Genomic DNA, 288,358 nt, shown 5'->3' on the forward strand with positions numbered 1-288,358 from the left:
CAGTAAGTGAAAAACAAAATCATGAAATTTCACATTTAAAAAAAATTATGTTTTCATGTTTTTGAACTTCCACTGGTATGAGTGTGAATCCTGAATCCTTCCTGGTGATGCTGACAAAGTTTTATGAATTTATTTGTAAAAGTATAGACAGTGCAAATTAAAATGTCCTGTGGTGCCTCTCCTTCTCGAAGTCGGCCCATTTGACGTCCTACCCCCTTAATACTGTTAGTTTGGTTGTATGAATGCTGTGTGCCGACGCAGTAGGAGCTGGCTGTAGTTCTCAAACACTGCTGTCTTGAGGTGTAGCAGTGCCAGAGAACCTAGCACATTGCGTGGGACAGCTCAGGTGCTGCTCGGTTTGCCCACAGGCTCTGATACAGAGGCACCTCCTAGTGTACCTGAAGCAGTGGAACCACCCTGAAAGCAGAGTGACTGGCGTGTGGTAATGTGTTCATGAAGCTTGAGGTGGAGAGACAATGTGGAGACTGGTCATCTGGCCTGGCCTGTCAGTGGACTGGTGGCTGCCCCTTCAGCAGGATCCGAGCAGGACTGGAGGGGAGGTGTTTACTAGTTACCAGAAGCTCCAACATTAGGCATGTTGTGGAGCCACTTACGTGGATATCTTACAGGACCAGGAAGAAAGCCAATGTGCACTCAGCACGTCTTCCGGGGGCCACATTTGAGACGTGGAAGTGGCCTTGCCTGCAGCTATTGAGCGTGCAGGGTGTAGTCATCTGCAAGTTCTGGCTGTTGTTGGCACAAACTAAGCCTGTCACATGCATCCTGAGGCCATCCTCAGTTCATACAGGTGGCTGGCAGAAATGGTGAAGGCTGCTGGTCTCTCACTCCTACATGTACATCTATCTATAAATTTACTCCGCTAGCCACCGAGTGGTGTGTGGCGGAGGGCACAATTCGCGCCAAAGTCATATTTTGCCCCCTCTGTTCCACTTGCAGATCGCGCGAGGGAAAAACGACTGTCTGAACGCCTCAGTATGAGCTCTTATTTCCCTTATCTTTGAATGATGATCATTACGCAATTTGAAAGTTGGTGGTAATAATATATGCTCTACATCCTCAGTGGAGATTGGATTTCGGAATTTAGTGAGCAGCCCCTTCTGTTTAGAGCGTCGTCTATCTGCAAGTGTGTCCCACTTCAAACTTTCAATGAGATTTGTAATGCTCTTGTGATGGCTAAATGTACCAGTCAGGATGTTTTTACTGGCCACCTGATTCTGTAGTAACAGTTCTTTAACCTACAGAGTATAGACAGTGATATCTATAGATTCATTGGAGGGAGTGCAGACAGACAGTCATGCAAAGTTTTTCTGAAAACTTTCTTGAGCAGCTAGTTTGGCAGCCCACATGCTGTGAAAATATCTTAGACCTTGTAGCTACAAACAGGGCAGACCTTATTGACAACGTCAGTATAGAAACGGGGATTAGTGATCACGATGTCATTACAGCAACTATGGCTATCACAGTTAAATCAGTTAAGAAGGCTAGGAGAATGTTTATGCTAGAAAGAGCCAATAAGCAGTTGTTACCACCTCACTTAGACAATGAACTGATATCACTTAATTCCAGTAAGATGGATGTAGAGGAATTATAGGAAATGTTTAAGCAGTTTGTAAATCATGGTCTGATGGATTAAGGATGGAAAAGAGCCACCATGGTTTAATAATGAGATTTAATAATGAGATTCAGAAAATGGTTAGGAAGCAGAGGCTTTTGTACTCTCAGTTCAAAAGAGAGTGCAAAAAAGATGACAAGTAAAGGTTAGCAGAGATTCATGTGCCCATGAAAAGATCCCTGTGTGAAGCACACAACTACTACCAGTGTCATACCTTAGCAGAAGATCTGGCAGAGAATCCAAGAAAATTCTGGTCCTATGTAAGATTGTGAAGTGGATGTAAGGCTTCCATGAAGTCAGTTGTTGACCAGTCTTGTGTAGCAGATGAAGATAGCAAAATGAAAGCTGAAGTTTTAAATTTCATGGTCAAAAATCATTCACTCAGGAGAAGCATAAAAACTATCATTTGACCATCGTACAGACTCCCTTATGGATGTCATAGTAATAATCATCCCTGGCATAGGGAAACAACTTACCCCTGTTTACAAGAAGGGCAAAAGAATGGGCCCATGAAATTTCTTGAGACTGAATCAGCAAGGTTTTAGAAAGCATCACTCATGGTAAACTCATCTTGCCATTTTCTCATATGATACACTGTGAACTATGGATGAAGGGCAACAGGTAGATCCATATTTCTAGACTTTGAGAAAGTATTTGACATGGTGCACCATTGTAGGCTGTTAAAGAAGGTAAGAGCATATGGAATAGGTTCACAGATATGTGAATGGCTGAAAGACTTCTTAAGTTATAAAGCCCTCAATGGCGAGTGCTCATCAGAGACAAGTGTATTGTCAGGAGTGCTCCAAGGAAGTGTGATAGGACTGTTGTCATTCTCTATATGCATAAATGATCTGTCAGACATGGAGGGCAGAAATCTGCAGTTGTTTGTTAATGATGATGTTGTTGTGTAAGTGAGGTGTTAAAGTTGAGTGACTGTAGGAGCCTACAAGATGACTTAGATGAAATTTCTTGTTGGTGTGATGAATGGCAGCTAGGTCTGAAGGTAAAAAAAATTTAAGTTAATGTGGATGAGTAAGAAAAAGAAACCCATAATGTTTGGATGCAGCATCAGTAATGTTCTGTTTGATACAGTCATGTTATTTAAATATCTGGGTGTAATATTGCGAAGTGATGTGAAATGGAATGGGTGTGTGAGGATTGTGGTAGGAAAGTGAATGGTCAACTTTGATTTGTTGGGAGAATTCTAGGAAAGTGTGGTTCATCTGCAAAGGTGATTGCATATGAGATGCTAGTGTGACCAGTTCTTGTGTACTACTTGAGTGTTTGAGACCTGTACCAGGTCAGACTAAAGGAAGACATAGAAGCAGTTCAGAGGCGGGCTGCTAGGTTTGTTACTGGTAGGTTCGAACAACATGCAAGTGTTACAGAGATGCTTTGGAAATTCAAATGGGACTCCCTGGAAGGAAGGCAACATCCTTTTTTAGGAACACTATTGAGAAAATTTAGAGAACTGCCATTTGAAGCTGACTGCCCAATAATCTGCTGCCTCCAACATACATTGTGTGCAAGGACCATGAAGATAAGATACCGGAAATTAAGGCTGATACGGAGGCCTGTATGCAGTCGTTCTTCCCTTGTTCTATTTGTGAGTGGAACAGGAAAGGAAATGATTAGTAGTGGTGTGGGGTACCCTCCACCATGCACCATACAGTGGATTGTAGAATACCAATGTAGTAGTAGGTGAAGATACACTTCTCTGTGGTTCCTTTGCCAAACCCAAGAGCTCTGCTATAGGATGTTCCTGTAGCCTTTCTTTCTGACAGCTTGGTTTTGTGATGTTTAAGAATGGACTAATCTGGTTTTCACCAGCAGTTCTGGCCTTGAAAGGGTGTCCAGTATTATTTCTCTCTACCAATTGTATGACCATTTTTCTTGAGTCATTATTACTAAGCACGAAGAAGAAAACTTCTATAGCAGCACAATAATTAAGCAACTGTTCTTCAAGATCTTTGCCCAAAATTGTATGTCTACCTATTTTGTTTTTGGTGCTTCCTCCAGTGTACTGTACTTCATGTTGAACAGCCACACAAATGTTCTTCTTAGAACATTAAACTGTTTACTGAGCTTCTTTCAACCCACCTTTTTTCCAAATATTGTCAGTAGCTTTATTCACTTTAGAAGCACTCTACTGGTTTTGATTAACCTTCTTCATTGTCCTCTTCATATCTACAACAGAGTTTCAAGAGAATAAGAGTGTATACTAATAAAGGCAGACTTTAAACATGGAAAAATAATGAGTCCAGTTTAAGCAATTGAAGGAGGTTCAATTTATTTTGTTAACCAAATAAATTCTTAAACTTTTCTATTCAAGAAAACATATACGTTGAATAGCTTACCTGCCAAAATGTAGGAGAAATAACGAAAACTGTAGCACACTGTAAAAACTTTTTCCACTGTCAAGACATATGAAGGCAAACAGATGAGTAACAAGTGGAATGGGTTACTTGTGCATCCTTATTCAGAGTGGTAAAAGCCTAAACAACTGCTTACACTTGGTTCCACTAAAGTTCAGGAGGCTGCAGTGTCAAGAGCCAGTGGTCCACTTCAGGGGACGGAGTCCAGTTTAGGGCACTTTCATTTATTTCTAAGGCTTGGTTGTTATTGACTTCTTTGATGAAATTTGAATACTACTATGGAGAATATGAGGTCTACATTTTCAGATCTTTCAGACCAGTGCATCCTACAGTGTAACCAGTGTCACATGGGACAAGATTCATTGCAAAAGATAAGTTGACACATTGTATCACAGGGTTCATTGCAATAAATAAGGCAGCTAATTATTTGTACTATATGTTATTCAGTGTCATTAAATAAAATACTTCATTATTTATAAAAATATTAAATTTTATATGAATTCCAAACAAACTAATTTGGCGACAATGAAGCTCTGCTTACTTCAACCACTATTCCCTACACATCCATACTGTCCTTACTTGTATGCATAGAGCACAGAGACTGTTTTCTGTAATTTTCTGAAATACTGAAATATGTGATGCAAAGTGGGAAATGGTACAATGCACTTTCTAGTGATTTTCAGAGCATAGACTTAGAGATAAGGCATGCAAAAAATCAAAGTGGATCATAATGAATAATTCCTCTCTCACACCTACAGCATTGTCACATTGTAACTAACTCTCCACACCAGTTTCCTTTTGTTTTATTTCTGCAATACATGTTTGAATGTACTGAGGTCTACATCAATGGAGCAGCAATCCTTGACAGCAAAATCAGGAGTACATGGGACTTACTGAAACTTCTACTATTTCAGCTCCAGTGGGAATTGATATGATTCTTTCAATATTAATTCATATGTAATCATTAGATGATATTGCAGTTATGACTGTTACAAATTCTGAAACAAAAGTACTGTTCTTGAACTTAACCGTCCTTAATGGCCTTGTTGTTAGATTAGATGGGATGTTAGATTAGGTTACATTAATACCTGTTCCATAGAACATGAATATGACACTCAGTAATGATGTGAAATATGTGAGGTGAAAAAAAAAAAGACTTCTTTACATGACATAGACTACTAATTTAAGTCTAGAAATTCACCTATTGAGTAGAAGGAGTTGTCATTCGGAAAAATCTTTTAATTTGTTTTGAAATGTTGGTTTACTATCTGTCAGGCTTTTGATGTTATTTAAGATACCACAGATTTTTGTGACAGTATAATTCAGCGCTTTCTGTTTAAAAGTTAAATTTAACCCAGAGTACTGGAGATAAGCCTTTCTGATAGTGTTGTAGCTATGCACATTGCTATTGTTTTGAAATGGGATGGGTTATTAATCATAAGCAGATACATATATTGTGAAGCTACAGTGCAGATCCCTAGTTCCTTAAAGAAATGTTTGCAAGATGATCTTGGCCGAACTCCAGCTGTTATTCTAATTACACACTGTTATGCAACAAATACGTTTTTCCTTAATAATAAATTACCACAGAATATGAAATAAATGAATGAAAATACGCATAGTGAGCTAATATATATTTACTGCCAGAATCCAATAACACAAATAGCATATATACTCGAGCTCAAATGTTTTGGCAGATCATCAATGTGTTTCTTCCAATTAAATAATTCACCAATGCACAAACCAAAAATTTGGAATATTCTAGACCCGCTACAGACTTCTATACAAACTCTATATTTATTAGTGGTGTTATGTCATTTACTATATGGAACTGTACACACTGTGTTTTATCAAAATTTAATGAGAGTCCATTTGCAGATAACGACTTAATAATTTTCTGGAAGACATTACTTAAAATTTCCATAGCTCTTTCATGTTTGTTGGCGATGATTACTATACTTGAATCATCAGCAACCGGAACTAGCTTTGCATCTTTGTAAATACAGAGCGGCAAGTCATTAATATAAATTAAGAACAATAAGGGACCCAAGAATGAACCTTGTGGAACCCCATTCTCGATACCTCCCCAGTGTGAGGAATCTTCTAGTTTTTGCGCATGATGTGAATGGTGGTCTTCCTTCCTCGAACATAAGGAAAATGTAGATTGGTACTGACCATAAAGCTGACATGTTGAGTTGCAACTAGGCACAACGAAAAGACAGTTATACATTTAACTTTTGCCTGAAGCCTTCTTCAGAAAAGTAAAGACAGACACACACACACACACACACACACACACACACACACACACACACACACACACACACACACTTCCATAAAGTCTTATTATCCACAAAACAGAAAATACACTTATAGTTCAAAAATGTGTGCTGTGTTACAATAGAGAAGGGTGCCTGTGACCACTGGAGACAGTGTGACAAGTTAGCCCAGAACCGTAACACAGCACACACGTCATACCAACACATGTAAAGTCATGTGATGATGGAGATTCAGACCTCCAAAATGTGTTGTTTATACAAATAAATAGTGACTGGTAACAGCAAACTTGTTGTTTCACTTGATATCACTAAAAGTTATAGTAAAAGCTAACCTAAAATGAGTGCAATATGTTACATTTATTTATGTTCAGAGTCAACTGCCAGAGCCTGCGCTACTTTTTAATCCTCTGCAGGTCATTCTACAAATTGATACTATCTTCTGGCATTGCTACTTCCTTACAGACAACCACATCATCTGTGAACAGTCACCAAGAGCTTCTGATGCTTTCTACTAGATTAATTACATACATTGCAAACAGTAATCTTCATGTCACCCTTCCTTGGTACTCCAGAAATTACATACAAATCACAATATCTTGATATGATTACACATGAATATCAGTGAGCATCTGAGAATGAGGGTGTGATTTGGGGGAGGGGGGTGTTTATGCAAGTGTGCAATTGTGATGACTACTGTACCTGACAGTGCAGTGGTCAGCGCATCTGCCTAGTACAGAGGAGACCTGGATTTGAATCTTGGTTTGGGACAGATCTTCAATTTTCCCCATTGAGTTCAATGAACGCCCACTCACAGCCAATGTCAGTAATTTCTTTGTGTCTTAACAACATAAAGGGTGCAAATCTAATGAGATGTGTTTGGGTGTCAAAAGAGCAATGTATGGAGTGTTCAATGACTACCATAGCAAAATCTTATCAACAGAGCTCTCACAAAATCCAAAGACACTCTTGTCATGTGGTGACTATCACAGAAAAAGAGTTAGCAACCAGACACTCATGGATACACAGAAACTGGAACTGAGGGTAGGAATGCAAAAGCACAAGTTCTGAATTCTATTTCCAAATGTACCTTCTTTGAAGACAATATAGTTCTGCTCTAGTTTTGTTCTGATACCACTATGAAGATGAGTGACATGGATATTAGTGTCAGTGGTGTTGATTAATAGATAAAGTAGCTGAAACGGAACAAAGTTCCAGAACCCAACAAAATCTCTATCAGAATTTTTAAATGATTACATCAACTTCACTTTTTATGTAGGTGAAGAAATTAAACAAAACCGCATATTTTAATGTTTACACAAAATATCAGCAGCCAGGTACTGGCCACTTATTTGTCAGTTGCATTTGCATGCATCTGTGGGCATATGTGTGTGCTCTTCGTCTATTTTTGATGAAGGCCTTGGTCAAAATCTCATTGTCTTACAGTCTTTTTGTTGTGCCTGTCTGCAACTCAGCGTCTCTGCTATATGGTGAGTAGCAACTATACTTTTCATAATGTTTTAAATTCCATCTTGGATTTTCCTTTGCTTGAAACATAATTTTTGAAATTATTGAATATGCTATATGTACAAGACCATACCTATGTAGCTTTTACAAAATATGCTATTATTAATGAAAAAGTTAAGTGAGTTTTTGAACTATAACACATCATGTTTACATGTGATGTATTACAATAGAGAAAGGAGCCTGTGACCACTGGAGACAGTGCCACGAGTTACCCCCAAATCATAACACAACACACGCACATACGTCAAACTAACACATGTAAATCCAACTGATGATGGAGGTTTAAACCTTTGAAATGTGTTGTGGACTGACTGGCAACAGTAAACTTATTTCATATGACACTGCAGATACATAGGAAAAGAAGTCCAACATTGCACAACTACACTGTTGATGAAAAACTTCTGGAAACAGTATCTACTGTAAAATATGTAGGAGTAAATATCTGCAATGGCCTTAAGTGGAATGACCACATAAAATCAATAACCAGGAAAGCAGATGCCAGATAGATTCATAGGAAAAATCTTAAGGAAATGTAACTCATCCACAGAGGAAATGACATACGAGGCACTTGATCGACTGATTCTAAAGTATTGCTGATGAATTTGGGACCTGTACCAGGTAGAAATTATAGAAGAAATAGACTCAACAAAGAGTTGCACATTTCATCACAGTATGTGCAGTGCAAGATCATTACAGATATGCTCAACAAACTCCATTGGCAGACACTATCAGAAGTGTGTTGTGCATCACAGAGATGTTTACTATTGAGATTTTGAGAGAGAACTTACCAGGAAGAGTCAGACAACATTCTACTTCCTCCCACATTCATCCTGTGAAATGACTGATGAGAAAATTTGAGAAATTAGAACTATTACAGAGGCTTACATACAGTCATTCTTGAGTGGAACAGTGATGGGGAGATCAGGAAGTGGTACCACAAATACCCTTTGCCACCATTAGGTGGTTTGTGGAATACAATGTAGATGTGTGCATAATGTCGAACTCTGCTCTGTCAGTTGTCGAGTTTGAGGTGGAGATCACTGCAGTACCACATGAGGTATCCAGTCACCTACTTCTGGCAGCAGCAGGCAACTGCCTGAGCTGCAGACTGTATGCATACCACTTGGTGCCTTCACACAGCCAGGTCTCCCTCTGGGTGGACTACCTGCTACTGGTGGCCAGCACTCTAGTGAGACACACATTTGAGCACTGGCTGTGATGGCCCGGCCCCTTGTTGCTGTACACTGGTTCGTGAAAGCTTCCACCCAGTGTGGGCACACACCTTCAGCTTTGGCAATGCTGGATATTACAGTTTGAACACTGTCTATCCAGGTGTGGTATGTGGTGACCACAACTGAGACAAGCTGTGTCTGACACAATTCAGGGGCAGCTTTTGATGCCACTACCCATCACTCCCAGCACATGCTGCACTGGCTCAGTGCACCAGCAGTCATCAAGGGGTAATGATAGTTCACCTCCTTTGATCCCATCTCTGTTTCAGTCACCACAACCTCTACAACACACATCCCTGCGAGAAAATGGCACCGTTCCTGACCTATGAACAGCCGAGTCCTCTGCAGTTCTGGGGTAATACCCTGATGCCAACACAGCTAATACTGGTCACATAAGCTTAAAATGCTTTGTTTGAAGTTTATATAACAGCATCTGAGTTGTATATACAGAGGTGTAGTGGCTTTTTTTCAGGGTAGCTGTTTTTCTCCCAACAAAAGTAGTCCGAAAATAATTACCATAATTATCAGTTTCAGAAGATTTGTATTTGTCATAATTTGTTGTTAGTATTATTTACAGAAGCTGCCAGCAGTGGCTTCTTCTTCCTATTAAAGTATAATTTGACACATTCCACACGTCACAAGACTCGCCTTCATGATGGGACTGATGGAATGTGATGTGTGAAGACCAGATAATACCAAGCTTTTAAAGGATGGTGGGACACAGCTGGAATTAGAAGTTATGTCTTTAATAGAAACAATTTGAAAGATAGAAATCATACCTGAGGGCTGGGAAACCACAATTATATACCCCATATTTAAGAAGAATAACCCCCTTGTGAGTGAGAACTACGGAGGTCTTGCTTTGCTGGATGTCACTTATAAAATCCTGTCAGTGTCCCTATTAAACAGATTGATCCCAAAAAGTAATTAAAGAACTAACTGGGGACTACCAATGTGGTTTCCACAGAAATATGTCCACATTAGATCATTTTTTCGCCTTAAGACAAATAACTGAGAAGGGGTGGGAATTCAGTTTAGATGTCCTGTTAGTATATGCTATTGTATGTGATAGCATATACTAACAGATGCTCCTAAATATAATGATGGAATCTGAAGTACCATCAAAGCGAAACAGATTACCTAAAATGTGTACAGATGAAGCTGAAAATTTTAAGGTGTACACTGGACTGAGAAAAAGGGATGTCATTTCACCTATTTTATTTAGCTTCACCAAGCAAGGTGGTGCAGTGGTTAGCACACTGGACTCACGTTTGGAAGAACGATGATTCAAACTCACATCTAGCCATCCTGATATAGGTTTTCCACGATTTCCCTAAATCACTTCAGGCAAATGCTGGGATGGTTCCTTTCAAAGGGCGTGGCTCACTTCCTTCCCTGCCCTTCCCTAATCCAATGGGACTGATGACCTTGGTGTTTGGTCCCCTTTACCCAAATCAACCAAGCAGCGAAGTAACTTCATCTTAGAGAAAATCAATAGAGAATTTAGTAAAACTAATCCTCTTGGGATCCAAATGTAGGCGGTGAATATTAGTGAACTTGCCCACACAGATGATGTAGCATAAATAAGTAGTTCCAAAACAGAACTGATCAGAACAATGCAAAATTTTACAAAATTGCTGAGAAAAGAAGATTATGTGTTAATGAAGAAAATACAGTGTACCTGGTCATAAGTAAGAAATTCAAAGTGATGCACGTTTGGCTGTGGATGGATTCATTTTCAATATAGTTAACCACTTCAAGTACTTGGGATGTTGTTTTACAAATGACAGTAGAACAGATATAAAATAGATGCCCATTTAGCAACAGTGAAGAAAACACTTTTTAGCTGTATCAAAATTTTAAAGAATAGGTCACTTGATACTCACTACAATGTTGATAGCATTATATGGACCTGAGGCTTTAATATTTAAAAAGTAAGACGATATAAAACTGTCAGCATGTGAAAAAAATACTAAGAAAAATTTATGGAACAGTGCATGATGAAAATAACATGGAATGGAGGATAAGAAAAAATGAAGAATTACAAAAGCCGTATACACATCATAACATCGTCGAAGTGCTAAAGAAAAGAAGGTTGAATTGGGCAGGTCATACGGCAAGAATGACAGAATAGACTGTCTGGGATAGCATTTTGTAGGACAGTAGATGTTATGAGAGGAAGAGGAAGTCCCAGAATGAGAGGAAGAGGAAGTCCCGGAATGAGAGGAAGAGGAAATGTGGGAGGACACCCCTAGGATGAACCAAATGGATGACCAGTGCATTTGACTGAAAGAAATGGAAAAGGCCTATAGAACAGGTGTGTGTTCAATAATGCCCTTGCCATATGTAAAGCAAAGTAGAAGATTGCTTACAAAACAGCTGTGCAGCCACTGAGTAGAAAACTGCTCTAGTGTGTGAAATCCATACCAAACAGAACTGATGTGGGATATTACCCTGAATCCTTTGCAAGACAAGATTGTATTTTTTGTGTGGTCAAGCCTTGCCATCCATTAGTATGTTTGTGTCATGAGCAAACATTACTGTTCATGATCCACCTTTAAAAGTCACTGGTAGATTATTTACATAGATTAAGAACAAAGTTAGCCAAAGTGCTGGCCTTTCTAGAACCCTACACATCCTATTCTTCCATTCTGAGGTTAGTTTTATTCCCACGACACAGTCTGTCAATGTTTCTTTCTGTTATGAAACAGAAATGTTATGTTAACCAACACAGGGATTAATTCTCAAAACTTAAATATAATGTATTTTTATCACATTTAAGGGGAGTAGGATGTCAAACGGGACGAGTTGGAGCAGGAGAGACACCACATTTTAACTTCCACTGTCTATACTTTAAAAAATAAATTCATAAAACTTTGTCAGAATGACTAGAAAGGATTCAGGATCTACATTTATAATGGTGGAAGTTCAAAAATATAAGAAAATAATTTATTTTTTTGACATTTGTACCTTTTTTCACTTACCATTGGCTGCATTTGTTGCTATAGGTACACTTTTCTTCATAAGTAAGGGAGATTCTTCAATGAATTTTGCACAGCATACAAACCATACTTACAGGTGTATGAAACTCTAGAATTTTCGAAATCTATTAAAAACTGTGGTAAAAATTGAGATAATTAACTATAAAATTTGAGTTTTTTCTAAACATGAAGTTTAAAATATAACAGCACATTCATTTTTTCATAAATTAAATAATTTCTGGAGTTTCATACACCTGTAAGTATGGTTTGTATGCTGTGGAAAATTCTTCAAAGAATCTCTCTTACTTACGAAGAAACGTGTACCTATAACAACAAACAGCCAATAGAAGTGAAAAAGTGACGAACTTTCACATGTAAAAAAAAAAAAAAAATTATTTTCTTATGTTTTTGAACTTCCACTGCTATGATTGTGAATCCTGAATCCTTCCTAGTCATGCTGACAAAGTTTTATCAATCTATTCGTAAAAGCATAGACAGTGGAAATTAAAATGTCCTGTGGTGTCTCTCCTGCTCCAAGACGGCCCGTTTGATGTCCTACCCCCCTTAAGTAACTACTCTTTCTCTGGTATAAGCAGATATTTCACACAAACAATGACACAAAGACACCCAACTGTGGTGGTGGCAGCAGTCACACTTCTTATTATACAGTCTGTTTGACTGTTACAGGTACAAACAAAATAGGTAAGCAGAGGAAAATGAAACAAGCAATCAGGTCCATCAGGTCTGCCTGATAAGACATATGCACAAGTGCGGCCATGCCAGTGTTACAACACTGTTAATGTCTAAGTCTCTGTTTGTATGATGATCTTTATGGTGAAATTATGTGTGCATGGCACATGGATGATGTTGCACTGTCACACTTTTGTGTAGCTGTTTGGAAATATATGCCAAAAATCTTCAACAAAAAGCCCATCGGTAGTGGCTCAAGTGGCTCTCCAATACTATGGTGTCCCACATTCCCTGACTTGAACCTGTAGGACTATTTACATTTCTTTTTCTTGGATGTTCAAAAGCTTTGGTATGTCTCAGCCTTGTTGATAGTGTCACCGAATTCCAGGAATGCGGTGTGGATGGTTGTCAGTGCGCTCAAACACACCTAGGATTTTAACAATCACTTTCTAAATGTAGTAGCAAAAACAAGATTAAATGGTTCATTTGAAGAAGCAAGAGAATATAATGTCATTTCACAAAAATTTAAACAACTAGAAGTGGTACAAACATCCTTCACTGAAATTTAAAAAATTCTAAATATCAAAGGTGGTGAGGTATTGAAGGAATTTCAAACAGAATTGTGAAACGTTGTTCCAACTTAATAAATAATGTCCTTAGTGATATATGAAGTGCATCACAGGCACAGGGGATTTTTCCAGACATGCCAAAATATATAACTGTTAAACCACTTCATAAGAGAGTTAGCAATACAGATTTAAACATCTTTTTCCAAAATATTTCAAAAAGTTGTGTACGCGAAAGTAGTTTCACACTTAAGTGGAAACAATTTATTTGGCCATCACAGTTTGAATTCCAGAAGAGGTGCTTGGCAGAATGCTAATTATACATTCATTCATCAAGTAGTACAAGCCTTAAATGATAAAATATTGCCAGTTGGTATTTTTTGTGATTTTTCCAAGGTATTTGTGTACATCATTTTATAGTATCTCTTAACACATCTCTCTTAAATGAACGGTACTATAGCGTGAATGAGTACTTACTGGCATAAAGAGAGAGAGAGAGAGAGAGAGAGAGAGAGAGAGAGAGAGAGAGAGAGAGAGAGAGAGTTGATTATTTATTGTTGTAACTGGGTATGTGTTACTGTTTAACCTTATCTACTTAATGTGTTGTAAAAATTATTTTATTACACCCCCATTATACCCACAATTTCATCTGGAACATATTCTCATTATGTTATGCTCGTGACAAATTGATTTAGTCCATTCTTATTGTACCTATCCGTGTACAAAAAATATGAAAAGGATCAATAAAACAAATAAAACCTAATGTATATTCATATAATAGAGGGAAACATTCCACGTGGGAAACATATATCTAAAAACAAGAGAGGGGGGAGGGTGGGGAGTCGTTCCAGTCCCGGGAGCAGGTGGACTTGCCTTGGGGGGGGGGGGGGGGGGACGGGTGTGCACTCGCACACATGTATGGACACAGGCAGACATAGGCAACTGGTTTCGGCACTGCATTGTGCCATCTTCGGGTCTGCATATATCGAGTAACCCCTCCGTTAGAAACCAGGCCTGAGGATGGTATGGTGCGGTGCTGAAACTGGTTGCCTAACAAATAAAACCAAAATAACATCTCTCGGTATTTTATTATCGGAAATCGACCAGCCAAAGCCCCGCACTCTGGACGTAGGAGGATGGAGCTACATTTACTGCTATTTTCATACTGTCTTAAGTGGGAGATCTCAAAGTGATTTGATTTTACAGCCAAATTGGTCATTTCTGAACATGTGTTCATTACCAAAACTTTATAAGTACCCTCTACAACTCATAGAAGTCTGTTATAGGAATTGTGAAACAATTTGCATAACCAAATGTCTGCTTGTGTCTGTATATGTGTGTGTGTGTGTGTGTGTGTGTGTGTGTGTGTGCGCGAGTGTATACCTGTCCCTTTTTCCCCCCAAGGTAAGTCTTTCTGCTCCCGGGATTGGAATGACTCCTTACCCTCTCCCTTAAAACCCACATCCTTTTGTCTTTCCCTCTCCTTCCCTCTTTCCTGATGAAGTGACCTTGGGTCGCGAAAGCTCGAATTTTGTGTGAATTTTTGTGTTTGTTTGTGTGACTATCAACATGCCAGCGCTTTCGTTTGGTAAGTCACATCATCTTTGTTTCTAATGTATATTAATATTCACAGTGATAATTAAACATAAGTAAATTATGGGTAGTCTTTCAAAAATTTATTTGAACTAAAATTTTAAGGATTTTGTGTAAAATGCCAGTTGCATGCTTATCAGAAAGTTAATGTGATATGCTTTTCTCAGTCAGTTTTTTCTTTGAAGCTGTTATGAGCTGCAATCTGCAGCAGTTGAAAGGAGTGACATAATTTCTCAACTAGCCAGGGTCCAAGACAGGGTGGCAGCTCAGATCTTCTTGACCTTCTCTCCAACGACGACGGGGTTGTTTCGGCGTATCTCTTCGGCGCCCATCTCGCGGTAGTCGAATGTGCACTGGTGCTTGTCGCTGTAGCGGTGGACGGCACAGAACAGGCCTCCGCACCGGCACAAGAAACCTGGGCAAAATATGCTTCAGTCTGGACAGAATACATGAATTCACAGAGCATTGCAGTTGAAAACTGAGTTGTAAGTGCTGTTTACGTTGTAGACTAAGTATAACTTTCACATAAACTGCCCAGCTGCACGACAGTAAAATTTTATGTCATGTCAGGAAACATTCAGTTGTTCATTCAGACACATTAGCTGACAAACCTGGTATTGCCCGGATATTCATTTTGCCAATTTTCTATCAGAAACAAAAACAAAAAATGAACTGTGTTTGTAGTATAATATAAAAAAAATTCCATTTAAATGTATTCAGAAAACATCTTTGAAATCATTCAGTAGACCTAGTGTGAGATGATCCTAAACAGTTTCTGTATACTGGGCATAACTGCTTTGTGTGTCTAAAATTTGATTTTGTAAATGTCTCTATAGCAACACCTTTTCATAAATCTATAATCACCCATCGTTTTCACCTACAATCATTTCTGCTATGCCGTTGACAGTCATCAAAAGTGGTACCAGGTGTAAGGGATTTCTGTAAGGTGACTCAACTGCAGGAGTGTCTTAGTAGTAAAGACTAAATCTATTAAAACTTCATGCATAATGCAGCATTTTTCACTCATCTCAGTGTTTATGACATATTTATTGAACTGTGTGTCATGCAATTATATATTTGTGCAGGTACATTCAGCAGCATATGTCAGCACTGCTTGTGAAATATGTTCCAAAAAGAGTTAGTAGCAAAGGTAATAAATGCAAATATCATGCATGATGCACCAATTTTTCATGCATCTCATTGTTTATGATGTCATATCTCCTGAACTGTGATAGGTAGGAGGTTCTTACCCCCATGGTGACTGTTGTCTTTTCATAATTTGTATGGATTTCTCCCTTACCTTGCATTTATCCTGTTGCATTGGGTCCTCTATTTTTAATGGTTTGACAATTTTTTTTCTTTTAATTTTGTGGACCAATACCAGTTGTCCTTTCTGTTGCCACAATCACCACCTGACCTAAGGGAGGGAAACTGTGGGCACTGCCTGTCTGCAAATCATGTGAACTTTGTTCTGTGTATGTATCCATTCAGTTTGTATATTGCATTTTATGAGGTCAAGAATGGGGGACCAGCCTGGCATTTGCCTAAACAAGTGTGGAAAATTACCTGAAAACCACAGTCAAGCTAGTTGGTGTACCCGACTGAGGGTCATTTACATGTTGTACATGTTTGATCTGATTGCGGCTTATCTTAGTGTGTCACAAGATAGAAATCAAAACAACAACAGGAATAACAATGATATGGAACAGACAGATTGCTACTCACCAAGCAGGAGAGGCACTGAGTTGTAGACAGGCACAATGAAAAAGACTGCTGAAATATGAAAGATTTTTGACAGACTCCTTCTTCTGTATTAGAAAACACACACATTCACACAAGCATGACTCTCACAGCCACAGCCACTGTTTCAGGATGCTAGAGCCTGACTGTCACTGCATCTGACAGAGCAGCAGTAAAAGGTGGGTGGTAGGAGTAAGGAGAGGGCACTAGGTGATGAGGTAAGGCTGTCAGGTGGAGTGTCGGGAAGCTGTGTTGGAGGAGGGGTGGGGAGGGGAGGAAGAGGAGAGAAGGAGAAAGGACTTGTCGGTGGGTTGGTGGGATATACACCAGTAGTACCGGTATGGGAATGTGGAAATAGACGGGTAGGTGGGAGAAGGTGGTTACGGGAATGAAGGATATGCTGCAGGGAGAGATCCCATCTCCACAATTCAGAGCAGCTGTGTTGATAGGAAGAATCCAGATGGCACTGACTGTGAAGCAGTGATTGAAGTGGAGCACATCACATTGGGTGGCACGTGTAGCAACTGAGAGAGCTAGCTGTCTCTCGGCCACCATTTGTTAGTGGCCATTATTGCACACAGACAGATGGTTGGTGTCTCACCCGTATAGAAAGCAGGACAGTAGTTGCAGCTTAGATGGTAGACCACATGGCTGCTTTCACAGGTGGCCTTTGATGGGGCAGGATACATCTATGGCAGGACTGGAGTGGCTGACAGCAGAAGGATGTTGAGACAAGTCTTGCATCTAGGTCTATTACAGGGATAAGAGCCATGAGGCAAGGGGCTAGGAGCAGGGGTAGAGTAAGGACGATGATTCAGATTGGATTTGGTAGGCAGTGGAAAACCATGGTGGGGTAGACTGGGAGAATAGTGGGAGAATATTCTCCATTTCAGAGCCCAATGACAGGTACTCAAAACTGTGGCAGAGAATTTTCTGATTGCTGCTGTTTCAGACGCAGTAATCCTTGGGATCTAGTGCCCTGTGACAGTGGCTATGTGTGTTGTCAGTTGCACTTGTGTGAATGTATGTGTGTCTTCTCTACCACAGATCGACTTTATCCAAAAGCTTTAATATTTTAGCAGTCTGTTTCATTGTGCCTGTCTATGACTCAGCAACTCTTCTGTGCAGTGAGTAGCAATCTGTCCTTTCCAAAGCACTGTGTGTTGATCTATGCAAGCAGTACTATTTATTAACACATTGTTTTCCATAAACCGCACCATAAAAAAGAGAGCTTTCAGTTATGTGGAATGTCAGACTATGTAGCAGGAAGTTAAAATAAAACAACCAAATCTTTGGTAAAACTAAATGGAAAGACCACTGTTGCTGATGGTGGTGATGTATATATCACAAGGTGTCACTGTTCTGATGTTAAAGTATTCAATAAGCTCTAATTGAGAAATTCTAAACAACTGTGAAACCATTTCAGTTGAAAAAAGCAAAAATATTTTTGTTGACTACTCCTCTTTTATGAATTATTATCCAATTAGTTAATCAAGGATTGTCAATTCTTGTAATTCTTGTTAACTGCATGGAAAATAACAATGCTCACTCCAAACAAATCTTTAGTGATATAATACATATATAACACAGAGAAACTAATAACTACTGTTCTATTACAGATAGCGCTATGGTCATTTAGATATCAAACTAGCAACCAGAGATAAAACTAGATATTTAATATACAGGTACATCCACTTTGATATACATTGCTGACATGGTGGGTGTTCAGTAACCGTGACTTGACCAGAGACTTCAGTTCATTCTTAGCGTACATGATGAACAGTCTTGTGACTTTTACCTGTGTATATATTCATCCAATAAAGTGTAAGTTTACTGTACTGTGTCATTCCTCATTAATATCATACCCACACTGTGCCTGACTTCCATGCTGGTGACCCCAAAAATTCATGATGACCACTCATGAGTTAATTTTGATGTCAAAACAGCTTCTACACTATGATAAATGTGATCTACGTGTAACTATTGTGTGCTGAAATTTGCATGCTATCGTGACATTTTTCATTCTGGACCGTGCAATGCTTCTTACCCATCTCTGTGACAGCCTACAGTGATTAATAGTGCAAGTGAATTGCTTCAGTGTCATGCTTTTACTTATGATGTTACTGCTGGACAATGAAAAGCAACAGATGATCTACTGTGGGACTTTATTGCTGTTCCAGCCCTGCAGAAATACTACAAAACCACTGAACTGCAATATTCTGATAGCTCAAATTCACATTTATTTGCCACAGTCAGTGTGTCTTTCATGTCACGGATCAATTCATCTGACCCACCTTTGTTGCCGCTAGCTGCTTGTATTTCAAACATTCATGCCACACCAGGGTCAGACATGGAATACACTCAGTTTCACCTGGGTCAACCTCAAGCCTGGTCCACAATTGTTGACAAGTCATTTGTAATGATTGGTATCACAAATGAACAATCACATTACATTTTGACCATATTCAATTGCACAATTTGCCTCCATCCATCAAGGACAACTCGGGCATCCCTTGCCGACCCGAGCTCACAACAACAATGCTGGACTCTAACGTAGCATCTCTGTCTACACTAGCTTCAGCCACGACCTGAAACAGGTCAGTATTCGGCATCCCTGCCTCTGCACAGCCTCCAGTCCACCTGAATGGCCACCTCAAAGGCTGCATCCAATGAACTTCTCACCAGCAAATAAATTAGCAGATCACATTAGTCACACCACCCTTTCAACATATTCCATCACTTTGATCACATCAAAGTCTCCACATGCCAACATCCTCACCACCAACACCTCAACCCCACTTTATCAGACATATCATTGGTGTCCTGTGAGGACACATTAGATGTTTACGACATCAGTTACAGTGATATCTCTGGTTAAACACCCATACAAAACCCACTGAAACTTCAATAAATGGTCCAGTCATATCTCACAAAAGTTCTAGCTACGTCAAGGCTGGTCACATGAATCTGTGCAGAATCAATTCAACAAACAACTGAGTTGTGCCTTGCGAAAGTTCCAGCCACTTTGATTTATGCAGAATCAATTTGACAAACAGCCCAGTCATATCTCATGAAAGTGCTGGTCACAGAACAATTGGTCACATGCATTTGTACCTACCATTTCCACAGTCACCAACTCCACTCCCATCTACTACTACTACTACTATCACTATCTAACACAGTAAAATTAACAGAAAAATCAGCGCGTTGAAAAAAGTTGTTTTGACAGTTATATTTGTGGAAGTCAGATACAATGCAGCTACCACACAAAGGAGGTATGACATGCTATGGAAAACTTACACTTTATTGGGCGAATATATACACAAGCAAAAGACACATGACTGTTCACCATAAACACTAAGAATGAACTGAAGTCTCTGGTCAAGCCACAGATAGTTTACTCAGTGATGTCAGTGATGTATATCATAGTGGTTGTCCCCACAGAACCCCCTGCAAGGGCAGGGGGTTGTGAGTACAGTATCTGTAGATCTGTAGTCTGACCCCTGTTTTGACCAGAACTGAGGTTGGAATCTTCCCACATGTCGGTCAGGGGGCCTGAAGATGCAGTAATAAACCACTGAGCCTGAAAGCCAAATAAAATAACAGTTTGGAAATTAGATGGCTGAAAGTTATTTGATTTTACATTCTCCATGAAGAGAAACTCTGGCTCAAGTATAAAAGAATAGTTGGAGGTGCACTGGATAGATATGTATCCAGTAGAGCTGTTCATAATGGGAGGGAACCTTCACGGTATACAGTCACTTTAATGAAACTTCTAAAGAAACAGAGATTACTGCATAATAAATGTAAAACAAAGCGTAGGGCTACAGAAAGAGAGATGCTGAATGAAACACATTTGGCTGTTAAGAGAGCAATGTGTGATGCCTTCAATGACTGCAATAGCAGAGTACTGTCAAGTGATATTTTGCAGAACCCAAAGAAATTCTGGTCATATGTAAAGACTGTTGGCAGCACCAAAGTTAGTGTTCGGTCCCTAGCGATTGAGACAGGATCTGAAATTGAGGGGAGCAAAGCAAAAGCTGAAATGTTTAACTCCATTTTCAAATGTTCCCTTACAAAGGAAAACCCAGGAGAGTTGCCCCAATTTAATCCTCGTACCACTGAAAACATGAATGAAATAAGTATTAATGTCAGTTGTGTTGAGAAACAGCTGAAGTTGAAAAACTGAACAAAGCTCCAGGGCCAGATGAAATCCCTATGAGATTCTATACTGAATTTGTGGCTGAGTTAGCATATGTCGCACCGGTGTACAAGAAGGGTAGTAGAAGTGATCCACAAAAGTACCGTCAAATATCCTTGACATCAATTTATTGTAGAATCTTAGAACGTATTCTGAGCTCAAATGCAAGGAGATATCTTGAACAGAATGACCTCCTCAATGCCAACAAGGATGTTTTTCGCAAACATCGACCATGTGAAACCCAATTTGCACCTTTCTCATATGTTGTACTGAAAGCTTTGGACAAAGCAGTCTGGTAGATGCTGTATTTCCTGATTTCTGAAAACCATTTGAATCAGTACCTCACCTAAACTTAATGTCAAAAGTATGATCATACGGAGTATGAAGTGAAATTTTGTGACTGGATTGAGGACTTTCTGGTAGAGAGGACATAGCATGTTATCCTGAATGTAGAGTCATCATCAGATGTAGAAGTAACTTCATATGTGTCCCAGGGAAGTGTGTTGGGGCCCTTGCTGTTCATGTTGTATATTAATGACCTTGTAGACAATATTAACAGTAAAATCAGACTTTTTGCAAATGAAGTACTATGTATAATGAAGTACTGTCTGAGAGAAGCTGCATAATAATCAGTCAGATCTTGATAAGATTTCAACATGATGCAGAGCTTGGCAGCTTACTCTAAATGTTCAGAAATGCAAAATTTTGCACTTCACAAAATGAAAAAATGTAGTATTCTATAATATCAATGACTCACTGCTGGAATTGGCCAACTCATACAAAACAAATATCTTTGGCTCTGAGCACTATGGGACTCAACTTCTGGGGTCATTAGTCCCCTAGAACTTAGAACTAGTTAAACCTATCTAACCTAAGGAAATCACTCACATCCGTGCCCGAGGCAGGATTCGAACCTGCAACCATAGCGGTCTCACGGTTCCAGACTGCAGCGCCTAGAACCGCACAGCCACTTCAGCCGGCAACAAATATCTTTGTGTAACACTTTGTAGGGATATGAAATGGAAAGATCACATATGTTCAGTCACTGGTAAAGCAGATGGCAGACTTTGGTTTATTGGTAGAGTACTGGGGAAGTGCAATCAGTCTGCAAAAGAGACTGCTTACAAATCACTCCTGAAACCAGTTATAGAATATTGCAGAAGTATGTGGGACTCACACCAGATAGGACTAACAGGGAATATTGAATGTATACAGAGAAGGACAGCACAAATGATCACAGGTTTGTTTAATCCATAGGAGAATCTCACCGAGATACTTAAGGAACTAACTAGCAGACTATTTTAAGACAGAAGTAAACTATCCCAAGAAAATCTACTAACAAAATTCAAGAACCGGCTTTAAATGGTTACTCTAGAGATATGCTATAGTTCCCTAGGTATCGCTCACATAGTGATTGTGAGGACAAGGTTCAAACAATTACTGCATGTACAGAAGCATTGAAACCATCATTCTTCCTGTGCTCCATATGTGGATGGAAGAGGAAGATAGTCTAATAACTGGTCCAATGGGATGTACCCCCTGCCATGCACCTCACAGTAGTTTGCAGGGTATAGATGTAGATGTAGAAAATTTCATGTGTTGTTTATGAAGATCAGTTGTAACATTGTATGTCGCATAAAACAAGAGCAGTAGGGGCAGCTGAATCACCCTATATAAGTAGTTGACAGCTTGTGGTCTGGTGATTAGTATGACTGCCTCCGGATCCTGGGCCCCACATTCGATTCCTGGATGGGTTGGAGATTTTCTCTGCTTGGGTACAGGGTGTCTGTGTTACCAAAGTGGCAACAAATAGAAATACTTGAACTAGGTGGCTGAACTAACCCAGACATTGTCTCCCAGCCAATAATGCCTCAAGATCATTTCATCTGTATCAATGATTTATGAGACCATCTGAGCAATCCTCTTTGATTTTTTTTACAGGATACTTACTGTTGCTTCCTATCTCGTAATGTCATCAGGAGATCAAAATGAACTGTAAAATGATTTGGACAAGATATCTATAACTGCATGGTGTGAAAAGTGGCAATTGATCCCAAATAATAAAATATTTGGTGCTCCACAGGAGTGCTAAAAAAGTGTCAAATTTCAATTACACAATAAATCACACAAATTTAAATGTTGTCAGTTCAATTAAATACCTAGGGATTACAATTATGAACAATTTTCATCGGAGCCACACAGGAAGTATTGTGAGGAAGGCATACTGAAGACTGCATTTTATTGGCAGAATACAGAGAAGGTGCACCAAATATTCTAAAGAAACTGCCGGCACTGAGCTTGTCCATCCTCTTCTGCAATATTACTGCCATGGTATGGGATGCTGACCAGAAATGATGAAGGACACCAAAAGAGTCCAAAGAAGAGCAGCTCATTTGGCATCATTGCAAAATAGGGTAGAGAGTCATGATACAATGAATTCAGGCTGTCAATCATGAAAACAAAGGCATTTTTCATTGTGACGATATCTTTTCATGAAATTGCAGTCATCAGCTTTCTGCTCTGAATGTGAAAGTATTTTGTTGTCTCCCACACACATAAGGAGAAATGACCACCATAAAAAGCAAGAGAAATCAGAGCTTTTATTGAAAGATTTAGGCATTCGTTTTTCTTATGTGCCATTTGTGAGTTGAACAGTCAAGAAATAGTCTGAAAGTGGTTCTACAAAACCCTGCCAAACACTTATTTGTGAACTGTGATCATGTGTATGTAGATGAGGTTATACAATAACAGAATTATACAATAACTTCTGCAAAGTATACTAGCAACAAAGCACAACTATTAGCTAAGCTATTCACTGTGACAGTCATGGCATCTACTTCTAGATGAATTTAAATGTGTATATTGAAAGAAAAAAAGCTAATTATTCCTACTTGTTTACAACTAATATTTCAAATAAAACTTCAGCTTAACTTTCACAGGCCACTATCGGCTGTGTGTAAGCTGGAAAACTGAAAATCTATTTAAAAGAAACATTTCAGTTAGCCAGAATTTACATCCTCAAGTCCAAAAATTTTGATAAATTGAAGGAGAGGTATTCTCATACTTTGTTTATATATAGTGGCCCAAAATAATGTATTCACTGCTTAATTGCCCATAACCTTCAAATTAGTTATTTGAGATGTCTCATTTTTTGTAGTTTAATGATTTATTGTCCTGGTAGTCACAATATAGTCATCATCATGTTTTGTTATGTGATACAGTTCTCCAAATTAACGTGATGACAGAAAGGCTGTTTTGAAGTGGTACATGAAGTCTGAAGACACTGATGAGGGTCAAGGCCAATGGCAAAGTGAGTTTCAGATAGAGCCTCCAACATATGGAACAATTGTATGCATTTGAGACAAGTGCTACACACAAAAATTGCTACATGTAATGAATGAGGATGATGCAGATTGTAGAATTGAGCACAGCAAGTGGTTTATGGCATGGTGTGCAACAATGAAATGTTTGCAGAGATGATTGTGTGGTCTGATGAGGTGGAATTTAAACTCAGTGATACAGTGAACCACCTAAATGCATTTTCAGTACTGCTGGAAATCTGCATGTCATTGTGGACAAAATTGTGATTTTATGAGGAGTGAATGTGAATTGTGGACAATCTTATTGGGGTTTGATTGGGCTGTTGTTGTTTGACGGCACAGTTACTGGTGACGTGTACCTAGAGAAGTTAGATACATCTATTTTACCTAACATTCATGAATTATATGGGAGTGACAGGTTTTACTTTCAACAAGATGGTGACTGTGTGGGTATGTGCATTTTCTTTTATTTTCTGAAGATAGCTTTTGCTGAAAGCTCTGTTTGCAACAGCATTTTCATTGTGCCTGTTAGCAACTCTCAACATGCCATCTGTATGGTGAGTAGCAATCTATTTCTGGTATTCCAAACCATACTTCCCATTATTTGAAATTAAATTATGTATTACAGTTAGATTGTAGAACACCAAAATACCCTAAAACTTTAGTACAGTATTATGTTTAACAAGTCTCCTGTATAATAAATCACCGAGTTAACTTTTATGATATGAGACAGTAAGCTTCTGATCCTGATTCATGTAAGTATAAGAGTCCCTAGGCCTCTCGATAGACTTCTGCAAGATGTTCAGTTACCAGCTTTATGCAGTATCCTTATTGCACACTTTTTTAGTTAACTTTTTGATATTTGTTACCTTGCCACAGAAGATTAAGCCACATGACACTGATGAGTGAAACTATGTTAGCATTCTAATCTGAAGATTGACATCGTGATGAAAATTTTATATGCAAAGAAGACAGAATTGATTATTTGGTTAATGTTTCGCCATGCCACCTCAGTTCATTGTCCATCCAGATGTCTAGAAACTTCACATATAATATTAAATAGTACAGCAGCTTAAACTGAACAATAGTAAATACTTTAATATTTGTCATTACTCATGCAAAAGGTGCCATACACATTTAATGACAAAGAAAACATATTTTTCTGCTCCACTTAAAATGCTGCTTGTGTTTAATTAAATATTTGTCTATAGAATAGCCTGTGGAAGTCATCCCCACACTATGTTAATTATTAATTAATTTTACTGTATCTCTGATTACCACTATTTTTTGAAATTTTACCTTCAACTAAGACATATGTTCATCAGGCAATAATCTGTCAAATACTCTAGTGATAAACAGCCAAAGTATTTGCTACAAAGTCACATAGTATAACATGCTCCTAAAAAGCAGTGGAGCTCGCATTATACTAGGCACCAAAAGCTGGCTAAAAACCACAATTGATGGCAATTACTGTTTTGTAGTGTATATCAAAAGAAGAAGCAAATGGGAAATGGGGGTGACATATCTGTCACAGTAGATCCAAAAGTCACATCCACCACAATAGAAACTGAAGCTTCATGCAAGATAGTTTGGCAAGAATTAGTATCAAAGTTGGGCATAAATTTATAATTGGATCATTCTATCGACCACCTGACTCCCCCAAATGTAACACTAAACTTGAAGGAAGTCTCAGTTTACATAAATTCTCCAGTCATATTGTATCATCAAAGGAGACTTTAATAGTCCAACAATCAACTGTGAAAGTAACAGACTTGTAAGTAGTGGATGTGACAAGACATGCTGCAAAACATTCCTAAATCTCTTCTCTGAGAACTATGCACAACAGAATGTTCAGAAGCCCACTCATGATGGAAATAAATTAGATATAATGGCAACAAATAGACTAGACATCTTTGAAGATGTCCACACTGAAACTGGTATCAGTGACCATGAACCATTTGTGGCAACAATAATTACCAATGTACAGAGGGCAACTAAAACAAGCAGAAAGTAAATTAAGTGGCAGTGTCATATCACAGTGAGGAACTTGAAATATTTAGCTTTGGAAAGAGGCACACACTGTGACTCAAGTTTAGTAGAATACAAGCACTGGATAGATATGAATCTAATGGAACATTTCATGATGGGAGGAACTCTCAATTGTATACAAGGAAACATCAACTACTGATGGAAGCTGTGTGAAACATGTTTGGTCTTTAGAAGGACTATGTGTGAAGCTTTCAATGACTGCCATAGGAGAATGTTATAAAAACACATTTCACAATAACAGTCTATGAAAAGGCTGTTAGTGGTACCAGGGCTGGTGCTTACAAATTCATGGATAAACAAGAACCAAAACCGAGAGCAGGAAAGCAAATTCAGAAGTGCACTTCACTGAAGCAGTTTAATTCTGACACCACAGTAAAGTTGAGTGATCTAGATATTAATGCCAATAATACTGAATAACAATTAATACTGGAAAATATGACCAAAGCTCTAGGGCCCAGTGGAAATCCTGTCATATTTTATACAATATTTGTGACAAAGTTAGCCCCTCTTTTAATCATAATACTCTGCAGATCACTCAAATCAATAACTGTGCTCTGAAGTTACAGAAAGTGATGATGATGATGATGTTAGTTTGTGGGGCACTCAACATCGTGGTCATCAACACCTGTACAAGTTCCCAGTTTCCAGTTCCAGTCTCACCACTTCCTGAATGGTGATGAGATGGTGAGGACAACACAAACACCCAGTAACCGGGTGGAGAAAATCCCCGACAAATGAAAAATTATGCACTTCACTAAAAGAACCATGATATCCTACGACTATAATATCAATGAGCACAGTTGGTAATATCAACTCATAGGAATACCTGGATGTAACACTTTGTAGGGATATGAAATGGAACAATGACATAGACTCAGTCATGGGTAAATCCGGTAGCAGACTTCAGATTATCAAAAGAATACTAGGGAAACACAATCTATGTCTACATCTATACTCTGTAAACCACTATGAGGTGCATGGCAGATGGTACGTCCCATTATATTAGTTATTAGGTTTTTATCCTGTTGCGTTGATGTATGGAGCATGGGAAGAATGATTGTTTGAATGCCTCTGTGCATGCAGTAATTATTCTAATCTTATTCTCTTGGTACCTGTGTGAGCAATGCATAGGGGGTTGTAGTACATACCTAGAGTAATCATTTAAAGCTGGTTCTTGAAACTTTGTTAATTGACTTTCTTGGTATAGTTTACATCTGTCTTCAAGAGTCTGCCATTTCAGTTCCTTCAGTATCTTTGTGACACTCCCATGGATTAAACAAATCTGTGATCATTTGTGCTGTCCTTCTCTGTATACATTCAATATCCCCTGTTAGTCCTACCTGGTGTGGGTCCCACATACTTCTGCAATATTCTATAACAGGTTGCATGAGTGATTTGTAACCCCTCTCTTTTGCAGACTGATTGCACTTCCTGAGTACTCTACCAATAAACCGAAATCTACCACCTGCTTTACCTATGACTGAACCTATGTGAACATTCCATTTCATGTCCCTACAAAGTTTCATACAAAGAAATTTGTTTTGTGTGGGTTGGCCAATTCCAGCAGTGACTCATTATTATTATAGTCATAGAATACTATGTTTTTTCATTTTGTGAAGTGCAAAATTTTACATTTCTGAACATTCAGAGCAAGTTGCCAATCTCGGCACGAAATTTAAATCTTATCAAGATCTGACTGTCATATAGTACTTCATTATAGACAATTGCTTCATCTGCAAAAACCTGACGTTACTATTGCTCTGGAAGGTCATTAAAATACAACATGAACAGCAAGGGTCCCAATACACATCCCTGAGGCACATCTGAAGTTACTTCTACATCTGACTATGACTCTCCTTCATAAGTAACATGCTGTGTCCTCCAGCCGAAAAAGTCCTCAATCCAGTCAGAAATTTCACTTTGACATCCCATATGACCTTACTTTTGACAATAAATTCAGGTGCAGTACTGAGTTAAATGCCTTTCAAAAATCAAGGAACACTACATCTACCTCGTTAACTTGATCCAAAGCTATCAGTATGTATTGTGAGAAAAGTGTGTGTTGGGTTTCACATGATCGATGTTTTTGAAAACCACGCTGATTGGCATTGAGGAGGTCATTCTGTTCAAGATACTTCATTATGTTTGAACTCAGAATATGTTCTTAGATTCTACAACAAATTGATGTCAAGGATATTGGACTGCAGTTCTGTGGATCACTTCTACTGCCCTTCTTGTGGATGAGTGTGCCTGTGCTTTCTTCTAAGAACTGGGCACAGTTTTTTATTTGAGGGATCTGCAATAGATTATAGGAAAAAGAGGGACTAACTCAGCCACAAATTCAGTATAGGCTGACAGGATTTCCATCAGAGCCTGCAGTTTTGTTCTATTTTAATAATTACAGCTGTTTCTCAACAGCACTGGTGCTAACACTTATTCCATTCATCTTTTCAGTGGGACGAGGACTAAAGTGAGGCTCTTGAGAGAGCATCATTTAAATACTGAAAAACATGATTTGACAGACTCTTGAAGATAGATTGAATTTATCCCACAAAATTTCAAGAACTGGTATTAAGTGAGAAACCTATGAGTATACAACAGTGTCATAAATGTTGCTCGTGCAGGGAATGTAAAGACAAAATTAGACTAATTTAGTAGACATACAGGTAACTAAACAATCCTTTCTCTCATGCTCCATATGCAAATGGACCAGGAAGAAGTCCTAACCTGTGACACCATGCTAAGCACCCTCTGCCATGCACTTCACAGTGGTTTGCAGAGTATTGATCTAGATGTAGATGTAGATTTAGAAATAAGTTCTTAGGGAATAACATTAGGCCAGGATCTACATCTACATCTACACTCTGCAAAGCACTGTGAAGTGCATAGCGGAGGGTTATGTCCCACTGTACCAGTCACTAAAGGGCTTTTTCGATTCATGTATGGAGTGTAAGCAAAATTATTGTTTAAATGCCTTTCTGTGTGCTGTAATTAATTTAATCTTGTCCACATGATCCATATTAGAGCAATGCATAGCCTGTGACCATTTGTGGAACCTATCTCTGCATACAGTTATCATCCTCTGTTAGTCCTGGTTGGTATGGGTCCCACACCATTTGAGCAACATTCTAGGATGGGCCACACAAGTGTATTGTAAACAGTCTCCTTTTTAGACAGGTTGTATTTCCCCAGCATTCTACCAACAAAGTGAAGTATAAGATCTACTCTACTCATGACTGAGCCTATGTGACCTTTCCACATACAAAATGTACAAATTTGTACGAGTGACTTATTCCAACGGTGACTCTGCGATACTATAATCACAGGATATTACATTTGTCCCCTTTCGTGAAGTGCACAGTTTTGCTTTTCTTAACATTTAAAGCAAGTTGCCAATTTCTGAACCACTTTGCAATCTTATAGAAATCTGACTCAATATTTATGCAGTTTCTTTCAAACAGTATTTCATTACAGATAACTAAATCATCTGTGAAAAGTCTGATGGTACTATAAATATTGTCTGCAAGGTCATTAATATACAAAATGAACAGCAAGGGCCCCAAAACACTACCCTGAGGCACACCCGAAGCTGCTTCTAGATCTTTCAGTGGCTGTCCATTCAAGATAACTTGCTGCATCCTCCCAACCAAAAAATCCTCAATCCAGTAACAAATTTTGCTTGAAATCTCATATCACAGTAATTTTGATGATAAGCATAGATGTGTTACTGATTGAAACCATATTTAGAAATCAAGAAATACTGCATCTACCCCACTGACTTGATACAAAGCTTTCAATAGGTCCTGTAAGGAAAGTATGACTTGGGTTTCACATGATTGATGCTTTCAGAGTCCATGCTGGTTGCCATGCGGGAGTCATTCTTTTTGAGATACCTCGTTATATTTGAGCTTAGAATGTGTTCTGCAATTCTACAACAAATCTATGTCAAGAATATTGGATACTAGTTTCGTGGATCACTTCTACTACCCTTCTTGTAGATGGGTGTGAACAGCTCTTTCTTCTAACTACGGGAACAGCTTTCTGTTTGAGGATATTAAGTGTCTGTTGAGGCTGAGCGATTCCATTGAAACCTCAACTGAAGAGGTCTGCAGAAAAAGTGCTAATGTACAAGAGTGTATTTTGAATTGCTGAATGTTATATAGTTGGTTAATTTCAAAGACAAGAATGTAAATACAATAACACAAAACAAATTACATGGTAAACAGCACTTCCTAGTTATAGAGTTGTTTACTCATAAGCACAACAGATGGAATGATCAGACCAATCCTCATTAAACTAAGGGTTAGTACTTTCTTTTGCTGCCACCTTCAATTATACAAAGATGTGACCTCTGAGGCTGCCCATTTCAATTAAGCATTTCCCACTGAGTTATTGTTGTTTGAGGTTGCACTACTGTGCAATAGTTCAAGTTCCAAACCTTTATAGGTTACCTTCACTTTTGGCTGAATATACTTGGAAAAGTGACAAACCAGAGTTGATATTTGCTGGAGATTACCTGTGAGACCAACCTTCCTGTTACAGACTGCGCAGCGGTTAACGTTCTTCTTGGCCTTTTTCTCAGGGTCTTTTGTGTCGCAGCCATCCTCTGGCTGGATGTTGTTTACTGTGTCTTCTACAGTGCTGTTGCTACTTGATCCCTCCTCTGGGTTCTGAAGTGAAACATGCACAGTTTTAAGATTTCAAAGTGGTCCAGAGATTAGAAACTTCCATCAAATGTTCAAAAATGTAAAACTTCATACTTAACAAAATAGAAAAAAAAAGATCTGTTTCTGGAAAGAAATTTTCATGCTGCAGCGGAGTATGCACTGATCTGAAAGCTCCTGGTGGTCCAAAACTGTGCCCCAGACTGGGACTAAAACTGGGGGTCTTTGCCTTTTGTGAGCAAGTGCTCTACCAAAGGAGCTACTCGAGCATGACCTGTGACCCACCTTCACAGGTGGTATCTCATCTCCTACCTTTCAAAATTCACAGTATTGTGGAGACATGGGTTAAGCACAGCCCGGGGAATTGTTTCCAGGACCAAATTTTCACTTGGGAGCACAGAGGACACTGATATGGAACTCCCTGACAGATCAAAGAGATTAAAGCTGTGGGTACAGGTCCTGGCTTTGAGTCCTCATCCAGCACTGTTTTAATCTGACAGGAAATTTGAAACTAACAGGATGAAAATTTCACTGTGCAGAGGAGTGTGTGCTGATACGAAACTTCCTGGCGGATTAAATCTGTGTACTGGACTGAGACTGTAAGTCGGGACCCTTGCCTTTCGCTGAGAAGTGCTGTACCGACTGAGTTACCCATGCACAACTCACACCCATCCTCACAGCTTTGCTTCCACCGATGTCTTGTTTCCTACCTCCACAATATCGTTTCTTTTAGGAGTGCTAGTTCTGCAAGGTTTGCAGGAGAGCTTCTGTGAAGTCTGGAATGTAGGAGACAAGATACTGGAGGAAGTAAGGCTGTGAGAATGGGTCATGAGTCATGCTTCAGTAGCTCAGTTGGTAGAGCACTTGCCCATGAAAGATAAAGGTCCTGAGTTTAAGTCTTGGTATGGCACACAGTTTTAAACTGCCAGGACATTTCAGTTTCAATATTAGTGATAACACAGTTAGATTAAGTTAACTCTTGCAAATATCCAGGTGGAGAACAAAGTTGAATGATCACACAGGCTCAGTCATAGGTAGAGAAGTGGCAGAATTTATTTAATTGGTAGGATACTTTAACAATGCAATCAGGCTGCAAATTCAAGATTGCTTACAAAACACTCACGCAACCCATTGTATGAGCTGGAAATCTTAAATATATTTTTTAAATTTCTGCTGTTGACAAAAGTGGAATACAAGTGTACTATTTATTGTGATAGTCTCCCTATCATTTGACCCACTTCCTCTAGTGTGCATGAAGTGCACAGTTTCCTCTGAAAAAAGAAATTCTTTGAGTTGTGTGCTCAGCCTCTCATGCACAGCCTGCTGCCCCTCTCCATCACAACAAAATTTGTTTCCTCCCATCACCTCTTTGAGTGGTCTACACATGTAGTAATCACTCACTGTGAGGTCTGCTGTGTATGGCAGATGTGACAGAGTGTCAAAGTGCTGGTCATCGATGGTTGAAAATGTTGCACAGGCAGTACGACACCAAGAATTATGTTGAAAAATGATACTTGTAGTCAGAAGTCCATGTTGCTTTAATCTTATTGGAGGCCAAAAATAATTTTTTAACGTATTGGAATATGGCACACCAATGATGATGTTTCCCCTAGTTTGTAGTGTCCAAAGACAATGTTATGTTCATCCTGAAAGAGAGTCAGCAAAACCTTCCCTGCAGACAGCTGCATCTGGAATTTCTCAGGTTTTGGTGATGAAGAACAGTGCCAATCCTAGCTTGCTCTCTTTGTTTTGGGTTGTGGTAGTGTACCCAGGTTTCATCCTATGTAACAGAGAAGCCATCACCTTTTGCTTCAAAGCACTGTGAAAGTTCTTCACAGAAGTCGATGTTCAGATCCATGGCTATTTCATCCACCACAAGTCAGAATTGCAGGTATGCTGTTAATCCTTAACTGACAGACACCTGAAGACATTCTATATCCTGTAGAAGCTTGCTTACAAAATTTTAAGAATCAGTGACAAATCTAGGAATATACTACAGACTTCTGCACATCACTCCATTAGGACCTTGAAGACAAGATTACACTAATTAAAGTGTACAGGGAGGCATCTAAGCAGTCATTTTTCTTGCACTCACTATGCAAATGAAATGGTAAGAAGTCCTAAAATGTGGTGCAAAGAGAAGCACTCTCATTTATTTATTCATTGCTTCATTCATCGTGCTCTGTATGAGGGTGGTTTGAAAAGTTCTCAGAATGGAATAGAAAAAAAAGTACTTACATCACTGAAACTTTTTTATTTTTCATTGTATTCTCCTTGTAGATTAATGTACCTGTTCCAGTGATGTTCCAGTGCCTTGTTCCCATATGAAAATGAGTTTCCTTCAGGCCTGCTAAATAGTTGTCAACTCCAGTTGTCAATTCTTCGTCTGAAGTGAGCCTTCGTCGATTAAAAAAGATTTTCAGTTTTGGGAAGAGATGGAAGTCTGACAGAGCCGTATCAGGTGAATAAGACAGGTGTGGCAACAATTCATACCTTAGTTTGTGTAATTTTGCCATGACAATGGCACATGTGTGCAGGAGTGCATTGTCTTGATGGAAGATGACTTTCTTCCTTGCTAAACCTGGTCTTTTTCCGTGCATCTTTTGTTGAAATTTGTGCAGGAGGTTAGCATAGTATTCTCCAGTAATTGTTTGCCCAGTGTGGAGATAATCTACAAACAGAATCCTCTGCGCATCCCAGAACACTGACGCCATGACCTTCCCTGCCAAAGGAATTGTCTTCCCTTTCTTTGGTGGCGGAGAATGAGCATGTTTCCAGTGCTTTGAATGTTATTTTGTCTCTGGGGTATAGTAGAGCAGCCAAATTTCATCTGTGGTCACAAACTGGCACAAAGCATCTTATTTGATTCTCTTAAAAGGGCCAAACATTGTTCCGATATGTCCATTCTCATGCATTTTTGATCCATCATCAAGAGTCGTGGCACCCATCTTGCAGATAATTTTTTCATTTATAAATCTTCAGTTATAATGTGATGTACCTTTCCAGATGACATCTGGCAAGCATGAGCAATTTCATGCACTTTCAATTGGCAATCCTCCATGACCATTTTGTGCAATTTTGCAATGATTTCTAGAGTAGAGACACATCTTGACCAACCAGTGTGCAGATCATCAACTAAGCTCTCCAGACCAAATTTAAATTCATTTGTTGTCTTAAAAACAGTTGAATATGAAGGAGCAGAGTCCTCCAGTGTATTCTGGAAATCAGCATGAATGTCCTTTGCTTTCATACCTTTCTTTACGAATTACTTAATCATTGCTCAAATCTCGATTTTTTCCATCTTCGCAAATCACTATGTGGGAGCAACAACAGAGCCACTATCACTGCCACAGCTCTCTTCCAAGAGCACTGCTGTGGCACATGTTTACAGTCAACAGTCCAATGAAAATCACGTGAACAACTCATTGCACTAGCACTGACGTCTTGTGGTGATTCCGAGAACTTTTCAAACCACCCTCGTAGAACTCAGCAACAAGAAAGACATTAAGGGGTGTTGAATAAAACTCTATAAGGGTATGTAAAGTAGTACACACGTACTTGTAGATCGTGTCCTAAATTATACTGAGAAATGCACCAGGTGGCATCTGAAAGGAACAAAGGACCCCCCTCCCCCCTCCCCAACACCAAACACTCTCTCTCTCTCTCTCTCTCTCTCTCTCTCTCTCTCTCTCTCTCTCTCTCTCTCTACACTGCATTCATCTGGAGTATTTTGAGTAGCAGAAATATGAGACATGTTGTAATACTATGTCAATGTGAATTAAAACAGTATGCTGTAGTCAAATTTTTAACTGCTGGAAAAGTGACTCCCACTGAGATTCATCTATATTTAAAGGCTGTTTATGGTACAATGCTGTTGGTCTATTGTAAATTCATGGGTAATAAAATTTCTTGCTAGCAAGCCTGGAAAAGCAGTAATTGTTGATGAAGCAAGAAATGTGAAATAATTTGGGTGGAGGTCACAGTTAAAGCAGGCTCAGACACGGTAATTGGATGTCTCTATAGGCCCCCTGGCTCAGCAGCTGTTGTGGCTGAGCACCTGAAGGATATTTTGGAAAATATTTCGAGTAGATTTCCCCACCATGTTATAGTTCTGGGTGGAGATTTTAATTTGCCGGATACAGACTGGGAGACTCAAACGTTCATAATGGGTGGCAGGAACAAAGAATCCAGTGAATTTTTTTTAAGTGCTTTATCTGAAAACTACCTTGAGCAATTAAACAGAGAACTGACTCATGGCGATAACATATTAGACCTTCTGGTGACAAACAGACCCAAACTATTTGAAAGAGTTAGCGCAGAACAGGGAATCAGTGATCACAAAGCGGTTACTGCATCGATGATTTCAGCCGTAAACAGAAATATTAAAAAAGGTAGGAAGATTTTTCTGTTTAGCAAAAGTGGCTCAACACAAAAGTTTTGTCTCAAGTACAGATAGTGTTGAGGGTCAGTGGACAAAGTTCAAAACCATCGTACAATATGCGTTAGATGAGTATGTGCCAAGCAAGATCGTAAGAGATGGAAAAGAGCCACCGTGGTATAACACCCGAGTTAGAAAACTTCTGTGGAAGCAAAGGGAACTTCACAGCAAACATAAACATAGCAGACAAACAAAAATTACGCGAAGCGAAATGTAGTGTGAGGAGGGCTATGCGAGAGGCATTCAATGAATTCGAAAGTGAAGTTCTATGTACTGACTTGGCAGAAAATCCTAGGAAATTTTGGTCATATGTCAAAGCGGTAGGTGGATCAAAACAAAATGTCCAAACACTCTGTGACCAAAATGGTACTGAAACAGAGGATGACAGACTAAAGGCCGAAATACTAAATGTCTTTTTCCAAAGATGTTTCACAGGGGAAGACTGCACTGTAGTTCCTTCTCCAGATTGTTGCACAGATGACAAAATGGTAGATAACGAAATAGATGACAGAGGGATAGAGAAACAATTAAAATCGCTCAAAAGAGGAAAGGCCGCTGGACCTGATGGGATACCAGTTCGATTTTACACAGAGTACGCGAAGGAACTTGCCCCCTTCTTGCAGCAGTGTACTGTAGGTCACTAGAAGAGCGTAGTGTTCCAAAGGATTGGAAAAGGGCACAGGTCATCCCCGTCTTCAAGAAGGGACGTCGAACAGATGTGCAAAACTGTAGACCTATATCTCTAACATCGATGAGTTTTAGAATTTTGGAACACATATTATGTTCGAGTATAATGACTTTTTTGGAGACTAGAAATCTACTCTGTAGGAATCAGCATGGGTTTCAAAAAAGACGGTCGTGTGAAACCCAGCTCGCGCTATTCGTCCATGAGACTTAGAGGGCCATAGACACGGGTTCACAGGTAGATGCCGTGTTTCTTGACTTCCGCAAGGCGTTCGATACAGTTCCCCACAGTCGTTTAATGAACAAAGTAAGAGCATATGGACTATCAGACCAATTGTGTGATTGGATTGAAGAGTTCCTAGATAACAGAACGCAGCATGTCATTCTCAATGGAGAGAAGTCTTCCGAAGTAGGAGTGATTTCAGGTGTGCCACAGGGGAGTGTCATAGAACCGTTGCTATTCACAATACACATAAATGACCTTGTGGATAACATCGGAAGTTCACTGAGGCTTTTTGCAGATGATGCTGTGGTGTATCGAGAGGTTGTAACAATGGAAAATTGTATTGAAATGCAGGAGGATCTGGAGCGAATTGACGCATGGTGCAGGGAATGGCAATTGAATCTCAATGTAGACAAGTGTAATGTGCTGCAAATACATAGAAAGATAGATCCCTTATCATTTAGCTACAAAATAGCAGGTCAGCAACTGGAAGCAGTTAATTCCATAAATTATCTGGGAGTACGCATTAGGAGTGATTTAAAATGGAATGATCATATAAAGTTGATCGTCGGTAAAGCAGATGCCAGACTGAGATTCATTGGAAGAATCCTAAGGAAATGCAATCCGAAAACAGAGGAGGTGGGTTACGGTACACTTATTTGCCCACTGCTTGAATACTGCTCAGCAGTATGGGATCCGTACCAGATAGGGTTGATAGAAGAGATAGAGAAGATCCAACAGAGAGCAGTGCACTTCGTTACAGGATCATTTAGTAATTGTGAAAGCTTTACGGAGATGATAGATAAACTCCAGTGGAAGACTCTGCAGGAGAGACGCTCAGTAGCTTGGTACGGGCTTTTGTTAAAGTTTCGAGAACATACCTTCATCGAAGAGTCAAGCAGTATATTGCTTCCTCCTACGTATATCTCATGAAGAGACCATGAGGATAAAATCAGAGAGATTAGAACCTACACAGAAGCATACCAACAATCCTTCGTTCCACGAACAATACGAGACTGGAATAGAAGGGAGAACTGGTAGAGGTACTCAGGGTACCCTCCGCCACACACTGTCGGGTGGCTTGTGGAGTTCGGATGTAGATGTAGATGTAGATGAAGCAGATGTCCAGTCACTGCCACAGATGATAAACATTGAAGAACCGATTAAAAATGATGCATGAATCAGTTGAAAGTGTATCACAAACCAACTTGAAATATCCAAAGAATGTTTCAGCTTCATAAGCGAACAATTAGGATACCATAAAATCTATACACAATGGCTATCATGCCGTGTCACACATGAGAACAAAAAGTGTCGACTGAAATACTGTGAACAACTTTCACAGCACCATCATGACGAAGGAGATGATTTTCTTTTGAATATTGTGACAGGGGACAAGTCATGGATGCATCATTGCAACCCAGAAGAGAAAACATAGGGTGCTGAATATTGACATCTGTCTTCTCCTCAGACAAAACTCAACCACATGTAGAAAAAAAAATATTTTCACTGTGTTTTGGGATACTCACCAAATTTATGTGATCGATTGCCTGTTATGAGGGGCAATAGCAAATTCTTCTCTGTGCATAGGGACTATAGAACACCTCTGATGTCAACTTTGTCATATTAGAGGCAGCCAGGCACCAATAATCTTGCAACATGAGAACACTTGTCCAAGCTACCCTCACACAACTGAAGAAGCTCTGTGAAATCTGAAGTTTGAACTGATTCCACACCCTCCTTACTCCTCTGATCTTGTGCCTTGCGATTTTTATTTTTTTCTTCTACTCAAGAGAGATCTCAATGGTAATCATTACACCTCAGAAGACAGGGTGAAAGTAGCTGTCAAGTGTTGGATTCAAGGAAAGCCAGAAGAATTTTTCAGTAATGGAATGAAAAAACTAGTTACATGATGGGAGATATGTGTTAGTCTAACCAATGACTATGTTAAAAAATAAGTATGTGATTTTGAAGCTTAAGAATTGTATTTTAAAGTACTTTTTGCCTGATCTTCCCAATTGTTTTTGTTTGTGTTCTATGAGGATATGTTCATTACTTTTCAGCCTAACCTCATACATAAACTGGATCTTTATAAAGCACTGACATTAAACTGTTATCTATGCCATATTATGATACTTGGTCATTGTAGCTCCACCTACAAAGGATCTAAATTTTCTCATTAAGCCCTCTCTCATCACATTTGTGCCTCATAAATGATGGGGTGTTCACCTGTCATAATATCAGTGATTGTTGAAATTGTCACCTGGCTGCATTCTACTAAGTTGCTTGAACATTTTATATGTTAGGGGAACTTCAAGTTTCTTGTTGTCTACTGGAAATTGTAATTTTGTTCAGCTAACTGTAAATTCCCTGTGTACTTAAAAGGCTTACTTCATATAAATGGGCTCTGACTGTGACAGGTAATAGTTTTCTATGGTCTTCTAACATTACAAGCTTTGTTGAGAACATAATATACTTTTTATTAAAATTCGGAGACTGTGTTGTCCGTTAAGTGCAAGACTCAAATAGGTGAGGCTCAGCTCTTAGTCCATCTGAAAATTTTTTCACTTATTGCTTGTGTCTCTTCTGGCAATGATTAACATGCGCTATATGACAGTCTCCACTGTGGTTTGGAACCTATGTTAGACTGTGGTTCCCCTGTCATTAGATGGATAAGTCAGTTTAATACTTAATACTTGTTCTATAGATCACAAATACAACATTTCATAATGAAGTGGAAAGTGTTACTTTAACCTAAGGGTTATTTACATGATGTAATAATTTTTTTACAGTTACTACTTCATACCTAATAATTCATCTATGGAGTAGAAGGAGTTGTCATTCAGAAATTCTTTTGTTGGTAGGCTATCTGTCAGATTTTTAATGGTATTTAGCAAATGACTAAACACTTTTATCCAGCATAGTCCATCCCTTTCTATGCCAAGAAACATATTTAAGCCAGAAAAGTGAAGAGCACACTTTCTTCTAGTGTTGTAGTTACAAACTTTTATATTATTTTTGAGTTGGGATGGGTTATTAGTAACAAATTTCATAAGTGAATATTTGAATTGTTAAGGTATTGTGAATGCAGTTCCTTAAATAAATGTCTGAAAGGCAATCTTGGTTGGGTTCCAGCTATTTTCTGATTACAAGCTTTTATGAAATGAATACTTTTTCTCTTAATGATGAATTACCCCAAAATATGATACCATATGAAAGCAGTGAATGAGAACAAGCACAGTAGGCTAATTTACTGATATGCAAATTTGCAGTAACCCTAATAACATAAGTAGCTGAGCTCAAACATTTCAGAAGATCATCAATAAATTTCTTCCAATGCAATCATTCATCAGTGCACACACCGCAAAACTAGGAATATTCTGTCTTAGCAACAGACATCTATCTGTTCATAGTCTATATTTACCAATGGCGTTATGCCATTTATTGTACAGAACTGTATATACTGTGTTTTCCCAAAATTTAGTCAGAGTCCATTTGCAGAAGCTACTTAATAATTTCCTGAAAGATATTGTTTACAGTTTCCTCAGATAATTCCTGTTTTTTGGGTCTGATTACTATACTTGGATCATCAGAAAAATGAACTGGTGTTGCATCTTCATGGTTGTAAAGTAGCAAGTTATTAATATATATTAAGATCAATAAGGGACCCAAGACAGAACCCTGTGGGACACCATCATTCACCCCTGTCATCTATGGCCCGTGGTGCACCACAGTTGCCTTGGCAACCTTATTAAATGGTTGTGGTTTGTATTCTGTTAGTAGGTGAATAGCAGCCAGTGTTGAGAGTTGGGGCAGTTGGATAAAGACACACACCAAAACCAGTGACCCTGAGGGAGGGGTTCGAGGGTGGCCGCCCAAATCAATCCTTCTGAGGGTTTGGGGACTCAAGTCAACCCTACAGAGAACTGAAAACTGTGTTACCACACAAGTAGTTTATTTGCCAGCAATGTCCATGTCTAGCCATATTATTTGGTTAGCACCATTTTGCCATGCAACTACAGCAGCAGCATGCAAACTGTTAAGAAACTTACCCATTTTGGAAATTATTCCACCCTAAACTGAAAAGCCAATGATCATGTTTTTTTTGGACATCATATAAATCACCCCTTTCCACATTACGACAATGACTGCTTTGTCTCATGTGTCCTCCCATCATGCTTTAAATACCCTCCAGTTCTGGTGCTGTCACCTGCCATCTGTGAGAGGTTATTGCACACTGATGTTGAACATAAGTGATGTTTACATTAATGTGACTGGATCATGTATATTCACTACCTCTTATGCCTTTCATCATTTTATGGACCCACTGAGTCATCTGTCAATAGATCTGCCCCACACTATCCTGCTACCTTCTCCTCACCTCATGCATTCTCCCATATCGTTTTCCCACCTCCATCTGCCCAGGCAACTGCTTTCAATAACTGATAATCGAAAATCAATCTCAGTGTAGCCACACAAGTGTGGGTTTGGATGTCTCTGTGTGGGAATGTGCGTCTTTTGCTAGAAAAAGACCAAGAGCTCAGAAGTTAGTGTGAATACTGTTTTCTGTGTGCCATTTGACCATTTTATTGCTTATTTAAGTACAACCCAGATTTTGGCCTTTTATGCTGTTTTCAAGTACTTGATTTTATGTCTTTAACATATATTGCAGGACATGGTGAGTGTCCTGCAATATATGTTAAAGACATGAAATCAAATACTTGAAAATGTACGAAAGGCCAAAACTGCGTTGTATGCAAATAAACATTAAAACTGTCAAATGATGGTGTGTTCCTTTAAAAACCACAAGGCATATTTAACAGTAGAAACAATAGGTTTTCAGATCTGTGTGTGGTTTTCAAGTGGAGATCATACCTACTTAGTACCTCAAACATGTCATATTTTGCACCTATGAAACAACATTTGAGAGAAGTTTTACTCTTCTGGTCTCAGCTTGAGATTTCTGCTGCTGAAAGCCATTATTTGCCAGTGGGAACGCAAAGAGAACATGTTCTTCCAGAATAAATGCACAGATATTGCTTTTGATGATTCAAAAACAACCATTTTAAACCGAGTGAAAAAAAGTGTCATTCTCAGTGTGGTGTACCATGAGCTGCTGCAACCAGGACAAATGGTGAATCCTGACATTACAAAGTGCAATTACTCAATCTGAACCATGTACCTGCAGACGAATGCCAGCAGTATGCTCTGACACATGACAAAATCATTCTTCTTCATGTCAATGCCAAACTGCATGTTGCAAACCTAATTAAGGAAACTTTGAAGGAACTTGATGTCTTACCCCAGCCATCATGTTCACCAGACATCATTGTTTCTGACTACCATTTCTGAAAATGATGGTGGTGATGACAAGTTATACTTTGGGGAGGAAGGGGGAATGCTTAAGGGGGACAGCAGTAAGTAAGTGTGACTCCATCCCCTCCTCCCACAAAATGGACACTAGAGCTACACTTGGCTCAAACAAACCATTAGGATGAGCACAGCTTTACCTTACCTAACAAGTAATAAAGAGTGCAAAACTGATTACACAACCTGTGATCTTATGACACACATAAGAGCATTTCTTTGCAGATTACACGAGTTATTTCTTAACATGTAATTGTAACGTTTTTCAGGTTCACATGTAATGTACATTGTATGGCTGTAATCAAATTTCTACAGAAAGGAGCATAATACAGTGTATAACTAGCAGCTAGGAAACTATAATTATGCACATCAAATGTCTCAGGCCTACATCACACTATGACACAATTTTGCTTATGAGGATAATCATCTATATAGTACAGGCTGTTTGCTTTAACTTGGGATACCTAAATATTTCTAAACCAACAAAGCATACAAAAACAATATTCTAGGTGAAAAGTTAACATTAGTAAAGGGGACATCCATATGTGCTACAATAGGCCACCTCCTAATCACTCTGGCATGGACAGAGTCAACTTTGTATTTTCAAATGCAGAACCCCTATTTTTTATGCATTTTTGGATTCCTCATCAAAAATATGTATGGTTTACTCAAACAATTGTTTCCCATTTGTGGTACAAAGCACTGCAATTAACAGTTATCATGTATGAATATTTCTGCAGTTAAGACATTTCATTTATGATGTAAAAATAAAGCTTTGTGTTGTGACAGTTTATATTGATATTCAAATGTTACTTTAATGTTGCAAACATGACTGTATGACATAAATAATACAGTTAAACATCTACATTTCTGGCAGATAAGCTACTTGTGTGGTAACATAGTTTTCTGTTCCTTATGGGGTTGATTGTGGTGAGTCCCCAAACCATCAGAAAGTTTGATTCGGATGGCCACCCTCGAACCCCTCCATCAGGGTCACTGATTTTGATATGTGTTTTTATCCAACTGCCACAACTCTCTCACTGGCTGCTATGCACCTACCAGCAGAATACAAACCACAACCAATTTAACAAAGGTAAAATACTCATGAGGTGACAGAGACACTGTCATGGACACTCATCATAATTAAGCATCCCAATGGTTTGAGGCGACGAGGCTCACTGAAATCAAGTGCCTCAATGGTTAGAGGCAAGGGGACTCACCAAAATCAAGCACCCCAATGGTGAATGGAAAGTGACTCATAGAAATCAAGCCCTTCAATTGTGAGAGAGAAGGGGACTTACTGAAATCAAGTGCCCCAATGGCGAGAGGCAATGGGACTCACAGAAATCAAGCTTGTTGATGGGGACAGAAAACTGTTACATCCACATTGTTGTTCCTGGATCACACTCAGAATATTTTCTAACCAGACACTGTGAAAGCTAACCATATTTTACTGTACAATCAAATTTGCAACACTAAAGTAAATTTCACATATATAAATGTCAACCATTAGAACATTGTAAATAAAATGTAAAATCCAATGTATCAGTTCTTAATTGCAAAAATAGGAGCACATGATATTTGTCAAGTAGAATGATCTATGACGAATGACAAACAATGGTTTGAGTAAAGCATACACATTTTCTGGCATAGAATCCAAATATGTAATAAAAATAGGTGTCCCATTTGAAAATAGAAAGCTGACCCTGCCAATGCAGGAGAGTTGGTCAGGAGAGGGCCAGTTATAGCACTGACAGGTGTCTCCTTTACTAATATTAATTCCTCACCTGGCACATTTCTTTCATATGATGTGTCATTTTCAGGATATTCAGTTGTCTCAAGTCAAAACAAACACCCTATACTCATCTCTTGTTATCCAAATGCTTTGAGGGGATTTCTAAGACATAATGGTATTTTGTTCTTTACACAGACTACAACATACATTATACATATCATTATATTTCAAAACACTACTGCTTAGAAAGATAATCATCTATCCTAGTTACATATATTTTTTCCAAATGCTTTGAGGGGACTTAAGATTGGGATAAAGCTACACTGTGAGCCATGAACAAATTTAGCAAAAGAGTCAGATGAAAAAAAACAACAACAATTGAAGCTAGATTTTAACATCTGTTGAAACAGAGCACTGTTATGAGAAAAACATTAGTGATGCTGGATGGTAATGGTATTGTTAAAGTTGCTCTCAATCATGAGAAAATAATCCTAAACAGAATAATGCTTTCTGAAAAACTTACAGATATGTCAGATGTTGAGGAGGACATTATGCAGCACTACATAGATCTACACTGAATGTTGCCCAGCAACAGAAGTGACTGTTGCAGCTTGTTCCTTGTGAACTGGTCCTAGCACTTTATGATATATACATGTAACTACACAAGCTCTTTAACTGTTCAGTGCTGGTTGAGTGAGTCATAAGCAGTATTTAGAAGACCAGAGAAGAAGAAAGAGTTCTGAATCATCTGAAGTCTCACATGTTGCATGCAGTAATAGTATCTTGTTAAAGGCAGCTTGAAGAGAGAGCTTGTTGGAGATGAAGTCAGAAGCAGAACTGTTGTGGCATCCAAAAAAACCAAAGCTAGTAAGTATAAAGACCTATTTAAAGAGTTAACATGATAAAGTCTTCACTTGTTCAAAAGTAACTAAATTCAGTTTACACATGTGTGATCCACCTTTTCTCCTCAAAGAGTTCTGACTACTGCCATATGTGTAACAGTTATTTCAGGAGATGTAAGGTATCCAGCAATCCTGCAAAATGAAAACAGTTATCAAGAAAAGAGAATTTTCCTGGACTGGCTATTAAAGTCATTAAAGTTATGGCAAAAGCCTGTATTATTATGATGTCATTACTTCGTGATTTGGGAAATAGAGCACTAGAGAATTTTACTTACTTTCACTGCCTTTAATTAATTAATTCCTCGTGTTCCACGGATCTTGCCAAGAAGTAGAACCTTCAGGGTATGTGGAACTAGTTGAGGGAAAGATCAGTAGAAAGTAGCAAATCTGCTGGCTATGATCTTGTTTCTATCAAAATGTTAAAACCTTGTACAGACTTTATAGGACTACCAGTAAGATATCTTTGTAGTTAATCATATGGCAGAAAGTCCAGTATGAAATAACAACAATAATGAAAGGATAGATTGCTATTCACCATATAGAGAAGGTGTTGAGTTGCAGACAGGCACTATGAGAAAGACTGATAAAATATTAAAGATTTTGGGAGGGGGCAGTGTTTGGGGGGGGGGGGGGGGAGAATGAAATGTGTGGGGAGGGGGTGGAGGGCAGGGCAGAAGGCAAAGCAGGGAGGAAAGAGGAGAGAAGGGAAAAGGACTTGTAGGTGCAATGGCAGGGTAGGTGATGTGTGTAGTACTGGAGTGGGAGCAGGGAAGGGGATAGATAGGTGGTAGGAAAGGACTAATAGAGGTTTAGGTCTGGGGGGCGGGGGTTCTGGGAATGAAGGCTTCATTGTAAGGAGATTAATCAAGAATGTGGGGCTTATTCTTGACAGACTTAAAGCTACTGTACTAGTAATATCCATCTTCGAAACTGGAGAGAAGCAGACCACCTGCAATTACAGACATGTACCACTTCGTCCAGTCTCTTGAGAAGTGTTTAAGGACGTGGCCTATGGCAGAATGCTTACTCATTTAACTGAACAGAACTTGTTATCCTTCTCTCAGGAGGGCTTCTGTAAAGTATTTTCCACAAAGAAATCAATAACAGGTCTCACAAATGAAATACTAACAGAACTACACAAAAATTGTATTGTTGGTATATTTTTTGATCTTGCCTGAGCCTTTTACTGTGTGGATCACAAATTATATTCAGCAAACTAAAATTTTATGGCATTAATGGCCTTCCTCTTGCTTGGATGGAATCGTACCTTCATAACAGAAAGCAGAGGGTTTGTATCTCATGCATGAAAATAACCTCAGAAACGGGGATACATATGAGGTGTGATCAAAAAATAATGGAATTTAATTTTTTAATTCCATGGGCTTTATACATCCAATTTTTAAGAAAAATTTTTATTTTGTTGTTACACATGTTCCCGATTTATGTTTGCACTTTCAGCTGCATTCAATATTTAGTTTATTGTTAACAGTTGAAATGGTTATATGTGATTTGGGTTCTTGACAAATTTTTATTATTGAAAAACACGGATCAAAGAATTTGCATTATAGTTTTCTGGAAAAATGGAATAAGGTGCAGCACCTCATTCAGATTGTTGAGTGAGGCTTTTAGCAAATCTACTATGAGTAAGATAAACATTTCAGAGAGGGCTGAGAAGATGCTGAAGACACAAACCACTCCTGATATGCTAACACATCAATAATGACAATGTGGAAGAAGTAGAGAAAATTATTCTGGAAAATCCCCAAATCAACATCAAATACCAATGTTGACATATTCTTTGGCTCATGCCAAGCATTTTTATTATTATTATTTTTTTTTTTATGTTTTAGGCATAAGACGTATAGCAGCAAAATTTGTTCCAAAATTGTTGAATTTTGACAAAAATGATGTCATGTAGACATCATTCAGGAATTGCAGAATTAAGTAGAAATGATCCAGAACTTCTAAAGAAGAGTATAACAGGTAATGAAAGATGGGTATACCGGTAAACCAAGGCCCACTCATCCTAGTAGAAACTACCTGAAGAGCCATTGTCATTTTTGTCACAGGCCCATCTTTGCCTTATACTTTGTACATATTTATATCTATGACATTTGTAACTTTGGTTTAGTGCTGAGGTCATGATAAGTGGGAAATCTGAGTTTCGGTTCCAGTCTGGCACAAATTTGCATGTGTCACTTTAGTAAGTACATCTATACCTATTACAGTTAAGTCAAATTTCAGAAATAAACTTCAGTAATTGAAACTGTAGTTTGTTATCAGATATAAATATACATGAAGTGAAGAAGTGCCTGTGAAAAAAATGGCAAACATAATCTATGGCTTCTTGCTGTCTTGATTCTAAAAAAGCCTGCATGGGAATCATGAGATGTGTGAGTGTGAGTAAATGAATTAATAATCTATGAGAAGAATTAGATAGGTTTTGACATGTAGAAGTTTGGGTTGTTCCCAAGAAGTGTTCTCAGATGGCTGAGATGGTTGAGGCGACCACTTGTGATAAGTGGGAAATCTGGGTTCGAGTCTCAGGCTAGCATAAATTTTCATGTGTTACTTTAGGTAATACATCTATACCTATTACAGTTAAGTTGAATTTCAGGAATAAATTTCAGTACATAAATTCCCAAAAATTGGGTAAAATAAAAAAAATTTAAAGAGATAAAATGAACAAGGAAAATAGTAATTTATTTTCATTAGGTCAGTCATTTCAAAAAACAACATAATGTAAATGTTAATAAAGCTTATTACACAAAGTTGCTCAGGTTAGGAACAGAAAATAGCAGGTTTTTTTCCCACAACACCCTCTCAGTAAGACATCTTATTAGCATCATTTGAAGATGTTAAATAGTCACTTCTTTTTTTCTGCAGCTGTTATAAGTTTGTATCTCCTACCACATCAAATTCAGTTTTATTCATTGACAAGCACTGAAGCAGCTTTTGCCTTGTTAGTGAGACATTTTCACACTTTTCAAATCAGAAGATTTGGTCCCTTTTAGGCTCTTCAGAAGTTCATTTAGTATCAGAGGAAACACTTGTCAGACTGATGTGAAAGAATTCTGTTTAAGAGCGTAAGACATTTTGAAAATACACACTAGTAGTTAGTGAAATAAACAAAAATTCATCCTAAAATTGTCAAGCCAAAGTACCCCAAAACATTTCATACCAAAATGAAAAATTAGAAAATTCTTATTTTACACCTGAATCTACAAGAATGAAGCAATAACAAAAATTGCTTACCAGCATTAAAACAACTTCCGTAACAGACAAACAAATGAAAGTTGGAACACCACTGTTGTGCCTCAACTAACAGAACCTTCACATAAAAAATGCCGTTGCAGCAGCAGATTTGAGAACTTCAGAAATAGTGCACAAGCCATAGAACTATTTCTGCTGCTTATTGTTAAAACAAGGAACATGGATATTCACTGACATATGTATGAGCTGCATGGCACAAAACCTGGCTTTTCCTTTGAGCCAATGTTACCTGCAAAGAGCCAATGTTACTCCAGCTGGCTGCATCTAGCATTATCTGTGTGCAAGTGTGAGAACATTTTCAAAATGTTTGTGAATCGTGTAACTGAGGTGGGAACTGGGTACCAGCCTGCTCTAGTCAGATGTGGGAAACTGCATAAAAATGACACCTGGGCTAGCCGGAACATTGGCCCTCTTCACTAATATGCTGGTCCCAGTGCACCTCTCTGAATCCTGGAAGCAGTGTGTTAATGCACTTGGCTATTTGGGCAGCTCCCACTAGATAACAAGTGGTGTCAACACACAGATGTACTAACTGAAAAACTCAGTTTAGCCTGTTACGCACTCAGCAGAATTTCTTATTCTGTTCACCTAAAGTAAAGAGTGTTTGCCAATTTTTGGATATTTTAACTCCCTGTTGTTCAATGGAATTTTCTTCTGGAACAGTGCACCTAAAGTAAATAAAGTGTCTCTTCAGCAGAAGTGAGTAGGAAGAATACTGTTTAAAGTAGATAATTGTACATCTTGCAGAAGCCTTGTTAAGGATGTTGGCATTCTTACATTCACTTTCCAATACATTTGCTCCTCCATCATTTATGCTACTGACAGTAAAAAAAATTTTAACTGGACTGTGATATACACAGTCACAACACAAAACACAAAAATAATTTTGATTAGATTTTCATGAAACATAGAATGGCGAAAAAAAAGGAAGGGATGGTTGGGAATTTGTGACTTCCAGCTGCATAGGGCATTGCATTACCACAACGACAAAAATTGAAAATTTGTGCTGTACCAGGACTCAAACCAGATTTACTGCTTCTCAGGAGCAGTTGCTTTAACAGTCCCTGATTGACTCAAATTTCCAACTTATCACACATTGCAATGCAGTGTCCCTCACTAATTAACTCCAAACTCACAAAGTATTGATTCCCATAGAAGTCTGGACAGTATTAGAGCGTCCACACTGAAACCAACATCAATGACCCATCCCACTCTCACAGAAATGTATATATCAAACAATGGAAAGTCCAGGATGGAATGTAACAATATTAGAGAAGGAAAGTTGCTACTTTCCATACAGTGGAGATGCTGAGTTGTGATAGGCACAACAAAAAGATTCACACAGTTATAGCTTTTGGCCATTAAGACCTTTGTCAACAATAGACACACATACACACACGCACACACACACTTATGCAAATGCAACTTGCACACACATCTGCAGTCTCAGGCAACTAAGACTGGTTTCAGTTGCCTGAGACTGCAGGCGTGTGTGTGAGTTGCATTTGCATGAGAGTGTGTGTGTGCCTGTGTGTCTATTGTTGACAAAGGCCTTAATTGGTGAAAGCTGTAATTGTGTGAATCTTTTCGTTGTACCTGTTGCGACTCAGCACCTCCGCAATATGAGAAATGTATGTATCTGAGTGGTGTCTGTTCTGTCGGATATGGAGTTATGTAGTTTAATGGAAATATATTCAACAAGCTCCCATCTAGCATACAGCAAACAATTAGGAAACCCCATCCATTCAAAAGAAAATTAAAGACAGACCTCATTAGCAACTCTTTCTTCAAATTATCTAAATATCGGGATTCAAGGATTTAAAATTTCTGTTATCTACACGGTAAGCAGCAGTGTTTGTGTGAAAGTATTTGTGTTGTTAATGTCACTAAATATATTATTTTTTAAAAGTTGTAATTTGACATTATAGGAATTAATAACAAGTTGTGCTTATTTTTCCTTTGGACATTTAGTAGGTGTGTGATGTTTTTGATGTCATTAATGGTAAACTGAATAAACCAGAACAAACTGCTCAAAATTATGTAACTGATATTTCTAAATGAACCAAGGCCAATGGAAAGGCAATGAAATGCCTAATAACATTGCTTGACACCAAGTTCTTCCTTTCCGTCAAAGACATTTGGGGTAAGTAGGTTAAGATTTACGATATTCATTCAGCCAAAAACATTGTCTGCCTGGATACAAATTTCCTAATGTCAAGTAGGAAGTATTTGGTGGTATATAAAGCCATCTAGCCATATTTTATGAAATAAAAACTCTCTTTGTTACAAAGCTGCTTGACATTAGTGGCCTTTGTGCATGATTTTTTCAAATACTGCACAAAGAGTTCAATTATATTTGTATTAAATGGAATGATTCCTCTGCTGAGTGGAAAACATGGAATAAGTGATAAAGACTGTGTTTAAATTATAGGTTGAGAATAAAAAAGAGTTGCTACAGCCATGATGTTGAATAATAAGGTTAACAAATAGCAGTGAAGGGACAGTCAAACTGCATCTGAAGCAGATATTATCAAAGGAATGAAGATAAATGTTTTTCCTGTGACAAAATGGGTCATTTATCAAAACAATATAACAAGGTTCAGTTTGTTTTAGACTCAAGAAAAAGCACCATTAATCAAATGAATGTACCAGCATAGACAAAAGAAAGGAATGTGTTATGTTGTCTGTTTGTGTAACATTAGTGGGAAATTCAATAAATTGTAGCTACATAGATGCTTCAGAAACTGAGAAAGTTATAAAGGTGAAATTGCAACAGTTTTCTGTAGTTATAAACAAACTGTAATGTGATGTATAGTACATTGAGAGTAGTGCAACTCATCTTATAACAAATCAATGTAATTGATACACTATGTAGAGTCATTTGAAATTCCAAGAAAGGTGGATGAAACCAAAAACGGTGTAAAAATTAAAGCATTTGGTACAGGTCAAATGGACGTACAAGTATTCAATGAACAGAAATGAACTGAGGTATTTGATGATATTTGGTTTTTTGCAGTGGTATCTTGTAACTAATTTTCTGTTGTGAAAGATGCACAAAAAAGAACAGATCAAATAGTCAAAACGACTATTAGTCTTGGGTATTGCAATTACTGTTGCTGCATCCAGTGGTGGAAATGAGCTCTACTGTTTGGTTATGAAGGTTGTTAGTCATGAAAGGTTGTGCTTTTGCTCAAACTGATGGTACTTTACAGAGATGGCATGAAAAAAATGGGTCATCAAAATAAAAGCTACGTGCACCTGTTCTTGAAGAATTGTGATATAGAGATGATCAGTAACAGCTGTTGTGAGGGGTAAGCATCATCAGCAGTCATTTGGTGGAAGAGTACAGAGATTCACTAAACCGAGACAATTTGTTTAGGCACATCTTTGCAGACCATAGGAAGAAAATGATTTGCAGCATCTTCAATATACTGCTGTTTTTAAGGATGATTTTTCCAGTTTCAAGGTAATATACCTTTTATGACACAAAATGAAATTAAAGAAAAGTTACTAGTGTTTATTAGAATGATGATGACTCAGGCTGAAATTACTGTGAAAGTATTACTTACAGATGTTGGTGAGGAGTTCAATAATAAAGATCTACATAGATTTGCTGACTCAATTGGAGTGAAACATGCAGTTACTGCACAGTGCACTTCTTAAGAATTGCTCAGTGGGAAAATGCAATCCTATATGAAATGGAACATTCTTGGCTCTGCCCCGCTGAGCACATCCAAAAGCATTGTGGAATGAGGCAATTTTGGCTATACATATACTCTTGATTTGAACTGTCCTCATGAAAAGTAAAGATACAAACCAAATTTTTGAGGAAGGAATGCTGTACTGATAATTTTGTGATATTTGGAATGGAATTCTATGCATGGACTCCCATGCAAAAGTGAAAGAAGTCTGATGCTAAATCTTCAAAGGGATATGTGTTTAGGTATGATTATTGTGAATATTGTGTTTATTTCTCCTGAAAAATGAGTTTGTGTATGCAGAGACATAAAATTCAACTGCAGACAGTTACTGAAACTGCTGTCTTCACCTATGTTTGTATGCCTTTTACGTCTTCCTTGCTTTGTCCATCATACATTACTTTTCTTCCAAGGTAGTAGAATTTCTTCATCTACTTTATGATCCCCAATTTTAACAATAATCTTTTTTCTGCTACTCCTCATTACTTTCATCTTCCTTTGGTTTTCTCTCGATCTATAGTGCATGCTCATTAGACTGTTCATTCCATTCAACATATCCTGCAATTCTTCTTAATTTACACTAATGATAATAAAGTCATCAGCGACTCTCATTGTTATCCTTTCACTGTCGTTGACCATTTCTTTCATTTCAGTCACTGCTTCATTATTGCATAGACTGAACAATAGGGTTAAAAGACAATATCCCTGTCTTACATCCTATTTAACCTGAGCACTTCATATTTGGCCTTGCAATCTCAGTGTTTCCTCTTGGTTCATGTGTATGTAGCTTACTCCTGTTTTTCTCAGAATTTCTAATATCTTGCAGCTTTTTACATTCTCAAATGCTTTTTCCAGGTGGACAAATCCTATGACTATGTCTTGATTTTTCTGAAGTTTTATTTCCATTATCAGTCACAATGTCGGATCTGCCTCTATTGTGGCTTTACCTTTCCAAATGACAAGCTACTCATCCTCAAAGAGATCTTCAGTCTTCTTTTTCATTCTTCTGCACGTTATTTTAGTCAGCAACTTGGATGCTCGACCCGCTAAGCTGATTGTGTGGTATTTCTCACACACATCTAGGCAGAAAAATTAGACACACTCAAAGGTCATCATTTACTTCCTCTATTTGTCACCTGTGTCTGCCTCCTTAGCTGAGTGGTAACGTGCTCGCCTCCAATGCGACGGGCCCGGCCAGGTTGGAGATTTTTCTCTGTTTGTGGAATTGGTATTGAGTTGTCCTCATCATTATTTCATCCTCATCACTGGCATGCAAGTCACTCAATGTGGCATCGACTGAAATAAGACTTGCACTCGGCGGTCGAACTTCTCTGGATGGGGGCCTCCTGGCTGACAATGCCATACGATCATTTCATTTTTTTTGTCACCTGTAGGAATGGCTTTTTTATGTATGGCAAATAGGATGCCTGAAAGAAAGAGTGATGCATCCATAAGACACAGATAGATGTCAATGTAAATTCATATATGACACACCATTGGCTGAAACATAAATAATTACAGTTCCAGTGTTCTCTGCAACAGGTAGAACAGCCATCAGAGTGCATTAATGTTGTTCTTGTTAGTTGTTGTTACCAGGCCTGGTAGGGTATAAAAAGTTCATGAACTGTGTCAGATCTTGGGTAACTGCTGTGAAGGACACTGATCTGCTATGTACCTGTGTGAGACAGTGTTATCAGCACCTGACAGAGTTTGAAAGGGACCTCATTGAGGGTCTTTATATACATGACTGGTCATATTATGCAATATTCAGAACTCTTGGGAATCTGTGTGTGACACTGATATGATGCTGGACTGCGCAGAAACATGAGGGCAGGCATACATCATCACATGGGACAATCGTTGTATTGTGCACTGAGCACATTGAAACCCCTTCACATCTGCACCTGCCACACATTATGGACTCCCCGCAACTTTCTGTATCATCTCGCACCATTGGCCGAAGATGAGCACCACAACATAACTACTGCTTTTGGAGTGGTGTCTTGACCCAAAAGTATGGAATGCTAATGAATCGCATTACATTAAATTTATCAGTGAATTGTGGTTCTGTGTTAAACTGGATGCCCATTAGGACCTTGTCTAGTATGGCGGTGCGGGTCTCCTGCATCGTTCCCCTACGCTCTGTCCTGAAGCGTGGGATTTCACTTCCAATAATGCTACAGCTTTACACGGCGTGCTTTCCTTTCTCCGAAAGAATCTACTACCTGATCAAAGTTCGTCAAACATTCTGCTACGTGAAAAATCAAAAGTCAAAGTCTAGTACTAGAAAAACTGTTTATACGAATGGTACACTAGACTGATGTGGTTTCTCAATTTGATTACGTCTATTTTGTAACTGTCTGCTAAATGAAACGAAATGGGCCCTTCTAATATTGCAGCAATAGTAACACACGCCAAACAAGTGAGACTATTGTGGCACAAATGGTCATTTTTATCTGCCTCATTTACATGAATAACACGACAGAATATAATTCAACAAGTACCAATATCAAATGCCTATTAGATCTACTATAAGCAAAAAGTTTTATGTTAGGAAATAGTTTCACATTTCATTCATATGCTCCATTTTCTCAAGCATGAGATTGAAATGTAATAGCAGTATTTGGAATCGTAGTATTCTTCCATATAATTTATGTGATGTCCCCGTTTCTCCTCCTTCCTCGCTCTAATAAATAATCTTGTCATCATTAATTCTTTAACTATTCCTGCTATTGTCAAAACTTATTCTGTGGTTAACTTCACTAATCCTGCCAGAATCACCGGTTTAGTTGTTTATTTCCACTCTGGTAGTCTGAATCTACATATTTCGCTAATAATTATCATTCGCACACTCAGTTAACCACATAAACAAACAGCGATTGGTATTCACCCGTTCAGGTTTATTCAGCTAGCTCGTCCACTTTTTTCCGCGGGAAAGTTTTTAATTTCTTGATGCGAGGGGATTCCTTTGGCAGAGACATGACCTACACTATGCTCGCATTCAAAAATCAACTTATAATTCATTTCAAAGTCATATGAATGATGGATAGACCAACGTGCGTTGGATGTTTGGCGCTTTGTGAAACAAGGCTTTTTCTTCCAAGAATATGAATTTGGTTCACCTGAAATTAAAACCTGGGACAGATTCGTGTGAAAGTGGACGAAAGTTTTCTACATGTCTGCAAAACACGTAATTGATGCGGGGTATCACCTCAATATTCACCTAGTGGGATGTGGGAAACTGCAAAGAGTCAACATCCAGGGTGACAAGCACTCGGGCCCTCATTACTAATTCAGCATGCGCATTTGATCAGGGGCGGTCCTCATCCCCATACTGGAAGCAGCACTTCAACACACACGGGTCACTTACACGAATTGAAACATCCAGACGGAGAGGAGGAAACGAGATGAAACTTCACACGTTGAGAAGGTATCTAATATGATAAGAATGATTTACAAAATAGAGTTAAATTAACAAAGAACTCACAGTATGAAACCATTTACTATTATGATAGTGCACACCCCCCTCCATCCCCCCCCCCCCCCCCCCATGCCCTACCTCAGACTGTATGCAGTAACTGATCTGGTTTGGAAGGGAGTCATAAAGCTGTTCTGTCATTTCCTGAGGCAAGCTGGTCCACAACTTTTGTATCAGGACCTTGATATCTCACACACTGGCACTGGAACGGATCTGACATATCATAGACTGATGTGCCCTAAAGCTGCTTACTAGTAATGTAACCATAAGCAAATTCTAGCTGGAATAAAATAAAATAATGAAAGTGATTATATTCTCCTGAATATTTTATGCAATCAACACTGAAGTGTTTATATGATGATGAACTGATGATGATTTTGTATTTAAATTGGTAGTAGATTCCCCAGTCACTACTTAAACAACATTGGTCCACAAAAACAGAGCCCCATTCTATAAACTAAACACAGAATATTCACTAGCGCACAATAAACAAATTTCGCTATTAGAAATTGTATAATCGTGAGTAAATTCCCACAGTCTGTTCAATAACAATTCCAAATTTGCAGCAGAATGACCAGGAGCTACTGCCCACCCACATTTACAAGCCCTTGGTTTCATCACCAAAATTCACAAGGAACACTAAACAAAGAAAATGGAACACTATTTAAATTGTGTACAAGTTAAAATTACAACATGGATGTTAAATGAAAGGTCTTTTGCTCACAGTCCCTCTGAGACTATACAGATTATCCAATATCTAGTGTTTATAGACCTACACAAATAAATAAAACATGGAAATTGCACACACACATTTCCAATAAATGATAAAGAAACTGTTATTAAAACATACCAACAAATGACAAACTGCCTTTTGGCTTCTGTCTCGGGTTCCCGGGTTCGATTCCCGGTGGGGTCAGGGATTTTCTCTGCCTCATGATGACTGGGTGTTGTGTGCTGTCCTTAGGTTAGTTAGGTTTAAGTAGTTCTAAGTTCTAGGGGACTGATAACCACATATGGTAAGTCCCATAGTGCTCAGAGCCATTTGAACCATTTTCTGTCTCGGGTTCTTCGGCCGACATTCATCTAATGATTTTTCTGACGTTCCGCCAGCATGAATGGCTGGCATTGTCAAAGCTTCACCCTCCACTGTCGGTGGTGAACTGGAGCCGAGCTCGCAGCCGCAGACTATATGTACCTGGCGCGCCAACGTCCGAGGGCTTCTCCGCGGTCATTTCCGGTGCGGTTCTCCTCTTGCTACCTGCGACGGTCGTTCGCTGCAGTATGGGAAGCCAGGATCCGTTTACCTTAAGGCTTTCCTCTTTCTTGTTCAAACTGTTAGAGTGTTTTTGTATTTCTACAGTTTCTCTGAACAAGCGCGTGTGATAGTGCTTCTCTACAGCCAGAACTTCCGTGTCGGCGAATTTTATTACGTGGTCGGTCTCATTCAGTGCATGCTCTGCCACGGCCGATTTCTCCACCTGCTGCAATGTCGCTTATGCTCTTTGATCCTGGTGTTACTGGATCGTCCAGTCATTCCGACATAAACTTTTCCGCATGTGCATGGTATACGGTATATTCCCACCATTGCAAGTGGGTCTCTTTTCTCCTTCGCCGATCTAAGACACTCTTTGATCTTCCTTGTCGGTTTGAAAATTGTCTTTACGCCATGTTTGCGCAATGTACGGCTGATTCTGTCCGTCACTCTGGGAATGTATGGCAGAAAGGCCGTACCCGACATTTCTTTTTCTGGTTCCTTACTTCGCCGAGTGTTTGGCTCTGTTACACTTCTAATATAATTTGTGGAGTACCCATTGCTCCTATGGACAGTTTCCAGGTGTTGCATTTCTCGTTTGAGGTGTTGCGGCTCACATATTCGTCCTGCTCTCGTTACGAGCGTACTAATCATGCCTCTTTTATGGCTCGGTTGGTGGTTTGATAGTTTGTTCAGAGAAGCTTGTTCAGAGAGGCTGTAGAAATACAAAAACATGTGAACAGTTTGAACAAGAAAGAGGAAAGCCTTAAGGTAAACGGATCCTGGCTTCCCGTACTGCAGTGAATGACTGTCGCAGGTAGCAAGAGGAGAACCGCACCGGAAGAAGCCCTCGGACGTTGGCGCGCCAGGTACATATAGTCTGCGGCAGCGAGCTTGGCTCCAGTTCACCACCGGAAATGGAGGGTGAAGTTTTGACAATGCCAGCCACTCGTGCTGGCGAAACGTCAGAAAAATCATTAGATGAACGTCGGCCGAAGAACCTGAGACAGAAGCCACAAGGCAGTTTGTGAACAAGTGGCCAGAAAAGCCTTAACAATTTTGTATACCAACAAATAAATGTGGCCTGTTCAATAGCAGTGCCTCTTTGTGCTCTATTCAATGGTGGAATCAAATATTACATTTAAATTACCACTTTCAAGTAACAAGAGTCTTTAATCTAGAACAAATTTCACATTTAATTATATAAACTAGAAATAATGTAATAAGGGAAAGGTACAAGGAATCCCATACTCCGTTCGTGTTCTGTGTAATGTGTGGAGAGTATGATGATCTGGCACATTTAGATAAATAAAAAATTATAAAACATGTAATAGTTCACCAAAAAAATCAATAAATAAAATATATACAGATGTGTGGCATTCAGTTTAACGGCTAGAGTCCTCCACTATCATTTAATACCTTGTCTGTCTAGATTGCATGAAGCATTCAACTATTATTATTCATTTGCTGTTACTACATAACTTCTGTAGTTCTTGTGACATGAAATAAGTGCCTCAAAACATGCATCTCAGTGCTGTGATTACTCCATTGTGGGTTGTTTTGCTGTATGTTGAAATTTGAATTATTGTTTAACTATATAGTATTTGTAAGTATCTCTAGTCTGCCACACTGTGACAGCTCCCATTCAGCGCCAACACTTCCTGCACATGCTGGTACTCAAGCCAGTGCACACCTCTCACCATTAAGGCCCTGATAAAACCCACAACAGTTGATTGACCTCTTGCCCCAGTTACTGTGGTGCAGCCAAGCCCAACTCGGCACTGCCACATTTTGCCTCCCTCACCTCAACCGAACCAGTGTGTAAGATTGCTAGAGTTCAATATTTTTAGGCCTGTGATAGCTCACCAGCATATCTTTTAAGTTACAACCTGGGGATGTTCCCAGCTCAATATCACTTAGACAGTTAATAGAGAGTAGTACCATATGTGGAGGAGCACTGTCCAGTTGAAAAATGTCACTATGCTACTGTCTCATGACAGGTAACACTTTAGGACCAAGATGTCTGTGACATACCATTGTGCTATTAGAGTTGGTTGGTTGATTTGGGGGAAGGGACCAAACAGTGAGATGGTTAGAGTCCTTTCAATCACTACCAACTGTGATCTGAAGTCATACCCTATGGCTCCACACACCATAACACCAAGAGTGACACCACTGTGCCTCTCCAAAATGAAAATTAAAATGTTTCCACATTGATCCATTTTTGCACACACATTTTTAATATAGAATATATCATGGGGTTCTTTATAACATACTAGAAAGCTAAAAAATGTCAGTCAATGTACACATATCAGAACAATTGACTGTTAGAATTTCATTTCTCTGGGATAATTGATTTCAGCGAAAAGGTACATTAGACTGAAAAAACAAGAGCTACAGGAAATTCTGTGGAAAGTTTTATTGCACTTACAGTGTCATTAATACATTACTACTTTGTTTATGTTAAAAAAGGAACTTAAAACTCCTGACAGTACGCTTATGTCCCGTATAACGTTCTGCTACTGGTCCGAGTGTTCTGCATCATCTCTATTAGTAGAATGGGTGAAGGAAGTTACCTCTTGGAACGCCTGTGACAGAGGCACTTCCATTTCATTCTGTACTCGCAAAGGAGTAGTATCACCCAACCTAAAATTTACGCTACTGTTACTACATAAGTGATAATCAACTTCTCTTGTATTTACGACGATTATGTGTGTTCCCTATTGTCTTTCTGCCAGGTCCTCCAAATCTTTTCTTGAAAACTTTGGGGATTGATTTCGGCAATTCTTTGCTCATAAAACAACACGCCGTACATTATTTATATGGCAAACCATTGAATGCGAGACAACAAACAATGAAGCCAATATCTGAAAACTCAAAGTAACGGACAGAAGTATCTAGGTTTATGAATTCAAAGACCATGCCAAGAGCTGCCACAGGGCGAAATATCGGTGTCTCTGATTCTGAAATCTGACATTTGAGCTGACGTCGAGGGCCTTTAAATAAAAATTTCGTCTAAAATACTTCATATTTGCACAAAGTGTGCTTCAAACCATAATACACTACTGGCCATTAAAATTGCTACACCACGAAGATGACGTGCTACAGACGCGAAATTTAACCGACAGGAAGAAGATGCTGTGATATGCAAATGATTAGCTTTTCAGAGCATTCACACAAGGTAGGCGCCTATGGCGACACCTACAACGTGCTGACATGAGGAAAGTTTCCAACCGATTTCTCATACACAAACAGCAGTTGACCGGCGCTGCCTGGTGAAACGTTGTTGTCATGCCTCGTGTAAGGAGGAGAAATGCGTACCATCACGTTTCCGACTTTGATAAAGGTAGGACTGTAGTCTATCACGATTGCAGTTTATCGTATCGCGACATTGCTGCTCGCGTTGGTCGAGATCCAATGAATGTTAGCAGAATATGGAATCGGTGGGTTTAGGAGGGTAATACGGAACGCCTTGCTGGATCCCAACGGCCTCGTACTACTAGCAATCGAGATGACAGGCATCTTATCCGCATGGCTGTAACGGATCGTGCAGCCACGTCTCGATCCCTGAGTCAACAGATGGGGACATTTGCAAGACAACAACCATCTGCACGAACAGTTCGATGACGTTCGCAACAGCATGGACTATCAGCTCGGAGACCATGACTGCAGTTACCCTTGACGCTGCATCACAAACAGGAGCGCCTGCGATGGTGTACTCAACGACGAACCTGGGTGCACGAATGGCAAATCGTCACTTTTTTGGATGAATCCAGGTTCTGTTTACAGCATCATGATGGTCGCATCCGTGTTTGGCGACATCGCGGTGAATGCACATTGGAAGCGTGTATTCGTCATCGCCACACTGGGGTGTCACCCGGCGTGATGGTATGGGTGCCATTGGTTACACGTCCCGGTCACCTCTTGTTCGCACTGACGGCACTTTGAACAGTGGACGCTACATTTCAGATGTGTTACGACCCATGGCTCTACCCTTCAAAGAAATGGTTCAAATGGCTCTGAGCACTATGGGACTTAACAGCTGTGGTCATCAGTCCCCTAGAACTTAGAACTACTTAAACCTAACTAACCTAAGGACATGTCACCTCTTGTTCGCACTGACGGCACTTTGAACAGTGGACGCTACATTTCAGATGTGTTACGACCCATGGCTCTACCCTTCAAAGAAATGGTTCAAATGGCTCTGAGCACTATGGGACTTAACAGCTGTGGTCATCAGTCCCCTAGAACTTAGAACTACTTAAACCTAACTAACCTAAGGACATCACACACATCCATGCCCGAGGCAGGATTCGAATCTGCGACCGTAGCAGTCGCGCGGTTCCGGACTGAGCGCCTTAACCGCGAGACCACCGCAGCCGGCGCTGTACCCTTCATTCGATCCCTGTGAAACCCTACATTTCAGCAGGATAATGCACGACCGCATGTTTCAGGTCTGTACGAGCCTTTCTGGATACAGAAAATGTTCTACTGCTGGCCTGTCCAGCACATTCTCCAGATCTCTCACCAACTGAAAACGTCTGGTCAATGGTGGCTGAGCAACTGGCTCGTCTCCATACGCCAGTCACTACTCTTGATGAACTGCGGTATCGTGTTGAAGGTGCATGGGCAGCTGTACCTGTACACGCCATCCAAGCTTTGTTTGACTCAATGCGCAGGCGTATCAAGGCCGTTATTACGGCCAGAGGTGGTTGTTCTGGGTACTGATTTCTCAGGATCTATGAACCCAAATTGCGTGAAAATGAAATTACAGTCAGTTCTAGTATAATATATTTGTCCAACGAATACCCGTTTATCATTTGCATTTCTTCTTGGTGTAGCAATTTTAATGGTCAGTAGTGTAATAACAATTAATAAAACAAAATTTCGTATTTTCATGGTTTTCAAGGTATCTACTGCTCTCCAGCCTTCGTAGCTACAGGGTTCCGTTCACTGCAACAACAATTTACATGATTCGTTCCTTATACTCATATACGATCCAGTCATCTTAACGTTGTGAGACGTACAGGAAGAGAGTCAATGAGGTTCTGGAAGGCACCAGTAGGGATGTGGAGGCAAGGTGACTCCAGTCCCATGGGCAGATGCGGTAGTTTCCTCGGTTGAGGATCCGTGGCGCGAACACCAGATCGAGGTGGTCCCACAGATTCTCGACTGGGTATTTGGTGGCCGGGGGAGAGCTGTAAACACATCGTGGTGCTCTTTGAACGACGCACGCACACTGAGAGCTGCGTGACACTTTGCATTGTCCTGCTGGTAGATGCCATCGTGCTAAGGAAAAACAGTCTGCCGGCAGGGGTTGATATCATCTGCATGCTTGTGTCGATCTATTGCGCCTTCCAGAATGACGAGATCACCCAGGGAATACAACGAAAACATGCTCCAGAAAATAGTGCTACTTCGTCCGGTCGGGACAGAACGTACACGCCAACGGCCATTGTCCGATGGAGCATAAAGTGTGACTCATCTGAAAAGGCCACCTGTCACCACTCAGTGGATGTCTGGTTGCGGTATTGGCGTGCACATTCCAGTACATTCCAGCCGTCGAACGGCAGTCAGCACGGGTGCATGAACCAGGCGCCTACTGCAGAAGCCCACACTCAGGAACGTTTGCTCAACAGTCGTTGAGGAGACACTGCTGGTAGCCCCTTGGTTCATCAGTTGCTCAACAGTTGCACAGCCATTCGCCTGCAAACCTGCTGCCGTTCACCTCTGTCATCTATGACCCGCGGTGCACTCCAGTTGTCTCGGCGCCCACTGTAGATAGCGCAGTTTTGCCATGCACGGTATACGCTATGCGATCAAAACTATCCGGACATCTGGCTGAAAATGACATATAAGTTCGTGGCGCCCCCCACCGGTAATGCTGGGATTCAGTATGGTGTTGGCCTTTCCTTAGCCTTGATGACAGCTTCCACTCTCGCAAGCATACGTTCAGTCAGGAGCTGGAAGCTTTCATGGTGAATGGCAGCCCATTCGTCACGGAGTGCTGCATTGAGAATAGGCATCGATGTCGGTAGTCGAGGAATGGCACGAATCCCAAAGGTGCCCTATAGAATTCAGGTGAAGACTCTGTGCAGGCCAGTTCATTACAGGGATGTTATTGTCGTGTAACCACTCCGCCACAGGCCGTGCATTATGAACAGGTGCTCGATCGTGAAGATTCAATCGGCATCCCCGAATTGCTCTTCAAATGTTGGAAGCAAGACGGTGCTCAAAACATCGAGGTAGGCCTGTGATGTGATAGTGCCACGCAGAACAACATGGCTCGCAAGCCATGAAAAACTCGTCGACACCGTAACACCATGGCCTCCGATTTTTACTGTTGGCACTACACACCTTGGCAGATGACGTTCACCGGACATTCGTCATACCCACACCCTGCTGTCGGATCGCCACTCCACACAACATTTTTCCACTGTTCAATGGTCCAATGTTTACGCTCCTTACACCAAGCGAGGCGTCGTTTGGCATTTACCGGCGTGACATGTGGCTTATGAGCAGCCGCTCGACCATAAAATCCAAGTTTTCTCACCTCCCGCCTTACTGTCATAGTACTTGCAGTGGATCCTGATGCAGTATTGATTTCCTGTCTGGTGGTCTGGACAGATGTCTGCCTATTACACATTACGACCTTCTTCAACCGTCAGCAGTCTCTGTCAGTCAACAGACGAGGTCGGCCTGCACGCTTTCGTGCTGTACGTGTCCCTTCTCGTTTCCACTTCACCGTCACATCCGAAACAGTGGACCTAGGGATGTTTAGGACTGTAGAAATCTTGCGTACAGACGTATGACACAAGTGACACCCAATCACCTGACCTCGTTCGAAGTCTGTGAGTTACGCGGAGCGCCCCATTCTGCTCTCTCACGATGTCTAATGACGCTGAGGTCGCTGATATGGAGTACTTGACAATAGGTGACAGCACAATGCACCTAATATGGAAAACGTATGTTTTTGGGGGTGTCTGGATACTTTTGATGGCACAGTGCACTTTAACCGCGGTGGCACGCGAACAGTCTACAAACTTAGAAATGTTTCCACCCTTGGCCCGAAAGCAAATGATCGTGGCCCTCTGGACGTCAGGTAAATCGCTCCGTTTCCGCACTTTACGACTGCATTGTTTTCCGTGTGCCCCTGCACTCACTTTACGTACCCTTCACTACTGGTGTTGCCACCGACAGTTTTGAGTTTTTATTGCACGTTGACGTCGAACATAGGCGGCGGTAACATTAATGTGACTCCACCGTGTGTTTCTGTTGTTGTGTTTACTTCCGTTCTCATACCACAGTGGCGGCAATGACTTATAACATTCAGTAGACTCTAATGAGAAAGCTGTTTCGTTTTGCTTTGAACTCACTTTTCAGCTTGAATCAACAACAACAATGACGACAACGAACAGCGAACACAAATACGCCCAGAGCCTGTAGACTGCCACGGATATTGTCGTTATTGTTCACTGACTGCACATTTATAGCCAGCGCAATGTTACGTCAAAAGTTTTTGACGTGATCAATATCATTACACAGTCTCCGTGAAGCGAAATTCGCGCACTCGGGCTTCTCAGCGCGACTCCTTACATGCCAGCGATAAAAAAATGTCTGCCACAACTTCGTCTGGCGAGTACATCCAACAGAAAAAGGACGTTAAAGAGTGTCAATCTGGCAACACTGTAACCACATGTATGGTAATTAACTCTGTCAGCACATATTACTTATGCTGTACAGTTGGTGCAGTGGATAGAGTTTTTGGATTAGCATGCAGGAGGTCAATGGTTCGATCCTGGTTTGAGACACATGTTTTTAATTTGGTAAATGTAGTCCAGATGGTACGATAACGCATCTTAATCGTCAACAACGACTGCAGTGGGCCCTCTAGAAAGCATTTACACCTACATGCTACAATCGTAGAAATGGAAGATCGGTCAGCTTTTAAAGCAGCCTTTTTTTATTTGCTAATTTCATTCTCACATTTCATACTGTAATATACACCGTTTCTTAGGTCACATGTATCCTAAATTTACAATTTGTAGCGCTGAACATAACAAATACGTGGTTAGACAAATATGTAATAGACAGTTGAAACAAATGACCTGTCATAGGACAGAATAACTACAAAAACAATATTAGTTTCGAGATGCTAAAGATGATAGTACATTACAATGATACAACATGTACTTATCATTTATACTACATGTAATATGGAAGCTCAGATGTCGCACATTAGCAACCAGCGACAGTAATAATGTCAAAATTGATGACCGCATGACCTTTAAAACAGAATACTTTGTCCTCAGAACAACAAATGCTTTAAGCGACCTCCCTGTACGTCCAAACGCATTCATAACAAAGTAACACAATCCCAGTGCCTCGGCCGGCCGAAGTGGCCGCGCGGTTCTGGCGCTGCAGTCTGGAACCGCGAGACCGCTACGGTCGCAGGTTCGAATCCTGCCTCGGGCATGGATGTGTGTGATGTCCTTAGGTTAGTTAGGTTTAACTAGTTCTAAGTTACAGGGGACTAATGACCTCAGCAGTTGAGTCCCATAGTGCTCAGAGCCATTTGAACCATTTGAACCCAGTGCCTCAGTGAAATGCAACACACCAAACTTCCCAATTTGTTAACAAGAGACAGTGATGTCTTTTCAGACAAACCTGGAGTTATCATGGGCTACCAATACAATATGGAGGTAGTTCTACACAAAATCTACTGCACTCCTATGTACCGCATCCTGTGGACAAAGACCAACATGAGGCAGGAGATACGAAAATACTGGATTCGAAAGTAATTGAAACGTCATTATCCCCATACAGTAGACAATTGCTGGCAGTAAGCAAACCTACTGGACAAGTACACTTTGTTCTCGATGAATGAGAAATAAACAAAGTAATCATACCAGTACAAACAAGACAAGAAATGTTCGATGAGGAAATACAAAAATTTTATGGATTAATGATATTCGACTAGTATAGATCTTTGTCTTCTTATTGGCAGATTTTGCTAACAAAAAATTTCAGATGTCAAACTTATGCTACACTTTGGCTTAAATGTTAGCACTGGTGTGTTCATTACAGCGCTGGACAATGAGTTGGTGCCAGAGTTACAGTTTACGTAGATGATCAGTCAGCAGTAGCCAACCGAGACAGATGCAGCAACAGGGAAGTAACCGCATTTGTCATTTACGAGTTCCTAACCAGGATCGAATTTTATTATATCATCTGTGTGCTTTAATAGTTTAGTTTCTTGTGTTTTTGGTATAAATTTTATATCTAATAGCCACAGGTGTCGCGTTTTCTACAAGTTCCTCATCAGGGGCAAATATTTAGTTTCAGCCGAGTGCTTCGGTAGATAGGTTTTTGAATATCTGCGTATTACTAGACACAGTTCGTGCATTTTCGTCAGGGTCCATAGTAAAGTTGCGCAGTACGTGCCGACAGTCCGTTTATCTGCACAGTTTAGTTTTCCACGGCCTTTAGTATGGACAGGGACTGCGATTTTTGTGTGCGGATGCGAGCTGAGTTGGTGACACTTCGCTCTCAGCTTCAGGCAGTGATGGCTTCGATTACACAGCTTGAGGCTGCAGTGGATGGGCACCACTGTTGTGGGCCGGCCGTGGGGATGCAACGGACGTCCAGCACGTCCGAGTCCTCCGATCGGTTCTCACCGGTGGCCAACCCAGTTACTGCTTGCACTGAGGCTGACTCCTCACCGGTGGTCGAGTGGGAGGTCGCCCCGGAACGAAGCAGGCGGCGAAAGACTTCCCAGGCGGCCGCATGTAAGGCCTCCCCGGTTTGTCTGACAAACAGGTTCCAGGTGCCGTCTGTGGCTGACACTGTCGCTGAGCCAGATGCTGTCGCCTGTCCCGTTACAAAGGAAATCACTCAGCCTGCAAGATCTGGGCAATCACAGAGGCTGGGGTTACTGGTAGTTGGGCGCGTTATGGGCCCCTTAGGGACTTGGCTGACAAGAAGGGTAAGAAATCCAATGTGCACTCCGTGTGCATAACGGCTGGAGTCATTCCAGATGTGGAAAGGGTCCTCCCGGATGCCATGAAGAGCACAGGGTGCAGCCAACTGTAGGTGTTGGCTCACGTCAGTACCAATAATGTGTGTCACTTTGGATCAGAAGAATTTCTCTCTGGTTTCGAGCGTCCAACAGAAGTGGTAAAGGCTGTCAGTCTTGCTTGCAAGATGAAAGCAGAGCTGACCATTTGCAGCATAGTCGACAGGACCGATTGCGGACCTCTGGTACAGAGCCGAGTTGAGGGTCTGAATGAAAGGCTCAGACGGTTCTGCGAACTTGTAGGCAGCAGATTCCTCGACCTGCGCCAAAGGGTGGTTGGGTTTCGGGTTCCGCTGAGTAGGTCAGGTGTCCACGATACGCAGGAGGCGGCTACACGAGTAGCAGGGGGTGTGTGGCGTGGACTGAGCGGTTTTTTAGGTTAGAGGGTCTCGGGAAAACAAAAGAAGGGCTTCAGTCACAAAGGGTGCAGGCTGAACACAGGAAAAATGTAGATACAGGAACCATTGGTATAACAGTTGTAAATTGTCGTAACTATGTTGGGAAAGTACCAGAGCTCCAAGCGCTAATAGAAAGCACTGATGCTCAAATCGTTACAGGTACTGAAAGCTGGCTAATGCCGGATATAAGCTCAGCCGAAATTTTTGCGAAGGACCTAACGGTGTTCCGAAAGGACAGGGTAAACACGGTCGGTTGTGGCGTGTTTGTTGCTGTCAGAAGTAGTTTAACTCGTCGCGAAATTGAAGTAGATACTTCCTGTGAGTTAGTATGGGCAGAGGTCATTGTTGGCAACCGGAATAAAATAATGATTGGATCCTTTTACCGACCTCCCAATCCAGATGATACAGTTGCTGAAAGGTTTAAAGAAAGCTTGAGTCTGATTTGAAACACGTACCCGACTCATGCGATAATAGTTGGTGGTGACTTTAATTTACCCTCGATATGATGGCGAAAATACATGTGCAATTCCGGAGGTATGCATAAAATATAATCCGAAATTATGCTACCCACATTTTCTGAAAATTATTCCGAGCAGTTAGTTCATGAGCACACGCGAATAGTAAGCGGTTGTGAAAACACACTTGACCTCTTAGCAACAAATAATCGCGACTTAATAACGAGCATGAAAACCGATTCAGGGATTACTGAACGCAGGGTTGTCGTAGCGAGATTGAACACTGTAATTCCCAAAATAAAATATCGCGTCGTGTTGTCTAAATATTGTTTGCGTGCAAAGTCGAACGTGCAATTTTTCTCGTGCAGCCCGAGTTAACACTTGTAACCACATTTAGTAGTTAGAGCCTCAAGTACACTACTGGCCATTAAAATTGCTGCACCAAGAAGAAATGCAGATGATAAACGGGTATTCATTGGACAAATATATTATACTAGAACTGACATGTGATTACATTTTTACGCAATTTGGGTGCATAGATCCTGAGAAATCAGTACCCAGAACAACCACCTCTGGCCGTAATAACGGCCTTGATACGCCTGGGCATTGGGTCAAACAGAGCTTGGATGGCGTGTACAGGTACAGTTGCCCATGCAGCTTCAACAAATCACAGTTCATCAAGAGTAGTGACTGGCGTATTGTGACGAGCCAGTTACTCGGCCACCATTGACCAGATGTTTTCAGTTGGTGAGAAATCTGGAGAATGTGCAGGCCAGAGCAGCAGTCGAACATTTTCTGTGTCCAGAAATGCCCGTACATGACCTGCAACATGCGGTCGTGCATCATCCTGCTGAAATGTAGGATTTCGCAGGGATCGAATCAAGGGTAGAGCCACGGGTCGTAACACATCAGAAATGTAACGTCCACTGTTCAAAGTGCCGTCAATGCGATCAAGAGGTGACCGAGACGTGTAACGGATGGCACCTCGTACCATCACACGGGGTGATACGCCAGTATGGTGATGACGAATACACGCTTCCAATGTGCGTTCACCGCGATGTCGCCAAACACGGATGCGACCATCATGATGCTGTAAACAGAACCTGGATACATCCGAAAAAATGACGTTTTGTTATTCGTGCACCCAGGTTCGTCGTTGAGTACACCATCGCAGGCGCTCCTGTCTGTGATGCAGCGTCAAGGGTAACCGCAGCGATGCTCTCCGAGCTGATAGTCCATGCTGCTGCAAACGTCGTCGAACTGTTCGTGCAGATGGTTGTTGTCTTGCAAACGTCCCCATCTGTTGACTCAGAGATCGAGACGTGGCTGCACTATCCGTTACAGCCATGCGGATAAGATGCCTGTCATCTCGACTGCTAGTGATACGAGGCCGATTGGATCCAGCACGGCGTTCCGTATTACCCTCCTGAACCCACCGATTCCATATTCTGCTAACATTCATTGGATCTCGACCAACGCGAGTGGCAATGTCGCGATACGATAAACCGCAATCGCGAAAGGCTACAATCCGACCTTTATCAAAGTCGGAAACGTGATGGTACGCATTTCTCCTCCTTACACGAGGCATCACAACAACGTTTCACCAGGCAACGCCGGTCAACTGCTGTTTGTGTATGATAAATCGGTTGGAAACTTTCCTCATGTCAGCACGTTGTAGGTGTCGCCACCGGCGCCTTGTAGGTGTCGCCACCGGCGCCAACCTTGTGTGAATGCTCTGGAAAGCTAATCATTTGCATCTCACAACTTCTTCTTCCTGTCGGTTAAATTTCGCGGCTGTAAAACGTCATATTCGTGGTGTAGCAGTTTTAATGGCCAGTAGTGTACTTTCAGAAATTTAGACGTGCCAGTTCGAATGATTCTTTTGATACACCCTGTATTGCGTCTCAAATGTCATATATGTTAAATAATGTGACAAGTGAAGAAAACAATATAAATTAAAAAGTAAACGTTGGTAAGTTTCGAACCGTCGCCTCATCCACCACCCTCTTACGAAGCGCTGACGCTAACCATTTCATCACATTTGCTCCTCTCAAATGCATGAGGAACATAATAGATGCGTAAAGCTTCTCTAGCGATTTTCTTCGAATTGCCAGAGGGGTGCACCTTACTACGCTGAAGCGCCAAAGATACTGGTATAGGCATGCGTATTCAAATACAGAGAGTTGTAAACAGAATACGGCGCTGCGGTCGGCAACGACTATATGAGACAACAAGTGTCTGGCGCAGTTGTTATATTGGTTACCGCTGCTACAATGACAGATTATGAAGATTTATGTGAATATGAACGTGGCGTTGTAGTCGGTGCACGAGCGATTGGACACAGCATCTCCGAGGCAGCGATGAAGTGCGGATTTTCCCGTACAACCATTTCACAAGGGTACCGTGAATATCAGGAATCCGGTAAAATATCAAATCTCCGACATCGCTGCGGCCGGAAAAAATTCCTGCATGATCGAGGCCAACGACGACTGAAGAGAATCGTTCAACATGACAGAATCCAACCCTTCCGCAGATTGTTGCAGGTTTCAATGCTGGGCCATCAACAAGTGTCTGCGTGCGAACCATTCAACGGAACATAATCTATATCGGCTTTCGGAGGGGTACCCTTGATGACTGCACGACACAAAGCTATACAACTCGCCCGGGACCGTCAACACCGACATTGGACTGTTGATGACTGGAAAGGTGTTGTCTGGTCGGACGAGTCTCTTTTCAAATTGTATCGAGCGGATGGACGTATAAGGGTATGGAGACAATCTCATGAATCCATGGAACCTGCATGTTGGCAAGGGACTGTTACATGTGGTGGAGGCTCTGTAATGGTGTGGGGCGTATCCAGTTGGGGTGATGTGCAACCAATGATACGTCTAGATACGACTCTGACAGGTGACACGTACGTAAGCACTCTGTCTGATCTCCTGCATTTTTTCATGTCCATTGTGCACTCCGATGGAGTTGGGAAATTCCAGCAGGACAATGCGACACCCCCCCGCGCTCAGAATTGCTGCAGAGTGGCTGCAGGAACACTCTTCTGAGTGTAAACAATTCCGCTGGCCACTAGTCTCCCTAGACATGAACATTATTGAGCATATCCGGGATGTCTTGCAACGCACTGTTCAGACGAGATGTCCACCCCCACGTAGTCTTGCGGATTTGTGGACAGCACTGCAGGATTCATGGTGTCACTTCCCTCCAACACTCCAACAATATTTCAGACATTAATCGAGTCCATGCCACGTCGTGTTGCGGCACATCTGCTTGCTCGCTAGGACCCTACACAGTAATGGGTAGGTGTACCAGTTTCTTTGGCTCTTCAGTGTACTTGCACATATCTACATATCTACATATATACTCCGCTAGTCACCAAGCGGTGTGTGGCGGAGGGCACAATTCGCACTAAAGTCCTCCCTCTGTTCCACTCGCGGATCGAGCGAGGCAAAAACGACTGTCTGAGCGCATCAGTACGAGCTCTTATTTCCCTTATCTTTGAATGATGATCATTACGCGATTTGAAAGTTGGTGGTAATAATATATGCTCTACATCCTCGGTGAAGATTTGATTTCGGAATTTAGTGAGCGGCCCCTTCTGTTTAGCGCGTCGTCTATCTGCAAGTGTGTCCCACTTCAAACTTTCCATGAGATTTGTAACGCTCTCGCGATGGCTAAATGTACCAGTCACGAATCTTGCCGCTCTTCTTTTCTTCTCAATCTCTTGAATCAGACCCAACTGGTAAGGGTCTCACACAGACGAACAATACTCCAAGACTGCACGAACTAACGTATTGTAAGCAATTTCCTTTGTTGAAGTACTGCATCGCTTCAGGATTCTACCAATAAACCGCAACCTAGAGTTCGCTTTACCCGTTACTTGTGTAATCTGATCATTTCGAATAGTGACACCCAGATACTTGACTGATGTTACCGCTTGCAAAGACTGACCATTTATTTTGTACTCATACATTAATGAGGATTTTCGCCTTGTTATACGCAGTAGGCTACACTTACTAATATTGAGAGATAACTGCTAGTCATTACACCATGCATTTATTTTCTGCAAATCCTCATTGATTTGTTCACAACTTTCGTGTGATACTACTTTCCTGTAGACTACAGCATCATCGGCAAACAGTCTAAGGCCGCTGTCAATACCATCAACAGATCGTGTTTTCCTTTTTTAATGAACTAGTAAAGGTGTAAACGTTTGAAGTAAATCCGTGATCCAAGCGTCGTGGTCTCCCCTTGTGAGATAGTTGTGCAGTGTTTCGCTAATAGCAACTCGCTTTTCAAGCGATCGACGAGTCCAGGATGTTCTTCGCTATTTTCTCTGCCTTTCTTCGACAATCGTGCAGATATTTTAGGAGTGTTCATTTTCGTAAACAAATGTGTGTTTTGGGCGCCAGATGCAGCCGAAAACTGCCGCTGGAGGAAGCTGAGCGTCTGATCGTTTCAGAGTGTGCAGCAACCGTGACGGACACCACACGTCCACAAGACTCAGAGGGCCGTAGACACGGGTTCCCAGGTAGATGCCGTGTTTCTTGACTTCCGAAAGGCGTTCGATACAGTTCCACACAGTCGTTTAATGAACAAAGTAAGAGCATATGGACTATCAGACCAATTGTGTGATTGGATTGAAGAGTTCCTAGATAACAGAACGCAGCATGTCATTCTCAAGGGAGAGAAATCTTCCGAAGTAAGAGTGATTTCAGGTGTGCCGCAGTGGAGTATCGTAGGACCGTTGCTACTCACAATATACATAAATGACCTTATGGATAACATCGGAAGTTCACTGAGGCTTTTTGGGGATGATGCTGTGGTATATCGAGAGGTTGTAACAATGGGCAACGGCCTTGCCGCAGTGAATGACCGAAGTCAAGCGCTGTCGGGCGTGGTCGGCACTTGGATGGGTGACCATCCAGGCCGCCATGCGCTGCTGCAATTTTTCGGGGTGCACACAGCCTCGTGATGTAACTGAGGAGCTGCTCGACCGAATAGTAGTGGCTTCGGTCAAGAATACCATCATAACGACAGGGAGAGCGGTGTGCTGCCCCCACGCCCCTTCTATCCGCATCCTCAACTGAGGATGACACGGCGGTCGGATGGTACCGGTAGGCCACTCGTGGCCTGAAGACGGAGTCCTTTTTATTGTCACAATGGAAAATTGTACTGAGATGCAGAAAGATCTGCAACGAATTGAAGCATGGTGCAGGGAATGGCAATTGAATCTCAATGCAGACAAGTGTAATGTGCTGCGAATACACAGAAAGAAATATCCTTGATCATTTAGCTACAATACAGCAGGTCAGCAAATGGAAGCAGTTAATTCCATAAATTATCTGGGAGTGGGCATTAGGAGTGATTTGAAATGGGATGATCATATAAAGTTGATCGTCAGTAATGCAGATGCCAGACTGAGATTCATTGGAAGAATGCTAAGGAAATGAAATCCGAAAACAAAGGAAGTAGGTTACAGTACACTTGTTCGTTTGCAGGAGAGACGCTCAGTAGCTCGGTACGGGCTTTTGTTGAAGTTTCGAGAACATACCTTCACTGAGTCAAGCAGTATATTACTCCCTCCTACGTATATCTCGCGAAGAGACCATGAGGATAAAATCAGAGTGATTAGAGCCCACCCAGAGGCATACCGACAATCTTTCTTTCCACGAACAATACGAGACTGGAATAGGAGGGAGAAGGGAACCTTCCCATCGCACCCCCCTCAGATTTAGTTATAAGTTGGCACAGTGGATAGGCCTTGAAAAACTGAACACAGATCAATCGAGAAAACAGGAAGAAGTTGTGTGGAACTATGAAAAAAATGAGCAAAATATACAAACTGAGTAGTCGATGTGCAAGATAGGCATCATCAAGGATAGTCTGAGCTCAGGAGCGCCGTGGTCCCATGAACTGGTCTTTTAACTACAAGTCGCACTGCTGCTAAGCAAAAGGTTCTCAGTTCAAACTGTATTCGGTGCTTGACATTTTCTTTATTTAAAAACAATATCGAAGTGTCTTAGTTCATTTGAATGTAATTTTTTGAAATTTCTAGTGCTTTGTCTCTTCATTATAATCATAATAAGATTTCGGTTTTTCTAATTTTGTCCTCCAATATTTCTTTCACAGAAACTAAAAACAATGAAAAGGAACCCATAGAATATTCATGTTATCTGTTTTGTTTGTATATCTTCTATTAAAAAAAAAAAAGCTCCCGTGGTTAGCGTGAGCAGCTGCGAAACAAGAGGTCCTTGGTTCAAGCCTTCCCTCGAGTGAAAAGTTTAATTTTTTTATTTTCAGAGAATTATCAAAGTTCAGGCACTCACACATAGTCAACTTCGCTCTCCAAAATTCCAGGATATGTTCAGATTTGCTTGGATATATGCAGGATTTCACGGTCTACACACGGAAAAATTTGAAAACGTTAAAAACATATGTTTTGACAGAGCACAGGGAAAACTGTGCGACTGTGAAACTGTTGCATTCATTTGTTGCAGTTTATGTGACAAACTCTTATGTTTTTATCACTTTTTGGGAGTGATTATCACATCCACAAGAAAACCTAAATCGGGCAAGGTAGAAAAATCGCCAAGTGTACAAGTTAGGTGGGTCGACAACATATTCCTGTTATGTGACGCACATGCCGTCACCAGTGTCGTATAGAATATAACAGACGTGTTTTCCTGTGGAGGAATCGGTTGACCTACGACCTTGCGATCAGATTTTTCGGTTCCCATTGGAGAGGCACGTCCTTTCGTCTACTAATCGCACGGTTTTGCGGTGCGGTCGCAAAACACAGACACTAAACTTATTACAGTGAACAGAGACGTCAATGAACGAACGGACACATCATAACTTTGCGAAAAAAAAGAACGTAACCTTTTCACTGGAGGGAAGACTTGAACCAAGGACCTCTCCGTTCCGCAGCTGCTCACGCTAACCACGGGACCACGGCGCCCCTGAGCTCATATTATCCTTGATGTTGCCTATCTTGCCCATGGACTACTCAGTTTGTATATTTTGCTTATTTTTTTCATATTCCCACACTACTTCTTCCTGTATTCTCGATTGATCTGTGTTCAGTTTTTCAAGGCCTATCCACTGTGCCAACTTATAACTAAATCTGAGGGGGGTGCGATGGGGAGGTTCGCTTGTGAGCACTCTGGGACTTAACTTCTGAGGTCATCAGTCGCCTAGAACTTAGAACTAATTAAACCTAACTAATCTAAGGACATCACACACATCCATGACCGACGCAGGATTCGAACCTGCGACCGTAGCGGTCACTCGGCTCCAGACTGTAGCGCCTAGAACCGCACGGCCACTCTGGCCGGCAGAGGTACTCAAAGTACCCTCCGCCACACACCTTCAGGTGGCTTGCGGAGTGTGGACGTAGATGTAGATGTGTGACGGGCTTTGCGATCAGCAACGTGTTCCGGGTAAGGACGGTTTTAGGTCTCTTCGAGTCCCGGGCCGCCACACCGTTTCGACGTGTAGTTAGTTTGACCGTGTTGCGAGCCGCTGCACCGTCGGAGGCTACGCTACGCCGCGCCGGGTGCTACCTGTGGAGGTCGGCCGAGTAGCCTCCCGACGCCGGGCGCCGCGACGCCAGTGGACGCCGCGCCGGTCGATGTGGCGGCGTGCCACGCGCTCATCTGGCGGCGCCATTGTGCTCGCTGATTGTCGAGGCGCGCCCGATACGTCCCCGCGGGGAGCCGCGCCGACGAGGCGGCGGCCGTCCGGCCCCACTCCAGGGCTGCCTGCCACTGCTTTGGCAAAAAAATCAAAATCGAGCATCACTCGGAAGATTTGTCCTTTCTCGACCAAGCGTGCTGCCTCCGCAGGTCCACTTCACGTGTGAGGCTTGTAATGGAACGGAACGCTATTTAGGAAACTTCCTGGCAGATTAAAACTGTGTGCCTGACCGATACTCGAACTCGGGACCTTTGCCTTTCGCGGCCAAGTGCTCTAACATCTGAGCTACCCAAACACGACTCACGCCCCATCCTTACAGCTTTAATTCCGCCATTACCTCATCTCCTACTTTCCAAACTTCACAGAAGCTCTCCTGCAAACCTTGCAGAACTAGCACTCCTGGAAGGAAAGATATTGCGGACAGATGGCGTAGCCATAGTCTGGGGGAAGTTTCCAGAATGAGATTTTCACTCTGCAGCGGAATGTTCGCTGATATCCCCCAGGCTGTGGCTAAACCGTGTCTCTGCAGTATACTTTCTTCCAGGAATGTTAGTTCTGCAAGGTTCGCAGGGGAGCTTCTGTGAAGTTTGGAAGGTAGGAGATGAGGTACTGGCGGAATTAAAGCTGTGAGGACGGAGCGGGAGTCGTGCTTGGGTATCTCAGACGGTAGAGCACTTGACAGCGAATGGCAAAGGTCCCGAGTTCGAGTCTCGATCCGGCACACAGTTTTAATCTGCCAGGAAGTTTCATATCAGCGCACACTCCGCTGCTGAGTGAAAATCTCATTCTGGAAACATCCCCCAGGCTGTGGCTAAGCCATGTCTCCGCGATATCGTTTCTTTCAGGAGTGCTGGTTCTGCAAGGTTCGCAGGAGAGCTTCTGTGAAGTTTGGAAAGTAGGAGATGAGGTACTGGCGGAAAGCTGTGAGGACGGAGCGTGAGTCGTGCTTGGGTATCTCAGATGGTAGAGCACTTGACAGCGAATGGCAAAGGTCCCAAGTTCGAGTCTCGATCCGGCACACAGTTTTAATCTGCCAGGAAGTTTCATATCAGCGCACACTCCGCTGCAGAGTGAAAATCTCATTCTGGAAACATCCCCCAGGTTGTGACTAAGCCATGTCTCCGCAATATCCTTTCTTCCAGGAGTGCTAGTCCTGCTAGGTTCGTAGGAGAGCTTCTGTAAAGTTTGAAAGGTAGGAGACGAGGTACTGGCAGAAGTAAAACTGTGAAGACGGGGCGTGAGTCGTGCTTGGGTAGCTCAGATGGTAGAGTACTTGTCCGCAAAAGGCTAAGATCACCAGCTCGAGTCTCGGTCCGGCACACAGTTTTAATCTGCCAGGAAGTTTCATATCAGCACACACTCCTCTGCAGAGTGAAAAATCTCATTCTGAGAACTCTGTTGGATCAAAAGTATCCGGTATTTGGTATGGGGTTGGTCCAACCAGCGCCCTTATGGAGCTTCACCTCTGCAGGGGACAGTTTTACTGAGCTGGATGAACCACTTTGGAGGGAAGTCAGCCCACTCTTCCTCAACAACCGAAACCAGAGGAGGCAACCATGCTGGAGGCTGGGATCTGGTGCGAAGTCTACGTTCTGACTCATCCAGGAGGTTCATGTCGGCACTCAGGGCATGCCAGTCTATTTTAGGAACGTTACGGTCCGGAAGAACAAGGTACAGGAGAATGGAGAGAAAAACTGAGGATCTGTTAACCGACGATGAGTTTTGCTTTATGAAAGGAAAAGACATCAGAGAAGCAGCTCTGAGGTGGCGCTTGATAATCGCAGCAAGGCTGAAGAAAAGACATGTTCATAGGATTTGTCGATCCAGAAAAAGCGTAAGAGAGTGTTAAATGGTGCAAGATGTTCGATATCTTGAGGAAAATAGGGTAAGCTATAGAGAAAGACAGGCAATATACTATCTGTACAAAAGCATAGAGGGAATAATAAGAGTGGGAGACCAAGAACGAGGTGTACGGATGAAAAATGGTGTAAGACAGGTGTGTAGCCTTTCGCCCACTGGTGTTCAAACTATGCGTGGAAGAAGCAATGAGGGAAATAAAACAAAGTTTCAAGAGCAGAACCGAAATTCAGGGTGAAAGGATATCAACGATAAGATTCGCTGATGACGTTGCTATCCTCAGTGAAAGCGAAGAAAAATTACAGGATCTGTTGAACGGAATGAACAGTCTAATGAGTAGAGAATGCGAGTAAACTGAGGAAAGACGAAAGTATGAGAAGCAGCAGAAACGAGAACAAGGGGAAACTTATATTTAATGATTACAAAGTTAAACAATTCTGCTACGTAGGCAGCAAAATAACCCATCCCGAACGGAGCAAGGACGACATAAAAAGTGGATTAGCGCTGGCAAAAGGGGCATTCCTGGCCAATAGAAGTCGACTGTTCCCAAACATAGTTTTTAATTTGAGGAAGAAATTTCTGAGAATATGTGTCTGGAGCGCAGCGTTGTATGGCAGTGAAACATGGACTGTTGGACAACCGGAACGGAAGAGAAAAGACCCCATTTGAGATGTGGTGCTACAGAAGACATTCGAAAATTAGGTCGACTGATAAGGTAGGGAATGAGGAGGTTCTTCGCAGAGTAGGCAAGGAAATGGAATATGTGGCAAACGCTAACGAGAAGAAAGGTTGGGGTGGTGGAATTATAATGAAATCTAGACCTTTAGCTTGACTGCCGCTAGTAATGAGTATGGTGGGCAGGGGCGCCACAAATGTAGTAGTGTGTGGACAGAGAGTTGGAAAGTGTGAGTCTCACGGGGAGCGTGCCAGAGATAAGTCCCTGCAATCGCATTATCGTCGGATGGAGGGGTTAGCTGCCCTCCGTAATAAAAATAAAAAAAACTGAGTTAATCGATCAACGACGAACTTACAAACGGGCGTCTTACGAGCAGATGCTACGAACGACAGCGAACAAAGTGAGATTTTCTTTTTTTTAAAAAAAAGATAGTGCGTCTGCCATGTAAGCAGGAGGTCCCGGGTTCGAGTCCCGGTCGGAGCACACGTTTTTCAACTGTCCCTGTTGATATTTATCAACGCCTGTAAGCAGCTAAAGGTCTAGATTTCATTATAATTTCATCCTTCTAGAGCTGCAAGATCACCAATGATATCTGTACAGATACCAGCTTCATAGGGATGATGAGACGTCTACTAAGACATCAGGGGGATAATTTCCATGGTATTAGACGGAGCTGTAAAGAGCAAAATTTGTAGAGGAAGACGAAGATTGGGATACATCCAGCAAATAATTGAAGACTTAAGCTGCGGGTGCTACTCTGAAATGAAAAGGCTTGCACAGCAGGGGAAGTCGTGACGGGCCGCATCGAACCAGTCAGAAGACTGACGAGAAAATATCGAAAAGAAACTGTCAGCGAATTATCGGCTCACAGGTGCTGCTTTATGACAGGGTGTATTTCGGTGTTGATGCGAACAACCGTCGTCCCCGGACTGTTCGTCTACTGTGTGCTGTACATACTGCAGTAAAATGTGTTCAAATCCTTCCCCATTTAGCATTTCCTCAAACGCAATACGGAGACCACGCCTAAACCACGAAAAACGGCTCCATGCTACAGCACCACGTCCTCTGTACTTCACTGTTGGCACTACACATGATGGCAGGTAATGATATCCACGCATTTGCCAAACCATAACTCTTACATCGGATTACCACATTGTGGAGCGTGATTCATCACTGCAAATTCCTCGTTTCCAGTCATCCACTGTCCAATGGGGTCGCTCTTTGCACCACCTCAGGCGTCGTCTGTCACTGACTGCAGGAATGTGTGGGTTAGGGGCTGCTCGACCAATCTGACCCTTTCCTTTCCGAATCCCTGCACACAGTCATTGTGCTACCTGAACTGCTGGCAGACCTTTAAAATACAATAAAGGCTTTCATGACCGGATGTTTCAGCTGCTGAGAATTTTTCCGGGTTGTATGGCTGTGGTCCATGGAACTCTTCAATCCCTGACGTTTCGTCCAAGGCGACGGTGCACATCTTCTAATCATCATCCACAACAGAAAAGAGGTGTAATTAAAAGTCTAGTGGACAGAGCTAAAATGATTTGTATGCCAGAACACCTGGACGCCGAGTTAAAACATCTAAAGCAGTCTTTTGAAAAAAATGGGTTCTCTAGTAAAGAAATAAATACAGTTTTGCGACCGAATAACATGAGGCCTAAGGACAACGATAGAACATGGTTTCTCTACCCTTCATCAAAAAAGTAACGGATCAAATCGGCAAGGATTCTAAGGAAACATGACGTTCGACCGATTTTCAGACCAACTAAGAAAATAGGTCAAGCACTTCGTTCCGTTAAGGATAAACGTCCCCCTCTGTCTGCAAGTGGTGTATATAAGATTCCGTGTACGTGTGGCAAGGTCTACAAAGAGAAGTGTGAATACACGGTTGAAGGAACATGAAAGTCTTTGCCGACTAGGGAAAACAGACAAATCAGCCGTGGCGGAACATGCTCTTCAAGCAGGTGATCACGTAGTGAAATTTTCGGAAACTGAAGTTTTATGTACTATGACGAACTGTTATCCACGGCTATATAGAGAAGCCATCGAAATATATAAACATGGGGATAATTTCAACAGAAAAGAAGAAGTCATGAAACTCAGTAATATATGGATATTGACGCTACAGAATCGATGAGAAGTTTTTATCTTTGACGTACTATAATCGATAGTTAAATTTTTTTTATCTTTGACAAGGGTTATCTCTGCTATCACGTGAAATCCGGACCACTTCCACTTTACACGGCATTTAGTCCGCTCTTCGACGTCCGACTCGTCAGTCGGCAAGACTCAGCACAACCAGGAACACCTCCAAAGATGTCCAACGTAACCTTGGACGAAGCGTCACGGATTGAAGAGTTCCATGGACCACGGCCATACAACCCGGAAAAATTTTCAGCAGCGGAGACCTTTAAAACGCACAATCGATTCGTTCTACTGATCTCACGTGATTTTTATAGTAACCCTCTGCAATGGTCGACCGTGTCCGTCAGTACACAAGGTTTGCCGGGTCTCGCTTTAGTCGAGGTTGTCCCTTCACGTTTCCATTTCACAGTCACGTCACCGACAGCCGAGTTGGGTAGCTTCAGGAAGGCTGAAATGTGCCTCACGTATCTGTTGGATCTGTTACTCCAAGGTTAATGAGAGATTCTTCTAACGAATTTGAAAGCAATATTTTATCAGCAGATTCTAAAAATAACCCGAAAAAATTTTGGTCGTATGTAAAATCTATGAACGCTACAATTAATTCAATACCTTCTCGGATGATGATAAGCAGAAGGCCGAAATTCTAAACCTAGCTTTCAAAAACTTGTTTACGGTGGAGGACTGCAGCACCACTCCCCCTTTTAATTATCGAACAAACGCAAGGACGGACAGTGTTTAGTGTATCTGGAATTCTGAAACAGTTAAGATCCTTAGGCGACAGGAAGGCATCTGGCCGAGACGGTATCCCCATAAGATTTGACTATGCTACAAATATAACGCTATTCTTATCCATCATCTGTCAGAGATCATTGGAACAGCGGAAAGTTCCAAGTCATAGCAATCTATAAGAAGGGTAGAAAATCGGATGCACATAATTACCGGCCAATTTCACTGACATCGATTTGTTGTAGAATCATGGAACATACTTTGTGTTCAGACATAATGACCTTCCTAGACTCTGAGAAGCTCATCTGCAGAAACCAGCACGGTTTTAGGAAACAGCGGTCATGTGAGACACAGCTGGCCACCTTTGTGCGTGATATACAACAGGCTCTAGATACCGGCTCCCAGGTTGATGCCATATTCCTCGACTTTCGAAAGGCGTTCGACTCAGTTACGCACTGTCGCTTTCTCCAAAAAATGCGCGCTTACGGTCTATCCGATGACATATGCGGTTGGTTAGAAAGTTTTCTAACAGACAGGGAGCAGTATGTCGTCCTGAATGGGGTGACTTTAACAGAAACAAGCGTAACTTCCGGTGTGCCCCAGGGCAGCGAAGTAGGTTCTCTGCTTTTTACGATTTACGTAAACGATCTGGTTGATGATATTGACAGCGGAATTAGACTGTTTACCGATGATGCTGTAGTCTACAGGAAAGTAGTATCACACGAAAGTTGTGAACAAATCAATGAGGATTTGCAGAAAATAAATGCGTGGTGTAATGACTGGCAGTTATCTCTCAATATTAGTAAGTGTAGCCTACTGCGTATAACAAAGCGAATATTCCCATTGATGTACCAGTACAAAACAAATGCCCAGTGTTTGGAACCGGTAACATCCGTCAAGTGCCGGCCGGAGTGGCCGTGCGGTTCTAGGCGCTACAGTCTGGAGCCGAGCGACCGCTACGGTCGCAGGTTCGAATCCTGCCTCGGGCATGGATGTGTGTGATGTCCTTAGGTTAGTTAGGTCTAATTAGTTCTAAGTTCTAGGCGACTGATGACCTCAGAAGTTAAGTCGCATCGTGCTCAGAGCCAGCCATCCGTCAAGTGTCTGGGTGTGACTATTCAAAATGATCTCAAATGGAATGATTAGATTACGAAAGTAACGGGTAAGGCGAACTCTAGATTGCGGTTTATTGGTAGAATCTTGAAGTGATGCAGTCCTTCAACAAAGGAAATAGCTTACAATACGTTAGTTCGTCTAGTTTTAGAGTATTGTTCGTCTGTATGGGACTCTTACCAGTTGGGTCTGATTCAAGAGATTGAGAAGGTCCAAAGAAGAGCGGTAAGATTCGTGACTGGTACATTTAGCCATCGTGAGAGCGTTACAAATCTCTTAGAAAGTTTGAAGTGGGACACACTTTCAGATAGACGACTCGCTAAACAGAAGGGGCTGCTCACAAAATTCTGAAATCCGATCTTCAACGACGATGTAGAGCGTATATTATTACCACCAACTTTCAAATCGCGCAATGATCACCATTCAAAGATAAGGGAAATAAGAGCTCGTACTGAGGCGTTCAGACAGTCGGTTTTGCCTCGCGCGATCCGCGAGTGGAACAGAGAGGGAGAAATATGACTTTGGCGCGGATAGTGCCCTCCGCCACACACCGCTTGGTGGCTGGCGGAGTTTATAAGTAGATGTACATGGCCATCGAAGTCACTGATCCCTCCTGCTATTACTGCTTCTCTACTGATATCACAGTATTCCCTGACTGATTTTATACTTGCTGGTACGGTCGTCATGACATCTGGTGCACAATACCGAGCTATGTAGCTATGCCTGGATGATTTTGATCAGCTGGTGTTCACTGATGATTCAAAATATTGTGACCATGTGGTTAACAGCGTGTTGTTCTACCTTGGGATGTTTACAGCGACGATTCCACCTGGCACAGATTCAAGTAATTGCCGGGTTTCTGGAGGTATGTCGCACCAGATGCCTCTACACAGGTAACGCAGTTTCACTGGCTTACGAGCTGGTGGTTTGTGGGCAGCCAGCTGGCGCTCAGTAGCGCCACAAAGGTGTCGGCAGCAGCTTTAGATCAGACATCAGATTGACTCCACTATCATACTCCTCAAACCACTGAAGCATAGTTATGCTCTTGTGACACAGAGATTTATCCTGCTGGAAGATACCGTCACCATCGCTGAAGAAGTCAAGCATTAGACGAAGGAGGTGTTACGAAATAATGTAGTCGTAGGTAACAACTACCGTGGTGCGTTCGGTTGCTGTCATAGGCGGTCTAAGGCGCTGCAGTCATGGACTGTGCGGCTGGTCCCGGCGGAGGTTCGAGTCCTCCCTCGGGCATGGGTGTGTGTGTTTGTCCTTAGAATAATTTAAGTTGATAATTTAGGTTAAGTGGCGCAGTGTATACACTACTGGCCATTAAAATTGCTACACCAAGAAGAAATGCAGATGATAAACGGGTATTCATTCGACAAATATATTATACTAGAACGGACATGTGATTACATTTTCACCCAATTTGGATGCATAGATCCTGACAAATCAGAACCCAGAACAACCACCACTGGCCGTAATAACAGCCCTGATACGCCTGGGCATTGAGTCAAACAGAGCTTGGATGGCGTGTACAAGTACAGCTGCCCCGATACCACAGTTCATTAAGAGTAGTGACTGGCGTATTGCGACTAGCCAGTTGCTCGGCCACCATTAACCAGACTTTTTCAATTGGTGAGAGATCTGGAGAATGTGCTGGCCAGGGAAGCAGTCGAACATTTTCTGTATCCAGAAAGGCCCGTACAGGACCTGCAACACGTGGTCGTGCATTATCTTCCTGAAATGTAGGGTTTCGCAGGGATCGAATGAAGGGTGGAGCCACGGGTCGTAACACATCTGAAATGTAACGTCCACTGCTCAAAGTACCGTCAGTGGGAAGAAGAGGTGACCGAGACGTGTAACCAATGGCACCCCATACCATCACGCCGGGTGATACGCCAGTACGGCGATGACGAGTACACGCTTCCAATGCGCGTTCACCGCGATGTCGCCAAACAGGGATGCGACCATCATGATGCTGTAAACAGGTCCTGGATTCATCCGAAAAAATGACGTTTTGCGATTCGTGCACCCAGGTTCGTCGTTGAGTACACCATCGCAGGCGCTCCTGTCTGTGATGCAGCGTCAAGGGTAACAGTAGCCCTGATCTCCGAGGTGATAGTCCATGCTGCAAACGTCGTCGAACTGTTCGTGCAGATGGTTGTTGTCTTGCAAACGTCCCCATCTGTCGACTCAGGGATCGAGACGTGGCTGCACAATCCGTTACAGCCATGCGGATAAGATGCCTGTCATCTCGACTGCTAGTGAAACGAGGCCGTTGGGATCCAGCACGGCGTTCCGTATTACACTTCCTAACCCACCGATTCTATATTCTGCTAACAGTCATTGGATCTGGACCAACGCGAGCAGCAATGACGGGATACGATAAACCGCAATCGCGATGGCATACAATCTGACCTTTATCAAAGTCGGAAACGTGATGGTACGCATTTCTCCCCCTTACACGGGGCATCATAACAACGTTTCATCAAGCAACGCCGGTCAACTGCTGTTTGTGTATGAGAAATCGGTTGGAAATTTTCGTCATGTGAGCACGTTGTAGGTGTCGCCACCGGCGCCAACCTTGTGTGAATGCTCTGAAAAGCTAATCATTTGCATATCACAGCATCTTTTTCCTGTCGGTTAAATTTCGCGTCTGTAGCACGTCATCTTCGTGGTGCAGCAATTTTAATGGCCAGTAGTGTAAAATAGGGACTCATCTGACCAGGCGACGGCTTTTTCAGTCGTCGAGAGTCGTATGGTCACGAGACTAGGAGAGGCACTGAAGGGAATGTCGTGCTATTAGCAAAGGCACTCACGTCGATCGTCTGCTGCCATATGCATTAACGCGAAATTTCGGTGCACTGTCGTAACGGCTGCGTTCATTGTACGTCCCACATTGATTTCTCCGGTTATTTTTCGCAGTGTTTATTGTCTATTAGTACTGAAAATCTACCCGAACGCCGCTGCTCTTGCTCGTTAAGTGAAGCCCGTCGGCCTCTGTGTTGTCCGTGGTGAGAGGTAACGCCTGAAATTTGGTATTCTTGCAGCTCTTGACACTGTAGATCTCGGAAAATTTTAGTACCTAACGATTTACGAAATGGAATTTCCCATGCGGCCAGATCCATCTACCAATCTGCGTTCAGTGATGGTTAAGTCCCGTCGTGCGGCTATGATCACGTCTGACACCTTTTCAAATGAAGCACCTGAGGATAAATGACAACTCGGCCAATGCCTTGCCAGCCTTATACCTTGTGTACGCGATACCACCGCCAGTGTATACGTGCGTATCGCTGTCTAATGAATTCTGTCAGCGCAATGTATTTATCATCGGAGTATTAAGTGGGTGCGGATGCAAGTGACTCGAGCGTTACGTGATAACTGAACGAACTCTGGCCCCTCACTGCACAGAAGGCTGCCTGCTGTACACCGAAGCGGTGCGGGCGGCGTGTCCACAGGCGCCACAAAAGCTGCGAGCGCAATTAGGCGCGAGGGGGCGTGGCTCCGGGCGCAATTACATGCAAATGCGCGCGCCGTGTGTGCGGCGGCAATAGGCGGGTGGCTGCAGCTAGGGGTAGGCACACAGCGTGGGCCTGCTTGCTCTTGTTTAATGCTGTAGGGGCTGCCTCACTTCCGGCGAATCGACTGACAGAAATCTGAGCAGCTGCTGTGCGAAACGATCCAGTTAACCAGGAAAAACGAGACTCACACCTTATATGACTAGTAAACAGAGAAATAAACAACAGATCACTTAGTTGCTGGTGGGCCCTCCTAACTTTACGGTCGTGGTCCGCGGAACTTTTCCGCTCCTGCCGTTTCGGACGGAGCTGCATTCGACATCTTCAGAGGTGCTCTTGGTTCCGCTGAACACCTCTCCAGCCGGTTCCGAAACGGCCTGAGCAGATACTCCTCCAACTCATCATTTGTAAGACTGCCAAATGTTAAATGTATGTCAAAAGGGTAGACCAACGAGAAATGGAGTTAATGTACACTACTGGCCATTAAAGTTGCTACACCACGAAGATGTGTTACAGACGCGAAATCTAACCGACAGGAAGAAGATGCTGAGATATGCAAATGATTAGCTATTCAGAGCATTCACACAAGACTTGCGCCGGTGGCGACACCTACAATGTGCTGACATGAGGAAAATTTCCAACGGATTTCTCATACACAGACAGCAGCTGACCGGCGTTGCCTAGTGAAACGTTGTTGTGATGCCTCATGTAAGGAGGAGAAATGCGTACCATCACGTTTCTGACTTTGATAAAGGTCGGATTGTATCCTATCGTGACTGCGGTTTATCGTATCTCGACATTGCTGCTCGCGTTGGTCGAGACCCGACTGTTAGCAGAATATGGAATCGGTGTGTTCAGGAGGGTAATATGGAACGCCGTGCTGGATCCCAACGGCCTCGTATCACTAGCAGTCGAGATGACAGGCATCTTATCCGCATGACTGTAACGGATTGTGCAGCCACGTCTCGATCCCTGAGTCAACAGATGGGGACGTTTGCAAGACAACAACCATCTGCACGAACAGTTCGACGACGTTTTCAGCAGCATGGGCTATCAGCTCGGAGACCGTGGCTGCGATTACCCTTGACGTTGCATCACAGACGGGAGCGCCTGCGATGGTGTACTCAACGATTAACCTGGGTGCACGAATGGCAAAACGTCATTTTTTTTTATCAATCCAGGTTCTGTTTACAGCATCATGATGGTCGCATCCGTGTTTGGCGACATCGCTGTGAACGCACATTGGAATCGTGTATTCGTCTTCACCATACTGGCATACCACCCGGCGTGATGGTACGGAGTGCCATTGGTTACACGTCTCCGTCACCTCTTGTTCGCATTGACGGCACTTTGAAAAGTGGACGTTACATTTCAGATGTGTTACGACCCGTGTCTCTACCCTTCATTCGATCCCTGCCAAACCCTACATTTCAGCAGGATAACGCACGACAGTATGTTGCAGGTCCTGTACGGCCCTTTCTAGATACAGAAAATGTTCGACTGCTGCCCTGGCCAGCACATTCTCCAGATCTCTCACCAATTGAAAACGTCTGGTCAATGGTGGCCGAGTAACTGGCTCGTCACAATACGCCAGTCACTACTCTTGATGAACTGTGACATGTTGAAGCTGCACGGGCAGCTGTACCTGTACACGCCATCCAAGCTCTGTTTGACTCAATGCCCAGACGTATCAAGGCCGTTATTACGGCCATAGGTGGTTGTTCTGGGTTCTGATTTCTCAGGATCTATGCACCCAAATTGCGTGAAAATGTGATCACATGTCAATTGTAGTATAAAATATTTGTGCAGTGAATACCCGTTTATCGTCTGCATTTCTTCTTGGTGTAGCAATTTTAATGGCCGTTAGTGTATTTTTTGTAGTAGACAAGACACTTAGACATACCGAAACAGAAACTGAAGCTGCTAGTCAGTATTAGGGGTGGGCGAAAACTGTAACTGAATCCTTCTATCGACCATATTGAACACAAGACCACCACACCCATCCTCTGATGAACGGAAAACCTTAGAGAAAACCTCAATTCGCTGGCACGTAAGTACTCTAATACTAATGCCACCATCAGAGAAGACTAAGCATCCATCGATCAGTCGGATAACTACAGTTGTGTTAATAGTGGACGTAACAAGACGTTCCGTCGAACATTACTAAATGCCTTCTCTGTAACTACCTAGTACAGATAGTTTGGAACCCCACTCATGATGAAAAATAGCAGATCTAGTGGCAAGAAACAGACTCGACGTCTTTGAGAATATCGACATCGAAACTGGTATCAGCGAAAATGAGGCATTTGTAGTAGCAATGATTACCGGAGTATGAAGAGCAACTAAATATACAGAAAAAATTTATATGTTCAGTAATCCGGATAAAGAAGCTGTAGAGTCTTGTCCCAATGAGGAATTGAAGATTTTATCTTGAGGCAGGAGGATGTGGAGAAATTTGGCTCAGGCTTTAAAGAGTAGATACGTACCATGTAGAACAGTTCATAATGGGAGGACCCTCCACGTACTTCGATAACCGAGTCGGAGGCGCGCTACGTTGTATAAATGGCGCTCACATGTAAATGTTAATATCTGACAAATCCCGCTAAAATTCGAGAATGTGAGCGCGAAATGCATTCCTTCATTCATTCTCAACAATGACAAAAACATCCAGACACTCAGAGAACAGGTAGCCAGAAAGAAGAAATGAGATCCTGTGTACTGTCACGAGTCATGGATCAGTATGCGACAGAAGCATGTAGCAACGAATATACAAAAATAACATAAAAACTCTTTCATTTCTGTCTTACCTTAATAATTATAGCAATAAAGTAACTGCGGGATTGTATGTAAAATAACTTTTTCTCCTACCAGTCAAGATTTTCTTTTTTGTTTATGTTTTGCTCGTCCCGTTTCTGGAAACGATTCATATTTGCCAGAACATTTTTCGTGTATTGGGCCATTTATTCGTGATGTTTCCGATGCATGAAGTGGCTTTATTGTGATATATAAACACGTACGATTTTACAGATAATGATCGATTTTTGTACAGAGTAAATGGCGAATTCGGAAAAACTTTAATTTTCGGTTTTCTTGTAGTCCACTTATGCAGGAACTCTTACATATTAAACATCAAACACAATTTACTGCACACAATGCACAATGAAAATATCAACTGTGCAAATACAAAACAGTCACAAAGAAGTTTTTACATATAGTCAACAGAGATAATGTATAGATCGTCCACAGATGTTATGTTATACTGTTCATTCATACAGAGGGTGTTTTTATTAATGTTAGGAATTGTTATAGGGAAAAGTGATTTAACTCGGGGCACTTTTCAGACCTTAGCCTTCCGCCAAAAGTTTAAAGTATTTTATTATTCCATTATTTTTTAAATAATGGAGTTCAATTTTCATGCTCTGCGATCTTTATCTGAAATTTAAAAAATTACTTCGGAAAATTAAAATTTTTCTATATGTAAAAACATGTTCCAACGAACAACACGATCATGTATCTAGGAAGAACTGTTCTACTGAAGTGCGTTGTAAATGGAGAAAATCTTGTCAGTACTGTGTTTTGTCCTCTACTAGACACAAATAATCGGTAACTGAAATGAAATTAAGCAGCAGTGTTATTAAAAGTTAAACACATTTTCGAAATAGAAGCTGTTGAAAATTTCAGTTTCAAGACAGGTAAAATTGTTAAGACGTTAACGAAACTCTGTATTTTGCAGATGTCTCATGTCCCATTGTAAAGTATCTTTCGTCAAGGTAAAAGGTGGTGCTTCACCAACGAAGACTGCATTTACCGTCCACACGTTATACACTGAATAGCCAAAAAATACCTGACTAATATCGTGTACGGCCCCCATGAGCACGCGGCAGTGCCGCAACACGACGAGGCATGAACATGATTAATGTCTGAAATAGTGCTGGAGGGAACCGACACCATGAATCCTGCAGGGCTGTCCATAAATCCATAAGAGTACGAGAGGGTGGAGATCTCTTCTGAATAACACGTTGCAAGGCATCCCAGACATGCTCAATAATTTTCTTGTTTGAGGAGTTTGGTGGGCAGCGAAACTGTTGAAACTCAGAAGCGTGTTGCTAGAGCTACTCTGTACCAATTCTGGATGTGTGGTGTGTCGCATTGTCCTGCTGGAATTGCCCAAGTCCGTCGGATTGCACAACGGACATGAATGGGTTCAGGTGATTAGACAGGATGCTTACGTACGTGTCACTTGTCAGAGTCATATCTAGATGTTTCAGGGTCTCATATCACTCCAGCGGCACACACCATTACAGAGCGTGCACCAGCTTGAACAGCCCCCGGCTGACATGCAGGGTCCATGCGTTCATGAGGTTGTCTCCATACCCGTACACGTCCATTCGTTGGATACAATTTGAAACGCGACTTGTCTGACAACATGTTTCCAGTCATCAACAGTCCACTGTCGGTTCTGATGGATCCAGAAGAGGCGTAAAGCTTTCTGTCGTGCAGTCATCAAGGGTGCGCGAGTGGGCCTTCGGCTCCGAAAGCCCATATCGATGATGTTTCGTTGACTGGTTCGCGCGCTGACACTTGTCGATGGCCCAGCATTGAAATCTGCAACAATCTGCGGAAGGGTTGCAGTTCTGTCACGTTAAACGATTCTCTTCAGTCGTCGTTGGTTCTGTTCTTGCAGGATCTTTTTCCAGCCGCTGCGATGTTGGAGATTTGATGTTTTACCGGATTCCTGATATTCACGGCACACCCGTGAAATAGTCGTACGGGAAAATCCCCACTTCATCGCTACCTCGGAGATGCTGTGTCCCATTCCTCGTGCGCCGACTATAACACCTCGTTCAAACTCACTTAAATCTTGATAACCCACCATTGTGGCAGCAGTAACCGATCTGACAAATGCGCCAGACACTTGTCTCATATAGGTGTTGCCGACCGCAGCGCCGTATTCTGCCTGTTTACATATCTCTGTATATGATCACGCATGCCTATACCAGTTTCTTTGGCGCTTCAGTGTATAACTAGTTTTAAAAACATACTTTTACTTGACATAAAATTCTGTAACTCAAGAAATTAACAATATCTTCGAAACAGCGCTTAATATATTATATGGCACTTAAATGCGTAGAACACGAAATATTCACAATTGCTCCTGAAACAACAACCTCATTATTAGCAACGATAAAAACTGTAAAAAAATGACGAAATCTGCTTACGGCAACATGTGCCCAGACCTTCATTTGCTTCTAAAATCAGTCACTAGACTGAAGCACCGACCGAAAAATATCATATGCTTCTATCCTCTAGGTGCAACACTCTTCCCAACATTCAGCCAACTAATAGCCCGTATGTCCACATTTTGCACGGATTACACTGGCGACGCATTGTGGCATGGAAGCAGTGAGACCTTAGTAGGTCTCTGGAGGGAGTTGTCACCACATCTGCACACACAACTCACCTTATTCCCGTAAATTCCAGGGAGGGGGACGATGAGCTCTGAGCCACGTTCGATCACCTCCCATATGTGTTCACTCGGTTTAGATCTGGCAAGTTGTAGGTCCAGCACATTACTTGGAACTCGCCACTGTGTTCTTGGAACCACTCCATCACACTCCTGTCCTTGTGACATGGCGCATTGTCTTGCTGGAAGAATGCCACTGCCATCGGGAAACATGATGTCATGAAAGGGTGTACGTGGTCTGAAACCAGTGTACGATACTCCTTGGCCATCATGGTTTCTTGCACGAGATCCCCCGGACCAATAGATACTCACGTGAATGTTCCCTAGGGCATAATGGATCCGCTTCCAGATTGTCTCTGTCCCTCGGTACAAGTGTCAGATAGCTGTTCCCCTGGTAGACGATGGATTTGCGCCCTGGTACCTGCATAATGAAGAAATTATCGGCATCAGACCATGCAACGCTGTAACACTGAGCCAACGTTCAGTGCCGTTGTTCGTGTGCCCATTTCAGTCGTAGTTGCCAGTGTCGTGGTGTTAACATTGACACATGCATGAGTCGTCGGCTGCGGAGGCCCATCGTTGGAAGTGTTCGGTGCTCGAAATGGCTCCAAGCACTATGAAACTTAACATCTGAGGTCATCAGTCGCCTAGGCTTAGAACTACTTAAACCTTGCTAACCTAAGGACATCACACACATCCGTGCCCGAGGCAAGATTCGAACCTGCGACCGTAGCAGCACCGCGCTTCCGGTCTGAAGGACCTAGAACCGATCGGTCACAGCGGCCGCCGTGTTTGGTGCACTGTGTTATCAGACACACTTGTACTCCATCCAGCGTTAAAGTCTGATGTTAGCTTTGGCACAGTTCGCCGCCTTTCCTGTCTACACAGACTCCGACGTCAGACATCTGCAATGAGGGGTGTCCGCCCAACACCAATACATATGACGTGGTTTCTCGTTGGTTTCGCCACATGTTGAAGACACCACAGCACTGAAACTTCGTGGCAGATTAAAACTGTGTGCCGGACCGAGACTCGAACTCGCTACCCTTTAGCTTTTGCGGGCATGTGCTCTACCATCTGAGCTATCCAAGCACGACTCACGCCCCTTTCTCACAGCTTCACTTCTGCCAGTACCTCGTCTCCTACCTTCCAGACTTTACAGAAGGTCTCCTGAGAACCTTGCAGGACTAGCACTCCTGAAAGAAAGGATACTGCGGAGATATGGCTTAGCCACAGCCTGGGGGATGTTTCCAGAATGAGATTTTCACTCTGCAAGGGAGTGTGCGCTGATATGAAAATTCCTGACAGATTAAAACTGTGTGTCGGACCGAGACTCGAACTCGGTCTACCACAGCACTTGTCAAACATCCGACTAGTATTGCAGTTTCCAAAATGCTCATGCCGAGTCTCCGGGCCATCACAATCTGCCCTCGCTCAAACTCAGATAGATCGCTTGCCTTCACCATTCTGGACACGGACAGCACGCTCACTGATACTACAAGCACCGCGCGTGTGTCTGACCAGTAGTCATGTTTCGCCAGGAGATGCTGCTATCACCTGGACGGGTTTATATATCGATAGTAGGTCGGTAGTCATTATGTTCTGGCTGATCAGCGTATTTACAGTCATACTTGTGTCAAGTTACAATGAAATGAATACCCTTAGCTGCATACAGGCGTCGATATAAGTCAACGGGGACAGTTGAAAATGTGTGCCCCGACCGGGACTCGAAACCTGGATCTCCTGCTTACATGGCAGACGCTCTATCCATCTGAGCCACCGAGGACACAGAGGATGGTGCGACTGAAGGGACTTATCTCTGGCACGCCTCCCGTGAGACCCACATTCGCCACTTATTGCCCTGCACTATATTCGCAGTGCCCTTGCCCATTGTACTCATTACTCGCGGCTTCACTACAGATTCTCGTAAGAGCTCGGTCACTGTTTGTGGATCCGCACAGAACAAGATGGTGAAATGGCCGGCGGGCCTTATATATATATATATATATATATATAAAGATAGTATCTGTAAAGAAAAGATACCATCTTCATATATATACTGGGTGATCAAAAAGTCAGTATAAAACTTAATAAACCGCGGACTAATGTAGATAGAGAGGTAAAAATTGACACACATGCTTGGAATGACATAGGGTTTTATTAGAACCACCCCATATTGCTAGACGCGTGAAAGATCTCTTGCTCGCGTCGTTTGGTGATGATCGTGTGCTCAGCCGCCACTTTCGTCATGCTTGGCCTCCCAGGTCCCCAGACCTCAGTCCGTGCGATTATTGGCTTTGGGGTTGCCTGAGGTCGCAAGTGTATCGTGATCGACCGACACCTCTAGGGATGCTGAAAGACAACATCGGACGCCAATGCCTCACCATAACTCCGGACATGCTTTACAGTGCTGTTCACAACATTATTCCTCGACTACAGCTATTGTTGACGAATGATGGTGGACATATTGAGCATTTCCTGTAAAGAACATCATCTTTGCTTTGTCTTACTTTGTTATGCATCTATCATACATTTTTTGAATTTTTTTATTTTTTGGTTTTAATAAAACCCCATGTCATTCCAAGCATGTGTGTCAATTTGTATCTATCTACATTATTCCGTGATTTATTCAGTTTTCAAATTTATACTGATTTTTTGATCACCCGGTATATATACACTTATGTGAAGGTTTTATTATTTCTTCTGATTTAATGATATTATGGTGGAAAAAAATCGCAACAGCAAGGAGGAGTTGTGAGACATAAACAGAAGTTGGGAGGCGTGTTTCTACACCTGAAAGATGGTACCTGTTCAGATTTCGCGCCAATCGCAGAACAGTGGTGCCAGTAGCGCCGCTATAAGCACTCGAATCAGGTCTGCTTTAAATACGCGCTGTAGCGGTCGTAAGCGTTAGTTGGCTTTGAGACTGAACGTGGTCAGTTAATGTTAGTTAAGAATGCCTTTAAGGCGACAACGACGTCAATATTCACACCTCAGTCGGTCTGAACGATGTCGTGTAATAGAGCTTCGAGGAGGTGGGTGTTCCTTCTGCGATGTTTCAGAAAGGCTTGGCAGAACTTTCATTTTGTCCATACTGCATGAGAAGTCGTGGTTGTGAATGTTAAAATGTTGAGCCGATATATTTCTTAATATAAACTTGGCAGAAATGTAGCCACTGTACAGTTCTGTTGACTGTGGTGGTCACGAGAATGCACGGTCGCAAAAAGACCAGTCCTCGGACGCGTATGGGCCACTACATCTAGATCTACAAGACTACTCTGCAATTCACATTTAAGTGCTTGGCAGAGGGTTCATCGAACCACAATCATACTATCTCTCTACCATTCCAGTCCCGAACAGCGCGCGGGAAAAACGAACACCTAAACCTTTCTGTTCGAGCTCTGATTTCTCTTATTTTATTTCGATGATCATTCCTACTATGTGGGTTGGGCTCAACAAAATATTTTCGCATTTGGAAGAGAAAGTTGGTGACTGAAATTTCGTAAATAGATCTCGCCGCGACGAAAAACGTCTTTGCTTTAATGACTTCCATCCCAACTCGCGTATCATATCTGCCACACTCTCTCCCCTATTACGTGATAATACAAAACGAGCTGCCCTTTTTTGCACCCTTTCGAAGTCCTCCGTCAATCCCACCTGGTAAGGATCCCACACCGCGCAGCAATATTCTAACAGTGGACGAACGAGTGTAATGTAAGCTGTCTCTTTAGTGGACTTGTTGCATCTTCTAAGTGTCCTGCCAATGAAACGCAACCTTTGGCTCGCCTTCCCCACAATATTATCTATGTGGTCTTTCCAACTGAAGTTGTTCGTAATTTTAACACCCAGGTACTTAGTTGAATGACAGCCTTGAGAATTTTACTATTTATCGAGTAATCGAATTCCAACGGATTTCTTTTGGAACTCATGTGGATCACCTCACACTTTTCTTTATTTAGCGTCAACTGCCACCTGCCACACCATACAGCAATCTTTTCTAAATCGCTTTGCAACTGATACTGGTCTTCGGATGACATTACTAGACGGTAAATGACAGCATCATCTGCGATCAACCTAAGAGAACTGCTCAGATTGTCACCCAGGTCATTTATATAGATCAGGAACAGCAGAGGTCCCAGGACGCTTCCCTGGGGAACACCTGATATCACCAAGAGGGAAGACAATTGCGTTCCGCGAACGGCTCTCTCGCATCGTACTGCACCTGCAGCAACAATCTGAGCGGAAGTTGGCACTGCAGTGGCACAACGAACTGTTACAAATCGTTTACCTAAAGAGCAGGTCAGAGTCGCCCTGTAGTGTGCATGTCACTGGCCCCAAACCAAAGCCATGTGCGTGGTGGTCAGCGAGAGGTCATTGGAGAACAGGTTGTGCTTTCTGATGAAAGCTGGTTCTGCCTCGGTGCCAGTGATGGTGAGATGGAGGCCAGTTGAGGGCCTGTAACCAACCTGCCTGCCTTCCTCTTAGATACACTGCGCCTACACCTGAAGCTATGGTCTGGAGTACGATTCCGCATGACAGAGGAGCACTCACGTGGTTGTCCCAAGCACTTAGATTAAATTAGTACTTGTTCCATAGATCATGAATACGACACTTTGTAATGATGTGGAACGTGTCAGGTTAATAAAAGGTGTCTATACAAGATATTACATTACACAAAATATTACATGACACTTGTTGTTGTAGTAGTTGTTTACTTTTTTTTTTTTTTTTTTTTTTTTTTTAGGGCGCAAAAGTTCTATGGTCATTAGCGCCCGGTCCGTGACTTAGGAAACAGTAAAAAACCGAAATTGAAAACCAGCAGCAATGAGAACGAAAGTCATAAAATTGGAGAAACTAAAAGCAGAAGGAAGGCTTAAAAATCCACTACAGAAAGGGGTTCGTTGTCCCCAAAAAAAGCTTCAAATGACTGACGTCATTTCACTGGCACTAATAAACTTGAGAACGCGGTCGGCTGAGCGCGTGTCATCTGCTAAAATCGACGATAGATCAGGCGATAGCTGTAGACGGGAGCGTAACGGATTACAATAGGGGCACTCAATTAAAAGGTGTCTTACCGTCCACAGCTGAGACCAGTGGGGACAGAGTGGGGGAGGATCGCCGCTTGAAAGATGTCGATGGCTAAAAAGACAGTGCCCTATCCGGAGTCTAGTTAAAATTACCTCCTCCCGACGACGCGTTCGGGAGGAAGAGGTCCAAGCGCAAGGAAGAGCTTTCATGTCCCGCAATTTATTATGGGTAAGTGTCGACCAATGCGTGTGCCATAAATGAACAACACGTCGACATAGAACGCTCCGTAGATCGGAGAAGGGAATCGATTGAATAGCTGGCCGAGGAAGAGAGACAGCAGCCTTGGCTGCAATATCGGCCGCCTCATTTCCACAGATACCAACATGTCCTGGGATCCAGAGGAACGCCACAGAGACGCCCCCCAAGTGGAGCAAGCGTAGGCAGTCCTGAATCCGGTGGACCAGAGGGTGGACAGGGTAGAGAGCTTGGAGACTGAGGAGAGAGCTGAGAGAATCTGAGCAGATAACGCACTGTATCCGCTGATGGCGGCGGATGTAGTGGACAGCCTGGAGAACAGCGTAAAGCTCCGCAGTATAAACCGAACACTGGTCGGGAAGCCGAAAGTGATTTGGGGTGTCGCCAACAATATAGGCACTCCCTACACCTAACGATGTTTTCGAGCCGTCGGTGTAAATAAATGTGGCGTCCGTCATTTGTGCACATAGAGCAGCAAATGCCCGACGATAAACAAGTGAAGGGGTACCATCCCTGGGAAATCGACAAAGGTCACGGAGCAGGCAGATCCGGGGACGGAGCCAAGGCGGTGCTGTACCACAAGTTGTCAAGAAGGTTTTAGGAAAGCGGAAGGAAAGAGAATGGAGCAGTTGACGGAAGCGGACTCCCGGTGGTAGTAGGGAGGAGGGGCGGCCTGCATACCCTACATCAAAGGAGGCGTCGAAAAAAAGGTCATGGGCTGGATTAGCAGGCATGGAAGACAAATGGCTAGCATAACGACTCAGAAGGACTGCTCGCCGATTGGACAGCGGAGGTTCAGCAGTCTCAGCATAAAGGCTTTCCACAGGGCTGGTATAAAAAGCTTCAGACACTAAACGTAATCCACGGTGGTGGATAGAGTCGAGACGCCGAAGAATAGACGGCCGAGCAGAGGAGTAGACTATGCTTCCATAGTCCAATTTCGAGCGCACTAAGGCACGATAGAGGCGGAGAAGTATCACTCGGTACCCAGGAGGTACCATTCAGGACACGGAGGGTGTTAAGGGATCGCAGACAGCGAGCCGAAAGATAGGAAACGTGGGAGGACCAGCACAGTTTTCTGTCAAACATAAGACCCAAGAATTTAGCGACGTTTGAAAACGGAAGGTTGACAGGACCTAGCTGTAAGGAGGGCGGAAGAAACACCTTACGTCGCCAAAAATTAACACAAACGGTCCTACTGGGAGAAAAACGGAAGCCGGTTTCGATGCTCCAAGAGTGGAGGCGATCGAGACATCCTTGAAGACGTCGTTCAAGAAGGCTGGTCCGTTGAGAGCTGTAGTAGATCGCAAAATCGTCCACAAAGAGGGAGCCCGAGACATCAGGAAGGAGACAATCCATAATTGGATTGATGGCAATGGCAAACAGTACAACACTCAGCACGGAGCCCTGGGGTACCCCGTTTTCTTGGGAGAAAGTACGGGAGAGAGTAGTGTTCACCCGCACCCTAAATGTGCGCTCTGCCATAAATTCGCGAAGAAAAAGGGGCAGCCGACCTCGAAAGCCACAAGAGAACAGTGTGCGGAGGATGCCTGTCCTCCAACAGGTATCGTATGCTCTCTCCAGATCAAAAAATATTGCTACTCTTTGGCGTTTCCGGAGAAAATTGTTCATGATATAAGTGGAGAGAGCAACAAGATGGTCAACTGCAGAACGATGCTTTCGGAATCCGCATTGGGCAGGTGTTAAAAGACTGCGGGATTCCAGCCACCACGCTAAACGGTAATTCACCATACACTCCAAAACCTTACAGACACTACTCGTGAGAGAAATGGGGCGATAGCTAGAGGGGAGATGTTTGTCCTTTCCAGGTTTCGGAACAGGAACGACGATAGCTTCCCGCCATCGTCTGGGAAAAGTACTGTCGGTCCAAATTCGATTATAAAGGCGAAGGAGGTAACGCAGACTATGGGTTGATAAAAGCAGCAACATTTGGACGTGGATACCATCCGGTCCTGGGGCGGAGGAGCGAGAAGAAGAGAGTGCATGTTGGAGTTCCCGCAAGGAGAAAACAGTATTGTAGCTTTCGCGATTTTGAGAGGAGAAAGCAAGAGGTGGCACTTCCGCTGCACGTTTCTTCGGGAGAAACGCTGGCGGGTAATTTGAAGAGCTCGAAATCTCAGCAGAGTGCTGACCCAACGAGTTAGAAATTGCGACGGGGTCCACTAATGTGTCATGCGCGACAGTGAGCCCAGAGACCGGGAGAAACTAGGCGCCCCTGAGAACCGTCGAAGCCGACTCCAAACTTCCGAGGAGGGAGTGAAGGTGTTAAATGAGCTAATAAAGAATTTCCAGCTTGCCTTCTTGCTATCGCGGATGACACGACGGCATCGCGCTCGGAACTGCTTATAGCGGATACAGTTGGCCAAAGTAGGATGGTGGCGGAAAACGCGGAGAGCACGTCGCCGCTCACGTAGTGCATCACGGCATGCCTCGTTCCACCAAGGATCTGGGGGGCGCCGGGGCAATTCGTAGGTGCGTGGTATTGAATGTTCCGCAGCTGTAAGAATAACGTCGGTAATATGTGTGACCTCATCGTCGACGCTGGGAAAGTGACGGTCATCGAATGTCGCTAGAGACGAAAAAAGTGTCCAATCGGCTTGGGCAAGCTTCCAGCGTCGCGGTCGCATGTAGGGCAGTTGAGGCTGCAGTCTAAGGACACATGGAAAGTGGTCACTCGAGTGTGTATCATCAAGGGCGAACCATTCGAAGCGCCGAGCTAGCGGAACAGCACCGACCGCAAGGTCCAAATGAAATAAATTTGTCGTGGAGGCAGACAAAAATGTAGGGACCCCAGTGTTGAGGCAAACTAGATCTTCTTGGTGGAAGACGTCTAGCAATAGTGAGCCACGTGGACAAGGATGTGGAGACCCCCAAAGTGGGTGGTGGGCATTGAAGTCCCCAACCAGCAAATATGGGGGTGGAAGCTGACCAAGAAGATGAAGGAGATCAGCTCGTGCCATTGGTGTGGACGATGGAATGTATACAGTACAAAGAGAGAACGTGTATCCGGAAAGGGAAAGACGGACGGCGACAGCTTGGAAGGAAGTATTTAAATGGATTGGTTTTTTTTTTGTGGGGTTTAAGGGCGCTCAACTACTGAGGTCATTAGCGCCCAGTCACTGTTGTTAGAGCACAGGGAATCTAGTAAAACTCAAGGGGAAGGGGGGACACCAGAAAGACCTAACAAAGATGTAGATAAAATAAGTAAAAAGGTTAGATGTCTTTGGACAAGCCAGTCAAAGTTATAAAACGCAGAACACGAGCAGCTGCTCGAGCGTCATCAGCTAAAATATCCGGTAAAGTAGATGGCAGGGACAGGACAACACGAGATTGACTAAAGCGGGGACACTACAATAAAACATGGCGCACTTTTAATGCCCGACCACAAGGGCACTGCGGGGCTGGGTCACCGGAGAGCAGGTAGCGGTGGCTAAACCGGCAATGCCCAATCCGCAACCTGGTCAGAAGGACCTCCTCTCGCCGAGATGGTCGGGAGGAGGTTGTCCAAGCAGTTGGGAGTGGTTTTACTGCCCGGAGCTTGTTTCCTTGGATGGATGATCAAGCATCCCACCACGACGACACAAGCCTCTTACAAACATCCCCACGAACGTCAGATAACAGGACACAATGGGAGGCTGGCCGAGGCAGGAGGACTGCGGCCTTGGCTGCAGCATCCGCAGCCTCATTCCCAGGCACTCCTACATGTCCGGGAACCCACAGAAAGCTGACAGGAGAACCATTATCAGCGAAAGAATGGAGGGACTGCTGTATCCGTTGAGCCAAGGGATGGACCGGATAGGGAGCTCCAAGGCTCTGAAGAGCACTGAGTGAGTCAGAGCAGAGTACATACGATGAATAGCGGTGGCGGCGTGCATACTGAACGGCCTGATGGAGAGCAAAAAGCTCGGCCGTAAAGCTGGAACATTGGTCGAGGAGCCGGTATTTAAAGGTGGCGGCCCCGACGACAAAGGCACAGCCGACACCATCGTCAGTTTTGGAGCCATCGGTGTAAATAAAGGTGTGACTGGCAAGTCGAGCACGAAGTTCGACAAACCGTGAGCGATACATTGCAGCCAGAGTACCCTCCTTCGGGAGTGAGCTGAGGTCGAGATAAATATGAACCGGAGCCTGGAGCCAAGGTGGTGTCGGGCTCTCACCCTCTCTGAAGGTGGTAGGGAGGGCAAAATCCAATTGTCGAAGCAGGCGACGGAAGCGGACTCCGTGGGGCAGCAGGGCAGACACATACAACCCGTACTGACGGTCGAGAGAATCGGCGAAGAAGGACTCGTAAGAGGGGTGGTCGGGCATAGACAACAGCCGGCAGGCATACCGACACAGCAGTACGTCGCGCCGGTAGGTCAATGGTAATTCGGCAGCTTCAGCATAAAGACTCTCGACAGGACTAGTGTAGAAGGCTCCGGTCGCAAGACGTAACCCCCGATGGTGGATGGAGTTGAGACGGCATAAGAGGGATGGCCGAGCAGACGAGTAGACGAAGCTCCCATAATCCAGCTTCGATCGGACTATGGACCGATACAAGCGAAGCAGGACAGTGCGATCCGCTCCCCAAGATGAAACACTAAGAACTCTGAGGACATTAAGGGAACGTGTACAACGGGCTGTCAAATAAGAGACATGCGGAGACCAACACAGTTTCCTGTCCAACGTGAGCCCTAGAAACTTAGTTGTTTCCACGAATGGGAGAACAACGGGACCGAGATGTAAGGATAGCGGAAGGAACGCTTTATATAAGTTGATGCAAACCGTCTTCTCTTCAGAGAACCGGAAGCCATTTGCCACGCTCCATGAGTATAGGCTGTCTAGACAACGCTGAAGGCAGCGCTCCAGGAGGCATGTTCTCTGGGCACTGCAGTAGATCGCGAAGTCATCGACAAAGAGAGAGCCGGAGACATTAGGTGGAATGCAATCCATAATTGGATTGATCGCGATGGCAAAAAGGGCTACGCTCAAGACGGAGCCCTGAGGCACTCCGTTCTCCTGGAGGAAGACGTCTGACAATACGGAACCCACACGTACCCTAAACTTTCGATCCGTTGAAAAGGAATCAATAAAAAGGGGCAGGCGACCGCGTAGGCCCCACCTGTGCATAGTGCGGAGGATACCTCCTCTCCAACAGGTATCATAAGCCTTCTCCAAATCGAAGAACACGGCTACCGTTTGGCGCTTTCGCAAAAAGTTGTTCATGATGAATGTAGAAAAGGTCACAAGGTGGTCAACAGTGGAGCGGCGGCGACGAAAGCCGCATTGGACATTGGTAAGTAGCCGTCGAGATTCAAGAATCCAGACTAACCGAGCATTAACCATGCGCTACATCACCTTACAGACACAGCTTGTAAGAGAAATGGGGTGGTAACTAGAAGGAAGGTGTCTATCCTTCCCGGGTTTGGGTATAGGAACAACGACGGCATCACGCCAACGCATGGGGACCTGACCTTTGGTCCAGACGCGATTGTAGGTACGAAGAAGGAAGCTTTTGCCCGCCGGAGAAAGGTGTGCCAGCATCTGAACGTGAATGGCATCTGGCCCCAGAGCAGAGGACCGGGACAGTGCAAGCGCACGTTCGAGTTCCCGCATAGTAAAGGGGGCATTATAAGTTTCCAGATTCAGTGAGTGGAAGGAAGGTCGCCAAGCCTCTTCTGCCTCTTTCCTGGGAAGGAAGGCAGGGTGGTAATGAGCGGAGCTGGAAACCTCCGCGAAAAACCGGCTGAGGGCGTTGGAGACAGCCACAGGATCAACGAGAACCTCATTACCTGAGGTCAGGCCAGGTACCGAGGAGTGGGCCTTAATGCCCGACAGCCGGCGCAGGCCACCCCATACGACAGAAGAGGGAGTAAAACTGTTAAAGGAGCTGGTGAAAGAGGCCCAACAAGCTTTTTTGCTGTCTTTGATGACTCTACGGCATTGCGCTCGGAGTCGTTTGTATCCAATACAATTCGCCAACGTAGGATGGCGGCGAAAGGTGCGTAAAGCACGTCGTCGAGCACGGATAGCGTCTCTACAAGCCTCGTTCCACCAGGGGACGGAAATGCGACGTGAAGAAGAGGTAGTACGAGGAATGGAACGTTCGGCAGCATTGATGATAACAGCCGTGAGGTATTCGACCTGACTGTCACAACTGAGAAAATCGTGGTCCGGAAAGGTCGCCAGGGAGGAGTAAAGTCCACAGTCAGCTTTCGGTATGTTCCAGCTCGAGGGACATGGGGATGGGGTGTGGTGCAGGAGACGAACGACACAGGGGAAGTGGTCGCTCGAATAGGTGTCAGAAAGGACATACCACTCGAACCGATGGGCAGGAGTGGTAGAACAGATCGAGAGGTCCAAGTGGGAGTAGGTATGAGTAGAGTCCGAGAGGAAAGTCGGGGCGCCGGTATTGAGGCAGACAAGATTGAGATGGTTGAAGACATCCGCCAAGAGTGAGCCTCTTTGACAGGATGCAGGAGAGCCCCAAAGGGGATGATGGGCATTGAAGTCGCCAAACAATAAAAACGGCGGGGGAAGCTGAACGATCAGGTGCATCATGTCAGCCCGACTAACAGCAGATGACGATGGAGTGTAGATGGTACAAACTGAAAAAGTAAAAGCAGAAAGAGTAATACGGACAGCTATTGCTTGGAGTGGGGTGGTCAATGGGATGGGATGGTAATAGACATCGTCCCGAACGAGCAACATGACCCCACCATGAGCTGGGATATCGTCCACAGGGGTGAGGTCATACCACTCCGAGGTATAGTGGGTAAAGGCAATACGGTCAGTCGGGCGCAACTTGGTTTCCTGGAGACCAAGGACGAGCGGACAGTGCAGGCGGAGGAGCAGTTGTACTTCCTCCCGATTAGATCGAATACCTCTTATGTTCCAATGTAACAAGGCCATCGCTAGTCAAAAAAGAGGGGGAACGAGACGGGGGAAGAGCTGGTCACCTCGACGGCCGCGGAGGGCCAGGTTTCGAGGGAACAACGCTACAACCGGCGGGAGGCGGATCCTGGTCCATCGAGTCGTCACCAGCTGCGGCCGCTGTCCCTGGTTGTGTAGGAGGGGCAGCATCATATGCCGACGAGAGGCTAGCTGAGCGCCTAGCAGCAGAGCGTCCCAGTGAAACTGAGGACGGCTGGGAGCAGCGACTCACGGATGGAGCGTCAGACGAAACGCACCGGGGTGGAGAGGGGGATAGAGACTTCTTCTTGGAGGCCTTCTTGGAAGTCCGAGAAGGCGCAGGGATGGTGGGCTGGACTCGAAGAAGGTCCTCACGCGCGGGGTCCGTTTTGGAACGCCGGACCTCGGAAGCCGGGGCCCGGAACATTTCCCTGATGGACGCCTGAGAAGAGGATCGCTTCTCAGGCGGCGGGAGTGGGGGGAGGAGGAGGAGGAAGGGTGGCCCCTGCGGCAGAGGGGACGGGGGCCACAGGGGAGGAGGATTTGGAAGGGAGGGATTCGGGAGGCGGAGGCAGAGACCCCAGATGGGGGGAGGAGGCGGAGGGGGGACAGGATAGGGGTGAGGATACCGCGGAAGGAGTGGACACAACTGAGGCAAACGAAGTGGTCAACGGCACGGGATGGAGGCAGTCATACTTCTTCCTGGCCTCAGAATAAGAGAGACGATCCAAAGTTTTGAGTTCTTGTATTTTCTTCTCCTTCTGATATGCGGGGCAGTCTGAGGATCTAGGCGAGTGGATGCCAGGACAATTAATGCACCGAGGTGGTGGGGTGCATGTCTGTTCCTCACGAAGAGGACGCCCACAAGCGCCACAAAGGGGCTCAGCCTCACACCGTGACGACATGTGCCCAAAGCGCACCGGTAGCACATCACCTTTACCTTCTCCGGGAGAACGTCCCCCTCGAAGGTGAGGATAAAGGCCCCGGTGTCGATGCGATGGTCTTTGGGGCCGCGCTGGACTCGCCGGACGAAATGCACGCCTCGGCGCTCCAGGTTGGTCCTGAGCTCCTCATCAGATTGCAGCAGGAGGTCCCGATGAAAAATAACCCCCTGCGTCCTATTTAGTGCCAGATGCGGGACAATGGACACTGGGATGTCCCCCAGGCGGTCGCACGCCTGGAGCGCCGCCGACTTTGTGGCGGAGGTGGTCTTTATAAGAACGGACCCCGAGCGCATCTTACTGAGAGCCTCGATTTCCCCGAAGATGTCCTCAATGTGCTGAACAAAGAACATGGGCTTGGAGGTGGCGAACGTCCCCCCATCGGTTCGAGAACAGACCAAATAGCGGGGGAAGTACTTCGCTCCAAGCCGGTGGGCCTGTCCCTCCTCCCAGGGAGTGGCCAAGGGGGAAAGGGCAGGAGAACCGGAACTAGAAACAGTACCTTTCCTTTTGAAAGACTCGGCCGCAGAGCGACCTGATACGTGTTGACGTTTCATCTGCGAAACGTCCGCCCCGATACCACCCCCTCCGACCAGGGGCTCTCCCCACGGGCGCCATCCAGCCTCAGCAAGGGCCACCTGGCAGGATGACCGTTGCCGGGAGTCCTGATGCCCCAAGGAGATGGGCATCTACTCCTTGGCCGACGTGGGGAGAGTGCAGCTCAGGTATCAGCAGTATGATCCCTGTGTTGTCAGGGGGCTACAACCTAGAGGGTACATGACGACCCCACCACAACGGGCTGGCTACCGTGCTGGATTTCTGGTGGCATGGAAAGTCCATCATGATCGTAGGTGCAGATGGCGACGCACTATGGGCGTAACGTGTACAACCCATCAGGCGTTTAGGCCCAATTTGAGGAATAATGGGTATGGTTACAACGCCGGTACAATGCTGAGTGCCAAGGTCTTAGTGCACTGAGGACCAGTGGTACACCACGTAAGGCGTCCTTCCCCAAAAGGCTCGTACTTCTGTAGAATTTTGAAAAATGGAGGTCAAACCCCAAGGGGGACCATCACATGGAAGGCTGAAACGGTTGAAACTCCTTTTAGTCGCCTCTTACGACAGGCAGGAATACCGCGGGCCTATTCTAACCCCCGAACCCGCAGGGGGGAAATGGATTGGGTGATAATGGAGAGTTTCATGGAGAAGAATCATGAGTCCTCCATGTGCTGGAGTGCCTTCAACAGAGGGGAGATCATATCGGACGGACTGAAAATGAGGGAGAACAAAGCGGTCATGGGGACGCAGCTTTGTTTCCTGAAGACAGAAGATGACCGGCGAGTAGGATCGTAAGAGGATCGACAATTCATCCCGATTGGCTCGAATACCGCGGATATTCCAGTGGATAATGGACATAGGGTGAACAGAAAATGGAGGAATGTGACCAAGGTCGCTGTCAACTCAACGACTGGTCTGAGCTTGCGACCGACAGCATGGAATGGCATTCAGCCGAAGGCAGAAGATCCTGATCCATTGGTTGGTCAGGAGCAGCTCCTGCCACCAGCGACCGGCCGGTTGATCGGCCGCCAGCAGTGCGCCTCGGCGACACAGAAGACGGCCGAGGGTGATTTCCGCCAGGTGGTGCTGTAGATGGGACACGCCTTGGCGGAGAAGGAGAGGAACTGGCTTTCTTGGTAGCCTTCTTGGAAGTATGATGTTTAGAGGAAGGAGGAAGCGATGGTTGAGAAGTTGCCGTACGTAAAAACTCTTCACGAGTATGCTCTTTTTTCGAAGTCTTGGTGTCTGACTTTTGGGCTCGAGATTTAGCAGAACTCGACTAAGGGTGAGCCAGAGAGTGGGCAGGCGAAAGTGGTGAGGTTGAACGGGCGATCTTTGCGCTGGCCGATCTGACGACCGTGGCACTAAAGGTGAGGTCGCAAGTCTGCGTGGCCGCCTCCTTTGTTGGCCGAGGAGAAGCAAGGATAGTGCTGTATTTTCCTTTCTGAGGCACGGTGGGCTGTCGACTGGCAAATAATTTTCGAGCAGCAAAGGTCGACACCTTTTCCTTTACTCTAATTTCAAATGGTTCAAATGGCTCTGAGCACTATGGGACCTAACATCTATGGTCATCAGTCCCCTAGAACTTAGAACTACCTAAACCTAACTAACCTAAGGACAGCACACAACACCCAGCCATCACGAGGCCGAGAAAATCCCTGACCCCACCGGGAATCGAACCCGGGAACCCGGTCGTGGGAAGCGAGAACGCTACCGCACGACCACGAGATGCGGGCCTCTAATTTCCTGGATGAGCTTTTCGTCCTTAAAAACGGGACAATCTCGAGAGGAAGCAGCGTGGTCACCCATACAGTTGATGCAGCGAGGGGATGGAGGCGGACAAGCACCCTCATGGGCATCCTTGCCACACGTAACACATTTGGCCGGATTGGAACAGGACTGGCTGGTGTGATTGAACCGCTGACACCGATAGCAACGCGTAGGGTTTGGGACGTAAGGGCGAACGGAAATTATCTCATAGCCTGCTTTGATTTTCGATGGGATTTGAACTTTGTCAAATGTCAAGAAGACAGTGCGGGTTGGAATGATGTTCGTGTCAACCCTTTTCATAACCCTATGAACAGCCGTTACGCCCTGGTCAGACAGGTAGTGCTGAATTTCTTCGTTAGACAATCCATCGAGGGAGCGTGTATAAACGACTCCACGCGAGGAATTTAAAGTACGGTGCGGTTCCACCCGGACAGGGAAAGTGTGTAGTAGTGAGGTACGCAGCAATTTTTGTGCCTGGAGGGCACTGACTGTTTCTAACAACAGGGTGCCATTCCGTAATCTGGAACAAGACTTTACAGGACCTGCAATTGCGTCGACACCTTTCTGAATAATGAAAGGGTTGACCGTGGAGAAGTCGTGACCTTCGTCAGACCGAGAAACAACAAGGAACTGTGGCAACGATGGAAGAATTGACTGTGGCTGAGACTCAGTGAACTTACGTTTGTGAGCAGACACAGTGGAAAGTGAGGAAACCATTGCGGAAGAATCCCCCATGATTACCGGCGTCTCCGATGGCGCGCTCCTCCCTTGTGGGGGCCCTCTCTGAGGGTGATTGTTCACACCTCAGGTCACACCTCCCGACAAACGGACGGAGGGACCAATCGGCACTTTCGGAAGTTATCAGCTCGGGTAATCACCCCTCCCTGGGCCTGGCCGTTACCAGGGGGTACGTACGTGTCCTACCTGTCTACCCGGGGCGGGGAATTACGCGTTACCCCGTCACCGGCTACGCATGGGAGTGCGTGGGTCGGCCTTCAGACACGCACAGGGAGGGAGAAAGAGAAAGGGAAAGGAAAGAAGAGAGGTCTCAAACGCCACAGCGGAGAAAAGGGTAAAGAGAAGAGGTAAAGAGAAGAGGTAAGGAAAAGAGAAGGACAAAGGAAGGATGAAGACATACAAGCAAGGAAGGCGAAGAATGTGGTACATTTACAAGCGTCCGTCTCCGGACGTAGGCACAAACCATACTCCCAGAGGGGGAGAAAGGGAAGGAAAGAGCCAGAGGTGAGGGGGGGGGGGTGAAGATGGGGGATGGGGAAGGATGCGGAAAGGGAAGGTATGCAGCCCGGAAAGGAAGGAAGGCCACATCAGCTCGGGGTCCCGTGCTCGCTACGCACGTATCCACAAAAGAGTTGTGGATCCCCTGGGGGGAGTTGTTGTTGTTGTTGTCTTCAGTCCTGAGACTGGTTTGATGCAGCTCTCCATGCTACTCTATCCTGTGCAAGCTTCTTCATCTCCCAGAAACTACTGCAACCTATATCCTTCTGAATCTGCTTAGTGTATTCATCTCTTGGTCTCCCTCTACGATTTTTACCCTCCACGCTGCCCTCCAATCCTAAATTCGTGATCCCTTGATGCCTCAGAACATGTCCTACCAACCGGTCCCTTCTTCGTGTAAAGATGTGCCACAAACTCCTCTTCTTCCAAATTCTATTCAATGCCTCCTCATTAGTTATGTGGTCTACCCATCTAATCTTCAGCATTTTCTGTAGCACCACATTTCGAAAGCTTCTATTCTCTTCTTGTCCAAACTATTTATCGTCCATGTTTCACTTCCATACATGGCTACACTCCATACAAATACTTTCAGAAACGACTTCCTGACACTTAAATCTATACTGGATGTTAACAAATTTCTCTTCTTCAGAAACGCTTTCCTTCCCTTTGCCAGTCTACATTTTATATCCTCTCTACTTCAACCATCATCATTTATTTTGCTCCCCAAATAGCAAAACTCCTTTACTACTTTAAGTGTCTCATTTCCTAATCTAATTCCCTCAGCATTGCCCGACTTAATTCGACTACCTTCCATTATCCTCGTTTTGCTTTTGTTGATGTTCATCTTATATCCTCCTTTCAAGACACTGTCGATTCCGTTCAACTGCTCTTCTAAGTCTTTTGCTGTCCCTGACAGAATTACAATGTCAACACTTAATATTTTTTTGGAGGGGGGGAAATTACCCATTTACTAAATCCAAAAATTCATCTAATGTCTAGAAGGAGTTGCCATTAAAAAATTCTTTTAATTTCCTTTTAAATCCTATATGGCTATCTGTCAGACTTTTGATGCTATTAGGTAAGTGACCAAAGACTTTTGTGGCAGCATTATTTACCCCCTTCTGAGCCAAAGTTAGATTTAACCTTGAGTAGTGCGGATCATCCTTTCTCCTACTGTTGTAGCCATGTATACTGCTATTACTTTTGAATTCGTTCGGATTGTTAATAACAAATTTCATAAGTGAATATATATATTGTGAGGTTACAGTGAAGATTTCTAGCTCTTTAAATAAGTGTCTGCAGGAGGATCTTGGATGAGCTCCAGCAATTATTATGATTACACGCTTTTGTGCAATGAACACTCTTTTACTCAATGATGAGTTACCCCAGAATATGATACCATACGAAAGCAGAGAATGAAAATAGGCGTGGTAAGCTAATTTACTCAGATGTGTATCGCCAAAATTTGCAATGATCCTAATAGCATAAGTAGCTGAACTCAAACGTTTCAGCAGATCCTCAGTGTGATTTTTCCAGTTCAACCCCTCATCAATGCATACACCTAGAAATTTTGAATATTCTACCTTAGCTACCGATTTCTGATCGAAGTCTATAATTATTAATGGTGTCATTCCATTTACTGTGTGGAACTGTATATACTGTGTTTTGTCAAAGTTTAATGAGAGCGCATTAGCAGAGAACCACTTAATGATTTTCTGAAAAACATCGTTTACAATTTCACCAGTTAATTCTTGTCTGCTGGGTGTGATAGCTATACTTGTATCATATGCAAAAAGTACGAGCTTTGCATCTTCGTGAATATAGAATGGCAAGTCATTAATATATATTAAGAACAGCAGAGGACCCAAGACCGAACCTTGCGGCTCCCCGTTATTGATTGTTCCACAGTTTGAGAAATCACCAGTTTTTTGCATATAATGTGAACTGTTTATTTCAACTTTCTGCACTCTTCCAGTTAGGTATGATTTAAACCATTTGAGCACTGTCCCATTCATACCACAGTACTTGAGCTTATGTAGAAGTATTCAATGATTTACACAATCAAAAGCCTTTGAGAGATCACAAAAAATCCCAACGGATGACTTCTGGTTACTCAGAGCATTTAGCATTTCATTAGTGAAAGTATATATAGCATTCTCCGTTGAAAAACCCTTCTGGAAACCAAACTGACATTTTGTTAAAACTTTATTTTTACAAAGGCGTGAAGGTACTCTCCTAAAGTGTATGTCATCTGGTGATGCTACCTGTTGTACTGTCATTCATGAACTGCATTCCAGGGAGTATTTTCCAACAAGATAACGCTGTCCCACATACCACTGTTGTAACACAACACGCTCTAAAGAGTGTCGATATGTTGCCTTGGCCTGCTCGATCACCAGATCTGTCTTCAATCGAGCACATACGTGACATCATATCACGACAAGTCCAGCGTCATCCACAACCAGAATTAACCATCGCTGTATTGACCGACAGAGTGCAACAGGCACGGAACTCCATACCACAAACTGACATCCGGCACCTGTACAACACAATGCATTCAAGTATGCAACATTCTCGCTCTTACACTGGTTATTAATGTACGAGGATTATACACTTGCAATGGCTTATCTCGCCCTTACATTATGAGACGGGTATTACGATTAACCAAGAAAAACCCCCAGTTGGGAAACGGGGCCAAAATTAGTTGGTTACCGGCGAGTTGCAATTTACAATTTCTTTATTGATTACTTCAACCATTAAAAGTCATTTCTTTACCACTTGACCAGGAACAGATCCAAAAAGCTAGCAGGCATCAGTGCCTTTTCAAAACAGTTTACTTTGCAGTTAACGGCCAAGCCATTTTACCCAAAACCGGCTTTGATAAAACATTTGATAACAAATCAAAATTTTCCAAGTAATGAAATTAAAAACTTTACTTTACCGTTAATAGCCAAGCCATTTTACTTAAAACAGACTTTGATAAAACATTTAATAACAAAATTAAAACTTTCCAAGTAATAAAACAAAAACACCAATTGCATACAATTTCGCTACCGAACATGTAGGGAGACACTTCTTTTAAATTTTGCCACAACAAGATATTAAATTACAAGGGCTCGCTAACAGGGAGGCAGAACTAGCATTTTCAAAGAATGCCAAGTAGATTAAGACAATCAAAGTAAAGATACAGTCATTCACCTTTTACAATAACTAACAATTTTAAAGCCACGTAATTTAAAAAAATACCACCAATGAAAGGTAAACTTAACCTTTTTAAACAGTGGCCTCAAACAATCAGAGTAAAATACAACCATTTATCATTTTACAATAACTAACGACTTTAATACCATGCCCTGCCACCAAAATGCCCTGCGATACAAATAATTAACCGACCGGGTGTAAGGGCGGCCACAATTGTTTCCCGAAGGATGCTCAGGCTAGAAGCGGACCAACAGACCCACAACAACTCACATTCAGCAATCACATCGACTTCACGCGAGGCCAGGGGAGGAGGAGGAATCGAATCAGGAACCGTAATCCCTGCCCAAAAATACGCTTCCTCCCAGGCGGTACTAATAAGAAGCCGAAGGAACACTGTCTATAATTACGCCGGTGACAGAGACAGGAAATCCGAACGCAGGAAGCCACAAGGCAGAAAAAATGTAATCTAAAACAATAATCACTGCCCAAAAATACACTCCCAACCGGTCAGTACTAATAAGAAGCGGAAAAGATCACTGTCTATAAATACACCGGAGACAGGGACAGGAAACCCGAACGCAGGAGGCCACAAGGCAGAAAAGACGCTGGTTGCGCAAACCAAAATTGTTCAATTAACCTCTAAACCTTTAACCAACTTAACTTGCAGTTTATCAGAGAAACAGCAGGTGAACTCCGGGCGACCGTGTCCACGTCGCCAGCGTACCCAACTGGGCACAGTCATGCAGCCACGCGCTCTGTCACCCGATCCCTCGTCTTCTCTGCACCCACGGCGGCGAAATACCACTCCTCAGGTTAGGCGACTTACTAGTCCATCATTCCCGCCTCCAGACGGAAAACTTAAAGACATCCGTTGCCGCTCCCACCAAGTAGTCACTCGGAACCACAGCCGTGAGCCTCGACTGTTCAGAGCAAGAGCTTACAACCTTGTCCCGACAACTCGTTCCACACGTCTCGCACCGCCAGATTAGACCACGCGGCTTCTCGGAACAACAGCCAACTCTCCACCACCACGCCACGCCGAGATCTCATCGTACGACATTCTCTAAAACCGACCGACCGACTCGTCACCGCTAGGCAACCAACCGGCCATCCCCCCAAAGATCTTATTTCCTTACACAAGGCTAACGACTCGAAGATCGATAAGACCAGACGCGCCGCCAGAGGGGAATCTCAACAGAATCGTACGTAGCATAACGATAAATATGAAACAATCAATTAACGATGGAATGGAAGGACTCACAACAATCTTAACAGCGCGATATATGTTGAGAGCCGACACACGGCTCACATTAAGTCGTGATTTTGCAATGTTAATCGCTGAAATATAGTACCTAGACAAAGTATTCCCGAAATTTGATTACTGTACATTAATTATTTTTGATGTTGCGATTTTTTTCAGTTAGTTTACCATCGAAGTATGAAACTCGTGTTTAATTCCATAACTATATCGATCGTTATTTACTAAATGGTCTAAGTACTAGGCAACAGAACAATGCAGTATCTCACACATCAAAAACATCACGAATAAACAACATAGCGCAGGGAAAGCGCACTTGGCAGTGGGAATCATTTCCCGAAGTGCTTCTTGCAAATCGTGTTTCGTAACACAAAAATGTTATTTTTGTAAACCCATCGCTTTCACATTCGAAGGCATTCACCAACCATTTCTAATGGATAACATGAAAATACCGACCGTGACCAGATAAAAAAAGGAAAAATAAATAATAAAAGGCGTATGATGTATTACATAAATTCAGCCATTGCTTGTCATAAGTCCGTGTGGCAAATTGATATTATTCAAGAAATTGATGATGACTGTGTACGCTAGCGAAACGTATAGAAAAAGGCTCGGAAGACACTATCGTGCAGGTTTGCTGCACTAAACGTTCACTAGTGTGGGAATGTGGACCATAAGCGGTAGGAATGAAAGGAGACGTGTTGTGACGTGCAAGTAATTGCGTTGGACTCTTGTAGTCCCAAAGTTCTTGTTTCTGTGAAAGACTTGTTTGATGGTCCTTTAGTAAGCCTGCGCCTAAAGCAGTATTTAGTTTCCGTCATGTTCTTAATTACAAACACGAAAGAAGATATAGCTGACGGAGCCTTCCGAGAAGATGAATGACGCTTTGACGCATTTTAGGAAGTGGAATTCAGAAGAAAGGGAGCGGCTTGCGGCATTACACGTAGAAGAACTGCAGAGATGCTTGTCTTTAGCACCTATCATTTTCAAAAGTAATAAACCGCTGTCAGAGAGGAAGAAGATCATGCACAATTTGTGAGATGGGAAACTCCTGTTTCTTTACAGGAAACGTACAGATTTCAAACGGGTTCAAGAAGGTTTATTTCTGTTTCAATTTCCATGTGGGAAAGGACTTTCTCGGATCCTGTTACAGTGGCCGAGAATTCAAACCTATTTTCCTATTTAAGGTAAACCCATATTTGCGGTAATGTAATATTACAGATGGTGTCAGGCTTGTTACATAATTGTATTAAACTCACAGGTATTTTCATAAATACGAGATCGATTGCGAGTTACATGTACCGTACTTCACTGCTTCATATAACAGCCACTTTAAAAGAGTAAGCCAAACATTAACGCAATAAAAGTTGTTTCCGACCTAAACAACAGACATTTTCAGTCATTAGATGAAATCGCTGAAAATTAACAGTTGTTTTCCACATTGCTCTGCATTCACATCTACATCTGCATCTTCATCTACATGTCCACTCAGCAATTCACACTTAAGTGCCTGACAGAGGGTTCTTTGAGTCACTTTCGCTACATGTCCCCTTCCGAACAGCTCGCGGGAAAAACCATCGCTTGAATCTTACCGTGCTAGCTATAATTTATCTTATTTTATTACGATGATCGCTTCTTCCAATGCAGGCTGCCGTCAACAAAATGTTTTCACATGAAGAGGCGAATGTTGGTGATTGATATTTCGTGAGATTGTCTCGCCGCAACGAAGAAAGCCTTGTTTTAATAGTTGCCACCCCAACTCGCTTATCATATTTGTAACAGTGCCTCTTCCATTTCGCGATTATGCCAAAGGAGCCGCCCTTCTTTGGACTTTTTTTTATGTCCTCCGTCAATCTCATACCGCTCAGCAATACTCCAAAAGACCGACAACCGTAGTGTAGGCCGTCTCTTTAACGAATGCTGCATATTCTAATTATTTTGACGGTTTTGGTTCGCCTCCCCACAATACTTTTTATGTGATCTTTCCAATTCAAGTGGTTAGCACATGTAATGCCTCGGTATTTAGTTGAATTGCGAACTTTTAAATTTGTGTGATTTGTCGTGTAACCGAAGTTTGACTGTTTCCTTTCAGCACTCACGTGGATGACTTTACGTTTTTCGTTGTTTAGTGACAACTGCCACTTTTCGCACCACACAGATATCGTGTCTATGTCATTTTGCAACTGGTTTTGACCGTTTGAAGATCTTATTAGCCGGTAAATGGCAGCCTGATGCTCAAACAATGTAAGAGGGCTGCTCAGATTGTCTCCTAAATCGATTACGTGCGTTAGGAACAACAGAGGGCTTATAACACTTGTTTAGCGAACGCCAGATATTACTTCTGTTTCACTCGTTGGCCCTCCGACAGTTGCTACGAACTGTATGTGACCTTTCTGACAGAAAATCACGAATCTAGTCACACAGCTGAAGCGATACTCCAGTGGCACGCAGTTTGGTTAAAATCCACGCGTGAAGAACGGTGTCGAGGAAATCTGAAAAGATGGAATAAATTTGGGATTTCCTATCGACAGCACTCGCTACCTCGCGTGAATAAAGGGAACAGTTGGGTATTTTCTGAATCTGTAATGACTATGTATAAATAAGTCATTTCTCTTCGATATAATTTATAATTTTCGAACACACTTTAATATGTTCAAAAGTCCTACTGCAAAGGGCCGTCAGTGATACTGGTCTGTAACTCAGCAGATTGCTACCGCAACGTCCACTGGCTGTGGGCAGAAAAAGAAAGATCCAAGTCACTTATAAGAATTTTATAACAAGTCTAACTGCCAACCAAAAAGCTTCTTCCGACACACAAAGTAATCGTTCTACTGGCCACTTCTGAGGCCCACAATAAAGATATTAAATCTGAAAATTGTTTCAATTCGAACACAACTTAAAAGGGAACGTCCCCATCGCACCCCCCTCAGATTTAATTATAAGTTGGCACAGTGGAAAACAGGAAGAAGTTGTGTGGAACTATGAAAAAAAATTAGCAAAATATACAAACTGAGTAGTCCATGCGCAAGATAGGCAACATAAAGAATAATGTGAGCTCAGGAGCGCCGTGATCCCGTGGTTAGCGCGAGCAACTGCGGAACGAGAGGTCCTTGGTACAAGTCTTCCCTCGAGTGAAAGGTTTAATTTTCTATTTTCAGACAATTATCAGAGTTCAGGCAATCACACATAATCAGTTTAGCTCTCCAAAATTCCAGGACATGTTCAGATTTGCTTGGACATATGCAGGATTTGACAGTCTACACACGGAAAAATTTGAAAACGTTAAAAACATATGTTTTGAACAGAGCACAGGGAAAACTGTGCGACTGTGAAACTGTTGCATTCATTTGTTGCAGTTTACGTGACAAACTCTTATGTTTTCATCACTTTTTTGGGAGTGATTACCACATCCACAAGAACACCTAAATCGGGCAAAGTAGAAGAATCTTTTTACCCTTTCTCCAAGTGTACAAGTTAGGTGGGTCTACATATTCCTGTCATGTGACGCACATGCCGTCACCAGTGTCGTATAGAATATAGCAGACGTGTTTTCCTGTGGAGGAACCGGTTGACCTATAACCTTGCGATCAAATGTTTTCGGTTCCCATTGAAGAGGCACGTCCTTTCGTCTACTAATCGCACGGTTTTGCGGTGCGGTCGCAAAACATAGACGCTAAACTTATTACAGTTAACGGAGACGTCAATGAACGAACGGACAGATCATAACATTGCGAAAATAAAGAAAGTAAACTTTTCACTCGAGGGAAGACTTGAACCAAGGACCTCTCGTTCCGCAGCTGCTCACGCTTACCACGGGACCACGGCGCTCCTGAGCTCACATTCTCCTTGATGGTGCCTATCTTGCGCATGGACTACTCAGTTTGTACATTTTGCTTATTTTTTTCATAGTTCCACACAACTTCTTCCTGTTTTCTCGATTGATCTGTGTTCAGTTTTTCAAGGCCTATCCACTGTGCCAACTTATAACTAAATCTGAGGGGGGTGCGATGGGGAGGTTCCCTTGTTAGTACCACTACGCAAGACGGAAGTTTGACCTTGCCGCAATAGTTAAACGACAAAACAGTTACTCGATTAAGCCTGGATGAGCACCGTCTGAGACACCGGAACCGTCTGGGATGATCGAGGACGTGAAGACTTCCAGGGATCGATGTGTTGGCGATGAACAGACTGTGGAAGATGCTTCGGTTGCGACCAGGAGCAGCTCAGTCGATGTGAACACCTCACGTGCACCGGTGCGTTCCTATACACTACTTTCGCTCTGTGATACACTGCTTACTATTTCCCGTCACGTGGTGAGTGGAAGAAAGTAGAACCGTAGACATCGCGACCTCTGGTGGCGCAATTGAGGCCACCTGGCGGCCGCCGATGAGAGATTGCGTATACCGGGTGACCGGCAAAGCTAACCCCTACTCGTTCCGGAGCCCGCTTTAAACGTGCGTTCCGCGGGTAGCCGGTAATGCAGGCGCTCCTTGTTGAAACATGAATCCCTATTTCCTTTTTTGAGTAGTAGTGTATTGGTGCGACCTGCGCAACTTTCCACATTTTACATGCGGCTCTTCCGTCGAGGGAAAGGTTGTATATGCTTGCTAAGTATGGTGCTATTGTGTCACCATAGTGTGATAACTTTGATTTACTTTATCAGCTTCCATCGAGTGGTTCAAGTTTTCGAATTTTCATTCACAAATTATTCCCAGCTTTACTGACATGTTTTAGAAGTAAGAACCATACTTTTGCTTTCACGGAGATTATAGGATTTCGGGGGGGAATAACTTTCGGCAACTAACCCTACCACGCCTGATAAGAGAGAAAGACTTATCTTACGTTTAACAATGATGTAATTCAGTCGAAGCATGAGGTCCAAAATCTCGATTCTGCTAACTAATTTTACGTAAAAGATGATATTTTAATTACTACTAAATAAAACATCGATAAAGATACATCGATAACTGTCGCAATACTTCACCTAGAAAAAATCGAAACTGAGTTTTGTAATCCTCTGACCGAACAGAATCGTTTGATATACACCACAATTACGTTGTGTTTAATTTTTAGCTTGACTTTTTTCTAGAGATTTTTTTCCTTATGTTTGTTACCCATCCACATCTCTTTCAACCCTGTTCAATAAACATGTTATAAACATGGTTTGCGTACGAACAGAACTGGCAGATTATGAGGTACTCTGAATGTCAGCTGGATGCACTGAATCCACATATATTATAAAAAATTGATGTACGTATGTACCTATGTATGTATTTATATATGTGTGCATGTGTTCCACATCTCCTGCTCAACCACTGCGCCAATTCATCCAGTATTTGAGAAGGAGAGCACTTAATGACTTAAAACAAACTTTACACAATTTCAGTTCTTCACAATACTTTACCTCGCTGACAGCCGCCACATGATAATGAAAGGAAAAAAGTTCAGACCTTAGTGCATTTTTGCTTTTCATGTAATACAACTGTCGCATAGGGTATGACATTTTAATTCATAACTTTTTTCTAATAACTGTGTTCGTAACACGTTTCTCAGACAGTATTCATATATGCTGTTGAATTTACGACACATATTTCAGAACATCTGCAGGGCGAAATTCACTAAAGTTTCTGGTGAACTACACTATGTGATCAAAAGTATCCGGACACCTTCGAAAACATACGTTTTTCATATTAGGTGCATTATGCTGCCACCTACTGCCGGGTACTCCATATTAGCGGCTCAGTAGTCATTAGACATCGTGAGAGAGCAGAATGGGGCGCTCCGCGGAACTCATAGACTTCGAACCTGGTCAGGTGAGGGGGTGTCATTGTGTCATACGTCTGTAGGCAGTATTTCCACGTTCCTAAACATCCCTAGGTCCACTGTTCCCGATGTACGTGAAGGGACACGTACAGCACAAAAGCGTACAGGCCGACATCGTCTGTTGACTGACAGAGACCGCCGACACTTGAAGGGGGTCATAATGTGTAATAGGCAGACATCTATCCAGACCAACACTCAGGAAATCCAAACTGCATTAGTATCCACTGCAAGTACTATGACAATTAGGCGGTAGGTGAGAAAACTCGGATTTCATGGTCGAGCGGCTGCTCTTAAGCCACACATCACGCCGGTAAATGCCAAACGACGCCTCGCTTGGTGTAAGGAGCGTAAACATTGGAAGATTGAACAGTGGAAAAACGTTGTTTGGAGTGACGAATCACGGTACACAATCTGGCGATCCGATGGCAGTGTGTGGGTATGACGAATGCCCGGTGAACGTCATCTCCCAGCGTGTGTTGTGCCAACAGTAAAATCCAGTGGCGGCGGTTTTATGGTGTGGACGTGTTTTTCATGGAGGGGGCTTGCACCCCTTGTTATTTTGCGTGACACTATTACAGCACAGGCCTACATTGATGTTTTAAGCACCTTCTTGCTTCCCACTGTTGAAGAGCAATTCGGGGATGGCGATTGCATCTTTCAACACGATCGAGCACCTCTTCGTAACGCACGGCCTGTGGCGGAGTGGTTACACAACAATAACATCCCTGTAATGGACTGGCCTGCACAAACTCCTGACCTGAATCCTACAGAACTCTTTTCGGATGTTTTGGATCGCCTACTTCATGCTAGGCCTCACCGACCGACATCGATACCTCCCCTCAGTGCAGCACTCCGTGATGAGTGGGCTGCCATTCCCGAAGAAACCTTGCGACACCTGATTGAACGTATGCTTGCGAGAGTGGAAGCTGTCATCAAGGCTAAGGGTGGGCAACAATATATTGAGTTCCAGCATTACCGATGGAGGGCGCCATGAACTTGTATGTCATTTTCAGCCAGGTGTCCGAATACTTTTGATCACATATTGTATGTTTACAGATACGCGTAAAATAGGTTAAATATATGTGAAATATATGACATGTGCGTACTGGTACAAAGCCATGGGTAAAAAGCTCCTCCTAAACCTCTTGGACTGATTTCAGCCAAACTTGGTAATAATACCATGTACTATCTGGAACGAAATGTTGTGGGCGTAAGAATCAGGAACTTCCAATTGGTAACGCGGAGAGAGAAGAGGTTAGGAGGAGATGGGCAGATAGATGGGGACAAATAGGAGGGAGGAGGGTATTGACAAGGAGAGGGGAGGGGGAAATAGACAGGAAGGAAAAAGGAAGAAGTGCCCAGAGAGAAGGGAAAGGAGGATTTGGACAGAGAAAGGAAAGAGATGCAGGGAGAGAGAGGAAGTCATGGACAGGAGAAGAAAATGGATGGAGAGAGGAGCAGGAGGAGGATGGGAAGAGAAAAGAGGGGGAGAGGAACAGAGAGAGGGAGAGGACGAGATGGACAGAGAAAGAGGAAAAGATAGACGAAGAGAGAGGAGAGGAGGAGATGGACAGGGAGAAGGGAGGAGGAAATGAAAAGTGGAGAAGGGGGAAGACGAGATAGACAGAGAGAGGGAGAGGAGAAGATGGACAGAAAGAGGTGGGAGAAGGAGATGTCTTCGCGAAAACAGACATAATGTCTGGTGGGATACCGCAATCACTAGTTATACAATGTTACTTATAATCCGTCTTGATTGCAAAAATGTCTATTCAGATGACCGGTTTCGGTTCCTCTAGAGCCATCCTCAGATCGGCAATTTCGGTTATAGGAGTAAGCGAAATTGCAGATCTGGAGATGGTTCTAGAGGAACCGAAACCAGTCATGTGAATAAACATTTTTGCAATCAAGACGGATTATAGGCTAAGTAACATTGTAGGAGATGTAGTAAGAGGGGAGGAGGAGTGGAGGGGGAGATGGTGAGCATATGGGAGATGGTCAGAGGGGGAAGCACCAAACTGACAGAGGGAGTAGGAGGAAATGGACATTGAGAGGGATAAGACGAGATGGGGAGGAGGAGATGGAATGAGAGAGCGGAAAAGAGGAGACGGACTAATAGAAGACTGGAATAAGTACATACCTGGGCAACGCCACGTACTGAGCTAGTTATTTGTATAATGAGCCATCAGCAGAACCTTAAATTACATGAAACTTAATATGATGTGACAATCGGAATTCTGACTTACTGCTAGTGTGTGTTTGACGTCGTGGAAATGACATCACAAGCGACCAGAATGAAAGCAACAGCCTCAGCTGAGGGAAGGCAGTTGTGGCGACAGCGGGCCGACGACGGGTGTACCAAGCAGGCCGCAGATGGGCGTGCTTTTCAAGGTGGCACCGTATTGTTTTGCCTAGTGTGAAGGTGGAGGAACTCTTGGGACGAGAAGATGCTCTGCAGCTGGACTGGCTTTCCCGTTCCTACGACATAAATCCGATGGAGCCACGTGCACGCAACATGGGGAGACGCATTTCAGCACGTGCACGAGCACCAGCGAGCACCCAACAGTCATCAACCGCTTTGCTTGAGGAGTGGATCACCCTGCCGCAACAGTATCTTATCAACCTTGAAACCAGCGTGGAATCACGTTGCAGGGCATGCTTTGCCGCCCGTGGTGATCACACACCCTATTAACAGTCATGCCCAGAGGAACATCATAAAGCGCAGTGAATTCAGTATAATCATTGTCTTCGAATAAAACCGTCATTTCTGTTCATCACATTGTCTGTTTCTTTCAGATACGTACTGTACTATACTGTTGCAGTTCTATCTACGTGTGGTCCAAGATTCGTCGAGTTATGTTACTTGGCAGTGACAGATCAAGTGAAAACTACTTTCGTCCCTAAGTTTTGCACGTCTGCGTATCTCACGTAATTTACGTCTACATAATTCGCTGTAAGCCACCTAATGGTTGTGTGGCGGAGGTCACTTCTGGTAGCAGTAACAAATCCCTCCTGCCCCCCGTTCCACTCGCGAATGGCGCGAGGTAAGAATGATGGCAGTAAGCTTCCGTATTGGCTCTCAGTTTTCGAATTTTCTAGTCGTGGTCATTTCACGAGACGTATGTAGGAGGAACTAAAGTGTTGTCTGACTTCCTGGAAGGTACGCTTTCGAAATTCAAGTAGTAAACCTCTCCGTGATGCGCAACGCCTCTGTTGTATCGTCTACCACTAGAGTCTGTTGAGCATCTCCGTAACGCTCTCGCGCCAACTAAACGATCCTGTGACGAAACGCGCCGCTCTTCTTTGGATCTCCTTCACCTTCTCTCTGGTCATTTCGTCCTTTTTTCCTTCTTGTCTATTTCCCCTTCCCCTCTCACTGTCGATACCCTCCTCCCTCCTATTTGTCCCCATCTGTCTGTCCATCTCCTCCTACCCTCTTGTCTCTCCCCGTTACCACTCAGCCCCATTTTGAGGTTCCTAATTCTTACTAAATGGTTCAAATGGCTCTGAGCGCTATGAGACTCAACTTCTGAGGTCATTAGTCCCCTAGAACCTAGAACTACTTAAACCTAACCAACCTAAGGACATTACACACATCCATGCCCGAGGCAGGATTCGAACCTGCGACAGTAGCGGTCTCGTGGTTCCAGACTGCAGCGCCTAGAACCGCACGGCCACTTCGGCCGGCCCTGATTCTTACTCCCACAGCATTTCTTTCCTGATGGTACATGGTATGATTACCAAGTTTGATTGAAATCAGTCCACGGGTTTAGGAGGAGCTTTTTACCCGTGGCTTTGCACTAGTAAGCACATGTCATATATTTCAGATATATTTAATCTATTTTACGCATATCTGTAAACATACGCTATGTGATCAAAACTATCCGGCCACCTGGCTGAAAATGACTTACAAGATCGTGGCGCCCTCCATCGGTAATGCTGGAATTCAGTATGGTGTTGGCCCACCCTTAGCCTTGATGAGAGTTTCCACTCTCGCAGGCATACGTTCAATCAGGTGCTGGAAGGCTTCTTCGGGAATGGGAGCACATTCTGCATGGAGTGCTGCACTGAGGGGAGGTATCGATGTCGGTCGGTGAGGGCTGGCGTTCCAAAACATCCGAAAGTTGTTCTATAAGATTCAGGTCAGAACTCTGTGCAGGCCAGTCCATTACAGGGATGTTATTGTTGGGTAACTCCGCTGCCACATGCCATGCATTATGAACAGGTGCTCTATCGTGTTGAAAGATGCAGTCGCCACCCCCGAATTGCTCTTCAACAGTGGGAAGCAAGAAGGTGCTTAAAACATCAGTGTAGGCCTGTGCTGTGATAGTGCCACGCAAAACAACAAGAGGTGCAAGCCCCATCCATGAAAAACACGACCACACCATAACACCACCGTCTCCGGATTTTACTATTGGCACCACACACACTGGCAGATGACGTTCACCGGGCATTCGCCAAACCCACACCCTGCCATCAGATCGACACATTGTGTACCGTGATTCGTCGCTCCACAGAACGTTTTTCCACTGTTGAGTCGTCCAATGTTTACGCTCCTTACAAAAAGCGAGGCGTCGTTTGACATTTACCGGCGTGATGTGTGGCTTATGACCCTACCTTGGGAGGACCCACATTGATGAACAATACTCAAGAAGGAGCCAAACAAGCGGCTAATAAGTCATTTCTTTCGTTGATGATTTACCTTTCCTTTGAAGGGGAATGATCATATAAAATTAATTGTTGGTAAGGCGGGTACCAGGCTGAGATTCATTGGGAGAGTCCTTAGATAATGTAGTCCATCAACAAAGGAGGTGGCTGACAAAACACTAGTTCGACCTATACTTGAGTATTGCTCCTCATTGTGGGATCCATACCAGGTCGGGTCGACGTAGAAGATAGAGAATATCCAAAGAAGAGCGGCGCGTTTCATCACAGGGTTATTTAGTAACCGTGATAGCGTTACGGAGATGTTTAGCAAACTCAAGTGGCAGACTCTGCAAGAGAGGCGCTCTGCATCGCGGTGTAGCTTGCTGTCCAGGTTTCGAGAGGGTGCGTTTCTGGATGAGGTATCGAATATATTGCTTCCCTCTACTTATACCTCCCGAGGAGATCACGAATGTAAAATTAGAGAGATTCGAGCACGCACGGAGACTTTCCGGCAGTCGTTCTTCCCGCGAACCATACGCGACTGGAACAGGAAAGGGAGGTAATTACAGTGGCACGTAAAGTGCCCTCCGCCACACACCGTTGGGTGGCTTGCGGAGTATAAATGTAGATGTAGAAGATTCTTCCTGTGATTCTCAGTCTGGCAACTGCTTTTTCTACTACTTGTTTTATTATGTAATTTGAAGGTGAAGCGAGGAGGAAGGAAAGGAAAGCGAATGAACTATTGGTGTCAGCTGCATCGAGACTTTATGCGGAATGAACGGTGATGAGTGAAAATGTGTACCAGATCGGGATACGAACCAGGGATTTCGTGCTTGCTAGGCACTCGCGTTAACTAGTGCGTCATCCGGACACAGTATTCATCGCAACTGCTCGGACTACCTGGGCACGCCTCCCTGTCGACGCGCAGTCCCATCTCACGCCACGTGTTCGCAGCATTGCGTCCAATAGTTCCTTCCCTTTCGTTGCTCCCATCTCCATCTTAATTTACGTAATACGTATCACAGCTGCGGATACCGCGTGGTGTCTGTTCCTTCTAGCATGTCCGAAAGAACAAACACTACGCGTTCATATCACGGATTCGCAACCATGGCTGTGAATCGACCACCTTCAGTGCGGATGCACAACCACGGTCGGCCTCCTGGGAGAATCTCAAATTAGTGAGCACGGAAACACGGACGGGGACTGCAGACAGGTGGCGCTAGGTGAGATAGTGGTTCGGCTGGGAAGCGTGCAGAGCTAGTCCGAGCAAGTGCGATGAACAGCGTGTCCGGATGGCGCAGTGGTTAACGCGAGTGCCTAGCAAGCACGAGATCCCTGGTTCGTATCCCGAGAGTAAGCAGGAGGTCCCGCTTTCAAATCCCAGTCATGCACACATTTTCACTAGTGGCCTTCTGATGCCGCATGAAGTCCCGGTGCAGCGGATACCAGTAGATTCTTTCCTTTTGAAACTTACAATTACGTATAAAGGGATGTAACGCGAAAGGTTAGGGTCCTTGTTCCAACATGTGTTCTGTTACTACCTTATTGACATAAATACCTCTGAAACAGGTAGCTCTTTGGCGATCACAATTTCAGTTAATTACTAAGTGATTTCTGGCGTTCCCTAAAGCTAAGGGTGATCAAAAAGTCAGTATAAATTAGAAAACTCGATAAACCACGGAATAACGTAGATAGAGAGGTAAAAATTGACACACAGGTTTGGAATGACATGGGGTTTTATTAGAACCGAAAAAAACAAAGTTCACAAAATGTCCGACAGATGTCGCGTGAAAGATTTCTTGCGCGCGTCGTCTGGTGATGGTCGTGTGCTCAGCCGCCACTTTCGTCATGCTTGGCCTCCCAGGTCCCCAGACCTCAGTCCGTGCGATTATTGGCTTTGGGGCTACCTGAAGTCGCAAGTGTACCGTGATCGACCGACATCTCTAGGGATGCTGAAAGACAACATCCGACGCCAATGCCTTACCATAACTCCGGACATGCTTTACAGTGCTGTTCACAACATTATTCCTCGACTACAGCTACTGTTGAGGAATGATGGTGGACATATTGAGCATTTCGTGTAAAGAACATCATATTTGCTTTGTCTTACTTTGTTATGCTAATTATTGTTATTCTGATCAGATGAAGCGCCATCTGTCGGACATTTTTTGAACTTTTGCATTTTTTTTTATTCTAATAAAACATCATGTCATTCCAAGCATGTGTGTCAATTTGTACCTCTCTATGTACATTATTCCGTGATTTATTCAGTTTTCAAATTTATACTGACTTTTTGATCACCCGGTATATAAACGAGTTGGGAGACAATCTGAGCAGCCGTCGTAGGTTGTTTGCAGACGACGCTGTCAGTTCTCGACTAGTAAAGTCATCAGAAGATCAAAACAAACTGCAAAACGGTTTACAAAAGATATTCGTATGGTGTGAAAATTGGCAATTGAACCTAAATAACGAAAAGTGTGAGGTCATCCACATGAGTGCTAAAAGCAATCCGTTAAATTTTTGTTACACGATAAATCAGAAAAACCTAAAGGCCGTAAATTTAACTAAATACCCAGGAATTACAATTACAAACAACTTAAACTGGAAGGAACACATAGAAAATGTTGTTGGGAAGGCTAACGAAAGACTGCGTTTTATTTGCAGGACACTTAGAAAATGTAACAGATCTACTAAGGAGACTGTCAAAACTACGCTTGTCCTTTCTCTTCTAGAATACTGCTCGGCGATGTGGGATCCTTACCAGATAGGATTGACGGAGTACGTCGAAAAAGATCAAAGAAGGGCACCACGTTTTGTATTATGGCGAAATTGGGGAGTGTGTGTCACTGAAATAATACAGTTTTCGGATTGACATAATTAAAACAAAGGCGTTTTTCGTTGCAGAGCAATCTTCTCACGAAATTCCGGTCACGAACTTTCTCCTCCGAATGCGAAAATATTTTGTTGATGCCGACGTACATAGGGAGAAACGATCACCATGATAAAATAAGGGCAATCAGAGCTCGTACAGAAAGATATAGGTGTTCGTTCTTTCCGCGCGCTATACGAGATTCGAATAATAGAGAATTGTGTAGGTGGTTGGATGAACCATCTGCCAGACACTTAAATGTTATTTGCAGAGTATACATGTAGATGTAGATGTAGATATCAGGTCTCAATAACAGGGCAATAAAAAGAGGTACGCCTTGATTAGTAAGTGTTTCAGAAAACCCAAATTATGAAATAGTTCTTAATTTAATTGAATGGGAACAGATAGAGCTTGAATAATAACAGATTCATTTAAGTAAAATTACAAAATACAAAACAGGTAGGCTTTCTTTAATAACAGCTTGACTTAAGTAAAATAACCCAATACCAACAGGCAGGACTTGAATAATTACAGCCATAATTCAAGGAACCAACTGGTGGTGAAACGGATCAGCTAAGAAATCGCAATGATCGCAACAGACCTATAGGCGTCGATAAGAAAATAATAGTTAAGTCCTCAAAATCCAAAACTTAACTGAAGTTCACGGATCGAAGCTGAATCTTGCCACTATCAAAGGAGGCCCAGAATACAGTTCAGTGAAACTGGCTTTACCTCTAGCCTCGGCGTGCAACGACCGAGAGCTGACTGGCCGGGCTAGGCATGAAGACGGGACTCCAAGTCAGCCGCGAATTCAAACCGGCCTACAATATGCTCAGCAACCATTCGCCCGAATCCGTCGCCAAGGCGCTTGGTCACGCGCTCGCCTTACTCGCAGGGAGGACCTCTCAAACCCTGGTCCTCGCTCCGTTACCACTCCCCAACTGACCACCCCACAACACCCCCAGATCCACCAACAACTTCGAGCAAAAATCTTCGAGGCGTGAAACCAGAGGAACATCACACGGCAGATTGAGCTAGTGGCGCCACGAATTCGAAAGGCGACGCCAGCAAACCCGCCATGGCTAACCTTTCCTTTCTGTCCCTCCCCCCACCCCCTTCCCTCACCAATTTACATGAGGTGTATCACAGCTGCAGATACGGCGTGGAATCTCTTCTTTCGGAGACATCCTAAAAGACGAACACCACACATTCATATACACTACTGGCCATTAAAATTACTACACCAAGAAGAAATGCAAATGATAAACGGGTATTCGGGTATTCATTGGACAAATATATTACACTAGAACTGATATGTAATTACGTTTTCATGCAATTTGGGTACATAGCTCCTGAGAAATCAGTACCCAGAACAACAACTTCTGGCCGTAATAACGGCCTTGATACGCCTGGGCATTGAGTCAAACAGAGCTTGCATGGCGTGTACAGGTACAGCTGCCCATGCTGCTTCAACACGATACCAAAGTTCGTCAAGAGTAGTGACTGGCGTATTGTGACGAGCCAGTTGCTCGGCCACCATTGACCAGACGTTTTCAGTTGGCGAGAGATCTGGAGAATGTGCTGGCCAGGGCAGCAGTCGAACATTTTCTGTATCCAGAAAGGCCCGTACAGGACCTGCAAGATGCGGTCGTGCATTATCCTGCTGAAATGTAGGGTTCCGCAGGGATCGACTGAAGGGTAGAGCCACGGGTCGTAACGTCCACTGTAACGTCCACTGTTCAAAGTGCCGTCAATGCGAAAAAGAGGTGACCGAGCCGTGTAACCAATGGCACCCCGTACCATCACGCTGGGTGATACGCCAGTATGGCGATGACAAATACACTCTTCCAAAGTGCGTTCACCGTGATGTCGCCAAACACGGATGCGACCATCATGATGCTGTAAACAGAACCTGGATTCATCCGAAAAAATGACGTTTTGCCATTCGTGCACCCAGGTTCGTCGTTGAGTATACCATCGCAGGCGCTCCTGTTTGTGATGCAGCGTCATGGGTAACCGCACCCATGGTCTCCGAGCTGACAGTCCATGTTGCTGCAAACGTCGCCGAACTGTTCGTGCAGGTGGTTGTTGTCTTGCAAAGGTCCCCATCTGTTGACTCAGGGATCGAGACGTGACTGCACGATCCGTTACAGCCATGCGGATAAGATGCATGTCATCTCGATTGGTAGTGATACGAGGCCGTTGGGATCCAGCACGGCGTTCCGTATTACCCTACTGAACCCACCGATTCCATAATCTGCTAACAGTCATTGGATCTCGACCAACGCGAGGAGCAATGTCGCGATACGATAAACCGCAATCGTGATGGGCTACAACCTGACCTTTATCAAAGTCGGAAACGTGATGGTACGCATTGCTCCTCCTTACACGAGGCATCACAACAACGTTTGTGTATGAGAAATCGGTTAGAAACTTTCCTGATGTCAGCACGTTGTAGGTGTCGCCACCGGCGCCAATCTTGTGTGAATGCTCTGAAAAGCTAATCATTTGCATATGACAGCATCTTCTTCCTGTCGGTTAAATTTCGCGTCTATTGCACGTCATCTTCGTGGTGTAGCAATTTTAATGGGCAGTAGTGTATGTATTTGATTTATGTAGTCATTTCACTCAATGTGGCTGTGGATAGTTACTCCTAGATATTTTACGTTATATACTGCTTCCTGAAATTTGTTATTGTTATTAACATCAGCGGGTTTCTTTTCCTTTGTATGCGCAATATGTTGCATTTATTTTCGTTAATGGCAACTACCACAGCATGTACCATTATCAAACTTCCTCAGGTAATTCTGCAAATAGATCCTGTCTTCCGGCGAACCCACTTTATTATAGACCACCGGATCAAAAATGTGTGTTCGTGAATTCCTGAGGCTGCTTGCACATTACACGATTTCGCCCGTACGGGAAAAACCGTATTGGCAAATTTTCTTGGTCGACTGTTGAAGAGGATGATACGTTTCACGTTGTACGGCTACAACACGGGCGCGATTTTTATCGTGTTGCAGCCGTCCATTGCCACTGCCGCCACACGGCATCGTGCCCTACTCTCGGCTTAGTGGCCCACGTGACGAAGTGCACTCGTTCACACTACACACTACACGATTTCAGTCGTACGGGAGCTGTCCCCAGTGTACGCCTCAGCCATTTGCAGTTATCCAACCACAACTATTTTTAAACATTCAACAACCTGCATTTCCACCTCAGCAATATGCAGGGCCTAGTTTTTCCAGTCAGATTACAACTAGCGTAGAAGAACATTACTTGTATCATCATAGGCCTAAATGTAGACTGCAAAATCATTCAAAGGAAGCACACCATTCAACGCCTCTCAAAAAAAGTACACAATCCAAACCAGAAACACAGACAACATCAAATGACTTGTACGAAATTGTTCACAGTGACTCTTCTAACAATACCACCACTTGCAAAGTAGGTTAGAAATCAGATTGATAATATTGCATATGTCCGCTTTATCTGGCAACAACATAGTTATTGACTGTGGATGGTATCGTCAGAATGGAAATAATGAAATCACTGTAAAAAAGTCATTAATTTTGGCACTTATCTTGAATGGATTCCCATGTAGATTTCGTCGAAGTCGTTATGACTCATCTTGTTGATTCTAGGGTGATTCCACTTTGACTGCTAGAAGGTCCAGATCTGTATTTTAGCAATATTTGAAGGCCTAACATATGCGTTTTTCAGGAAATTCTTAATGATCAAACAATCCCAGATCAGAATAATGGTATGGTGGATATAATTTTTGACTTGGTGTTCACGATCCACATTTTTATTAAACTTCTTGTAAATTCACATATACTTCTACTTAATTGTCACATCATCAAGAAAACAGTTTTGTATCAATCTTCATATATTTATTTCCACTTGAACCAAACACAAGACTTGACTGTTCTTTTCCAGAGCGAAATAACAACTTAACTTCTGCAAAGTGAAACAAAGACTGCTCTGTGCGTATTCGCGTCAAAACGGTTACACGTAAGTCAAAGATTATGACAGTCTCACAGAAATGAATACACACAAGAACCATATCACTATAATATATCGATACAGAGGAGTACCTATACATAAATAAATCCAAATGTGAATATTGTCACAAAAATATGTCTATTACTTCACAGAAAAGTAGTACGATATTACTGGTATCGAGAACTGGGGTTGGAGTGCCGTAATGGTCACGTAAATAAAGAACCATTACACTCTCCACAAAGTGAAAATGTTGCAAGTCCGTCTATTTCTCCTTCAGGTAATTCCATATTCCGATCTCTTCAATTGATATCATTAATTTGTCTTTGGAACGTCACAAATAATCTACCAAAACAATAAACACAATGAAATCCATAATTTGATCAGAAACCTACAATGTTTGTATTTTCCGAATTACGTATTTGTTCATAATTGTATTTTTATTCATAACATAAATCTCAAATAAAATCGATAATTTTACATGTGTTTTATTGTTTTGCCTACTACTACAATATCAACTTACTGCATAACCATCTTTCCTGTTTGTATGGTCCTTTGGTAAATAGAAATATAATAAAAGAATTTTATATATAGAATTTGAAAAAATACAGCAATAAGAGTTTATACATCTATTATTGAGCTTCAGTGGCATATTTCTTCAAACACCGGTAATAACAAAGCTGTATTTAAAAACTTATCTTAAAGTCATAGCCAGCATTTCAATAGGCTGTACACGGTTTCTGAATTGCGTGTTTTGGCGCTGCAGAACATTCTTCAGTTTCCCATGCTATTCATCGAAGGAGCTAACTGACACACGAAAGTAGTTAAAAAACTTTCAGTCGTCGTTTCTCAGGTCTACAAACAATGTGTAGAAAACCCCGACTTGCTCACGTCTCAGATTAATTGGATGAACCCAGTGAAGGCGATTGCGCCTTCGTCTTCTCCGACGTCGATACAGTATCCATAACGCAATGACTTGTTCACGATCCATAATAAGAACTGTACCACGACACACTGTGAATGGAACTGATGTTCTTGTTTAACGTTTAAAAATCGTTCAGTGTGGAAATCAACCGACTATAATTTAAACCCGTGCGGTTTTTTCCCGTACGGGCGAAATCGTGTAATGTGGAAGCAGCCTAAGGGACCAAGCTGCTGAGGTCATCGGTCCCTAGACTTACACACTAATTAAACTAACTTATCCTAACAACAACAACACGCACACACACAAACACACACACACGCACACACACACACACCTATGCCCTAGGGAGGACTCGAACCTCCGGCGGGAGGGGCCGCGCAATCCGTGACATGGCGCCTCAAAACGCGCATCACCACCTCACCATCTGCAAACAGCCTTAAAGAGCTTCCGAAATTTCTAGTAGACCATTTATGTATATTGTTAACCATAACGGTCTTATCGCACTTCCTTGGCATTCTCCGGAAATTACCTTTACATCTATCGATTTTGTTCCGTCAAGAGCGACGTGTTTAGTCCTATCTGCAAGAAAGTCTTGATCCAGTCGCAAATGTTGTCTGACGCTCATTAAGCTCGTAATTTTTTTTCGCTAAACGGCAGTGCGGGACGGTGTAAAATGATTTCCTGAAGTCAAGGAACGCAGCATCAACCTAACGGCCGTTGTCTAAAGCGCTATGGATCTCACGTAGGAATAGAGGGAGCTGAGTTTCGCAAGATCCCTGTTTGCGGAATCCATTTTGATTTTTATAGAGGCATTTTCATTCTCCAAAAACGTCATAACGCATGAGCATAAAATATATTCCACAATTCTTCAACAGACTGACGTCAACGATATGGGTCTATAATTATGTGCAACTGTCCTACGATCCTTCTTGAAAATGGCAATGACCAGCCCTTCATTCCAGTCGCTAGGAGCCCAACGTTGCTCCAGAGATCTATGATAAACTGCTGGAAGAAAGGGAGCAAGTGCGTATCTCATCTGACACCGATGCCTTTCCACTAATAAGCGATTGTAGTTGCTTTTCCGTTCCGTGACCGGTTATCTCAATATCTGACATTTCGACGTTCGGACGGTGAATCAAGAGGGGACCGTATTACAATCTTCTGCTGTGAAACTGTTTCGGAAGACGGAATTCAGTATTTCGCCCCTCTCTCTGTTACCTTCCATTTCGGCGCCAGTATGCACACTGAGAGAACGAATAGAAGATTTAGAACCACTTACTGATTTTACATGAGACCAAAACGTCTTAGGGTTTTTACTCAGATCGGATGACAAAATTTTCCTTCCAGCTTTCGATGGTCAGCTAGGCTTTGACTTCTCATGTATTTGTGATGCTCTCTTTGTTTAGTAGCAGTTTTATAGCACGGCTACTAAACTACTACGGGTCTTTCGTATCCCTTAATACTCGGATCGTACTTGTCTAAGACATACTGAACGATGGTTTTGAATTTTTCCCATTCGTGCTCCACAGCAATGAGCAGCTAGCGCTGACTACTCAGATACTTCGCAGGTTGTATCCTGTCACTCTTGCTAAGCGAAACTATTTTCCTACCTTTCTCGACATTCCTTGTAAAACACGTGGTCGGAGTTCCTACCACAGTCTTACGGTCACTGATGCTTTTCTCTATATTATAGGTCTGTTTGTTGCTGGGAGGTCTAAGGCGTCACCTTCGGCTAATGGTTCTCTAATTAACTGCTGGAATTTAGATAAATAATTTCACAAAATATTTGACCATTCTTTTTCTTTTATTTTCAAGTTTTGTTCGGAAAGTACGATATTTTTGACACCACATTTGCTTTCTTAGCGTCTTCTCTGAATGTCCTGAATTTAGTACTTGGACAAAAGGAAGCCATTTTGACAGTTAAATATCACTGATTGCAACTTTTTATGCACAAAATAGCTAGGCCTTGAAGAGGTGAGCTTCTGGACACTTCGTTTACGCAATAGCTACGAGCAGTTGCACGCAATAGGCTTCAATTTTTCCCTCAAATCATTGATTAATTTTTCTGAATTTTACTGATTACTTTCAAGCAATTCAATATATTTCTGCAAAACAAAACCTCACGCTGGTCAATTCAGTATACCGTTTGTTCATTTCCCACTTTTGCTATAGTATGTAAATTCGGACAAGGACCCATTGTGTAATTTATAGGGAGTCTGATTTTCGCCCCACTCAAATCTACTGTAGCAGTTAATGTACATTTACCTTCCTTCAGTCTGTCTTCTAAGATATACGATGGGATCAGTATTAGCTCATATGTTCCCTCATTTTCCTGACACCCAAACTGATCTCTCACCAAGTCAGATTGTATCAGCCTTTCCATTCTTCCATGCAGAAATCGTATCACCAAACAACTACAGATGGAAATTCTCCAAGTACTCGAAGATTGCTTTAATTTTCATATAGGTCAAGACATGAGTCAGATTCTTTAGTCTTCTGTAAATGGTTTGCGTGAAAAGCTTTACAGAGAGAGAGTGCACCAAGAACTCGAATATTCCGTTAATTACTTTCAAGGTCAAGACACGAGTAAGTTGTTGTTGTGGTCTTCAGTCCTAAGACTGCTTTGATGCAGCCCATGCTACTTTATCCTGTGCAAGCCTCTTCGTCTCCGAATAACTACTACAACCTACGTCCTTCTGAATCTGCTTATTGTATACGTCTCTTGGTCTCTCTCTACAATTTAAACACCTCCCCCCCCCCCACCCCCACACACACACACGTTCGAAATTGGTGTCTCAGAATCCGTCCTATCACCAGATCCCTTCTTCTTCATAGGTTGTGCCACAAATTTCTTTTCTCCCCGATTCTGTTCAGTACTTTCTATTAGTACGTGATTTACCCATGTATACTTCACCATACTTCTTTACCACCACATTTGAAAAGCTTCTATTTTCCTGTTGTCTCAACTGTTTATCGTCCATACATGTCTACATTCCGTACAAACACCTTCAGGCAATACTTCTTAACACTTAAATTTATATTGGATGATAACAAATTTTATTCTTCAGAAACGCTTTTCTTGGCATTGGCAGTCTACATTTTATATCCTCTCTACTTCGGCCAACATAGTTACTTGTATTTTGCTGCCCAGATAGTCAAACTCATCTACTAATTTTGGTGTGTCGTTTCCTAATCTAATTCCCTCAGCATAACCTGACTTAATTCGACTACATTACTTTACTTTTTTTTTTTTTTTTTTTTGCTATTCATCTTATATCCTCCTTTCGAGATACTGTCCATCCGCTCAACTGCTCTTCCAAGTCCTTTGATGTCTCTGACAGAATTACAAAGTCATCGGCTAACGTCGAAGTTCTTACTTCTTTTCCCTGAACTTTAGTTCCTACTTCAGATTTTTCTTTGGTTACTTTACTGCTTGCTCAAAGTACAGACTGAACATCGCGAATAGGTTAAAATTCTGTGTAACGTCCTTCTTAACTACTGTTTCTGCTTCGTGTGCCTCGACTCTTGTAATTGCTGTCTGATTTCTGTGCAAATTGTTTATAACTTTTCACTCCCTGTATTTTACCCTTGCTACCTTCAGAATTTCAAAGAACGCGTTTCAGTCGACACTGTCTCCAAATCTACAAAAGCTGTATATTCCTAGGTTGCTCTTTCCTTAGCCTATTATCTAAGTCGTAGGGTCAGTATTGCCTCGTGTGCTCCTACATTTTCCCGGAAACCAAACTGAATTTCCCCGAGGTCGGGTTCTACCAGTTTTCCACTCTTCTGTAAAGAATTCGTGTTAGGTTTTACAATCATGAGTTATTTAAATGATAGTTCGGTAATTTTCACACCTACCAGCAACTGCTTTCTTTGGAATTGGAATTATTACGTTCTTGTGGAAGTCAGAGCGTACTTCTCCTGTCTCATACATCTTGCATACCACATGGAAGAGTTCTTGTCATGGCTAGCTCTCCCAAGGCTATCAGTAGCTCTGACGGAATGTCCTCTACTTCCAGAGCCTTGTTTCGACTTAGGTGTTTCTGTGATCTGTCAAATTCTTCTCGCAGTATCATATCTCCCATCTCATCTTCATCTACGTCCTCTTCTATTTCTATAATATTGCCTTCCAGTTCCTCTCCATAGAGAGCTATTCTGTATATTGCTTCCATCTTTCAGCCTTCTCTTCGTCTCTTGGTCTTGGTTTTCCATCGTAGCTCTGGATATCCAGAGCCTTTCTTTTCCACAAAGTCTCTTTCTTTTTCCTGTAGGCGATACCTGTATGTTCAGTAGTTACATATACACCTAAATCTTTACATTTGTCCGCTAGCCATTTCTTTTTAGCCATCTCACATTTCCTGTTAATCTCATTTTTAGACGTTTGTATTCCTTTGCGCCGCCTTTGTTTTCTGCATTTTTATATTTTCTCCTTTCCTGTATTAAATTCAGTATATCCTGTGATATCAAAGGATTTCTACTAGGCCTTGTCTTTTTACCTATTTGCTCCTCTGCTGCCTTCAATATTTCATCTCTGAAAGCTACTCATTCTTCTTTTACTGCATTTCTTGTCGCTATCAGTCAATCTTTGCCTAAGGCTAACATCGAAACTCTCAACAAACTCTGATTCTTTCAAATTACCCAGGTCCCATCTCCCTAATTTCCTACATTTTTGGAATTCATTCAGTTTCAATCTGCAGGTTATAACAAATAAATTGTTGACAAAGTCCACATCTGCGTCTGGAAATGTCAACAGTTTAAAATGTAGTTCCAAATCTCTGTCTTACCATTATGTAATCAATCTGTAACCTTCCCGTATCTCCAGGTCTCTTCCACGAATACAACCTTCTTTCATAATACTTCATCCAAGTGTTAGCAACGATTAAATTATGCTCTGTGCAAAATTCTGTCAGGTGGCTTTCTCTTCCATTACTTTCCCCTAGTCCATATTCACCTACTATTTTTCCTTCTCTTCCTTTTCCTACTGTCGAATTCCAGTATTCCATCACAATTAAATTTTCATCTCCCTTAAGAATCTGAATATTTTATATCGTCATACATTTATTCAACTCTCATCATCATCCATGGAGCTAGTTGGTATATAAATTGATGGTACTGTGGTAGGTGTGGGATTCGTGCATATCTTGCACATGATAATGCGTTCACTATGCTGTTCATAGCAGCTTAACCGCACTCCTATTTTCTTATTCATTATTAAACCTACTCCTGCATTACCCCTATTTGATTTCGTATTTATATAAAATTTTATTATTCACGTGACCCAAAGTCCTGTTTCTCCTGCCACTGAACTTCACTGATTCCCACTATATCTAACATCAACCTATCCATTTCCCTTTATGAATGTTGTAACCTAGCAGCCCTATTAAGGATTGCAACACGTCACGCTCCGACCTGTAGACTGCGAGTTTTATTTTTCCTAATGACGATATCAACGCACACAGTGGCTGCCCGGACATGCGAATGGGGGACCACTTTTCCTCTGGAATATCTTACCCAAGATGGTGCCATCAGCCATCATCATTTAACCACATAGTAGAGTTGCATGCCCTCGGGAAAAATTACGACTGTATCTTCGCCTTGCTTTCAGCCGTTTGGTTGATTGTTACAAGAGAGAAGGAGTGAATCATCGAGTCTGTTGCCCCCCGCAACTACTTAACAGGCTACTACCCCTCTTCAGGAACCATACGTTTGTTTGGTCTCTCATCATATACGTCTGTGGTTGCACCTAAGGTAAGGCTATCTGTGTCACTGAGGCACCCAGGCCATCGCACCACGTTAAGAGCCGTGTGAGGTAGCCGCACGGTCTCGGGCATCTTGCCATGGTTCGCGCGGCTGCCTCCCGTTAGGGGTTCGAGTCCTCCCTTGGGCTTGGGTGTGTGTGTTGTCCTTAGCGTAAGTTAGTTTAGATTTGATTAAGTAATGTGTAAGCCTAGGGACCGATGACTTCAGCAGTCTGGTCCCACAGGAACTTACCACAAATTTCTTTACCACATCAAGATCCATTGTTCAAGGAGTAGTCAGTAATATAGTTAATAAATAATGAGCGTACTGACTTTCTGGACGGTCTGCAGACGATTGTCCTCCAATAGATTGTGTAATCTGGAAGCAAAAAGAGACAATAGGAAATTAGGATCTAAGTGGTTATTTTTTCGCGCTTGACAAAAAAAAGAGTCTGTCGGCTAAGTGAGCTCCATCTAAAGTTCTTTGGCCATTTTTACATGTATTCACACTGGAGGAGTAAACATGTTCTTGAAACCCGAAAACTGGCTGGAAGGTTTAGCGGGATAATTTTGACGTAGCCGTGGAGACCCGTTACACTGCTCCATCGCCAGTTAAAACTCAATTTTGCGCCTGGCAATTCGCCGGAGGACGAGAACGACGCCAGTAGTTAAGGGGAGGGGGAGCAGTGAGGGGGAGGGGGCTGATGGCCGACAGGACGGAGGTTTTCGCAAAATAATAACCGCCTAACATCGTTTCCCCGGGCCTCCCCTTCCAAACAGATTTTCGGTCCGCCTAACGTAATTTGCGAAGGCCTTTCGCGCTTCCTGCCTGCCCTCTAGCGGCCGCTTTGCGGAAGCTCGTGCGGCGCGCCGACAAGGCGAGCTTCCGCACGCCGCCACCGGAGGCCGCGGCAATCGACTATCCTACTCATCCCTAGCGCTGCATCCCCTCCCTCGCTTTTTCGATTTCCTGCAAGAGTCTGGCAGCGGCTCCTGCTGTCATAATTTCATTTTGTTCTGAGTCGAAACGTTCCGCTTCCCCCTCCCCCTCCCCCGCCCTCCTTTCCCACCGCTTCCTCAATCCCCACCGGTGAAAGCCGCGAAACGAATAAACAAGTGGTTTTGCGTCTTTCTGTTTTTTATTTACTCTGCCGCGGGAGCGAATTTGGGAAGGTAATGCGGTCGCCAGTGGCTGGAAAATCTGAATAAAAGTCGGCCCCGGGCGGAGAAAAAAGGGACAGAGCAGAAGAGAAGGCAAGAGGACGAGCGGGTCCACCTTGTCGCAGAAGCCGGCGCGTTTAACCTGCCGCGGAATCGCCAAAAGTACGTCGTAGAAAGCTATTACAGCGAATGAGAGGGGAAGGGAAAAAAAGGGCGGAGCTCTCATTTTCCTTTTAATCTTGTTTACTGTTTTAATGGATGGCATGATGTTCAGAGAAAATATTCCGTTGAAGCACTTTTATATACAGCCTGCGCTCTTAACAATCGTATGATTAATTACCTACACAGTGGGACTGTAAATACTGTCTATGGGCGATATTGCTTATTGTAAACTACTTGTTCTTGGCATCGAAGGGAGACTCAAAAATTTACCTCTGTGTCAACGTGATGATAATTTTCCAACAATCATTGATTCTTATGAGAGGGGGAGGGGAAGAAAAATACTAAATCAGGGAATTATCAAGTGCTGGAAAATCATGAAAGTCGAACTCAACAGACAACGAGAAAATGTCTTTTGGAAGTACATGTATTTATTAATACTTTATAGAGAAGTTTTGACTGCAGCACTTCCACCAACAGAAAAATTTTAACTAATTTGAATGATTCTTCGAACAGGTGATGAAAAATATGCGCCAGCATATGTACCTTCTCACCAAAATGCTCCACAGCACCTAAACATCTTTTTCATGCTGAGAAACTTATTGGCAGGTTTATATAATGAGTAGGATCAGAAACCAAACACAGAACCTTTCCTCTAATTGCAATGTTCTTTCTAACTGAACTAATTTTTTCTGTTTTTTTCCCTACCTTCTTACTGTAATTTCAACCACAAGCCACATACTTCCAAAGACATTTGGTAGCTTAATATTCAAAAAATGCCAGAAAATAATCATTCCTTTTGGACCAGTCTTCTTAAAAATAAAACTACTGCTGTATGTGCTTATATACCAAACTTTACTTTATGCGAGTTTTACACTCATTCGTTGCATTTAGGATGGACAATTATTGCAAAACTCTCGTTTAGCAACGATTACAGGTTGTCTACTAGTGGTGTGTCTCTGAAGCATAGAGCATATTGGATTTAATGTCAAAGCATCCGTCTAAAAAATGTTTTTTGGCAAGTAAGAAACGATATGCAGTCTTACTTAAGACTATGCTCAAACATTGCTTTACATACCCTTTCAGTAATAGGACAGAGAGTACATTTTATTTCAGGATGTGTACTATCTGCCAAAAGGACTGAATTTGCATCTCCTGATACTTACACTGGAAGATCGTTTATGTGTATCAGAAACAACAAAAGACTCAAAACAGAACCTTGTGGTAGATCATGTCTTATTGCTTCAAATTATGCGTGGCTGTTATTATGTGATCGCTTCACTCTTTTTTTGTTATGTAAACAAGATAAACACCATGAAATTACTGAATCTACTGGCTATAATGTTCAAGTTTTGTATTAGGATATGATTCAAACAATCATAAGTTTCAGCCAGTTCACAAAATGTTCCCAATGGTAATAATTTCTGATGTTTTTGTTCAAGTAAATGATTCGCCAAAGTAAATACAGTGTGTTCTATTAACAGCCCTTTTAGAAATTCAAACTGATTTTTACTGGATATGTTCTTCTGGACTCAGTATTTATAAAGTCTGTTGCACATGATCCTCATCTGAGAAATATGGTCACTAATAAGATGATGCAGTAATACTTAACTAAGATTTTATCTCCTTTATTGTGATGTCACTTGACAACAGTATGTGTAAGTCTGTGTGGGGAAATATTTTGATAAAAGAATCCATTACGTGTGTAAGTTAATATACTACAAAGTCCAGCTAAAGAACATTTTGTTATGTAACTATTGATTTCATCACATCCATTGAAGCATTTATTTCTAAGAGAACTGATAGTACATGGAACTTCTTTGAGAGATATAGGTTAGAGGGATGTAGCATTTCCTCAGTCCAATTTTGTAATTCTTCCTTGCAGTCTCTAAGCTGCCAACAAAGGGAGTTTTCAGATCTAAAGTATATTTTATGAACACAAAGAAGTTATTTACAATGTCTAAGGAAATGTCACCATGCTGTTGAGTCGTTTCTGTTTCTTGTTTTTTACTTCGTTCCAAATAGTTGTTTTCTTGTTTCTGGACGAGTGTTTTTCTTGGAAACAAATAAATTATTATACTTTGATATCATAACTTAAAATTTTAGATAACAGTTTGAAATGTGGTTTAATCTTATCATTACCTTTGTCCCTTGTTGCTAAGTAGACTCTTCTCCCAGTTTTGTGTGGTATTATGATTCCATTCATAACACACAATTTATGAGCAGTTAATCTGCTTATGTAGGTTATTTTTTTATGGCAACAGGTTGCAATGTAGTCTTTAACTTCTGTAGATAACGTATTATACTATTCATTAAGATCAAGTGTGTTGTGCACATCTTGCCCACTTATTATTTGAATCCTTCAATTCCTGCTCAGCCACTGCTCTTTCAGTTCTTCATTTCTTTTTTATCATTTAGTCCCGTATGAAATGATAGCGGCTGACCATCATAACCTGAAAGACCACTAACTATACCTTTGCAATATCGATGTATCTATAAAACTTCACATGTTTCAACCTGAAAATTTCCAGTTACATCAGTTAATTTGGCTTAGTTTAGCATTTTTGCCACTGTCAACACCATATCGATTCTACCATCATTACTGCCAGTGTTTATTTGACACCTAATATAAATACTATGTACTTTTTGATTCAGGCTAAGTTATAAATATACAGTGGACAACTAAGGAAATAGCAACATTGTACCATTAATTAGTGCTTAATCATACACCAATGTTATGAGAATATGAATATGCTATTCAGTTTCCATGTGTAATTGATACCCAACATCACATTTCATGGTTACATATTTTGTGTCTATGCTGCTAAAATCAGATGTTGTAATAATGACTAACCAATTGTTGAACTGTATTTTGTGTTCTGTGGAAAAGAAATGGAAAATTTCAATACAAATAAATATGCCAAACATTTATCATGGTAGTTTCACACTAATTCTAGCTGTTATCTTTATTTATTCTGCCAGCTTGTATTACTTAAAATCACGTTGCAGCTTATTTTTCATTTATTCTACTATATAGCTAAATTGGATTATGGTCTTCAAGTTCTCCGTTATCATACCAGTATCTACATGTATCAGACATTATTTCTGTACATACTTATGGTTCAATTATGTTCATGAGACATATTATGAGGACTGTTGTAATTAGTAGCACAAATAATGACTGTGAATACTAAATAATAATAATGATGATAAATAATAATAATGGTAGCAGGCATTTTGGATAACAATAAAATGAATTAGTTTAGCGTTTGTAACTATGTTTAATGCCATCAGAAACAGTAGGGTCAATGACAGGGGAAGAGACTGAACTGACAGTGGCAGCAGTTGTTAATAAATAGAACTGATTCGACAGAGCTGTCTGTAGCAAGGGGAGAGAAAGATGAAGGGGGGTGGTGGGGTTTATGAGAGTGAGCTACAGAAAAGTGTGCAGAAAAGGTAGCAATAGTGATATCAGGTGTATAATTAACTCTCTTTTGAAGTTGTAATGGACATTTTCTGAATTTCTGAGGAGGGTCGTTCCATAATTGGGTGCTTAATACAGAAAATGATTTTGAGAAGATGACGGTTATTGGTACTATGACACTGAAAGACACTGTACAGATGATCAGGACGTTAAGGAAATGACTCCACCTCAGCTGTTTATTGATCCTTTACTATTCTGTGAAATGCAGCTTCTTTCGAGCACCATAACTAGTTTAAAGCACATTCACCAGCAACAGCTACTACAAGCGCAGCTATGAGAGAGAATGCTTAGCGTACAAGATGACTAGCTAATAAAAGAAGATCAAGACGAGTAAAATGTTCATCTGCTGTTCAACCTCTCCAAATATAATAATATTTAAAAATCATTACTAAAATGCGAAGGTTAATTTGTCATTCATAAAAGTAACAAGAGCTACATGTAATACAGTTAAAAATCTGAAATAAAAATTAAAGAATCCTTTGGGGTTGTTTGGATGTAAACTGACGGTCATTGTTTTTTCTGTACTTGGATTTTAAGCCATAGGATAGTATACAAAAACTAGTCATTCACATCTCCATTCTGCGAGTGTCAATTATGGTGTTAATATAATGCCATGGAATGATTAGTAATTATGCTTCTGGGTGATGGAAAACATTTAAAACGGTGTTGTAAAGTATAGAAACATGAAAGGATACAGGGCTATTCATAAATACCTCCAGTGCTGCACTAAAACAATAAGGCGTACAGGCGGAGACATTCGAGTGTAGATAGAACCATCTCTCAAAGCTTGTAACTCACACGACATGTGCTCAGTTACTGTTTGTGACATGACAAATGTCAGTATCTGCATGCAGCTGATTGAAGTCGCTGACACGAATTGCCCGGGAATGTGCGACAGCATTCCGCTATAGAAATTCGTTCTGTGGGTTGTCTATCTGCAGGCGCCAACTAATTCATGCGACAGTAGGGAGCGGATGACTTGTGTACTTATTCTGGCACGCCTGCCCCCTGGTGGAACTTCGCCAAGGTGCGTTTTACGGCGCGTAACTTGCAGAGATGCTCCACCTCCTCACGTGTGTATGTTTTCCGTATACGCTGAAGCGCCAAAGAAACGGGTATAGGCATGCGTATTCAAATACAAAGGCAGAACACGGTGTTGCGGTGGACAACGTCTATGTAAGACAAGTGTCTGGCGCAGTTGTTAGATCGGTTACTGCTGCTACAACGGCGGGTTATCAAGATTTAAGTTTGAACGTAGTCTTATAGCCAGCACACGAGCGATAGGACACAATATCTCCGAGGTACCGATGAAGTGGGGATTTTTCCGTACGACCATTTCACGAGCGTACCCTGCATATCAGGAATTCCAATCACCAACTTTTTCCTCCGAATGCGAAAATATTCTTTTGACTCCGACTTAGACTGCTACGGTCGCAGGTTCGAATCCTGCCTCGGGAATGGATGTTTGTGATGTCCTTAGGTTAGTTAGGTTTAAGTAGTTCTAAGTTATAGGGGACTGATGACCTCAGATGTTGAGTCCCATAGTGCTCAGAGCCATTTGAACCATTTTTTTTGACACCAACATACATAGGGAGGAACGACCACCAAAATAAAATAAGGGAAATCAGATCTCGTACGGAAAGATATAGGTGTACGTTCTTCCTGCGCGCTATACGAGATTGGAATAATAGAGAATTTTGAAGCTGGTTCGATGAACTCCTTCCATGAACCATGGACCTTGCCGTTGGTGGGGAGGCTTGCGTGCCTCAACGATACAGATAGCCGTACCGTAGGTGCAACCACAACGGAGAGGTATCTGTTGAGAGGCCAGACAAACGAGTGGTTCCTGAAGAGGGGCAGCAGCCTTTTCAGTAGTTGCAGGGGCAACAGTCTGGATGATTGACTGATCTGGCCTTGTAACATTAACCAAAACGGCCTTGCTGTGCTGGTACTGCGAACGGCTGAAAGCAAGGGGAAACTACAGCCGTAATTTTTCCCGAGGACATGCAGCTTTACTGTATGATTAAATGATGATGGCGTCCTCTTGGGTAAAATATTCCGGAGGTAAAATAGTCCCCCATTCGGATCTCCGGGCGGGGACTACTCAGGAGGACGTCGTTATCTGGAGAAAGAAAACTGGTGTTCTACGGATCGGAGCGTGGAATGTCAGATCCCTTAATCGGGCAGGTAGGTTAGAAAATTTAAAAAGGGAAATGGATAGGTTAAAGTTAGATATAGCGGGAATTAGTGAAGTTCGGTGGCAGGAGGAACAAGACTTTTGGTCAGGTGAATACAGGGTTATAAATACAAAATCAAATAGGGGTAATGCAGGAGTAGGTTTAATAATGAATAAAAAAATAGGAGTGCGGGTTAGCTACTACAAACAGCATAGTGAACGCATTATTGTGGCCAAGATAGACACGTAGCCCACGCCTACTACAGTAGTACAAGTTTATATTCCAACTAGCTCTGCAGATGACGAAGAAATTGATGAAATGTATGATGAGATAAAAGAAATTATTCAGGTAGTGAAGGGAGACGAAAATGTAATAGTCATGGGTGACTGGAATTCGAGAGCAGGAAAAGGGAGAGAAGGAAACATAGTAGGTGAATATGGATTGGGGCTAAGAAATGAAAGAGGAAGCCGCCTGGTAGAATTTTGCGCAGAGCATAACTTAATCATAGCTAAAACTTGGTTCAAGAATCATGAAAGAAGGCTGTATACATAGAAGAACCCTGGAGATACTAGAAGATATCAGATAGATTATATAATGGTAAGACAGAGATTTAAGAACCAGATTTTAAATTGTAAGACATTTCCAGGGCAGATGTGGATTCTGACCACAATCTATTGGTTATGAACTGTAGATTAAAACTAAAGAAACTGCAAAAAGGTGGGAATTTAAGGAGATGGTACCTGGATAAACTGAAAGAAACAGAGGTTGTACAGGGTTTCAGGGAGAGCATAAGGGAACAATTGACAGGACTGGGGGAAAGAAATACAGTAGAAGAAGAATGGTTAGCTGTGAGGGATGAAATAGTGAAGGCAGCAAAGGATCAAATAGGTAAAAAGACGAGGGCTAGTAGAAGCCCTTGGATAACAGAATAAATATTGGATTTAATTGATGAAAGGAGAAAACATAAAAATGCAGTAAATGAAGCAGGCAAAAACAAATACAAACGTCTCAAAAATGAGATCGTCAGGAAGTGCAAAATGGCTAAGCAGGGATGGCTAGAGAACAAATGTGAGGATGTAGAGGCTTATCACACTAGGGGTAAGATAGATACTGCCTTCAAGAAAATTAAAGAGACCTTTGGAGAAAGGAGAACCACTTGCATGAATATCAAGAGCTCAGATGGAAACCCAATTCTAAGCAAGGAATGGAAAGCAGAAAGGTGGAAGTAGTATATAGACGGTCTATACAAGGGCGATGTTCTTGAAGACAATATTATGGAAATGGATGAGGATGTAGATGAAGATGAAATGGGAGATATGACACTGCGTGAAGAGTTTGACAGAGCACTGAAAGACCTGAGACGAAGCAAGGCCCCCGGAGTAGACAACATTCCATTAGAATTACTGACAGCCTTGGGAGAGCCAGTCCTGACAAAACTCTACCATCTGGTGAGCAAGATGTATGAGACAGGCGAAATACCCTCAGACATCAAGAAAAATATAATAATTCCAATTCCAAAGAAAGCAGGTGTTGGCAGATGTGAAAATTACCGAACTATCAGTTTAATAAGTCACAGCTGCAAAATACTAACGCGAATTCTTTACAGGCGAATGGAAAAACTGGTAGACCCCGACCTCGGGGAAGATCAGTTTGGATTCCGTAGAAATATTGGAACACGTGAGGCAATACTGACCTTACGACTTATGTTAGAAGAAATATTAAGGAAATGCAAACCTACGTTTCTAGCATTCGTAGACTAAGAGAAAGCTTTTGACAATGTTGATTGGAATACTCTCTTTCAAATTCTGAAGGTAGCAGGGGTAAAATACAGGGAGCGAAAGGCTATTTACAATTTGTACAGAAAGCAGATGGCAGTTATAAGAGTCGAGGGGTATGAAAGGGAAGCAGTGGTTGGGAAGGGAGTGAGACAGGGTTGTAGCCTATCCCCGATGTTATTCAATCTGTATACTGAGCACGCAGTAAAGCAAACAAAAGAAAAGTTCGGAGTAGATATTAAAATCCATGGAGAAGAAATGAAAACTTTGAGGTTCGCCGATGGCATTTTAATTCTGTCAGAGACAGCAAAGGTCGTGGAAGAGCAGTTGAATGGAATGGACAGTGTCTTGAAAGGAGGGTAGAAGATGAACATCAACAAAAGCAAAACGAGGATAATGGAATGTAGTCGAGTTATGTCGGGTGATGCTAAGGGAATTAGATTAGACAATGAGACACTTAAAGTAGTAAAGGAGTTTCGCTATTTGGGGAGCAAAATAACTGATGATGGTCGAAGTAGAGAGGATATAAAATGTAGACTGGCAATGGCAAGGAAAGCGTTTCTGAAGAAGAAAAATTTGTTAACATCGAGTATAGATTTAAATGTCAGGAAGTCGTTTCTGAAAGTATTTGTATGGAGTGTAGCCTGTGTGGAAGTGAAACGTGGACGATAAATAGTTTGGACAAGAAGAGAATAGAAGCTTTCGAAATGTGGTTTCTGCAGAAGAATACTGAAGATTAGATGGGTAGATCACGTAACTAATGAGGAGGTATTGAATAGAATTGGGGAGAAGAGGAGCTTGTGGCACAACTTGACTGGAAGAAGGGATCGGTTGGTTGGACATGGTCTGAGACATCGAGGGATCACCGATTTAGTATTGGAGGGCAGCGTGGAGGGTAAAAATCGAAGAGGGAGACGAATAGATGAATACACTAAGCAGATTCCGAAGGATGTAGGCTGCAGTAGGTACTGGGGGATGAAGAAGCTTGCACAGGATAGAGTAGCATGGAGAGCTGCATCAAACCAGTCTCAGGACTGAAGACCACAACAACAACAACAACTCGATGAACTCTCTGCCAGGCACTTAAATTTGATTTGCAGAGTATCCATGTAGATGTAGAAGAAGACAGAAGTATACGAAAAATTATTCCCTTCTATTTGGTCCTCTAACGACAGTTCATTAAAATACCAGAACATGGCAACATATACGTCGTCCGTGGAAGAACCGGAGAGCTTCGAGTTTTTATTTTTTTATTTTATAGCACTCTCGCTTGTATGCTGTGCATATAATACTGCTCTTTCTTTCCTAACCTCCTCCTTAGAAAAATAATGTGTGCAAAAGACGCAGTACCTCTACCATTTCGGTTATTGCTTGTATTATTTATTTTTTCTGCTTATTTTTTATCCTTGATCGCAGTTTTCGTAGTTATAAAAATTAAAGAGACAGTGAGACAAACCGTAACAAAACTGAAATGATAATTAAATGGACACCCTAGCTGCAAAGAAGCGTTGATATACTTCATTGGGGACATGTTGAAAATGCATGCCCCAACTGGGCCTCGAACCCGGGATCGCTTGCTTACATGGCAGACGCTCTATCCATCTGGGCCACGGAGGGCATACAGGTTAGAGCGCCTGCAGGAACTTATCCGTTGCACGCTCCCCGTGAGACCTACATTCCGAACATGTCCACACCACTACATTCGTAGTGCGCCTAATAGATGTTTGCCCATCATATTCATTACTCGTGGCAGATTTATCTACCAAGTTCGAATCCCGGACCGCTACACATTTTCACTAGACGCCACTCATCCCGCGTAATGTCCCGATGCAGCTGACAGCAATGATTCCCTCTCTTTTCATTTTGTTCCCTCTGCACCTACAATTTACATATTATTACAGGTTGTCTTGAACGTACGCCACTGGTAAAAGTCTACCAACTCGCTCGTATAGCGCCACGAGATATTCCTCGTGAAGTAAGTGTCAACGTGCAGAGAAAGAATGAGGCCCATTAGGTAAATTATACACTACAAGTGCACGTTTTAGCAGCCCCTTGGTTGATGTCCAGAAGAAGGTTCCTCAACAGCACTTCAGTCTAGCAAACAACAGCAGAGCATTTGAGAATAAGTAGGGCTGGCCTCTCCCTTCGGAAACCTTCCCAACAGGGCATGAACAGACTTGGATCATGTGGAGATCACTCAGCTGTCTTAGTTCTGCAGTTGCAAGTTCTAGAAGTAAGCTCTAGAAGCGGCACTTCCATATGGACGCCACCAACTGTGACTGCTGAACCCGTAGACCATGGAGTATCTACTGGATTGTCAACTATGCCCTGCATCTTGCACAGAAGATTTTCCGTTTGCGCCGCCGTCTGCAATTGAAGTTAGATTTTGGTCACAAGTAGGGTAGCTTGGTAATTCTTTCTTTCATTTCTTTGAAATGGAAATTATAATGGTATTTACCGTGTACTGTATTTGTCTTCTGATCTTACTGTGTTTGTCTTCTGATTTGAATGAATAAAACTCTTTATAACTGCTGACTACAGTGAGAAAAAAGAAAACAAAATAAAAGAAACGCGACACGTAGGAATCATCCAAATGGGCCAGAAATGGTTAGATGACATTTACATATAGAGGCAAACAAATGATTACAATTTCAGAAAAAATAGATGATTTATTTAAGAGAAACTGACTCACAAACTGAGCAATTCAAATAACGCACTGGTCCACCCCTGGCCCTTATGCAAGCAGTGGCCGGCCGCTGTTGCCGAGCGGTTCTGGGCGCTTCAATACGGAACCGCGCTGCTGCTACGGTCGCAGGTTCGAATCCTGCCTCGGGCATGGATGTGTGTGATGTCCTTAGGTTACTTAGGTTTAAGTATTTCTAAGTCTAGGGGACTGATGACCTCAGATGTTAAGTCCCATAGTGCTTAGAGCCATTTGAACCATTTTTGCAAGCATGGGTGTCCTCCTGAGGGACACTGCGCCAAATTTTGTCCAATTGGCACGTTAGATTGTTAAAATCCCGACCTGGCTGGAAGGTCCTCCTCATAACCCTCCACACGTTCTCACTTTGAGAGGTATTCGGCCACATTGCTGACCAAGGTAGGATTTGGGAAGCACAAAGCGGTACAATCTCTGTGTGTGCATGAGCATTATCTTGCCGAAATGTAAGCCCAGGATGGCTTGCTGCGAAGGGCAGTAAAACGAGGCATAGAATATTGGCGATGTACTGCCGTGTTGTAAGGGGGTCACGGATGACAAAGCTATGAAAAGAAATTGCACCCCACTCCTGGTTTTCGGACCATATGGGGGAGTAGGGGGTCGACAGTCAGGTGTCTCATCACCGCCGGCCGAAGTGGCCGATCGGTTCTAGGCGCTTCAGTCTGGAACCGTGTGACCGCTGCGTTCGCAGGTTCGAATCCTGCTTCGGGCATGGATGTGTATGATGTCCTTAGCTTAGTTAGGTTTAAGTAGTTCTAAGTTCTAGGGGACTGATGACCTCAGAAATTAAGTCCCATAGTGCTGAGAGCCATTTGAACCATTTCTCACCACTGTCCAGGACGTCTCCAGACATGTCCCTGCTGGTCATCCTCAATTCGAAGTGGCATTCATTAATCTTCAGTCCCGGCTTTTTTTGTCTTAGAATGTATAGAAGATATTGCGAAGACATGAAGAGGGTTGCAGAGAACGGAGTAATGTGGAGAGCGGCAAGTAACTAGTCTTCGGACAGAAGACCAGAACAACCACAACATTTTTTGGTGCGGGCTCGTGTTATCCGCGGACGTGACGGGCAGCTTTTAAAGAATATGAGCACGGGTTGGGGCCGTCAGTAATTGCGCGCCATCTCCCTGAGTGAGACCGTGGCGGTTGGCGCGCGACTGTCGGCTGTCTGCCCGCGGTCCGTGACGTCGCCGCTTTTCTAATATGGCGGCGGCGCGACAAATGACGGTCGATGTGCGGCCGCCCCGCCCCCTTTTTTTAATCTTGCGGAAGGCGGGAGGCGCGTCGCCATCAGCGCCCACAACAGCGGCAGGCGCGACGCGGACGTCGACGCGCGCTTTTCCGTCGTTTCCGCAGAAAACGACCAACCGTCGGACCCGCGGCCGCGTGTGACGGCCTCGCGGCGCACAGCTAGTAGCAGCGGGATGAAAAATACAAACGAACCGATAGCAGGCCTTGTGAGGTATTAGGCTGTGTCGTCCGGTAATACGGCCGACACCTAGGTCACAGAGCGTCCGATTTCCTCCTTAAGGTTTTCGCGGAGAGAAGGAGTTTACATCTTTTCTCTCATGGCGATTGGAGTCTATATTCTAACGTGGCAAGAACTGACGCCGATTCCTCAGTTACTGCAATAACCACACGTTTTAAGAACATACATCACAAAATAGGTGAAAAATGCTTCTGTCAGCTTACAAGATAGGCGAATATGTTCCTCTTTAAAAGACTCTGACAGAAAAGTGGGGAACCAGCTGCCTCACTCCACATTCGCCAACAGTTTTGACAAACGCACATATTCATACTTCTCTAACACAGAACTTTCTAAATCCTGTTTCGCTTCTCATTATTTTTAGCGAAACCTTCACACTCAGCATCTCGCTCTCACTGCCACTATGCATGTATGTCCTCCTCCCACTGTCTCCTTTTCCTGCAGCTTTTCCTGCACTTCCTCTGGGCCTTCTCTCCCACTGTCATTATCTTCCTCCCTTTATGTCGATCTTCCTTACCACTGTCTACTTCCCTGCCATTTTCACTGTCTCTCTGTCCCACTGCCATTAAATTTACTCCATCTTTTTCTTTCCCATTACTACTTTATCTTTCATTCTCGCTACGAGTCTGATGTATTTCTCTTCAACTAGCATTGTCTCCTCGCCACACGTGTCCTTGGGGATGGTTTGCCTGTGATTTTGACTCCTAGACTAACATGTGGGTATATCGCACGCGGGTTCAAATGGTTCAAATGGCTCTGAGCACTATGGGACTTAACTTCTGAGGTCATCAGTCCCCTAGAACTTAGAACCACTTAAACCTAACTAACCTAAGGACATCACACACTTCCATGCCCGAGGCAGGATTCGAATGTGCGACCGTAGCGGTCGCGCGATTCCAGACTGTAGCGACTAGAACTGCTCGGCTCGGATAGAGGAAAGTGGGTAAGTTCGCCTGTATGTGAGTGGAAGTGTGTATGGTCCAGACATTCCAGCCCATGTATGGTCTCCAATCCTTCTTCTTCATTTACACTGTCTCCTCTCTCTTTTGTTCCCATTGCTACTATCTCCACCTACCGCTGTCTCTCGCTGACCATCAGTATCCCACCTCGCTCTCTTTGGCTCCACTTCTATTATCCTCATCCATCTCTTTTTCCCTGCCATTATCTCTGTCCTACCATCACTGTCTCTTTCTCCCTACTGGCACTGTCTCCTCCCTCTTCCATCATCACTATCTTTTTGTTACTATCTTTCAACACCGAAAAGCGGATGTATGTTATTGCATGCCAACATTTTTGGTGAAAAAGGCGGAATGAGAGTTAGGCAGTTGGTGCCCCACTCTTCTGTCATTTTTTAGAGAGGAGCATATTCGCCTTTTTGTGTCCAACAGCAGCATTCTTCATCTGATTCCCTTCTTTTTGCTGTTATAGCAGAGTCTGCTGCTTTATAAAATGCAACCTGTACGCTGTGCAACAATGGCGCCTCCAGTGCCGTGGGAAGCTGTGCTAGGTATCTCGGTTGAGGATCCATGCCGCTAACAGCCCGATCGAGATAGTCCCGCAGTTTATGGGTTGGTTTTAAACCCGGGGAGTTTGGTGACCAGAGCAACCACGCACATACACTGCGAGCTCTGTGACGTGTTCCATTATCCTGTTGGTAGATGCCATCGTACTGGGGAAAAAACGTACTTCATGTATACCCCCAAGGGTAGATGCATACTTATCTCGATCCACTGTGCCTTCCAGAAAGACTCAAGAAATGCCACGGAAACATTCCCAAGACCACAACACTCCCTCATCCAGCCTGGACCCAATTCGAGGAATGTTGCAGGATGTTCACGGTCAGACGTTTCCTGCAGACAGAGCATAAAACGTGATTCATATGAAAAGGGCACGTGCCGCCCACTGACAAGGGGAGACCACGACGTTTGGAACGCGGATTTACTGCAAACTTCGTACACTCGTAGTACTCCATTAGGACAACAAAATGTGTAACCAGTAGCGCGTACTTCTCAAGCGTTACTGAGAAAATCGCAAGATAATTTCGGTCGTCGAATATATATCTGTGCGTGGCCATTTTAACCATGAAGCGGCTGCAGCCTTATGGTACCAGCACGGTAGCTCAGCGTGTACGGTCAGAGCGTTAATTACCCTTTATAATAAAAAAAAACTGAGCCAACGGATGAACGAACGAACTGAATGGGTGTCATCGGACGTCCGCCCTGAAGAAATTCAACGAACAATATAGAACAAAATGTTTTTTTAAAAAAAGTGTTTTGCGTTCAACCCGCTGGATCGAGTTCCGTTCGTCAGCTTTTATTTTTATTTTCAACACAGTCATTTTCTTTATTATTTATATTACAATTGACATAATGGGGAAAATACGTGTTATCGGACGAAATTTTATTAAAGTTACAATGTTATTTGGCAGTCTACTAATTTTTATTATCACAAATAATGTTACACTCATAACTATCGACTAGTAAACGAGCAAACGTATAAAGTGATACTGAAAATGTATGCTTGTCCCTTACACCTGGAAGGAGCCCAGCACAGACGGTTTTCGAAAGATGTAAAATTAATCGTCGCTTTCGACATTACTAGTACAAGTTGCAGGATGGCATTTTTCGTAAAAACATGCAAAACATAAAGTTAAACGACACCGCATACGCAAGGTCTTTTGACGTTTTCTGTGGAAAAACAAATCTTGTTAACATTTTCAAAAACCTCTCTTTAAGACGATAGTTTGGAAGCAAACCATGCATAACGCAGTATTTCCTTAAAAATCGGCGCTGATAATTGGTTATGCAGTATCGAGTGTATTTTAATAGGGTCTTCCGAGAAGCAATTTCTCGTTCTCTTTCGATTAAATACGAACAGTTTTGAAGACACGGACAAGCATACATTTTCAGTATCACTTTATGCATTTCGTCGTTTACTAGTCGATAGTTATGAATATTATATTATTTGTGATAATAAAAATTAGTTCAAAAATGGTTCAAATGGCTCTGAGCACTATGGGACTTAACATCTATGGTCATCAGTCCCCTAGAACTTAGAACTACTTAAACCTAACTAACCTAAGGACATCACACAACACCCAGTCATCACGAGGCGGAGAAAATCCCTCGCCCCCGCCGGGAATCGAACCCGGGAACCCGGGCGCAGGAAGCGAGAACGCTACCGCACGACCACGAGCTGCGGACAAAAATTGGTAGACTGCCTAATAACATTGTAAAATTAATAAAAGTTACACGTATTTTTCCCATTATATCAATTGTAATATAAATAGTAAAGAAAAAGACTGTGTTGAAAAACAAAAAAAAAAAAAAAAAAAAAAAAAACTGACGAACCGAACTCGATCCAGCGATCCAGCAGCTTGAACGCCAAACACTTAAAAAATACAGTTTGTTCTATATTGTTCACTGAATTTGTTCAGGGCGGAGTCCGATGACACCCGTTCAGTTTGTTCGTTCATCCGTTCGCTCAGTTTTTTTTTTTTATTATTAGAAAGGGAATCTAACGCGCTGACCGAACACGCTGAGCTACCGTGCCGTCACCACTCGGCTGCAGCCGCTTTATGGTTAAAATGACCACGCAAAGATATACAGGGTGTTACAAAAAGGTATGGCCAAACTTTCAGGAAACATTCCTCACACACAAAGAAAGAAAATATGTTATGTGGACATGCGTCCGGAAACCCTTACTTTCCATGTTAGAGCTCATTTTATTCTTCTCTTCAAATCACATTACTCATGGAATGGAAACACACAGTAACAGAACGTACCAGCGTGACTTCAAACACTTTGTTACAGGAAATGTTCAAAATGTCCTCCGTTAGCGAGGATACATGCATCCACCCTCCGTCGCATGGAATCCTGATGCGCTGATGCAGCCCTGGAGAATGGCGTATTGTATCACAGCCGTCCACAATACGAGCACGAAGAGTCTTTACATTTGGTACCGGGTTTGCGTAGACAAGAGCTTTCAAACGCCCCCATAAATGAAAGTCAAGAGGGTTGAGGTCAGGAGAGCGTGGAGGCCATGGAATTGGTCCTCCTCTGCCAATCCATCGGTCACCGAATCTGTTGTTGAGAAGCATAAGAACACTTCGACGGAAATGTGCAGGAGCTCCATCGTACATGATCCACATGTTGTGTCGTACTTGTAAAGGCACATGTTCTAGCAGCACAGGTAGAGCATCCCGTATGAAATCATGATAACGTGCTCCATTGAGCGTAGGTGGAAGAACATGGGGCCCAATCAAGACCCCACCAACAATGCCTGCCCAAACGTTCACAGAAAATCTGTGTTGATGACGTCATTGCACAATTGCGTGCGGATTCTCTCAGCCCACTCATGTTGATTGTGAAAATTTACAATTTGATCACGTTGGAATGAAGCCTCACCCGTAAAGAGAACATTTGCACTGAAATGAGGACTGACACATTGTTGGATGAACCATTCGCAGAAGTGTACCCGTGGAGGCCAATCAGCTGCTGATAGTGCCTGCATACGCTGTACGTACATGGTACGGAAACAACTGGTTTTCCCGTAGCAGTCTCCATACAGTGATGTGGTCAACGTTACCTTGTACAGCAGCAACTTCTCTGACGCTGACATTAGGGTTATCGTCAACTGCACGAAGAATTGCCTCGTTCATTGCAGGTGTCCTCGTCGTTCTAGGCCTTCCCCAGTCGCGAGTCATAGGCTGGAATGTTCCGTGCTCCCTAAGACGCCGATCAATTGCTTCGAACGTCTTGCTGTCGGGACACCTTCGTTCTGGAAATCTGTCTCGATACAAACGTACCGCGCCACGGCTATTGCCCCGTGCTAATCCATACATCAAATGGGCATCTGCCAACTCCGCATTTGTAAACATTGCACTGACTGCAAAACCACGTTCGTGATGAACACTAACCTGTTGATGGTACGTACTGATGTGCTTCATGCTAGTACTGTAGAGCAATGAGTCGCATGTGAACACCAGCACTGAAGTCAACATTACCTTCCTTCAATTGGGCCAACTGGCGGTGAATCGAGGAAGTACAGTACATACTGACGAAACTAAAATGAGCTCTAACATGGAAATTAAGCGTTTCTGGAGACAGGTCCACATAACTTCTTTATTTGTGTGTGAGGAATGTTTCCTGAAAGTTTGGCCGTACCTTTTTGTAACACCCTGTATATTCGACGACCGAAATTATCTTGCGATTTTCTCAGTAACGCTTGGGCAGTACGCGCTACGGCTTACACATTTTGTTGTCCTCATGGAGTACTACGAGTGTACGAGGTTTGCAGTAAATCCGTGTTCCAAACGTCGTGGGCCTCCCCATGTCAGTGGGCGTCCAGTTGCGGTAATGGCGAGCAAATTCCATCCTTCGTAGTCGATGAGCAGCAGTCAGCATCAGGGCATGAACCAGGCGCCCGCTGCAGAGGCCCCTACGCAGCAACATCCGATGAACAGTCGTTGAGGAAACACTTTTGGTATCCACTTAGTTCATCAGGTGCTCAACTGTTGCACGTGTATTCGCCCGTACGCATCTCCACAGCTGTAGTTCATCCCTGCCATCTATGTCTCGTGGTGCACCACCAGTGGTTTTGGACAGCGCCATTTTGCCACGCACGGTATACTTTCACCACTGTGGCACGCAGCAGCTTTCAAACTTAGGCGTTTCGGAAATTTTTCTACCTTTGGCACGAAAGCCAATTATCATGTCTTTTTGGATGTCAAATAAATCTCTTCGTTTCCGCATACCACAACAACTGTATTATTTTCCGCGTTTCCCAGACACGCTTTGTATGCCCTACACGCTCGTGCTGCCATCTACCGTCTGTGGGTGGTTATCGCATATTGACGTCGAACATAGGCGGTGGACAAAGGGTCAGGATCTTCCAGTGGTCGATCAATTTGGCTTTACGAAACGTAAAGGCACTAGAGAGACAGTTGTGACGTTAAACTTAATATTGGACGTAAGACGTAAGAAAAAAAAAAGTGTATATATGAAGATCGTATCCGTTCCCGAAAGAACAGATACCATTGATGACCATGCAGCTTCTCCAGAATGAAATCATAACTAAATCGAAACACTTAGCTGCCGACAGGTGTTGTTGATACACACCAATGGGGACAGCTGAAAATGTGTGTCCCGACCGGGACTCGAAACCGGGACCTCCTGCTTGCATGGCAGACGCTCTATCCATCTGAGCCACCGAGGGCACACATGATAGTGCGACTGCAGGGACTTATCCCTTGCACGCTTCGCGTGAGACCCACATTCCCAACTGTCCACATCCTACATTCGTAATGTTCCTAATAAATATTTGTCCATTCACTCATTACTCGCGCCAGACTAAGCTGACGAGTCGCGTAAGAGTTCGGGCAAAGTGTGCGTATTCGCACAGAAGAAGGTCAATGGCCGGGTAGCCTTCAACTTTATGAAGATGGTATTTGTTCCCGAAAGACCAGATACCATTGATGACCGTGCAGCTTCTCTAGAATGAAATGATAATGGTTAAAAGCTACCCGGCCATTGACCTTCTTCTGTGCGAATGCGCACACTTTGCCCGAACTCTTACGGGACTCGTCAGCTTAGTCTGGCGCGAGTAATGAGTAAATGGACAAATATCTATTACGAATACTACGAGTGTAGGTTGTGGACAATTGGGAATGTGGTTCTCATGGGAAGCGTGCAAGGGATAAGTCCCTGCAGTCGCACTATCCTCTGTGCCCTCGGTGGTTCAGATGGACAGAATGTCTGCCATGTAAGCAGGAGATACCGGGTTCGAGTTCCGATCGAGGCACACATTTTCAGCTGTCCCCACTGACGTATGTCAACACCTGTAAGCAGCTAAGGGTGTTCATTCCATTGTAAAATATTTTCTCTTCAAGGTAACAGATATCAACAACACCTGTCGGCAGCTGAGGGTTTCGATTTAATTATCATCTCAAACGATTATATGACCTTATGACGTAGAAAATTTTTTAGTAGGGGTAAATAGTGCAAGATATTCGAAATTCTCAAGTAAATAGTAAGTATAAAATATGTGGAAGAATCAAGAGGGAAAAATAAGACTGGAAGTTTAAGAACGAAGCTCTCGGGTTAAAAAGGGAGTAAGACAGAGATCTAATCTTTCACTCATCTTTCTCAATCTTTACATAGTATAAATAATGATAGAAACAAGAGAAAAGTTCAAGAATGGGATTAAAGTTGATGGTGAAAGGATATTTATAACGACATTCGCCAAAGTCATTGCTATCGTCAGCGAACGTGAGGCATAATTGCAAGATCTGTTGAATAGAATTTTCAGTCTAATGAGTACAGAATGGACTACGAGCAAATGAAATCTAATGAGGAGCAGTCGAAATGAGATTATTGGTAAACTTAACAATAAAATTGGTGATCACTAAGTAGACAGTGTGCAGGAAATCTTCTACCTTGGAAATAAAATGTCACAGGATCGACGAAGCAAGCGGGACATAAAAAGAAATTTTGGAAATTTGTGGTAAGTTCCTGTGGGACCAAACTGCTGAAGTCATCGGTCCCTAGGCTTACACACTACTTAATCTAGCTACGCTAAGGACAACACACACACCCATGCCCATGGGAGGAGTCGAACCTCCGACGGGGGAGAGCCGCACGAGCCGTGGCAAGCCGCCTGAGACCACACGCGGGTAGCCCGAGCGGCGGACATAAAAAGGTCACCAGCACAGGTGAAGTGGGCATCCTTGTCAAAAAGAAGTTTATTAGTATCAAATTTCGGGCTTTATTTGTGGAACAAACTCATGAGAATGTACGTTTGGAGCACGTCGTTTTCTGGTAACGAGTCACTGTCTGTGAGAAAACAGGAAAAGTAGAGAGTCGATGCGTTTGAGATGATGTGCTACAGAAGCGTGTTGAAACTTCTTGTGGACTGTTAAGATAACAAACGAGGAGGTCCACTGCATTAATAGGTGTTACGCTTTCATTGGACACTGACTGGGGATAGTGGTTATCGCTGGAGAAACCGATTTTGGGTTACACCGGATTTTTTTCATCTCCAATTTACCGTGGTCGTTAAAACCGCTAAAAATAACCGGTTCCCCAAGTAACTGATTTTCGATTTTTTATTGCTTTTACTTCCTGCAGTAAACGTAGAAATCGAACAAACAATGATAAATTCTAAGACTCATTCAGACTTTTGCATTACACGTTTCAACATACCTTGAATCATGATATCAAATAAAATAAGTAAATAAAAGAAAACTTAGTCCAGATAATGTTCGCCACTTTTCTCGAAAAGTAATGATGCTTGAATAATACCAAAAATCACCAATATTCTTCCATTGATTCTTATTTCTTGAAATACTGCTCAAAAATCTTGTTATAATCGAGGTTCGTTTAACTATTGGGGCTTACGAATTGTCAGTGCTACAGGACGGAAACTGACGTTGGAGAGCTATATTTTTCGTGTTACGTTGTCAGTTTCTAGGCAATACAAACACATTACTACGTAGGTCAGGCAGCAGTTCACTTACTTCTTCTTTTTATTGCAAACAATGAATAAAATATTAAGTTTTTAATTTATTATTGTTGTTTTAATTTTCTTTCTCTTTTATTTCTTCACAGGATGGTGGACAATTAATAAAGCTTTTCGGTAAAATTTGTAGGGTTCTTTTTCTTTAATTACTTCGAATGAGAAACTCGTTTTGCTCTGAAATGTATTTATTCATAGCTTAACTGAAATGTGGATGCAAATGATGTAGCCAACACTAAACATGTTCTTGCAACAAATTCAGATGAACAGCTTAGATGGCATTCAAAATTGAACATTTAACAGAAATAATTACTTAACAATAGTTAAAATTTCAGTAATGAGGCTAGCCTTTGGGCAATATGTATTGATCATGTGTTTAGGAATACGCGTTCTACGATGAGTTGGCCTGTAAGTTGACTACCTTCATCAGAAAGGACATCATTCAACGACGATAACAATTCTTTAAAAAACCACATAAATTGCTGTCAATGATAAATACTTTGAGCTACAAAGAACAAGCCTAGCATTCACCTCCTACTCTATTCTCAAAAAGTCAAAGACTCACTGCTACTAGATACAAAATTACAAAAGGCACGTTACTGACTCAGCAAATCTGCACAGATTCTTATGAGATGAATTTGTTCCTCGATTATGACTGTAGACACTGTTATTGAAATAGTTCTGATCGTTTTTCCCGTTTTCTATTATAACCCAGTATTTCACAGCAATGGAAATTTTATGAGTAGAACCCCCAGGAACCATGGACCTGGTCGTTGATGGGGAGGCTTGCGTGCCTCAGCGATATAGATAGCCGTACCGTAGGTGCAACCACAACGGAGGGGTATCTGTTGAGAGGCCAGACAAACGTGTGGTTCCTGAAGAGGGGCATCAGCCTTTACAGTAGTTGCAGGGGCGACAGTCTGGATGATTGGCTGATCTGGCCTTGTAACACTAACCAAAACGGCCTTGCTGTGCTGGTACTGCGAACGGCCGAAAGCAAGGGGAAACTACAGCCGTAATTTTTCCCGAGGGCATGCAGCTTTACTTTATGGTTCAATTATGATGGCGTCCTCTTGGGCAAAATATTCCGGAGGTAAAGTAGTCCCCCATTCGGAAACATCCCCCAGGCTGTGGCTAAGCCATGTCTCCGCAATATCCTTTCTTCCAGTAGTGCTAGCCCTGCAAGTTTCACAGGAGAGCTTCTGTGAAGTTTGGAAGGTAGGAGACGAGGTACTGGCGCAAGTGAAATTGTGAGGGCGGGTCGTCAGTCGTGCCTGGGTAGCTCAGTTGGCAGAGCACTTGCCCGCGAAACGCAAAGGTCTCGAGTTCGAGTCTCGGTCTGGCACACAATATTAATCTGCCAGAAAGTTTCAAAACCAGCGCACACTCCGCTGCAGAGTGAAAATTTCATTCTGGAAACATGAACACTGTTTGTACTTGACCTTCTTGAAGACATTGAAATCTTTACCAACAAAAACACAACACCCGACTACCAAAAAAATCAAATGTGTGGGTGAAATCTTATGGGACGTAACTGCTAAGGTCATCAGTCCCTAAGCTTAGACACTACTTAACCTAAATTATTCTAAGGACAAACACACACATCCATGACCGAGGGAGGACTCGAACCGCCGCCAGGATCAGCTTGCAGCGCCTTAGACCGCTCGGTTAATCGGGCGCGATACACCCGACTACCTACTCAATGACTGCACTGAAGAGAGGAACAAATTATTCCTTCAGAATTTCGAGGAATTACTAGTTCAAAACAGGTAATACGTTAACTAAATCTGAACTGCCGCGCCTTCCATGGCCCACTACCCCTCTATCCTTCTCTTTTCTTCCCATTTATATTGATGTCAGCATAAATACACTACCACAAAATAAATCTATACTACATGTGCAAATGTTCAAGCCATTTACTATTATTATAAATCAGTACTTTCATACACATTACCTTTAGCTGAAATAAATAGAACCTGTCTTTCCTAATATTCCAGATCACGTTAAAGTAAGAACAGAAATAAGTTAGCAGTTCATTTGAAGTTTTGTTGTTGTTGTTTTTTTAGATATAAAGTTCATGGTCATACAAACAGCAGCAGTTCATTGCAAATACTGTAACTTATTTTTATTCCTGGGCGCTAATATTAATGCCAGTTTTGATAAAAGCATTTTCCCATAAATTGACAGTATTATATGTTAATAAAAGAATAGAAATAAGACACGAGATCATTTTAAGTTTGTTTTTGTAGTAATTTATTTCAAAAATGGTTCAAATAGCTCTGAGCACTATGGGACTTAACTTCTGAGGTCATCAGTCCCCTAGAACTTAGAACTACTTAAACCTAACTAACCTAAGGACATCACACACATCCATGCCCGAGGCAGGATTCGAACCTGCGACCGTAGCGGCCGCGTGGTTCCAGTCTGTAGTGCCTAGAACCGCTCGGCCACCCCGGCCGGCAGTAATTTATTTATTTCATTTTGTGCATTAATGTTCACGCCCATTTCGATTAAAGTATTTGCCCGTGCATGACTTAAACGCATGGTAACAAAAACAAGTAATATCTCTGAGCAAAGTAGGCCTGTGTTACATCTTCGTATGAATATCTTTGTAGCCGGCCGCGGTGGTCTCGCGGTTCTAAGCGCTCAGTCCAGAACCGCGCCACCGCTACGGTCGCAGGTTCGAATCCTGCCTCGGGCATGGATGTGTGTGATGTCCTTAGGTTAATCAGGTTCAAGTAGTTCTAAGTTCTAGAGGACTGATGACCTTAGAAGTTAAGTCCCATAGCGCTCAGAGCCATTTGAACCGTTTAGCTATATAATCTCCTGTGCACAGTCTGAAAATGAGCCTAGAAAGGTTCGAAAACCAGTTCATGGAATACATAAATACTTAAAAAAAGTGACTGGTTGCAGTTTTCTGTATTTACATTGAGCACGACTTGTTTTGATTGACACACACTGCAAGAACCAAATTGTCTGCCGAAAAAAAATTCTTAGGAGGGGTATTTGGTATATCTGCAGTGAGCAGTAACTCTGTCGCATGGATTGGCTTCAGGGTTGTCTTTCTGGGTAGTTTCTCCTGTACTCGACTGTGTGGACGGTTGGTGGGCGGTGGGCTGTCTCGCTGCCCCAGCGCAGAAGCTGAGGGGTCTGGCGGCAGGTAATTCTGTGACGTGACGGAGCTGTTTACTAGCGGCAGGCTGGTCAACATCCCGGGTCGATCGCCCCATCACTGCCGCCGTGGCGTTGGCAGCACTGGCAGCGGCCTTTAACGAGGTTCTTGTTGGCCGTAGACCGGCTGGCCGCAGACCCTGGGGATCGCGGAAATAATAATAGGGGTGGTCTACTCACCCCGCACCCTCCACCCCTTCCCCTCCCACCCACGCAAAACCCCCACTCCACCCGCACCTCCTCGCGGCCCACACAGTCGTACGGTCTGACGCCGGGAAGGCGTCGCTGGCTGCAAACTAATGCCGTGCCTCACGAGGAACCTTAATCACTGGCTTAACGCTCGCTGCTTCGCTCGCGTACACTGTACGGTTTGCATAGATTTCTTTTCTTTCCTTTAATCGAATTTCTATGTTGCTACACCAATTGCTCATATGTAAGGCAGCCACTCACCATTTGTATTTGAAATCTCCATGCCCAGTCGAAGAATACACAAAAGCAAAATGTTGAAAGGAGTATTAATTCCATAAAGTTTACAGTCTCACAACAAACAAAACAATAAACTATATGTTGTGCAAACCAAAGAACCTACTCTCGATAAAACAGTTAGCGACCATTTCCATGGCTGCCCGTCTCTACGTAATTAAACTGTTCCAGCGAATTTAATTTAGTTTCATATGGCGTGTTAAAATAGAAAGGGATTCTGCAGTTGTTGGCGCCAGTCTTACACCGGGTACTGAATTATTTAATCCCAAACGGATATTCCTATACGTGGAATGACATTTATAAGTGGTATTAATAATTATCAGCTTGTGCAATACTTACAACAAAAACACGAATAATTTTATAAACATATATTAAACCTACGGAAAAATTAATGTGTTAAAGGTCTGTTTCTTTTTCTACCCAATTCTGACGAAGCCAACTTGGCGTGGTGACTGTTGAATAGCTTCCTCCAATTCAGTTCAGATATTACAGCACCTTCTAAACGTTTCATGCTAATTAAGGCCATAAAAGCATGGTCTTTTCCAAATGTACTTCTGACAAAAAAATCTGTTCCGCTTATATAACGTAATATTATCATAAAACTTTTCATCCCTTATTTCACCCCCTTAGAGGTTGAATTTCCAAAAACTGTGATACACGTATGGTTTTAATTTCAGCCGAGAAGTCAAATACTAATTTTCATAGATGTAGCTTTAAAACTGCTTTAGTAATTATTTAATAATGATTTATTTTTTTTAAATAACTTTCACCTACTATTTCATTTTCTCAGGGGTTGAATTTCCAAAAATACTGAAACATTTTTTGTATTTCTGGAAATGGAAAAAAATACCAATTTTCATACATCTAGCTTCAAAATCAACTTAGTAGGGACATAGTTTCAAAAAACCTCTTATCTCTGGTTTCATCTTCTTACGGGGAGAACGTCGAAAATCCATTCTTAAACGACGCGTACAGTATAAAGTGAACACCCTCTCGAAATTTCAAGTTTCTGTCCTCAAAGGCTTGAGCTGGGCGATGATGAGTCAGTGAAGACATTTCCGTTTATATTTAGAGATCAGTGTCCGAATTATCTTTATCATTTGTTACTTCCTGGCAGATTAAAACTGTGTGCCGGACCGAGACTCGAACTCGGGACCTTTGCCTTTCGCGGGCAAGTGCTCTACCAACTGAGCTATCCAAGCACGACTCACGCCCCCTCCTCACATCTTTACTTCTGCCAGTACCTCGTCTCCTACCTTCCAAACTTAACAGAAGCTCTCCTGCGAACCTTGCAGAACTAGCACACCCGAAAGAAAGGATATTGCGGAGACATGGCTTAGCCACAGCCTGGGGGATATTTCCAGAATCATTTCTTACTTTTACCTTGTTAACATTGAAAAAGAAGCGCTTAAGGCGTAAAAGAAATTTTTATTATATGATTTCTTCATAGTTGTAGTTCAGCAGCTGCAGAATATTTCGAAAAAGATAAAAAGTCATATGTTAACAAGGCAAAAACTCAGTCGTCAGCTGCACAAGAAAACCTTTATTTAATTCTCGTTACCGGGCTCGACAGTTTAACGTGTCATCTTCAGACGCCAAATAAGCTCAAATCATTGGCAAGCCAACGTCAAAATAAGAATAGGACTCTAATGTCCTACAAAGTCTGTTCACTTTCAACGAGTGACTGTGTGGTGTGTAATATCCAGTCATGCAATAATCGGTCCGATATTCCTCGATGACACGGTGTCTACCGAACAGTACTTGAAGGTTTTGGAAGATGATTTCATCCCAACTATCCAAAGTGTCCCGATTTCGTCAAGATGTGGTTTATGCAAGACGGGACTCTAACCCATCGCTACAGGATAGTGTTTGATGTCGTGGAGGAGCACTTTGGGGACCGCATTCTGGCATGGTCCCCGATTGGCCGTCATATTCTCCGGATCTGAACACATGCGACTCCATTTTGTGGGCCTATATTAAAGACAAGATGTACATCAATAACCCTAACACCACTGCTGAGTTGAAAACAGTCGTTAACAATAGGCCACGAACAAAAGGCCGGCCTCGTATCCAGAATATTGACAGTTCCATACATCGTCGCTCTTTCAGTTGCCCATGGTGCCACCCTACACTGATAATAAAGTTTGATCAGTAATTATGTATTTTTATATGTCTGTCTGCTTGATACTTGTTCCGCGGTTTATTGTCTTCTGTTAATCATTTTATATGCTTTTATAATATTCACTGCATATTTTCGCTTCAACTGTTGCAGTATTTATTACAGTCTATACGTACACTAGCGCTCCCACTTTGTATATAGGCGTGTTCAATCCCTTTCATGTCATCAGTATATTGGCTGACTTTCGTCGCACATACTATGTACAATTTGAGATTTTGCAGGTAACTGTTTGCTACTCAACGCACATATATTTTTAGTGGTGTCACACTGTTTTATTGATTCTGTAGCAAAAGTATGCTGTGGCTCTTAAGCTTAACTATTTTATATCTGTTTTATAAATCAGCATTACTTCTGCTGTTCAATCTCTGTACAGTTTTTTTTAACGTACTTGCTTCATATATGTATTTCTTGCCATCCTTTGAAGGGCAATACCGTGCAATTCGTATTCTGACGTTGACCTACTAACGATTTGTTCTTCTACATCTACATCTACATGGATACTCTGCAAATCACCCTTAAATGCCTAGCAGAGGGATCATCGAATCATCTTCACAATAATTCTCTATTATTCCAATCTCTAACACCGCGCGGATAAAACAAATACCATTAGCTTTCCGTGCGAGTTCTTATTTCCCTTATATTATTATGATGGTCGTTTCTGCCTATGTAGGTCAGTGTCAACAAAATATTTTCGCATTCAGGGGAAAGTTGATGACTGAAATTTCATGAGAAGATTCCCTGGAACGAAAAACGCCTTTGTGTTAATGATGTCCACCCCAAATCCTGTATCATGTCAGTGACATTCTCTCCCTTATTTCTCGATAACACAAAACGTGCTGCCCTAGTGTGAACTTTCTCAATGTAGTCCGTTAATCCTATCTGGTAGGGATCCCACATCGCGCAACAGTACTCCAGAAGAGGACGGGCAAGCGTAGTGTAGATAGTCTCTTTTTCAGAAAATCATTAAGTGGTTCTCTGCAAATGGGCTCTCATTTGACAAAACACAGTATATACAGTTCCACACAGTAAATGGAATGACACCATTAATAAATATAGACTTCGATCAGAAATCGGTAGCTAACGTAGAATATTCAAAATTTCTAGCTATATGCATTGATGAGGGGTTGAACTGGAAAAAAACACACTGAGGATCTGCTGAAACGTTTGAGTTCAGCTACTTATGCTATTAGGGTCATTGCAAAGTTTGGCGATATACATCTGAGTAAATTAGCTTACCACGCCTATTTTCATTCTCTGCTTTCGTACGGCATCATATTCTGGAGTAACTCATCATTGAGTAAAAGAGTGTTCATTGCACAAAAGAGTGTAATCAGAATAATTGCTGGAGCTCATCCAAGATCATCCTGCAGACACTTATCTAAAGAGCTAGAGATCTTCACTGTAGCCTCACAATATATATATATCCACTTATGAAATTTGTTATTAACAATCCGAACGAATTCAAAAGTAATAGCAGTGTACATGGCTATAAAACTAGGAGAAAGGATGACCTTCACTACTCAAGGTTAAATCTAACTTATGCTGCCACAAAAGTCTTTGGTCACTTACCTAATAACATCAAAAGTCTGACAGATAGCCATGTAACATTTAAAAGGAAATTAAAAGAATTTCTTAATGGCAACTCCTTCTATTCATTAGATGAATTTTTGGATATAGTAAGTGGGTAATTTCCCCAACCCCCTCAGAATTAAGTGTCATGCAATATTTTGTGCAATGTAATATCTTGTATAAACACCTTTTATTAACCTGACATGTTCCACATCGTTACGAAGTTTCGTATTCATGATCTATGGAACGGGTACTAATCTAACCTAATCTCATCTAGATCTGTTGCATCTTCTAAGTGTTCTGCCAATAAAGTGTCTGGTTCGTCTTCCCAACAACATTTTCAGTTTCGAATTTAAGTTGTTCTTAATTGTAATTTACGGCTTTTGGATTTGACTGATTTATCATTTGACCGAAGTTTAACCGATTCCTTTTAGCACTCACGTGGATGACCTCATGCTTTTCATTATTTAGGACAAATTTCCAATTTTCGCACCGTATGGATATCTTTTCTAATTCGTTTTACAATATGTTTTGATCTTCTGATGATTTCACTAGACAATAATGACAGCATCATCTGCAAACAAACGAAGGCGGCCGCTCCGATTGTCTTCTAAATCGCTTATATAGATAAGGGACAGCAGACAGGCTATAACACTACCTCGTGGAACGCCAGAAATCACTTCGGTTTTACTCGATGACTTTCCGTCAGTTACAACGAACTGTGACGTCTCTGGCAGAAAATCACGAATCCAGTCACATAGCTCAGACGATATTCCATAAGCACGAATTTGTCTACAAGCCGCTTGTGACGTACAGCCTATTTGACTTCTGAGATGACAGTTTACGCCGTCGAAACCGGTAAAGTGAAACAAAAGATTTTCTTGTGCAGCTGACGACTGATTTGTAATCTTTGTTGGAATTTTTACGTTTTTAGTTTTAATGTAATGTACGGTACCATATACGTAACGCTAAGCATTATTGACAGTTAAATATTAATTTACATGAAAATGTTACTCGTTTTTGTAATAACTGAGATAAAATTAAATACGAGTGGAAATTAAAAGCAAAGGCAACAAATTACTTGGTACGATACACAGCAAAACATTGAACACAGAGTCCCACATCACATTTCATGCACTGTGTGCGCACTTACGTTTTACAACGTATTGTGCCGCATGGTATTCTTTTGAGTAACCGTATTTTCACAAGCAGATAGTTTATTCCATCAAACTGGAACTCACCTGTTACAGTACTGGAGTACCGCGTTTGTCCAGGTCGTTCTAGTGTCGCTGCAAACGTCCTAAAGTGCAGCTGTACAATTGCTCTTCGAAAATTTTCGTGAAAGTTGTATTTCTGTTTTATCGGTCGACTACAGACATGCAATAACCAACTGAGAAAGGCCTCATACCATGACCTGCTATTGATATTTATCCTGCTCTGATTCACATTTTGATGTATTCGATGACTTCCACACATGTGCTCGTTGCGACGTATCAGGATGGAAGATCGAGGACTTTCGGTATGTTTCCTTAACCACTGGAAGTATCACTGAACATTAGTTCCTGGGTTCACACCAGCTGTATTTGATGCTGCAAAACCAACGGAGCTGTCATGCCATTTACACTGAAGCAGATCACTTTTTTCGTATCATAGAGTGAATAATACCTCTTTCGTTTTTCTCTCTTTCCTTGTTCTTTGGAAAGGGTCAGTTATGGGGGATGCGATTTTCTCTTACTGTCTCACTGCCCTCAAAAGCATCTTCTCTAAGAAAAATTAACAAATTAAAACTCGTAAAAAAGTTGACAAAATGGAAGTAAAACTTATAAAAGTGTTCTCATTAGTGCTTAGCGTTATATTTGTGTAAAATATGGTACCTGTCGCTACACTGAATTAATTTTTCATAAATCTCAATAAATGACATTCGATGTTTGGTTTATTAAGGAAGTTGAAACGTCTCCGTGAAGTCGTTTCATAAGACGCTTGTCGAATTCGGTACAACTTATTCACTTTACTCAATTCATGAACTCTTACAGAAAGACTGAGCACTCAAATAAGGCCTATTGAATATTATATGTGTGTTTTAATGTGGGGTTTCGGTTTTGTTTTGTGGGAAACGCTGAGTTGGTCATCGTCTGCTGGGAGCAGACGATGTTGCTTCTCGTTCGAAGGAGAGCACAGGATGACCAACTTAGGTGTCCAATACCTGAACAGAGAGGTTTACCCATCTTAGTCGAAGTCGTGTCGAAGGCTGTTTATCGGCCGCGGTGGTCTAGCGGTTCTAGGCGCGCAGTCCGGAACCGCGCGACTGCTACGGTCGCAGGTTCGAATCCTGCCTCGGGCATGGATGTGTGTGATGTCCTTAGGTTAGTTAGGTTTAAGTAGTTCTAAGTTCTAGGGGACTGATGACCTCAGCAGTTAAGTCCCATAGTGCTCAGAGCCATTTGACCCATTTGAAGGCTGTTTTTGTGTGTGTGGTTGGTGACGGAGGGCTACCCCTCTGGTAGCTTCCGCTGCTCGGGGAGCTAGGTAATCTCGAAAGAGAAAGCGGCACTCTTCGGTGAACGCTTGGTGAGTGCGGATCATAGTTCTTAAGGGGGTTTCAGGTGATAGGAAGCAGGTTGAGTTATGTTTAACTGTTGAAATACTTAAGAACTTCAGCTTAACTGAAGCGTGTGAACCGAGTTCTTTTTCTAAATGTGCCATAATTATATTGCTTTAAATAGGCGATTTTTTGGTGTTTCAGTTAGAAGTGTGGAAGTTACTTTGTTCATTTTGAACAACGATGAAGCAGAATTTCAAATGGTAAATCTGATTAGGAAAAGCTGGTTAGGATCACTTCAACCGTAAGTGAGTGTAATACTGTGTCGAAGAGAGTATGATTTTTAATGATTTTTAAACTTATATTTTGTGGAAGTTGCTTTTGTCTTTGTGTGTCGATTTTGTGCCACGTGTCTGGTAATCAATGACCCTTCTGGTCCACCACGGCACCGCAATAGGCTTTATTTTAACGGTTTGCTTCTTTAATGAGCTATAATTTCTGCAAGAATATCTGTTCTTTCGTGCGCTTTCTACAAAGCAGCACAACAGTTTGATTCGGAATGCACCGCGTTCTCTAGTTCGGCTGTTTACAAGCAGCAGACGCACTTAGTACGTTGAATAATTATCGTACAACCTTGTGCATTGGTTAAACCTCTGTCCAGAATAGTGCATGCGTAGAATCGTAATGCGAATCTCACTAAGATATTTTTATGGTATGAATGCAAAGGAGATGATAGTATCATTGTCTCCCACCCCCGTTTTCTGTGTGTCTTCTTATTGTAGTTAAATTGTTCTCTGTTACATTCTCACGTAGTTCTTACTTAAATATTTCTAGTCAAGCACCAGTTATGTGTAGTTAGGATGTGCAACCAAATACTTAGATACAATAAATAATCTACGTGAAAGATAAATTCTGTGGTGTTGATCTTGCCCACTTACTCCGATTTCCAATCCTGAATTAATCAAGTCGCTTCATGCACGACCTGGAGTGCTATTTATCTGGCTACTGAAAGAAATTTGCATACTTGTAATTAAATTATTAAAATAATTTAACTAATAATTTTCGAGCTCCGTTTTCTTCTAAATGGTTAGGAAGGGCTTGGGCTGTTGACGACCCTGAATTTCTGAATTTTTATAATTATTTGTATGAGAGAAGCAGCTAGAAATGCGAGATAACGTATATGGCTCGATGAGAAACGTCGTAAAGATAATAATACGTTACAAAGTGTCTACAGTTTATGAACCTGAATGATGGAATATTTTAATTTTTTGATTTGCTCTAAACCAAGGGTGTGACGAGATTCTGACTGTAGAAAAAAAAAGTTTAAATTCAGTTGCCAGTAGTTCCGAACAGTGGACTGCTTCTCAAAACTACTAACACCAGACCGAAAGAGCAGATGTTCAGCAATCTTTAACTAAGCGTAAAAAGAATAGAGAACTTCATTGTTGCCAAAAAAATCAATAACAATGCAGTCTTGTCACGTGTACCATTTAATGTAACGCTGGGCACTAATCGGTTTAACACTGTAGGCCTTAAGGTAGGGATGCCAAATTCCGTGACACGCCTACCCAACACAGCGTTACTTGATACAGCACTCAGCCAGCCACGGTGTTAGGCTCGGTGAGTTGAAGTTTCTGAAGTATCTAGCAGACAGCGCAAGTCGCTTGCTTTCCAGTTCTTTGTACGGCAGCGTTCTGTGATAAGGGAGATGACTGCAGCGCGTACTGTTCAGTGAATGTTGGTGAAGCGCTCATAATTTACCGTGATTTGCGACTACAGCTGAACGAATACTGAACTGAGAGCTAAATATCAACGCATAAACATTAATAATTGGTGGTAACGTAGGTAAACGTACATGGAATCAATAGATGCAGTTATTATTACACTGAAGAGCCAAAGAAACTGGTACATCTGCGTAATGTCGTGTAGGACCCCCGCGAGCACGCTGAAGTGCAGCAACACGGACTCGATTGATGTCTGAAGTAGTGCTGGAAGGAAATGACACTACTAATCCTGCAGGGCTGTCCAAAAATTCGTAAGAGTACGGGGAGGTGAAGATCTCTTCTGTACGACAGGTTGTAAAGCATTCCAGATATGCAGAATGAGATTTTCACTCTGCAGCGGAGTGTGCGCTGATATGAAACTTCCTGGGTGATTAAAACTGTGTGCCGGACCGAGACTCGAACTCGGGACCTTTGCCTTTTGCGGGCAAGTGCTCTACCAACTGAGTTAGCCAAGCACGACTCACGCCCCGTCCTCACAGCCTTACTTCTGCCAGTACCTCGTCTCCTACCTTCCAAACTTTACAGAAGCTCTCCTGCGAATCTTGCAGAACTAGCACTTCTGAAAGAAGCTGTTAGGACGGGGCGCGAGTCGTGCTTGGGTAGCTCAGATGGTAGCCGGCACGGTAGCTCAGCGTGTTCGGTCAGAGGGTTAGCAGCCCTCTGTAATAAAAAAACTGAGTTAATGGATAAAACGACGAACTGAAACGGGTGTCTTGCGATGTCCGCACCGAGCAGATGCAACGAACAAAAACGAACAAAATGAGATTAAGAAAAAAAAGATGGTAGAGCACTTGCCCGCGAAAGGCAAAGGTCCCGAGTTCGAGTCTCGGTCCGGCACACAGTTTTAATCTGCCATGAAGTTTCACCCAGATATGCTCAATAGTGTTCATGCCTGGAGAGTTTGTTTTAACTCAAAAGAGTGAGCCACTCTGTACCACTTCTGGACGCGTGGGGTGTCGCACTGTCCTGCTGGAATTGCCCAAGTCAGCCGGGTTGCGCAATGGACATGAGTCGATGCAGGTGATTAGACAGGATGCTTATGTACGTGTCATTTATCAGACTCGTATCTAAATGTATCAGGGGTCCCATATCACTCCAACTGCACACGCCCCTCATCATTATAGAGCCTCCATCAGCTTGAAAAATCTCCTGCTGACATGTAGGGTCCATGGATTCATGAGGTTGCCTCCATACCCGTACACGTCCATCCGCTCGATACAATCTGAAACGAGATTCGTCCTACCAGAAAACATGTTTCCAGTCATCAACAGTCCAATGTCGGTGTTGACGGGTCCAAGCGAGGCGTAAAGCTTTGTGTCGTGCAGTCATCAAGGGTACAGGAGTGGGCCTTCGGCTTCAAACGCCCATATGATGTTTGGTTGAATGGTTCGCACGCTGACACTTGATGATGGCCCAGCACTGTGCAGCAATCTGCGGAAGGGTTGCAATTCTGTCACGCTGAACGATTCTCTTCAGTCGTCGACGGTCCCCTTCTTGCACGATCTTTTTCCGACCGCAGCGATGTCGGAGATTTGATGTTCCACCGTACTGCTTATATTCACGGTACATTCGCGAAATGGTCGTGCGGGAAAATCACCACTTCATCGCTCCCATCACTCGTGCGCTGACTATAACACCACGTTCAAACTCACTTAAATCTTGATAACCAGCCATTATAGCAACAGTAACAGATCTAACAACTGCGGCAGGCGCTTGTTGTCTTATATAGGCGTTGACAACCGCAGCGCCGTATTCTGTCTGTTTACATATATCTGAATTTGAATACGCATGCCTATACGAGTTCCGTTGGCGCTTCAGTGTATAATCTCGTGCTCAGAAACAGTGGCGGCACATGATTATATGAGAGTAATCCCAAAAGTAAGGTCTCCTATTTTTTATAAGTAAATAGACCTGTTTATTTCTACAGTGGTTTACATCAGTTTACAGATTGAACATTTATCTATTTCTCGACATAATCACCATTTCTGTCGATGCATTTTTGTAGACGCTGTGGCAGTTTTTGTATGCCCATGTCATACCAGCTCGCCGCCATGCTGTTCAGAAAGTTATGAACCTCTTCTTTCACCTCGTTGTCGGAGCTGAATCTCTGGGACCACAATTAACGCCGACAGGTACTGTGAGAGTCTGAAAAAAATCAAACGGGCAATTCAGAACCGGAGAAGAGGAATGCTGACCAAGGGCGTACACATTCTCCATGGCAACGCTCGCCCACACAATGCTCGGCAAACCGTTGCTCTCCTAATTTCAGGGGAACATAATCACCCACCCACCCTATAGTCCTGACTTGGCGCCCAGTGACTATCACCTGTTCCCTAGGTTAAAAAAACATTTGGCGGGAAAGCGACGAGGTGATAGAAGAAGTTTATAACTTTCTGAACAGCATGGCGGCGAGCTGGTATGTCATGGGCATAAAAAAACTGCCACAGCGTCTACAAAAATGCATCGACAGAAATTGTTCAAGCTGTAAACTGATGGAAACCATTGTAGAAATAAACAGGTCTATGTACTTATAAGAAAATAAGAGACCTTACTTTTGGGATTACCCTCGTACATTCTTGGTGTTCACAAATTTTTGGTACAGGTAAATTTGAGTGTGTGAAATGAAGAGGATGTGCTGTATAACAGCTATGCTTATCAAGAAGTGACTATCACCTGCCACTGCCAATAATAATAATAATAATAATAATAATAATATGCATAACTTGTCTGAAAAAGAAAGAATTGTTTTTGAGGAATTTTGTTGTTCCGTACATAATTAAGTACAGTTTAGGGCAAGAACAAAATTATGTTTAAGCTTTCGCTACTCCTCGTTTCTCATTTTTGTGTAAGGGGAGTATCCGTGCTTCTTTTACTTTTTTTCGGATGACTATACAAGAAATGTACAAGATCCTTAACACATGTGTTTGTCCACGAATTAACTTCCGGGATATTCTTAGGTTCCACCTACACAGCACCGTACGCTTATTATACACTTATTTGTCAAATGTTCGCTTGTAGGCACGTTTATTTGATTTTGTCACTTCCTGAAATAACGGATTTGTTCTGGGAGGCCTTAATTTCTTCGCGACTAAGTTATCCTGATAATTTTCTTTTCTGTTAGCAGTTTAAACAAATAGTGTTCATGTTGGCACTGTACACGAAAGCTGATTCCAGCATAGTAAACAGCCAACTCCAATCTAACCGCCATTTATGGAAATGATTAAATTAAGGTAGTAATGTCTGCCAGCATGGTCACTTCACTAGATTACAAATGAGGCGTTGAGAACCTTAACGACCAAACGCACAGTGTCGTCGATCCCACATTTAAGTGGATATCAGACAAACCAGCGAGACATCGTGAATGCTTATATATACAGTGTGGGCCTGCAGCTCAGGTAAACCTGACTCACCATAAGATCAACCGATTTCAGAAGCACTAATAAATGCTAGAAGCTCAGAATCGACGATGATGTCCTTTATGATTCTCACTGCCTTCAATAGATTACTGTACGATAAAATTCAAACTTAATATACAGGACTATTACAACTGATTGAAGCGATTTCATAAATTCACTGTAGCTCCATTCATTGACATATGATCACGACACACTACAGATACGTAGAAAAACTCATAAAGTTTTGTTCGGCTGAAGCTGCACTTCAGGTTTCTGCCGCCAGAGCTCTCGAGAGCGCAGTGAGACAAAATGGCGACAGGAGCCGAGAAAGCGTATGTCGTGCTTGAAATGCACTCACATCAGTCAGTCAGAACAGTGCAACGACACTTCAGGACGAAGTTCAACAAAGATCCACCAACTGCTAACTCCATTCGGGGATGGTATGCGCAGTTTAAAGCTTCTGGATGCCTCTGTAAGGGGAAATCAACGGGTCGGCCTGCAGTGAGCGAAGAAACGGTTGAACGCGTGCGGGCAAGTTTCACGCGTAGCCCGCGGAAGTCGACGAATAAAGCAAGCAGGGAGCTAAACGTACCACAGCCGACGGTTTGGAAAATCTTACGGAAAAGGCTAAAGCAGAAGCCTTACCGTTTACAATTGCTACAAGCCCTGACACTCGATGACAAAGTCAAACGCTTTGAATTTTCGGCGCGGTTGCAACAGCTCACGGAAGACGATGCGTTCAGTGCGAAACTTGTTTTCAGTGATGAAGTAACATTTTTTCTTAATGGTAAAGTGAACAGACACAATGTGCGAATCTGGGCGGTAGAGAATCCTCACGCATTCGTGCAGCAAATTCGCAATTCACCAAAAGTTAACGTGTTTTGTGCAATCTCACGGTTTAAAGTTTACGGCCCCTTTTTCTTCTGCGAAAAAAACGTTACGGGATACCTGTATCTGGAAATGCTGGAAAATTGGCTCATGCACAACTGGAGACCGACAGCGCCGACTTCATCTTTCAACAGGATGGTGCTCCACCGCACTTCCATCATGGTGTTCGGCATTTCTTAAACAGGAGATTGGAAAACCGATAGATCGGTCGTGGTGGAGATCATGATCAGCAATTCATGTCATGGCCTCCACACTCTCCCGACTTAACCCCATGCGATTTCTTTCTGTGGGGCTATGTGAAAGATTCAGTGTTTAAACCTCCTCTACCAAGAAACGTGCCAGAACTGCGAGTCGCATCAACGATGCTTTCGAACTCATTGATGGGGACATGCTGCGCCGAGCGTGGGAGGAACTTGATTATCGGCTTGATGTCTGCCGAATCACTAAAGGGGCACATATCGAACATTTGTGAATGCCTAAAAAAACTTTTTGAGTTTTTGTATGTGTGTGCAAAGCATTGTGAAAATATCTCAAATAATAAAATTATTGTAGAGCTGTGAAATCGCTTCAATCATTTGTAATAACCCTGTACTATAACTCATTCAGAAACACACAACATAGATTTCTCTGTCAGTGTAACTGTAACATACACAGAAATCCGATATAATTTTACTATACAGTGAGTAAATTGGCATATCTGAGGAGTGCGCTAACGTCTAGTTGGATTTACGCCTAACGAACGGGGATAAAACTCTGCTACAGTGTGCTAGCTCTTGGTGGTGTTGACGTAAACTTGTAGTTGAGTGGTATGGGATAGCTATGCTGTGAACCGTGGACGTTGTTTATCAAATCCGTATGAATGTGGCCCATAAGGCAATTACGTCACTCCAGTTACCCATGCGCAAAAGCTCCTTAAAATGTGCACAACTAAAGGTGTGCTGCGACCCTGATGCCAAGTTTCACGAAATCTAGAGGAGAAGCAATGCAGAATAGCGCGTAGGTTTAGTGACGTGTATTTCACATTACCGCATCTACGTTACGTTTAACAGCATTCAAAGGAAAATGACCAAAAAGTCCGCAAGGCGCCAAAAGTTAGGGAGTTCATGTGGTCGTATTCTCTTACACAGCAAACGCCACTGGAGCCAGGAGGAGCTTTCCCGTTTCATGATTTTTTTTTCGCATTTTCTGCGAGTGGCCTCTTACTTAACCAGGGTTATCACAGTGATTATAGACCAATGGTTCACAGCCTGGGGATGATTATCACCTGAGGGGTAAAATAAAATTTTCTGAGGGGTAAAAACTAAACGATTCGTTTTTGTTTTAGTCACGAAAGTAAACTACTTTCAAAAGATCATTACTATTGTCACAACTTTATAGAACTCTAATATTGGGTATATAAGTTATCAATAATTACTTTTTCTCAATTAGTTGCATTAATGCGGTGGGGGTTGCATGTTCCACACATAGTCCACTCACTACGTACACATGCTGTGCTTTGTCCCGAACATCGCTGATGATAAAAGTGAGACATATACGTAACAATTGATAAATATGTCGAGAAAAAGTCTTCTCTATGTAACGAATGCTAAATATATGAAGAAAACGTCTTCCCCAAGTTGTAGATAGTACCCACCTGCAGTAGTCCAGAAATTGCTTCATTACTCGCTTCGAAACAGATGAATGAATTAGTTGTCAACACAGCACAGCAGTAACTAAGCAAGGGCTACTATAATGCTATAGAATGTATTATTATTACAGGAATGGCTAGACACCAAACATTAACAGCTCGAAGTCGTCTGACTTCTTCCAGTTCAGAAGTAAGGAGTCCAGCTTTCAAGTGATTTACAGGCAGTAAGTTCCGTTCAGATATCTAAACTTGTTTGATTTTAAATGGAGTTGCAGTGAGCAGGTCAAGCAAGTGCAGCTCTGAAGTGGAGTAACGGAGCGGGGAAGTATGTTACGTAACATGTGTCTACTCTCACTGTGGATAGCTAGCTTTCTGTTCGGACGGGTTGTAACAGTTGTAATGTACCACGAATTTCTTCATCACTCATTCTAACACACACACACACACACACACACACTCACACACACATACACATTAAATATCATTCATAGTTCTTCATTTTAAAGATGAAAGTGTTCCAAGAAAGTCTTTCTTTCTTGAGTTTAGTTAAGCGCTAAGTTTGGTGATAGCTGAGGAGGGGTGGGTCACAGACGGCAGGGGGCGGGGGAGGGCGGGGGTACTAGCTAATGTCTGACTGCAGTCACAAGTAATGGTCTAAGAAAGGTTGTGAAGCTACTGATGTAGACAAAAAGGTGGTTAAATAAAATAGTTTAGGAAAGCGAAACTACATTTACATATACACACTGCGAAACGTACAGACAAGTAAATATGCAATTTTTATAAATTATTACGGATCTAGAATGGTGGAAAACATTCTGAGGTAAATCTGATGATGACATTATGAGTTTAACGCCCGAATACTCCCTTTTAAACAGAGTTGTTGTCCCACCAGAGATCCAAGCACCCCATTCAGTCTCCAATAAATCAAATGCTGAAGCTAATCGGACCTTAGAGAAAGATCAAATACTGTCCATTCGTGTATGTGAATCCTACCCAGGGAGGAACACTCGCAGAAAATGGCAGACTGCACAGTGCCATATCGTGTATCCTCACTACTTGCAGTGTTGATACTAAACCTGGCCCGTCTTCTGAAAAACCACTGGGAAGTTGCAGGAGAAGAAACGCCAAGTCTCATGACAGCACTACATGTTCCGTGTGAGTTTTGGACTATGAATGTGATATACAGAGTCATAATGGAGTTGACCGAATATAGCTGGCCGGAGTGGCCGTGCGGTTCTAGGCGCTACAGTCTGGAACCGCGTGACCGCTACGGTCGCAGGTTCGAATCCTGCCTCGGGCATGAGTGTGTGTGATGTACTTAGGTTTAAGTAGTTCTAAGTTCTAGGGGACTGATGACCACAGCAGTTAAGTCCCATAGTGCTCAGAGCCATTTGACCCATTCTTTTGAGCGAATATAGTGTTGTTTCCGTTTTCAGTGGCACCACAACAACTGTGAGTGTCTATGGGGTGATTTCTGCGTCCAAGAGGTTTATATGTGTTCAGTATATACAGATTTATGCTTTTGTTTCAGCAGAAGACAACATCTGGTTCACCTTTGTGCACTGGGATTAGTAACTGATTTGCTTGATATGTTTTTTATTTTTTGTATACTTTTCTCCATTGTTTCTTATACAAAATATGTGCGCCTTTAGACGAAATAAGTTTCTACAGATTTGCTCCTGTAGTTCATTTTTATCACATTAATATAATAGCAATATTAACACAATGTAGTTGATCACAATGGAATGTTAGCAGGTGGTGGTTTTGTCTATTTTATGTTCATTGTTTCTGGTGTCTCAGCATCAGGGTACCACTTTCATGGGTTCAGGAATCTTGTCACCCATTTAGGAGCCATTGTCACAAAATTTGTTTCTACACCTTTTCATTACATTTGCAATACTCACAAACAGTCACTCAAATAAAAAAAAAATATTGTAGAACTTTCAATCTATCTTTTTGAATGGTTATTTAACTAACCTTTTTTCATTTATTAAAACTGCGCAACACTAACTGAAAAATTTCACAGAGTTAGGCATCCTTACCTTACCGGCTTTACTGCAAACAATACTGCTCACTGTAGCTGATTTAACGGCTAACAAATGTTTCAGGTAGACAAGACCCTGCATCTTCAATGTAACGTCCCGCTATCATTTCAAAAATTGCGAAACTACAAGGCACCCCACGAGAAACAGTACATTTTCAATTCGGCACTCGGCTAAAATATAGAAGAAGCTGGAGTAAAGTGACCACCCTAAGGGAAATTGAATGTTCACCAAACCACGGTTATTTGTAGAAGACTGCTGCTTTCACATTTTGAATGTGCATATCACAAGGTACCAAACCACTGATTTATCAGTGAAATAGAAAGCAGTGCAGAGGAGCTGCTGAAAAGTAATGTCTCAGAATTTTTATATGAAAACTCTTAAAGCTTTTTTTTATTGACATTATAACACAGTAAGGGGAATTCTGCTCTTTATACATAAATAATTTGACAGACAGAGAGAAAGTTGGTATAATGAATGACAGCTTGCTCTAAGTCTAGAAAAATGTATGTCTATGTTGATGAGTAGGAATCAGAATCCCGTAATTTAGAACAGGCAGAAATCCGATCTGCATTTGAATCGCATTGCGTTGACTCTTGGGCAGAAAGGTGTGCAGTATGCTGCTGCATTCATTTTCAATAAGCTACCACACGAATTCAAAATTCTTAGCAGTAATGCATGCGCTTTCAGATCTATCTGAAAAAAAAAAACCAACCGATTTGAAATGGAATGAGCATGTGAGGATTGTGGTAGAGGAGGGGAATAGTCGAGTTCGGTTTATTGAGAGTATCTGAGGCAGGCGACATTCTTCTGTAGAGGCGACCGCGTACGGAACACCAGTGCGACCCGTTCTTGAGTACTGCTCGTGTGTAGGGATCCGCACCAGGGCAGATTAAAGAAAGACATAGAAGCAATTCAGGGGTGGCCTGCTAGATTTGCCCTGGCATGTTCTATCAACACGCAAGTGTTACGCCTCGGAATTGAGTCAAACAGAGATTGGATGGCGTGTACAGGTACAGCTGCCCATGCAGCTTCAACACGATACCACAGTTCATCAAGAGTAGTGACTGGCGTATTGTGTCGAGCCAGTTGCTCGGCCACCATTGACCAGATGTTTTCAGTGTGTGAGAGATCTGGAGAATGTCCTGGCCAGGGCAGCAGTATCCAGAAAGGTCCGTACGGGACCTGCAACATGCGGTCGTGCATTATTCTGCTGAAATGTAGGGTTTCGCAGGGATCGAATGAAGGGTAGAGCCAGGGGGCGTAACACATCAGAAATGTAACGTCCACTGTTCAAAGTGCCGTCAATGCGAACAAGAGGTGACCGAGACGTGTAACCAATGGCATCCCATACCATCACGCCGGGTGATACGCCAGTATGGCGACGACGAATACACGCTTCCAAAGTGCGTTCACCGCGATGTCGCCAAACACGGATGCAACTATCATGAAGCTGTAAACAGAACCTGGATTCATCCGACATTTTGCCATTCGTGCACCCAGGTTCGTCGATAAGTACACCATCGCAGGCGCTCCTGTCTGTGATTCAGCGTCAAGGGTAGCCGCAGCCATGGTCTCCGAGCTGATAGTCCATGCTACTACAAACGTCGTCGAACTGTTGTTGTCTTGCAAACGTCCCCATCTGTTGACTCAGGGATCGAGACGTGGCTGCACGATCCGTTACAACCATGCGGATAAGATGCCTGTCATGTCGACTGCTAGTGATACGAGGCCGACTGGATCCAGCATGGCGTTCCGCATTACGCTCCTGAACCCACCGATTCCATATTCTGCTAACAGTCATTGGATCTCGACCAACGCGAGCAGCAATGTTGCGATGCGATAAACCGCAATCGCCATAGGCTACAATCCGACCTTTATCAAAGTCGGAAACGTGATGGTACGCATTTCTCCTCCTTACACGAGGCATCACAACAACGTTTCACTAGGCAACGCCGCTCAACTGCTGTTTGTCTATGAGAAATCGGTTGGAGACTTTCCTCATGTCAGCACGTTGTAGGTGTCGCCACCGGCGCCGACCTTGCGTGAATGCTCTGAAAAGCAAATTGTTTGCATATCACAGCATCTTCTTCCTGTCGGTTAAATTTCGCGTCTGTAGCACGTCATCTTAAAAAAAAAAAAAAAAAGGGTTCATATGTCTCTGAGCACTATGGGACTCAACTGCTGTGGTCATCAATCCCCTAGAACGTAGAACTACTTAAACCTAACTAACCTAAGGACATCACACACATCCATGCCCGAGGCAGGATTCGAACCTGCGACCGTAGCAGTCGCACGGTTCCTGACTGTGCGCCTAGAACCGCGAGACCACCGCGGCCGGCACGTCATCCTCGTGGTGAAGCAATTTATTGGCCAGTAGTAGTGTAGTTTCTTCATGGTCACTCCACAATACAGATGAGATGAAAGCAGTAATCCGGGAAGGGACAAGGAAGATACGATCGTGTGGCATTGATGGCTGGGAGGTCCCATGTGGAGAAGTTCGGCTGCCGGGTGCAAGTCTTACTTCAGGTGTCGCCATATTAGACGACTCGCGCGTCAGTAATAATGGAATGACGATGAAGACAACACAGCACCAAGTCCACGAGGGGAGAAAATCTCCAACTCGGCCCGGAATCGAAACCAGGCCCGCTGCATGGTAGGCAAACACGTTAGCACTCAGCTACGCAGGTGGAACGTTTTTGAGGAAATGGTTGAGAACGTACAGAGGAGTTTTTCTGGAGGTCTTCAGCAGCGCCCCTTCACGGTCGCGCCTGCCAGCCGAGAACAAGTAGTGGACTCCCTACCGTGGATGACCGTCGCCATTGAGTATGGCAACGACTTCGGGAGAGGTCCCATTCTTGCGATGTTTTCGGAAGACTCAGCTGTTTTACTCCTGGAGTCATGGTGAGGGTAGCCAACGGGTATGGGTCCAAGTCAAGGCTGGTAGTGACTGACAGAACTCTGATGGCATAGCGGTATCTCTCAGACGTCCAGCACCCTCTTGTGTCATCTCTCGTGCAACAGTATCGCACTGCCATTTTTCAGTAGGACAATTATCATACAAAATGGCACCTGTCACTATGAACTGTGTGCTTAATGTTGGGGCACTCCAGTGGCCAGCAAGATCCTCAGATCTGTCCCTGATATAACATGTGTGGGACCAGCTCAGACGTCAACTCCAAGCCAATGCCAGTATACATGATACCAAGCACCAGTTACAACATTTGTGTGCCACATACGAAGATAGTACCTGTTCCCGAAAGAACAGATACCATTGAAGACCGTGCAGCTTCTCTAGAATGGAATGATAGTTAAATCGACACCCTACCTGCAAACAGGCATTGATATACATAATTGGGGACAAGTTGAAAATGTGTGCCCGACTGGGACTCGAACCCAGGATCTCCTGCTTACATTGCAGACGCTGTGAGTCTCACGGGGAACGTGGCAGAGATAAGTCCCTGCAGGCTCCCTATCCTCTGTGCCCTCGGTGGCTCAGATGGATAGAGCGTCTGCCATGTAAGGAAGAGATCCCGGGTTCGAGTCCCGGTCTGGGCACACATTTCCAACATGTCCCCAATGATGTATATCAACGCCTGTTTGCAGCTAAGGCGTCGATTTAATTATCATTTCATTTGTGTCCTAGTTTGCCTCAGGATAGGATGAAACGGTTTTATGACATCCTTTCCAGCCGAATCTCCTCACGTATCCAGGCCAGTGTGTAGACTATCATACTGGTAAGTGGCCTCACAGTACCAACTTCTTTGTAAATTCGACTCCATTCTGCAATTGCTGGAATAACATCACATACCCCTTCGGCCAGTGGAGTTTGATTTCGTTTCCTCCTCCTGTTATATGTACTTCATTGTTTTTGTCAGGTGGTTTTTTTGAGGGTCAGTGCATCAAGAAGGCAATATTTTTCAGATGGCCAATACACTGGCCACAGGTAGCAACGGAATGCAGGGCAGCGTGGTGTAAGACAGTTAACCCTCGTAGGCAATGTATTGGGCTGTCTACTGCTCAAAATGTATCCTCCGCCACACACCTCTCGCTGGCTTTCAGAGTAGATAAGTACACGCAAAGAGAAGAAGAGGAAAATGTAGATGTTGTAGAAATTTCTGCGCTGAAACTGCGAACGTAATGAGCTGGGCGTAAGACGTTTCGTGCTTCTTCTCCACCGTCAGTGTAAGGACGCCGCTCCGTGTGAATAGAGGGCCGAGGAACCGAGGCAATCTCGTTACGGCGGCGCACTGCAAGACAGATGCTCCAGACAGGGAGTCTCCACTAGAAGGGCCTGCGTCACGTATCGTACAGTGTGTGTACGTGTGCGTGCGTGTGTGTGTGTGTGTGTGTGTGTGTGTCTGAACGTGTGTTGGGCTGGTGGGCCGATGAAAGCCACGTACCGCAGCTGGCGGGGAACCTCGGCGCAGAGCCTCGCCAATAATTCAGACGGCCCCGCTGCGAGAAAGAAACCCGCCCCAGGGCCTGGGGGTTGCCACACAGTGGCCTTTCACAGCCTATCCACCGAAATACTTCCGGATCGAGGAGCTTGCAGAACCTTTTTTTTTTTCTTTTCCTCTCCTCTTTTGCTTCCTTCCTCTTCACTCCCCCTAGTAACATTACTTTTCATTGAGACGAATATTTTACACCGTACGAGTCCGCTTGTTGCCTGTGTGCCAGGCTAGTGAAACACGTTTTCCTTAATAAAAGACGGCTGTTGCGATATACTATAATCGTCTGCATAACACAGTCTAGATTACCATTTACATGATATTTTCGATAAACCGACTTCACTCAGTATCGGTCGTCTTTAGACCTACAAAGAAAGGTTTTTTTTTCTGTCAGAAGGCTGAGCCTTATCTCTGTAGCCACATTCCTGCCTTCAGCAGTTCTCCTCATGTCCATGTACGAAGAGCATCCCATCTCACTGATCATATTTTTTTAAAATACGGTGTTCTTGTCGTCTTCTCATTTCCTTATTTATGATCTTTGTTTCTAAAATGTTTGTAATGAATTTCGTGTCTAATTAAGCGTGCAAAGGGGGTTTGCTCTGCGTTGCCTATAATTTTTATTAGCTCTTTCTTCTATTTTCTGTGGAACCATCTCATTGATTTTTTTGTCAGTCCAGCTAGTTCTTGCAATTCTTCTCCAGACCACATTTCTTAAGCTTCGAAGCCAGCTTTTTTCTTGCTTTGCTAACCTCGAGGTTATGACACTCCACACAATGCTCTTTACAAACATTTTCCTTATTGTGATGGCTGATGTGCATGCTCAGTAGAAGGTTCTTCTTATTTTGGAGGGCAGTCTTGGCCAGTGTTATTCGTCTTTTGATTAACTTGAGACATCTGTTGTTTCCGTCCACACTGCTACCGAGGTTATTACTGTCTTAAGTTGCTCACTGCCAGTCCTTACGTCAGTCTTACCTCCACCACCGTTCTTGTCAGTAACCAAGACTTTGTCTTCTCCGAACTTATTTTTAGTTTTAATTTTGTTATCTATTGATTTAAGATATTAAGCATATTATTTAGTTCTTTCTCTGAGTCTGCCGCCACTGGAACGACATCGGCAAATTAGATGCTGTACATAAGGATACCATGAATTTTAATTACTGTCTTCTTTTATTTCATTGTCGTTAATGCCTTCTCGATGAACATATTAATTATGTAAGGTGACAGGGGTCACTTCCGTCTTACTCCCCTTCTGATTTTTGCTTCTTGCTTGCTACTATTGATATCCAGTTTAGTACTTTAAGTTTTGTATTCACTCAATATTAATCTCCTGCCTTTCCACTTATGTTCTGCTTTGCTTAAAATCAATCAATCAATCTGTCGTATCAAATGCTTTTTCTAGGTCAATAAATGATATATATATATTCAAAATCTGAAGTAGTATCCACATTACATCTCTCTTCTCTCCTTTCCGACTCTGCTCTGAAGCCAAACTGATCATTGGTTAAGTTTCATTCAATTTTCTCTTTATCCTCTCTTTATTGACAGTAATGTTTTTGATGTGACAGAAGGACTACTGTAATTTGTACATTATGTCGCATCTGTCGTCTTGGGTAATGCAATAGTTCCACTTTTTGTTAAGGGGATACGGAATCGGATTTTGGGTTAAAAAATCGAATTTTTTTTTATTGGCTTATTATATTCTGCCATGTTTCCTCTTTAAAATGACGTATCATACATAGCTCTACTACAATTATAACTATTTTATTTTTATATATTTGTGAGATCGGGTATTGCGCTTTAGTTATACACGTCTCTCGTGGCTGACCATGAACTTTTTGGCAGTACCTTTAAAGTGACATGAATTCAAATATCCCGGTTTCCAGCGACTATTTATACACTAGTTGCCCGAAAATGTTTCTCTCTGGTTTCCTCAAGTTACTCTTTGACTTTGTGGTGGGACTGTTTTGTAAACAGTGTGATATAAGAAAGTAGTTGTTGTTGAGTTATTTCGTATTTAGTGCTTCATTTTTCGCAGTGAAAATGCCTAGAGCTAAAGCAAAAGTATTTAAAAAGCGTGTGAACTGGCAAAAGAAAAGAAATAATGATTCATTAGCAAAGCAAAGCAGTTCATCATCATCACTGTTGGAAAATGTGAATCCACTTATTACTGATTTGCCGAACGAACTTACACCAAATGAAAACAGTGCTTCTCATAAAAAACTAAGAGATTTGGAAGAGAAATATAATTTACTTGATAGAGGGAATGAAGTTTTTGAACTCATTGATACGAATATATTGTGTGAAGCTCTTGAAAACAGTTTGTGCTGCAAAAAATGTCATGGAAACGTTTCTCTGAAAGTAGAATCCCATGTTGGCCTGGCTGCCCAGTTTAATATGCAGTGTTTGTAAATACAGCTGTAAGTTTCCAAGTTCGGTTTCAGTAACTGTAAATAATGGATACAAGAAAACTGAACTTTATAGTGTAAATATTAGGTTAGTTTATGGATTGCGAGCAATTGGTAAGGGCAAAGCAGCTGGTGATATGCTATGTGGTGTTCTAAATCTTCCAAGTGCACCTTCAAAGTTTGAAGCTTACAATTATGTACTAGGATCTGCAGTTGAAGATGTAGCACAGAAGTCAATGCAGGTTGCTGTGGAAGAAGCAGTGGAAGAAAATGACGGCAGTCGTGACCTCACAGTGGCGTTTGATGGCACATGGCAGAAAAGGGGCCACACCTCCAACAATGGTGTTGTAACAGCAACTAGTGTTGATACTGGCAAGGTTATTGATGTTGCAATAATGTCTAAATACTGTAGGTGCACAGGCAGGCTGAAAAATGAACACAGTGATGACTGTATTGCTAATTATTATGGTAGTAGTGGTGGCATGGAGGTTGCTGGGGTGAAGAAAATTTTTCATCGCTCTTCACAGTGGTATAATGTTCGCTATGTCAAATATCTGGGAGATGGTGACTCTAAAGCATTCAAAGAAGTTTTGGAAAGCAAACCATATGGGAACAGTGTAAATATAACCAAACTTGAATGTATAGGACATGTGCAGAAGAGAATGGGTGCCAGGCTGAGAAGGTTAAAATCAGTTATGAAAGGGAAAAAACTAGATGATGGGAAAACCTTGGATGGCAGAGGAAGATTGACTGATTCCATAATAGACCACATTCAGAACTGCTATGGCCTTGCAATCAGGCAAAATACAGGCAATCTTGAAGAAATGAGGAGAGCTATATGGGCTTTATATTTCCACATCGCATCCACGGATGAGCATCCACAACATGGTTTGTGCCCCAAAGGTGAAAACAGCTGGTGTAAATACAATAGGGGACTAACAACAGGAGAGAAATACATTCACCACCACAGTCTACCATCAGCCATCATGGCAGAAATAAAGCCCATTTTCAGAGATCTGGCTGACAGAAGTCTTCTGATGAAATGTCTTCACGGAAAAACGCAGAACCCCAACGAGTGCTTGAATAGTGTGATATGGCATCGTCTCCCAAAAACAGTGTTTGTCGGAATTAATACACTACATTTTGGTGTGTATGATGCTGTGGCAACCTTCAATCTTGGAAATATAACTAAATGCCAGGTCCTTCAAAAGTTGGGTATGTGTGTTGGTTCCCGTACGGTACGTGCTATGTTCTTTTTAGATCAGCACAGACTAAGGCATGCTGATAATATAATCAAGACATTAGTGAAAAAAGCAAGACAGGTGCAGAGGGGTGCCAAAAGAAGACTTGAAGATGATTATGAAGACTGTGAAGGGGGTATTAGCTACGGATCAGGAATGTTTTAATCTTCTTTCTCCGTTTCCCGTAAGTTTACTTTTTACTTCATCTAGGAACATTATCTCAGGTACTGGTCAACCTAGAAGTCTGAAATTTTTATGACGTAGTGACATAGGTCCCTATTACATACTGAAACAACGATTTTTTAATTACTTGATTTACAAAAGACTTAGGGGTGATAGTCTAGTAAAAAGCGATGGAAAAAATTTACTTAAAAATAAATGTACAATATCTCTGTAAGAAAATACTTTGACAATAAACTGTTGTTTCAGTATTGTTGTAACATATGAATGCACATACAGTAAAATTTTTACCTCTCTGTCTCCAGTAGTTTGTGAGAAAATGTTCCCTATAGTAGGCATATATTAACATTGCGGGGATAGGTGATTCCGTATCCCCTTAAGTCTGGTGGTATGATAGCCTCTTCAAAACATTTAGATATGATAGTAAACAATTTGCTATTGATGTTATTCTACCATTCCACTCTCGAACATTTAAATCTTTCCAAACGAATAATTTCGCATTCGGAGGAGAAAGCTGGCGATTGGGATTTCATGAGAACATCCCGGCGCAACGAAAAACGCCTTTGTTTTAATGATTGCCACCCAGTTCACGTATCATACTCGTGGTACTCTCTCTCCAATTTCGCGATAATACGAGTACAAAACGAACTGTCCTTCTTTGAACTTTTTCTATGTCTTCCCTGAGTCCCATGTGACGCGGATCCCACATCGCGCAGTAATACTCCAGAAGAGAATGGACAAGCGTAGTGTACGCAGTTTCTTTGTTAGACCTGTTGCACTTTTTGTTTTTAAGCTATGTCTCAGTCTTCCCCACAACATTATTATGTGATTGTTCCAGTTTAAGTTATTCATAATTGTAACTCCTAAGTATGTGTGGGTTCGCAGGAGAGCTTCTGTGAAGTTTGGAAGGTAGGAGACGAGGTACTGGCGGAATTAAAGCTGTGAGGACGGGGATTTTCTCAGTAACGCTTGGGCAGTACGCGCTACGGCTTACACATTTTGTTGTCCTCATGGAGTACTACGAGTGTACGAAGTTTGCAGTAAATCCGCGTTCCAAACGTCGTGGGCCTCCCCATGTCAGTGGGCGTCCAGTTGCGGTAATGGCGAGCAAATTCCATCCTTCGTAGTCGATGAACAGCAGTCAGCATCAGGGCATGAACCAGGCGCCCGCTGCAGAGGCCCCTACGCAGCAACATTCGATGAACAGTCGTTGAGGAAACACTTTTGGTATTCACTTAGTTCATCAGGTGCTCAACTGTTGCACGTGTATTCGCCCGTACGCATCTCCACAGCTGTAGTTCATCCCTGCCATCTATGTCTCGTGGTGCACCACAGTTACCTCGGCAGTGGTTTTGGAGAGCGCCATTTTGCCACGCACGGTATACTTTCACCACTGTGGCACGCAACAGCTTTCAAACTTAGGCGTTTCGGAAATTTTTCTACCTTTGGCACGAAAGCCAATTATCATGTCTTTTTGGATGTCAAATAAATCTCTTCGTTTCCGCATACCACAACAACTGTATTATTTTCCGCGTTTCCCAGACACGCTTTGTATGCCCTACACGCTCGTGCTGCCATCTACCGTCTGTGGGTGGTTATCGCATATTGACGTCGAACATAGGCGGTGGACAAAGGGTCAGGATCTTCCAGTGGTCGATCAATTTGGCTTTACGAAACGTAAAGGCACTAGAGAGACAGTTGTGACGTTAAACTTAATATTGGACGTAAGACGTAAGAAAAAAAAAAGTGTATATATGAAGATCGTATCCGTTCCCGAAAGAACAGATACCATTGATGACCATGCAGCTTCTCCAGAATGAAATCATAACTAAATCGAAACACTTAGCTGCCGACAGGTGTTGTTGATACACACCAATGGGGACAGCTGAAAATGTGTGTCCCGACCGGGACTCGAAACCGGGACCTCCTGCTTGCATGGCAGACGCTCTATCCATCTGAGCCACCGAGGGCACACATGATAGTGCGACTGCAGGGACTTATCCCTTGCACGCTTCGCGTGAGACCCACATTCCCAACTGTCCACATCCTACATTCGTAATGTTCCTAATAAATATTTGTCCATTCACTCATTACTCGCGCCAGACTAAGCTGACGAGTCGCGTAAGAGTTCGGGCAAAGTGTGCGTATTCGCACAGAAGAAGGTCAATGGCCGGGTAGCCTTCAACTTTATGAAGATGGTATTTGTTCCCGAAAGACCAGATACCATTGATGACCGTGCAGCTTCTCTAGAATGAAATGATAATGGTTAAAAGCTACCCGGCCATTGACCTTCTTCTGTGCGAATGCGCACACTTTGCCCGAACTCTTACGGGACTCGTCAGCTTAGTCTGGCGCGAGTAATGAGTAAATGGACAAATATCTATTACGAATACTACGAGTGTAGGTTGTGGACAATTGGGAATGTGGTTCTCATGGGAAGCGTGCAAGGGATAAGTCCCTGCAGTCGCACTATCCTCTGTGCCCTCGGTGGTTCAGATGGACAGAATGTCTGCCATGTAAGCAGGAGATACCGGGTTCGAGTTCCGATCGAGGCACACATTTTCAGCTGTCCCCACTGACGTATGTCAACACCTGTAAGCAGCTAAGGGTGTTCATTCCATTGTAAAATATTTTCTCTTCAAGGTAACAGATATCAACAACACCTGTCGGCAGCTGAGGGTTTCGATTTAATTATCATCTCAAACGATTATATGACCTTATGACGTAGAAAATTTTTTAGTAGGGGTAAATAGTGCAAGATATTCGAAATTCTCAAGTAAATAGTAAGTATAAAATATGTGGAAGAATCAAGAGGGAAAAATAAGACTGGAAGTTTAAGAACGAAGCTCTCGGGTTAAAAAGTGAGTAAGACAGAGATCTAATCTTTCACTCATCTTTCTCAATCTTTACATAGTATAAATAATGATAGAAACAAGAGAAAAGTTCAAGAATGGGATTAAAGTTGATGGTGAAAGGATATTTATAACGACATTCGCCAAAGTCATTGCTATCGTCAGCGAACGTGAGGCATAATTGCAAGATCTGTTGAATAGAATTTTCAGTCTAATGAGTACAGAATGGACTACGAGCAAATGAAATCTAATGAGGAGCAGTCGAAATGAGATTATTGGTAAACTTAACAATAAAATTGGTGATCAATAAGTAGACAGTGTGCAGGAAATCTTCTACCTTGGAAATAAAATGTCACAGGATCGACGAAGCAAGCGGGACATAAAAAGAAATTTTGGAAATTTGTGGTAAGTTCCTGTGGGACCAAACTGCTGAAGTCATCGGTCCCTAGGCTTACACACTACTTAATCTAGCTACGCTAAGGACAACACACACACCCATGCCCGTGGGAGGAGTCGAACCTCCGACGGGGGAGAGCCGCACGAGCCGTGGCAAGCCGCCTGAGACCACACGCGGGTAGCCCGAGCGGCGGACATAAAAAGGTCACCAGCACAGGTGAAGTGGGCATCCTTGTCAAAAAGAAGTTTATTAGTATCAAATTTCGGGCTTTATTTGTGGAACAAACTCATGAGAATGTACGTTTGGAGCACGTCGTTTTCTGGTAACGAGTCACTGTCTGTGAGAAAACAGGAAAAGTAGAGAGTCGATGCGTTTGAGATGATGTGCTACAGAAGCGTGTTGAAACTTCTTGTGGACTGTTAAGATAACAAACGAGGAGGTCCACTGCATTAATAAGTGTTACGCTTTCATTGGACACTGACTGGGGATAGTGGTTATCGCTGGAGAAACCGATTTTGGGTTACACCGGATTTTTTTCATCTCCAATTTACCGTGGTCGTTAAAACCGCTAAAAATAACCGGTTCCCCAAGTAACTGATTTTCGATTTTTTATTGCTTTTACTTCCTGCAGTAAACGTAGAAATCGAACAAACAATGATAAATTCTAAGACTCATTCAGACTTTTGCATTACACGTTTCAACATACCTTGAATCATGATATCAAATAAAATAAGTAAATAAAAGAAAACTTAGTCCAGATAATGTTCGCCACTTTTCTCGAAAAGTAATGATGCTTGAATAATACCAAAAATCACCAATATTCTTCCATTGATTCTTATTTCTTGAAATACTGCTCAAAAATCTTGTTATAATCGAGGTTCGTTTAACTATTGGGGCTTACGAATTGTCAGTGCTACAGGACGGAAACTGACGTTGGAGAGCTATATTTTTCGTGTTACGTTGTCAGTTTCTAGGCAATACAAACACATTACTACGTAGGTCAGGCAGCAGTTCACTTACTTCTTCTTTTTATTGCAAACAATGAATAAAATATTAAGTTTTTAATTTATTATTGTTGTTTTAATTTTCTTTCTCTTTTATTTCTTCACAGGATGGTGGACAATTAATAAAGCTTTTCGGTAAAATTTGTAGCGTTCTTTTTCTTTAATTACTTCGAATGAGAAACTCGTTTTGCTCTGAAATGTATTTATTCATAGCTTAACTGAAATGTGGATGCAAATGATGTAGCCAACACTAAACATGTTCTTGCAACAAATTCAGATGAACAGCTTAGATGGCATTCAAAATTGAACATTTAACAGAAATAATTACTTAACAATAGTTAAAATTTCAGTAATGAGGCTAGCCTTTGGGCAATATGTATTGATCATGTGTTTAGGAATACGCGTTCTACGATGAGTTGGCCTGTAAGTTGACTACCTTCATCAGAAAGGACATCATTCAACGACGATAACAATTCTTTAAAAAACCACATAAATTGCTGTCAATGATAAATACTTTGAGCTACAAAGAACAAGCCTAGCATTCACCTCCTACTCTATTCTCAAAAAGTCAAAGACTCACTGCTACTAGATACAAAATTACAAAAGGCACGTTACTGACTCAGCAAATCTGCACAGATTCTTATGAGATGAATTTGTTCCTCGATTATGACTGTAGACACTGTTATTGAAATAGTTCTGATCGTTTTTCCCGTTTTCTATTATAACCCAGTATTTCACAGCAATGGAAATTTTATGAGTAGAACCCCCAGGAACCATGGACCTGGTCGTTGATGGGGAGGCTTGCGTGCCTCAGCGATATAGATAGCCGTACCGTAGGTGCAACCACAACGGAGGGGTATCTGTTGAGAGGCCAGACAAACGTGTGGTTCCTGAAGAGGGGCATCAGCCTTTACAGTAGTTGCAGGGGCGACAGTCTGGATGATTGGCTGATCTGGCCTTGTAACACTAACCAAAACGGCCTTGCTGTGCTGGTACTGCGAACGGCCGAAAGCAAGGGGAAACTACAGCCGTAATTTTTCCCGAGGGCATGCAGCTTTACTTTATGGTTCAATTATGATGGCGTCCTCTTGGGCAAAATATTCCGGAGGTAAAGTAGTCCCCCATTCGGAAACATCCCCCAGGCTGTGGCTAAGCCATGTCTCCGCAATATCCTTTCTTCCAGTAGTGCTAGCCCTGCAAGTTTCACAGGAGAGCTTCTGTGAAGTTTGGAAGGTAGGAGACGAGGTACTGGCGCAAGTGAAATTGTGAGGGCGGGTCGTCAGTCGTGCCTGGGTAGCTCAGTTGGCAGAGCACTTGCCCGCGAAACGCAAAGGTCTCGAGTTCGAGTCTCGGTCTGGCACACAATATTAATCTGCCAGAAAGTTTCAAAACCAGCGCACACTCCGCTGCAGAGTGAAAATTTCATTCTGGAAACATGAACACTGTTTGTACTTGACCTTCTTGAAGACATTGAAATCTTTACCAACAAAAACACAACACCCGACTACCAAAAAAATCAAATGTGTGGGTGAAATCTTATGGGACGTAACTGCTAAGGTCATCAGTCCCTAAGCTTAGACACTACTTAACCTAAATTATTCTAAGGACAAACACACACATCCATGACCGAGGGAGGACTCGAACCGCCGCCAGGATCAGCTTGCAGGGCCTTAGACCGCTCGGTTAATCGGGCGCGATACACCCGACTACCTACTCAATGACTGCACTGAAGAGAGGAACAAATTATTCCTTCAGAATTTCGAAGAATTACTAGTTCAAAACAGGTAATACGTTAACTAAATCTGAACTGCCGCGCCTTCCATGGCCCACTACCCCTCTATCCTTCTCTTTTCTTCCCATTTATATTGATGTCAGCATAAATACACTACCACAAAATAAATCTATACTACATGTGCAAATGTTCAAGCCATTTACTATTATTATAAATCAGTACTTTCATACACATTACCTTTAGCTGAAATAAATAGAACCTGTCTTTCCTAATATTCCAGATCACGTTAAAGTAAGAACAGAAATAAGTTAGCAGTTCATTTGAAGTTTTGTTGTTGTTGTTTTTTTAGATATAAAGTTCATGGTCATACAAACAGCAGCAGTTCATTGCAAATACTGTAACTTATTTTTATTCCTGGGCGCTAATATTAATGCCAGTTTTGATAAAAGCATTTTCCCATAAATTGACAGTATTATATGTTAATAAAAGAATAGAAATAAGACACGAGATCATTTTAAGTTTGTTTTTGTAGTAATTTATTTCAAAAATGGTTCAAATAGCTCTGAGCACTATGGGACTTAACTTCTGAGGTCATCAGTCCCCTAGAACTTAGAACTACTTAAACCTAACTAACCTAAGGACATCACACACATCCATGCCCGAGGCAGGATTCGAACCTGCGACCGTAGCGGCCGCGTGGTTCCAGTCTGTAGTGCCTAGAACCGCTCGGCCACCCCGGCCGGCAGTAATTTATTTATTTCATTTTGTGCATTAATGTTCACGCCCATTTCGATTAAAGTATTTGCCCGTGCATGACTTAAACGCATGGTAACAAAAACAAGTAATATCTCTGAGCAAAGTAGGCCTGTGTTACATCTTCGTATGAATATCTTTGTAGCCGGCCGCGGTGGTCTCGCGGTTCTAAGCGCTCAGTCCAGAACCGCGCCACCGCTACGGTCGCAGGTTCGAATCCTGCCTCGGGCATGGATGTGTGTGATGTCCTTAGGTTAATCAGGTTCAAGTAGTTCTAAGTTCTAGAGGACTGATGACCTTAGAAGTTAAGTCCCATAGCGCTCAGAGCCATTTGAACCGTTTAGCTATATAATCTCCTGTGCACAGTCTGAAAATGAGCCTAGAAAGGTTCGAAAACCAGTTCATGGAATACATAAATACTTAAAAAAAGTGACTGGTTGCAGTTTTCTGTATTTACATTGAGCACGACTTGTTTTGATTGACACACACTGCAAGAACCAAATTGTCTGCCGAAAAAAAATTCTTAGGAGGGGTATTTGGTATATCTGCAGTGAGCAGTAACTCTGTCGCATGGATTGGCTTCAGGGTTGTCTTTCTGGGTAGTTTCTCCTGTACTCGACTGTGTGGACGGTTGGTGGGCGGTGGGCTGTCTCGCTGCCCCAGCGCAGAAGCTGAGGGGTCTGGCGGCAGGTAATTCTGTGACGTGACGGAGCTGTTTACTAGCGGCAGGCTGGTCAACATCCCGGGTCGATCGCCCCATCACTGCCGCCGTGGCGTTGGCAGCACTGGCAGCGGCCTTTAACGAGGTTCTTGTTGGCCGTAGACCGGCTGGCCGCAGACCCTGGGGATCGCGGAAATAATAATAGGGGTGGTCTACTCACCCCGCACCCTCCACCCCTTCCCCTCCCACCCACGCAAAACCCCCACTCCACCCGCACCTCCTCGCGGCCCACACAGTCGTACGGTCTGACGCCGGGAAGGCGTCGCTGGCTGCAAACTAATGCCGTGCCTCACGAGTAACCTTAACCACTGGCTTAACGCTCGCTGCTTCGCTCGCGTACACTGTACGGTTTGCATAGATTTCTTTTCTTTCGTTTAATCGAATTTCTATGTTGCTACACCAATTGCTCATATGTAAGGCAGCCACTCACCATTTGTATTTGAAATCTCCATGCCCAGTCGAAGAATACACAAAAGCAAAATGTTGAAAGGAGTATTAATTCCATAAAGTTTACAGTCTCACAACAAACAAAACAATAAACTATATGTTGTGCAAACCAAAGAACCTACTCTCGATAAAACAGTTAGCGACCATTTCCATGGCTGCCCGTCTCTACGTAATTAAACTGTTCCAGCGAATTTAATTTAGTTCCATATGGCGTGTTAAAATAGAAAGGGATTCTGCAGTTGTTGGCGCCAGTCTTACACCGGGTACTGAATTATTTAATCCCAAACGGATATTCCTATACGTGGAATGACATTTATAAGTGGTATTAATAATTATCAGCTTGTGCAATACTTACAACAAAAACACGAATAATTTTATAAACATATATTAAACCTACGGAAAAATTAATGTGTTAAAGGTCTGTTTCTTTTTCTACCCAATTCTGACGAAGCCAACTTGGCGTGGTGACTGTTGAATAGCTTCCTCCAATTCAGTTCAGATATTACAGCACCTTCTAAACGTTTCATGCTAATTAAGGCCATAAAAGCATGGTCTTTTCCAAATGTACTTCTGACAAAAAAATCTGTTCCGCTTATATAACGTAATATTATCATAAAACTTTTCATCCCTTATTTCACCCCCTTAGAGGTTGAATTTCCAAAAACTGTGATACACGTATGGTTTTAATTTCAGCCGAGAAGTCAAATACTAATTTTCATAGATGTAGCTTTAAAACTGCTTTAGTAATTATTTAATAATGATTTATTTTTTTTAAATAACTTTCACCTACTATTTCATTTTCTCAGGGGTTGAATTTCCAAAAATACTGAAACATTTTTTGTATTTCTGGAAATGGAAAAAAAATACCAATTTTCATACATCTAGCTTCAAAATCAACTTAGTAGGGACATAGTTTCAAAAAACCTCTTATCTCTGGTTTCATCTTCTTACGGGGAGAACGTCGAAAATCCATTCTTAAACGACGCGTACAGTATAAAGTGAACACCCTCTCGAAATTTCAAGTTTCTGTCCTCAAAGGCTTGAGCTGGGCGATGATGAGTCAGTGAAGACATTTCCGTTTATATTTAGAGATCAGTGTCCGAATTATCTTTATCATTTGTTACTTCCTGGCAGATTAAAACTGTGTGCCGGACCGAGACTCGAACTCGGGACCTTTGCCTTTCGCGGGCAAGTGCTCTACCAACTGAGCTATCCAAGCACGACTCACGCCCCCTCCTCACATCTTTACTTCTGCCAGTACCTCGTCTCCTACCTTCCAAACTTAACAGAAGCTCTCCTGCGAACCTTGCAGAACTAGCACACCCGAAAGAAAGGATATTGCGGAGACATGGCTTAGCCACAGCCTGGGGGATATTTCCAGAATCATTTCTTACTTTTACCTTGTTAACATTGAAAAAGAAGCGCTTAAGGCGTAAAAGAAATTTTTATTATATGATTTCTTCATAGTTGTAGTTCAGCAGCTGCAGAATATTTCGAAAAAGATAAAAAGTCATATGTTAACAAGGCAAAAACTCAGTCGTCAGCTGCACAAGAAAACCTTTATTTAATTCTCGTTACCGGGCTCGACAGTTTAACGTGTCATCTTCAGACGCCAAATAAGCTCAAATCATTGGCAAGCCAACGTCAAAATAAGAATAGGACTCTAATGTCCTACAAAGTCTGTTCACTTTCAACGAGTGACTGTGTGGTGTGTAATATCCAGTCATGCAATAATCGGTCCGATATTCCTCGATGACACGGTGTCTACCGAACAGTACTTGAAGGTTTTGGAAGATGATTTCATCCCAACTATCCAAAGTGTCCCGATTTCGTCAAGATGTGGTTTATGCAAGACGGGACTCTAACCCATCGCTACAGGATAGTGTTTGATGTCGTGGAGGAGCACTTTGGGGACCGCATTCTGGCATGGTCCCCGATTGGCCGTCATATTCTCCGGATCTGAACACATGCGACTCCATTTTGTGGGCCTATATTAAAGACAAGATGTACATCAATAACCCTAACACCACTGCTGAGTTGAAAACAGTCGTTAACAATAGGCCACGAACAAAAGGCCGGCCTCGTATCCAGAATATTGACAGTTCCATACATCGTCGCTCTTTCAGTTGCCCATGGTGCCACCCTACACTGATAATAAAGTTTGATCAGTAATTATGTATTTTTATATGTCTGTCTGCTTGATACTTGTTCCGCGGTTTATTGTCTTCTGTTAATCATTTTATATGCTTTTATAATATTCACTGCATATTTTCGCTTCAACTGTTGCAGTATTTATTACAGTCTATACGTACACTAGCGCTCCCACTTTGTATATAGGCGTGTTCAATCCCTTTCATGTCATCAGTATATTGGCTGACTTTCGTCGCACATACTATGTACAATTTGAGATTTTGCAGGTAACTGTTTGCTACTCAACGCACATATATTTTTAGTGGTGTCACACTGTTTTATTGATTCTGTAGCAAAAGTATGCTGTGGCTCTTAAGCTTAACTATTTTATATCTGTTTTATAAATCAGCATTACTTCTGCTGTTCAATCTCTGTACAGTTTTTTTTAACGTACTTGCTTCATATATGTATTTCTTGCCATCCTTTGAAGGGCAATACCGTGCAATTCGTATTCTGACGTTGACCTACTAACGATTTGTTCTTCTACATCTACATCTACATGGATACTCTGCAAATCACCCTTAAATGCCTAGCAGAGGGATCATCGAATCATCTTCACAATAATTCTCTATTATTCCAATCTCTAACACCGCGCGGATAAAACAAATACCATTAGCTTTCCGTGCGAGTTCTTATTTCCCTTATATTATTATGATGGTCGTTTCTGCCTATGTAGGTCAGTGTCAACAAAATATTTTCGCATTCAGGGGAAAGTTGATGACTGAAATTTCATGAGAAGATTCCCTGGAACGAAAAACGCCTTTGTGTTAATGATGTCCACCCCAAATCCTGTATCATGTCAGTGACATTCTCTCCCTTATTTCTCGATAACACAAAACGTGCTGCCCTAGTGTGAACTTTCTCAATGTAGTCCGTTAATCCTATCTGGTAGGGATCCCACATCGCGCAACAGTACTCCAGAAGAGGACGGGCAAGCGTAGTGTAGATAGTCTCTTTTTCAGAAAATCATTAAGTGGTTCTCTGCAAATGGGCTCTCATTTGACAAAACACAGTATATACAGTTCCACACAGTAAATGGAATGACACCATTAATAAATATAGACTTCGATCAGAAATCGGTAGCTAACGTAGAATATTCAAAATTTCTAGCTATATGCATTGATGAGGGGTTGAACTGGAAAAAAACACACTGAGGATCTGCTGAAACGTTTGAGTTCAGCTACTTATGCTATTAGGGTCATTGCAAAGTTTGGCGATATGCATCTGAGTAAATTAGCTTACCACGCCTATTTTCATTCTCTGCTTTCGTACGGCATCATATTTTGGAGTAACTCATCATTGAGTAAAAGAGTGTTCATTGCACAAAAGAGTGTAATCAGAATAATTGCTGGAGCTCATCCAAGATCATCCTGCAGACACTTATCTAAAGAGCTAGAGATCTTCACTGTAGCCTCACAATATATATATCCACTTATGAAATTTGTTATTAACAATCCGAACGAATTCAAAAGTAATAGCAGTGTACATGGCTATAAAACTAGGAGAAAGGATGACCTTCACTACTCAAGGTTAAATCTAACTTTGGCTCAGAAGGGGGTAAATTATGCTGCCACAAAAGTCTTTGGTCACTTACCTAATAACATCAAAAGTCTGACAGATAGCCATATAACATTTAAAAGGAAATTAAAAGAATTTCTTAATGGTAACTCCTTCTATTCATTAGATGAATTTTTGGATATAGTAAGTGGGTAATTTCCCCAACCCCCTCAGAATTAAGTGTCATGCAATATTTTGTGCAATGTAATATCTTGTATAAACACCTTTTATTAACCTGACATGTTCCACATCGTTACGAAGTTTCGTATTCATGATCTATGGAACGGGTACTAATCTAACCTAATCTCATCTAGATCTGTTGCATCTTCTAAGTGTTCCGCCAATAAAGTGTCTGGTTCGTCTTCCCAACAACATTTTCAGTTTCGAATTTAAGTTGTTCTTAATTGTAATTTACGGCTTTTGGATTTGACTGATTTATCATTTGACCGAAGTTTAACCGATTCCTTTTAGCACTCACGTGGATGACCTCATGCTTTTCATTATTTAGGACAAATTTCCAATTTTCGCACCGTATGGATATCTTTTCTAATTCGTTTTACAATATGTTTTGATCTTCTGATGATTTCACTAGACAATAATGACAGCATCATCTGCAAACAAACTAAGGCGGCCGCTCCGATTGTCTTCTAAATCGCTTATATAGATAAGGGACAGCAGACAGGCTATAACACTACCTCGTGGAACGCCAGAAATCACTTCGGTTTTACTCGATGACTTTCCGTCAGTTACAACGAACTGTGACGTCTCTGGCAGAAAATCACGAATCCAGTCACATAGCTCAGACGATATTCCATAAGCACGAATTTGTCTACAAGCCGCTTGTGACGTACAGCCTATTTGACTTCTGAGATGACAGTTTACGCCGTCGAAACCGGTAAAGTGAAACAAAAGATTTTCTTGTGCAGCTGACGACTGATTTGTAATCTTTGTTGGAATTTTTACGTTTTTAGTTTTAATGTAATGTACGGTACCATATACGTAACGCTAAGCATTATTGACAGTTAAATATTAATTTACATGAAAATGTTACTCGTTTTTGTAATAACTGAGATAAAATTAAATACGAGTGGAAATTAAAAGCAAAGGCAACAAATTACTTGGTACGATACACAGCAAAACATTGAACACAGAGTCCCACATCACATTTCATGCACTGTGTGCGCACTTACGTTTTACAACGTATTGTGCCGCATGGTATTCTTTTGAGTAACCGTATTTTCACAAGCAGATAGTTTATTCCATCAAACTGGAACTCACCTGTTACAGTACTGGAGTACCGCGTTTGTCCAGGTCGTTCTAGTGTCGCTGCAAACGTCCTAAAGTGCAGCTGTACAATTGCTCTTCGAAAATTTTCGTGAAAGTTGTATTTCTGTTTTATCGGTCGACTACAGACATGCAATAACCAACTGAGAAAGGCCTCATACCATGACCTGCTATTGATATTTATCCTGCTCTGATTCACATTTTGATGTATTCGATGACTTCCACACATGTGCTCGTTGCGACGTATCAGGATGGAAGATCGAGGACTTTCGGTATGTTTCCTTAACCACTGGAAGTATCACTGAACATTAGTTCCTGGGTTCACACCAGCTGTATTTGATGCTGCAAAACCAACGGAGCTGTCATGCCATTTACACTGAAGCAGATCACTTTTTTCGTATCATAGAGTGAATAATACCTCTTTCGTTTTTCTCTCTTTCCTTGTTCTTTGGAAAGGGTCAGTTATGGGGGATGCGATTTTCTCTTACTGTCTCACTGCCCTCAAAAGCATCTTCTCTAAGAAAAATTAACAAATTAAAACTCGTAAAAAAGTTGACAAAATGGAAGTAAAACTTATAAAAGTGTTCTCATTAGTGCTTAGCGTTATATTTGTGTAAAATATGGTACCTGTCGCTACACTGAATTAATTTTTCATAAATCTCAATAAATGACATTCGATGTTTGGTTTATTAAGGAAGTTGAAACGTCTCCGTGAAGTCGTTTCATAAGACGCTTGTCGAATTCGGTACAACTTATTCACTTTACTCAATTCATGAACTCTTACAGAAAGACTGAGCACTCAAATAAGGCCTATTGAATATTATATGTGTGTTTTAATGTGGGGTTTCGGTTTTGTTTTGTGGGAAACGCTGAGTTGGTCATCGTCTGCTGGGAGCAGACGATGTTGCTTCTCGTTCGAAGGAGAGCACAGGATGACCAACTTAGGTGTCCAATACCTGAACAGAGAGGTTTACCCATCTTAGTCGAAGTCGTGTCGAAGGCTGTTTATCGGCCGCGGTGGTCTAGCGGTTCTAGGCGCGCAGTCCGGAACCGCGCGACTGCTACGGTCGCAGGTTCGAATCCTGCCTCGGGCATGGATGTGTGTGATGTCCTTAGGTTAGTTAGGTTTAAGTAGTTCTAAGTTCTAGGGGACTGATGACCTCAGCAGTTAAGTCCCATAGTGCTCAGAGCCATTTGACCCATTTGAAGGCTGTTTTTGTGTGTGTGGTTGGTGACGGAGGGCTACCCCTCTGGTAGCTTCCGCTGCTCGGGGAGCTAGGTAATCTCGAAAGAGAAAGCGGCACTCTTCGGTGAACGCTTGGTGAGTGCGGATCATAGTTCTTAAGGGGGTTTCAGGTGATAGGAAGCAGGTTGAGTTATGTTTAACTGTTGAAATACTTAAGAACTTCAGCTTAACTGAAGCGTGTGAACCGAGTTCTTTTTCTAAATGTGCCATAATTATATTGCTTTAAATAGGCGATTTTTTGGTGTTTCAGTTAGAAGTGTGGAAGTTACTTTGTTCATTTTGAACAACGATGAAGCAGAATTTCAAATGGTAAATCTGATTAGGAAAAGCTGGTTAGGATCACTTCAACCGTAAGTGAGTGTAATACTGTGTCGAAGAGAGTATGATTTTTAATGATTTTTAATCTTATATTTTGTGGAAGTTGCTTTTGTCTTTGTGTGTCGATTTTGTGCCACGTGTCTGGTAATCAATGACCCTTCTGGTCCACCACGGCACCGCAATAGGCTTTATTTTAACGGTTTGCTTCTTTAATGAGCTATAATTTCTGCAAGAATATCTGTTCTTTCGTGCGCTTTCTACAAAGCAGCACAACAGTTTGATTCGGAATGCACCGCGTTCTCTAGTTCGGCTGTTTACAAGCAGCAGACGCACTTAGTACGTTGAATAATTATCGTACAACCTTGTGCATTGGTTAAACCTCTGTCCAGAATAGTGCATGCGTAGAATCGTAATGCGAATCTCACTAAGATATTTTTATGGTATGAATGCAAAGGAGATGATAGTATCATTGTCTCCCACCCCCGTTTTCTGTGTGTCTTCTTATTGTAGTTAAATTTTTCTCTGTTACATTCTCACGTAGTTCTTACTTAAATATTTCTAGTCAAGCACCAGTTATGTGTAGTTAGGATGTGCAACCAAATACTTAGATACAATAAATAATCTACGTGAAAGATAAATTCTGTGGTGTTGATCTTGCCCACTTACTCCGATTTCCAATCCTGAATTAATCAAGTTGCTTCATGCACGACCTGGAGTGCTATTTATCTGGCTACTGAAAGAAATTTGCATACTTGTAATTAAATTATTAAAATAATTTAACTAATAATTTTCGAGCTCCGTTTTCTTCTAAATGGTTAGGAAGGGCTTGGGCTGTTGACGACCCTGAATTTCTGAATTTTTATAATTATTTGTATGAGAGAAGCAGCTAGAAATGCGAGATAACGTATATGGCTCGATGAGAAACGTCGTAAAGATAATAATACGTTACAAAGTGTCTACAGTTTATGAACCTGAATGATGGAATATTTTAATTTTTAGATTTGCTCTAAACCAAGGGTGTGACGAGATTCTGACTGTAGAAAAAAAAAGTTTAAATTCAGTTGCCAGTAGTTCCGAACAGTGGACTGCTTCTCAAAACTACTAACACCAGACCGAAAGAGCAGATGTTCAGCAATCTTTAACTAAGCGTAAAAAGAATAGAGAACTTCATTGTTGCCAAAAAAATCAATAACAATGCAGTCTTGTCACGTGTACCATTTAATGTAACGCTGGGCACTAATCGGTTTAACACTGTAGGCCTTACGGTAGGGATGCCAAATTCCGTGACACGCCTACCCAACACAGCGTTACTTGATACAGCACTCAGCCAGCCACGGTGTTAGGCTCGGTGAGTTGAAGTTTCTGAAGTATCTAGCAGACAGCGCAAGTCGCTTGCTTTCCAGTTCTTTGTACGGCAGCGTTCTGTGATAAGGGAGATGACTGCAGCGCGTACTGTTCAGTGAATGTTGGTGAAGCGCTCATAATTTACCGTGATTTGCGACTACAGCTGAACGAATACTGAACTGAGAGCTAAATATCAACGCATAAACATTAATAATTGGTGGTAACGTAGGTAAACGTACATGGAATCAATAGATGAAGTTATTATTACACTGAAGAGCCAAAGAAACTGGTACATCTGCGTAATGTCGTGTAGGACCCCCGCGAGCACGCTGAAGTGCAGCAACACGGACTAGATTGATGTCTGAAGTAGTGCTGGAAGGAAATGACACTACTAATCCTGCAGGGCTGTCCAAAAATCCGTAAGAGTACGGGGAGGTGAAGATCTCTTCTGTACGACAGGTTGTAAAGCATTCCAGATATGCAGAATGAGATTTTCACTCAGCAGCGGAGTGTGCGCTGATATGAAACTTCCTGGGTGATTAAAACTGTGTGCCGGACCGAGACTCGAACTCGGGACCTTTGCCTTTTGCGGGCAAGTGCTCTACCAACTGAGTTAGCCAAGCACGACTCACGCCCCGTCCTCACAGCCTTACTTCTGCCAGTACCTCGTCTCCTACCTTCCAAACTTTACAGAAGCTCTCCTGCGAATCTTGCAGAACTAGCACTTCTGAAAGAAGCTGTTAGGACGGGGCGCGAGTCGTGCTTGGGTAGCTCAGATGGTAGCCGGCACGGTAGCTCAGCGTGTTCGGTCAGAGGGTTAGCAGCCCTCTGTAACAAAAAAACTGAGTTAATGGATAAAACGACGAACTGAAACGGGTGTCTTGCGATGTCCGCACCGAGCAGATGCAACGAACAAAAACGAACAAAATGAGATTAAGAAAAAAAAAGATGGTAGAGCACTTGCCCGCGAAAGGCAAAGGTCCCGAGTTCGAGTCTCGGTCCGGCACACAGTTTTAATCTGCCATGAAGTTTCACCCAGATATGCTCAATAGTGTTCATGCCTGGAGAGTTTGTTTTAACTCAAAAGAGTGAGCCACTCTGTACCACTTCTGGACGCGTGGGGTGTCGCACTGTCCTGCTGGAATTGCCCAAGTCAGCCGGGTTGCGCAATGGACATGAGTCGATGCAGGTGATTAGACAGGATGCTTATGTACGTGTCATTTATCAGACTCGTATCTAAATGTATCAGGGGTCCCATATCACTCCAACTGCACACGCCCCTCATCATTATAGAGCCTCCATCAGCTTGAAAAATCTCCTGCTGACATGTAGGGTCCATGGATTCATGAGGTTGCCTCCATACCCGTACACGTCCATCCGCTCGATACAATCTGAAACGAGATTCGTCCTACCAGAAAACATGTTTCCAGTCATCAACAGTCCAATGTCGGTGTTGACGGGTCCAAGCGAGGCGTAAAGCTTTGTGTCGTGCAGTCATCAAGGGTACAGGAGTGGGCCTTCGGCTTCAAACGCCCATATGATGTTTGGTTGAATGGTTCGCACGCTGACACTTGATGATGGCCCAGCACTGTGCAGCAATCTGCGGAAGGGTTGCACTTCTGTCACGCTGAACGATTCTCTTCAGTCGTCGACGGTCCCCTTCTTGCATGATCTTTTTCCGACCGCAGCGATGTCGGAGATTTGATGTTCCACCGTACTGCTTATATTCACGGTACATTCGCGAAATGGTCGTGCGGGAAAATCACCACTTCATCGCTCCCATCACTCGTGCGCTGACTATAACACCACGTTCAAACTCACTTAAATCTTGATAACCAGCCATTATAGCAACAGTAACAGATCTAACAACTGCGGCAGGCGCTTGTTGTCTTATATAGGCGTTGACAACCGCAGCGCCGTATTCTGTCTGTTTACATATATCTGAATTTGAATACGCATGCCTATACGAGTTCCGTTGGCGCTTCAGTGTATAATCTCGTGCTCAGAAACAGTGGCGGCACATGATTATATGAGAGTAATCCCAAAAGTAAGGTCTCCTATTTTTTATAAGTAAATAGACCTGTTTATTTCTACAGTGGTTTACATCAGTTTACAGATTGAACATTTATCTATTTCTCGACATAATCACCATTTCTGTCGATGCATTTTTGTAGACGCTGTGGCAGTTTTTGTATGCCCATGTCATACCAGCTCGCCGCCATGCTGTTCAGAAAGTTATGAACCTCTTCTTTCACCTCGTTGTCGGAGCTGAATCTCTGGGACCACAATTAACGCCGACAGGTACTGTGAGAGTCTGAAAAAAATCAAACGGGCAATTCAGAACCGGAGAAGAGGAATGCTGACCAAGGGCGTACACATTCTCCATGGCAACGCTCGCCCACACAATGCTCGGCAAACCGTTGCTCTCCTAATTTCAGGGGAACATAATCACCCACCCACCCTATAGTCCTGACTTGGCGCCCAGTGACTATCACCTGTTCCCTAGGTTAAAAAAACATTTGGCGGGAAAGCGACGAGGTGATAGAAGAAGTTTATAACTTTCTGAACAGCATGGCGGCGAGCTGGTATGTCATGGGCATAAAAAAACTGCCACAGCGTCTACAAAAATGCATCGACAGAAATTGTTCAAGCTGTAAACTGATGCAAACCATTGTAGAAATAATCAGGTCTATGTACTTATAAGAAAATAAGAGACCTTACTTTTGGGATTACCCTCGTACATTCTTGGTGTTCACAAATTTTTGGTACAGGTAAATTTGAGTGTGTGAAATGAAGAGGATGTGCTGTATAACAGCTATGCTTATCAAGAAGTGACTATCACCTGCCACTGCCAATAATAATAATAATAATAATAATAATAATATGCATAACTTGTCTGAAAAAGAAAGAATTGTTTTTGAGGAATTTTGTTGTTCCGTACATAATTAAGTACAGTTTAGGGCAAGAACAAAATTATGTTTAAGCTTTCGCTACTCCTCGTTTCTCATTTTTGTGTAAGGGGAGTATCCGTGCTTCTTTTACTTTTTTTCGGATGACTATACAAGAAATGTACAAGATCCTTAACACATGTGTTTGTCCACGAATTAACTTCCGGGATATTCTTAGGTTCCACCTACACAGCACCGTACGCTTATTATACACTTATTTGTCAAATGTTCGCTTGTAGGCACGTTTATTTGATTTTGTCACTTCCTGAAATAACGGATTTGTTCTGGGAGGCCTTAGTTTCTTCGCGACTAAGTTATCCTGATAATTTTCTTTTCTGTTAGCAGTTTAAACAAATAGTGTTCATGTTGGCACTGTACACGAAAGCTGATTCCAGCATAGTAAACAGCCAACTCCAATCTAACCGCCATTTATGGAAATGATTAAATTAAGGTAGTAATGTCTGCCAGCATGGTCACTTCACTAGATTACAAATGAGGCGTTGAGAACCTTAACGACCAAACGCACAGTGTCGTCGATCCCACATTTAAGTGGATATCAGACAAACCAGCGAGACATCGTGAATGCTTATATATACAGTGTGGGCCTGCAGCTCAGGTAAACCTGACTCACCATAAGATCAACCGATTTCAGAAGCACTAATAAATGCTAGAAGCTCAGAATCGACGATGATGTCCTTTATGATTCTCACTGCCTTCAATAGATTACTGTACGATAAAATTCAAACTTAATATACAGGACTATTACAACTGATTGAAGCGATTTCATAAATTCACTGTAGCTCCATTCATTGACATATGATCACGACACACTACAGATACGTAGAAAAACTCATAAAGTTTTGTTCGGCTGAAGCTGCACTTCAGGTTTCTGCCGCCAGAGCTCTCGAGAGCGCAGTGAGACAAAATGGCGACAGGAGCCGAGAAAGCGTATGTCGTGCTTGAAATGCACTCACATCAGTCAGTCAGAACAGTGCAACGACACTTCAGGACGAAGTTCAACAAAGATCCACCAACTGCTAACTCCATTCGGGGATGGTATGCGCAGTTTAAAGCTTCTGGATGCCTCTGTAAGGGGAAATCAACGGGTCGGCCTGCAGTGAGCGAAGAAACGGTTGAACGCGTGCGGGCAAGTTTCACGCGTAGCCCGCGGAAGTCGACGAATAAAGCAAGCAGGGAGCTAAACGTACCACAGCCGACGGTTTGGAAAATCTTACGGAAAAGGCTAAAGCAGAAGCCTTACCGTTTACAATTGCTACAAGCCCTGACACTCGATGACAAAGTCAAACGCTTTGAATTTTCGGCGCGGTTGCAACAGCTCACGGAAGACGATGCGTTCAGTGCGAAACTTGTTTTCAGTGATGAAGCGACATTTTTTCTTAATGGTGAAGTGAACAGACACAATGTGCGAATCTGGGCGGTAGAGAATCCTCACGCATTCGTGCAGCAAATTCGCAATTCACCAAAAGTTAACGTGTTTTGTGCAATCTCACGGTTTAAAGTTTACGGCCCCTTTTTCTTCTGCGAATAAAACGTTACAGGACACGTGTATCTGGACATGCTGGAAAATTGGCTCATTCCACAACTGGAGACCGACAGCGCCGACTTCATCTTTCAACAGGATGGTGCTCCACCGCACTTCCATCATGGTGTTCGGCATTTCTTAAACAGGAGATTGGAAAACCGATAGATCGGTCGTGGTGGAGATCATGATCAGCAATTCATGTCATGGCCTCCACGCTCTCCCGACTTAACCCCATGCGATTTCTTTCTGTGGGGCTATGTGAAAGATTCAGTGTTTAAACCTCCTCTACCAAGAAACGTGCCAGAACTGCGAGTCGCATCAACGATGCTTTCGAACTCATTGATGGGGACATGCTGCGCCGAGCGTGGGAGGAACTTGATTATCGGCTTGATGTCTGCCGAATCACTAAAGGGGCACATATCGAACATTTGTGAATGCCTAAAAAAACTTTTTGAGTTTTTGTATGTGTGTGCAAAGCATTGTGAAAATATCTCAAATAATAAAATTATTGTAGAGCTGTGAAATCGCTTCAATCATTTGTAATAACCCTGTACTATAACTCATTCAGAAACACACAACATAGATTTCTCTGTCAGTGTAACTGTAACATACACAGAAATCCGATATAATTTTACTATACAGTGAGTAAATTGGCATATCTGAGGAGTGCGCTAACGTCTAGTTGGATTTACGCCTAACGAACGGGGATAAAACTCTGCTACAGTGTGCTAGCTCTTGGTGGTGTTGACGTAAACTTGTAGTTGAGTGGTATGGGATAGCTATGCTGTGAACCGTGGACGTTGTTTATCAAATCCGTATGAATGTGGCCCATAAGGCAATTACGTCACTCCAGTTACCCATGCGCAAAAGCTCCTTAAAATGTGCACAACTAAAGGTGTGCTGCGACCCTGATGCCAAGTTTCACGAAATCTAGAGGAGAAGCAATGCAGAATAGCGCGTAGGTTTAGTGACGTGTATTTCACATTACCGCATCTACGTTACGTTTAACAGCATTCAAAGGAAAATGACCAAAAAGTCCGCAAGGCGCCAAAAGTTAGGGAGTTCATGTGGTCGTATTCTCTTACACAGCAAACGCCACTGGAGCCAGGAGGAGCTTTCCCGTTTCATGATTTTTTTTTCGCATTTTCTGCGAGTGGCCTCTTACTTAACCAGGGTTATCACAGTGATTATAGACCAATGGTTCACAGCCTGGGGATGATTATCACCTGAGGGGTAAAATAAAATTTTCTGAGGGGTAAAAACTAAACGATTCGTTTTTGTTTTAGTCACGAAAGTAAACTACTTTCAAAAGATCATTACTATTGTCACAACTTTATAGAACTCTAATATTGGGTATATAAGTTATCAATAATTACTTTTTCTCAATTAGTTGCATTAATGCGGTGGGGGTTGCATGTTCCACACATAGTCCACTCACTACGTACACATGCTGTGCTTTGTCCCGAACATCGCTGATGATAAAAGTGAGACATATACGTAACAATTGATAAATATGTCGAGAAAAAGTCTTCTCTATGTAACGAATGCTAAATATATGAAGAAAACGTCTTCCCCAAGTTGTAGATAGTACCCACCTGCAGTAGTCCAGAAATTGCTTCATTACTCGCTTCGAAACAGATGAATGAATTAGTTGACAACACAGCACAGCAGTAACTAAGCAAGGGCTACTATAATGCTATAGAATGTATTATTATTACAGGAATGGCTAGACACCAAACATTAACAGCTCGAAGTCGTCTGACTTCTTCCAGTTCAGAAGTAAGGAGTCCAGCTTTCAAGTGATTTACAGGCAGTAAGTTCCGTTCAGATATCTAAACTTGTTTGATTTTAAATGGAGTTGCAGTGAGCAGGTCAAGCAAGTGCAGCTCTGAAGTGGAGTAACGGAGCGGGGAAGTATGTTACGTAACATGTGTCTACTCTCACTGTGGATAGCTAGCTTTCTGTTCGGACGGGTTGTAACAGTTGTAATGTACCACGAATTTCTTCATCACTCATTCTAACACACACACACACACACACACACACACACACACACACACACTCACACACATACACATTAAATATCATTCATAGTTCTTCATTTTAAAGATGAAAGTGTTCCAAGAAAGTCTTTCTTTCTTGAGTTTAGTTAAGCGCTAAGTTTGGTGATAGCTGAGGAGGGGTGGGTCACAGACGGCAGGGGGCGGGGGAGGGCGGGGGTACTAGCTAATGTCTGACTGCAGTCACAAGTAATGGTCTAAGAAAGGTTGTGAAGCTACTGATGTAGACAAAAAGGTGGTTAAATAAAATAGTTTAGGAAAGCGAAACTACATTTACATATACACACTGCGAAACGTACAGACAAGTAAATATGCAATTTTTATAAATTATTACGGATCTAGAATGGTGGAAAACATTCTGAGGTAAATCTGATGATGACATTATGAGTTTAACGCCCGAATACTCCCTTTTAAACAGAGTTGTTGTCCCACCAGAGATCCAAGCACCCCATTCAGTCTCCAATAAATCAAATGCTGAAGCTAATCGGACCTTAGAGAAAGATCAAATACTGTCCATTCGTGTATGTGAATCCTACCCAGGGAGGAACACTCGCAGAAAATGGCAGACTGCACAGTGCCATATCGTGTATCCTCACTACTTGCAGTGTTGATACTAAACCTGGCCCGTCTTCTGAAAAACCACTGGGAAGTTGCAGGAGAAGAAACGCCAAGTCTCATGACAGCACTACATGTTCCGTGTGAGTTTTGGACTATGAATGTGATATACAGAGTCATAATGGAGTTGACCGAATATAGCTGGCCGGAGTGGCCGTGCGGTTCTAGGCGCTACAGTCTGGAACCGCGTGACCGCTACGGTCGCAGGTTCGAATCCTGCCTCGGGCATGAGTGTGTGTGATGTACTTAGGTTTAAGTAGTTCTAAGTTCTAGGGGACTGATGACCACAGCAGTTAAGTCCCATAGTGCTCAGAGCCATTTGACCCATTCTTTTGAGCGAATATAGTGTTGTTTCCGTTTTCAGTGGCACCACAACAACTGTGAGTGTCTATGGGGCGATTTCTGCGTCCAAGAGGTTTATATGTGTTCAGTATATACAGATTTATGCTTTTGTTTCAGCAGAAGACAACATCTGGTTCACCTTTGTGCACTGGGATTAGTAACTGATTTGCTTGATATGTTTTTTATTTTTTGTATACTTTTCTCCATTGTTTCTTATACAAAATATGTGCGCCTTTAGACGGAATAAGTTTCTACGGATTTGCTCCTGTAGTTCATTTCTATCACATTAATATAATAGCAATATTAACACAATGTAGTTGATCGCAATGGAATGTTAGCAGGTGGTGGTTTTGTCTATATTATGTTCATTGTTTCTGGTGTCTCAGCATCAGGGTACCACTTTCATGGGTTCAGGAATCTTGTCACCCATTTAGGAGCCATTGTCACAAAATTTGTTTCTATAATTTTTCATTACATTTGCAATACTCACAAACAGTCACTCAAATTAAAAAAAAAAATTGTAGAACTTTAAATCTATCTTTTTGAATGGTTATTTAACTAACCTTTTTTCATTTATTAAAACTGCGCAACACTAACTGAAAAATTTCACAAAGTTAGGCATCCTTACCTTACCGGCTTCACTGCAAACAATACTGCCCACTGCAGCTGATTTAACGGCTAACAAATGTTTCAGATAGACAGGACCCTGCATCTTTAATGTAACGTCTGTAATATTATTGGTATTTCCGTACTACGAAAGCTTTGAGTATTCTTTGAAAGACATTTGTTTTGTATAATTTACGTAACTGTAAAGATGCGCATCTAGCGCGGACGCTAATACATCGATTGCGCAGTCAAAGAAACATTTTAACAGAAGCTGAACTGTCGTTCCGCTTCGATCTAAATAAAAGATGACGGTAGAAAACGTTTGTAGATCTTCAGATTTTAATGTACTTCTGCTTGTGGTGTGAAAGCGTAAAGGAGGTCGACTTTAAGCTAAAAGAGTGAGCGGTCTTGCCAGCGTGCAGACAACATTATTAATTAATAACATTCAAGTAATTTATGTTCGAAATTGTAACTCGGCAAGCTATTGTTATCGGGGGTGTTGGACAGTGCAAGAATTGTCTTCAACGAAGGAGAAAAGTGACTGTAATTTGTGACAAAAAACGCGAACATGGGAAACAGCACAGGACAGGCTGAAATCTGATCGCACCATACTGTTAGAAAAGTAATTATGTAAGTTGTATTGTTTATAAATAAGCCCTAATTTGCTAGTGAGAACTGTTTGAATATATTTAGTGTTTACCAGACTTCTTATTCTGTTCTTTTCCTTTATACTTTTTTATCCTCCGTGCCATATTATTTTTATAAATGTCAAACAGCCTTTACTACAGCAGAGAATACTGCGGCATCCTGGTCGTAGACAGAAGGCCGCTCCTTGTCTTCTGTACAACTCATAGCTGCCCCATTTATTAATGATTTCATTTGCAAAAGCAATTTTTTTTTTTACTATTCATTGTTAAAGGTCCCTTAGGTAATTATAAAATTCATACTGATTACGTAAAGAAATCCGGGTTGTTCTTTTCCAAATAATAGAAGTCTTTGTGTAATCAGAAACTAGTCTCCTTCTGACAACGATCAGGAGCCGACCAGAAGACGGACGTCTTCGACCGCTTTCGTGTATCCTGTGGCAAAGCTGTGCCAAACTGGGAACACGGCATTCTAGTATGAAATACAGATTTAAATTGAAAGAATTGAGATATATTTAATAGGAATAATTTTTTTTATCATACTAGACGTCCCGCTATCATTTCAAAAATTGCGAAACTACAAGGCGCCCCACGAGAAACAGTACATTTTCAATTCGCCACTCGGCTAAAATATAGAAGAAGCTGGAGTAAAGTGACCACCCTAAGGGAAATTGAATGTTCACCAAACCACGGTTATTTGTAGAAGACTGCTGCTTTCACATTTTGAATGTGCATACCACAAGGTACCAAACCACTGATTTATCAGTGAAATAGAAAGAAGTGCATAGGAGCTGCTGAAAAGTAATGTCTCAGAATTTTTATGTGAAAACTCTTCAAGCTTTTTTTTACTGACATTCTAACACAGTAAGGGAAATTCTGCTCTTTATACATAAATAATTTGTCAAACAGAGAGAGAGTTGGTCTAATGAATGACAGCTTGCTCTAAGTCTCGAAAAATGTATGTCGATGTTGATGAGTAGGAATCAGAATCCCGTAATTTAGAACAGGCAGAAATCCGATCTGCATTTGAATCGCATTGCGTTGACTCTTGGGCAGAAAGGTGTGCAGTGTGCTGCTGCGTCCATTTTCAATAAGGTACCACACGAATTCAAAAATCTTAGCAGTAATGCATGCGCTTTCAAATCAATCTGAAAAAAAAACCAACCGATTTGAAATGGAATGAGCATGTGAGGATTGTGGTAGAGGAAGGGAATAGCCGAGTTCGGTTTACTGAGAGTATGTGAGGCAGGCGACATTCTTCTGTAGAGGCGACCGCGTACAGAACACCAGTGCGACCCGTTCTTGGGTACTGCTAGAGTGTGGGAGATCCGCACCAGGGCAGATTAAAGAAAGACATAGAAGCCATTCAGAGGTGGCCTGCTAGATTTGCTCTGGCATGTTCGATCAACACGCAAGTGTTACGCCTGGGAATTGAGTCAAACAGAGATTGGATGGCGTGTACAGGTACAGCTGCCCATGCAGCTTCAACACGATACCACAGTTCATCAAGAGTACTGACTGGCGTATTGTGGCGAGCCGGTTGGTCGGCCACCATTGGCCAGAAGTTTTCAGTTGGTGAGAGTCTGGAGAATGTGCTAGCCAGGGCAGCAGTATCCAGAAAGGCCCGTACGGGACCTGCATCTTGCGGTCGTGCATTATCCTGCTGAAATGTAAGGTTTCGCAGGGATCGAATGAAGGGTAGAGCCACGGTTCGTAACACATCTGTATTGTAACGTCCACTGTTCAAAGTGCCGTCAATGCGAACAAGAGGTGACCGAGACGTGTAACCAATGGCACCCCATACCGTCACGCCGGGTGATACGCCAGTATGGCGACGACGAATACACGCTTCCAATGTGCGTTCACCGCGATGTCGCCAAACACGGATGCAACTAGCATGATGCTGTAAACAGAACCTGGATTCATCCGACATTTTGCCATTCGTGCACCCAGGTTCGTCGATGAGTACACCATTGCAGGCGCTCCTGTCTGTGATTCAGCGTCAAGGCTAGCCGCAGCCATGGTCTCCGAGCTGATAGTCCATGCTGCTACAAACGTCGTCGAACTGTTGTTGTCTTGCAAACGTCCCCATCTGTTGACTTAGGGATCGAGACGTGGCTGCACGATACGTTACAGCCATGCGGATAAGATGCCTGTCATCTCGACTGCTAGTGATACGAGGCCGTTTGGATCCAGCACGGCGTTCCGTATTACCCTCCTGAACCCACCGATTCCATATTCTGCTAACACTCATTGGATCTCGACCAACGCGAGTGGCAATGTCGCGATACGATAAACCGCAATCGCGAAAGGCTGCAATCCGACCCTTACCAAAGTCGGAAACGTGATGGTACGCATTTCTCCTCCTTACACGAGGCATCACAACAACGTTTCACTAGGCAACGCCGCTCAACTGCTGTTTGTCTATGAGTAATCGGTTGGAGACTTTCCTCATGTCAGCACGTTGTAGGTGTCACCACCGGCGCCGACCTTGCGTGAATGCTCTGAAAAGCAAATCGTTTGCATATCACAGCATCTTCTTCCTGTCGGTTAAATTTCGCGTCTGTAGCACGTCATCTTCGTGGTGAAGCAATTTATTGGCCAGTAGTAGTGTAGTTTCTTCATGGTCACTCCACAATACAGATGAGATGAAAGCAGTAATCCGGGAAGGGACAAGGACGATATGATCGTGTGGCATTGATGGCTGGGAGGTCCCATGTGGAGAAGTTCGGCTGCTGGGTGCAAGTCTTATTTCAGGTGTCGCCATATTAGACGACTTGCGCGTCAGTAATAATGGAATGACGATGAAGACAACACAGCACCAAGTCTACGAGGGGAGAAAATCTCCAACTCGGCCCGGAATCGAAACCAGGCCCGCTGCATGGTAGGCAAACACGTTAGCACTCAGCTACGCAGGTGGAACGTTTCCGAGGAAATGGTTGAGAACATACAGAGGAGTTTTTCTGGAGGTCTTCAGCAGCGCCCCTTCACGGTCGCGCCTGCCAGCCGAGAACAAGTAGTGGACTCCCTACCGTGGATGACCGTCGCCATTGAGTATGGCAACGACTTCGGGAGAGGTCCCATTCTTGCGATGTTTTCGGAAGACTCAGCTGTTTTACTCCTGGAGTCATGGTGAGGGTAGCCAACGGGTATGGGCCCAAGTCAAGGCTGGTAGTGACTGACAGAACTCTGATGGCATAGCGGTATCTCTCAGACGTCCAGCACCCTCTTGTGTCATCTCTCGTGCACTGCCATTTTTCAGCAGGACAATTCTCATACAAAATGGCACCTGTCACTATGAACTGTGTGCTTAATGTTGGGGCACTCCAGTGGCCAGCAAGATCCTCAGATCTGTCCCTGATATAACATGTGTGGGACCAGCTCAGGCGTCAACTCCAAGCCAATGCCAGTATACATGATACCAAGCACCAGTTACAACATTTGTGTGCCACATACGAAGATAGTATCTGTTCCCGAAAGAACAGATACCATTGAAGACCGTGCAGCTTCTCTAGAATGGAATGATAGTTAAATCGACATCCTGCCTGCAAACAGGCATTGATATACATAATTGGGGACAAGTTGAAAATGTGTGCCCGACTGGGACTCGAACCCAGGATCTCCTGCTTACATTGCAGACGCTGTGAGTCTCACGGGGAACGTGGCAGAGATAAGTCCCTGCAGGCTCACTATCCTCTGTGCCCTCGGTGGCTCAGATGGATAGAGCATCTGCCATGTAAGCAAGAGATCCCGGGTTCGAGTCCCGGTCTGGGCACACATTTCCAACATGTCCCCAATGATGTATATCAACGCCTGTTTGCAGCTAAGGCGTCGATTTAATTATCATTTCATTTGTGTCCTAGTTTGCCTCAGGATAGGATGAAACGGTTTTATGACATCCTTTCCAGCCGAATCTCCTCACGTATCCAGGCCAATGTGTAGACTATCACACTGGTAAGTGGCCTCACAGTACCAACTTCTTTGTAAATTCGACTCCATTCTGCAATTTCTGGAATAACATCACATACCCCTTCGGCCAGTGGAGTTTGATTTCGTTTCCTCCTCCTGTTATATGTACTTCATTGTTTTTGTCAGGTGGTTTTTTTGAGGGTCAGTGCATCAAGAAGGCAATATTTTTCAGATGGCCAATACACTGGCCACAGGCAGCAACGGAATGCAGGGCAGCGTGGTGTAAGACAGTTAACCCTCGTAGGCAATGTATTGGGCTGTCTACTGCTCAAAATGTATCCTCCGCCACACACCTCTCGCTGGCTTTCAGAGTAGATAAGTACACGCAAAGAGAAGAAGAGGAAAATGTAGATGTTGTAGAAATTTCTGCGCTGAAACCGCGAACGTAATGAGCTGGGCGTAAGACGTTTCGTGCTTCTTCTCCACCGTCAGTGTAAGGACGCCGCTCCGTGTGAATAGAGGGCCGAGGAACCGAGGCAATCTCGTTACGGCGGCGCAGTGCAAGACAGATGCTCCAGACAGGGGAGTCTCCACTAGAAGGGCCTGCGTCACGTATCGTACAGTGTGCGTGTGTGTGTGTGAGTGTAGGTGTGTGTGTCTGAACGTGTGTTGGGCTGGTGGGCCGATGAAAGCCACGTACCGCAGCTGGCGGGGAACCTCGGCGCAGAGCCTCGCCAATAATTCAGACGGCCCCGCTGCGAGAAAGAAACCCGCCCCAGGGCCTGGGGGTTGCCACACAGTGGCCTTTCACAGCCTATCCACCGAAATACTTCCGGATCGAGGAGCTTGCAGAACCTTTTTTTTTTCTTTTCCTCTCCTCTTTTGCTTCCTTCCTCTTCACTCCCCCTAGTAACATTACTTTTCATTGGCCCGCGTAGGACGCGAATACGGGGTGGGGGGAATATGGGAAGGGCAGAATGAAAGCGACAAGGGGTGGGAAGGAGCAAAAAAAAAAAAAAAATGCTGGTGGCACAAATGGAAGCATATGGTGCGGGGGGTAAAGAAAGGTGGCGGAAAAATATTAACCCGCAGTCCTTTTCGTGTACCTCGTGTTTGCAAGGTGTCTGCGAGGTGAATATTTCCAGGAAATGATACATGTTTGATCCGGTTCGTCGCCGAGTGCGCAATTTTTTAGTGGTGCAACCACAACCGCGTGGAAAAAAAAAGAGTGAGACGAATATTTTACACCGTACGAGTCCGCTTGTTGCCTGTGTGCCAGGCTAGTGAAACACGTTTTCCTTAATAAAAGACGGCTGTTGCGATATACTATAATCGTCTGCATAACACAGTCTAGATTACCATTTACATGATATTTTCGATAAACCGACTTCACTCAGTATCGGTCGTCTTTAGACCTACAAAGAAAGGTTTTTTTTTCTGTCAGAAGGCTGAGCCTTATCTCTGTAGCCACATTCCTGCCTTCAGCAGTTCTCCTCATGTCCATGTATGAAGAGCATCCCATCTCACTGATCATATTTTTTTAAAATACGGTGTTCTTGTCGTCTTCTCATTTCTTTATTTATGATCTTTGTTTCTAAAATGTTTGTAATGAATTTCGTGTCTAATTAAGCGTGCAAAGGGGGTTTGCTCTGCGTTGCCTATAATTTTTATTAGCTCTTTCTTCTATTTTCTGTGGAACCATCTCATTGATTTTTTTGTCAGTCCAGCTAGTTCTTGCAATTCTTCTCCAGACCACATTTCTTAAGCTTCGAAGCCAGCTTTTTTCTTGCTTTGCTAACCTCGAGGTTATGACACTCCACACAATGCTCTTTACAAACATTTTCCTTATTGTGATGGCTGATGTGCATGCTCAGTAGAAGGTTCTTTTTATTTTGGAGGGCAGTCTTTTGATTAACTTGAGACATCTGTTGTTTCCCTCCACACTGCTACCGAGGTTATTACTGTCTTAAGTTGCTCACTGCCAGTCCTTACGTCAGTCTTACCTCCACCACCGTTCTTGTCAGTAACCAAGACTTTGTCTTCTCCGTACTTATTTTTAGTTTTAGTTTTGTTATTTATTGATTTAAGATATTAAGCGTATTATTTAGTTCTTTCTCTGAGTCTGCCGCCACTGGAACGACATCGGCAAATTTAGATGCTGTACATAAGGATACCATGAATTTTGATTACTGGCTTCTTTTGTTCCCTTGTCGTTAATGCCTTCTCGATGAACATATTAATTAAGTAAGGTGACAGGGGTCACTTCCGTCTTACTCCCCTTCTGATTTTTGCTTCTTGCTTGCTACTATTAATATCCAGTTTAGTACTTTAAGTTTTGTATTCACTCAATATTAATCTCCTGTCTTTCCACTTATGTTCTGCTTTGCTTAAAATCAATCAATCAATCTGTCGTATCAAATGCTTTTTCTAGGTCAATAAATGATATATATATATATATATATATATATATATATATATATATATATATTCAAATTTGAAGTAGTATCCACATTACATCTCTCTTCTCTCCTTTCCGACTCTGCTCTGAAGCCAAACTGATCATTGATTAAGTTTCATTCAATTTTCTCTTTATCCTCTCTTTATTGACAGTAATGTTTTTGATGTGACAGAAGGACTACTATAATTTGTACATTATGTCGCATCTGTCATCTTGGGTAATGCAATAGTTCCACTTTTTGTTAAGTCTGGTGGTATGATATCCTCTTCAAAACATTTAGATATGATAGTAAACAATTTGCTATTGATGTTATTCTACCATTCCACTCTCGAACATTTAAATCTTTCCAAACAAATAATTTCGCATTCGGAGGAGAAAGCTGGCGATTGGGAATTCATGAGAACATCCCGGCGCAACGAAAAACGCCTTTGTTTTAATGATTGCCACCCAGTTCACGTATCATACTCGTGGTACTCTCTCCCCAATTTCGCGATAATACGAGTACAAAACGAACTGTCCTTCTTTGAACTTTTTCTATGTCTTCCCTGAGTCCTATGTGACGCGGATCCCACATCGCGCAGTAATACTCCAGAAGAGAATGGACAAGCGTAGTGTACGCAGTTTCTTTGTTAGACCTGTTGCACTTTTTGTTTTTAAGCTTTGTCTCAGTCTTCCCCACAACATTACTATGTGATTGTTCCAGTTTAAGTTATTCATAATTGTAACTCCTAAGTATGTGTGGGTTCGCGGGAGAGCTTCTCTGAAGTTTGGAAGGTAGGAGACGAGGTACTGGCGGAATTAAAGCTGTGAGGACGGGGCGTGAGTCGTGCTTGGGTAGCTCAGTTGGTAGAACACTTGCCCGCGAAAGGCAAAGGTCCCGAGTTCGAGTCGTGGTCCGGCACACAGTGTTAATCTGCCAGGAAGTTTCAAAAAATATACGTGTTTCACTGCTTTTCGAAATTCAACCTCTAAGGGGGTGAAACATTTTTATGAAAAATTTCGTTACATTAAAAATTTTTATAGCTAAATTTATGAAAGTTGGTATTTCACTTCTCGGTTAGATGTAAAGAAATATTTCTTAGGGGATGGAAGTTTCTATGGAAATATCTCCACAAGAAGGCAAAAGGCATTGTAAACAAACACTTGGACTCCAGCTACCAGATCGGTTTTTGATCAGAAGTACATTCGGAAAAGACCATTCTTATGTGGCCTTATTAGTGTGAAAAGCTTAGGTGTTGCAGTTTGTGAGAAACATAAAAATTCGATTAAATAAAAACAAAAAACCTCTGCAGACCATATAGACTACGTGAGCAAAGCACTAGGCGCTAAGGTAGTCGAAGATGGAGACTCATGTGTCCCAAGGAAAATGTAATTCCACTAGATCAAGAGACTGATAGAAAACTTAATAGATAAAAAACGAGTTGAAACTAGAGGATAGGGTCGAGTGAGACTTTCAGTAATATGAGACAGAGAAACTCCTGATGAAACAAGACTACGAAATGAACTAAATAGAGTTACAATGAGCGTAGTTCGTGGACGACACAGTTTGCAAGCACATGAACTGACATGAACGGGCTGCAGGACAATTGGAGTAATTTTAAGGACATGAGAGCATTCGTGATGTTTTTACGATTTTTGAAATGTTCATTTTCACGATGTTCTGGACTGTTTCCGAGTGATCTGCAATTTCCTCAGGAGACAAATGAAAAAAAGGTCAAGCAAAGATGGTATTTTTCAGCTAATATAATGAAGATTTTGATGTAGACCATGTTACTCAAGCACGTTTTCTTCAGAGCTTTCGTGACCGGCTAGTGCTTCTCTGCGCCGGAAATTAAGTCCGCATTTGGCGTGGACGGGCACGAGCACATCGCGAATTTATCGAGAACCTCACTGGCAGCTATTCAGATCTGTCCGCACCACGACAGGTTGCAAAGTGAGTCTCCACGTTTCGCTCACTTTGCATTCAATACAAGTACATGGGTAGTCCAGTCCCGGCAATATGAAACTCAATGACCAGGAACAAAATTGATGTTACTGAGAGTTCAAAATAATAGAAGTTGAAATCACAGAGAGGGACAACAGGAAAATTTAAATAAACGTGAGTTTGAGTGAATATAAGTTTTAGTATCTACATATGTGCCTTCGTCTTTATTTTAATAATGGGCAAAATAATACATACATACACCGAAGAGACAAAGAAACTGGTACACCTGCCTAATATCGTGTAGAGCCCCTGTGAGCACGCATTAGTGGCTCAGCACGACTTGGCATGGACTCGACAATTGTCTGAAGTAGAGTTGCAGGGACTGACACCATGAATCCTGGAAGGGTGACCATAAATCCGCAAAAGTACGAGGGAATGGAGATCTCTTCTAAACAGCAAGTTGCAAGGCATCCCAAATATGCTCAATAATGTTCACGTGAGAGTGTTCCTGGAGCCACTCTGTAGGAATTCTGGACGTGTGGGGTGTCGCATTGTTCTGCTGGAATTGCCCAAATCCGTCGGAACGCACAATGGACATGAATGGATGCAGATGATCAGACAGGATGCTTACGTACGTGTCGCTCGTCAGAGTCTCATCTAGACGTGTCAGTGGCTACATATCGCTCCAACTGCACACTCCCCACACCGTTACAGAGCCTCCTCCAGTTTGAACAGTCCCCTGCTGACATGCAAAGTCTATGGATTCATGAGGTTGTCTCCATACCCGTACACGTCAATACACTCGATACAGCTTGAAACGAGACTCGTCCGACCGGGCAACCTGTTTCCAATGTTGGTGTTGACGGGCCCAGGCGAGGCGGAAAGCTTTGTGTCGTGCAGTCAACAAGGGTACACGAGTGGGCCTTCGGCTCCGAAAACCCATATCGATTATGTTTCGTTGAAAGGTTCGCTCGCTGACACTTGTTGATGGCTCAGCATTGAAATTTGCAGAAATTTGAGGAAGGATTGCAGTTCTGTCGCATTGAACGCTTCTCTTCAGTCGTCGTTGGTCCGTTTCTTGCAGGATCCTTTTCCGGCCGCAGCGATGTCGATTTGTTGCTTTACCGGATGCGTGGTATTCACGGCGTACTCGTGAAATGGTCGTACGGGAAAATCCTCACTTCATCGCCACCTCGCAGATGCTGTATCCCATCGTTCATGCGCCGACTATAACACCATGTTCAAATTCAGTTGAATCTTGATAACCTGCCATTGTAGCAACAGTAACCGATCTAACAACTGCGCCAGGCACTTGTTATCCTATATAGCCGTTGCCGACAACAACGCCGTATTGTGCCCGTTCACATATCTCTGTACTTGAATATGCGTGCCTATACCACTTTCTTTGCCACTTCAGTGTATAACTGCTCAAAAGGTCTAGGGACGCGCGTGTATCAACACCCCGTATGTTAGATCTATTTTGATAGTGGCGGTGCCTGCGCTCTTATTGCATGGCATGAGATCTTTTAATATAGGCAACAATTAAAACCATTCGCCTTCTATTGGCTATGTCATGCGCTACAGTATCAGATGACCCCTCAGACGGAAATGAGTGCTGGTGTCCCAGTGTTTTCTAGTGAGGTGCACATGTGGACGTTCTGTTTGAAACCTTCCCGTCTCCTCTATATCTCTTTTGTTACGCAACCTTCTCTTCTACAGTAACATATGAAACCTTCCCTTAGGATTTCTATCTCTTGCTTGATAATAAAAAATGAAATCTTACCACTGAAATTAATTCTCTTTCTCAATCTTCGCATAGAAATTTAAATGGTGCATGTTAAAAGTGATTTGCTGATTATTTCGACGAAACATAGAATTGTGGCCCTTAGCCTTTACCTGCAATAACCCAAAACTGTTCCTTACCTTTTTTACTGTTACTGGATCGCCATCTGACTGCTACATCGAACTGCGACACGAATATACTTACTCTGATTTACTATACTTTATTAGCTGCTGGTGGGCTGTCATAATAGGTGGCTGTATTTATTACCAAAGCTGACGTTATTCTTTAATAGCAAAGCTGACGTTATTCTTTAATTAATTTGACTGAAGTCACGTAATTTATAGTTAAACTTTTTCTTGACAACAATAAAATTTTGCAAAGCTTTACGTTGATGGTTTTTGGGGTGGATTATAATCAGTAATGCAATATTGCTGGCAAAAATTATTATATTCTGAATGAAATTATTTTACAAACGTTCAAATGGGACTTACTTTTTACAATAATCTTACGACTAGCATTGCGCAAACATACCTTCAGTGATCTTGAGTTTCTAAAAAAAATAATTCAATAATATTAGTTCCTCTTATGATAATAGTTAGCTGATGTCTCTGTACATCCGTTTATAATCTCTTGTAAATCATAGCTGGTGGCTGGCAGGCACACCGCTCCTCTCAACCTCTCGCTTCACACCTGCTACCGACTCGCTTCATATCTCGCTTACTACTGCCTTCCTACGAACGCTAAAGTGCGGTCTCTCCCGTCAACAACGCTTTCTGGTGCAGACAATCCCTGCTACCATTCAAATGGTTCAAATGGCTCTGAGCACTATGGGACTCATCTGCTGTGGTCATTAGTCCCCTAGAACTTAGAACTACTTAAACCTAACTAACCTAAGGACATCACACACACCCATGCCCGAGGCAGGATTCGAACCTGCGGCAGTAGCAGCAGCGCGGCTCCGGACTGGAGCGCCTAGAACCGCACGGCCACCGCGGCCGGCCCTGCTACCATTAAAAAAAATGTATCAATGCCCGGTCTTTCCCGCTCTTTTCATAAAATGTATCCTTTTTAAAATTATATCAATGTGTGGTCTCTCCTCCCAGCAATACTTTAGTGCAGACATTCCCTGCTACCACAATTATTCCCAACATGACAAATATTAATTATTCCTACTTAATCTTATTAATATAATATAAACATCTTTCATAAATTGTGGTTTGACAATAGAGAATATGAATATACACGTCTTACATGTTCAACCAAGCAGAGCAAGTTCCAAGGGCTATCCGTTTCATCCAAAAAGGATGGACACTCCGTCGTGTTGCTGCAGGTGCCAATGCCTCTCCAGGTTCATACACAGGTTGTGGACACACTCCAGGGGGACGGGTCAGAAAGCACGGCGAGTTGGAAAAGTTCGTCGACGCATTACAAAGCCACGTGTTTACCCATATCTGGCAATCCTTGCGTTGCGGCGTCGAAGGAATACCGCCAGAGCACTGCAAGAAGGGCCACTGGAGCCGCTGTGTCTGATCAGACTGTAATGAATATGTTACGTGAAAGGACCTTACGACCCATCGACGACCGCGGTGCTCTAGCGGTTCTAGGCGCTCAGTCCGGAACCGCGCGACTGCTACGGTCGCAGGTTCCAGTCCTGCCTCGGGCATGGATGTGTGTGATGTCCTTAGGTTAGTTAGGTTTAAGTAGTTCTAAGTTCTAGGGGAGTGATGACCACAGATGTTAAGTCCCATAGTGCTCAGAGCCATTTGAACCATTTGAACCTTACGACCCATAAGTCCTGTTCGAATACCCCATTTGACGCGGCAACATCTTGCAACTTGGTGCTGCTCTTCCCATGTGAAGTAGCAACTTCGCCACTGGCAAAACGTGTTATTTACAGACACAAGGTGACGGCCGTGTTCGTGTGCCTAGACCCTTGGTGAGTGGTATGTGCCAAATGTTGTCCGGGAAATCGACAGATTTCCAAGCTCCTGTGACCTGAGGAGGCTTCACCGCTGCAAGAAATACCGATCTGGTCGTTGTCCACGGCCGGTGGTGAGTCCCGACTCAAAACCCACGGTGTATATGTGGACGTGCTTGAGAGACGTGTCTGTGGTCTGTGGTCCACCGTAGACTTTCCAGGACCTCTAATGAACTCTCACTGCAGAATGGGAACAAATACTACAGGGTGACATTGGAGCATGCTATGTAGGTGTCAGGCGCTACTATAAGATCACGAAGCGCATACACGTTGTCGAAGCTCTCAAAGTCCAATGAAAAGTACCCAGGACGATTGGATGAATCCTTGGTTCTCCAGCTAAATCTACACAGATACACTCGATGCCTGTCGGAGGGTGCCCTGTGCCACTACTTTTCATTTTCTTTCCTATGCCACTCGCAAACGGAACGAGGGAAAAACGACAGTCTATATGCCTCCGAATAAGCCCTAATTTCTCGTACCTTATCTTCGTCGTCATTACGCGCTATATATGTTGGCCGCAGAAGAATCGATCGGTAGTCAGCTTCAAATGCCGGTTCTCTAAGTTTTCTCAATAGTGTTTCTCGAAAAGATCCTCACCTTCCCTCCAGGGATTCCCATTTGAGTTTGCGTAATATCCCTGCAACACTTAACGTGTTGTTCGAACCTACCGGTAACAAATCTAGTAACCCGTCTCTGAATTGCTTCAATGTCTCTCTTCAATCCGACCTCAGACGGATCCCAAACACTCGAGCGGTACTCAAGAATAGGTCATACCAGCGTCCTATATGCGGTCTCCTTAACCGGTGAACAACTCTTTTCTAAAATTGTCCCAATAATCAGAAGTCGACCATTCGCCTTCGCTACCATTTCACATGTTCGTTCCATCTCATATCGCTTTGCAAAGTTACGCCCAGATATTTAAACGAATTGACTGTGTCAAGCAGGACACTAGTAATACTGTGTCCGAACATTACAGGCTTAATCTTCCCACTCATCCGCATTAACTTACACTTTTCCACATTTAGGGCTAGCTGCCATTCATCACACCAACTAGAAATTTTGTCTAAGTCGTCTTGTATCTTGCCACATTCACTGAACTTCGACACCTTACCGTACACCAGGGCATCATTAGCAAATAACCGCAAATTGCTACCGACCCTCTCCGTCAAATCAGTTATGTATATAGAGAACGACATAGTCCTGTCTCACTTCCCTTGGCACTCCTGACGATACCCTTGTGTGACCGAGAGGTTCTAGGCGCTACAGTCTGGACCCGCGCGACCGCTACGGTCGCAGGTTCGAATCCTGCGTCGGGCATGGATGTGTGTGATGTCCTTAGGTTAGTTAGGTTTAAGTAATTCTAAGTTCTCTGGGACTGATGACCTCAGAAGTTAAGTCCCATAGTGCTCAGAGCCATTGTCTCTGATACACAATCACCGTCGAGGACAACATACTGGGTTCTATTATTTAAGAAGTCTTCGAGCCACTCTCATATCTGTGAAGTTATTCCATATGATCGTACCTTCGTTAAAAGTCTGCAATGGGGCACATTGTCAAATGCTTTCCGGCAATCTGGAAGTACGGAATCTGCCTTTTGCCCTTCATCCGCTGTTTATTCGTTCTCATTGAGTGTAAGTATACTATGGGTTGCGTTCCGTGGTGGAACAGGAAAAAGAATGCCTAACAAAGGTACAAAGTGTCCTTACCGTACTTACAGAGTGGCTTGTAAGGTATACAGATGTAGATACGCCAGGTGTAGAAGTATGAAACCGGAATCTGGTTGCAATAATTACATGTCTGTTGCTTGAAACTGATAAACAATACTTTATTCAAATTAATCTCCGTTGCTATTAATACATTTCTCTCACCTGTTCGGCAGGCTATGAATGCCGCACCAAGAATACAGTTCTTCTTTTGAAGCGAAGCAATCAGCTAGCCATTTTCGTACATTTTCATTGGAATTAAAGCGTTGTTCAGCGAGAGCGTGTCCCAGGGATGCAAATACATGATCATCGGGCAGTGCCAAGTCTGGAGAATAAGCGGTACTTCCTAATATTTCCCAGCTGAACGCGTCGAACGTTTCTCTGACCCGTTTTGCTGTGTGTAGTGGGGCGTCATCGTGGAGCACTATGACCCTGGGTTGCATTTTCCCAGATTTCGTACGTTTTTCACGTAATGCTCGATTTAAATCAATCATTTGCTGTTGGTAACTATCAGTGTTAACGTTTTCACCAGGTTTTAGCAGCTCGAGATTGATGACACCCTTCTAATCCCACCAAGCACAGAGCATTGTCTTCTTTTCAAAGCGATTTAGTCCTGCAGTCGATGTTGATGGTTTGCCTGGATTCACCCATGATTTACGACACTTAGGGTCCATTTTTCATTCACCTGTCACTATTCGATGGAGGAAAGACTCTTTTTTTGTATCTGGAGAGCAGCATTTCACAAGTGGGCTTTCCAGCTGCTTGCTTTCATTCAGTTCATGCGGAATCCATTTCGCCACTTTCTGCACTTTTCCCAAAGCTTTCAATCGAAGAGAAACAGCTTTGTGCGTCACGTTCAATTGTTCCGCGAGTTCCTGTTGAGTTTGGGTATCATCTTCATCCAATAAGGCCTGCAATTCTGTTGTCTTTAAACTTTTTCGGTGGTTTTCCGCACTATTCGTTTCTTACGTCAAGATCACCACTTTTGAATTTTTTGAACAACTCGAAACAGTGTTTTCCCAAGAGGATGTTCGCCGAAAGCTTCGACAAGCATTCGATGCGATTCTGCAGCAGTGTTCTTCAAGTGATCACAGAAAACCGATCCTGAAACTTCCTCGCAGATTAAAACTGTGTGCCGGACCGAGGCTCGAACTCGGGACCTTTGCCTTTCACGGGCAGGTGCTCTACCATCTGAGCCACCCAAGCACCACTCACGCCCCGTCGTCACAGCTTTACTTCTGCCAGTACCTCGTCTCCTAACTTCCAAACTTTACAGAAGGTCCCGAGTTCGAGTCTCGGTCCGGCACACAGGTTTAACCTGCCAGAAAGTTTCATATCAGCGCACACTCAGCTGCAGAGTGAAAACCTCATTCTGCAAACATCCCTCAGGCTGTGGCTAAGCCATGTCTCCGCAATATCCTTTCTTTCAGGAGTGCTAGTTCTGCAAGTTTCGCAGGAGAGCTTCTGTAAAGTTTGGAAGGTAGGAGACGAGGTAATGGCAGAAGTAAAGCTGTGAGGACGGAGCGTGAGTCGTGCTTGGGTAGCTCAGTTGGTAAAGCGCTTGCCCGCGAAAGGCAAAGGTTCCGAGTTCGAGTCTCGGTCCGGCAAACAGTTTTAATCCGCCAGAAAGTTTCATATCAGCGCACACTCCGGTGCAGAGTGAAAATCTCATTCTGAAAACCAATCCTGTCCACAAATCATAATTCGTAGGCACAAAACTCGACATGTTTACGGGTTTGAAACAGATACCGATGCATGGAACTTGGGATACTGTGTGCTGACTTTCGTCGTCTGCCGTTGCAGGAAGCAGATGGCGCTGCAGACGCGGTCTCACGGGCCCTACGCTGACGGCTAGCACCATCTAAAGGGAAATTCCGGTTTCATACTTCTACACCTGGTAGATGTAGATGTACATCTGCATCTGCCCCGTTGTGTGCCGCAGATCGCAGATCGCGTCGGCTACGCATGTGGACGCCACCAGTTAGGTAAGTGCGCATTTGCGCCTGCGTCGTATCGGCGTACCATCTGGCCCTAACGAGGCCATTAGGGAGGCCCTAGCCTTGGGGGGGGGGGGGCGTCTCCGGGAAGGAGGGCTGCGTTACTCACTCACCCTCCCTCCATTTCAATTTAAACGGCGCCCTTATCGGCAAAAGGAGCGAAAATGTGTTTACCGGTATTAATAACCCTGCCCCGGGCATTTCCACTGGAAGCGGCGGCGGCGGCGATCGGACATTGTTTTCCCATTAAAGAGTATAAGTGCTCGGCGCTGGGCCTCCAAGGGCGCTATCGCTCTTTAGATTTTGTTCGTTTAAGAAGTGCGTAATAAAACGCTTCTCTGAAATCGGAGCGTTTCCGAAAAATACCATTTTGGGAATAATGCCTTGTTATTTGCACCCGAGAATAACCGTATATCTATCTTGGATAATGCCTTTCCGAGGCTGACGTCTGAAATATTCTCATCTGTAATACTGACAAGGGGCAGATTGAGTCAGTAATTAAATCACTGAAGAGTAAGAATGCTCATGAATATGATGGAATACCTCGTAGAATATTAAAGTACTGTGCTGCACATGTTAGCCACACACTTAGTCATATTTGTAATTTTTTCTTTAAGAGTGGTCAGTTTCCTGAACGATTAAAGGGAGAAAGGGATAATGAAGACATTTTAGACCTACTTCTATGCCATCAGTGTTTTCTAAAGTTATTAAAAAAGCTGTGTATGTAAGCCACTTCTATGCCATCAGTATTTTCTAAAGTTATTGAAAAGGCTGTGAATGTAAGCACAATTGATCATTTTATTTCACATAATTTGCTACAAATGTGCAGTTCGGTTTTAGAAGTGTTTTAACAACTGAAAATGGTATATTATCTTTTCTCTGTGAGGTACTGGATGGATTAAACAAAAAGTTTGATTTTACTAAGGCATTTGATTGTGCTCCAGAAGTTGGACCATTATGGAATACAGGAAGTAAATCACAATTGGTTCACCTCTTACTGTAACATCAGACAACAAAAGGTTGTTATCCACAGTATTGAGAATGGCTTTGATGTGGGGTCTGAGCGGGGCATAGTCAAATGGGGGTTCCCCAGGGATCAGTGCTGGGGCCACTACAGTTACTTATTTACGTACATGATATGCCCTTTAATATTACAGGTGATTCTAAAATATGATGACACTAGCTTCGTAGTAAAAGATGTTGTGTGCAACGTTGAGACTGTTTCAAACAGTGCAGTACATGACATAAGTTCATGGCTAGTAGAAAATAAACTAGCCCTAAATCATAGTAAGACTCAATTTTTACACAATTCTACTTGTTACTCGACGTTTTAACTTCACAGAATGGGTATATGATTAGTGAAACTGTACACTTCAAATTTCTAGGTGTTCGGGTAGATAGGAAACTGTCGTGGAAATCACATGTTCAGAATCTTGTTCAAAGACTTAATGCTACCTTTTTTACTATTCGAAAGGTATCTGAAGTAAGTGATAGTTCCATGGAAAAGAAGTCTACTTTGCTTAATTTCATTCGCTTATGACGTATGGCATTATATTTTGGGGTAACTCTTCCGATTCTCAAGGGATATTTTTGACTCCGGTACATGCTGTAAGTGCGGACCTCTTGTCGTCCCCTGTTCACTTGTTTGGGTATTCTGACACTGGCGTCTCAGTATACAGGGTGGTCCATTGATCGTGACCAGGCCAAATATATCACGAAATAAGCGTGAAACGAAAAAAACTACAAAGGGCGAAACTTGTCTGGCTTGAAGTGGGAAACCAGATGGCGCTATGGTTGGCCCGCTGGATGGCGCTGCCATAGGTCAAACATATATCAACTGCGTTTTATAAAATAGGAACCCCAGTTTTTTATTACATGTTCGTGTAGTACGTAAAGAAATGTGAATGTTTTAGTTGGACCACTTTTTCCCTTTGTGATAGATGGCGCTGTAATAGCCACAAACATATGGCTCACAATTTTAGACGAACAGTTGGTAACAGGTAGGTTTTAAATTAAAATACAGAACGTAGGTACGTTTGAACATTTTATTTCGGTTGTTCCAATGTGATACATGTACCTTTGTGAACATATGATTTCTGAGAACGCATGCTGTTACAGCGTGATTACCTGTAAATACCACATTAATGCAATAAATGCTCGAAATGATGTCCGACAACCCCAGTGCATTTGGCAATACGTGTAACGACATTCCTCTCAACAGCGAGTAGTTCGCCTTCCGTAATGTTCGCACATGCATTGACAATGCGCTGACGCATGTTATCAGGCGTTGTCGGTGGATCACGATAGCAAACATCCTTCAACTTTCCCCACAGAAAGGTATCCGGGGACGTCAGATTCAGTGAACGTGCGGGCCATGGTATGGTACTTCGACGACCAATCCACCTGTCATGAAATATGCTATTCAATACCGCTTCAACCGCACGCTAGCTATGTGCCGGACATCCATCATGTTGGAAGTACATCGCCATTCTGTCACGCAGTGAAACATCTTGCAGTAACATCGGTAGAACATTACGTAGGAAGTCAGCATACATTGAACCATTTAGAATGCTATCAATAAAATGGGGGCCAATTATTCTTCCTCCCATAATGTCACACCATACATTAACCCGCCAAGGTCGCTGATGTTCGACTTGTCGCAGCCATCGTAGATTTTCCGTTGCCCAATAGTGCATATTATGCCGGTTTACGTTACCGCTGTTGGTAAATGACGCTTCGTCGCTAAATAGAACGCGTGCAAAAAATCTGTCATCGTCTCGTAATTTCTCTTGTGCCCTGTGGCAGAACTGTACACGATGTTCAAAGTCGTCGCCATGCAATTCCTGGTGCATAGAAATATGGTACGGGTGCAGTCGATGTTGATGTAGCATTCTCAACATCGACGTTTTTGAGATTCCCGATTCTCGCGCAATTTGTCTGCTACTGATGTGCGGATTAGCCGCGACAGCAGCTAAAACACCTACTTGGGCATAATCGTTTGTTGCAGATCGTGGTTGACGTTTCACATGTGGCTGAACACTTCCTGTTACCATAAGTAATGTAACTATCCGGCGAACGGTCAGAACACTTGGATGATGACGTCCGGGATACCGAGCAGCATACATAGCACACGCCCGTTGAGTATTTTGATCACAATGGCCATACATCAACAAGATATCGACCTTTTCCGCAATTGGTAAACGGTCCATTTTAACACGGGTAATGTATCACGAAGCAAATACCGTCCGCACTGGAGGAATGTTACGTGATACCACGTACTTATACGTTTGTGACTATTACAGCGCCATGTATCACAAAGCGAAAAAAGTGGTCCAACTGAAACATTCATATTTCTTTACGTACTACACGAATACGTAATAGAAAAGGGGGTTTCTATTAAAAAAACGCAGTTGATATACGTTTGACCTATTGCAGCGCTATCTAGTGGGCCAACCATAGCGCCATCTGGTTTCCCCCTTCAAGCTAGACTAGTTTCGTTCTTTGATGCTTATTTCGTGTTGGCGTGGTCACTATCAATGGACCACCCTGTATATAACTCTTTACCATGTAGGTTGCAGCTGATGATGCTGCTTTAGACCGGGAAACCGGTTGTGTATCAATAAAACAACAATTTCACCAGCTGTCGGCCTAATTCTTCTTAACATCATACTGAAAATATTCCAGATCATGGCAGCGTTCTTGGAATTTGAAGTGCTACGAGCAACCGAGAAAAGGTAATCGCAGTGTTATCGGCAGAGCATCGATCGACTGCGCGCACCGACTGTTCTCGCGGCAAATTTTATTTAATGCTACGCTGATGAATTCTCGCGGCCTTGGGCGAATTTCATTTGCACCGGTAACTCGATTACTACAGCATATATCGCTACTGCCGGACGCGGCGTTGGTGTTTAAAGCAGACAGCGAGCGACAAGTGCTGCTAAACAGCACGGGCCGCATCAGAAGAGTCTGTGTGGGTATGCATCGCCACGAGCCACTGGACGGTGTATGGCGGCGTGTACGTCTTACCAGTATTACCATTTTACCATCCCACTCGATTCGCGTATTGTGCGAGGGAAAAAAAACTATATTACTAAAAAGCTATCCCAGACTAATTCCCAGTTCCAGGCTGCCTACCTAGTAATTGCAAGTGGCAAAAATACTATTTTGTATCATACAATTATTGACAGAGTTTAAAAATTGAAAATGCTCTTATACCCTTTGCATTAAGAGCTATAATATTTTGTTAAACGTTTAAGTGGCCCCTTTCGTATAAGGTGATTAATCTTCCAGATTATAAGCTAAACTGGAGAGCCAAAAAAAACCTGGTACGCAGAAGTGCCTCAAAAGACGTGGAATGGCCTCTATTAATGTCTGAAGTAGTGCTCGAGCGAGTTGACACCATGAATCCCTCAGGGCTGCCCATAAATCCGTAAGGGGGTGGAGATCTCTTCTGAACAGCACGTTACAAGGCATCCCAGATATGCCCAACATTTTTCATGTCGGGGGACTTTCGTGGCCATCGGAAGTGTTTAAGCTCAGAAAAACGTCCCTCGATCCACTCTGTAGCAAATTCTGGACGTGTGGGGTGTCGCATTGTAGTGCTGGAATTGCCCAACTCCGTCGGAATGCGCAATGGACATGAATGGATGCAGATGATCAGAATGGGTACTTAAGTACATGTCACATGTCAGAATCGTATCTAGACGTTTCAGAGGTTCCATATCACTCCAACGGCACACGCCCCACACCGTTACAGAGCCTCCACCAGCTTGAACAATCCCCTACTGACATGTGGGGTCCACGGATTCATGAGGTAGCCTCCATACACGTTCACGTCCATTCGTTCGATACAATTTGAAATGAGACTCGTCTACCAGCCTACATGTCTCCAGCCATCAACAGTCCAATGTCGGTGTTGACGGGCCCAGGCGGGGCGTAAAACTTTGTGTCGTGCAGTCATCAAGGGTACACGAGTGGACCTTCGGTTCTGAAAGCTCATATTGATGATGTTGCGTTGAATGGTTCAAAATGGTTCAAATGGCTCTGAGAACTATGGGACTCAACTTCTGAGGTCATCAGTCCCCTAGAACTTAGAACTACTTAAACCTAACTAACCTAAGGACATCACACACATCCATGCCCGAGGCAGGATTCGAACCTGCGACCGTAGCGGTCGCGCGGTTCCAGACTGTAGCGCCTAGAACCGCTCGGCCACCCCGGCCGGCTTTGAATGGTTCGGTCGCTGACATTTGTTGATGGCCTAGCATTTGCGGAATGGTTGCACTTCTGTCACGTTGAATCATTCTCTTCAGCCGCCGTTGATCCCGTTGTTGCAGGAGTATCTTCCGGTCGCAGCGATTTCGGAGATTTGATGCTTTACCCGATTCCTGATATTCACGGTACAGTCGTGAATTGGTAGTACGGGAAAGTCCCCACTTCATCGTTACCTTGGAGATGCTGCGTCTCATCGCTCGTGTACCGACTATAACACCCGTTCAAAATTCACTTAAATCTTGCCATTGTAGCAGCAGCAATCGATTTAACAACTGCGCCAGACACTTGTTGTCTTATACAGGCGTTGCCGTATTCGGCCTGTTTACATACAGTATCTCTGTGTTCGAATACGCATGCCTATACCAGTTTCTTTGACGTTTCAGTGTATGATAAAGTGTCAAGCAAAAGAACCCACTCCAAAGGCGGGAAAAAAGGGCAGTGTAAATATTCTAGTTGGCAATTAAAATTATTTTAAATGCTCATTGACTTTGACAGGCTGAATGGAAATTAGCTTCTGGCCTAAAGGTCATTGTTGCTCAAAGGCGCGCTTGGTGACAAATGACCTCGCAAGTAATTTATATCCATACAAAAAAAAGTTATGTTAAAAGCTAATCGAGCTTCGAATTAAGATGCAGGTTCGACTTTTTAATAGTAAGATAACTAACTATGTAGCGCTTAAGGCAGCCAGGTCGCTTCTTAACCAAGCAAGCCACTTCTAACTTAATTTAGACGACAAGAAATTAATTCCACGATTTTATTGAAGCAGTAGAACTGAGAGGTTTGTTGTTTTACAGAAAAAAGCAAGTTTGAATACAATAATCCAGTTACTACTGAAAAAAAATACATGTAGCGCAACTTACATCCATATCAAATAGATACAAGAACAAGAAGGAAAAAAAGAAAAACAATATAGTGTTGTATATTTTACAGAGAGAACAGGTATCGCAGAAAAAAGATTGCTGTAATATTTGTGCGTTAGAATAACTGGTTTTTGAAAGACTTTGGTTTTACGTAAGTGCTATCAAAAGAAAAAGTTTTCTATTGTTCACTAAACAGCGTCGACATAAACTCTCTAGTATGTAAAAAAATAAATTAAATTCTGATATATTTCAATTATTTCAGTTTTAATATAATACTTATATAGGTGTTATATTTCATTCTAGAATGTCGTGTTCACAATTTGGCACAGCTTTGCCACGGGAAACACGAAAGCGGTCGAAGACGTCCGTCTTCTGGTCGGCTCCTGATCATTGTCAGAAGGAGGCTAGCTTTTTGATTACGCAAAGGCTTCTAATATTTGGAAAAGAAGAACCCGGATTACTTTACGTAATCGGAATGAATTTTATAATGGGCTGATTGACATTTATAAAAATGATATGACATGGAGGTAAAAAAAAAGGAAAAGAATAGAATAAGACACTACATTCAAATAATTCTCACAAGCAATTAGGGCTTATTCATAAACAGTATAACTTACGTAAGTAATTTTCTGATTATGTTGGTGGGATAGGATTTCAGCCTGTCCTGTGATCGCTTCTTGGTTCACGTCTATATCACAAATTACACTCATTATCGTTCTCTTTCTTTCGATGCAATTATTTTACTGTTTAACACTTTTATAACAATAACTTGCCGATTTATAGTTTTGTGACGGTGTTCGTAGCGACAAACCTTGGCTGTAGAAATGGCTTACGAAGTCACCGCCACACTTAATAGCGGGCCGACCGGTCCGCTGGAACAGTAAACAGAAAGATGAAAGCCCAAACACTCAGATTAAATAAAAGTCGGTACTTATCTTTTATTTATGAAGATACAATAACACAATAGTGAACTCGGTGTCTACAGAAATCTGTCCGAGTCGGAGCGGCTAGGTCAGCATCGGCTGACGACAAACAACAACTCTGCTGCGATGAACACACAACTGACTAGCAAGTACACAATTCGGTGGCGAGTATACAACTGAGCGGCGAATACAGAACTGTCCTAGCGCTCGCGACTCCAGCGCTTAAGAAGCCAGAAGCCAGCGGTGGCGCGCGCAGACTTGCGGCGATTTCCTGTATCGCTGGCGCTGCTTATGCGGACGGCGTCCGGACTTGGATGCAGCCAACCTTTTGGCAGCGGGCTCGGTTGGCATTACTGGCTAGGACATAACACTCCTCCCCCCCAAATCGCCGCACCGTCGTTGAATAATGACGTGGCGAGCGTCGACGGCGGGGGAGGGGTCCGGCCGCAGGCGTAGCAGAAGAGACCGGGGCGGAGACTGTTGTCGGTGGCAGTCCCCAGTCCGCACCCCAGCATTGGCTGCGAGGGGCCTCGGGAAACACCGACTGAAAACCGAGGTCAGGGCGCACGCCTGTGACCACGGGCGCAGCTGCTGGTACTGGACGCGACGGGGCGTCGGGGACCCACGAAGAGAGGCAGCGTCTCCTGACGCTGCGTCGACGGCTGCTGAGTGGGCGCCGGACAAGGCGCTGCGGTGTCAGACTCCTTGGGGGTGCCCAAGGAAAGCGGCTGCAGGACAGGCTGCACAGCCACCGCTTGGGAAGGCGGCCCGGCTGAGGGGTCGACGTCCATCAGCTCCGAAGGCGGTGGCGACTGAAGAGGGACCGCAGGCGCCCTAGCGACCACCTGGGGCACTCCCGGATGAAGCTGCGCGGGAGGCATCAACGGGACGGGCCGTCGGCGTGGTAGCAGCGACGGCTGCTGCTGCTGCCCTGGGGGCGGCAGCGAAGTCGGAAGGCGCGGCTGGAACCCGCCGCGGACCAAATCTGTGGACAAAGAACGAGCGGCAGAATCCGGGCGGCCAGCGCGGCGCAACTGGTTCTGATGCCTCCTGTGCACCCCAGTAGCACCTTGAACAGTATAAAAACCTCGACCCTGGACACTTATCACGGTACCACGTTCCCAACGACGGCGACCGTGATAAACTCTGAAAAAAACGGCGTCGTTGCGCTGAAAACGCGTGCGATGCTCAGAAGCGGCGGGTCGATCCGGGGGGTGCAACAACCGTAGTAGGGTGCGATGACGACGGCCGTGGAGAAGCTCCGCAGGCGAAGGGCCGTCGCGTGGTGTGGTCCGGTACGACGACAGGAACGTGATGAGGGCCTGCTGACGAGAGTGCGTAGCACGAAGGCGGTCCATATTGTAAGTAGGCTGTTTATGTTTTCGCTATGTAAGTAGGCTGTTTATGTTTTCTTATTGGCAACGTTACGTAGCGCTCAATATGAAAATCACTGGCTGTGCTGTGTGCAGTCTGTGGCTAGTTTGCATTGTTGTCTGCCATTGTAGTGTTGGGCAGCGGCAGCTGGCTGTGAACAGCGCGTAACGTTGCGCAGTTGGAGGTGAGCCGCCAGCAGTGGTGGATGTGGGGAGAAAGATGGCGGAGGTTTGCAGTTTGTCATGAACTGATATATATTATGACTTGTGATGATATTAAGGTAAATACATTGTTTGCTCTCTATTAATATCTTTCATTTGCTAACTACCCCTATCAGTAGTTAGTGCCTTCAGTAGTTTGAATCTTTTATTTAGCTGGCAGTAGTGGCGCTCGCTGTATTGCAGTAGCTTGAGCAGCGAAGATTTTTGTGAGGTAAGTGATTTGTGAAAGGTATAGTTTAATGTTAGTCAGGGCCCATTCTTTTGTACGAATTATTGAAAGTCAGATTGCGTTGCGCTAACAAAATATTGTGTGTCAGGTTTAAGGATAGTCCTGTATAATTGTTCTAAGGGGACGTTTCATATGGCGACCCTGCCAGGATACGAACCTGGAATCTTCTGGCATGGGGGCTATGTAAGTAGGCTGTTTATGTTTTCGCTATGTAAGTAGGCTGTTTATGTTTTCTTATTGGCAACGTTACGTAGCGCTCAATATGAAAATCACTGGCTGTGCTGTGTGCAGTCTGTGGCTAGTTTGCATTGTTGTCTGCCATTGTAGTGTTGGGCAGCGGCAGCTGGCTGTGAACAGCGCGTAACGTTGCGCAGTTGGAGGTGAGCCGCCAGCAGTGGTGGATGTGGGGAGAGAGATGGCGGAGGTTTGCAGTTTGTCATGAACTGATATATATTATGACTTGTGATGATATTAAGGTAAATACATTGTTTGCTCTCTATTAATATCTTTCATTTGCTAACTACCCCTATCAGTAGTTAGTGCCTTCAGTAGTTTGAATCTTTTATTTAGCTGGCAGTAGTGGCGCTCGCTGTATTGCAGTAGCTTGAGCAGCGAAGATTTTTGTGAGGTAAGTGATTTGTGAAAGGTATAGTTTAATGTTAGTCAGGGCCCATTCTTTTGTACGAATTATTGAAAGTCAGATTGCGTTGCGCTAACAAAATATTGTGTGTCAGGTTTAAGGATAGTCCTGTATAATTGTTCTAAGGGGACGTTTCAATATGATCCTTGAATGTGCGTACAAAACGTTCCGCTGCACGATTCGATTGAGGGTGGAACGGCGGAGTAAGAACATGGCGAATGCCATTGGCAGAACAAAAACTTTCAAATTCAGCAGAGGTAAATTGTGGACCATTGTCAGACACTAAAACTTCTGGAAGACCCTCAATACAAAAAATTGAAGTCAACGCCTGTATAGTGTGTGCAGACGTTGTAGACTGCATGGGCACAACAAACGGAAAATTACTAAATGCATCTATCACGATGAGCCAACGAGAATTCCAATAGGGACCAGCGAAATCAATATGTACTCGCTGCCAGGGACCGGCAGGGCGTGCCCACTCAAAATAGCGTTGAGGCGGAGCAGCTTGGTGTTCGGCACACGTCGAACAATCAGTAGACATCTGCGTAATCTGCTTATCAATGCCGATCCATGTACAATGACGGCGGGCAAGCTGCTTGGTGCGGACCACTCCCCAATGACCTTGATGCAACAAGTCGAGGACCTTGGATTGGAGCACTTGGGGGACCACGACACGAAGCTGGTCATTCTCGGTGCGTAACAGCAAAACTCCGTGCGAAACAGACAACAGATGACGTTGCGGATAATAGCGACGAACCACAGGATCCGATATGTCCTTTGCCTTGGACGGCCAACCACGTTGAACAAAACGTAATAGTAAACTCAGATGAGGATCCGTAGCTGTCTCACGTGCCACCTGACGATAATCAATCGGAAAATCCCGGAGGGATTGATGCTCATCGGCGTCAATCTCATGGCAAGAGTCTTCAGAGGAATCGAAGACATCATCCGCAGCAATCGGCAATCTAGAAAGCGCGTCAGCGTTTGCATGCTGAGCTGTAGGGCGATACAGTATCTCATACTGGTATTGTGATAACAAAAGAGCCCAACGTTGTAGTCTCTGAGCTGTCCGCTGAGGAACTGGTTTAGACGGATGAAACAGTGACGTCAGGGGCTTGTGATCTGTTACTAAATAGAATGGTCTACCATAGAGGTAGTGATGGAATTTTGTGACACCGAACACAATAGCCAACGCTTCCTTGTCCAATTGGCTATAATTACACTGAGCTTTGTTTAGCAATTTAGATGCGAACGCAATAGGACGTTCGGTGTTACCGACTCGGTGAGACAACACAGCACCGAGGCCGAAAGAAGAGGCATCACAAGCTAACACCAGAGGCTTGTTAGGGTCGTAATGGACCAGACAACGATCATTCAATAAAGCCTCTTTAAGCTGCTGAAAGGCTGATTGGCAATCAGCTGACCACACAAACGGAACATTCTTACGGCGGAGACGATGCAACGGTGCAGCAATCTGTGATGCATTAGGTATAAACCTAATATAATACGTCAATTTGCCAAGAACTGCTTGCAATTCATTCAGATTGCGAGGGGCGGGCAAATCACGAATAGCTGCTAAATGTGACTGGGAGGGATGAATGCCTTGAGCATTAATAACATGTCCCAGATACTCGATCTCCGTAAGGAAAAATGAACATTTATCGATGTTGCAACGTAGGCCTGCCTGAGACAACACTTTAAACAAACACTCCAAATTACGGAAATGTTCAGCAGGCGTCCGACCGGACACAACAATATCGTCTAAATAGTTGCAACACGACGGCACATTAGCCAGAAGTTGTGACAAAAAACGCTGAAAAACAGCTGGAGCTGACGCACAACCAAAAGGCAAACGCAGAAAACGGAACAACCCCAACGACGTGTTTATGACAAAATACTGTTGTGATTGCTCGTCGAGGGGCAATTGCAAATATGCTTCACGGAGATCAATTTTGGAAAAGAAACGAGCTTCCCCTAACTTATCCATCAGCTCGTCCGGTCTAGGCAAAGGAAAAGAATCAATGACAGTCTGAGGATTAACTGTCGACTTAAAATCAGCACACAAACGTAACTTGCCAGACGGTTTCTTTATAATAACTAAGGGAGAAGCCCACTGGCTCGCTGAAACGGGTTGAATAACACCGTTGTTTTGCCAACGACGAAGTTCATCTTCTACAGGTGCCCGGAGGGCGTGAGGCACTGGACGAGCACGACAAAATCGAGGCTGAGCATTATCTTTTAACGTAATATGAGCGGCAAAGTTCGCAGCACAACCTAGTTCGTCTTTAAATATGTCACTGTATCGTTTACACAAATCGGTTATGCTGTCTTGAGGAACAACAACAGAATTAATTTGCAACACATTGTCTTGGATAGACAGGCCAAACAAGTCAAAACAGTCCAATCCGAAAATGTTTACACTGTCTGTAGCGCGGAGCACTGTGAATGAAACTGTTTTTGTATTGCCACGGAATGTGGCTGGCACGCTACATACACCTAACACAGGAATTTGTTCGCCACTGTAAGTAGCCAAAGAATGTTTTGCCGCTGAAAGTTTAGGGCGGCCGATAGCCGCATACGTAGCACTATTTATGAGAGTCACAGACGCACCAGTGTCTAATTGAAAATTGAAGGTCTTATCCTGGATGCGTAGCTTCACAAATAGTTTATTACACTGTCCCTGTATCGGTGCAGTGGAGGCGGAAGACACAAAATCAGCGCGTTTAGCGCGTGTTCGCTGCTTACGACAACTCGTGGGTTGGGCGGGCGGAACAACAACTCCCGCTTCACTTGCAGTCTGTACATTACTTTTTATAGCGTTTGAATTACGCTTGGGTCGCATAGCAGAGGGCTGGGTGGGTGGCTTATTGCGAACAAGTTTATTACCCACACGAACCGTGGAAGAGTCTTTAAACGCGACCTTCTGGGCGGGCTGGCTTTGAAGAACATGAATATCCAAGGGCTGGGCAGCACTAGAATTGTTCTTGCGTTTACGCAAACAAACAGTCTGGATGTGTCCTTTCCTTTGACAAAAGTGACAAACCGCGTTTCTCAACGGGCAACGTTCACGAGGATGAGCAAGAACACACTTAGGGCAAGACTTAAATCTATCATTTTGCACACGCGGCTGACGAATGTGTTTAACATGACGCGGCCGGCTAGTGTTTACAGTCTGACTCTGCCGGTGGGGCCGCGGGCGTGACAGAACTTGCTTAGCACAGGCAATTTGAGAAATACATGGCTGATCTAACTCACACTCAGCATAGTCAAAAGTATCTTGGGCTTCAATGATGTTCATCACAGTCTCTAATGACGGGTCAGGCAACTTTAAGATAGCAGCACGAATACGAGAATCTGCAATGTTTTGAGTAATAGCGTCCCGTAACATGACATCACTGTAGGAAGCTCCACACACACAATTAAAGCGGCACTGACGGGTGAGGCCCCGTAAATCTGTTAACCACTGTTTATGAGATTGATGTGGCAGTTTCTTTAATCTGAAGAACTTGAATCTGGCCGCTGCCACATGAACTCGCGACTCGAAATACTCAGCAAGCTTGTTAACCACAACGTCATAGTCTAAAGCTTCTGGCTGGGATTCCGGGAACAACTTACAAAGGAGTCGATAGATTTCCACGCCTGCAGTGGAAATTAAATAAAGCTGCCGCTCAGTACCTGTGATTTTGTAGACTGACATGTGCGCCTGCAACTGCGCGAAATATTCTCGCCATTCTTCTCTGGATTCATCATAAGCCCTGAACGGTGGTGCTGCCTGTGCTTGTTCCGTTTGCGTTGGAGGATTAGCCGCTTGTTTGGCGATTGCTTCCACCAGACTTTGTATTTGCTGACTCTGTAACAAGATCAACTGTTGTAATTCGGCAGACATAGTGAACACAAATTAAACCAGCCCCCAAAAGTGTATCGCTATAATTAGTATAACAAGAACAAGTTGAACCAGCCCTGCACACGAGTTCGGAACACCTCGTCGCCAGTTTTGTGACGGTGTTCGTAGCGACAAACCTTGGCTGTAGAAATGGCTTACGAAGTCACCGCCACACTTTTAATAGCGGGCCGACCGGTCCGCTGGAACAGTAAACAGAAAGATGAAAGCCCAAACACTCAGATTAAATAAAAGTCGGTACTTATCTTTTATTTATGAAGATACAATAACACAATAGTGAACTCGGTGTCTACAGAAATCTGTCCGAGTCGGAGCGGCTAGGTCAGCGTCGGCTGACGACAAACAACAACTCTGCTGCGATGAACACACAACTGACTAGCAAGTACACAATTCGGTGGCGAGTATACAACTGAGCGGCGAATACAGAACTGTCCTAGCGCTCGCGACTCCAGCGCTTAAGAAGCCAGAAGCCAGCGGTGGCGCGCGCAGACTTGCGGCGATTTCCTGTATCGCTGGCGCTGCTTATGCGGACGGCGTCCGGACTTGGATGCTGCCAACCTTTTGGCAGCGGGCTCGGTTGGCATTACTGGCTAGGACATAACATATAGTATCAAACATAAATAACTTGAATTTTACCAATTAATAAATGTTGTCTGCACGCTGGCAAGACCGCTTATCTTATTTTTATGGCTCACAATCGACATTTTTTACCCTTTCACATGACAAGAAGGAGGAAGATCTAAAAAAGTTTTTACCGTCATATTTTTTATTTAGATCGAAGCGGAACGCTCTGTTCAGCTTCTGTTAAAATGTTTCTCTGACTGCGCAGTCGATTTATTAGCGTTTGCGCTAGATGCGCATCTTTACAGTTACGTAAATTATATAAACCAAATGTCTTTCAAAGAATAGGTCTCATCTTATAAGTTGATCATTTAGTACGTAGCTTGGTGAATGCCTTTCCGAGGGTACTTATAGCTTTCATACGACGGAAAGCCCAATAATATTACAACTCGCAAACATTTTAACCGAGTAGTAGGAATATCATTTGATATTGTTGTGGCATGTCCTTTCACGATTATCTAATTAGGCGTGAGAGTTCACACGTGTGTTTTTATGAAATGATACGTTGTAATGCATGCTGCAGCTTTCCACACATCTCAGAATTTATTACATCATATCTACTGAAGTGTGTGTCATGCAATGACGCAATTTTTCAGGTACATTCGATGGTATATATGAATACTGCATGCAAAATGAGTTTGTATTAAGGAAATAATAAATAAAAACGTCATTATTGATGCGCCAGTTTTACTGCGCGAACAGCAAAAAATGTAGTGACCGATAAACTTTTTTCCTTTCATCAGTTGATGAGGGTTGTCAGCAAGAAAATCTACATCTACATCTACATCCATACTCCGCAAGCCACCTGACGGTGTGTGGCGGAGGGTACCTTGAGTACCTCGATCGGTTCTCCCTTCTATTCCAGTCTCGTATTGTTCATGGAAATAAAGATTGTCGCTATGCCTCTGTGTGGGCTCTAATCTCTCTGATTTTATCCTCATGGTCTCTTCGTGAGATATACATAGGGGGGAGGGGGGAGGGCAATATACTGCTTGACTCCTCGGTGAAGGTATGTTTTCGAAACTTCAACAAAAGCCTGTACCGAGCTAATGAGCGTCTCTCTTGCAGTCTTCCACTAGAGTTTATCTATCATCTCCTTAACGCAGTCGGAATTACTAAATGATCGTGTAACGAAGCGCGCTGCTGTCCGTTGGATCTTCTCTCTCTCTTCTATCAACCCTATCTGGTACGGATCCCACACTGTTGAGCAGTATTCAAGCAGTGGGCGGACAAGTGTACTGTAACCTAATTCCTTTGTTTTCGGACTGCATTCCTTAGGATTCTTCCAATGAATCTCAGTTTGGCATCTGCTTTACCGACGATTAATTTTATATGGTCATTCCATTTGAAATCACTCCTAATGCCTACTCCCAGATAATTTATGGAATTAACTTCTTCCAGTTGCTGACCTGCTATATTGTAGCTAAATGATGATCTTTCTTTCTATGTATTCGCAGCACGTTACACTCGTCTACATTGAGATTCAATTGCCATTACCTGCACCATGCGTCAATTCGTTGCAGATCCTCCTGCATTTCAGTACGATTTTCCATTGTTACAACCTCTCTATATACTACAGCATCATCCGCAAAAAGCCTCAGTGAACTTCCCATGTTATCAGCAAGGTAATTTATATATATTGTGAATAGCAACGGTTCTACGACACTTCCCTGCGGCACACCTGAAATTACTCTTACTTCGTAAGACTTCTCTCCATTGAGAGTGACATGCTGCGTTCTGTTATCTAGGAACTCTTCAATCCAATCACACAATTGGTCTGAAAGTCCATATGCTCTTACTTTGTTTATTAAACGGCTGTGGGGAACTGTATGGAAAGCCTTCCGAAAGTCAGGAAACGCGGCATCTACCTGGGAACCCGTGTCTATGGCCCTCTGAGTCTCGTGGACGAATAGCGCGAGCTGGGTTTCACACGATCGTCTTTTTCGAAACCCATGCAGATTCCTACAGAGTAGATTTCTAGTCTCAGGAAAAGTCACTATACTCGAACATAATACGTGTTCCAAAATTCTACAACCGATTGACGTTAGAGATATAGGTCTACAGTTCTGCACATCCGTTCGACGTTCCTTCTTGATGACCTGTGCCCTTTTCCAATCCTTTGGAACGCTACGCTGTTCTAGAGACCTACGGTACACCGCTGCAAGAAGGGGGGCAAGTTCCTTCGCGTACTCTGTGTAAAATCGAACTGGTGTCCCATCAGGTCCAGCGGCCTTTCCTCTTTTGAGCGATTTTAATTATTTGTCTATCCCTCTGTCATCTATTTCGATATCTACCATTTTGTCATTTGTGCAACAATCTAGAGAAGGAACTACAGTGCAGTCTTCCTCTGTGAAACAGCTTTGGAAAAAGAAATTTTAGTGTTTCGGCCTTTAGTCTGTCATCCTCTGTTTCAGTACCATTTTGGTCACAGGGTGTCTGGACATTCTGTTTTCATCCACCTACCGCTTTGACGTAAGACCAAAATTTTTTAGGATTTTCTGCCAAGTCAGTACATAGAATTTTACTTTCGAATTCGTTGAACGCCTCTCGCATAGTGCTCCTCATACTACATTTCGCTTCGTGTAAATTTTGTTTGTCTGCAAGGCTTTGGCTATGTTTATGTTTGCTGTGAAGTTCCCTTTGCTTCCGTAGTATTTTTCTAACTCGGGAGGGTTAGTAATTGTGCATAAAGTTTGTTGTAAGTCACTAAGTGCTCTCTTTTTCAAGTACTGGACGAGTGATATTTGCGTGTAGTTGGCTAAACTTCCGTTTCACCCCGAATCCTTTCGTAACCAGGTGGTTCTTACACTCACCGCGATTCCTTTCAGACAGTAATTGATATGTGTACCAAGTTTGGTTGAAATCGGTCCAGTAGTTTAGGAAGAGATGTGGAACATTCATACACACACGTTTATGATGCACTGATCAGGCAGAACATTACGGCCACCTCCCTAGTACCTAGTATGTCCAACTTTGGCACGCGTCGTGGCATGGAAGCCTTGAGGCCTTGGTAGGTCGCTGTAGGGAGGGAGTTGGCGCCACATCTGCACTCAGAAGTCACCCAATACTGGTAAATCCCAAGGGGGGGGGGGGGGGGGGGGGAGAGCAGCTATGAGCTCTGACGCCACGTTTAATCACATCCCAGACATGTTCAGTCGGGTCCAGTTCTGGCGAGGTGGGGGGCTAGTACGTCAATTGGATTTCGCCACTGTGTTCCTCGAACAACTCCATTCCTCTCCTGGCCTCCCAACATACCGCATTATCTTACTGAAAAATGCCAGAGCGTCGGGAAACATGACCGTCAGCAGTGGGTGTACGTGGTCCGCAGTCAGTGTACGATACTCCTTGGCCATCATGGTGCTTGCACGAGCTCCACTGGGCCCTTGGATCCCCAGAGCGTAACGGAACCGCCACCACCTGGTCTCCGTATCAAGGAGCTGTTCACCTGGAAGACGACGGATTCGCGCCCTCCCATCGGCACGATGAAGGAGGTATCGGGATTCATCAGTCCGTACAACGCTCTGTCACTGCGCAAACGTCCAGTGCCAATGGTCTCGTGCCAATTTTAGTGGAAGTTGCCGACGTCGTGGTGTTAACATTGCGTGATCGGCTGCGGAGGCCCATCGTTAGGAGTGTTCAAATGGCTCACATGGTTCTGAGCACTATGGGACTTAACTTCTGAGGTCATCAGTCCCCTATAACTTAGAACTAGTTAAACCTAACTAACCTAAGGACATCACACACATCCATGCCCGAGGCAGGATTCGAACCTGCGACCGTAGCGGTCGCTTAGGAGTGTTCGATGCACTGTGTGTTCAGACACTCTTGTACTCTGCCCAACATTAAAGTCTGATGTAATTTCGTAGACTTTCCCGGCGTAATAACTTTTCATATCCTTCACGGGTTTGCAGCCGGATCATGTCGTCGTCCAGACACAATATTTCGGCGGACCAACTGGCCGCCATCTTCATGCGACCAGCTGTCATCCACCGCACGAACGTAGTGGAGGTTTGCGGACTCTGGTGAAAAGGGCTAATGCCATTTCTGACGAGGAACATTTGAAAGAAGAACTTGATCATTTGAAGATTGTTTTCAAACAGAATGGATATAAGGAATAACAAATATGCCGTGCCCTTCAGTTTGGTCCATCACGCGGCCCAATAGAGGATACCTTTGAAGCTGTTGCTTGTTTACCCTTTGCGGGAAGTATATCATCCAAAATTTCAAGAATTTTAAGAAAAAAAAATAATATTAAAAGTGTTTTTACGCCGGTGGCCAAGACTAGAGCCCTTCTTGGCTCAGTTAAAGATAATTTGGGCTTGAGGAGGCCCGGGGTTTATGAAATTCCGTGTCACTGTGGAAAGAAGTATATTGATCAAACTATTCGAACTATTCAGGACCGGTGCGTGGAACATTGTCGGCACACTCGGTTGTTCCAGCCTGAGAAGTCGGCAGTGGCGGAACATAGCCTTAACGAAGGACACAGGATGATGTATGACAAGACACAATTGATCTCTCCTGCTTCTCGCTATTGGGAATGTATTCTTAAAGAATTCATTGAAATTAGATTATCAAGTAATATTATTAACAGGGATAAAGGTTTTCCTCTAAGATATGGAATCCGATTTTGTCCGACATTAAACGATAACGGTTTTCTTTTCGATCATTGGATTCTTCCAACTAGTGCTGTTGCGATTTATCATTTCTGCCGTCTTGTCCCACCGGCGCGCTCCATGTCTACTTGCCGCCAGGAGGCGGTGCCCATCATATTTCGCACGCGCGGTGCTCTGCCCGTTGGTGTATAAAGGTTTCCGTCGTTGTGGCTGGAATTCAGTTCCGGCGAGGCAGTGCACTAGCATTAACTCACCTGAAGATGACGGCCAGCTGGTCTGCCGAATATTGTGTCTGGACGACGACATGATCCGGCTGCAAACCCGTGAAGAATATCATTAAAGTCTGATGTTTATTCCGCCACAATTCCCCGCCTGTCCTGTTTTACCAGTCTGCCCAACCTACGACGTTCGTCACCTGTAATGAGGGGTTGCCGCACAGCCCCACAACGTCTGGACCTAGTTGCACATTGGTTTCGCCACAGGTTGAAGACTCTCACCACATCATTCCTCCGATACCCGAAAAGTTGTGCAGTTTCCAAACTGCTCGTGCCGCGCCTCTGGGCCATCACAATGTGCCCTCGGTCAGCTTCAGATAGATCGCGCTCCTTCCTCATTCTGGACACGGACAGCACGCTCACTGATAATACATGCACCGCGCGTGTGTCTGACTGACAGCCATTCCTCGCCAGGTGAAGCTGCTGTCGCCTGGACGGGTTTATATCGATAGAAGATCGGTGGTCATAACCATGGAGGTAAGAATAGAGGGAGACGCCGTGACGTCACAGCTGTGAAGCTATGTGAAGCCGAGGGTAGCCATCACAATCCGACCAAAACATTGCTGCTGTAAGCTTGTGTGCATAGGCTTGTCGCTCGCTTTTGGAAGGATTTTGCGCTATTATGGTGACTTGTGCGGTGTTCGGATGTACGAATCGTTCTGTTTGTGATGCGAAATCGAAGGGAATAACATTTCATGTGTAAGTTGTCTCGTTAAGTGTGATTTTACAACTTCATTGTGAACGAACGTGTGCTACATCGGTACTTGTACTATAGCGTGTTTTTCTCCTGTATGATTTTAGATTTCCTAAAAATGAAAGTCGGAAAGCTCTGTGGAAGAATGCCGTGAGGAGGAAGAATTGTCGTGCGTCTAAATGGAGCACTATATGTTCTCAGCATATCCGAGAAGAGGACATAGACCGAACTTCCATTTAAACAGTAAGGCTCCGAGAAAATGCTGTACCATCAGTTTCCCTACACACCAAAAACATTTGCAAAAGGTATGTCAATTCAAAGAATTATATTCTTAGTTTTCAAGTTCACGTTTCAGTATAATACGTACGTATCGTCGATAATCGAAGTGTTGAGTAACTCACTTTGTCTTCATCATGTACCAAATTAAAAGCTAACACTACATTAACTGGCGTAAAGTATAGGCCTAAACAGGACACTGTGTAGATTTGCCATTCTATGTGTCGTATTTCAGTAAATATTGGTGGTAATGAACAGTGTTTCCCAGTAGTGTAACGTAACTGAAATGTCCCAGTACGTATTACAAACAAGATGCATTTATGGGGCTTTGGAGGGAGGGTATAGCTAACTTAGTTTTCAGTTTCTATTATTTAGTTTGTGATACACGTTTATTACTGAATCAACAAAATTGTATCGTTTACATTGAAGGCTACCTATTCGTAATATTACATTAAAAACTATTTTTAATCAGAAGAAACACGGAATTTCGCCTTTACGAGATTTTATTTTAAACAAAAACTTTGAAACAACCAATCTGATGACGTTACATGCGTATATGGTGCAATTAGCGACTGTAATACACGCAGCGCTATAGCACACTGGCAATGTTTTGGTCAGAGTGTCATGGCAGCGAGCCACGCCCCCATGGCTTCAAAACGTAGTACGGCTGGGATACGTAGCGCCATCTCCCCTTATTCTTACCTCCATGGTCGTAATGTTCTGGCTGATCAGTGTATCTATGGATTGTTTACTGCAACTGTCACAATACCACTCAGCAACATGGCGTCTTCCGTTCTGTTGAAAGTATTCCAAGAGTATATATTTCGATGGCTTCTCTATGGTAGCCGTGGACAACAGGTGGACAACGTAAATAAAATTTTGTCTTCGCAAAACCTCACTTCATGAGTACCCAACATATGAGCATGCGCTGCTGTTTCCCCTGGTCGGGAAAGGCTTTTGTGTGCTTTCAGACGCGTATTCACGCTACTCTTTGTAGTTCCAATGTAGGCCTTAAAACAGGTGCACGGACTTTTGTACAGTATATCCCGCATGTCGACAGAGCAGAACGTTTATCCATTACACACCGGAGCGCTTGACGTACTTTTTCGTTGGTCTAAAAACTGGTCTGACGTCATCTTTCCGTAAAGTCTTTCGGGTATGATCAGCTATTCGTTTGATAGGTCGGAGAAAAACTGTCTTCTTTCGTTGTGTTTTATCCTTGTCCATCGCTCTACTATTATTTGGTGGTGGACCTTTATTTACTTTTTTCCCTCAGTCACCTTGTGTTTCGAATTTAAAGTTCCGGTGTGCAAATTCTTTTCGATTTGACGGCAAGGCTTTGAATGACACCCCTCTTTTGTTGTGGGTGATAGTTGGTGTTATTATGCAAATATCTTTCCGTATGCATGGCTTTACAAAAAAAAAATTATCTTCCAATCTTCCCTCGGCCAAGAGGGATATTCCGCTGTCATTTCCCATTTCCCAGGTAAACTGAAATTTTGGATTGGAATTATTTAGATTAGAAAAGAATTCTTCTAAAGCTTTTTTACGACGTGACAAAAGCATAAACGTCTTATCCACAAAAGGATACCTTTGGAATGGTTTCTTATTTGCTACTTCTAGAGATGATTATTCGACTTTATCCATATACGAATTAGCGACCCTAGGACCCAATGGGACACCAATAGCGACACCAACATTTTGCTCATTAAATTCGTCGTCCCATTGGAACTGACTGGAAGTAACGCAATGTCTAAACAGAGCAGTCAAATCGAAATGATTCGTGGACGACATCTCCCATCCACATCTAAATTTAGTTACACAGTCCGCAAACGACGGTATGCTGCTCGGTGGAGCGTACCCTGTACTACAACCAGACATTTCGTTTCCTGTACCAAGCGAAAATAGAGCGAGGGAAAGACACCTATCTGTATGCCTACGTACGAGCATTAATTTCTTTTATCTTCGAATTCCTTCCGCGAAATGTTTGTTGCCGACAGTAGAATCGTTCTGTTGGCAGCCTCAAATGCCGAGTCTCTTAATTTTTCTCAATAGTTCCCAGCAAAAAGAATGTCATCTTCCCTCCAGGGATTCCCATTCGAGTTCGGGGAGCATTTCTGGAACACATGTGTTGACAGGACCTGTGGGTACCGAATCTGGCAGCCCGTTTCTGAATTCCATCGATGTCTTTCTTTAATCCGATTTAGTGTGGATCACCAAAAACTCGAGCAGTACCACTTATCCTGTATTCGAATATTACGGGTTTGTTTTTCCTTCTGATCCACTGTAACTGAAATTTTTCTACATTTAGAACTAACAGCCATTCATCAGACGGACTGTAAATATTCTCTAAGTTATCTTGTGTCCTCCTAAAGCCACTCAGATTCGACACGTTCACGAACACCACAGCATCATCAGCAAACAACCGCAGACTGCTGGCCATCGGCCATATCATTTATTTACCAAAAGTATTCGGACAGCCCCAAATCATACGTTTTTCATGTTAGGTGCATTGTGCTGCCACCTACTGCCAGGTACTCCATATCAGCGACTTCAGTAGTCATTAGACATCGTGAGAGAGCAGAATGGGGCGTTCCGTGGAACTCACGGATTTCGATCGTGTTCAGGTGACTGGGTGTCATTTGTGTCATACGTCTGTACTCGAGATTTCCACACTCTTCAACAGCCGTAGGTCCACTGTTTCCGATGTGATAGTGATGTAGAAACTTCGTCTGTTGACTGACAGAGACTGCCGACTGTTGAAGAGCGTCGTAATGTGTAATAGGCAGACATCTATCCAGACCATTACACAGGAATTCCAAACTGCATCAGTGTCCAATGCAAGTACTATGACAGTTAGGCGGGCAGTGAGAAAACTTGGGTTTCATGGTCGAGCGGCTGCTCGTAAGCCACACATCACGCCGGTAAATGCCAAACAACGCCTCGCTTGGTGTAAGGGGCGTAGACATTGAACGATTGAACAGTGAAAAAACGTTGTGTCGAGTGACGAATAACGGTATACAATGTGGCGATCCAATGGGAGGGTGTGGGTATGGCTAATGCCCGATGAACGTCATCTGCCAGCGTGTGTAGTGCCAACAGTAAAATTCGGAGGCAGAGATGTTATAGTGTGGTCGTGCTTTTCATGGAGGGGCTTGCACCCCTTGTTTTGCTTGGTAATATCACATCACAGGCCTACACTGATGTTTTAAGCACCTTCTTGCTTTCCACTGCTGAAGAGCAATTCGGGGATGGCGATTGCATCTTTCAACACGATCGTGCACCTGTTCATAATGCACGGCATACGGTTACACGACAATAACATCCCTGGAATGGACTGGCCTTCACAGAGTCCTGACCTGAATCCTATAGAACGCCTCTGGGATGTTTTTAAACTCCGACTTCGTACCAGGCCTCATTGACCGACATCGATACCTCTCCACAGTGCAGCACCCCGTGAAGAATGGGTGCCATTTCACAAGAAACCTTCCAGCACCTGATCGAACGTATGTCTTCGTGGATGGATGCTGTGATCAAGGTTAAGGGTGGACCAACACCATACTGAATTCAAGCATTACCGATGGAGGGCGCCAGGAAGTTTTAAGTCATTTTCAGCCAGGTGTCCGGATACATTTGATCAGATAGTGTATATTGGAAAGAACAGCGGTCCTGTCACACTTCCCTGGGGCACACCTGACGATACCTTTGTCTTTGATGAATACTTGTCGTCGAGGACAGCATACTGGGTTCTATTACTTAAAAAGTGTTCGAGCCACGTATCTGGGAGCATATTCCATATGCGCATAGCTTCATTGACAGTCTGCAGTAGGGCACCGGGTCAAAAACTTTTCGGAAATCTAGAAGCATGGAATCTACCCTTTGTCCTTCATCCATGGTTCCCATGTTCATTTGAGAAAATGACAAGCTGAGTTTCGCACGAGCGATGCTTTCTAAAACCGTGCCGATTCGTGCACGTAAGCTTGTCTGTCTCAAGGGAGTTTATGATATTCGAAATGAGAATAAGTTCAAGAATTTTACAGCAAAAACTGATATTAAGTATATTGGTGTAATTATGCTGGTCAGGCCTTTTACCCTTATTAAATACAAGAGTCAGCTGTCCTTCTTTTCCAGTCGATTGGGACTTTGCGTTGGGAAAATGATTCGCAATTGATTTAAGCTAAGTAAGGAGCAAATGTTGCAGAGCACGATCTGTAAAACGGAATTGGGATTCCATCTGAAAATGGCGACTTATTTGTTTTCAACACGTTCACTTCCTTGTCTACGCCAGGAATACCTGTTACTACGCCCTCCATACGGGTGTCTGTACGACCGTCAAACGAGGATATTTTTGTACGACTATACTGCGTGAACGATTTCTGTAACGCAAGTTTTAAAACGTCAGCTTTCCTTTTACTTCCTGCTAGTGCCCCACCAGACAGGTCAACGAGTAGCTCCACACGATCAAACAGTTCGGAAGATTCACCAGCACCTAAATCCTAAATCAGCTTCGCCGGAAAGGGATTCGAACTGCCCTCCTTCTGAGAGCGAATCCAGTGCCTCGGTACAGCAGTCCGCCTTTCTAGGTGGGCCGGCGCGAATAGACAGGAGTGCAGTGCTGTGGCGACCCTGACGTTTCGGCAGGACGGCGAATCTCCATCGTCATGCGTCAGCCAGCGCGCGCCTAACGCGTTCCTGAGTGCTTTCTGATGGCCGCTGTCCCACCACGTCACGTCCTATCAGATGCCGCCCTGCGCCGACCAGGGAACACAGCTGCCCTTTCCCCGGCGTTGACGACTTCCTCCGAGAGGATAGTGGCCCTGCTGGCGTTTTATGAACAGTGATTCAGTCTCAACCATACTGTCAGCCTACGAATACTACTTTTATTTCCGTGCTCGCTGTCTGCCCATGATATGCACTGTCGTAATGGCTGAAGCAGTTTTCTGAAGGTTTCAGTTCTTCGTGTCAGACCATGTAGACGACAGCTAATCGGTCAAGGGAGAAGCCATGCAGTCCACAGAAAGCTGATTCGGAAATAAGGCAGGAAGAAAAATTAAAAAAAAAGTACTCAAGTGGGAGTAGAAGTTGCGTTATGGCAGTTCCATACAAAATAGACAGTAATAACAGTTTCGTGTCGTTCAATGAGTCCTTTTATTGGACGCCATTTGGACGACTTGTATGCCCCTAACCTACCCCACTTAAACAACCAGGGAAAGGAGACCTACACTGTAACGTGGGAGCCGGCTACGGTGGCCGAGCGGATCTAGGCGCTTCAGTGCGGAACTGCCCGACTGATAAGGTCGCAGATTCGAATTCTGCCTCGGGCATGGATGTGTGTGATGTCGTTAGGTTAGTTAGGTTTAAGTAGTTCTAAGTTCTAGGGGACTGATGACCTCAGATGTTGTCCCATATCAGTCAGGAACCGCGCGACTGCTACGGTCGCAGGTTCGAATCCTGCCTCGGGCATGGATGTGTGTGATGGCCTTAGGTTAGTTAGGTTTAAGTAGTTCTAAGTTCTAGGGGACTGATGACCTCAGATGTTAAGTCCCATAGTGCTCAGAGCCAATTGAACCATTTTTTTGTTGTCCCATAGTGCTCAGAGCTATTTTAACCATTTTTGTAACGTGGAATCCGAACCACGTTTTGTTTCTGGCGACTCGTCAGGTCGTTGAGAGGTGAAGGCTTGCTTAAAAAGAAGACTTAAATATCCTTGGTCCGGCAGAGATTCGATAGCGCGTCCCCGCTATTTGCGTGTACTGCTAATCCACCAGGTCCGACGTGAGTATGGGTAAAATAGCCATAGGTTTCGACGAGTGAGTTTTCCAGTATCAAAATATGTGACATCAGTGGCCGTATCTTTTGACTGCTTAAATTATTTACACCGCCACGGGAACCGTAGACCTTAGCGTGTGACATAAATTTCAACTGGGTACCTCAACCATTTGCTGAGAGAAACGGGCCTCAACAGTCCGACAGAGAGACGGACAGATAACAGGGTGATCCTATAACTTTTCCATTGAGGTACGGAACCGTAAAAAGAACATGCAAATGTACATTTACAATAAATAATAAAGTGCAGGAATCAAGTTTGGCTAATTCTTCCGGACTTAAAATCACAGTTTTTTCTACAATGTCTGCTCCCTCACATATGCATGCATGGCTGTAAGGTTGACGATCTCGAGCCGCAATTAAATTCCGAGGTATTAGTCGCAACTGCGAATAATTTTGACGTCAGCAGCATTATGAACTGGAAGAATACATATTGCTCACACATGAAAATCTGTTTCGCATCGTGAGCGGTCGCTTTAAGCATAGGTCCTAGTAAAGAATTATGTCTGTTCTTGCAGGTACTAGCCGTAACTTAAAGCACGCCCTCAATTAACGCAGGGAATCTAACCCCACTAAAACTAAACAGGTAGTAGCCAGCACTTCAATTCAAACGTACTACAGTAGTAACTTGACCCTTGGGCTACCAGGTGAGAATCATTCTTGGTGTAGGACTTTACAAAGGAAACCTAAGGACCACCAGTGAGAGAAGACGACACCAAAAACACCCCCTTTGTTCCTTTGGTACCACAAGAAGTCGACTGAATAAGTTCTAAGTTCTAGCGGACTGATGACCTCAGAAGTTAAGTCTCATAGTGCTCAGAGCCATTTGAACCATTTTTTGAACTAACATTCTGCAAAAACATCAATATTATGCGGTGTCTGAGCACATGCTTAGTAGGAGGCATCAAATGAAATCACGCGTCCGGCAACGTCTTACTATACCAAGAGCGATCACAATCACAGTTAGCTAAGCGCTATTAGTAGAGTACGTAACTGGGTGTCTTGAGGCTGGGGCGATTTTGTGAACATGTCAGACCATCACTTCGCAAGACCTTAGCAGCGTGTCCCTCCAAGGAAGGGAGCACATCCACAGGTCACGAAGTCGCCGGAGAATGCACAGCGCCGGCCAACTCCCGCCGCCTCCAGAATAACCACGTGATAACCGCCGCCCGGCCTCAGGCACGCCGTCTTCGCTTCTGCTCGCCAGCCAATCGCCGACTCGCGCCCCGCCGCCTTCCGTTCTCAAAGCATCGTTTCTCCGTTACTCGCGGTCGGCACTCGCTTATACCCCGAGCTGGCCCAAGCCCCAAGACAAACCTCTGTACTAGGAAATCGATCGTACTCATGTCAGAGATACTACTGGCCCGCCCGCCACGTCTCACCAGCATGTTCTACGGAGTGTCGACGTGTTGCCTTGGCCTGCTAGATCACTAGTTCTTCCTGTAATAGGGCACACGTGGCATATCATTGGACGACAAGTCCAGCATCATCCACAAACTGCATTAACAGTCCCTGTATTGACGGATCAAGTGCAACAGGTATGGAACTCCTTCCCACAAACTGTCATCAGGCAACCTGTACAACACAATGCTTGCACATTTTCATGCTTGCATTCAACATTCTGGCAGTTACACCGGTTAACGGTGTATCAGCATTTTACATTTGCCATGGCTTACTTCGCGCTTACATTAACCTGTGATTTTGCAATGTTAATCTCCTAAATACAGGGCTATTACAAATGATTGAAGCGATTTCATAAATTCACTGTAGCTCCATTCACTGACATATGGTCACGACACACTACATATACGTAGAAAAACTCATAAAATTTTGTTCGGCTGAAGCCGCACTTCAGGTTTCTGCCGCCAGAGCGCTCGAGAGCGCAGTGAGACAAAATGGCGACAGGAGCCGAGAAAGCGTATGTCGTGCTTGAAATGCACTCACATGAGTCAGTCATAACAGTGCAACGACACTTCAGGACGAAGTTCAACAAAGATCCACCAACTGCTAACTCCATTCGGCGATGGTATGCGCAGTTTGAAGCTTCTGGATGCCTCTGTAAGGGGAAATCAGGGGGTCGGCCTGCAGTGAGAGAGGAAACGGTTGAACGCGAGCGGGCAAGTTTCACGCGTAGCCCGCGGAAGTCGACGAATAAAGCAAGCAGGGAGCTAAACGTACCACAGCCGACGGTTTGGAAAATCTTACGGAAAAGGCTAAAGCAGAAGCCTTACCGTTTACAATTGCTACAAGCCCTGACACCCGATGACAAAGTCAAACGCTTTGAATTTTCGGCGCGGTTGCAACAGCTCACGGAAGACGATGCGTTCAGTGCGAAACTTGTTTTCAGTGATGAAGCGACATTTTTTCTTAATGGTGAAGTGAACAGACACAATGTGCGAATCTGGGCGGTAGAGAATCCTCACGCATTCGTGCAGCATATTCGCAATTCACCAAAAGTTAACGTGTTTTGTGCAATCTCACGGTTTAAAGTTTACGGCCCCTTTTTCTTCTGCGAAAAAAACGTTACGGGATACGTGTATCTGGAAATGCTGGAAAATTGGCTCATGCCACAACTGGAGATCGACAGCGCCGACTTCATCTTTCAACAGGATGGTACTCCACCACACTTCCATCATGATGTTCGACATTTCTTAAACAGGAGATTGGAAAACCGATGGATTGGTCGTGGTGGAGATCATGATCAGCAATTCTTGTCATGGCCTCCACGCTCTCCCGGCTTAACCCCATGCAATTTCTTTCTGTGGGGTTATGTGAAAGATTCAGTGTTTAAACCTCCTCTACCAAGAAACGTGCCAGAACTGCGAGCTCGCATCAACGATGCTTTCGAACTCATTGATGGGGACATGCTGCGCCGAGTGTGGGAGGAACTTGATTATCGGCTTGATGTCTGCCGAATCACTAAAGGGGCACATATCGAACATTTGTGAATGCCTAAAAAAACTTTTTGAGTTTTTGTATGTGTGTGCAAAGCATTGTGAAAATATCTCAAATAATAAAGTTATTGTAGAGCTGTGAAATCGCTTTAATCATTTGTAATAACCCTGTATGTTACCTAGAGAAATATACTCTTGAAATTTCGTTACTTTACATTAATTACTTTTTGATGTTGCGATTTTTTTCCGTCAGTGTAAATTTCATCATTATACTTGTACCTGTTCCTGAGAAAAATAGGCCTTTACAGACGGTCGTATCTTTTGAGTCCATTGACTTAGAAGCTGAAATTTTTTACGCGGTCAAGGACTGTAGACCCTAGTATTTGTCTTACATTTCAACTTGATACCTCTACCAGTTCCAGTGATAAAACAGGTCATGTTTTGGACTCATTTTCTACACAGGAGCAAACCTAAGCTAACCCAACATAACCTCATTGGTCTGTGTAGCACGTGAGACACTGTCAAAAATATTGTCTTTCGCCCGTATGGTTCAGTCTACATATCCAAGAGCCAAAGTTGGAAATAAAAGAAACGCTCAAGAGTGGAATTAAGATTCAAGGTGAAAGTACAGTATATTAGTGATAAGATTCGCAGATGAGATTGCTATCCTCAGTGAAACTGAAGAAGAATTACAGAATCTGCTGAACGGAATGAATAGTCTAGAGAGTCAGAATATGGACTGAGAGTAAATCGAAGAAAGACGAAAGTAATGAGAAGTAACAGAAATGAGAAGAGCGAGAAACTTAACATGTTGGTTGATGTTCACCATGTAGATGAGGTTCATGAATTCTCCTACGTAAGCAGTGAAATAACCCGTGATGGACGAAGCAAGGACGATAACAAAAGCAGACTAGCACTGGTAAGAAGGCATTCATGGCTAAGACAACTGTCCGAGTCTCAAACACAGGCCTTAATTTAGGGAAGAAATTTCGGAGAATGTACGTTTGGAGCACAGCATTGTATGGGAGTGAAACATTGACTGTGCGAAAAGAAACAGAAGAGAATCGAAGCATTTGAGACGTGGTGCTATACACGAATATTGAAAATTAGGAAGACTGATAAGAACGGAATGAGGAGGTTCTGCGCAGAATCGGAGAGGAACGGAATATGTGCAAAACACTGAGCTGCATCAGGAAATGTTGCGTAATTGCGCAATATTATTGACCGTTTAGGGGCCGCAGACGCATAACAGGGAAGGAAGGTTCACTTCGTGGTACCAGCGGCCATACCGGTTGGTGAATTTCGTAGTACAGATGTAAGCATACAAGTAGATGTAGAAGTAAATGTAAATCGCAGACGAAAGACGTCGCTTACATAATGTTCGGCATAGCAATTTTTGAGTAGGCCCTGTTGTTCGCCGCCGATGTACTCGTACCAAGTCGCAAGAGGAGAGACGAGGAGGGGGAGAGGGAGACAGAGAGTGGGGGGAGAAAGAGAGGGAGATAATAGATTCGTTACGGACGTCTATAGTCAACCAGAGAGTGTCACTAAACCGCAGGACAGATCTTGTGTGTCGCTGAAAGCCTTTCTCACCAAACCAGCAGAGCAAGGGAAGAAAAAAAGGAAGGAATTTTGGGTTTAATTTCCCGTCGACATCGAGATCTTTAGAGCACAAGCTCGAATTGTGTCAAGGGGGGCCGGCCGGAGTTGCCGAGCGGCTCTAGGCGCTACATTCTGGAACCTCGCGACCGCTACTGTCGCAGGTTCGAATCCTGCCTCGGGCATGGATGTGTGTGATGTCCTTAGGTTAGTTAGGTTTAAGTAGTTCTAAGTTCTAGGAGACTGATGACCTCAGCAGTTAAGTCCCATGGTGCTCAGAGCCATTTGACCCATTTGAAGGCTGTTTTTGTGTGTGTGGTTGGTGACGGAGGGCTACCCCTCTGGTAGCTTCCGCTGCTCGGGGAGCTAGGTAATCTCGAAAGAGAAAGCGGCACAGGGAATTTCTCTGCCTCGTGATGGCTGGGTGTTGTGTGCTGTCCTTAGGTTAGTTAGGTTTAAGTAGTTCTATGTTCTAAGGGACTGATGACCTCAGAAGTTAAGTCCCATAGTGCTCAGAGCCATTTGTACCATTTTTGTCAAGGGGGTGGGGGGTGGGAATGGAAATCGCCTGTGCCCTTTCAAAGGAACCATGTCGATATTTGCGTGGAGTGATTTAGGCGAATCAAGGGAAACTTAAATCTGTATGTCCAGACGCGGGTTTGAAACGTTTTGCTCCCGAATGGAAGTCTAGTGGGCTAACCACTGCGCCACCTTGCTCGGCGACGGAGTAGTATACGTCCGCTGCTCAGCTTCTCGCATCTGAGTTGCAGTAACTCCTGCGTTACGACACCTGCGATATGGTGCCTTCTCCAAGATACGTGTTGTGTATTGACCACGACGCTAAGATTACAGAAATTCGGGATCATGCGAAGTCGGAGACTTTACTCCCCCGCAACATTCGCTAATAAGAGGGTGAAAACTGACTATTGTACACCACGTACCTTCCGCCACGCAACCTAATGCGGATTGCCTAATACAGACACAGTCGTAGATGGAGACACGCCTCTCTACTAAAGTATGCTGCATCAAGAATCTATTCCGCAGCAGACTTGCAACTGTGGGGAAAAAAGCTCTCAAAATTAAACGCTGAAAGGGTAGCATTTAAGACCGAAAACGACATTTATGCATTTTATCAATTCTCATAACTGAAGAACTTAATTCCAGTAATGGAGCGAACAATTCAGTAACGTCACCTAAAATAAACAGATAGTTCGGTCGATACAGGAGAAGCTGCATTCAGCTTTCTGTCGGCGCTCAACGCACGCAAGCAGACCGCTGTACAGTCCCATAATATTACACCTTCTGTGTACTTAACACACAATGATGCCTCTGGTTTCCTGAAGTGAGGTTGTACCGATACCTGGTGATGATGATGATGATGATGTTTGGTTGTAGGGTGCTTAACTGCGTGGTTACCAGCGCCCGTACAAATTCCCAACCTTTGCTCAACACAATCTCGCCACTTGAATGAATGATGATGAAATGATGAGGACAACACAAACACCCAGTCATCTCGAGGCAGGTGAAAATCCCTGACCCCGCCGGGAATCGAACCCGGGACCCCGTGCTCGGGAAGCAACAACGCGACCGCGAGACCACAAGCTGCGGACTCGATACCTGGTGATAACATTGAATAAATATTTTTGACTGTACGCAAAGATTTTGATAGCGGCATGCGTTAAGAAAAAAGGAACTAAAATTAGTTCACGAATAATGTCGGAAAGATCGGCATACAAAATGTATAATAATAAAGAAGCACTTAGTTATTTGTAATTTGTGAGAATTCGCTATTAAATTTCTCTGGTTGTGGAATGCATAAAACGGTCGGCAACTGAACATTTTAAGTCCTTAGTAATTTAATAGCTGTTAAAATATATTGTACAAAGAGTTATTACTGTTTTATTTTACTAGACAGTCCTTTCCCATGCAGGAAGTATTTTCTTTTCTAATTTTCAGTGACTGCAGCATCGCGGAAAGTTCGGGCCAATAAACGTCATTGTGGGTCCCCATTACCGGCTGTAACATTTCTTTTAATGTTTTCACAGCTTTTCTCACGCATAAGCGCCTGAGAATGTATACATAATTTCTCTTTGACAGGCCATATATAAATATATACTTGCAGTATTTTTTGTGTTAGCAGAAGAGCCAACACCGTGTTACGAGTGGAGGCCGAAATGCACGCGTTTTAGCTCACGCAGGGTGGCGTGAGGAGGGAAGAACTGTACTGACGTGAGGTCTGGAACATGACAAGGAATGAGAATTCAGAAAGCGGACGTAATTAGTTTGATACTTAACTTTAATCCATTGATGATGAACGTCGCTCTTGACGGTACATGATTCACAATATTATCTGTTCAGAATACATTCTTGAAGATAGTTCTTATAGTAACTGAATATGGCGCCGTGCTAGGTCGTAGCAAATGACGTAGCTGAAGGCTATGCTAAACTGTCGTCTCTGCAAATGAGAGTGTATGTAGACAGTGAACCATCGCTAGCAAAGTCGGCTGTACAACTGGGGCGAGTGCTATCGAGTCTCTTAGACTAGAACTGCCGTGTGGCGGCGCTCGGTCTGCAATCACTGATAGTGGTGACACGCGGGTCCGACGTATACTAACGGACCGCGGCCGATTTAAAGGCTACCACCTAGCAAGTGTGGTGTTTGGCGGTGACACCACAGTATTAATCGTAATCTGTGGACTATTCTTTTACTGATTCAAATAGGCCGCTTCACGGTGATGGATTACCATTTCAAAGACAATGTTTTGAGGTAAAACACACAAATAACTTATCTTTCTTTACCAATGGACAATAATTTTTCGCCACATGACACTCACGACTAACAATATATTCTCATCAAACAACTTACGGGAATTCAGCCAGGTAATATTCACAGCGACTGCCGATATTTCGGCGGGAGTACACCCCGCAATTTTCAAGGCACAAACTGCAACGGGCACGCGATGTATAGGCAAGTTTAAAACCTCAGTTCTTGGAGTAATTCAAGAAAGATAACACACACACACACACAATGAACACTAGTGCCACCAAAGATGACCCAAGTCAGAGGTATCGATAGTGAAAGACTACGGACTGACAGGTGAGGTAAAATTGACTCTGTGCCTCTGTTTTTTGACAAGGGAAAGAGCCGGATTCCGACCAGAGTTTAAACAGAAACCTCCATCCCTGTTTGCAAGATTGCTCGCTAATTTAATCTCTGTTGCCTCCTTAATAACACTGTCCCCTCCCTACCTAAGGCAGAAAGGCAGTAGACTTAGGTGTCGACTCAGTATTATCATCATTCACCCGATGCACAGTTGGTCGATAGCGCAACGCACGTTCAATCTGTCTTTCACTATAACCATTTTGACGACACGTAACGTCAAGATGGGACAGCTCAGCTGACAAAGTCTCAGTGTCGGAAGTGCCATGTGCCCTGTGTACCAAAGTACGAAGTATCCCTTCACGCTGAGTCCGATGGTGACACCTATTAGCCTGTAAAAAGAAGTCGGTGTGAGTACGTTTCCTGTAAACTGCATGTCCCAATGATCCATCATCCTTCCTCCTGACCAAAACGTCAAGAAAGGGATGACAGTCATCCTCTTCCACCTCCATCGTAAAACGAATCTTCGTGTGGATTGAGTTCAGATGTTCTAAAAAGGCATTCAAATTCTCCATACCATGTGGACAAACAAATTATCATCAACATATCTGAAGAAACAGGCGGGTTTCAAAGGCGCCGACTTCTATGCACGTTCCTCGAAGTCTTTCATAAACAAATTCGCAATCACAGGAGACAACGGACTACCCATCGCAACTCCACCTGTCTGCTCGTAATACTGGTCACTGAATAAAAAGTAAGTGGATGTCAACACATGCCGAAAGAGATTAGTTAATTCACCACCAAACGCACCCTCAATTAACCGCAACGAATCAGACAAAATGGCTCTGAGCACTATGGGACTTAACATCGATGGTCATCAGTCCCCTAGAACTTAGAACTACTTAAACCTAACTAACCTAAGGACATCACACAACACCCAGCCATCACGAGGCAGAGAAAATCCCTGACCCCGCCGGGAATCGAACCCGGGAACCCGGGCGTGGGAAGCGAGAACGCTACCGCACGACCACGAGATGCGGGCGAATCAGACAGAGGAACACGAGTGAAGAGAGAGACCACATCAATACTTACTAAAATATCAGAGTCATTCAACCGCAATCCTTACAAACGACGTAAGAAATCAGCTGAGTTCCTGATATGATGTTCACACCAAGCAACTTGTGGACTCAACAGAGAAGCAAGATGCTTGGCTACACGATATATCGGAGCGCCGATATTACTCACTACAGGGCGGGAAGGAACCCCTTCCTTGTGTATCTTCGAAAGGCCATATAACCTAGGGGACAGAGCACTATGGGTGTTAAGACCTTGATAGTGTCCTGCGACAAACCATTGTTCTTCAGGAGGCTGTTGGTCTTTCTTGCAGCACTTTTCGTGGGGTCAGCATCGATTCTGAGATACCTTGAATCAGATTATAAATGTTGCTTCCTTTGTACATCGCACCTTGGCACACAGGGCACATGCCACTTCCGACACTGAGACTTTGCCAGCTGAGCTGTCCCATCTTGAAGCTACGTGTCGTCAAAATGGTTATAGTGAAAGACAGATTGAACGTGCATTGCGCTATCGACCAATTGTGCATCCGGTGATTTATGATAATACTGAGTCGACACTTAAGTCTACTGCCTTTTTGCCTTACGTAGGAAGCACTTCCAACAAGATTGATCGTAATTAACGGAAATACGACGTGAAATGTATTTTCCGACCTCCATCTAAAATTAGAGTGCTTTTGGGTTCTGTTAGGGATGGTCTTGGTTTGCGTAATGCTGGTGTATATCGCATTCCTTGTAGCTGTGGCATGGCATATATTGGACAGACCATCAGGACCGTGGAGGACCGATGTACTGAGCATAAACGGCACACACGATTACATCAGCCAAGTAGAACTGCTATTGCCGAACATTGATACTGGTCACCATACGTTATATAACAATACCGAGATATTGGCATGCACGTCCACCTGTTGGGACAGTGTTATTGAGGAGGCAGTTGAGATTAAATTAGCGAGCAACCTTGTAAACAGGGATGGAGGCATTTCTTTAACCTCTGGTTGGAATCCTGCTCTCTCCCTTGTCAAAAAACAGAGGGACAGAGTCAATGTTGCCTCACCTGCCAGTTCGTAGTCTTTCACTATTGATATCTCTGACTTTGGTCATCTTTGGTGGCACTAGCGATCATTGTGTGTGTTATCTTTCCCGAATTACTCCAAGAACCAAGGTTTTAAATTTGCCCATACATCACCTGTCCGTTGCAGTTTGTGCCTTGAAAATTGCGGGGTGTACTCCTGCCGAAATATCGGCGATCGCTTTGAATATTACCTGGTTGAATTCCCGTAAGTTGTTTGAAAATTGTATACGCAAGGAGAAACTCAAGTATCATATTTCCTCATGTTTAAGTCTAGTTAGCTTTTCGATAGATCACTTGTAACACATTAAGGCGCCTCGTGCAATACATCCGTCGCAAGGCTGTACGCCGTTATTGAAAACAAAAGTAATTTTAATTAAAGAATGAGAGCAGGTTTCAGTATATTGCTCCCCGTTAATAACTGGAATTCTATTCTTTTCTGTACTATATGTTTCACTACGGTGCTTCGTAGTAGAATTTTACCCCTTTAGTCTAGTTGGCATAAAAACCAGTACATTTAGGCACCAGTACAAGGTGACAGCAAACACTTAAAATGAGGCATTTTGTAGTTTACAGAAGTGCCTTGGGGCGTTATTGTTGTTGTTGTCTTCAGCCCGAAAACTGATTATATGTACCTCTTCATGCTAGACTATCCTCTGCAAAGGCTCTGGATTTCTGCATAACTATTGCAACCTACATCTATTTGAACCAACTTTTTCTATTCAAGTCTTGATCTAATACATAAACTTTCCTCCATAACCAAACTGACGTTTCCTTAATGCTTCAACATGTCTGTCAAATGATCCTTTCTTTTAGTCACGTTTTCCAAGTTCCATTCAGCACCTCCTCATTTATTATTCGATCTACACATGTAATCTTCACCATCCTTTTATAGCACCATATTTCCCAATCTGTTTTCTTCTTGTCAAAATTGCTTCTCATCCATGTTCAACTTCTGTACAAGTCTATGTTGGTCCTGTAGTGCAGTTAATCACAAAACACAGCATTCTGGAGTCGAAAATATTATTTGGCGATTCCATATGCCATAAGACAAATATCACACACTCAAACAAAACAACTGTTGCCCAGAGCTCTTACTCTATGCACTTTAAAATGTCATTTGTTCTCAAAGAAAAATAAAGTTAACAAAAGAAAAAGTTATTTGCAGAACTGTAGGTTATAAGCATAAACATAAGCCTTCACCTATACTTCAGAGAAATACTTACAGAAAAATCTTCCTAGGAGTTAAATTTATATTCAACCTTAATAATTTCTTTTTTTGTTTAATTGTCTCGATCGGAAAGTTGTTTCAAAAGAGTTTGCGGTTTCGGCTATACAAATGCCATCTTCAGAATCTCTTATTCTGTTGTGTTTCAATAAGTCATAACCATGTAAAAAATATGAAAAAACAAGTATTCATACGTGATTATGACTTGTAGCAGTGCAACAGAATGAGATTCTGAAGATGGCTGTTGTATAGCCGAATCGGTAGTTTTGTTCAAAAAATTTCGCGATCTAGACAGTTAAATAAGGCTTTATGTGTGGTGTCACCGCCAGACACCACACTTGCTAGGTGGTAGCTTAAATCGGCCGCGGTCCATTTAGTACATGTCGGACCCGCGTGTCGCCACTGTGTGATCGCAGACCGAGCGCCACCACAAGGCAGGTCTCGAGATACGGAAGAGCACTCGCCCAGTTGTACGGACGACATTGCTAGCGACTACACGGACGAAGCATCGCTCATTAGCCGAGCAGATAGTTAGAATAGCCTTCAGCTAAGTCAAAGTCTACGACCTAGCAAGGCGCCATTAGCTTACATAGTTTGATAGTTATCGTATGAAATGTCTCATCAAGAACGATGTATACAACAAGGATTAAAAGTTAAGTATTAAAGCAGCTACGTACTTTTCTTGCTACCATTCATTACGTATCTTGTTTCAGACCTCTCACTAGACTACGTGAGATTAACGCGTGCCTTTCGGCTACTTCAGCGTGGCGTAGCTGTCTTGTTACGCCACAACAGTATGTACATCGTATTATCCTTCTCCGAACTGTCATTTTATGTGAAATTCTATTTAATAACTCTTTTTCAGAGACGCTTTCCTTTACATTGCCATTTTGCGTTTTCTTCTGGCCGGCCGAAGTGGCCGTGCGGTTAAAGGCGCTGCAGTCTGGAACCGCAAGACCGCTACGGTCGCAGGTTCGAATCCTGCCTCGGGCATGGATGTTTGTGATGTCCTTAGGTTAGTTAGGTTAAACTAGTTCTAAGTTCTAGGGGACTAATGACCTCAGCAGTTGAGTCCCATAGTGCTCAGAGCCATTTGAACAATTTTTTTTTTTTTGCGTTTTCTGTCCTCTCCACTTCGGCCATCATATGTACTATATGTATCTTCCTGGCCATTTAGCTAAATCCATCTGATATTTTTAGAGCCTCTCTTCCTAATCTAATTCCCCCAGTATCACCTGATTTAATTCTACTATATTCTGTTACCCTCGTTTTGATTTTGTGGATGTTCCTCTTATATCCTCTTTTCAAGATACTGTCCATTCCGTTCAGCTGCTCTTCTAAGTCCTTTCCTATCTCTGACTGAATTACAAGGTGGTTTGCAAACCTCAAAGTTTTTATTTCTTGTCTCTGAACTTTAATTTCTACTCCAAATTTTTCTTTGGTTTCCTTAACATTGGGATAGGCTGCAACACTGTCTCAAACCCTTCTCAACCATTGCATCCATTTCATGCACTTTGACTCTTATAGCTGCCAGGTGATTTCTGTACAAGTTTTAAATAGCCTGTCGCTCCCTATATTTTACCCCTGCTACCTTCAGAACATCAAATTGCCTTACAATAATGATAAAAAAACAGTTTAGCTGACAGCTGGTCCACCTGTTTGTTTTCCAGTTATTCCTTCTGATTTTCAGTTTGCATCATTCCATTGCTGGTCCATAGTTCGTGGTCTGCAGGTTAGAGCAGTTGCTTCTAGATTGCAGAGTCCCGTGTTTGATTCTGAGCTGGGTCGGAAATGTTCTTATCTCGGAGAATGTATGTCTGTATACTTGTTATCATTTCGTCTCACCCTGATGACGAAGACCAGCAAGTCGCCCCGTTGGGGTAAAATAGAAAGACTTTCACAAGCGGTCTGAATTAGCTTTTGAAAGAAAAAATTGTCAAAAAGAGGAAAACACATTGGACGAGATTCTTCGCTTACAGGACTGGACGATGCGCAGGTTCACGGTATCAAAACAATATCCGCCGATTCCGAATGTTGATAGGGTTTAGGAACACGCCGAAAATAGACTTCACTCAGTATTGAAATAAATAGCGCTATTACCTTATTTCACAACAAAGATGAATTACATTCCGAAAATTTTTCCGCCTCATTCACAAATACCCTTGTTTCCACTAATATTATTGCTGTATCTTTAAGTGAGAACTTTGTAATTAACCTGGATTCGAATAATGATGGCTTGCAACAATACCGCAATCTCGTGGAAGACAGTATCTGCTAAACACGTGTACTTTCCAGCACAGTTAAGACCAAAGTAACTATACATTTTAGATTAACAGTTCATGTAGGGCAGTTGCGGCCACAGCGTGCCAAAATTCACACGTGCAGCGTGAGCGGACCGCTGGCTAGCTAAGGCCCGGCCTGTCTCTCCGCTTTGCTCGGTGCTGCTCAGAAGTACTCGCAGTAGAGCGACGTTTTACATAGCACTGCGGTGAGGCATTTCGCGGTCGACACAACTGTCTGTACGGCAGAATCGTGTTGTCAGCGATGTTTACGTTTCACCATTTGTTCGTGTTATGAAGGACGTTCACAGGTTCAGTGGCTGTTAGCACAAAAAGAGGCAGTCTAGCGATCAGTACTTTAAAATGAATGGGGATGACAGAAGAGCCCAGGGATGAGAGTTCTCTATTCGCATAAAGGACGGGAACTGATTATTTGCTACAAACACAAATTATAATACCATGCAGAAATAATTTAAACTTTTAGATCAGGGTCGGTCAAACGCTGCACAGTGTGCAGACGAGCGGAAGTGCTGCACATGTGTGCGACAGCGAGCGACAGCGACATCTGTTATTAGACATGTGTCCTAAATGAACGGCGGCGGCTCCACTCCCCTGTTTATGTGGTACAAGCAAGAGCGCAACATACCCAGTCTCGTTTACCCCTGGTGACCGTAACCTTAACAGAGAAGTACTGAGAAATGGCAGGTACTGTGAAAAAGCAATGGACGGAAGATCTATGTTCTCAGTCGTTTAAAAATGACTGGGAACTGCAATTATTTTTTTTGTAGCCGTTGGGGTAAACTCACAGTGTTTGCTGTGCCGCAGAATAATAGGCGGCCAGCGTAAGTTTTCAATTGAAAGACACTACAATACATATCACAAAGACGAGTGTAGTGTACTCAACAGTAAAGAACGGCAAGCAAAATTAAATGTCCTTAAGAAAATGGATGAGACACATCAACACGATTTTACTGTACGCCAAAGTAACTGATACTTCTTGAACTCTTAGTTTCTTGTGTTACATTTATGTCTATTTTACTGTACGCTGTACAATGTACTGTTTTCAAATTTACAGAGTGACAATCACACCAAATCTTCACTGCGAGCAAGTTTTAAAATCGCATTAAGAATTGCACAATCTGGGAAACCCTTTTGCGAAGGGGAGTTTGTGAAAGGGTGTCTGACTGATGCTGCAGAACTTATGTGTCCCACGAACGTTAGCAGGTTTCAAGAAACAGGTCCATCCAAACAAATAATGACAATACGTATCAGTGCTATGGGCGGCGATGTGCACAGGCAGCTAATAAATAAGGCTAAAGACTTTGTTGCTTTCTCTGTTGCGCTCGATGAAGCAACAGATCTTACAGACACAGCCCAGGTTGTGATATACATACGAGGTGTCGATAAGGCATTTTGTGTAACAGAGGACGTTTTGGACTTAGTACCTTTGAAAGGGACTACTACAGGTGCGGACATACTCCAAGCTGTCGAGCAAGCGTTTGATGGTGTCGGTATTGACTGGAATCGGTTAGTCTCAGTGACCACAGATGGAGCACCATCAATGGAAGGCCGTCAGAGGGGACTCATAGCACGGATGCGCAAAAAGCTAGGGCGCACAGACGAGACGTTTTATGAAATTCACTGCATTCTGCATCGAGAGGCGCTTTGTGCAAAATCAGTAACGTTAGCAAAATCAGTAACTTTAGCAAACTTTATGCACATTGTTGTGCGTACTGTAAACTATCTGAAGACACATGGGCTTACGCATCGCCAGTTTCGGCGGTTCTTGGAGGAATTAGGAGCGGAGTACGGCGACATACCTTCTATACCGAAGTATGCTGGCTCAGTCGATATAAAATGCTGAAAATATTTTTTGATTTACGTTCGGTCATAGTAACATTCTTTCATGAGAAGGGAAAAAGTGAACCTATGTTGGAAGACCCTTGTTGGATATCAGACCTTGCATTTCTCGGGGACATTACGTATCACATGAACAGCCTGAACGTCAGTTTGCAAGGTGAAAAAAATTTAATTTCTTGCATGTTGGAAAAAGTAAATGCTCTGGGAGAGCCAGCTATTGACAGAAAACACTGCACGTTTCCTGACTCTTAGAATGGTCCATGAAAGTGCTAGATTTCAAGAATATGTGTCAATATTTGTAAAAATTAAGGAAGAATTTCGAGCACGACTTGCCGATGTTACGAGTTTGTCTCCTGTCATTTGCCTCTTTGCTCGGCCGTTCTCGTCGTCAGTTGAAGATGCTCCAAATGATCTACAGATGAAACTGATCGACCTACAGTGCAATACAAGACTGAAGGACAAGTTATTTGCAGTGTGAAGTACAAAAGAATTCTACGAGAATTTTTCACAATGAGAATTTCCACTCCTGCACCGAGAAGCCGCGAGAGTTATGTCCGGGTTCGGGTCGACATATGTTTGTGAAAGATTTTTCTCGGTGATGCAAATGAATAAATCAAGGTTTCGATCAAGCATGAAAATCTTCACAACTGCTTGCGTTTGTCAAAGAGCCGTGCTTTTGTGCCCGATATTAACTACATCATTTCTTATGACCAGTGATAAACGTGTTTGGATTTACTCCTTTCATAATTAAAATAATTGTTTACTAACTGAGCATTATTGCCTCATTCTGCTCCATGTTACATTATTATCAGGAAAATTTGTCATTAAACCGATTGTTCCAATGTATACTTACATTTAGGGTTTTTTTAATGTGTGAAGGGCTACGCTCAGCTGAAGTCAATAAAATAACATTCATCTAATTGTCGGTTATTATGCAGATTTCAGACGGAAGTGATGAAAGATATAGCAATAATGGTATTGAAATAACAGGTGATCATCGAGAGGTCTGCGGTTATCATTCTGTTCAGAGGTCAGTGAGACAGAAATTATATGGGTGTAACTGAGGGCACCGAGAACTGTTTATAACAAATCTTGCATTTGTTTAATGTAATTTGAAATCATAAATAAAGTTCGTTGGAAGTCGCTAAGTGCTCTCTTCCTTAAATACTAGATCAAAGACATTAAGCGTATTTACGTGCCGTCAGTCAAGCTGCCTTAATAAAAACCCACGGTTGTTAACTGTATTACTTGTCTTACTGGGTTAAACTGTTAACATAAAAGTAGACGTCTCAGTGAGTAGACTGTGACAGTATTTTAAATGTTTAATACGCGAAATATCTTCCCATGGCAGGGTTGCAAGCTGTGGAGAGAGCACTAGAATGCGCCGGTACAGAGTATCCCAGCAAATGGATAAAGCGACATCTGTGCGTAGAAACATGCACTACATGAACGCTGACAGCTGCGGCGTACACTCTGTGAACCGGAAGTTGCACATGTGCAGGAGCACTGCACGCGTCCAGAATTTCTGGCCGGCCCTGTTTTCGATGATAATCATTATAAGTGATCTTATAACATTCTAATGCCCATATCTTTTTTATAAAATACAAACCCTTTGGTCTGAAGTGTCCTGCTACGGATTTCCATTCTGTGCCAACCCCTTCATCTCAGCGTAGCACTTGCATCAAAGTTTCTCAATTATTTGTTGAAGATACTCCAATTTTTGTCTCCCGCTACAGTATTTACCGTCTGCAACTCCATAAAGTACCATCGAAGTTATTATCATATTTTTTAACATATGTCCTATCATCCTGCCCATCATCTTGTCAATGTGTTCACACGTTCTTCTCCTTACCGAGTCAGTGGAGAACTCATTTCCTATCACTCTGCTTAATTTTCAGCATCCTTCTGTAGCGCCACATCTCAGACACTTTGATTCTCTTGCTTCCCAGTTTTCCTACAGTGGTGGTTTTACTTCCATACAATGCTGTGTCCCAAGCGTTAATTCTCAGGAATTTCTATCTCAAATTACAATTAATATTTGGCACTGTAAGACTTCTTCTGACCAGATATGCCCTTTTGCCTGTGCCAGTCTGCTTTTTATGCTCTCCTTGCTTCGTTCGTCGTGCATTCTTTGCTTCCAAGGAATCAGAGTTCGTTAACTTCCTCTACTTTGTGCTTCCTTATTTTAATGTCAACTTTTACAATAATCTCATGTCTACTACTCTTTACTCATAGAGACACCGAATTCGGATGGCATCTAGCTGAACTGAACAGCTAACGTTGTGGAATATGTTCTTGAATGTTTATACCGAAGCACTAATTGTGGACGTCACAATCTGATTTTAAATCACGTTATCGTGTTGTTCTCGAGTGTACCATTATACAAAAGGCTGATTCAGTTATACAGATAATGTAGCCACTCATACCTTGCAGACTGGAGAGTTGTGGTCTTCTACGCTTTCATCAAGAAAGTATTCACGTCTTGCCTCGTATCTCGAGCAGTAGTTCGTCCCTCAAGCGAGCCCCTTAGCTTCCACGGTAGTCTCAGTTCGTTTCCGATAAGCCTTGCGCCTGGTATTTCTCTCCGTCTCCTTTCTGCCCCTTCCTTTAACGATACCTCATCGCATACCCCTGGGGGCAGCTCAACGGTTTGTCGGTCTTTTCAGAATGTCCCGCAAGAGTCGCGCTACTCAAGTATTCACGAGGCAATCTGGATGCATCCACGGTACACACACAGACACGTACAGACCGGGCGCCGGCAGGGGCGAGGTAGCCTCGCCCGCGCAGCTGTGCCGCGTGTCTGCCTACCCGGCCAGGCGACATTGTGGACACACGGGCCCTGCGGCGCGAGAACCGCGGTGGAGGCTCTACCGTCGCCGCAGTGTTGTCATTCGGAGAGAGTAATGGCTGCAAAATATTTGGGCTCTCTGCACACCGTGCAGCACCGCGCCAGCACCTAATTAGCTGGCTCCTTTGCGGGTTTATCCGTTTGTCGAGCCGTACTGCCTTCCATTGTGTGACTTGGCGCATACACTCGCTATGTAAGAAGGCTGTAAATGAGTATTACTGCACTGTCCTTTTGTTGTGGTATATTTTTCATGTTGTCAGAGAACCTTTCAAGTTCCATACACTATGAAAAGTTTCTGCAAATATCTCTTTTCGTTTAAGAAAACCAAAGTTTCTTGCAGTTTTTAATATTTTGTTTTATTTTCGCTATTTCTCTTTCTCTCTCTCTGATATACATGTATATGAACACACGTTATCATGAAGAATATTATTAGCTATCAACCATACTTATAAATCAAGATATACTGAACTGTTAAATGAATAATTTTGAATAATTATATAAGTAAACAGACAATGACAGCAGTAATAATAGTAATAATAGTAATAATAATAATAATAAATATAATAAAAATAATGATAGCAAACACGATTTACCTTCCTGATATTTCATGTGAAATATAAATATTTATATACTGAATTGTGAGAAGAATAAAAGTAATAATAAAATAGACAGGGACAACTGTGGTAATAATAATAATAATAATAATAATAATAATAATAATAAATATAATAATAATAATGATGATGATAATAATTTAAAATAATAAAATTACTTGCTATTATTGTTTAATTGAGGATATTTCATTCAAGATAAATGAATCTCAATATACTGAAGGGCAAAATGAATAATGTGATGCCAAAGTAGAGAATAAAATAGCAATAATAATAAAAATACACATTAGGTGTGAGAATTTATTTATTTTTACTCAATTTATTAAGAACAGTACATCAGGAGGACCCATTCCAGTATTGGCCTAGAATTAGTAAAAAGGTATGGAAACTCTAAAAACTCTCAAATACTATACAAAAATATTCACTTATTATCTCACCCAATGGTAATTAGCGAGATAATTTGCACAGCAGTGGATTTTTAGACTTTTGTCTATATACATCATCCTTCAAATTACAACTCAGTCTATCAGATTCAGGTTTTGACTTGATGTGAATGTTAGAACTGCTTAAACAGAGCTCCATTCTTGTCAAGCCTCACCTGTCATTCCATTTCCAATGACCACAGAAAGGAAAACCCAGGAACTGTGGTTTGTATTCCTTATTTCCCAAAGAAGAGTTTGTATGTCTACCTCACATCTACACACAAGTAATGATAGAATGCAGAAAAATAAGGAAAATAGCATCTTATCTAAAATTAAACCCTGAGTTCTCCTGGGTTTCAAACCATCCAGTAGTAAAAATTAGACATGATAAAGAAATATTTCACTTAAAAATATTTCTTTATTTGAAATGCAAATTCAATATCTTTATAATAACATTCTCTGTTGTGATCAACATCAGCGGTAGCACATTTAAATTCTCTCCACATATTGAAATATGACCAATGAGAATGGTGTCATGGTCTAAGTAGGAGTATAAGTTAAGGCTTTTTGCTGTCAATTACCTTACATTTGAAACAATCATATAAGTTTGAACAATAATGATTTGCATTCTGTTGCTCAGTACAGGAAATGCATTCAACTGATGTACAAGAGTAGTAATTTTTCCATATTAGTACAGTAATGTTATGATATATATTTAATGTGACTACAACACATTTCTTAAATCACTTATTCTGCAACAGATATAATATAATATTTTTAATTCCTTGCTGTAAGGTCCTGACTTTTGACATTTGAAACCCTAAAACAGGAAAGGAATATAGTTAGAAGACAGTCTGATGGGTGGTGTCACTCTCATTTAATGCTAAACAATTTTTTTCATTGAGGCTGATGATGATGGCATCTTGTATGTATCAATTTTAGATAATGAAGCTTTTTATTTCGTCACAAAAAATATTTTACCATCTTACTTCACGTTATTAATTCTGTTATCATACTGCAAATTGTGATAAGTTGCCATTTAGATAATGATGGAGAAAGAATGTAACTTGCAAGGTTTAAGAGAGTGGTTGGATGGGTTAAACACATAAAATGAGGGTCACTGTTAATAATTTGTTGATCGCACAAATCTCAAAGTTGACGCAGGTTACTGTGTAATTTTACTGATCTTTTATACTAGCTAATAAGAAGAAAAATTAATCTTGCTTGTGGATTCATAAAATTTGGGAAACTGCAATAAAGCCTTTTAAATAAATAATTTTCAAAATTTAACATAAAATGTTTTCTCAGCTACTTTAGCCAAATACCATAAGCAAAATATAAAAACAAGCCTTGGTTTACAAGTTTGAACAAATAAGATTATCATGAAAATCACTCAGACCATAATTCTAAAACATTCAGCCACTAAATAATTCTACACATATAGAGATGTTAAAATTGTATTATTAAAAAACAATAATTAGTTAGCCCCATTTTGCATCAGGGCAAGGTGCCCAACTACACCCTTGTGGCACATAGTGTCTACCACAGTGTACTGCTGTTAATGGTCGTTTCTTTGGCGTTTTCAACCAGCCCTGAGGCTGTAAATGGCTGCAAATGCACACAGTCCATTACAGTGGGCACTCTCTACTGCTATTATGTACGACATGAATTTGCAGCATCGTGACTGACTGAAAACGGCAGAGAAGTGACCAATAAAAACTGTCCACTGCAGTGAAAATGGTGCATCACAGGGACACTCATTGTGTGGACCAATATTTACGAAGAAGGGAAGATGGTACAATAACCATCTGAAAGGTAGTATGCAAGTTGCAAATAGAGGAACAGCTGTGCAATGAAGTCCAACAGCAAAGCTGTGCTATATTGGCTAAACTTCCTCTTGCTCACCAAAAACGCTGCTGCAGTCAATCTTGCAATCTGTAATCAGATGGCATCATTGCTTAACGAAGCCTGTTTCCATGACGAATGGAGAAGGGTATACAGGATGGACTGGCCACTTACATGCTGAATAATATGAAACGGTTATTTCCTGACCAGCTGCCCAATTGCAACCTTTAGTGTGGTGTCACATTTCGCCCTACTGCTTGGATGCTCACTGCACTGCTGCCAAATGTGGACACCCCATCTCATTCTACAGTTGAGTTGTCTCAATGTCACCACGTGACGCTACATCATGGTGATTGCAGTACACTGGTTGTGTACTAACAGGGAATTTGAAATGTGCTGGGAGCTCTGGTACATCAGTTAATCTGCTACGATACAACGAAATAGAGCAATGCTGTATTGACATCAGTGTTTTATTGTGAATTAATGGTGCTACTATATGTTTATGGCATATTATTTTTGATTTTTTGACTTGTGTTTTGAATTTTAAAATTGGAGGTACTTGACACTAAGGGCACACTAAACTGCAGTATGATAGCATTTTTCGAGTTAGGGCACAGTTCAGTATTAAGATTTCCCTTTTTACAATTTATTTGATCTTGTCATGAAGAATATAGTGTAAACTGGCTGCAGATACTTGCGTAATCTTTCAGTGTGAGGACAATTGGTCTGAGGTAATGGCTTCTTTATTTTGGCACGAAATGGTAAGACTCTTCCCGTAAGTAGCCTATTCCAGTATGTTACAAAAGAATGAAAGTAGGCCATGTAAATGGTATATGGTAGCATAACATGTTAGTGTTACTAATAAAGTCAGTAGAATTCAGATCGACAATGGGTATGTAAGGAAATGGAAATTAATGATGTCTTTACAGATTTAAATGTGGCCTAAATAGTAAAAATTACTGAGCAGAGGGCAACTTAAAGTTTATAGAAATTTCTATTATATAATAGCAATGGTCTTCTTGTTACTACAATCTATTGTGCTTATTTTCATTGTACAGCACATAAGATGTGTACATTTTTTGGCTGAACTAAAACTTCTCATAGCATATCAAGCCGAAATTTATATTTAACTAGAAGTTTAGACGTTTGGACAATCGATAATTCTGTTGTCGTTTCGCTTTAGCTGCTATAGTTTTAGAACTTACATGAAAAATTTGGGGGTGGGCTAGGGGTGAGGTGAATGATGCAGAAGCTCTACTAGGTAATATGGATTCACTGTTTATTAAAAAATACGAGCGCAGGACAGAGCCAGGCGGCTGTTCATATCCTTGCCCAGAAGGGCTCTGCTACCTAACTGGACATCATGTTGGTATCTTTAAATAAGAACTACACATGAAACTATGTGTGTAAGGTATTTCAACCTCTCTCGTTTCTGGTGTCTATCCTGTTGTGTGGGGTGTGGTGTTTGTATGATTTGAGAGATTTATTTTATTTTCACTTTTGTGGCCAGATGCTATTCTTGTGGCAACGGACTCTAGTTAATAAAAAGGAGTGAAGTTATATTACCATATATGTGTGAATCGTGTGAATATTCTTATGTGTTATTTGTCAGTAGGGCCTGCAGCATTAACTAAATCGAAATACGACATTTTATTAGAAGTCAGTTCCAGTAGCTGCAATGTAATCTTTATTTGTTTCTCTGTTTCGGCTTACAATGCATTTCGAGTGCACCTGTGGGTGTTGTGAATAGGTAATCTTATTTACGTCTTACATATCAGCAAGAAGTTTGCTTTTATAAATCACATTTTTAATTACGTCTTGATGGAGCGGACGATCATGTGGAACCCGAGGGCCAACTGTGGTCCGTCTGTTAAAAAATAATATTATTATAATCACGTTGTTTTTATAATATGAAGATTTTTGCGATAAATGTTTTAGATACTATATATTTACCATCGAGGTATACTTCTGCTATACATTGTTTTGAAGCCAGATTGGGTGGGGCCTGCCGCCTTTTTAAATAACTCAAAACATTAGCGGACTACTGTTTGCGATTGCTTCTTGTTCACTGTTTCTGTCGTGTGCACGCAACACCTGTTTTAATTACTAAAAATTGCAGTGCTTAAATGAATAACGTTGTGTCAGGAAGCAAATTCCGAACGTTTCTCTGTTCTTGCTGTTCCTGAATACGTATTTGCTCTAGAAATACATTTGACCTCGTTAATGTAAACTGTTTTTCGCTGATGTATATAGCATAACTGAGAAGAATGTGATGTTAAAAGGATGCTTTCGTAATCCGTTTAATTCTACTTCTACTGTACCTGTATCAACAGCAAATGAAGCTGAACTCTGAAAGCAACGCTTGTCTGCTTACGCTTCTTGTTCGTCACATTTTCGTCTTTCAACTAGCATGCACAATATTTATGATGTTGACCTATGCGTTCTTTGTTAGGCCATAAATGTATGCAATTACTAAAGGAGCGAGACATGGTATTGTGTCTTGTGCATGTCAACAGAATGAACAATTATTGAAATGTCAATGAAAAAGAGAATTGATGGGAAATCTAACGTCAAGTTAGAGAAATAAAACTACTACAATACCAAGCATAGTTCATGTATACAGAACAAAATATTGTTTGAACAGTTCCACTTCCGATTTAAATGTGATTCCTTCAAAATTTATATTACTGTCCGATCGATTAGTACACCCATAAAGATCGCATTTTTGATGAAATAACTAGGTCTCCACACAAGCAGAGCACCAGATGCTATTTGGGATACGACCACAAAAGTCAATAGATATCCTCAATGGTTGAAATTTGGCACGAGCACGTCAGAGTGACGTCATGGGGAAGTATCACTGCAGTCAACGATGGGGGTATAAAAGCGGTGAACCTAACGTTTTCGGGGTACATAAGATGACGGATGTTGGCTTCAAGTTTGTTACGTGATATTTACAGATTTTTCATCTTTGGGAGTCAGAGATGCTGTGTTTGTTCCTCGTTAAAATGTTTGTATACGTGTTGTCTGTGATTTAATATGTTCATCCTCCCTCGTGGTGGTAAATTTCAATACAGTTTTCTAAATAGGGCTTGTCCTTCTGCAAACAAACTTATCTGAAATACAAGCCATACTTAGACAATTTTTGATTGAGAAGTAGTGGCTCCAGTCTCGTGAACTGACATACGGCAAGGCGAGCGATGTACTGACCACATGCCCCTCCATATCCGCATCCAGTGACGCCTGTGGGCCGAGGATGACATGGTGGCCACTCGGGCCTTTGGGCCTTCATGGCCTGTTCTGGCGGAGTTAATATTTAAAGTGCAGCTATTCACGGAGGTCCAGAGCGAGCTGTAATTATCATATGGCTGTGAGACGTGACAGATATTCTGACTCGTTAATACGGACCCGATTTACACTCCAGTCACCAGATCATAAACTGACGTTGTTAGTAAAAGAAAGACATAAGGAAATGTTTCCGTATGTAGTGGAATAGGACCGGGACCAGGGGAGGAAGACATAATGTTAATTTTACTATTAACCACCACTTACACAGTTTGTTCAATATGAGCGTCAGAGACGTCGACGACTAGCTGCATCTGTAGAACGACGTGACCAACAGTCGCACGCAGCAGTTCGGTGGAATCTGAGCAATGCGTTCCTGTTAACTGTTCAAAATGGTTCAAATGGCTCTGAGCACTATGGGACTCAACTGCTGTGGTCATAAGTCCCCTAGAACTTAGAACTACTTAAACATAACTAACCTAAGGACAGCACACAACACCCAGCCATCACGAGGCAGAGAAAATCCCTGACCCCGCCGGGAATCGATCCCGGGAACCCGGGCTGTTAACTGTTCTTCAGCCCAGATAGACATCGAATGTGTCCTTGGTAAACGACTTCTTTCACATATCCCGAGAGCCAAATGTCACATGGATTTAGATCAGGTGTTCTGGCGTGTGGAAAACCTCTGGAGATAACACATGCATGGAAGGTTGCATTTAGCAGATCTTTCACTAAGCGGGAAACGAAGTTTGGCTCCTTCTTGCATGAAAATAGTGGTTTCCTCACATTGCGCTTTTCCAGAGTAGCTGCGCAAAGAGGTTTCGATAACGTGAAGACGTCACGTTATACCTGACATGCCGACTGGTTGTGTTGTCTTCAAGGAAGAACGAAATGTGATTGTACACTACTGGCCATTAAAATAGCTACACCACGAAGATGACGTGCTACAGACGCGAAATTTAATCAAAAGGAAGAAGATGCTGTGATATGCAAATGATTAGTTTTTCAGAGTATTCACACAAGGTTGCCGCCGGTGGCGACACCTACAACGTGCTGACACGAGGAAGGTTTCCAACCGATTTCTCATACACAAACAGCAGTTGACCGGCGTTGCCTGGTGCAACGTTGTTGTGATGCCTCGTGTAAGGAGGAGAAATGCGTACCATCACGTTTCCGACTTTAATAAAGGTCGGATTGTAGCCAATCGCGATTCCGGTTTATCGTATCGCGACATTGCTGCTCACGTCGGTCGAGATACAATGACTGTTAGCAGAATATGGAATCGGTGGGATCAGGAGGGTAATACGGAACGCCGTGCTGGAACCCAACGGCCTCGTATCACTAGCAGTCGAGTTGACAGGCATCTTAGCCGCATGGCTGTAACGGCTCGTGCAGCCACGTCTCGATCCCTGAGTCAACAGATGGGGACGTTTGCAAAATAACCATCTGCACGAACAGTTCGACGAAGTTTGCAGCAGCATGGACTATCAGCACGGAGACCATGGCTGCATCACAGACAGGAACGCCTGCGATGGTGTACTGAACGACGAACCTGGGTGTACGAATTTTTACGGATATATACGGGTTCTGTTTGCAGCATCATGATGGTCGCATCCGTGTTTGGCGACATCACGGTGAACGCACATTGGAAGCGTGTATTCGCCATCGCCATACTGGGGAATCACCCGGCATGATGGTATGGGGTACCATTGGTTACTCGTTTCGGTCACCTCTTGTTCGCATTGACGGCACTTTGAACAGTGGACGTTACATTTCAGATGTGTTACGACCCGTGGCTCTACCCTTCATTCGATCCCTGCGAAACCCAAGATTTCAGCAGGAAAATGCACGACCGCATGTTGCAGGTCTTATACAGGTCTTTCTTTATACAGAAAATGTTCGACTGCTGCGCTGGCCAGCGCATTCTCCAGATCTCTCACCAATTGAAAACGCCTGGTCAATGGTGGCCGAGCAACTGGCTCGTCACAATACTCCAGTCACTACTCTTGGGGAACTGTGGTATCGTGTTGAAGCTGCATGGGCAGCTGTAGCTGTACACGCCATCCAAGCTCTGTTTGACTCAATGTCCAGGAGTATAAAGGCCATTATTACGGCCAGAGGTGGTTGTTCCGGGTACTGATTTCTCAGGATCTATGCACCCAAATTGCGTGAAAATGTAATCACATGTGAATTCTAGTATAATATATTTGTCCAATGAATACCCGTTTGTCATCTGCATTTATTATTGGTGTAGCAATTTTAATGGCCAGTAGTGTTATATGGTTGAACTTTGCTACGGATGAATTCAAAAAAGCGTCTGAAGACGGGTGGTGTCTCATTCGTCTTTATAGAGCCGAACCATAGAAGGGAGTCACATTGGACGCTGGGCTGTCGAGCGATGTCGACGTTCTAACCCATCCCAAAAGTGTTTCATTGGCTTCAGGTCGGGACCGTTGGAAGGACATTACATTTCGGGAACGTTTCTGTCTACAAGTCGTTGCCTCACAGATGCTTCTTTATAACAGGATGTCATGCTGGCTGATACAGTCATCGTCTCCAAACTGTTCCTCTAATCCACGTAGTATGCAACACTGTAAAATTTGTTTGGGCCGTGTCGGCTCGTTCTGTGTTTTACATCTTTGCCTACTGGCACGTTCCGTCTCTGTATAGTCGCCAGGTGGCGCTTCGGTCACATGTTAGTTGAGTCTTTGGCTGTAGTTCCTTGGAGCGGCTTTCTGACCACACTGGCAGGCAGTCGGTCGCAGTCAGGGAGAAAGCGAGAAAGAGACACATGTGACGTACGATGAGTTGTCCATGTAGCTTACGGGTGCACGATTTTCCTAGCAGCCTTTGGTCGGTAGAGTTGTGGTGGTTGGCAACGCTTGGACCTAATGTAGAAGCAGCCAATTTACCCTGGATTAAGGAGGCATAGTGGCTGATGTGGATGTCGGAGTGCTGTTCATTTCCTTGTGCCGTCTGTTCTGCCCTTTAGAGGTAAGGTACTCGTTACTTTATTGAGATATGTGCTCACTTCTTGAATTTGCTCTCACTACGCTGGATTGTTTGTGGTTCATCACTCTGTCTGAAATATTAAATTTACCTTGTGGTGCCTCTCAGTTCCATATTTGTGCGTTTAAAAATTTCCTTTAATTTCAACTTGTCCAATGTCTGCTTGTCTTGCCATTCGTGCCTGAAATTAATTGTGTCATATGTTCTAGGCCGCCACATGTATTAGTGACCACTGAGGTCGAGTTGAGTCTTATTTGTATTGGAAGTTGTTGCTTCCGATGTAGGGACTATAAAATTGCCTACAGTCGTGGTAAGCAGAAGCTATTGTCCCAGTCAGTCAGTCGTGGCTCTTTAGAATAATCAACGAAAGGATAACGTTATACGAGTCGGAGCTTTGAAAGTCTGAAGTTTGAATGTGGTAGGGACGCTAGAAAATCTGAAAAGGGAAATGCAAAGGCTCAGTCTAGATATAACAGGGATAAGTGAAGTGAAATGGAAAGAAGACAAGGCTTTCTGCTCAGATCAGTATAGGGTAATATCAATTTAGCAGAAAATAGTGTAACGGGAGTAGGATTTGTTACGAATAGAAAGGTAGGGCAGTGAGTGTATTACTGTGGACAGTTGAGTGGTCGTGTTGTTCTTGTCAGAATCGACGTCAAACCAACACCGACAAAGTCCACTTATATATGCCGAGTCGTAAGCTGAAGATGAAGAGATAGAGAAAGTATAGGACAGTACTGAATGGGTAATACAGTACATAAAGGGGATGAAAATCTAGTAGTCATTGGAGACTGTACTGCAGTTGTAGGGGAAGAAGTAGAACAAAAAATGGTTCAAATGGCTCCGAGCACTATGGGACTTAACATCTATGGTCATCAGTCCCCTAGAACTTAGAACTACTTAAACCTAACTAAGCTAAGGACATCACACAACACCCAGTCATCAAGAGGCAGAGAAAATCCCTGACCCCGCCGGGAATCGAACCCGGGAACCCGGGCGCGGGAAGCGAGAACGCTACCGCACGACCACGAGCTGCGGACAAATAGAACAAAAGGTTACTGCAGAATGTGGGCTTGGGACAAGGACTGAGAGAGGAAAGAGACTAACTTAGTTCTGTAATAAATTTCAGCTAGTAACAGCGAATAATATGTTCAATAATTACAAGAGGAGGAGGTATACTTGGAAAAGACCGGGTGATACAGGAAGATTTCAGTTAGATTACATCATGGTCAAAGATTCCGGAATCAAATACTGGATTTTAAGGCGTACTCAGGAGCAGATATACACTCAGATCACAACGTAGTAATGATGAAGAGTAGGCTGAAGTCCAAGAGAATAGTCAAAACGAATCAATACGTAAAAGAAGTGGGATACAGAAATACTAAGAGATGACGTGACACGCTTGAAGTTCTCTAAGGCTATAGATACAGCAATAACGAATAGCGCAATAGGCAGTACAGACATCTCTAAAAAAGGCAATCACAGAAGTTGGAAAGAAAAACATAGGCGCAAAGAAGATAACTGCAAAGAAACCAAGAAATACTTTTTGATCGATGGAAAACAGAAGTACAAAAACGTTCAGGGAAAATCAGAAATATAGAAATACAAGTCGTTGAGGATGAAATAAATAGAAAGTGGAGGGAAGCCAAGAGGAAATGGCTGCATGAAAAATGTGAAGAAATCGAAATCGAAAAAGAATCCGCGCGGGTTTAGCCGAGAGGTTTTGGGCGCAGCAGTCACGGACTGTGCGGCTGGTCCCGGCGGAGGTTCGAGTCCTCCCTCGGGCATGTGTTCCTGTTCGTCCTTAGGATAATTTTGGTTAAATTGTGTGTAAGCTTAGGGACTGATGACCTTAGCAGTTAAGTCCCATAAGATTTCACACACATTCGAAAAAGAAATCAGTGTCGGCAGGACTGACTCAGGTCATAGGAAAGTCAGAACAACGATGAAATTTGAAGAAAGGGTGGTAATATTAAGAGTGAAACAGGAATTCCATTGTTACCATTGTTAAATGCAGAGGAGAGAGCGGATAGGTGGAAAGAGTACAGTGAAGGCCTCTATGAGGAGGAAGATTGGTCTGATGTGGTGGAAGAAGAAACAGCAATCGATTTAGAAGAGACAGGGGGTTCAGTATTAGAATCAAACAAGGCAGAAGGGACAGGTAACAATCCATTAGAATTTCTAAAATCTATTGGAGGAAGTGGCAACAAAGGGACTATTCACGTTGGAGTGTAGAATGTGTGAGTCGGCGACATACCATCTGTCTTACGGAAAAATATCATCCACACAATTCCGAAGACTGCAAGAGCTGACCAAGTGCGAGAATTATCGCACAATCAGCTTAACAAAAATGGCTCTGAGCACTATGGGACTTAACGGCTGAGGTCATCAGCCCCTAGAACTTAGAACTACTTAAACCTAACTAACCAAAGGACATCACACACATCCATGCCCGAGGCAGAATTCGGACCTGAGACCGGAGCGGTCGCGCGATTCCAGACTGCAGCGCCTAGAACCGCTCGGCCACCTCGGCCGGCTCAGCTTAACAGCTCGTGCATCCAAGTTGCTGTCACGAATAATGCAGAAAAATGGAAAAGAAAATTGAAGATGTGTTATATGACGATCAGCTTGGCCTCAGGAAAGGTAAAGGCACCAGAGAGGCAATTCTGACATTGCGCTTGATAATGGAAGCAAGACTAAAGGAAAATCAACGTACATAGGATTTGGAAAAACCGTTCGACAATGTAATATGGTGCAAGGTGTTGGAAATTGTGAGAAAAATAGGGGTAAGCTATAGGGATAGATGGGTAACATACAATATGCACAAGAGCCAAGAGGGAATAATAAGAGTGGACGACCAAGAACGAAGCACTCTGACTAAAAAGGGTGGAAGACGGGGATGTAGTCTTTCCCCCCTACCGTTCAGTCTCTACATCGAAGAAGCAATGACGGAATTTAAGGTGAAATGATATCAATGACACGATTCGCTAGTGACATTGCTATCCTGAATGAAAGCGAAGAAGAATTACAAGATATGCTGAATGGATAGAAAAATCTAACGTGTACAGAATATGGGTTGATAGTAAATCGAAGAAAGACTAAAATAATGAGGAGTAGCAGAAATGAGAACAGCGAGAAACTTAAAATCAAGAATGGTGGCCACGAAGTAGATGAAGTTAAGGAATTCTGCTACCTAGACAGCAAGGAAGACATCAAAAGCAGAGTAACACCGGCAAAACGAGCATTCCCGGCCAAGAGAAGTTTACTAGTATCAAACATACGTGTTAATTTGAGGAAAAAATTTCTGAGAATGTACGTCCGGAGAACGGCTTTGTATAGCAGTGAAATATGAACTGAGACGTGGTGCTGCAGACGAATGTTGAAATCTAGGTGGAATGGTAAAGTAAGGAACGAGGAGGTTCTGCGCAGAATCGGGGAGGAAAGGAATATGTGGAAAACACTGACAAGGTGAAGGGACAGGCTGGTAGGACATCTGTTAAAACATTAGCGAGTGACTTCCATGGTGCTAGAGGGAGCTGTAGAGGGCAAAAACTGTAGAGCAAGACAGAGATTGGAATACATGCAGCAGATAATTGAGGAAGTAGGTTGCAAGTGCTACCCTGAGATGACGAGGTTGGAACAGGAGAGAAATCCGTGGCGAGCCGCATCAAACCAGTCTGAAGATTGATGACTCCCCACAACAGAAAAAAAAGGTTTTAAACATAATTCCTACTGTAGTTATTTGAATGTTTGCCTCAAGATTTGCCTGTTACCTTTTACGTCACTTACGTTAACGTGTTTCAATAATCTGTGATGTGTTAGTTATTACACTAACTGGTTAATCGTTTCAGTAACTCTTATTGTAATATCCTTGTCGTAACACGTAAGTTTTGGTTGGGGCTTGGGGCCATGCTCACACAGAGTTTCTTGTGTTGGTCTGAGCACTTTCGTGTGTTCTACGATTATTATGCATGAATTACATGTTCGCTTGCTTGGCCTCGGCTTTCCGAGCAGTTCGTAGCATTTGAAGGCGCTGCCCCAGGCTGTTAACTGTTATCCGCAGGGTCGTCTGGCTTAGTCTCTCCACGTCGGCTGTGTAGGTGTGTGCGCGGTGGCGCACGCTTCCCGTCTCCATATAGCCTCTGAGATGTTACGGCCTCCTGGCTTGCTACGGCACCCCTCATAAGTTGAGGGGGACGTTAATTAAGCCAGTAGTGCTCGTTATTCTAAACCATCTTATTCAGACCTTGACTGCCACACGTGCCCCTTCCATGTTTTATCTACACTCCTGGAAATGGAAAAAAGAACACATTGACACCGGTGTGTCAGACCCACCATACTTGCTCCGGACACTGCGAGAGGGCTGTACAAGCAATGATCACACGCACGGCACAGCAGACACACCAGGAACCGCGGTGTTGGCCGTCGAATGGCGCTAGCTGTGCAGCATTTGTGCACCACCGCCGTCAGTGTCAGCCAGTTTGCCGTGGCATACGGAGCTCCATCGCAGTCTTTAACACTGGTAGCATGCCGCGACACCGTGGACGTGAACCGTATGTGCAGTTGACGGACTTTGAGCGAGGGCGTATAGTGGGCATGCGGGAGGCCGGCTGGACGTACCGCCGAATTGCTCAACACGTGGGGCGTGAGGTCTCCACAGTAAATCGATGTTGTCGCCAGTGGTCGGCGGAAGGTGCACGTGCCCGTCGACCTGGGACCGGACCGCAGCGACGCACGGATGCACGCCAAGACCGTAGGATCCTACGCAGTGCCGTAGGGGACCGCACCGCCACTTCCCAGCAAATTAGGGACACTGTTGCTCCTGGGGTATCGGCGAGGACCATTCGCAACCGTCTCCATGAAGCTGGGCTACGGTCCCACACACCGTTAGGCCGTCTTCCGCTCACGCCCCAACATCGTGCAGCCCGCCTCCAGTGGTGTCGCGACAGGCGTGAATGGAGGGACGAATGGAGACGTGACGTCTTCAGCGATGAGAGTCGCTTCTGCCTTGGTGCCAATGATGGTCGTATGCGTGTTTGGCGCCGTGCAGGTGAGCGCCACAATCAGGACTGCATACGACCGAGGCACACAGGGCCAACACCCGGCATCATGGTGTGGGGAGCGATCTCCTACACTGGCCGTACACCACTGGTGATCGTCGAGGGGACACTGAATAGTGCACGGTACATCCAAACCGTCATCGAACCCATCGTTCTACCATTCCTAAACCGGCAAGGGAACTTGCTGTTCCAACAGGACAATGCACGTCCGCATGTATCCCGTGCCACCCAACGTGCTCTAGAAGGTGTAAGTCAACTACCTTGGCCAGCAAGATCTCCGGATCTGTCCCCCATTGAGCATGTTTGGGACTGGATGAAGCGTCGTCTCACGCGGTCTGCACGTCCAGCACGAACGCTGGTCCAACTGAGGCGCCAGGTGGAAATGGCATGGCAAGCCGTTCCACAGGACTACATCCAGCATCTCTACGATCGTCTCCATGGGAGAATAGCAGCCTGCATTGCTGCGAAAGGTGGATATACACTGTACTAGTGCCGACATTGTGCATGCTCTGTTGCCTGTGTCTATGTGCCTGTGGTTCTGTCAGTGTGATCATGTGATGTATCTGACCCCAGGAATGTGTCAATAAAGTTTCCCCTTCCTGGGACAATGAATTCACGGTGTTCTTATTTCAATTTCCAGGAGTGTATTTGAAGTTTGGTTTTAATGTAATAGTTTTAGTATTGGTTCAAAAAATGGCTGTGAGCACTATGGGACTCAACTGCTGAGGTCATTAGTCCCCTAGAACTTAGAACTAGTTAAACCTAACTAACCTAAGGACAGCACAAAAATCCATGCCCGAGGCAGGATTCGAACCTGCGACCGTAGCGGTCTTGCGGTTCCAGACTGCAGCGCCTTTAACCGCACGGCCACTTCGGCCGGCTTTAGTATTGGTGTAATGATCAATATTTTAAATCGTAATGTTATTATTTTTCCACGTCAGTATCTAGGTTAGGCCCAAGGGACCTCTCTGATTGATCAAATATTGGATATTTGTGTTGATAGCGGACTTGTGCAATATTATGTTACGACACATCTTGTAAGTTATAATCGTTAATGCCAAGAACCCCCTTTGACCAGTCAAGTGTTCGAACTTTAATCTTTAGACTCATTGCTGTCATTGTTGCCCATCGCTAAGCGCGTGTTTGAGCTACACTGCTAGCCATTAACATTGCTACACCAAGAAGAAATGCAGATGATAAACGGGTAATCATTGGACGAATATATTATAGTAGAACTGACTTGTGATTACATTTTCACGCAATTTTGGTGCATAGATCCTGAGAAATCAGTACCCAGAACAACCACCTCTGGCCGTAATAACGGCCTTGAAACGCCTGGGCATTGAGTCAAAGAGAGCTTAGATGCCGTGTACAGGTACAGCTGCCCACGCGGCTTCAACACGATACCACAGTTCATAAAATGTAGTGACTGGCGTATTGTGTCGAGCCAGTTGCTCGGCCACCATTGACCAACCGTTTTCAATTGGTGAGAGATCTGGAGAATGTGCTGGCCAGGGCAGCAGTCGAACATTTTCTGTATCCAGTATGGCGATGACGAATACACGCTTCCAATGTGCGTTCACCGCGATGTCGCCAAACACGAATACTACGATCATGATGCTGTAAACAGACCCTGGATTCATCGGAAAAAATGACTTTTTGCCATTCGTGCAGCCAGGTTCGTCGTTGAGTACACCATCGCAGGCGCTCCTGTCTGTCATGCAGCGTCAAGGGTAACCGCAGCCATGGTCTCCGAGCTGATAGTCCATGCTGCTGCAAACGTCGTCGAACTGTTCGTGCAGATGGTTTTTGTCGTCCTCATCTGTTGACTCAGTCGAGACGTGGCTGCACGATCCGTTACAGCCATGCGGATAAGATGCCTGTCATCTCGACTGCTAGTGATACGAGGCCGTTGGGGTCCAGCACGGCGTTCCGCATTACCCTCCTGAACCCACCGATTCCATATTCTGCAAACAGTCATTGGATCTCGACCAACGCGAGCAGCAATGTCGTGATACGATAAACCGCAATCGCGATAGGCTACAATCCGACCGTTATCAAAATCGGAAACGTGGTGGTACGCATTTCTCCTCCTTACACGAGGCATCACAACAACGTTTCACCAGGCAACGGCGGTCAACTGTTGTTTGTGGATGAGAAATCGGTTGGAAACTTTCCTCGTGTCAGCACGTTGTAGGTTTCGCCACCGGCGCCATCCTTGTTTGAATGCTCTGAAAAGCTTATCATTTGCATATCACAGCATCTTCTTCCTGTCAATTTTCGCGTCTGTAGCACGCCATCTTCGTGGTGTAGCAATTTTAATGGCCAGTAGTGTATATTTGATTATACTACTTGTTTGTCAGTTCTTCCTGAATTTGTGTATTTTAGTCCTTTAAATTAATTACTCATCAATTGGTTGCCCTGAAGGAATTTCGCAGTAATTTCCTGACTCATTTGTATTTTATTATTGTTTTTGGTATTTGTGCTGGGAAACATTATTGGACTTTTGTGAAGTAACAAATGACTCATGATAAATGGCCTTCACCTTTTCCATTTCTGTTTAGTGTTTCTTTAACCTGAATCGTCCACTAACATTTCAATGTTCCGCATTAGCGTTTTGTCAGGCGCAATAATAGGACTTCAGCCTAACCACAAAAAGACACTCCCAAATAGAAACACCACTTTGCAAGAACCCCCAACTCGTACTAAATCTCCAGAAATGTCTCAGTTTGCCGGCCGGAGTGGCCGAGCGGTTCTAGGCGCTACAGTCTGGAACCGCGCGACCGCTACGGTCGCAGGTTCGAATCCTGCCTCGGGCATGGATGTGTGTGATGTCCTTAGGTTAGTTAGGTTTAAGTAGTTCTAAGCCCTAGTGGACTGATGACCTGAGCAGTTAAGTCCCATAGTGCTCAGAGCCATTTGTCTCAGTTTAGCCGATGAGTCCGTAGATGGCGGCATAAGTGCCGTGCAGTATGATTCAATATAACTGGCCACTCTCTCCCACCCGAGTTTTGCGATAACCAGTTCGTCCTTCAACTGACCTAGTGAGCCGCCGCGTTGGATACTTCCTACCTGTTATATGGAGATGCTCTCGTAGCTTCATGTCCCTTTTCAGAGCCGTAGCAGCGCCGTCGGTTTCTGGAAGTGCAAAACTACTGCCTATGTTTTACTTAATGAAGAGGGAAGAAGTTCTTTTGTGCAAATAATTTTTACGTGGCATGCCCTTATGATGCGTTTATTTAAGAACCACCGTGAAATTAACTTGTTCAGACTGATTGTATGCTAACTATTAACGGTACGAGAGCATGGACTACGACATGACTGGGTCAAAAGGCATCTTATCGACGACTTCCGACTATGGCGCACAGTCTGTAACTCGAGCATACAAACGGTATAGTTCGTATAAGAGTGTAAATTTTCGGTTACACCAAAGTTATCCATTTCTTTATGAACATCAGCGTTTCCTGCCAATGCAAAATCACTGGAAGATAATATTTATGACCCGTACACTCCCCCTAATGTCTGAGTGGCGAAAGGTAACTTTTGTTAGCAAATACAAGGGTTGGAACTTTAATAGTGGCAACTATTTATTTATAGCTCGTACAAAATAGATACGTGTTTCAAAGTTTAATTGACCTTAGAAGTAGTCACCAGCATTTTGCATAACACGTTGCCAGCGATGTGGAAGTCGTAGGATAGTCTTAGCAGTGGCAGTTGTGTTTACAGTTCGAGCGGCGCGGTCTATTGCCGGACGAATTTGTAGCAGTTCTGAAGCGCATGCCGTGAAGTGTTTCCTTCAGTTTAGAAACCGAGTTGAACTCACGAGGGCTTAAGTAAGGGGAGTGTAGTAGGTGGTTTAGCACTTAGCAGCCCCATCAGTGAAACAAATCAGTAACAGCTTGCACTGCAAAATGACGGTCAGGTCCTGCAGAACGTGTCATCACTTCTGTCTCTATGCTCTTCATTTTTTGGAACACAACCTACGACCAGCTTAGAGACAGAAGTGATGACACTTTCTACAGGACCTGACCATCATTTTGCAGGACAATGCTCAAACATGTGCAGTGCAAGCTGTTACTGATTGGTCTGACTAATGGGGCTGCTAAGAGCTATACCACCTATTACACTCCCCTTACTTAAGCCCTCTTGAGTTCAACTTGATTTCTAAACTGAAGGAAAAACGGCAGAACTAATACAAATTCGTCGGGCAATAAATCGCGCCGCTCGAACTGTCAACACAACTGGCACTGCTAAGAGTATCCCATGACTTCCACATCGCTGGCAACTGGTTGTACAGAATGCTGGTGACTACTTCGAAGGTCAGTAAAACTTTGAAACACGTATCTATTTTGCCGGCCGGAGTGGCCTAGCGGTTCTAGGCGCTACGGTCTGGAACCACGCGACCGCTACGGTCGCAGGTTCGAATCCTGCCTAGGGCATGGATATGTGCGATGTCCTTAGGTTAGTTAGGTTTAAGTAGTTCTAAGTTCTAGGGGACTGATGACCTCAGAAGTTAAGTCCCATAGTGCTCAGAGCCATTTGAACCACGTATCTATTTTGTACCAGCTGTAAATAAATAGTTACCAGTACTAAAGTTTATCAATAAAAGTTGCTTGATTCGCGCGAGAATAAATGTACTTTCCCTACGTATCTCTTTGCTGACGTCACGAGCGATTTCCTCATCGGCACCTCATGCCATTGGCTCTGAAAGCGCCAGGTGGTCAACCACATCTGCTAGCCATCGCGGGAACTCATCGCTCATTCCTTTCTCCATACCTACTGTGACACTGATACATTCACTTCACGTACGTGAAATATCAAACCTGAAAATAGAGTAAAATGCGCTTTTCTCTGAAAATAAGGGATACTTTGCAACTTCCTCCGTATTTCACTGTTGACACTACACATAAGGGCAGGTAAAGTTTTCATGAATTCGTCAAACCCAAACCATTCTGTCTCATTGCCACAAGTCGATTCCATTGTCCTGTGGCGTCTCTCTTTACACCATCCCGTACAGGGATGCGTGGTTTACGAGGAACTGCAATACCCTTGTACTCCACTGCTTTTGAATCATAACGCACAGAAATTGTACGAGGGTTGTTAGGAAAGTAAGGAACGACCGGTCGCGAAATGGAAACCACAGTGAAACTCAAAAATTGTTTTCTTTGCACATTTAGCTACACCTTCCAGGTACTTCTCTACATACTCGCCGCTGCGACTTAGACATTTGTCAGAACGTTATACCAAATTTCCAACACCATCGTCACAGAAGGCAGCCGCCTGTGCTTTCCGGAGCTGGTCTACAGCGCGTAGCCTGTGCCCAAGTGTTGTCCTCGTAACCAGCGTTCCACATGAACAGAGATGATAGGGTGAGCCAATTAGGGCTGTGTTGTGGGTGGTAGAACACTTCCCATCGAAAAGGCTGCAGGAGCGTCTTCACTTCCCTGCAGAGTACTGCTGAGAATTGC

The 288,358-nt window shown here is 43.1% G+C and overlaps 1 protein-coding gene and 2 non-coding genes across 3 annotated transcripts; all 3 read right to left on the bottom strand.

The window, feature by feature from the left end:
- Positions 1-15,139: 15,139 nt before the first annotated feature.
- LOC124718722 (zinc finger A20 and AN1 domain-containing stress-associated protein 9-like) lies at positions 15,140-159,880 on the bottom strand. Its single transcript, XM_047244340.1, has 4 exons — positions 159,755-159,880; positions 74,400-74,603; positions 30,700-30,853; positions 15,140-15,288 (listed from the first exon to the last, which is right to left on the bottom strand). Exons 1-4 carry the CDS (start codon positions 159,878-159,880, stop codon positions 15,140-15,142), a joined length of 633 nt encoding a protein of 210 aa, XP_047100296.1.
- A 1,571-nt stretch (positions 159,881-161,451) lies between these two features.
- Trnas-cga lies at positions 161,452-161,526 on the bottom strand. The gene has a single exon. It is a non-coding gene; the product is annotated as a tRNA-Ser (tRNA).
- A 32,148-nt stretch (positions 161,527-193,674) lies between these two features.
- Trnas-cga lies at positions 193,675-193,749 on the bottom strand. Its single transcript has one exon. It is a non-coding gene; the product is annotated as a tRNA-Ser (tRNA).
- Positions 193,750-288,358: the final 94,609 nt, after the last annotated feature.

This window comes from Schistocerca piceifrons, chromosome 10 (genome assembly GCF_021461385.2).
Source record: "Schistocerca piceifrons isolate TAMUIC-IGC-003096 chromosome 10, iqSchPice1.1, whole genome shotgun sequence".
In the NCBI taxonomy this organism is placed as follows: Eukaryota; Metazoa; Arthropoda; class Insecta; order Orthoptera; family Acrididae; genus Schistocerca; species Schistocerca piceifrons.

What these genes read in the sequence shown, in the direction of transcription:
- LOC124718722 (XM_047244340.1), bottom strand. Translation starts at nt 159,880, where the DNA reads ATGTTGACCAGCCTGCCGCTAGTAAACAGCTCCGTCACGTCACAGAAT. An exon ending in TACTCGGCCGACCTCCACAG is followed by an intron (nt 30,854 to 74,399) that starts GTAGCACCCGGC and finishes GTTTCACTTCAG; the next exon opens with AACCCAGAGGAGGGATCAAG. An exon ending in CAGGAAGGTTGGTCTCACAG is followed by an intron (nt 15,289 to 30,699) that starts GTAATCTCCAGC and finishes TATTTTGCCCAG; the next exon opens with GTTTCTTGTGCCGGTGCGGA.